Source organism: Puma concolor, chromosome B4, assembly GCF_028749965.1.
Source record: "Puma concolor isolate L17-30 chromosome B4, mPumCon1.1.hap2, whole genome shotgun sequence".
NCBI lineage: Eukaryota > Metazoa > Chordata > Mammalia > Carnivora > Felidae > Puma > Puma concolor.
Window position 1 is genome coordinate 66,312,457 of NC_141673.1, and position 248,546 is coordinate 66,561,002.

At 43.6% G+C, this 248,546-nt stretch overlaps 6 protein-coding genes, 1 long non-coding RNA gene and 1 other non-coding gene across 17 annotated transcripts; 4 read left to right on the forward strand and 4 right to left on the reverse strand.

The window, feature by feature from the left end:
* Window positions 1-8,136: 8,136 nt before the first annotated feature.
* MCRS1 (microspherule protein 1) lies at window positions 8,137-17,367 on the forward strand. Of its 7 annotated transcripts, none has more exons than XM_086713481.1 (16): window positions 8,173-8,255; window positions 8,939-9,153; window positions 9,420-9,871; window positions 10,060-10,198; window positions 10,566-10,704; window positions 11,315-11,473; window positions 11,625-11,734; window positions 12,574-12,682; window positions 12,943-13,081; window positions 15,266-15,341; window positions 15,711-15,739; window positions 15,856-15,948; window positions 16,129-16,211; window positions 16,369-16,456; window positions 16,692-16,819; window positions 16,935-17,367. In XM_086713481.1, exons 3-16 carry the CDS (start codon window positions 9,823-9,825, stop codon window positions 17,019-17,021), a joined length of 1,428 nt encoding a protein of 475 aa, XP_086569607.1. In that variant the 5' UTR covers window positions 8,173-8,255; window positions 8,939-9,153; window positions 9,420-9,822; the 3' UTR covers window positions 17,022-17,367. The 7 variants fall into 7 exon arrangements, with proteins under 7 accessions (XP_086569613.1, XP_086569606.1, XP_086569611.1 ...); XM_086713482.1 differs by having other exon boundaries at window positions 8,939-9,095; XM_086713484.1 differs by having other exon boundaries at window positions 8,175-8,255; window positions 9,420-9,539.
* Window positions 17,358-34,997, reverse strand: KCNH3 (potassium voltage-gated channel subfamily H member 3). 2 transcript variants are annotated; one of them, XM_025930304.2, is made up of 15 exons: window positions 34,354-34,997; window positions 32,623-32,856; window positions 32,005-32,139; window positions 31,099-31,232; window positions 30,415-30,658; window positions 29,868-30,025; window positions 29,577-29,784; window positions 25,386-25,667; window positions 24,891-25,090; window positions 24,192-24,441; window positions 20,726-20,943; window positions 19,632-19,963; window positions 19,148-19,254; window positions 18,439-18,515; window positions 17,358-18,317 (listed from the first exon to the last, which is right to left on the reverse strand). In XM_025930304.2, the coding sequence occupies exons 1-15, from the start codon at window positions 34,427-34,429 to the stop codon at window positions 17,721-17,723; spliced, it is 3,252 nt and encodes a 1,083-aa protein (XP_025786089.1). In that variant the 5' UTR covers window positions 34,430-34,997; the 3' UTR covers window positions 17,358-17,720. The 2 variants fall into 2 exon arrangements, with proteins under 2 accessions (XP_025786089.1, XP_086569605.1); XM_086713479.1 differs by lacking the exon at window positions 32,005-32,139.
* Window positions 34,998-44,077: 9,080 nt separating this feature from the next.
* Window positions 44,078-192,457, reverse strand: SPATS2 (spermatogenesis associated serine rich 2). Of its 3 annotated transcripts, none has more exons than XM_086713488.1 (13): window positions 192,313-192,457; window positions 119,764-120,029; window positions 87,703-87,782; window positions 83,042-83,150; window positions 81,853-81,902; window positions 72,504-72,765; window positions 70,629-70,808; window positions 68,123-68,258; window positions 54,558-54,616; window positions 50,914-51,023; window positions 47,867-47,969; window positions 46,377-46,591; window positions 44,078-45,313 (listed from the first exon to the last, which is right to left on the reverse strand). In XM_086713488.1, the coding sequence occupies exons 2-13, from the start codon at window positions 119,786-119,788 to the stop codon at window positions 45,002-45,004; spliced, it is 1,641 nt and encodes a 546-aa protein (XP_086569614.1). In that variant the 5' UTR covers window positions 119,789-120,029; window positions 192,313-192,457; the 3' UTR covers window positions 44,078-45,001. The 3 variants fall into 3 exon arrangements, with proteins under 3 accessions (XP_086569614.1, XP_086569615.1, XP_086569616.1); XM_086713489.1 differs by lacking the exon at window positions 192,313-192,457 and adding an exon at window positions 191,472-191,549; XM_086713490.1 differs by lacking the exons at window positions 119,764-120,029; window positions 192,313-192,457 and adding an exon at window positions 89,855-89,877.
* On the forward strand, window positions 110,716-110,822 carry LOC112868031 (U6 spliceosomal RNA). Its single transcript, XR_003224228.1, has one exon. It is a non-coding gene; the product is annotated as a U6 spliceosomal RNA (small nuclear RNA).
* LOC147579184 (uncharacterized) lies at window positions 192,320-194,615 on the forward strand. Its single transcript, XR_015253642.1, has 2 exons — window positions 192,320-193,647; window positions 194,404-194,615. It is a non-coding gene; the product is annotated as an uncharacterized LOC147579184 (long non-coding RNA).
* Window positions 194,616-205,346: 10,731 nt separating this feature from the next.
* DNAJC22 (DnaJ heat shock protein family (Hsp40) member C22) lies at window positions 205,347-209,793 on the reverse strand. Its single transcript, XM_025930809.2, has 3 exons — window positions 209,680-209,793; window positions 207,553-208,500; window positions 205,347-205,839 (listed from the first exon to the last, which is right to left on the reverse strand). Exons 2-3 carry the CDS (start codon window positions 208,390-208,392, stop codon window positions 205,654-205,656), a joined length of 1,026 nt encoding a protein of 341 aa, XP_025786594.2. The 5' UTR covers window positions 208,393-208,500; window positions 209,680-209,793; the 3' UTR covers window positions 205,347-205,653.
* A 10,444-nt stretch (window positions 209,794-220,237) lies between these two features.
* C1QL4 (complement C1q like 4) lies at window positions 220,238-224,468 on the forward strand. The gene is made up of 2 exons (XM_025930644.2): window positions 220,238-221,477; window positions 223,612-224,468. The coding sequence occupies exons 1-2, from the start codon at window positions 220,941-220,943 to the stop codon at window positions 223,789-223,791; spliced, it is 717 nt and encodes a 238-aa protein (XP_025786429.1). The 5' UTR covers window positions 220,238-220,940; the 3' UTR covers window positions 223,792-224,468.
* A 1,081-nt stretch (window positions 224,469-225,549) lies between these two features.
* On the reverse strand, window positions 225,550-231,993 carry TROAP (trophinin associated protein). Its single transcript, XM_025930535.2, has 15 exons — window positions 231,861-231,993; window positions 231,454-231,608; window positions 231,166-231,349; window positions 230,494-230,651; window positions 230,267-230,404; window positions 229,996-230,078; window positions 229,444-229,496; window positions 228,844-228,956; window positions 227,850-227,966; window positions 227,659-227,742; window positions 227,490-227,549; window positions 227,100-227,234; window positions 226,314-226,947; window positions 225,858-226,051; window positions 225,550-225,679 (listed from the first exon to the last, which is right to left on the reverse strand). The coding sequence occupies exons 2-15, from the start codon at window positions 231,595-231,597 to the stop codon at window positions 225,632-225,634; spliced, it is 2,145 nt and encodes a 714-aa protein (XP_025786320.1). The 5' UTR covers window positions 231,598-231,608; window positions 231,861-231,993; the 3' UTR covers window positions 225,550-225,631.
* Window positions 231,994-248,546: the final 16,553 nt, after the last annotated feature.

The following is a 248,546-nucleotide window of genomic DNA, read 5'->3' on the forward strand; positions in this document are numbered from 1 at the left end:
AACTTTATATTCAGATTATGTCGTCTGTTGGTATTTTTATTAGGTTGTGTGAAATTTATAGATTAATTTATGGAGAGCTGACATCTTTATGATAGTGAGTCTTTCTACCCAAAAATAGAATATGACTTCTCATTTTTTCAAGCCTCCTTTTGTGTTATTTGATAGCATTTTAGTATTGAGCGCCTGGACCTCGTACATTCGTTAAGATTACTCTTGGTTAGTTTACTTTGTTGTTGCTATTGTAAATGATATATTTTATTCCCCTGTATTTTCTAACTGGCTGTTGTTCACTGGGTTTTTTGTATATTAACTTGTGCCAAAATGTCTCATTTGTATTAGTTTTGCAGTTGATGTCCTTGATTTTCCCAGGCTATCATTTCATAAATAAATGATAATTTTACCTCTTTTCCAGTTGATCAACCTTATTCCTTTCTCTTCTGCAATTAAGTAGGCTAGTACTTCCAAAGCAATACTAAAAGAAAAATAGTCACGGGGCCATCCTTATGGAATACCTAACTTTAATGAGAATAATTTAGATTTCCTGATTAATTGTGACTCTGGCTTTTGGACGGCGATGTGTAAACTTTGTCACGTTTGTGAAGTTGGGTGTTTCATCATTTTTCTGTGGTTCTCCATCCTGAAGACTGCTGTTTTGGGAGGCTCCAGGCTGTGTGTAAGGCTCTTCCTCTGCAGACAGTTTCTCCTCCCTTGGAGAAAAAAACATGTACAGATATCAAGTATATGTTAACTTAAAATGCATTGTGAACCCAAAGATAACTTTGTAGTGGTCAACAGCTTTATTAAACTTGACTTCCTAAGATGGTATAGTTGAGCCAATGGCAGATAGATCCTGCGTCTTCTGGCTGAGCGCCCAGAGGTAACAGCCTTAGGTGAGAGGGAAACTTCTCTAGTGGACAAGGGTGGGGATGGGCTATGCTATCAGTTTGGGCCCTACACTCTGATAACCTGGCAGGTGACACTAAGACCCAGGCCCTAAGAACAGTACCAACAGCTAACATTTTTGAACACTTGCTACTTGTTTAAATAGTGAGTGATTTACTCCTCAGAACCATCCTACAAAGTGGGTACTATTATTTCTCAAAAGATGATGAAACTGAGGCAAAGAAATGTAACTTGCTCAAGGTCACAGGTCAGTAGGTGATACAGCTAAGGTTTAAAATCAGGCTGTTCGACTCCAGAGCCTATGTTCTTAACCACCATAGTCTAATTCCCAGGAGGAGCAGCCTGGAGCCCTGAGCAGCTGAACACAGATCTAGGAGAAATCATGAGTATGGTCTCCATTGTAAACCACACCCATCCCAGGGAAAGAGGGCCACACTGTGAAAGACTATTCTGGAGCCAGGATGGTTAACTGAAGCAGGATGATTGGTGCCATTGCTAGCTTTTCCTTTTATCCACACTCTTCTTTCTTTTTGTCCCCTTTTCTGGCTCCTCCTCTACCTAACCTTAAACATTGGAGGGCCCCAGGCACTGGCTTTGGACCTTCCTCACTCTCTGTCTATACTCTTCCCTAGACACTGGCATCTACATCTTCATGATAATGTTTCCTTTGTGTGTAGCTCCAGGGTAAGACTTCTTGCCTGACTGGACTAGTGTGTCCACCTCTCCTCTCAACACTTCCACCCAAATACCTCCCAGGCATCTCAAACTTAACATGTCTGAACAGAACCCTTCTTGTCTACCCCTACACGAACCTCCTCCTCCTCCCACAGAATTCTCCTTTTCAGTGAGTTTATTTAACACACTTGCTCAACGTGGGGCTCCTGGGTGGCTCAGTTGGTGGAGTGTTCTACTTCGGCTCAGGTCATGATCTCATGGTTAGAGTTCGAGCCCCATGTTGGGCTCTGTGCTGACAGCTCAGAGCCTGGAGCCTGCTTCAGATTCTGTGTCTCCTCCTCTCTCTGTCCCTCCCATGCTCATGCTCTGTCTTTCTCTGTCTCTCAATAATAAATAAACATTAAATTTAAAAAAAAAAAAAAACACACTTAACACATATTTGTTAAGCACCTACTGTAGCAGTGAACAAAATAGACAAAGCCCCTGCCCTAATAGAGTTTACATTCTACTGTTGGGAGGACATACAATAAATGGGAGAGGGCTGCCTGGGTGGGTCAGTCAGTTGACTGACTCTTGGTTTCAGCTCAGGTCATGATCTCACAGTTTGGTTCATGGGTTTGAGCCCTGCATTGGGCTCTGCCCTGACAATGCAGAGCCTGCTCGGGATTCTCTATTTCCCTTTTTCTCTTCTCTTCCCCCACTTACACTGTCTCTCTTTCTCAAAATGAATAAATAAACTTAAAAAAAGTTTTTAAAAAATAAAATAAAAGGGGGAAAAGCAAAGTATGTCATGCATTAAAAGATAAGGGCTAAGAAGAAAAACAAAGCAGGGAAAGGGCAGAAGGTGCAAGGGATGGAGATGGAGATGTTAGAAAGGGCAAGGGGGAGGAGCAGGAGATGAGGTCAGGGTAACAAGGGCTAGACCATTAGGTGTACTCAAAGAAGATGGAGGATTTTGAACAGAGGCTTGACATGTGTGGATTTCCATTTTAATGGGCATGCCCTAGCTTCTGTGAAGAAATCAGGGGAGGGGCAGGAAGATGAAAGTGGGGAGACCAGTGAGGCAGCTCTTGCAATAGTCCAGATGAGAGATGATGGACTTAGAGTGAGACAGGAAAACTAAAGGGAGCCCATGAAAAACTGCTTTTATCGCTCCTTTTCCTGCTTCTATTCTTGCTAGGACCTGCACCTCTCCCTTACACATGCATATAGAACAGATAATGTATGCCCTCTTAGAGGCCGCTTTTAGGCAACGGGCTTGAGCAATGGAATGTAAAAACACTCACAGCAACCCCTTGGCTGAATATCAGGTGACCCACCTCAAAATATCCACAGGCCTTAACTAACCAATGGGCTACTTACAACCAGGCGAGTTACCAAAAAAGGGAAAATTCCATATGTCCCCATTACTACTCACCTGCCCTATTTATTTATTTATTTATTTATTTATTATTTTAGTTTAGTTTTAAAATTTTATTTATTAATCTTATTTATTTTCAAGTTAGCTACCATACAGTCTTGGCTTCAGGAGTAGAATCCAGGGATTCATCACTTACATACAACACCCAGTGCTCATCCCAGCAAGTGCCCTCCTTAATGTCCACCCCCCATTTTCCCCACTCCCATCAACCCTCAGTTTGTTCTCTGTAGTTAAGAGTCTCTTACAGTTTGCCCCTCCTTCTGTTTTTATCTTATTTTTCCTTCCCTTCCCCTATGATCATCTGTGAAGTTTCTCAAATTCCACATGAGTGAAATCATGTGATATCTGCCTTTCTCTGACTGACTTATTTTGCTTAGCGTTATACCCTCCAGTTCCATCCACATTGTTGCAAATGGCAAGACTTCATCCTTTTTCAAAGCAGAGTAGTATTATACACACACACACATACATACATACATACGTACACCACATCCTCCTTAATCCATTCATCAGTTGATGAACATTTGGGCTCTTTCCATAATTTGGCTATTGTTGATAGCGCTGCTATAGACATTGGGATGCATGTGCCCCTTTGAATCAGCACTCCTGAATCCTTTGGATAAATTCCTAGTAGTGCAATTGCTGAGTCATAGGGTAATTCTATTTTCAATTTTTTTTGAGGAACCTCCACACTGTTTTCCAGACTGGCTGCATCAGTTTGCATTTCCACCAACAGTGCAAGAGGGTTCCCCTTTCTCCACATCCTCACCAACATCTGTTGTTTCCTGAGTTGTTAATTTTAGCCATTCTGACTGGTGTGAGGTGGTATCTCAACGTGGTTTTGATCTGTATTTCCCTGATGATGAGCAACGTTGAGCATCTTCTCATGTGTTTGCCATCTGGATGTCTTCTTTGGAAAAGTGTCTATTCACATCTTCTGCCCATTTCTTCACTGGATTATTTGTTTTTTGGGTGTTGACTTTGATAAGTTCTTTATAAATTTTTGATACTAACCCTTTATATATCATTTGCAAATATCTTCTCCCATACCGTTGGTTGCCTTTTAGTTTTGTTGATCGTTGCCTTCGCTGTGCAGAAGATTTTTATCTTGATGAGGTCCCAATAGTTCATTTTTGCTTTTATTTCCCTTGGGGTGCCTGGGTGGCTCAGTCAATTAAGGGTCTGACTTCGTCTCAGGTCAGATCTCGCGATCTGTGAGTTAGAGCCCCACTCCGGGCTCTGTGCTGACAACTCGGAACGTGGAGTCTGCTTCAGATCCTATGTCTCCCTTTCTCTCTGTTCCTCCCCCACTCGCACTCTGGTTCTCTCTCAAAAATAGACATTAAAAAAGTTTTATTTCCTTTGCCTTCAGAGACATGTCAAGTAAGAAGCTGCTGTGGCCGAGGTCAAAGAGGTTGCTGCCTGTTTTCTCCCGTAGGATTTTGATGGCTTCCAGTCTCACATTTAGGTCTTTCATCCATTTTGAATTTATTTTTGTGTATGGTATAAGAAAGCGGTCCAGGTTCATTCTTCTGCATGTTGCTGTCCAGTTCTTCCAGCACCATTTGCTAATGAGACTATCTTTTTTTCATTGGATACTCTTTCCTGCTTTGTCGATTAGTTGGCCATACTTTTGTGCGTCCATTTCTGGGTTCTCTATTCTATCCCATTGATCTATGTATGTGTCTGTTTTTGTGCCAATATCATACTGTTTTGATGATGACAGCTTTGTAATACAGCTTGAAGTCCAGGATTGTGATGCCTCCAGCTTTGGTTTTCTTTTTCAACATTACTTTGGCTACTTGGGGTATTTTGGGGTTGCATACAAATTTTAGGGTTGTTTCAGCTCTGTGAAGAATGCTGGTGTTGTTTTGATTGAGAGTACATTTAACATGTATATTGCTTTGGGTAATATCGACATTTTAACAATATTTGTTCTTCCAATCCATGAGCATGGAATGTTCCTCATTTCTTTGTGTCTTCTTCAATTTCTTTCATAAGCTTTATGTAGTTTTTAGCATACAGACCTTTTACCTCTTTGGTTAGGTTTATTGCTAGGTATTTTATGGCTTTGATGCAATTGTAAATGGAAATGATTCCCTGATATCTCTTTCTGTTGCTTCATTATTGGTATATAGAAATGCAACCAATTTCTGTACATTGATTTTATATCCTGCAACTTTGCTGAATTCCTGTATCAGCTCTAGCAATTTTTTGGTGGAGTCTTTTGGGTATGTAGAGTATCATGTCATCTGCAAAGAGTGAAAGTTTGACTTCTTCTTTGACAATTTGGATGCCTTTTATTTAGATATGTTGTCTGCTGAGGCTAGGGCTCCCAACACTATGTTAAACAACAGTGCTCACCTGCCTCCTTTAAATAGTCCCCACCCACTGCTTCCTTGCAGACAATCTCTGCTTTGCTGTCCTGCCTGCCACTCCTTTACAGTGTATTCAATAAACTGTTACCTCTTTTGTTCTGTGTGGAGTGAATCCTTCCATGTCCCCCTCCCCACCTGCCCACAGCTTCCAGGTCCATCTGATTGGGTTGTGATTGGGTTCTTCCACATTAGGAGACCCCCATCATCAGAGGTCCCCATCATCGGAGAAAAACCACTCCTAGTAAAGGTCAAGAATTTAGATTTCTTTGCAGTCTTCCAGCACAATAGTGAACATCTAAAGAGTGACTGGGCAGGGTCACCATGAATATTTTCCAAGACCACTGACTCATCAAGACCTCTGGCTCCAGGGCATAAGTAACTTGTGGAAGACACCTAAACACTTGCCTTTGTTCCTGCATGCAGGAACTCCAGGCCCCAAGCAAAGACAAGATTCGTTCTTTTTTCCTTTCTGAGTCTCTCAGACTCTATGCCAGTATCTACACTCTTTTTATGTCTTTAACAAACTGGTCTCACTTCCTCTCAGCTGTGTTTCCTTTTTTTAATGTTTATTTATTTATTTTTGAGAGAGAGAAAGAAAGCATGAGCACAGGAGGGGCAAAAAGAGAGGGAGAGAGAATCCCTAGCAGTGCCACGCTCAGCACAGAGCCTGATGAGGGACTCAATCTCACACACTGTGAAATCATGACCTGAGCCAAAATCAAGAGTACAATGCTTAACTGACTGAGCTACCGAGGTGCCCCTCAGCTGTGTTTGATTTCTACCCTGCACAAAGCCAAGGATTTTCTTGGCTGGTCTTGCAGGATCCCTTCTGGGTCCTCAGGCCCAGCCGGCCTGCATCAAGGTGACTTGGATAGGGCCAGATTCTGGATATATTCTAAAGGGTGCTCCAGCATCCACCCAATTTCTCAAGCCAAAAACCTAGGTCTTATCTTTGATTCTTCCCTTTCCCTCATATCCCATATGCAATCCATCAGCAAATCCTTGTAGTTCTAGCTCCAAAATATACATCAAAGTCACTGTTTCTGTCCGTTTTCACTGCCCCACAACCCAACTAAACCACCCGAATTTACCTCTCACCTGGATTGCTGCAAGGTAACCTCTTAATCTGATCTGTTTCCTCTTTTACAATCCTTCCCCACAAACAGCTGGAGGCATCATCTTAAAAATTAAATCAGGGGCGCCTGGGTGGCGCAGTCGGTTAAGCGTCCAACTTCAGCCAGGTCACGATCTCGCGGTCCGTGAGTTCGAGCCCCGCGTCGGGCCCTGGGCTGATGGCTCAGAGCCTGGAGCCTGCTTCCGATTCTGTGTCTCCCTCTCTCTCTGCCCCTCCCCCGTTCATGCTCTGTCTCTCTCTGTCCCCAAAATAAATAAACGTTGAAAAAAAAATTAAATCATATCACAGCAAGGATGCCTTCATTTGTAATCCTTTAAGAGCTTTCCAAAGCATTAAGAATAAAGGCCCAAATCCAGCAAGAACTGCAAAGGCTAATGTGATCTGCCCCTGATGACCTCTATCCACATCTCCATCCCTCTTTTTCTTGATCATCCTTCTCCTGGGCTCCTTCCTGTTCCTCAAACTCACCAAATTCATTTCTGCTTTGGAGCTATGCTGTCCCCTCTATCTAGGTCATCATACACCAGCTCTTTTCATGACTGGCTTCTATCAACTGTCAAATCTCAGTTCACCTGTCCTCTCCTTAGAAACCTCCCTAATAACTCTCACCTAGCATAGATACTATACTAGACCTCATAAAATCCACACACCTTGTATCAGAAAACTCACAGTCTTTCAGGGGAGAAAAATAGGTTAATACTTATTAAGTAAGATCACAGGACAGTAAATGAGTTGAGGGCTTTTGAAGCAGTGGGCTATCATACACTGTCAGGGCCAGAAGGGCTAGCCTCCCACCTGACATCCCCTGACAATGTCCAGGTGACGTGTGGTTGACATCTCCATTGAAAGGATTACCCAATGCTGGACAGCTTTGGAATTGGGACTTCCCTTAATCTGAGCTGTGATATGATTCTCTGCAGTTACTACTCTTTCGTGCCCCTCTCAGGAAACATAAAACAAACAGAAACCCTCTTTTAGTGGTCAGTTTGGATTCTCAGGGCCAAACTTGCCCGGTGCCTTGTTCTCCCATCCCAAGCTTCCCCCCAGGGCACTCTCCTCTGGACTTCTCTCTTACCTACCGAGGTCCACAACTGCTTCCAGCAGTCCTGATGGGATCGGGCTGCCACTGGGCATTGCTCTTTCCTCAGGACCCCTACCTCAGGCCCACGACCCTCCATCCGTTCCTTAGACATCAACCTCCCCGCCTTCTGTACGCCACACCTCTCCAGCTGGAGCGAACGCCACATCATCTCCCCGTGTTGTGCCTAGCACAGGGCCCGACACACAGCAGTTTCTTTAAAACCGCTGGGAGAATCAAACAATACATCGTTGCCCCTGGGAAACCATCAAAGGCTCCTATATCCCGTGGGAATTCGAAAGCCAAAGTGGGGTCCCCCGCCCACCCTACCTCCAGCCCGCCTCTCAGTCTATCCTACGCCAAGTCTCGCCTTTCCATTAATCACTCTCTTCAAGCGAGTAATCTTTCTGGGGACTATAATCCCTCATGTTTCCCCCTATGTTGTCCCAATTGTGAAAACCTTTTATTTCGACTATTAGCAAAAAGTCGGCCCATTCCCTGCCGTAACCACGCCCCCTTCATCACATTCCCGGGGCGAACCGGAAGAGATCGCGCCTCCCCTAGTTCGCAGACCCGGAAGTAGATGTGTCTCACGGAAGCCGGGTTTGGCCCTGCGGCTGCTGCCGTCGCCGCGGAGAAATTGTTGGAGCTGGCAGCCTAGGAATGGTGAGACCTCGCGGTTCGCTTCTGAGGGTTCTGAGCAGAGTTTGGGGCGAAATGGAGTTTTCCAGAGTGCCGCTGGGGAAGACCCCCCCCCCCCCACAATGTTTGGGGCCCCGCCCCGGTAGCGCCCCGAAAATCTGCGCATGCGTGGGCCGGACCGGGCCAGAATCTGGTCCTAGATGTTACGCATGCGCAAAGGTGGGCAAGGCGAAGGTGGGGTGAGACTTGACCTGGGAGTTAGTCTCCTGTCCCTCGCCACCAGTTCGTGGGGCTTAACCCAAGGCAGCGAGGACATCTGGGTGCACTCGGTGCTTTGCTTTTGAGTTTCAGGGCTGACTTCACCACTCTTATTCCGAGCTCCAGAAACAGACCGGCACTACTCCCCCACCGCGGGTGTGCACTCGGAGAACGAGGGCCAGGGAAGGAAGGGGGCCCAGACTTAGCCTCAGGCTACCCTTCACCTGACCCCCAAGTGTCAAGATTCCCAGCTGTATCCTACGGAGCCGAGCGACTAGAGCACCTGGGGGCAGGGCCAGAAAACTGTGCGGAGAGCCGCCCTGGTCTGAAGGGGCGGGGCCCGCAAGCGGCACGCCCAGAGAGTCCCCAGTACCTGAGTTCTCTGGGGTTAGGAGCAGGCGCCCCAGGGCGGTGGAAATTCGCTCAGTTACCAAACCGCGTTTTTTTAGGTTCCACGCAGTCCCACCCGCTAAATCTTCAGCCAAAGCTGAAAATGAAAATAAAAATTAGATGGACGGATCAGAGTTCGATCTCCATTTCCCTGCTTTGGCTTGGAAGGGCAAGGGTGGTGCTGCTGAACTGAGTGGGCAGCGAAGATAAGAAAAAGTGAGCCACTAATCCCTTGTTTCCTGCTGGTTTATAGTCGAGGCCCTTCCTAGCGACTGTGAGTAGAATCATAGAGGTCTGTGGACCCCCTAAAATGCTATGTGTTTGTACATTTTCCTGGAGTCCATAGCTTTTATATTCTAAAAGATGTCGGTGACCTTTAGAAAGCTGTTGGTTTATCAGGGTCATGGCAGAATAGAGCCTTGTGTTTCTTCTCCTTATGTCTTCCCTAGTTTATGGGATCCTGGGGGAGCTGTTCCAGTAGAAGGTGGGGCTGGCCCATTGGAAACCTGTGCCTCAGGGAGCCTTATTTCTCCTTTGCAGAATCTCCTCTCAGCCTCTAAGCTCACCTGGTCAGAATCCTTGGATGAGCCTGTGGGACCCTTCCTCCTAGCCCTGTGGTTTGGAACCAGTGGCTTTGGGACTGTAAGAGGATGGACAAAGGTAGTATGAGGCCAGGCCAGCTCCCCAAACGCTCAGGCGCCAAGCATCTGCTGATTCCACCCCGTGCCTGGCACGTATGTCTTTTCGTCCTGACTGGGCATTGCCACCTCCCCCTGGGCCAGCACCACCCACGTACCTCTCGGCAGAGGCCACAATTGACTGACTTGCTGTTGAGCTGCCGCTCTTTGGCACGGCTGCATTTTGATGGCAGAGGGAGCAGTTATGCCCAGAGCCCGGTGTGTCGGCATCACCAGTCTGACCTGAGCACCATGTGCTGCACGACATGACACGTGGCACCGGGAGAACTGCCCAGCGTGGAAGGTCTGGGCCAGGTCTGAGCCCAGATGGGATCTGGATGGCCAAGGAACTCCCACATTAAAACCTCAAATGTCAAGGAAGCAAGGGAAGGGCCAGGAGGGCTGGCAGGGGGAGGAGGAGCAGAGGAGGGGTCCCATGTTCAGAGGCTCAAGGCTCTACTAGGCACTTAGGAGACTTGAGTTCACTGCTTTTCTTTTTCTAGATTCTCAGGGGCTGCTAGATTCATCTCTGATGGCATCAGGCACTGCCAGCCGCTCAGAGGATGAGGAGTCGCTGGCAGGGCAGAAGCGGGCTTCCTCCCAGGCCTTGGGCACCATCCCTAAACGGAGAAGCTCCTCCAGGTAGTAAGGGTTTGAAGGGCCAGGAACTGGGCAAGGGCATTAGGTGCTACATGTCTTCACCACTGTTGCAGTGGCTACCCGAGCCCCTCTGGAGCCCAAGTACTGGCAGAGCCTTGTGCTTTTCCTACCAAATCCCTCTTGTGGGATATGGGCCAAGGGAGGGCGATCTGAGGTCTTTGACATGGAATCTTTGTGGTGCAATACCCTGTCATCTCAGAGGGATGGAGCATAGCAGTTCCATGCCCCATCCACTGAGCCGGAGCAGTTAGCGCCCAGCCGGGAACCTGCTCTGTTTCAGAGGCTGAGTGTGTGCAGGTGGGTCCTAGGGAAGGGGCAAGGGATGCTCACTGGGTAGGACTCTCCACAGGTTCATCAAGAGGAAGAAGTTTGATGATGAGCTAGTGGAGAGCAGCCTGGCTAAGTCCTCTACCCGGGCGAAGGGAGCCAGTGGGGTGGAACCAGGGCGCTGTTCGGGGAGTGAACCTTCCTCCAGTGAGAAGAAGAAGGTGAGGGATTGGGAGATGTGGGGGCCAGGGCCAGATTTTGTTTTTCCCCACCACCTTTGCCAGCTGACAGGGGCCCTGGCAAAGGAGACTTGTGAGAAAATCGGGTGGCCTCAGCCCCAACCTCAGATGCCTCCCTCCTGAGAGCCCATCGCTCCCTACTCCCCCTTTCTTGCTGCACCCCCCCCCACACACACACCCTGTCAATGCGTCCTGTATCACATTCTGTGTGGGAGGCATGGAGCGTGCATCTATTCTGGGAGCAGACAGCCTGTTCCCAGCATTGCTGGGTGTAAAAATAACCCCCAGGTGGCATTGCTCTGGCCCTAGACACCGTACCAATAAGAGTGGTTTCCTGGTATCCTCCCCACCCACCCTCCACTCTGGGGTTGAGGGTGCCACCAGCAAAGAGAAGACCCCATATGTTCAAGGATTATGTAGAAGTACTTTGGTAGAGGTGGGAGGGGGAGGGGTGGGGACTAGAAAGCCGAGCTCCTGCCTGTGTTGCTTATGGTTGGGTGGGACCGGGGCCACCACACAGTGTGTGAAGTTCAGGGTCCAAAGCCCCATCTGCCCTGATGCCGGCTTTGAGCTCTTCCTGTCCTCTGCTCAGGTGTCCAAGGCCCCTAGCACTCCCGTGCCGCCCAGCCCAGCCCCAACCCCTGGACTCACCAAGCGCGTGAAGAAGAGCAAACAGCCACTTCAGGTGACCAAGGATTTGGGCCGCTGGAAGCCAGCGGATGACCTCCTGCTCATCAATGCTGTGCTGCAGGTAGTGCTTCCCACTGCAGGCTTCACGTCCCCCCTCTCCCCCCAGCCTGCGGTTCCCAGCCCCTGCACTAGCCCAGCAACACCCTGGGGGTGGCAGGGGAAGGGTCCTTCCCAGCTCTAGGGCTGGGACCAACCCATCTGGGGCCTTGCAGACCAATGACCTGACATCTGTCCACCTGGGCGTGAAGTTCAGCTGCCGCTTCACCCTTCGGGAAGTCCAGGAGCGCTGGTACGCCCTGCTCTACGATCCGGTCATCTCCAAGTGAGTGGGACCAGCTCTGGCAGCATGGAGGGACGAGGAACACTAGAATTCGGCTCCTGGAACAGAGAGAGCTATACAAGGGCCCAAGGGAGGGGCCTGGGAGGCAGGACTCATGGGGCCTTGCATCCTCTGGGATGATATTGAAACCAGGCAGGCTTGGGAGGGAAGCTTCTTCCTGCTGCCAACCCGGCTAGTCCTGGCTTGATGCCAGAAGCAGGGGATCTGGAAGCTGCAGAAGCAGCCTGGAAAAAATATCCGAATGAGCGCCAGGAGCCCTGGTTCCACCCGGGTGGTCTTGGGCAGGTCACTTTCCATCCTTTCCCCACTGACCTCCACAAGAAGGAGTTGGAACAAAAGAACACCAAGGCCCCTAACAGTCCAAGTTTCAAGTAAGCCTGTGTGCATATGCCGTGCACACTTCCTCCTCAGCCACTTCGTTTAACATTGTCATTACTGGCGGGATGCTTACCACCCGTCTTCTGTTCCACAGTCTCTAACACCATTTAAGCTGTAGCCACGGCCCTGACAGGAAGGGGGCAGGGCTCAGCTTTGGAGAGAGGATGTGGTGGGCAGTGGGTGGTCTTGGGATCTCCCTCAGGACTGGTCTCTGGGGGCTGTGCCTTGAGTGTCTTCGAGGAGGTGAACACTGGAAACTCGATTTGTTGAGTTGCCTGTTACGCTTTCAACAAACGCATGAGGCCACAGGTGCAGTGCTAAGCCTTCGGCTGGTCCTGCTGAGGGCCTGGCCTCTAGTTCTGGATCTCAGAGGCCTATAGGAACCCCGGATTGCTTGACCCCCTCCCTTCAACCCTACCCTCTTTCTCCCTCTACCCCCTCAGGCTGGCTTGCCAGGCCATGAGACAATTGCACCCAGAAGCCATTGCCGCCATCCAGAGCAAGGCCTTGTTTAGCAAGGCTGAGGAGCAGCTGCTGAGCAAAGTGGGATCGGTAAGGCTGAGGAGCAGAGAAGGGCAGGGTGGGGACCTAACCACTGGGAAAACTACGGATGTGGGGAGGCCCCACTGCCCAGAAACGTGCCTGGCAGGTCTCGTATATTGGCAGGGGCCTTTGTGGATGGGGTCCTTAGGAAGAGCCAAGACCGGCTCCCTCTCACTTCTCCCAGCTCCTGGTGGGGCGGGGTGGGGATGACGAGGTCGAGACAGGAATGAGAAAACCCAAATGCCGAGAACACGCTTCTTGCCCTCCAGACCAGCCAGCCCACCTTGGAGACCTTCCAGGACCTGCTGCACAGACACCCTGATGCCTTCTACCTGGCCCGTACTGCCAAGGCTCTGCAGGCCCACTGGCAGCTCATGAAGCAGTATTACCTACTGGAGGACCAGACAGGTAACTGGCTCCAGGAGCTGGCGGAGTGGGTGTGTGCGTGTTAAGTGTGAAGCTGTCTGGGCACAGTTGCCCTCAGGTGCCCAGTAACGGATCCCTCAGTGGCCCCCAGTGTCTTGCATCTCTTGGCAGCAAAACTTCCTTCCAGGAGGAAGGAAAGTGGCTGGAATGACACTCAGCAGCATGGTAAGGGTAGCCCAAACCGTCTGCAGTCCTGAGCAAAAAGTCTAAATGGCAGTGTTGTCTCCCACTTCCTGTTTTTGTTGTCGTTTTTAACATATTTTGCTATTATGTAAACAATACGCTAACATAGTCTTCGTGAATAACGTTGAAAGTGAATAAAAGGTGAAAGTCCCCTGCACTGCTTTATCTTTCCCCATTTCCCCCCCAGAGGTGGTAGGGTCTCTGTCTTTCTGCCCCTTCCCTCTCTCCACTTTCCTTCTCGCTGCCTTGGAGCCATGCGGAAATTCCCATTGGGCCTTCACACCCAGGCCCCCTGCCTTCCTCCTTTCCCAGGGGCCAGAACACTCTCTGCCCACCTCTTCCTCACCAGCAAGTTCTCGCTCCTGATGACAAACTCGGGGAAAGTCAGCTGACTGAAGTGCGGGAGGCTCTTCAATTTGACTTGGGATTTGGGATCAGGCTTTCGTGGTGCAGCATAGTGTAGACACACACTGCCCTCCCTTCCTGGATGGTATTGCCCATCAGCGTCTCCATAGTTGTCCACACTGTTCTGGAAATGAGGCTTTGCCTGTGCGCTCCGCCTCCTCCCTGGGTCTTACTGCTCCTGGTTATCAAAAGATACTCCTGCAAGAGGATTTGAGGAGATCGTGTCAGGGATGCCCTGTCTTTCCTTCCTGAGGGTCTCTGCAGTTAGTGGGCAGCCCTCTTTATTCCTGCAGCTTCCACAGCTCTGCTTCTGCCTCAGACTCCGACGTCCCTGAATTCCCACAGAGAGTGGACACCAGATAAAGTTGATTTATGCTGCTGTAGCTGGCTTCTTTGAAAGTTATCTTGTGTAAACGTCTCTGTTAACTCAGAGGTTTAATGTTTCTCTCCAAGAGTCTTTTCTGTGGGTATTTGATTTCTCCTTCGCTGTCTAGTGCTGGGAGGTCCTAGGAACCGGGTAGATACACTGCTTGGTTCTCAAGTTGGTTGAGTATTAAATTGGTGGGATTTCAGGCAGCTGCAGTGGGGGAGCAGTCGGGGGGGGTGGGGATGACTGTCCCAGTCCCTTGTTTCCCACACAATCTGACCTAAGGGGGTTGAGGGTGTGGAGCACTTGTGGCTCCTGTGCAGCCCCCCTCACTTCCCCAGCCAGACAGTGACCACACCCCGGGTGTTGACAAACTCCCCAGCCGACGGTTTCACAGCCACTAACTACTGAGTGACACTGCAGTCCTGGGAACAGCTGGCCTTAAGGCAGAAGTTCTCAGAGTTTGTGGGCCCCCATCCCCTTTTGCAATGTGGTCAGAGAAAAAAAATGGAAAAACTTCCACGAAACTATTTATTCTCAACACATCTAATGGACTCTGATATTATTCTATCCCGTTTCTTTTTCTTTTGGGGGGGGGCGGAGGAAGAAATGAAACTAATTTCATGACTGTCAATACCTCATGACCCGCAGTTTGAAAAATACTGGCTTACGGTGGGGGCAGCTCACTTCTGGCACATCCTGAGGAGCACTTGACCGGCATGTGCCTCTCTCTGCCCCCTGCTGAGTGTGGCAGAGAATATTTGGGAGCGTATGATGTGTCGGAGGAGCATTTTGGATTTGGAGTCAGAAAAACAGAGCTTGGGTCCTGCCTCTGTCCTAACCCTGAGTCACATGGCTTAACCCTGCTTCCTGTGTCTGTCCCCTCGTGTGCACAGGGGAGCTGACAGCGATGCCTTCCCTCCTTAGTTCAAGGCTGTGTGAGAACCCTCGCACACTGAAAAGCACACACAAAAAGTCAGCCTTAATTCCCTTTTCTTTCTAGAACCACCTCTGCCCTTAGCTAATGTCAGGAATTCTTTGTGCCAAAAGAGGGTGTCTAATCTGGTCTGTGCTCTGTTGCCTATTGATTGCAGCGCAAAACTGTTGCCACAGGTTGTCTTCACAGTTTGTCCCCTTAGTTCAGTTGCTGCTCGGCAGCTTAGGGTGGAGTAGGAGCGGCGGCGCTGACCGTCCCCCCGTCCTTTGTTCAGTGCAGCCGCTGCCCAAGGGGGACCAAGTGCTGAACTTCTCCGACGCAGAAGACCTGATTGATGACAGTAAGCTCAAGTGAGTGGCTGGGGCCACAGACAGGGTACAGAGTGGAGTGTGCCCCCCCCACCCCCTTGGGGTGGGCCAGAGCTCCCTGGGCAGCACTGCCCAACCTGGCCTCCTGCTGCTGAGAATTGGGCCCAGCCCACACCCAGCCTTGTGCACCGCTTGCTGCTCTTGGCACCTGGTCTCTTTGCTGAGCCCCATCCCTTCAGCACCCCCCCCCCCCCCCCCCCCCGCCCCGGGAAGGAGGCTAGTCCAAGGTCAGAGGAGCAGCCTCCTGGGTTGTTCCGCTGAGAGACTGAGGAACACCCTAATGAGCCAAGTAGCACCTGATGGTAATAGCAGGTGATCCTGATTCCTCCTCCTTCCCCCTTCTTCCCACAGAGACATGCGGGATGAGGTCCTAGAACATGGTAAGTGTACCCTGATGGGGACCGTTAGGGGGTGGAAGCCCCTGCCAGCACAAAGCATCGGTACGAGGTGCTGATGACCTCAGAGCATCCCCGCTTACCACCCTGCCTCACCCCAGAGCTGACGGTGGCCGACCGGCGCCAGAAGCGAGAGATTCGACAGCTGGAACAGGAGCTGCATAAGTGGCAGGTGCTGGTAGACAGCATCACAGGTGAGGCGGCGGGGGACCCGGGGGGGGGGGGGGGGGCCTGCTCCAGCTCCCTCTGCCCCACCCAGAGCCCCTGTGCTTGCCTGGCTGGCTGTGCCCTCATTTCCCACGCCCCGGCTCCCTGCCTTCCACCCCGCGGCCCTCAGGCGGGCTCTGCGTGACACCAGCTGCTCCCCCTCGCAGGCATGAGCTCGCCTGACTTCGACAACCAGACTCTGGCGGTGCTGCGGGGCCGCATGGTGCGGTACCTGATGCGCTCCCGAGAGGTAAGGCGGGCCCGGCCCCTGCTTCCCCGGGTTTCCCTCTTCCGCCAGTCTTGTCCTCGCTGACCTCTTCTGTGTCTGGCCCCTGATCTCTCGTCTTTCCCTGACCTGTGTAGACCCATTCCTCAGGTCCCAGCCCTCACCTACCCCGTTTCCCCAGATCACCCTGGGCAGAGCAACCAAGGATAACCAGATTGATGTGGACCTGTCTCTGGAGGGTCCGGCCTGGAAGATCTCCCGGAAGCAAGGTACCGGCAGGCGGCAGTGTGGGGGTGTCCCTCCCAGCCTCTCGCTGCCCTCCGGCCCTGCAGCTTGGTCTCCATGGGAACCCGCTAGGGTTGAGCAGCTGGCATTTCAAGAGCTCTAACTTGGGAGTCATGGGTGCCTTCTAGCCTGTTCCCGGGAAGCAGTGTGTGTGGGGACTGCAGGCCCTCTTCTGGCCTCCCCTGTCTCCTCATCCCTTTCGCCTCTCCATCCCCACAGGTGTCATCAAGCTGAAAAATAATGGTGATTTCTTCATTGCCAATGAGGGTCGGCGGCCCATTTACATCGATGGACGGCCTGTGCTGTGTGGCTCCAAATGGCGCCTCAGCAACAACTCCGTGGTGGAGGTGAGCTGGGAGGGAGGTGAAGAGGTCATGATGAGACTCGGGGCGTGGGAGGCCGGTGTGTGGGCCTGGCCCCCAGTCCCACCTGTCCTCAGCCGCTTTTCTCTCTTGCCCACAGATCGCCAGCCTGAGATTCGTCTTCCTCATCAACCAAGACCTCATTGCCCTTATTCGGGCCGAGGCCGCCAAGATAACGCCACAGTGAGGACTGGTGGCGGGACCCGTGTGCTCTGGCCTCCGGTTCCCCTGCCATTCCAGCCCCTAGGAGCTAGGAACTCAGGCTCCTGGAAAAACCATGGTGGGCAGGAGGAGACCCAACTGGCCCATTGATCTGAGCCTCTGTGGGAGGGCAGGGCTGGTCCTTGGGAAGCTCCTCGAGGCTGGAACCCTCCGGCTTCCTTAGAGCCAGAGCCCCTCCCCTTCTCTCTCTGCAGACCACCCTCCTCTGCCCCTCAGATTCCCACCTTTTCCCTTTGTCTCCAGCTGATTGGCTTCAGACTTTTCCTTTATTATTTTTCTTTTGTAAATAAAAAGCACCGAGTTCCAAAGTAGTTCTTTTTATTATATATATTTTTTAATATAAAAAATGGGACTGGTGAGGCAGGGACACATGCAGGGGATGGCAGAATCCCTCGGCCTCAGGCCTGTCCTCCATCCTGCAGAGACAGGTCAGAGAGCAGGCTGAGGTGGGGCACCAAGATTCCCAGCCTGGGGCCTGCCCCTGAAGCTCCAGCCCACTCTGAGAGTCAGGGGCCGGGCCCTCTTTAAGTCTCAGGCTCCCTGCCCTGAGCCGGGGACCAGCACAGAGTCCTGGGGAGCGGCTGCCACTCTCTCTGCCGCCCCGAGTTCGGGCAGAGCAGCAGACGGCAGCGTGTCTGGCAACACTGGGTTCTGGGGCTGGCAGTCAGACCCCCGTGCCTTCTTCCTGGGTCCACTGGACTGTGCCAGAGCCGTGGCAGCCGATAAGCACCATCTCCAGGCTATGGGGTTCCCAGGGCAAGGCCAGGCCCCCTGACCCTGGCGGGGGCTCTCCAGTACTCGCAGCCTCGGCCTGGTTAGTGGGTTCCGGGGGCCCAGTCCTAGCCCCTTCCTCGGGGGCCGGTGAGCCAGGGGTACTGGGCTCGGGGCAGAGCTCTGCTGAGGCCGGGGGCTCTGAGTCAGAGGTGGGGGTCCAGAAAGCTGTGGCTCGAGGCCAAGGGGAGCTCTGAGAGGCCGGGGGGCCCCAGGGCCAGGGTGCTACGAGGGGAGGGGGCCCTGGACGAGGGTGGGGCCAGGTCCCACTCAAGACAGAGGCAGCTGGGGGCTGCAGGCAGTACGAGGATGTCCCAGTGTCCACACACAGAGGCTGCAGGAGCCCAGAGGTGCCCGCTAGGCACGGCCCCTCTCCCGATGCCCGAAGGCAAGGACCCTCCCCGTGGGGCGCCAGGACTTGCTGCACAGCCTGGCGAAGTGACTGCAGACCCTCCCGCATCTGCAGCACCTGCTCAGACAGCTCTGTCACCTTTAGGGAGCGAGGCAGGAAAGAGGGCGAGGTTAGAGAGGAGTCTGGACCTCACACAACGGCAGCGCCCGCCCCCCTCCCCTCGGCTCCCCTCCCCACCTCCACTTTGCCCCTCACCCACCGCCTGCCGCAGCTTGTCCAGTGTGTCTGTGTTCCTTGCCTCACTGGGCCCGAGGGGGACAGTGAGCAGGCCGTTTTCTGCAAAGAGTAGACTAGGGTTACCAGCCAGCACCAGGAAGAGGCCAGGCATGGGGTCCAGGCCTCTGCCCCAGTTAGCACAGACCACACTGGCCTGGCGGGGCCTGATGCCAGCCACGGCCACTTCCAGCCTTGCCCCAGTTGCCGAATTCTGCCCAAACCACAAGGAGCCCTTGGGCACGCTGCCCCACACTTTCCCCCTCAGGACGCTGCCCTCTGCGTCTGTCCTCCAGACACAAGACCGCTCCCAGGAGCTCATTACCTGGTCCTCTCTCGGGGCTGCGTGGCCTGGGGACCACTTTCAATTCTGCTTCCCCCTTAGCCCTCTATCCTCCCCAGGGTCTTAGCAACATTATCTTCTTTAACATGCACGACAACCGTACTGCAGACCAGAAGCTGGAGCGAGAACCGAGATCTTGCTGCTGGAGAGCTGACCGCAGGGATCCAAACCCCTTCCCGACCACCAAAGTGCTGGTCTTAACCACCAAAATGCCCAAACCATGCAGGCTGGGAAGGACAAGAGGCAAGAAGTCTTTACCCCACCGGTTTCTCAGGGGTGCACAGGGCAGAGAGGCAGCCCTGCCCACCTGCCGCTGCCCCCCACCCCCCAACCTCGGAGCAGGCCTCAGTACCTGGTCCAGGGGAGGGGCTGCTGCTGCATTCCGGGCCAGGCTGCCCCACACGGAAAGAGAACTTGGGCTGGTCGGAGCCACAGCCATCCTCAATGCCATCTACTACCCTATGGACACGGGTGCCAGGACAACAAATCAATCCACGGGCAACCACTGTGGTGCCCTAGTGTCCACACACAGGAGCCCCCTGGAGTTCGGGGCCCAGGAAAGGTAACACGTGGTCCCTTTCCCTAGGAGCTTGCAGTTTTGCCGGGGGGTCCAAGCTTGAGCAACAGGACACAGTGGGAATTCTGAGCAGTAAATGGCCATGGACCAAACGGTTAGGGAGGGGCCGCAGGAAGGTGGAGTCCAGGAAGGCTTCGTGGAGGAGGCTGGGACCGGTTAGGATGGAAGGATGGACACCCAGGGGAGGAATGTGCCTGGCTGGACCCCAGGGCTATCGCCACCATCTTTGCCAGATCACAGGGGCCCAGGGCCTGCTTACCTGGGGCTCAGATCCGGGGGTACATTCCACGGTACAGAGGGCAACTGCAAACCCTCTAGGCTTCGAGGGTGAACAGAGGGGCCGGCCTCAGCTTGTGAAGCCCCTGCCCTGCCCGGCCGTCCTCTGCTCCTTAGCCTGGGCCGGGGCGCGGTTCGCCGTGGGGATAGCAACTTAGCAGCGGAAGAGGAGGATGTGCAGCCGGGGGACAGCAGGGGGCTGGAAGGCTCGTCCGCTGGGGCCGGTGAGGCCGCGGGGCCCTGCTCCCCATCCGTCTCCTTCTCCTCCAGTGTGGACATAAGGGTGTTGTCACCACTCAAGGAGCTGGTGTCTGCCTGGGGACAGTGGGGCACAGGGAACCAGCCTGGATAGCCCCTACCGTGTCCCAGTCACCTGCCCCCCCGTGACCTCATCTCCCTAGAAGGAGCCATCTTTGTTAAACTGGATGCCCAAGATCTCCCACCCTCGGAGGCAGAGGCTGTTACTCGTGGCGGTGAAAGGAGGTGGGTGGGGGACTGCTCTTCTGCTGCCACCACAAAGCCACCAAGCCCTGGAGGAATTTGCTGCCCTTCAAAATTCTAGGCAAATGTGGATACATCACCCCTCTACCTGGTCCCTCAGGCTAACCGAACTGTCCGGGGGAACACAGTGCTAAAAACTGGTTTAGAACTAGTGGTAGAAGCCAGGAAAATTTGAAGCCCTTCAGAGCAGTTGTCTCTCATGGTGAGGAAGCAGGGAGAGCCGCAGGGCTCTCTTCGGAGGCAGCCTGGAGGACTAGTGCCCAGCCCTACCCAGGGGCCCCATCCCTCACGTGTGGCCTCAGCCTCCATCCCTTAAGACTCCGCTGTGGACCAGGCCAGGCCGTCCCGGGCGGGCCGGGGAGAGCCGGCAGGGCTGGCGGAGCACGGCTGGGCTGGGCTCTAAAGGACAGCGTGGGTATGAAGGGGCAGGAGACGGGAGAGTGTAGACCCCCCACAACGTGTGGGGGTGTTAACACCAGGCCAGGCGCTCACACGGCTCCTCCCCAAACCCCAGCCTCTGCCCACTTCACCAGCCACCCCCCCAGCCCCCTCCGCACACATTCCCGGTGCCCTCACCTCTGCGGGGCCTCCGCCGGCACCCAGGTTGTAGCTGAGCTCCCCTCGGAGGCCCCGGCTGAAGCGTGGGGCAAACTCGGGGTACAGTGCGAGGCTCTCGTGCAGCCCAGTCAGCTGGAGACACTGCAGGACGCAGTAGGTCAGCCCCTTTACATCAGCATTGGCCTTGACCACCTGTTCCCGCCGGGGCAGCTCACAGCCAATCAGATCACCCTTCCCTGGGAAGCGGAAGTAGAGGTCAGCAAGCCCTGCCCCTCAGCCCACGCACAGAGGGTCAAGCAGAGACAGCTGAGCTTCCCTTGTGAGGTGAGTGGGGCCTTCGGAGCCAAGACCCGGACGGGCAGAGGGGCCCAGGCTCCGGCCGACCCCCGGCTCCTCAGACAGACTTGGAGTGAAAAGCACTGAGGCCCAGGAGCTCAAGCACTTCCGGGATGGAAGCCACTGTCCTGAAACACACCTGAAGTTTAGCTCTGAGATTAACTGAGCGGTCAACAATTCTGGTGGTTCCGAGCTGTCTGTAGATGGGAACCCGGGCCCCATCTCTACCTATAACGTCTGCAGGAGACCCCACAATCCGGTATCTTTCAAGCCTCACACGTGATTCAGGTGGGGCTCATCCAGGAGCCAGCAGGTTAGTGCCCAGCGCGGCACAGTGAAGAGGTCAGGCAGCCACGCTTCTTCATCTCCCTGAACCCTGGTTCTTGCGGGACGGATTTTGTACTGACTGGGTCCTGGTGCTTTCTTGATCTTACCAGAAGGTGTCAATGTAGGATTTTCCCACCACCCAGCTGGGACTGCCACCTGGCTGACAGCAATTGTAAAATGGCATCAGTTAGAGTCCGTATCCCAATCTCAGAGATGTTAAATTACAGGGGGGAAATGTGCATCTTACAATCAATGAACTAGGGTGCCTCCAATCACGGACATGTGAGGAGTAAGCAAGTTAGTGTAGGTAAAGTGACTGACACAGAGACGATCAAAGTTCGTTTCCTTTCTCTCCCTCTGGACAAGAGTCCCCTGTAGATCGTTCCCAACAGAGACGGCCTGCCGTAGGCAGAGCACTCGCCGCCTTCACAAGGCAGCTCAGCCCACTGCCGGAGTTCGCAAGATTGGAAAGCGTTTCCTTACCCTCAAGGAAGAAGATGGATCGCTGCCACCCTCCACCGTGGGCTGGCTCGTGCTGCCAGCAGGACTGAGCTTAGCAGCTCCTGTAAATGTTCACGGACTTTTGCTCAAACTTAAGTGTAGAAAGCATTGCTGTTAAATTGTATTTTCTTGGTTTCGGGCCATCCTTCTGGTTCCTTCTGAGAGCTGTTTGGATCTCAATGTGCTCATCTGATGAATGAGCTCTCTCTCCTGTGTGTCATCTGGAAGTAAGAGAAGTGTGTATTTTTTGTCTTCATCCAAGAGGTGAGATAGAATCGAGAAATAGGACAAGACCAATGACAGAGCCTCCATGCCATCAGTCTCAGACCAGAGACTGCCCTCCAGGCCGGCATTGCAGCCGGAACCTCCAGCTCAGCGTTCCAGCCCCCTCAGGTCTTCCTGGTACTGTCACCCAGCCCACTTCTCTTCTCTTGCCTCCTTCCCCCACAACCGACTGTGTGTGCTTAGCTGTTAGCTCACACGCAGAGGTAGGGGCCAGAATTGACGCCACGAGCTGCACGGTGAGCCTCAGCGGCCAGCAGCAGGCAGGAGGCCCCTGGATGTCCAGCGAAGGAGGCAGGTGGGGGCAGGAGTGAAAGCAAAGCAGAAAACCAGGTTGTGGGGAACCGGGCATACATCAGGGCACCCGGAGCCATCAAGTCAACAGAGGAAACAATTCCTCTGGAACGTGTGTGCAGGCACAGGATGGATCAAAGGTGGCAAAAGCTCCAGTGCTGGGGACGCAGGCAGTGAGGTGAAGGTGGCGGACATTCTTGAGGCTCGTCTTAATAGTGAACAGGATTATTCTGCAACCTGGTGCGTGGCAGCAGTGAGGAGATGTTCTTACAGGACCAATGCCAGCTCCCAGCCACACTGCTTCCTCGGCTCCGAGATGAAAACCATCTGTTTAATAATCCGCTCGTCAGTCTTGACCAGTCTGCAATTGTCAAAATCTGTCTGTTTGCCCTTCTGAATCTCTCCAGTTCTCCAGCATTTCTCAAGGACTGCCAGCTATATGTGGGGGGCCATAATTCCGTTTCCTGGGAGTCCTGGCATAAAAGGCATCTAGGTCGGGAAGCCAAACTCCCAGAAGACTCAAGGTGAAAGGTGTGGCAGCCTCTCACCTCTCTTACCTCCAAGACCCCCTTGATGGTATTTCTTTTTCCTGTTGGTAGATCATCCTCCTCAGGGAAGCGGGGAGGGACGCACAGTAGCTTCTGGGCATCTAGTCTTCTTAATTCTCCAGGTTGGTGACAAACCTCAGCCCCTCCAGGCGTCAGCCACCCCCACGGTGAGTCTACAAGCACTTGGCCGAGGTTTCACCTCCCTTCCATCCCCTGTTGTGAGGCCCTCCATTACCCAAACAGGTCACAGAGTTCCTGCCTGCTGGGGTCGCTGCTGGGAGCCTCCCACAGCCACGGACACCCTCAGCTCTGTGTTTCCAGGAGTGCTTTGCGTGTGCCTTCCTAAAGCCCGGTGTGTACAGCGTGCCATCCTGAAATTGTGCCCTTCCTTGGGGACACGGCCCTCCCTTGATCAGAGCTCCTGAAAGCACAGTGTTTGAAGCCTTAGGGTTGGCAGACTAGGTTCTATCCCCACCAGCCAATTCATGAACCTCTCCAAGCCTCCTGCTCCTTCCGTGCAGAACAGGCACGACACCAGTGCCTCTGCCAGGGGTTTTGTGAGGTTTGTGTGAGCTGAAACACCTAAGGGCCAGCCCTGCAGTGAGACCCTTGGGATCAGCATTATTCTGACGTCCATCCCACAACTGCAATCTCTTCTTCCTTGTCCAGGGACTCGACCCATTTCCACCTCTTTCTTTTGCCAAGAAGGGAAGTATATAGGCAGAGTCCGAGCCCTGCTGTTGCCCGCTGGGGCCCTGGGCCTGCTCTGTGACCAGCCCTAGGAAAGCACAACCCCCCTCTCCCCTGACCTGGTGGAGGGGCCCCACAAGAACAGCTCTCATTCCCTTCTTGCAGCCCTGCCTAAGCACTCTCTCCAACACTGCCATCCCTAGCATTTGATTTTTCTCCTTGGCAGGAACTGCTGATCCCCCCCATCCCCTCATAGGCTGCAGGCTGGTGGTCCTCCACTCACTCAGGGAGCCTTGAACACCTCCTTGTGTTGCCACCCAGTGGTCACTGGGTCCGCTTTGAGCTTTGTCTGCTTGGCGCTTTGCGCCATGGCTTCTCCTGACTCCGTCCTGGCTGTTTCTCCGCGGGTGGCCTTGCCTGTGCCCCCTGTCCACGTTTCTGCTGATGGGGCCCTGGTTCCACCCACCTCCCCCGAAACCCCCGCTTCCTCTCCTGCCCTCACAAACCTAGGATGGCAAGTACGGTGCCGCCCTTGAGCACCTCCATGGAGCCGGAGCAGACAAAGTAGAGGGCCTGGAGAGCGTCCCCTTGGTGGATGAGGTACTCGCCAGGCGTGCAGAAGGCGGGACGCAGGGCCAGGGACAGTGCCCGCAGGCAGCCACGGCTCGCGGCCTCAAACAGAGGCAGCTGCAGAACCTCCTTGTGCAAGTGCATGGCGATGTCTGCTCGAAGCTCGTCTGGGAGGCTCTGCAGCAGCTGCAGGGGGGAAGCAGGTGGGGAGGTTAGTGGTGGCAGAATGCAAGGCAGCCTCCAGCCAGCCCTCTTTACATCCATCCCACAGGCCTTAGGAGCAAGGGGAAGTGTGGGAGGCACCTGAGGCTCCGTGCCTGTAGCCTGTACCGGCAGTGCGGGAGGCTGCCTCTGCCCCCCTCCCATCACTTTAGCCCACCGTGAGCTGCTTGGCTTTCCTCCTCCAGGCCCAGAGCCGGATGTCGGTGAGCAGAGCCTCCAGGCCTAACAAGGGTGGAGAAAGGCCTTCAAGGCTTTTTGACTGCCCTCTGCCCCATGCTACTGCCCACTCCCGGGGAGCAGAAGCCAGGATTTTGTGTTCCTTGCCCCCCAGCCCACTCCTGGGAATTTTAGGCCAAACGCATACTCCTGGAAGGAGCAAAGGCTGGAAGGGCCAGCCCTGGAGGCCTGCGCACCTCAGTGGTGTCGATACCGTTGTTCACAGCCCACGTCGCCTGGAAGTACTCGAGCATGCGCTGCTTGAGGGGCTTGGGGATGCGGTGGATGCGGATGTAGTCTCGGAGGTCACGGGTGCGGCTGTGGTACAGAAAGCGGCGGGCGTACATGCGCTGGATGATGGCCGTCACGTTCCCAAACACCACCGCGTGCATCAGGGCTGGGGAGGGTGGCGAGAGGGGGTCACCTCCAGGCCCGGCCTGACACCACGCTGGACACATCTGTCCTCCCTCCCACCATCCAAGTCTCCTAGGCAAGACACGGGCCGCTGTGTGGCAGGGAGTCCTGCAGCCACATGGGACTCCCCTGGCCCTGGCTCTGTGTTCCTTCAGTCCCCAAAAGCAGAAGAACCTCTGAGAAGGACCTTGGGGCCCTGGGGGGAGGCGGGGTGTTGGGGCCACCTGGAGCCACAAGTCTGAGAGTGGGCCCAGGACAGGGAGAGCAGCAGGCCTCACCGCCAATGAGCATGGTGCAGATGGAGAAGATCTTCTCGGTGTCCGTGTTGGCGGACACGTTGCCGAAGCCCACGCTGGTGAGGCTGCTGAGCGCGAAGTAGAGGGAGGTGATGTAGGCGCTGCGTAGCGAGGGGCCGCCCAGGAGCTCCAGCCCCGTCCTGTTGGCCTCCCCGCTGACGCTGCTACAGTTGTCGTTCTGGCCGGAGCTGTTCCCTGCCACAGGGCTGCGGCCCACCAGGTAGTAGGGGGTCTCGAGTCGGCGGGCCAGCTCCTGCAGCCAGCCTGGGGAGGGGACAGGGCACACCTAAGCAAGCGGGACGGCACTGCCACACCACAGGCGCACGTGTGCCCACTGCTTCCCCCGGGGCGGGGGCCATGTGGATGCAGACCACCCCCCCATGTCTTCCCACCACTTTCCTCCTCTGCCGGTCCAGCACACCCTGTCCACCCCCTCAACCCTGACCAAGACAAGCATGTGAGGACGAGGCTGTCGTCTCTCCAGCCGGCGTCTGCTGGTGCCGAGAAGGGAGCAAGGCGCATTGCACCCTCTCTCCCGTGGCTGCCACTGATCCCAGCCAACGGGCCCGGCTGGAGGGGCACAGGACCCGCACCGGCCAGTCTTGTTCCCAGGGACGGAGAGGTGAGGCCACCTCCTCTGCCCTGTCCACCCAGACTCCTCTTGCTCTTTCTCTGGGCTCACCTGCTCCCAAAGGCTGCTTCCCCCTCACCCCTTCCACAACCACACAAACCACCCAACCCCATGTTCGCATTCTCAAGCACAGCATGGATGCGTGCATATGCACCATCAAGGCCACAGACGTGCTCTGCAGTTGAGAGAATGAGGACACACACGTATGAGCACATTTACAGGTGCACAGCCACAGCCACTCACACAGGAAAAGCCTGAGCGCACTTGGGAGAGAGACAAGGGCACACAGGTGCTTGCACTCAGACACCCAGGTAGGCGAGGCGAACACGAGCACACAGGTAAGCACACTCAAAGGCCACAAACAGGCAGGCACCTGTGCACACACAGAGGCTCCTGAGCACACATGCAGACATGGGTCAGCCTGGGACACTGAGCAGAAGCTGAGAGTGCCCCAGTCCCCCCCATCAATCCCACACTCTCTGGCTTGGACTTGGCAGGAGGTGGAGCTGAGTACTGGGCTCTCTCAGGAGCTCCGGCTACCCACAGTCACTCTGAGTCCAGCTGGAAGCTTGTGGGAACTCTAGGGTGTTGGATGGGGGTTCCTGGGGTCCACAGAGGTCCCAGGGATCCTGGCAGAACCGGGGGTCACGGGGAGCAAGGGAGAGAGGGCTGATCTAGGGTGGAGACACAGAGGGCGGGTGCAGAGAGGGGGCTCAGGGTCTGTGGCTGCAATGGAACTCACCTCTCCACATGCGCTCTGCCCCTCCCACCTTGACACACCCAGCGTCTCTGCTCCACACTCTCCCGAACGCCTTATACACACTCTCCCTGCCATCTCTACGCCCCTCCTCACCCCCAGACCTGTTTATTCAGCGATCTCACAAACATGTGCCTCATGCACAACACCCGAGGGCCATGTGATGGGGCTCAAACGGACATGCTATGGGTTAGGGCTAGAGGACTCCCTAGAAGAGAGGACATTGGTGTTTGGTCTCCAAGGATGGCTAGAGTTTTGACTCAGAGAAACTGAGAGAAGGTTGTTCCCGATTTAGGGAAGGACCATATTGGGCCATCCCTAGGGATGGTGACACGTGCAAGCAGTTGCTCAGCTTAGCTGGAGTGTGCGGTTCCTACTGGGGGCATCACATTCCCTGCTAAGGAATTTGAGGAGATGTGTCAAGGCCTGAGCCAAGGTGAGGACTTGCTCTACTGTGACTTGACGTGTGCTGCAAGGATTCGCAGGAGTGTGCCAAGCTCGTCAGTCGCTCTTCAGCTGGGCCTGAGTTGAAGCCAGTTCCAGGTAAGGAGAGTGGGCAGCAAGGGGTGAGAAGCAGGAGGATGAGGGGAAGGTTCCAGAGGGGACTGTCCTCTCTGTCTTGGCCATGGGGCATTGGCAGCTCCTGGAGCTGGTGGTGCGGGGAAGCTGTTCCGGAGGCCAGTGGCTTTTGTTGAGAAATGCCCCGAATGATCTCCCTCAGCATTTAGTACAATCTTTTGAAAATGCAGCCCATCTCTATGGGCCTAACGGGAATAGGGGGAAGGAACTCTGTGTCGACACCACCCACAGCAAGGCAGAACCCAGGCAGGGAAGCCGGGGGCAGGGACCTCCCAGAGCCAGACCAGAGCCAGACCAGGAGGGGGCGCCACTTCCCCTCCAGAAATCCCTTCTGGGGCTGGACTCTGGGAGGTCTGGGTGTGGCTCTGACCCAGCTGGGGAGTCGCTTCCCTGGAGAAACAAGAAGGGGAAGATGATGTGAAGAAGGACTTGGAAACTCCCCTAATGTGAGCTAGTACCAGCCCAAAACAGAATGAAATTACTCCAGAATTTAGGGTGCAAGAATTAATATGAATATCTGCAAAACAGCCAGCCCCCCACTTGCCCATGTTCTCCACGGCGGGACTCAGAGCCCCTCCAAGAGCCAAAGATATTCTTCCCATCAGCTGAGCAGCCTCTGTGAGGTGGTCAGAACAAAGGAGCCACGGGGACCAGAGACTCCAGAGTGGCCCTATTTGGGCACAAACTGACCTGGGGATATGGTGTCTCAGCCCACTTTGGGATCAGGGCTTTGCATCACTATTATCTATCTCCCGGCCCACTGACCGTGTCGCCGTGTCCGCCTCCATCACAGCCTCCCTCTGGGAAGGGCAGGTGCCAAGGAGTTGACACTGCCTGCAGCAGCCCGATTCCGTGTGCTCGGCAACTAGAGCTTTGGGGAATATCCAAGTGGGCCTCTGGGCCACACACCAGTCTCCGCGGGCTTGGCAAGGGAGAGAGGATTTGCAAGAGCCTCCTTGGCCCTGGGAACTGATCGGAGCACGTTTCTAAGGCCCAGCTGGACTCCTGGTGACCCCACCAAGGAGCAGATGGTCATGCAAGGCCATCTGAGCAGCTGGCCTGCTGCCCATGGACTGGAACAAGCGTACAGGCCAGTTCCTGGGAAGCCACCAGAGGGCTGGAGGGCAAGGGAGGGAGAAGATGTGTTCGGTTTTGGAGCCTCAGGGTATGAAGAGTTAGAACTGGCGGGAACAGAATGGTTCAGAGTTAGAGGAAGGATGGAGGTTGAGCTGGTGTAGTGGCACCATGGAATGACAGGGGACAAGGTGAGGGGAGGAGACAGGGCCAGGGCGGAGGAGGCTGATGGAGGGCCTCATTGCTCAGGGCAGAGGGGTAGAGCAGTTCAAAGGGGTGTAGTTAGCAGAGTCAGGTGCCACAGGGACTTCAAGAGGATGCGGGTTTGGCCCTAGGAGGTCACTGCAACCTGCTGGGTACCATTTTGGGTGGAGAGGTGGGGGTGGGAGCCTTCCTGGCAGGAGTTAAGATGTGAGTGGGAGGCGAGCAGAGGGAGGAGTGGAAGTAGAGGTGAAGTGAAGGAGAGTGAGTACACCAGCGGAGCAGAGAGAAAGGCTGCATTTTAGGCCTGGGGGAGGGCAGAGAAGCAGCTGAGAGGGATAGGCCTGCATATAACAAGAGTGGGGAAAGGCCTTAGAGGGCAAGGTGTGGGGGGTGGGATTCCGAGAGGGTGGTGCAAAAGCACCAGGCACCAGAAGTACCCAGGGCAGTGGCTCCCTGCACGGCCTTCTCCTGAGAAGGGTTGATTCTCAGCTGGGCAGAGGCCTGAAGAATGTGACAAAGGCTAAGGCCACAAGGAGGGCATGATGGGTGAGTAGGACTCCCCCGGGCCCACCAGGCTTTCTCCACTATGCCTGGCTGCTGAAGAACAGGCCTACCTCAAGGTAGTGGCTCTGTCACAGTCACACCTGTGTGCACGTGCACACACACGCACACACGCGCGCGCGCACACACACACACACACATACCAGCCCCCACATTCTTCTCACAAACACACACCTACTTGCATGTATGCCCCAGATACACATGCAGACTTGCACACATCCCTGACCCCCCCATATCAGCTCACAAACACACCCGTGGACTCACATTTCCCTGACACACACACACTCGAGCAGACATATTCCTCTGTTACATATGTACACACACACACTCCCCTCCCCCGCCACCCCTCGCCGGAAGCCTCTGGTACCGATCTCCGGCAGCTCCGAGGCACTGCTCTCGATCTCCAGCTGGCCGATGTAGAACCAGACGCAGGCCACCCAGTGGGCGAGCAGGGCGAACACAGCCATGAGCAGGGTGAGTACCACAGCACTGTACTGCGAGTAGCGGTCCAGCCGCGGGAGCAGCCGCAGCAGCCGCAGCAGCCGCACCGTCTTCAGCAGGTGGGCCCCAAAGTACTGAGGTGGGGGGAGACGGAGGTCACCCCAGGGCCGGCCCCGCCAGCCCTGCCCCAAAGCCCACCCAATCAAGCCACACTGACCACGTTGACCTTGAAGGCATGTAGCAGGTCAAAGGGCAGCGCCGCGATGACATCCAGCAGGAACCAAGTGGTGACATAGTGGAGGCAAATGGACTTTGGGGCAAATACCACCTGGCCTGACTTGGACACAAACGTGGTGCGGAAATTCAGCACGATGTCTGCAAGAAGTCAGGGTGGGACTCAGCATGGGGTAGCGGAGGGGCCACACCTTACTGGGCATTGACACTTTACTGGGTATCTGACATGGCCTGGGGCACCCTACCATCGTAGTTCATACAGAACTCTAAAGGGTGGATACTGTTATGCCCATTTGATGGAGGGAGAAACTGAGACTTGGAGAGGCTATCATCAGCTCAGGGTCATATAACCCGTTAGCAGTAGAGGTATGTTTGGAACCTAGGTTTGATTTCAAAGCCCACAGGTCACAAACAGGGGGAGGGCATGGGGGACACTTGTCAGCAGGCACAGGAAGCCATGCAGACTATCCCCATCAAAGCCCGAGGGGTGCCCGGCATGGGGTGGGGTGGGAGGCACAGGACACACGTACCAAGAATGAAGAGGACCTCCACAGCCAGATCACAGACGCTGGGGGCACTGCGGGCGGCGCTGGGCTCCCGGGCTGTGCTCACACACACGCTGTAGGGCACGGTGACAGCCACGTAGAGGGTGGCAAGCAGGATGAAGCCGTCCCAAGTGGCCCTCAGTGCCCCACAGTGCAGCAGGATGAAGGGTGACTTTCGGATGGCTGCTACTTTGTACTCAGGCAAGTTTGGCTTCTCCCCAAACACCCCCTGAGGGGGGCAGGGCAGGTCCAGCCAGGGAGGACAGGAAATTTATAGAAGCTGAGTTGGATAGGGTCTGGGACAGGCGGCCACCTCCTTTCTCTCCCTGCATACTCAAAGCAACCTCTGACACGGGCATTAGAGCCCTCATGTTACAGATCAAAAGACTGAGGATCAGAGAGCCCACTGACTTAGCTGAGGGCACACAGCCATTTAGGGGAAGAGCCGACATTGATCCAAGTCCCATCTGACTCCAGGGCCAAGACTCTATCTTTGATGGATCAGGCATCTGACATTCCCTCTCTCAGTCACAACCCCAAAGTGCTGGTGGGGCCTGGGTGGTCCCCTGGACATCCTCTCTGTGCTGGGCTTAGTTCCCCTCCTCCATCTCCTCAGCCTGCCCCTATGGTGCCCTGCCCCCCAAACACACACCCTTATGCGCAATCCACCTTATTGAGCTTGTGCTTGCCCTTGGGCTGCTTCTGCAGGTGCCCAGACAGGTGGTAGAGCACAGCCCGGCTCCGCCGCCGGTTGGCATTGAAGCCTTTGGCTCCTGCCCGGCCATATCGGCGCCGGCCACCACCTGCAAAAGAGCGGCCCGTGAGGATGGTGGGGGGAGTGCCCACACCCCCTAGCTAGGGTCTTGTGTGGAGGACACCAGTTGCTGGCCCATGACCTGGGCCAGTCTGACTCATTGACTGGTTAGTCTGTTTAGAATTGGGGGCTCCAGCATCCTCACTTCCAGGGGCACTTATAGACACTCTTCCCCATGCCAACTTGCAGGAGAAGGAGGTCTGGATTAAGGCAAAGGCAGGAGAGGATTTCCATAGGGAAAGGCCTGAGACAGGAGTGGGGAGGTGGTTCCCAGGGCTGGGGGGTGGGTAGGGGGGATGGAGAGTACCCCTAGCATCCCCAGCTGCCCCCAGTGACAGCCTTGTGAGCTGGCCATAAGGCCTCCCCAGTCCTTGGAGGATACAAGAGGGGAAAGGTCCCAGGGACTAAAAGAGGGCTTTGGATGGGGCTCCTAGTCAGCTCTGTGTGAGGGAAAGGTACCAAGTGGGTCTGCACTGGGCCCCACTAATTGGTCCGAAAATGGTACTTCGCGGGCACTAGCGGAGTTTGTTTGCTTTCCGTTTCTTAGTAAAGTTGACTTCAAAACTCCAACTTTGTCTCAACTGGTCTCTTTGGAAACAAGCTTTCCATATCTGGGCATGTGGAGATGAGAGCAGCACAGGCCTCTCACCCAGCAAAGTGGGACTCAATGAGTGCAAGAGGGTGGGGGGACCCGTGAGCCCAAGCTGGGTGCCAAGGCCCCACCCACAGCAGCTAAAATCAACAGCCCCACGGGCACCCACCTGTCTCCTTCCAATTGTCAGGGCCCCCTCGGTTCTTGGTGTCACTGATATCCTTGTGAGAGACCAGGAAGAGGGCCACCTCCCCTTTCTCATTCTTTATGGGTATCACATCGAGGAGACACCAGAATGGGAGCCCTGGGCACAAAGACAGACTTAGCCTAGCTCCTGTTCTCCACCTTGCCCGAGGTGACAGAGGTTCCACTGCCACCCCCCCCCAAGACACAAGCAGGATGGGGGCTTTTCTGGGAGTGGAGCGGCGGCCTGGCTCCATATAGGACAGGGCTTGATGGAACAGAGAGGGTGAGGGAAGGCAAAGGAGAGCAGAAATGACCATCAGACGTGTGTGTTCATAGACCTGTCCTACTGAGACCGGGACATTTTTCCGCTGAGGTGGGAAACTCAAGATTGGAAATTGAGTGGAGACTGAGGCTGAGGTGGGGATGGAAGAGAGAAGCCAAGGGACAGTGGATGGGGCGGGGAAAGTAAGGGGATGTGGGAAGACAGGACGGGATGGGGAGATGGAGAAGATGGGGATGGAACACAGGGGCAGTGGATGGAGTGGGTGCCAGGCTGGGTGAGGCCTCAAAAGTGAGGTGGGCTGGCCAGGTGGCCCCTCACCGCTCTTCCGGTACAGGATCAGCTCAGCCTTGAACTCCTTGTGCTCATCCAGCGCCTTGCGGATCTGTTGGCGGACAAGCTCACTGGTGTCTGGCCCATAGAGGAAGGAGCAGGCGCAGCCCCGCTGCATGACCTCGGCCCGGGAGAAACCCGTGAGGTCGCAGAAGCCATCAGAGCAGTAGACCACGGGGAAGAGCCCCGCCACCTGGGCATTGCCCAGCACGAAGTTACTGTCTGCAAGAGAGCACCTCTCAGAGGAGGCATGGGGTGGAGGGGCACAGGGTCTACCACCCCTCTTTCCTAAATGCCTGCAACCAAAGGGTGGGTGTCACGAAACCCAAGAATTCTGTGTGTGTGTGTGTGTGTGTGTGTGTGTGTGTGTGTGTGTGTGTGTGGCTGGGGGTTAGGGCAGGCAGGTGCGGTCTATAAACAGGAATCAGTGTGTCACCTGTGTACCAGTGCCCTGCAAGGGTCCACTCCTAGCCATGTGTGTATGTGTATATTCAGGAATCAACACCGAGGTTGGTGAATGGGGCCCTGTGTGGGAACTGTGCCCTCTGGACCGAGTCCTGAGCAGCTTGGGGCATAGGGTAGGGCTGGGATGCCCAAAGAGGGCTGTACAACCAGCTCTAGGCAGCCACAGCCCCACTCATACCTCTGCCAGGTCCATTCATGGCTGTCTGGCTCCTCTCACTGGAACCCACCTGGATGGGAGGCAGTCCAGGCCACCATTCAGGCTGCACTTTTTTGAACCCCAGCTGCCTGACGGGGCTCAGGAATTAGTGAATGTGATCAAAAATGGGGGTGTAAGCATGGTAGCTGCACAGCACTGCCTGAAGCCAGCAATGTATTGGGGAGTGGGGGGCACTGAATCAGCAGGCTGCAGGATGGAGAAGCCAGTGTGTGTGTGTGTGTGTGTGTGTGTGTGTGTGTGTGTGTGTGTGTGTGTGTGTGTGTGTATTGGGGCAGGGGGCTGCTCAGTGATGGGCTCCCACCACCTATCAGGAACTGCAAGACCATGAAGTGTGCCAAGCAGAGAGCTGGAAAGCCCCACTGGGGGTGAGTGTGAGGGAGCAGGAGAAGGAGGGAGGGGGTTTTCACGACTTTCCCTGTGCTCAGAGCCCTGGAAACCCAGGATCCAGAAGCTCTGGTCGCCTACTCCAAACTTCCCCAATCTTGGTAGGAATACCCGAACCTATCTTTGGGGGTCTAGAGGGGTCCTGTGGGTTTAGGCTGGTGAGTTTAGGCAGTGAGGTGAGCTTGGACAAACAGTGTGCTCCTAAATCCCGCCTACTCTATCTCCTTTGCAAACCTTTTTCCTAAATCTGATTTTTGAAACCTCGGGCTGTCCCTGAGCACCGCTCCTCTCCCTCGCCCCCCACCCCGCCCCTCCACTTCTATCTATGTTAGTCGGGGGGGATAGCGCCAGACTCAGGAACAGGGTGGGTTAGATTCACTAGGTAGGGGTTCGATCTCTAGCAAACAAATAGCATCCGGGGCCCCAAACCCTGAGACTTCTGGCCGTCTTGTCCAGCCTCGTGTAAAGTTGACCCTGGACCTTTTGGGAAACGGCGTCTGGAAGGAGATGGTGGCCCCGGCTACAATCAGGGCGTTGGGGACAGAGGGTGAGAACAGGAAGGAGCCAGGCTGAGATGTCGGGGAGCGGGACCTGCGGGAACCCTGGCAGGGAACGGCTTCTCTGGGAGCCAGTGGAGTGAAGGTCAGACTCACGCGTGCCGTCGAAGCGCGTGGCGATGGTGTCCAGGAAGGTGTTCTGCGGAGCCAGGAGTCCCCGCATGGCCGGCATCTTAGGCGGCCGTGGCCGCCTGCCCCATCCCTCCGGGGCGCGGGGGCTCAGCGCCGGGGGAGGGCGCCCAGCTCGGCCGCCCCCCACCGGGCCCCGCGCCCCCTAGCGCAGCCGTCGGAGGCTGAAACCCACCCCGGGTTCGCAGGCCCGGCCAGCAGCCGGTGCGCGAGGGGGCGTCCCCGCCGTCGGGGCCCGGAGCATGGCGCGCGGCCTCTCGCGTCCTGGCCGCCCACGAATGCCGGGCTCCAGACTCCGCGCTCGCCGCGCTCTCCGCACCTTCCGCTCGCGGCGGCGGCAGCAGCGGCAGCGGCTCCCGTTTCGGCTGCGGGTCGGCTCCCGCTCGGGCTCCGCTCGGCGCCGGGTCCCCGCAGCTCCCTCGGTCTGTCGGGGAGAGGAGGCAGCCTCCCTCCCTTCCTCCGGCGCCCGCCGCCTGCACCGGGGTAACCATGGAGACGGGCACACCCAGGCAGGGCCGCCTCCTTAAAGGGACAGGCCTCCCGCCTAGGGATCCCCTCCCCTTGGGACCTCGGTGGGGGCAGGGGAGGCGGCGGCCCCCCTACCCCCGCCGAGCCTGCTGCCCGAGCCGCCCCAAGCCGCCCCGCCCGCCCCTCGGAGAAGACCGGCGAGCGCCTGGTCCCGCTCGGGCTGACTCAGCGCAGGGGCGAGGCGTCTTTCTCTGCAGCATGGGGGTTCGCACAGAGCCTCGCAGACTCTCCTCCCCCGGAACGACCAGAGGAAAACTCCGGCGGGGGGGTGCGCGGGGAGGGTGGGGGGGGGCTCTGTGTTTTAGAAGACGCTTTCCCCAAGGAAAAAATGTAAAGGGAAAGGGGGCTGGGCGGTGGTGGGAGGTGGGGAAGGCAGGCAGAGGGACCCCAACTGTACGGGAAAGTCTAAAAGGAGATGGGCTGGAGGGTGTCTAAACGCAGCTTCTGGGCATCCAAGCCTTTGTCAGCCTCAACTTGACCCTCGTCACTGGGAGGTGCAGCTGCAGACAGGAGCTATCAGGAAACCGGAGGGTGGGTAGCCCTGGAAGTAAGGTTGAGACGCTCTCGGTGAGTGCCGGTGGTAGTGGTGGGTGTGTGTACGGAAAGGGTGTGGGATACTTCTACTCTTTGTCACCTTTTGCCTCTCAGGCAGCTCCCAAGGGTCAGGTTGCAAATACAGCGGACGGGTAGGACGTCAGACACTGGGAGAACTTCTTAGCCTCGTGCGTGCGGATCCCTGGCGAGCGAGCGAGCGGGGAGTGAGAAGGACCCGGCCAACGCTGCCCCAACTCCTCGAGTCCCAGAGTAGCGGGCTCTGCGCTGCGGGGGGAGCGGTGGCTGCAGGGACCCCCTCCCGTGAGAGGGTGGGAGGAGGGGCCGGGCGGGGCCTAGCGGAGCGGGGCCGGGGCGGCAGTCTGTAGCTTGTCTCCGCGCTGCGTCGGTCCCCCCGGCTCGCTCTGCCAGCGCCGCTCCTCCTCCCTCCCACGATTTGCCAGCGAGCGCGGCTACCGCCCGCGCCCAGAGGAGCCGCCGGGGCCAAAGCAGCAATTTGTTCCCCAACGGGTGAAGCGGGAGGCCCAGCACCCCCGCCCCTCAAAGAAACACATCCACAGCCACCAGCCTCGGAAAGAAAGGAGTGTCGCCCGCTCCACCCACCCCTCGTCAGCGACACGGGCCAAAGCCCCAGGCACCTGTATTTAAATGAGCTGGTGCTTTAGGAGGAAAGGGAGGAAGCTTCCTCCTTCCCAGGTCCTCTGAATCCTGGAATCCCGCTCCCAGGAAGAAAGACCCCAAGGAACCAACCTGTTCCCCACGCCCACCTCCACAAGCAAAGTCAGCCCTCCTCCAGCCCATCACCACACCCTCCACGCCAAGTTCAAGCATTCTGCTAGGAGAGGGTGCTGTTTGGTAGGAGTCTGCTCGCTTGGAGACCAGACCAGGAGGTGGTTGAAAGCACACAACTTGGGTTTGACTATAGTCCTGCCACTTGCTGTGTGATTTTCATTCGGGACCCAATTTTCTCCTTTGTGAAATGGAGATAATAAATAATAACGACTTCAGAGGGTTGTTAGGAAGATTAAATGAGTAAAGGACTTAGAACAGTGTGTGACATTTGCATCATGTAAATGTTTATTATCTGATTTTGAATCTCATAGAACCCCTATGAAGTAAGGTAGATGCTACTTACACTCCACTCACAAATGAAACAGAGGAAGAGAGACAGAGAAAGAATGGGAGAGGGAGAGAGGTTTGCTCACAGTAACCGAGCTGGTAACTGGCAGAACTAAGGTTCCAACCATGACAATCTTCCAAACCCAGGTCCAGAGTCTGCCTCACTGCAGCACAGCCGTCCCCCCCCCCCCCCCCCGAGGACCCAGAAAGAGCTTAAGTTTAGCTGGGGACCGGTTATCTGGGTTGTAAATCAGATCCAGGTGGCCTTCCAGTCCCCCGGTGTAAGTGCCAGGTGTTTAGGCTTTCGGGCTTCCAGCTTTTCAGCCTGGGCTGGTCTTGGTTATTAAAGACAGTGGTTTGGACATTAAGACAAACCCAAACCAGACACCTTGGGTCAGTGTGAGCAGGCAGTAGATGGCATGTGGGGGTGCCCCCAAAGAATTAGTAGTTTACATTTATTGAGCATTGGGTGCCAAGCACCGTGCTGAGGCAGAGGGGCTACATTTCTAAGATGCACCGCCTCCTCCTGCAACTCCAGCCTATTTTGGCGCCCTAGTCCCCCCAATACTAGAAAATATACTAACCTTTATTGACTGTTATGATCACTCTTCTTATCCCAGAATGAAACAATAATGTTTTGGTCTTTAAATCCCTTTCCCCACTGCCCTTCAAAGAATTTGTGGGAATGTGAATATGGGGTGGGGGTTGCAGCCACTGCCCAAGTCCTTCCTCTGAACTGACCGGGTTTAAGATGCCCCTTCAGCCCAGAGGCAAATTTTCAGGCATAGAGCCTCCCGCTCTCTTCCCTCTTTCACTTCACCTTGTCCCTCAGGTCTTCCTCTCAGCTAACACTAACAAATTCCATGCCTCCTCCTTCCACACCTCCCTCGCTCCCCCTGCCCCAATACAGAACAGTGTGTGACATTTGCATCATGTAAATGTTTATTATCTGAGGGGCAGGGACTCACATTTAGGAGACCAGAGAATGGGGGTTGGGGAGGAGCTGAGAAGTGAACAGGGTACTGGGAGGTCAGGGAGCACCGTAAGCCCCTTTCCTCTCTCATTCCCCCAACTCTTGACCCATTATTGGGCCACGGTGGGAAGTCACAGGGAGGGGAAGGTTGAGGGGGAGCCCTGTTCAGAGACAGCTCAAAGCCATCGTCAAAAAGAAGAAACTCGGGAGCCTGCATTTTGGAGCTGCCGTGGGAGGCCTGTGGGAGTATTATCTACAAAAGGAACTAAGAGAGAGAGAAGAGTGAAGCAAGGGAAAAACCGCTCAAGACACAAAAGATGGAAAAAGCACCCTGCCCCCCAGAGCGCAAGCAGAGTCACTGTGTGCAGGGGGTGAGAGCAGGTGGCTGTCGAGGAACAGAGCCCAGGGGCCCCTCCCTTCTCCTCCCCTCTTCCCACTCTCTTCCTCCTTTCTGGAGGTCCCCAGGTCTGTTTCCAGCCTTGCTCTCTCAGCCAATGGGGCAGGTTCTGCTTCTAAGGCTGTGGTGAGCAATGGGAATCTTAGCCTTTCAAGTCAGACCGGTCTGGACTTGAATTCTGGCTCTTCCACTGATGACCTGGGGTGGAAATAGGAGTGGGGTAGGGGGTGGGTGTTAATCTCCAAGAGCATCAGTTCCTTCATTTGTGGAATGATCTTTCCTCAAAGGATTGTTGAGTGAGATGAACTAAGTGGTTGGGATTGTTATCAAAGTCCTCCTAAGTGCTTGCCCTGGGAATGCAGAAATGAGCGCAGGATGAAGCCTCACTGAAGGTTCGCCATCTCAGAACAAACAAACATTCTGGAAAACTTCGAGGCCTCCACTACTTGGCCACTCCTTGGCTGTGTCATTCTAGGTCATTCCTTTTCTGTCAGTGGAGGATCCTAGCTGTTGTTGAGTAAACCACAATACATTTTCCAACAAGGGAATCCTGGAAGATACATGGTTTTACTTACAGATCTGCAAACTGTTGTGGATCATATGGCTAGGAAGTGGAGGAACCAGATGCGAATCATGATTTGACTAGGTCGACAGGAGTTTGTCACTGTGCCATCTTGCTGGGGTGCTTTGTCCTGTCCTTTCGTAAACAGCCTTTTCAAAGGGGACGGTATGGTCATTTTGACGGGAGGTCACATAGTGACCTGTAGCGAGTGCCCACAGTGCCTGGCAACCCGGACCTCGAACCACAAACCGCGGGGAGCCCCATCAGCCCTGCGGGGAGGGGAACCCACTGCAGTCCTGCCTGTGGCAGGCAGGGGAGTGAGTATGAGAAATCTCAATCTCAATCTGCGTGTTCTAGCAACACCAGAAAACGGATTTGTTTGAAATCCAGTTACAGGGAAAGCCTAACTGGGTTAAGTTGAAGAGAGACATAAAAAGGAGACCTGACTTTTCCCTGAGGAATCAGAGTGGGTGGTATTTGTTCCTGCTGTTTTGACGGCAGTGAAGGGGCGGGTGGGCTGGAGAACAGTTGCGCTGGTGGTAGTGACGGTGGGTGAGTTTCCTCACCCAGAAAGATCTTCAGATAATGTTTCCCCCTTGGTTAAGGAGCAAAGTAGGTGACAAAGCTGCCTCAGCACCTGGGTGGAAATAACGCTCCCTGACTCTCCCCTGGGAAACCTCAGCTTCAGCCTCACTCCTGCACACTGCTGCAAGGGTGACTGTTTACCTGCGTGAACGCCATCAGCCTCTGGCCTACCCCGCCCAGGAGCTCAGAAACTGGGGATGAGGGTGTGCTTTTCTGACATGTATGGCAGACAGACAAGAGGGCACAGAGCTCACCATGCTGGAGGGATACGCGGTCAGGAGAAAACCTACAGAAGGAATAGGATAACTGAGCCATTGTTATTTTTTTGGTTAATAAGTCTGTCTGGCTGGAAATAGGGGAAGTCTTTTATACACTTTTTAACGGGGCAGGAGAGACAGAAGAGCAGAAGAATTATGGTAAGTTCAACTTGTCACAGGTTAGCTTAGACACCAGGGTACTGTTGTGCAGCACCTGGCTAGATACCTCCTCTCACCCATCCATGGAGTAGTTGCCACTGTGTCCACTTTACAGTTCAGGAAGCGGTTCAAAAATGTTATTTGCCCAAGGTCAGTCGGACACAGAGCTACCTAACTGAAGCCAGAATTAAAATCCAAGTATATGTGGGGCGCCTGGGTGGCGCAGTCGGTTAAGCGTCCGACTTCAGCCAGGTCACGATCTCGCGGTCCGTGAGTTCGAGCCCCGCGTCGGGCTCTGGGCTGATGGCTCGGAGCCTGGAGCCTGTTTCTGATTGTGTGTGTCTCTCTCTCTCTGCCCCTCCCCCGTTCATGCTCTGTCTCTCTCTGTCCCAAAAATAAATAAAAAACGTCGAAAAAAAAAAATCCAAGTTTATGTCTCAAAAGTCCAGGGTCTTTCCACCTTACCATACTGTGTAGCCACCATGCATGGCTTCCAAGAGTTTAAGGAAGAGCTGAGAGCTCTGTTTCCTTCACCTGCCAAGTGGCTGAAGAAAGAGCTGGAATCATTTGTCTATGCCTCAGAACTCAGCATAGTTCCCAGCACACAGTAGGTGCCTCAATGTTCGAAGGAAACAACGTGCTCGGGTGGCTCATGCAACCGAAGTCAAACTTGATTGATTTAAAAGTTCCCTTCTTCTGGCTACCAGGATTATGGTCTGGTACTCTGAATTGGCTAAAACAGTGATGAAACGGCTCCTTGGTTGGCGACCTCACAATATGTGCTGATTTGAACGACTTTTTCTTCCATGAAGTATGCTACCTCATGGATACAACCCCTACTAGGTGGGACAAGAAGGTGGGATGAATCCTGTAAAGTAGGCAAGACAAATCTTCATTTTGTTAGGTCAAATGGCAGAATTTCCAGTGGGTAACAAGTCATGACTTCACTGATAACCAAGAAGCATAGGTCAGTTCACAGACTGATTAACCATGCATGCTGGGTTTTCCAGGTCACCTCCAACCTAAAACAGTTTATCTTGCTCTTCCCAACACATACATCATCATATGACTGTACCCTGGGTTGGGATTCTGAAATATGAGGTCACCCTACCTATAAACCACTGAACAAAAGGCCTGACCACCCCTTGGTATAGTCCTACTGTAAGCCGAGGACCCAGGCCTTAGCATAGTGCTTCTTCCGTTTTACTCATACCAGACAGGATGGCTCTTTCATGCGACACTACCTAGTATTGTTTTACTCAATGCGTCAGTTGCCCCAACTAGTTTATCAGCCCACGAAGGGCTGTATTTTACTTATCTTTACCTCTCCTTAGCTTCCAGCTCAGCAACTGTACAAAGCACAGTTGGTGAGAGTATAAATCCAAGCATCTTTAAGAGAACTTACCAATAACCATATGGCCCAGCAATTCCATCCTAGGAATCTGCCCAATAGATATACTCTCACAAGTAAGAAATGATATATGTATAAGATGCTCATTTCAGCAATACTTAAAAACTGAAAACTATCATTAAAGACTGGTTAAACTAATTATGATGAGTTTATACAATGGGATACTGTGCAACCACAGAAAGAACAAGGTATCTTTATGAGTACTGACATGGAAAGAGATCTAAGTGGTGTATATTCTTATGAGGTATGTGTGCTAATATAGAAGATCTCCAGAAGGGTCCACAAGAAACTTAACAGTGGCTGCCTCTGGGGAAGGGACAAATAGTCCAGAGTGGGGTGGAGGCTTATTTTTTACCATATAACCTTTTGAACTGCTTATAGATTTTTTCCTTTTTATTTATTTATTTATTTATTTATTTATTTATTTATTTATTTATTTTTTTAAATTTTTTTTTTTCAATGTTTATTTATTTTTGGGACAGAGAGAGACAGAGCATGAACGGGGGAGTGGCAGAGAGAGAGGGAGACACAGAATCGGAAACAGGCTCCAGGCTCTGAGCCATCAGCCCAGAGCCCGACGCGGGGCTCGAACTCACGGACCACGAGATCGTGACCTGGCTGAAGTCGGACGCTTAACCGACTGCGCCACCCAGGCGTCCCAGATTTTTTCCTTTTTACCATTTACATATATTGATTTTCTTAAAACAAATACTAGCTATAAAAAGAGGACAAGTGAAAAAAGCAAGCTATAGAGGAGTATGCATAATATGATTCCCATTTATGTAAATGAAAGAAAAATACATATTTGCATGTTTGGATTTGGAAAATTTGTGGAAAGATATATAAGAAACTTATCAGTGATTTCTTCTCAGGAGTGAGACCAGGTAGGGGGGGATTTTTTAATTTCCATCATGTATCCTTTTTAAAGGTTAAAAAGAAAAAACCACACAACTTTTTCAAAAAATGAATTTTAAAAATTGCCATAAATAAGGGGCCTAGGAAGTATTTGGTGTTCCTAATGATGCCACGCTAATTTAAATTTTCTCTCTCAAGTGGTATACAACTGACAGTGCTAAACCACCTGAAGTTTCAGTCCTATGTTTAGGCTGCGAAAAGGGCAAGACACTGATCTTTAAGAGGAAGGGGAAAGGAAGGGAAATGACCATTAGGCAGGGCACCTCTGAACACAGTGGGCACAGAGCCTCCCTTCTCTTGGGAAGCCCAGAGCTACTACAGGGAGCAAGAGATGGGCTGTACAATTCAAACTTAAGATAAGCCTAACCTCAGGGTGCCTGGGTGGCTCAGTCAGTTAAGCGCCTGACTCTTGATTTCGGCTCAGGTCACAGTTTAGTGAGTTCACAGTTGAGTGATCTCACAGTTTAGTGAGTTTGAGCCCCACGTCGGGCTCCACACTGACAGTGCAGAGCCTGCTTGAGATTCTCCCTCACTCTCTCCCTGCCCCATCCCGCTCCATTCTGTCTCGCTCAAAGTAAATAAATAAGCTTAAAAATTGCCTTAAAAAAAAAAAAAAAGATAAGCCTAACCTCTCTTCACTGGAAGAAGGTCCAACTGACAAATTTAGGAGAATATCTGAAACATGAAATCCTAAATGAATTATGGCTTAGACATATTATTTTCAAAAAGAACTATTGAATGCATATAGTATCCTTGTTTTATAAAGACAAAACAAAAAGTTAAAAGCCTATATATGCATGTGTATATGTATATATATGTTCTGAAAAAGGTCTATAAGGATATATCCCAAATTATTGAGTAATTACCCCTGAGGAATAGAAAGGGAGGGTGGAAAACTTTAATTTTTTCTTTTATAATTGCTATTATTTGACTTAAAAAAAAACTTTAACATTTATTTATTTTTGAAAGAAAGAGAGTGTGAATGGGAGAGGGGCAGAGAGAGAGGGAGACACAGAATCCAAAGCAGGCTCCAGGCTCTAAGCTGTCAGCACATTTTAAACATTTAAACATTTTAAACACTACTTCTGTCATTAAAAACAAAATGTAAAAAAAAAGTGTAATTTTTAAACTTTTTATGATCATACCAAAACATCTTCAAATATTCTTCTATAATGAGGTCTTAATTTTAACATGAAAATGTTTCATTTTTTTTTTTTTTTAGTAATCTCTACACTTAGGATGGGGCTTGAACTCAATGACCTGGAGATCAAGAGTCATATGCTCTATGGACCGAGCCAGCAAGGTGCTCCTCAACTTCAAGGTGGTTTTGACAAACATGCAGCCACCCATCTTAGAAGGTTGGTTTGCCTGGATACAGGGATAGACCACATGACCCTTCAAGATCACTTCAATCTCTGGACTTTCTATAAAGTATAGGGAAGCAATTAATCAGAAAAGCAAGGCTTTTCCTGGATACCCAGCAGGTTGATGGTGTTGGACAAATTCCCCAAAATGAGGGGATCAGCCCTTTAAAATGGCTTCCTAGTATTCCTGGACTACTGTTTTCTTTACTGAAAGACTCTCTCTCTCTCTCTCTCTCTCTCTCTCTCTCTCTCTCTCTCTCTCTCTCTCTCTCTCTCTCTCTCTCTCTCTCTCTCTCTCCCTCTTTCAATCTGTTCAACCAACCTGAACCCTGGCAGCTCAGCTTCAGCCAAAGAGCCAAGGGAAGCCCTGAGGCAGCTAAGTTCTGCACCACTGCCACTTACAGTCTGGGCTTCAGACTCGGGAGAACAAATGCTGGAGAAAGAAAAAGCTCTGCTGTTGCTAAATCAACAGAGGGGGGTGGGTGAGGGGTCTGGCCCCACTGCCACCTGCTACATGCAGGAGCTCAATTATACCGTTACACTCACTACTCCTGTCAAGGGACAGGCAGTGGAGGAGAGGGGTTGCTTGGGAGAGCTGCTGGCAGCTGTGGTTTTTCTCAACCGGCAAGCTTCCTTTGGAAAGTCACCGTTCCCTACACTAGGAATCTTTCCCCACAAGGAACAGCTGCATTTGCTCATGCTGGCTTCCGCATTTTCCTCTGGTTCCGAAGCTAAGCAGTGGACAAATGACTTAGGTCTCTGACATCCTCATTTAAGCCCCGAACAAGCTGTCCGGGTGACTTCTACCCCATGAAGCCCAAAGGAAACCAGAGAATGAAATGAAGTCATTTGCTGCTGTGAAACAAATGTGGGAACATTATGCAGTTGTTTTTATTTTTCCAACTATAAAGACTGGCAACTTGTTGATGGGTAACACCTTAGATTAACACTAATTATATTGCTATAAATTTGGTTGAGGATAAGAATAGGATTCAGGAACAAGGGAGAATAACAACAAAAATCTTCAAGCATTCTTGAAACAAAGAAACACTTTTTTTTCCTTTAATTAAATGCTTCTTTCCCACAGACTTCCCTAGACTGGTTTGCAGTCTAAGGCCATAGGAAACGAGGCTTTGGGCATTCTGAAGAGACTGCAGATTAAGCTATGGCGCCAAGCAGGAGACTAAAACCCTGACCTGACTGTGTCAATCTTAGGCATGTTCTGGGAACAGAGGCAGATTCTCAAATGTTTCCCAGCGTTCCTTCCTTTTTACCAATTAAATTTCCGCTTCTCTGGCTAATTCAGTGTAGTACACAATCCCCTCTCTGCCTTTCCTGGTTATACTGTTGTGTAGAGGGAACCTGCCAGGAACATATCGCTTCTGCTTAGGCTGCAAAGGCAACTGGACTAGTTCTGATCCATCTCCTCCTGAGAGCCTCAACAGTAGGGAGTTGCTGAGGAAGGCCTCTTCGGGGAACTGAAAGGTCGGGTGCACTGGGAAGAACATCGCTTACCCTTGGGAAACCTGGCATCGGTTGCCTGTGATTCCTGGTGGAAGTGACCAATCAGACTCAATCCGTACCATTGGGAAAGGTCAAGGGAAAAAACAGCTTCCCCTCCAAAAATGGTAAAGAGGAAATGAGGAGAGAAGAATCCCAAAATATTCAGAATGGCATAAAAAGTGGTATGTGTAAACTTCTTTTTGTTATTACATCTAACTATAAGTTTCCTAAAGTCCAGTTACCAAGTTGAATTGTGTGGGATAGAGGAGAGAGGCCAGTTGGAGCTGCCTTCAAGAGTTCACAGCTTCAAGCTGAGAGGTCCTAGGTTTGCGCTGGGGGAGCCCCTTTTTGAATGAGGGCTTGGGGGGGATGGGCTCCATGCTGGCTCCAGTTCCATTGGTCCCTGCAGAGTGGGCCTGGCCCCGTTCACTAATGTTTCCTGATGCCTGGGATGGAGCATTCTGATACCTGGAACTAGATGAATACCATGAGCTATTTCTGTAACGACCCACACTGTCATGTCGCCCTTGGTTCATGGGGTCATTTGACTTTTGGCCTTGTGGCCTGTAGCTCTGTCCTCCTCGTCTGTTCCCCGGCAATACCTGAGGATAAAAGAATACAATGTTCAAAGAACTCTGGCATTATGGCACTCTGTCTGTTCCAGTTCAGCTTACAGGAGTATTCTTAAAGCCTAAATTGTGGTATCCCATAGTTGGGACTCAGCTCTCTCTTGAGACTCCCAGAATTCTGTCAGCCAATCTAACTTAGCCAGTACACCAGAATTAATGTATCTTCCACTATTTTACCCCAGCTTTCATCCCTAGGCTCTCCACTGAAGAGGACTTCACTTTTCTTTACCTGGACACAAAAAGAAAGCTAAGGAGGAAGAAAGAACACTCTTGGGCTGTTACAAGCCCTTGACTGGGCAAGTATCTTATCACATGCCTGAACTCTGAGGACTGTAAGCCATTTGTAAAGATAATGAACACCTGGAATAATAAAATAAACGTCTTTATAATCTGCTTGGCTATACATTATGAAGCATAGATTAAATCATGCTGCTGTGACATTTAGGACATCTCTCACATTACAACCCAGAAAGCTTATGGCATGTGGTTTTATTTTTGTCCTCCACTTCCAATGTAATACCAGTTCTGCAGGATTGCTAACAGCGCTGCCTTGGATTGCTCTTGTGCATCTTCTTCAAACCAAGAAAAGAACCTCTGGATTATGCTTCAACTCTCTGGTGTTTGCCCTCCACCCCACCAGGTTCACTTTCTCTCCCGGATATATTCGACGCAGTGCTCCTAGGGAGCTGCTGCTTCAGATGCACTCTGGTGAACCTGCCACTGTGTACTCATCTACCTCGAGATGGGTGCATGACTCCCACAGTGACTAATTACCAGGCGATACTACCTACAATAGCTAGGACTCCCGCCAACATCAGAAAGTCAGCAGTCCTGGCAACAGGAAGTCTAAGCTAGCTGGTGGTTTGGAACAGAAGTACCAAATGCTTTCTCTGGAACTAACTGGGGCTGGAGGGATTCAAAATAGGTGTGGAATGGCCATAAAGAGAGGAAGGTAATGTACTGAGCTGTCAGCAATTAAACTGTGACAGTCTGGTAACTTTTCTCTATAAGTGGCTTGGTGTGGAAGCTAGGTTACCTCTCGATGAGGCTGGTAGGGCCGGCCACTGGAGTTTGCTATGGGTGCAGGAGTCTCTCCTGGTGCCGAGTTTTTCTTGTTAGCACTTGTAAGGCTGGGAGCAGAGGCACAGGTGGAAGAGGAAGCGGCAGAGGCATCACACGGACCACTCAAGGACATAGACGGAACTGTGCTGCATCGGGATCTGGTTGAGTAGCTGTTCTTTGGATGGGACACTGGACGGAAATAGGAGAAATAGGTTGTCATAGGACAGAAGAGCACGATGGTAAGGTTTTCCCTATTTCTCCACTTCACGATAAGCAATTTGGGACAAAGAACTGTCTACTGGAGTAGTTGTAAAGATAAGCTTATAAAAAAGCAACAGGAAGCAAAATCTCCCTTTTGCCCTCTTCCTCCACTCCTTCCAAATCCCTATTGCTTTTTTCTTTTTTTCCTTTCAAGTTTGTATTTAAATTCCAGTTAGTGAATCCCCCACTGCTTTGTAAAGGAACTCTTAGAGACAGGAGAACAGTGTAAGATCGGAGTAGTCATTCCCCCACCAACTCATGACTTCTCGGCATTTCCTACTAAACTCCTGGCTGCGGCTCCAGCAGCTGACTAAGCCTAGGAACAATAGTATGGGCCATATGTTCAGTTTCCTATGAAGGAACATTCTGAAGTACAGACTTCACAAAGAAAGAAAAAGGTAAATAGAAAGCTAAATCCCTTTTTAAAAATTTGAATGATGCAAGGTATAAATAATCAGGATTAAATATGAACAGAACTAGTCTTTATAATAAACATGTATCTTCCCAAGGTTCTTTCTGCAAAAATAATCCTCAACTCAAAATATCTGAAAAATAGTAATATATTCACTTCAAATTTTGTCAGAATTCAATGGCTTAAAACTACCCCTTACTTTTTTTTTTTTTTTTGGTTTTAAGTCTGGTCTAATGTTGAGTTCACAATCACAGCTCTAGGTCCGACCTTTCACTTTTATACTGACAGAGAAAGGACAAAGGAGCTGAGCTCAGGGTCTGACTGGTGTGCCCCTATAAGCTCTCACCTTAAGGAAACCGCCCCCCGGCCTTAAAGCTATTATTTAAGCACCTATTATGCGCCAGGAAAGGTAGGTGTTATTATCTCCATTTGGGAGAGGAATAAAATAAAGTTCTGAGAGGTTAATGTAAAGGCAAGGATTCCAGCTCAGTCTGACTCAGAGCTCCCGCTCTTTACACTATGTATCACACACAACTCAACCCAGCAGAAAAGGATGAAAAAATAACATTGCAAATTTAGGGAGCCAGAAAATGCCCATCTTCTAAGCTCAAAGAATCTGCATCCTGTGACTTCTTAAGTATCTCAGAACTGCTTTTCACAAAAGCAAACAAAAACACAAGAGGCATTAAAGCAGAATCAGTGGAGAAGCCAAGCCAAAACTTTAGTCTCAGATCAGGAGACGGAGTCCCCTCCTCACCATCTCCAGCGCCCAGAATCTCTCGCCATCCTACCTTGTCCAAATGACTCAATGTCCTTCTTCAGCGTCTCTACATCACAGGTGAACCGAGCTACTCGTCCCAGGTCCTCATCGTATTTACGCTCACTAACAAAGTGCTGGAGAAAGGACAAAGAAAAGCCTCCAGGTGAGACAGGTGGTATACATGGAATCCATGGCTTCTTATAAACAGATGAAAAAAACTATTTTCCATTGTCTTTTTGTTGCTTCAAATTTTACTAAATGGCCATCATATTGCCTATGCCAGGTGACTGATGGAATTCAGCCATTTTCCTAAGGTTCAAAGGTAAGTCTGTTGGGGAGCTTTATGAAATGCTACCTGATGGCCAAAGCCCATCAGAGATGATGAAGAGAAATTGTAAAGAAAGAAGAAAAAGTTTCCAGTAGAGGGCCATCTTTCCACTGTTGGCTACTCTCCACATTGTTCCATTTTATACAGAAGCAGAGGCAGCAAAAATGCTCCTACGTTACAACAATGATTCCATGTAAATAGAGGGCTTGGTGTTCTTTAATAGGAACCTCCTTAGGCAACCCACTTCATCCCTTTATAAAGTAGGATTTGTTAGTCCTTGAAGTGGGGACAACTTCTTGAGATGGAAAATCATTCATGTGAAAATCCAACCTTGCAAATGAGAAGGGTTTATGCTGCAAGTAATTTAATCCTTTTAAGCAGACTGAGCTGAGACATAACCAACCCCTTGGGTCAAAAATAACTATCATGTCAGGAATAAAGTGCTTCTGGGGGTGTCTTTCAATAAACAATTTCCAAAGTAGCCTGGAATCTTTTTTTTTTTTTTTTTCACCCCCAGATGAAAAGGAGGCAAAAAGGAAAAGTTAAAGGCCTACATATCATTTACAAGAATCAAACTCCTCAGAACAGTCTTCTAGCAGGTGGTCTAATTCCACTTTGGATTTTCAAGGGGTATAATCAAAAACATCAGAATCCTTGGGATGGATCTAGAAGCAGTAGATGGTAAAGGAGAAATCAAAATTCCCTGTGAACCCTGAAGTCCTGAGAGTACACTGTGGCTCAGGAAAGCACATGAACCTCTGTAACATAGGGGCTTCAGACATGTAATATCAGTCTGAGAGTAATTCTGAAACAAATTCTAGGGTTTGTTGAGCCAGAGACATAACAAGAATGACGGAAATAACATGATCTGGAAATAAGACATTTAAATTGCACAGCACCCACTTCAGTACACTGAATATGTGGAGAGAAACAGATCCTTAGTCAGCCTGCAGAAATATTTCTAGCAGCTTTTCAACCACGTGGGAAGGAGAACAGATGAATCCTGTGAGAGCCAGGATTCTCATCTAATTCCAAAGGGGTTTCCGGCTTCTCCCAGATAGTTGAACAAGACTGACTGGCATCTTCATGTCAGTGAAGAAGACTTTCTATAATTTTTAGTATTATAGTTCTAGTTAATCAGAAATGGTAATTTCATACTGGCATCGTTTTGCTATTTCACCCCAATAGCGTCTAAGGGGAGAAGTGAAAGGCTGAGTGTGAAAGACTGGGTCAGGATGATAAGGATACCTGGAAGGTCTTAGATGATTTCCCATCTAGGTTTTTATTTTACAAAGGCTGTTATATAGCCTGTGCAGCAAGTGTTCCTGTTAAGTATGGCAAGAAGTCTCATGTGTTCAGAAATAGCAGAGGTTAGGGCTCAGGAGTAGGAACAGCCAACTCTTCTTCACACAGCTAACGGTTTATAAACAATTATTTAGAATTCCAGTGTCCACAACTACCCACAAATATCCCAACGTCTCTCAGGTCTCCATGCTTAGTCTCAGAAACATTGTTCTTTATACAAGAATTTTAAATGTATGAGGGGTGCCTAGGTGGCTCAGTTGGTTAAGCGTCTGACTTTGGCTCAGATCATGATCTCACGGTACGATTTGAGAGTTTGAGCTCTGCTGTTGGGCTCTGTGCTGACAGCTCGGAGCCTGGAGACTGCTTCAGATTCTGTGTCTCCCTCTCTCTCTCTGCTCTTGTGCTCTGTCTGTCTCTCTCTCTCTCCCCCCCTCCCACTCAAAAAAGAAATAAACATTAAAAAAAAATTTTTTTTTAACAATTTAAAATACATGAATGTCGAACCTAAGTAATCTTCACAAACAGATACAATACAATCAGTATCTCAAGTTGCTAATTTTTCTCTTCTAAAATCAGAATCAACCAACCAACCATTTCAATATTTACTGAATCCCTACTACATGCCAAGGCACTATGCTAGACACTGGAGGCACACTGGTTCCTGCCACTGTAAAGTTCACAATCTAGTTGGGAAGACAGATCAGTCAAATGCATATAAAATGATAACTATGCTATGAACATACAAGATAGGGGGCATGACATGAAAGTTAAAAGGACGAGCAGGTCAGTTATCTGTGTGCTGGGACTGGTTGGGTGGGGCGTTTTGTACAGATCGAAAAGCATACATACAGCCCTCCAGCAGGAGGGAAGAGACTATGTTTGTGGGAAGGAGAAGCAAAGATGGCCAGAGAACAAGGGGAGTATGGTGTGAAATAAGATGGTGGCAGAGCCGGACCCTGCAGAGCCCTTAGAGGCCGTGTTAAGGATTACAGTCTTTATCCTAGAAGCAGTGGGAGGTTTGAAGCAGTTTAATGTGGTGTGAGAACAGATATGGAGAGCTCGGAGGGCAGGGCAGTGGCAGAATAGACGGGTGGAATCAGTTAAGAGGCCATTACAGAAGCAAGTAAGAGACAACAGTAGCTGGATCACGATGGTGGTGGTGAAGATTGAAGAGAAAAGGTCAGATCTGAGATTTGGGAGGAGGTCAAACAGACAGGGTCTGCTGACAGATTTAATATGGGAAAGGAGAAATTCCTAAGGCTTCCAGGTTGGACACCTGGATAGATGACAGTACCATTTACAGAGAAAGGGAACATGGAAGACGGTTAGCTTTGAGAAGGGAAGATCATGAGTTCAATATATTAGATATGGCGATGAATTATGGAGATTTGCTGCTTCAGTCCCTGAGGGTAAGAAGAAAGGCAGAAAGGAGAAAGAAGTTTTACCTTGATATCAGCTCTGAGCTCAACCAATTGCTCCTCTGACATTCGAACAGCCACATCAGTCATCTTCTTTAGAAGTTCGGCTTTCTTTTGTCGGCTGAGCAAAATTTCCACTGTGGAGGAAAAGAGAGTAGGACTCTTATCTTCTGCTAAATAGGATAAAGGAGAATTGGAAATATGGGCCTTGCAGTACATATTTGAACAGCCAAAGGCTTAGCTGCCCACCCATCCAGAAAATGAAAATACCAAAGGTCCAGTTTCCAGCTTCTTGAGGGATTCTGAAGGCAGTTAAATGGTAAACACTTTTTATGAATCATAAAGACTCATAAATCATTTGTCATTTCTCTTTCTTCTCTTTCCAGTCAAAAAAAATTTTTTTTAATCAAGAAATATATAAATTAAAACAGAAATAGGTACCCAGGGTAAAAAAAAATTCACCTAGAATAAATGGGTATAAAATGAAAAGTAAAAGCATTCCCCTACTTCTGACAGCAAATATCTCTCTCCCTTCTTTCCCCTCCTTACAGATAGGAGTATGTCATATACGTGGTCCTTTCCTTTACCTAAGCTATTTTTACTTGACATACTTGAAGTTCATTGCCTATTAATACGCTGGCTCTCCTTCACTGTTTAACAGCCACATGGTTTTCTACTACTTAGGTATACTACAATTATTTACTAAGTCCCCTAACGGTGGATAGTTAGGCTGTTGACAGCCTTTTAAGAAGTATAATCTTTGGCATGCTCCCAGATGTATAACTCAGATATGGCCACAGAGGATAACAGACAATATGAAAAAAAAAAAAAAATCTCTCAGAGCAGAGAACCAGGGGTTACAGAGGATGTGAGCCAAAGAAATCCTCCAAGGAAGCAGAACTAGGTGCTGCCATATGAACGAAGGAGTTTTCTCTGCCACAAGGCCAGGGATTCTGCTACTCCTGCCCAGTACAATTTGATCATTGCTTTTCCAGGTGGGAATTTTTTACTCTAATTATACTCTTCTTTATATAATATTGGAGGAAGGGGCATTTAACTTTTCCTTTAGTTCATGGGACCCCAGACCACAACATGCCATATCCAGATCTATTGAAAGATCTGAAATGACCCCGAAGCCCTGGACTTTCAGCTAAATATACTAATTAGATGAGACTTTGGAGGTGTTGTCATTGAGGAGGAGGGGAGTGTGTTCTCATTTTTTAAAAAAGAGGATATCGGGTAGCTGAGGGGTGGACAGTAGCAAAAAGACTGTTAGCAACTGCATATCCATTCTCCTCTTTTTCCTATCGGAAGTCCAGTGTTTTGGGTACCAATGTGCTTAGGTAAAAATCTACATTTCCTGGCTTTGCTAGATAAGACAGTCATGTGATATGGTTTAGTCACTGAGATCTAAGCAGAACTCACAGGGCGAGGTTTACAGGAGTCCTAGCCAGCATGTAACATATTGCCTCTCCTCAACTGGAGCCTTAGCAGGGATCTTTTGACCATAGGTACACTCTAAGGATGGCTGAGTACAAAGACAGAGAAGCCCGGGTCCCTCATGTCATTTTGGAGATGCCCTGCCAGCCCTAATCACTTACCTCTGGATTTTTCATTTCATGAGAGAAAGAAAGAAACTCACGTTTATTTAGGCCACTCTGTTGCATGCAGTCAAACTCAATTCCTAACTGTTATACATAGAATCCTGTAACCCACTTAGAAATCAGCCAAATTTATGTTAGAAAATAACTAGAATTTTCCGAGAGCTACATCAGGTATTCCAGAGAGTTGAATGCCTTTAGCAAGTTTACTTATTAGCCTGATTGTCACGGATATGCCACCCATGGGCTGCCCTCCCCACATGAGCTTAATAAGAACACACTTTCCCAGTAAGTGAGGGATATGCCTACAAAAGTTTCTTGACACTAAGGCCCAATAGTTACAAATGATCTACTGGTCTGGCTCCCAAGATAAAACCTGTCTGCCATTTTGTGTCAAATCCATTTGCTCTCAGGAATCTGCATTCTAGGATTCTAAGACAAAACTACAGATCCCATCATGGAGGAAATGTGTCACGTCAAGACCTCCACACAAATCAGTGGACCCAATTACATAACTTTGGACAAGCCACATTTTCTCCAAAGGACTCATTTCTTCATTTATTAAAAAAAAAAAAGGAAAACCTAATTACCTCATAAGGGTAATATGAAGATCATAGAGAAATGAATGAAAAAACTCTGAACTGTGAAGTACTATGAACATATAAATTAATAAAACTATTAAACGTGTAAGAAAAAAAAGAAGCACCTTCTTGATAGTATTGGTAAATGAATAATTACATTTACTAACACTGAGATCCAGAATTTTAGCATGAGAGAAAGGAGATACAGATATACAACTGACAAAATTAAGTAAAACTGTAGCTCTTAATTTGATAAAATAAGATTTGCCATGAATTGATAATTGGTTGAAGCTGGACGGTAGCAGTTAATTATATCAGCCATTTTGAAATGTTTGGCATTTTCTATAAAAGATATATTTTTAAAAAGCACCTTCTTCTCAAAAGTAAGGACTATGTCTTCTTACTAGCTTTATTTGAAACTTTATGCTCAAAATAGAACACACAGTACACGAATGGACCGAAATGGTCATATTTAGAAATTTCAGGATATACCACTCAATTTAAATGAATCTCACCTCTGAAAAACAGTGGACAGCACCTGTTCAACATTTCAGGTCAAAATAGATCAAAAGAGAACTCAGCTCAGTGCCTCCTCTGGCCCATGAGCATAAACACAAATGGTTTAATTGTGAGTCATCACCTCGACCTATTGCCATTCGTACCAGTCTGAGAGCAGGTTAAAAGAAACAACCCTCCAAATTACAAATCTAGCATTCAAAGCATGAAGGTCAAACCTGCTGCTGAAAAGCCCATATCAATGCCATTGTAGAAGCTGTAACAGATACTCCCTTCTTTCCATACAGCTGTGTATCTTGTACCTAACCCTCAACAGGAATGACAAAAAACAGGTATCTTGTTCTTTGGTTACAAAACCTCACAAATTACCCAAGTTAGACTCTATTCCTCCAGAATCTATTTTAGTAAGCTTTCAAGGAATCCTGGTCATGGTATCCTAAACCCTCATTTCATTGACTTCTTCTATCTAAGACACTGAGTGAAGACTGTTCTACAAATTGAGAAAACCAAGAAAGTTCTCAGACAGGTAATGACAGTGATGCATACACTAAATTGTGGGCAAGCTGGTGAAGTTAACTCTGATTATGCCAAACATTTTTTTTTTCCAAGTAGAATAAAAAAAACCCAATGGAATTATTCAATCACTGGAAGTAAAACCCAAAATAAGACAAAACCCAGGCACCTGGCAAGGATACTTTATTTTCCTAAGATGATGTTGTGGTGGCAAATACCATGATGCAGTCCCTCAGACATTGAACATTCAAAATATTAACATTCAAAAATATGAAAAACCAGATTCTTGTAAAGTTGTTTCACCTGACAGGATTCATATGCCAGGGCAGTACAGCTTCTCAAGATTCTTCAAATGAATATATAAACTCCTACAGTGACATTTATATTGAGCTTTTGTTATGAGGGTCGAAAGGCAGATACCTACTAATTGGTAATAGCTTTAACTACAGATCAGTCTTACTTGCTTCAGCTTTCACTTTGTCCATTTCAGCAAGCAATGCCACTTCTCGATCCATTAAACTAGGAAAAGATGACAAAGGGAAAAAAGGTTTGATCAGAAACTCAAACAGAAATAGCACATTGTTAACAGAGGAGACAGACTTATGAGTTGGTTCACTGAAAGTATACTACAAAGTAAACCCTGTGTGGACCACATAAAAATTGTCTTACCCTCAGCAAAGGATATTTTAATGATTCCAATAAATAGACCTGATTCCCTTTTATTTCTTTTTTTTCTTTAATTCCCTTTTATTTCTGTGTATTACAGTAAACCAGTAGCTAGAAGTCCAAGAATGGAGAACCAGTAGGTGGCAGTAGCGAGCTACAGAACACTTCTAGCTAAATTGTGCTAAAGCAAAAGTTCTGGAAGTTGTGTACTTCCACATACAAAGTCACATATTTTTTATTTTATAATTTGGTCTATAAAATCAGACAGCTTTGCTTCTAATACATTTTACCAGGCAATATCCGTACTAGGGCATGGTAAATTTATCCACCATTAGGATTTTGTATATTCTCAACACTTTACCACAGTTGCACCAAGTCCACTGGCACTTTAGTCTATTTTGTCAAAGTTTTTATTTAAACTCCAGTTAGTTAACATACGGCGTAACAGTAGTTTTGGGAGTACAATACAGTGATTCAACAATTCTTTTTTTTTTCTTTTTTGATTCAACAATTCTTATTTTTTTAATGTTTATTTATTATTTGTTTATTTATTTATTTTTATTTTTCCGAGACAGCACAAGCAGGGGAGGGGCAGAGAGAGAGAGGGAGACACAGACTGCAAAGCAGGCTCCAGGCTCTGAGCTGTCAGCACAGAGCCCAACACAGGGCTCGAAGTACCCAACCTGGAGATCATCACCTGAGCCAAAGTTGGACACTTAACTGACTGAGCCACCCAGGCGCCCCTTGATTCAACAATTCTGTACATCACCCAGTGCTCATCACAAGAGGTGTCCCCCTTAATCCCCATCACCTGGTCAGCCCATCCCTCCCCTCTGGTAACCATCAGTTTGTTCTCTGTAGTTGAGTCCGTTTCTTGGTTTGTCACTCTCTCTCTCTTTTTTCCCTTTGCTCATTTGTTTTTGTTTGTGGCACTTTAGTCTTAAGGAGGCAGAGTAGTTAAAAGACATATATACATTGTGCTGGTTTCAGGTAAACATTTAATAATCCAGAAAAAATGAAATCAAAGGTTTCTGATAGGCTTTCTACAGAAAATGAACATCAAATGGGTACTGAGAATTTTCTCCACTGCAAATGTAAATGGCACGTAAAGCTTTCTATGTTCTTGTAAAAGAGCCCACTACCTTCAACATATAGCAAGACAGTAGTTTGCCCTAGTCTGCAACCTCTGGATACAAGTAATTTTCCTTACCGTATCAGTTTTACTCAGTGGTGAAATAAAAATCTAAAATTTTGATACTTGCCCAGACATGAAATGTTCCAACTCTCTTTGAATTTTCTATTCATTCTGATTTCCCCTTTTGCAAAGGAATAGATCTACAAGGTTAATAAAAGTTCTACTCTTGTTTCTGATTGTAAAACTAATCATATATACACACACACATAAACATATACGTATACATATATATGAATGCTGATTCAATTTAGCTCAATATTTAGTGATGTTAGCAGAAAGTAGTTAATACAGGGACTATAGTGTGAGGTATACAAAAAAAGATAAGGCAGGGTCATTTTCTCAAGGAGCAAATTCCTTTATATGAAGTGCCAGAGAACACAGGTTTGATAAGAATTATGTATGATGTGGGGCACCTGGGTGGCTCAGTTGGTTAAGTATCTGACTCTTGGTTTCAGTTCAGGTCATGATTTCACAGTTCACTGAGTTTGAGCCCCACCCTGGGCTCCATACTAACAGAGCAGAACCCGCTTGGTGTTCGTTCTCTCTCTCTCTCTCTCTCTCTCTCTCTCTCTCTCTCTCCCTCCCTCCCTCTCTCTCTGCCCCTCCCCTGCGTGCACGTGCACACTCATGCTCTCTAAAAAAAAAAAAAACAACAAAAAAAATCATTATGCATGATGTTAATAAACAGACTTGTAATGAAACAAATTTGGATGGCATATTAATCCAGAAGCACCAGACAAGAGAGAAGGTCCAACTATTGTAGGGTAGCAATACTCTGCTAAGAAAGCATTCTCCAAACCTTGGCAATACTTTGCTCCGAGTACTCTAGCAGCATTTGGAATACCTAAAAGCAAAACAAAAGCACAACTGAGACAGGAGCTGCCAGGCCTCAATTTTAACCCTACCTCCTTTCTGTTGCTGAATCACCTTAAGATGCAGACGCTGTGTCCACCAGATGACAAATTTGTCTCTGGCAAAGCTTGTAAAATATTTATTAAGACTTCCGCAAACAAGTAAGCTTTTTGCAGCTTACAATCTTTATTATGAAAAAGTAGAATGTCACATGACACGGTTAGCAAGAAAAAAAATTCTGCACCATCACAATCAGACTTTTCTGTGGCAGTAGGAGCTACGAAGTACACTGTGTTGGATTTTTTCCCCCTGTAGGGATGACTGGAATCTATTTTTATTTATTTATTTATTTATTTAACGTTTATTTATTTTTTGAGACAGAGAGAGACAGAGCATGAACGGGGGAGGGTCAGAGAGAGAGGGAGACACAGAATCTGAAGCAGGCTCCAGGCTCTGAGCTGTCAGCACAGAGCCCAATGCGGGGCTCGAACTCACGGACCGTGAGATCATGACCTGAACCGAAGCCGGCCGCTCAACCGACTGAGTCACCCAGGCGCCCCGACTGGAATCTATTTAAATAAAGTCTGTTTTTTGATTGACTCACTGGTGATCGTAAGAAATTCAGAGGCAGTGTATGGACAACCATCTGCCCATGCCATTAAAAAAAGTGCATATTTTCGTGCCCAAAAACCCCACTATAAAAAGCAGTAAGTGCTTCTATTTCTTGTTTGTTGTCTTGCCATCTATTGATAATACCTACAAAAGGTCTTATGTCGTCGGCCAAGTACTAAATAGAGCAATCTACTGGTTAACCGAGGCTGTTGGGATATTTTCTCAGAGAAAAGCCCGATGAACATTTGCAATTTTCCTGAAGATTTTCACAAGTCTTTAAAACACAAAAATGAATATGGGGCGCCTGGGTGGTTCAGTCGGTTAAGCGTCCGACTTCAGCTCTGGTCTTGATCTCACAGCTAGTGAGTTCGAGCCCGCGTCAGGCTCTGTGCTGACAGCTCAGAGCCTGGAGCCTGCTTCCAGTTCTGGGTCTTCCTGTCTCTCTGCACCTCTCTTTCAAAAATGAATAAATGTTAAAAAAGAAAAAAGTAAAAAGTTTAAAGAAAAGCACAAAAACGAATAAATGCTAAAATATAAATGCCTGATAGTTAGCTTTTGTCATTGTAATGTTAAGTGCCTGACACTAAGCTTTGATTGTCCAGACCTCCATTTCAAAGACATCTCAGATAAACAGACTGCCAGCTGCACAATAAAAAGTCAGGCTACCCCACACAGGAAGTTCCTCTTTTAGAAAGCCCTGAGTGACCCATATAACTTGACTGACCCTACTTTCCCTTCCCACGCTTTAATTCCTGCTCTTATGTTTTAAATTCACCAATAAAGAATGAACCCACAAAACCTTAGGTAACCCACCATCACCTGCAATAAAGGCATAACCCCAGTCTGGGCTCTATTTAAGCACCCTGTGCTGTATGGCACTGGACGTGCCATGTCCCCTCTAGGACATGTAAGTAATAAAAGCTTGTTTTTTTTCCAAGATCCCTGATGGCAATTGTTGAGGTGTCTTACAATCCTAAGAACCACCAGGGCTGATCCAGCCACAACGCTAGCTCAAATATGGCCTCATTACAAGTAATATGCAGCCCAGGTGAATGCCCCCCAGGCGTTTGTAGCTGAGAGCATCGCCATAGATAGGCCGAGACTGACCAAAGCAATATAATAATAACTTGCCTCCTAAAAGTACATCACATAATGTACTGCAACTATGTAGAATGACCATATCTTTAGGTCATCAATGCTAAAGCATTTTAGAGGTGGCATGTCATAATGCCTGCAGCTTTCAAATGGTTCCACCAAAACACATCACACACACACACTCTGTACCATCCTTCCGTGTCTTTTGTCTCTTTGAAAGTTTTCACAATAAAAAGTTGAAATAAGTGCATCACAAATAGAAAAGGTGGGAAGAGTTCAAAAGTGGACAGTAGGGTAAGCATAAAGATAAATAGCAGAGGCTTTTTCTTTTTACGATTAAAAACAAGAGTTTATCGTAATATTGCTTTCTAACAATGCGGAAACTTAAGCTCAAGTTTTTCATCTGCTCCTCAGCTAAACGATGGTCTTCATATAGATCTGTGGCCAAGAGATTCAAAAGTACCTGTGGTTTGAGGTAACAGTTTTTAGAGGCCATAACTGCAAGCAATGAGTCCTCTCAGAGAGTGATGAAAAGCTCATTCAGACAGTTAGACTTTCTGTTACCTTGCTCGTGCCAATACACAAGGACACTGAGCTTGCAGTTGTTGTCTCAAGGTTTTCCTGAATGGAAATACACCATAATCAGCATCTGATACACTGGATTCTGAAACTGCTAATGAAATTCAGCTAAATATTGCGGGGACTTAGATACTAGGTCTTATTAAGCCTGTGCCTTATAACAGTGTAGAGAATTTCCACATCATTTCTTCAGTCATGAAAGATGGTTTTATTTATTTATTTATTTTTTTTTTTTAACGTTTTTTATTTTTTTATTTTTGGGACAGAGCGAGACAGAGCATGAACGGGGGAGGGGCAGAGAGAGAGGGAGACACAGAACCGGAAGCAGGCTCCAGGCTCTGAGCCATCAGCCCAGAGCCCGACGCGGGGCTCGAACTCACGGACCGCGAGATCGTGACCTGGCTGAAGTCAGACGCTCAACCGACTGCGCCACCCAGGCGCCCCTGAAAGATGGTTTTAGATGACTTGTCACTGCCACTAAGGGAAAAGACTGGTAAATGTCTGAACGTTCTGTATTGCCTTCCTTCCTTACTAGGACTTTTTACTATCTTCACATTTGTTTAATTTATTCTAAAGCTTCTATGTAATTTATTTAGTTGCTCAGAATAGTTTTGCCTGTAGTACTATTCATATCTCTAAGATATCTTACATGTCCATCATTTGAAGCAAGCCCTTTAATTAATGCATTTAACATGAAGATTATTGATTCTAGCTATTGCCTTCAGTATTCCTTGGTACCAAAAAAATGTTAACTATCATTTGTTTATGGTTGCTGCATTAGAAGACAATGTTATGGGATGTGTAGGTGGCTCAAGTCGGTTAAGCATCCGATTCTTGACTTCATCAGCTCTGGTCATGATCTCACGGTTTTTGAGTTCAAGCCCCACATCGGGCTCTACGCTGGGAGCCTGCTTGGAATTCTCTCTCTCCCTTTCTCTCTGCCCCTTCCCTGCTCGTGAGCTCTCTCTCTCAAGATAAACAAATAAACATTAAAAAAAAAAATTTTTTTAAAGAAAATAATGTTATAATGGAAACACATCTCTGGCAATTCCACAGCCAACTATTTCAAGAGATAATACTCTAAACCACTCACTAATGTTAGAAAATATTTGTACCTGATTATATTTGCTGAAAACCTAAAACTTATTCATTCTAACACCTCTAGCCAATCAAAGGAGAAATCCAAGCAAAGCCAAAGCAAACACCTTTACTTCTCTGAAGACATTTCCCTCTTCTCATAAAAACAATCAAAAGAGGAGCGCCTGGGTGGCTCAGTCGGTTGGGCGGCCGACTTCAGCTCAGGTCATGATTTAGCGGTCCGTGAGTTCGAGCCCCGCATTGGGCTCTGTGCTGACAGCTCAGAGCCTGGAGCCTGCTTCAGATTCTGTGTCTCCCTCTCTCTCTGCCCCTCCCCTGCTCATATTCTGTCTTTCTCTGTCTCAAAAATAAATAAACGTTAAAAAAAAATTAAAAAAAAAAACAATCAAAAGAGGGAACAGTCAGTAGTTTTTATTAGCAGAAAATTAATGATGCTTCATATGCTTTGTAGAACTCCATACTCCCAGCACTTGGCCTTATTAGAGTATGGTACACGTGCATAGGCTCAAAACAAAAACAAAAAAGACCAGTAAGTCAGGTCATCACACAGAGTTGAACAACAGTGGTAAAGTTAACTGAAAGAACTAGCTTATTAAATCATGTTTGGATCTTATCAAATCAGGAGTCCTCACAAAGCATGTAGACATGCGATTTCATATTTTAAGAGTCTGAAGTAGCTTTTAAGAAATTAGGATGTGAATATAAGCTGTTCCTTTGGGACTGTTCTTTTCCAGTGGTCAAAAGCATCTCAGTTCTGAAGTAATATTATAGACCATATGACTCGATGATATTTTATAATATGTTTAGGAAAAAAAGAACCAGTAGCAATCTAGATTACCAAGGAGTTTATTGTTCAAGTTTCTAGTTGGTAAGGAAAAATTGTTAGTGTTAAGCCATCTAGAGAGTAGCTGGCTACATCCTCACTTAAAACTGTGTTTTTTTATCCTCTCTCTCAAATTATGACAGTAATGTCTAAAGGGCGACATATATAGACTAGAAAGGCAAAGACTAAAAAATAAAGGCAAACAGAGATACCTGATAAGACAATGAAAAAGAAAGCAGGGTATAGTAGAAAAGTGTCACTTAATACCAAGTATGTTTGGGCAAATTAGTTTTTACTGTGCCCATCTTTTCTTATCTATAAATTGGGTATAATAGTTATACAGATTAGAAACATGTGCATAAAAGCTTCTGACATGCAATAATGGCTCAATAAATAGCAGCAGAAATTATTATTCAAATATCTGTGTTCATCTTGACTTCTCAGTTCCAGCAGAATATCCATTTAGTAAAATATGTTCATATTAACTTTGGTAAATCATTATATATACCAGATCCATTGTCTAGAAATTCTTAAATGAACACATACACATATTAGCACAGTGTAAGCAGTTACAGAGAGGTGAATCAAAGAAAACTTTAAATGAAAAGAATATACCACAAAAGTACACTCACTATGATTACAACTATTAAGATTATATGTGCATACAGATGGGGGACACAAGAGGACACAGAAAGTTAAGTTGGTAGAGTTACATGACTTTTACTTCTACTTCAAAGAACTGCTGTTATGCTCTCATTTTACCTTGGTCTCTGACTTCCTCCCATATTACTTTCAACTACTGCCCCCTTAGCTATAGCTATACCAGGCGGAGCCCCTACATGTCCCTTCTATGCCTTTGCTTAGATCAGATCTCCTAATGGCAGTATTCTAGCCCCATCCTTTCTGCCAATGTAAATTCCTGTCCTTCAAACCTTAATAATGATTCATTTATTTTAAGAAATCTTTTCTAATTGACCCCACTCCCTAGTTACCTTTCCCTTAATCTTCATACTTTCTCCACAACTAGGATCTGACTTGAAGGATAGGTGAATCACAAATCATTCTAAGGTGTGATTTAAGGCTTCTGAATTACAAAGCAATATTTGGATGGAATATTCCTTCTTAAAGTTTTATTTTATTTTATTTTATTTTTATTTTTATTTTTTTTTAAATTTTTTTTTTCAACATTTATTTATTTTTCGGACAGAGAGAGACAGAGCATGAACGGGGGAGGGGCAGAGAGAGAGGGAGACACAGAATCGGAAACAGGCTCCAGGCTCTGAGCCATCAGCCCAGAGCCTGACGCGGGGCTCGAACTCACGGACCGCGAGATCGTGACCTGGCTGAAGTCGGACGCTCAACCGACTGCGCCACCCAGGCGCCCCTTAAAGTTTTATTTTAAAAGGATCCTTATAAAGGCTTTCATAGGCTCACTCAAAATTTTGGTCCTGCTCAATCTAACTCTGTTCCATAATGACAAAATTTCTTAGTCCCTAAATTTCCTCTGTTATATAGCCTTTAAGCTGAGAAGGAAATAATATATATGACAAGTACCAAGTCTCTAGCATTCTTCCTAAGCTTTAGTAAGAAGTGAGCCATCAGTGAGAGATGGGATGAAAATCATAGGTTACCGGGAATCAGAATACAGAGATTCAAATATTGAGTCTGCAATTTATGATGTTATGTTAGGCAAATCGCTTAAGACTCAAATCCCTTTTAAACGGTAAAGTTGAATTTAAAATTCCTACTTAGCAGGATAGAAATCCAGATAAATAAGTCAGATAATATGACTGAATGTTTGGTAAACTGTTTGATAATTATCATGTTACTAGATATTTTCACAGATGGTTAAAGAGTTAAAATTTTAGGAGCGCCTGGTTGGCTCAGTCGGTCAAGTGTCTGATTCTTGGTTTTGGCTCAAGTCATGATCTCAGTCATGAGGTCAAGCCCTGTATCAGGCTCCTTGTTGGGCATGGAGCCTGCTAAAGATTCTCTCTCTCCCTCTCCCCCGCTTGTATGCATACACACTCTCTCTCTCTCTCTCTCAAAAAAAAAAAAAAAAAGAGTGAAAAATTTAAATTAAAGGATATCAAAAACCAAGAAGGCCAACTACTAGTAGAAATAAGGTATCAATGTACTAAATATGCAACAACTGAAGAATAATTTAAAGGTATAGAGTGCTATGGAGATTTTTGATAACACATTATTATATTAGCCCATTCCTTTATTTCTAAAATAGACATTTTTGAAAGTGCTTTGGTTCTTAAAATGATATGTAAGTTTTCACCATATAAAGTTTATATGGACTTTAAGGATCTAAAAGCCTTCGGTTAGACTACCTGTAGCTTAACATCTTCTCTAAAAGAGAAGCTCAACTAAAAGGAAGTAACTTTTTTTGCTGTTTAATTTATTTTTTTAATTTACATCCAAGTTAGTTGGTATATAATGCAACGATTTCAGGAGCAGATTCCTTAATGCCCCTTACCCATCTAGCCCATCCCCTCCTCCCACAACCCCTCCAGCAACCCTCTGTTCTCCATATTTAAGAGTCTCTTATGTTTTGTCCCCCTTCCTGTTTTTATATTAGTTTTGCTTCCCTTCCCTTATGTTCATCTGTTTCCTATCTTAAACTCCTCATATGAGTGAAGTCATATGACATTTGTCTTTCTCTGACCAATTTCACTTAGCATAATACCCTCCAGTTCCATCCATGTAGTTGCAAATGGCAAGACTTCATTCTTTTTGATTGCTGAGTAATTAAAAAGAAGGTATATATGTATATACTACATCTTCTTTATCCATTCATCCACCAATGGACATTTGGGCTCTTTTAATACTTTGGCTAATGTTGATAGTGCTGCTATAAACACTGGGGTGCATGTGTCCCTCTGAAATAGTATACCTGTATCCTTTGGATAAATACCTAGTAGTGCAATTGCTGGGTCATAGGGTAGTTCTATTTTTAATTTTTCAAGGAACCTCCATACTGTTTTCCAGAGTGGCTGCACCAGTTTGCATTCCCACCGGCTGTGCAAAAGAGATCCTCTTTCTCTGCATCCTCACCAACATCTGTTGTTGCCTGAGTTGTTAATGTTAGCCATTCTGACAGGTGTGAGGTGGTATCTCATTGTGGTTTTGATTTGTATTTCCCTGATGATGAGTAATGTTGAGCATTTGTTCGTGTGTTGGTTGGCCATCTGGATGTCTTCTTTGGAGAAGTGTCTATTCATGTCTTTTGCCCATTTCTTCACTGGATTGTTTTTTGGGTGTTGAGTTTGATAAGTTCTTTATAGATTTTGGATACTAACCGTTTATCTGATATATCATTTGCAAATATCTACTCCCATTCCATCGGTTGCCTTTTTAATTTTGTTGATTGTTTCCTTCACTGTGCAGAAGCTTTTTATTTTGAAGAGGTCCCAATAGTTCATTTTTGCTTTTGTTTCCCTTGCCTCCAGAGACGTATTGAGTAAAAAGTTGCCTGTGCCAAGTTCAAAGAGGTTTTTGTCTGCTTTCTCCTTGAGGATTTTGATGGCTTCCTGTCTTACATTTAGGTCTTTCATCCATTTTGAGTTTATTTTTGTGTACGTGTAAGAAAGTGGTCCAGGTTCATTTTTCTGCATGTCGCTATCCAGTCTTCTCAGCACCACTTGAAGAGACTGTCTTCCACTGAATATTCTTTCCTGCTTTGTCAAAGATAAGCTGGCCATACGTTTGTGGGTCCATTTCTGGGTTCTCTATTCTGTTCCATTGATCTCAGTGTCTGCTTTTGTGCCAAGAAGTAACTTTTCTAAGGTGAATGAGGAATCAGCTATGAAAAATTTCAGTCATAAGCAAAGACTTACATTGACTTTATGTTTAGAATTTCAAATTTCTTATCCATTTTATCCTTAAAAAATTATTTTAAAACGTTTATTTTTGAGAGAGAGAGAGAGAGAGAGAGAGCGTGAACAGGGGAGACAGGGGAGGAGGAGAGAGAGAGAGAGAGAGAGAGAGAGGGAGACAAAATCCGAAGCAGGTTCCAGGCTCTGAGCTGTCAGCACAGAACCTGATGCAGGTCTCAAACCCACAAGCCATGAGATCATGACCTGAGCCAAAGTCAAATGCTTAACCAACTGAGCCACCCAGACACCCCTCCATTTTCTCCTTTAACAAAGAGTTGAGTGTGTTTAAGAGATGCCTCTCCATTTTCTCCTTTAACAAGGAGTTGAGCTGCTTTACAAAGGCAAGTTGAGTGTATTTCCTGTTGGCATTTTCACCAACATATTATATGACAACTGTCCAAAATGATTTATCTACTTTAGCTTCATGTTCCATTCCATATCCTGCTCTTTAATAACTTTAAACTTAAGTCAACTAATTGCTCCAACAATGTAAGTCAGACAAATTTTATGAATGGACAAGAAAAGTAAACTTGGATCTAGAGATGATTATTACTGGATCACCAACAGATTTTGAGTTTTACATACTGGAAAAGCCTCTGATTTTACCTTCCCACAGGTATGTGTCTGCTTTCATTTGGCCCCAAAATGCAAGCAGTTATCTGTATAATTCCCCTAGTGCCCCATCAATGTAATCTTACTGTTGCAAATTTGTTAAACCCTTTTCTTTTCTTTTATACTATAACCAACACAAAAAATGGCTTCCTGAGTGACATTAACTCTAAGCTCTGGTTCAGTGCCAAATGGAGTTAGCTTACCTGCCAATTATGTCTTGAAGTAGCAACTACAAGGGGCATTGAAATAAGGTAGTATAAAAACCCAATCAGCCAGAGAGAAGGGCACCAGCAGGAAAGGGCAGGTAAATCTCTTTCCTCAAGTTAAATTGACCCGGTTGTCACGTCTGCTAATCAATCCTAAATACACAGTTCCCAGGCAGGAAACCATTTCATTTGTCATTTATCGAAGGAGGCTCTCCTTGGCTGGGTTCCAAGTCAACAGGAACTCACAAATCTCTCTCCCGGAACTGCATTTCCTGGTTTAGGCTGGTTCTGAATACAATCAGATCCTGTGGCTAAGTAATCAGTAAGCTAAACAGTCATGGAAACCAGAGGCTTATCAAAGCAAAGTTGGGATGATCTACTCTTAGCTCTTTATTCTTTTCCAAATGAGTCAATAATATCTGATATGATAGTAATCCAGGGCGAAGGGCATGGTACTTTCTCCCAAAAGGTTCATAAAGAGTAGAAACCAGTTACTTAGAAATATTCGTGTAAGTTAGAGCTTAATTTAAGGTGAGTTTGGGAAGACTGCTTGGAGTTAGAGAAGTATAAAGATATAGAAGAACATATTAGGATAGAAAAGTGGCATCAACAAGTATATAGAAGAGGAAATGTGAATGTTAAGTCTTCTGGCTGAAGCAAACATGTATGTAAGAAAGACAGAAGATATGACATTAAATTTCTAGCTATAAAACCTGAAAGGGAAAACTCAGGATTCAGGACAAAGAGCCTGCTTAGGATTCTCTCTCTTCCTCACTCTCTCTGTCTCTCTCTGTCTGCCTCCTACCCCATGCATGTGCCTGCCCTCTCTTTCTCAAAGTAAATAAATAAACTTAAAACTATATACACAAACATATATGTACTTTTGGTTATGATGATTTAGTGGACCATTCTACACTTTGCAAATGATAAAAGTATGTGTCAGCAACTTTTTGGAGGCTTTATTCTACATCTTCATTAATTCATGCCCTCTTCAATTCCACAGGACGGAGGCTGCCTACACTCCCTTGTCTCTTGTTTCTTGTGGCATGAAGTAACCATACTAAGCTGATGAACAGAGACGTGGTTGAATACGACCACAAACAGGCAAGAAAATGGATGGTTGGGAGGAAGAGTGGGGTAGGTTTCCTCTATTCATGAATGCTTCCTCTCATATTTCAGATCTAGGCAAGTCTTACAGGGAAGGAAAGTAGACAGTCTTACACCTCCAAACATCAACCTAGCTGCTGGTCTTTCCATCACTTTACTGAATTTGGTCCTCGGGGCTTTTCCATTGCAAACAAGTCCCTTATAAAAATGCAAATACCTCCCCAGAAAGGAGTTATGGCTTCAGTATTAGTTACCACCTCAATATATAATGATTAAAACTAGCTTCAGTAATTTTAAAAAACATTAGAATATATTTCTCCCCGCAAAAGATTCTATAGTCAAATATGCTTGAGAAACAGCATAGTGTAGCTCCCTCTTGTAGATTCACAGTGCACATTAGCATTGAAAAAGCACTTAAGTCCAGTGGTAAAATTTTTAAAAAAGTATTTTCAAACGTCTTTAACTACCAAACCCTATTTCCCCTACAGAACACATATTAATATATTTTAAGATGTGAGTATTTTTTATTGTTTTATTTTTATTTTTAAATTTTTTAAATTTTAAGTTTTTATTTTTAAAGTTTTGAGAGAGAGAGACAGTGAGCATGCAAGTGGGGAAGGGACAGAGAGAGAGAGAGAGAGAGAGAGAGAGAGAGAGAGAGAGAATCCCAAGCAGACTGTGCACTGTCACTCCAGAGCCTGATGCAGGGCTCAATCCCACAAAACTGTGAGATCATAACCTGAGCTGAAATCAAGATTTGGCCACTTAACAGACTGAGCCATCCAGGTGCCCCTAGTTAAGAGTATTTTTTTTAGAACACAGTTTGAAAAACACAAAATTAAAACAAATCGATTAATAATAAGGCACCAAAGATACGTTTAGGGCAGAGTGCATTAGGAAGGATGACAGGAGGTGGGAAAGCAAAGACAGGTCTTTTCTACCTCATAATTTTGTTCAAAAACATCATGCCATTTGTTGCAGGTTCCTGGTTTAAAAGACAGACCCTAAAGTAAAGATGTATGGTCCATTCTATAATTATTTGTCCTTTTCTGAACAATATCAACCTCAAGCCCATTCCTAGAACACAAAGAGCTCTCTGTACCACCCATTTGCAAAATGGCCATGTGACCAAAAGGAGCTGAACGAAGCAGAAAGCTAAACATACCTCAGGATTTTTAAGTTTCTTCCCACTACATAGAGCAGTTAAGAGTCAGAAATTAAAGGACCTGGTGAATGGCAGACCATGTTTATAAATGATCATCTTTGTGCCATGTGATCAAATGCAACTTAACTTACCAGCTCTGCAATTCAGCAAAAGCTTGTTTCATTTTCTTAATGGAAGCATCCATCTCTTCTTTAACTACAACTCGATACCGTGCGAGAGACACTGTACAGCGCTGGAGGTCTTTCACAGATTTTTCAATATTGGAACCTTGGGAAGAAAACCCAAGGATTAATATAAAAAAAGGAGCACAAGTAACCTGAAAGTTAGATATGAACACCTAAGCATGTAAAGTAACAGATGTCATGTGGACTAAAAATGTTTCCTTAATGGCTACCCTCCTCACCAAAAAATTGATGTTTTCATAGATTTTTGTTTTTAACTAAGTATCCTGGCTAAGATGGAGTACTAGGAGTTGGATTTACCCTCCTGTCTTACACAACTAAACACACACACAGACAAAACATATGAAAACTGGTTTTCAGACAATAGACGATAGACAGTACTTTTTCCCTGAGAAAAGACACAAACGAAGTGAGGCCTACAATTGCCTCAACTTACTGCCATGAAAGAGTTTCCAGGCTGCAGTGCAAGGAGAAATCCTAATCCTGAATTGAGAGGACAGAGCTAAGAACTTGGGGAGGCCAAGGTGGTTAGAATTCTAAGGGCAGAATACTAGAGAGGAAAGAGCTACACAAAGATGAGAAAATTGTACAGAGATCTGCAGGGGATTCTGAATGCATCGGTGTGAGGAAACTACCTGAGACAGGAAAAAGAACCACTGGAAAGGAATACGCAGAACAAGCCTCAGACCTCACCCAGCCCACAAATAGTTCATGTTCACACCAGCCAGAATAGGGCACCAGGTAGAACACTTGGAAGGGTACTCCCTCAGTAATGAGGCAAAATTAGCTCTCAGGGCTACTCTAGTTCCACCTAACAAAGCTTAAAAACAAGCCTTAAACTGTTACTAAATAGTCCCAGAACAAATCATAACAGTACTTAAATAAAACACAAAAACTATCTAGCAATCGACAAAGCAAAATTCACAATGTCTGGCACCCAATAAAAAATTACTAGGCATACAAAGAGGCAGACAAACACGATCCATAATGAGAAATCAACTAACAGAAACAGATGCAGAAATGTCATAGATGTAGAGTCAAGTAAATAAAGACCTCAAAACAGCTGATACAATCAGATACCATAAGTTCAAGAAGGCAGAGAAAAGCATAAACATGTTAAGGAGAGACACGGTCGATACTTTAAAAAACCCAGCTGAACCTCTAGAGGTGAAAAAAGACAATGTCTGAGATGACAATTTCACTGGATAGGATTAACAGCAGATTAGAAACTGTTAAAAAAAAAAGATTAATGAATTTGACAACAGCAACTTCAGAAACTATCCAAAATGAAGTAAAGTATTTGAATAGGTACCAGTGTTTCAAAACTCTCTAAATGACAGGGTTTGGACTATAATTCACCATGCAGGCATTACAAAATTAATAAAATTCTCTGTGTAGTAGTTCAAAACATTGTATGTGGATAAGCCAACTTTATAGGTAAAGATGAAATATATTTACCACCCAACATATTCTAATCAGTTTCCAAAAGTTCTACCAACCTTTCTATATTCACCAATGTCAAAGTTATATATACAATTTATAGGTGAAATCATAGATCTAAGAAGTTTAATGTGCCAAGATATAGATTTCCAATTTTTTATTTAAATTCTTCCTCATTGTAACTTGATTTCTTTCCAAATCTAAAAAGCTTTCAAGTCTTGTGCTTTTCTTTTTGCTTGACTGAGTATTTTTGATGTGCTTTCTGCACCAAGCTGAGGGTCATGTTAGATTTAAAAGGAAAGCTTCACTAATTAAATTTAGCTTATGTGGAATAAATAATTCAATAAAGAGCTACAGGTTACAAGTGTCTTTTACATTTCTGTTTCGTACATTTAGTGGAGTGGACCACGATGCTTTAGATGTATGACACTCAGAGGGGCTATCATCTCTACCTGTTTAATTACTGGCTGATTATTTAAATGATGAGTATAGTGAAAAAAAAAAAAGCAAATAACTACCACCAGTCGATACTGCACACTTAAGAGGAAACGATCTTGTTTAAAGCTACAGTCTGACAGATATTAGTAAGCGCATGAAGTTGTGAAGAGAAATGAAAAGATTTCTTTAAAATGTCATGTCAGAGTTGGCAGAGCTTTTTACTATTAAATCAACCAGGAGATAAAAATGAAGGAAACAGTACAAAAATGTTGTAGTAAAGCAAATAAAAGAAACAAGTTACTGTTAGTAGAAAAGTCGTTCTGGCCAGTAGAGTTTGACTTTCATTCACTAAAAGGATCCCTGTCATTGTAACAAGACTGTACAGCATCTAAAATACTATCAGACTCCAACTGTGTACAGGGAGTTAGGGAAGGGTAGTTGCTGCCTCAAAAACAGAAAAAGTATTACCTGCTAACCTCTGAGATCTTATCTGAGGAACAAGGAGAAAATTTGCCCTCTCTAGCTAAAAGCACATTTTTTTTTTTTGTTTTCTCTCAAAGGTAGCCTTCTGATTTACCTAGCTTTTTGTTGGTGGAAGAGAGTGGAAAATCTTCCATCCCCAGATTTGAAAACTGAGGTGCTGTGGTAGGTCTTGAGAGAGATTTTGCAGCATTCCTATTTTGTTGAGAATTCTGAGTAGACTGCATAGTCAAAGACTTAGGCTCAAAATCAGAGATGCCGTTCTCCAGCATGGACCCTGTCAAAGAAAGGCCAGTATTTTAGAGTAAAAGTTAGGAGGAAATCAATCAAGCAGTCTTAAGTATAAACAAATAAAAAAGGTAAAAATGTTTCAGGTAAAACTACGCCTCTGAAAGGTTATGAACAAAAACAACTGACAAAATAGAACAAAGAGCAGAATCAGATGGACGAGACTATCAGGAGCATCTGGCTCAGCCCTAAACTTCATCCTGAATGAAAAGGATGAGTCTGTGTTAACCCATCTCAAGATAAGCTAGCTTGTTCCCTGTACCTTGGTAGCTCTGGGCACAAGGAAGCACTAATTTCTTATAGCTTCTGTAAGTTATATTGAGGAAAAAAGAGTTTTACACTGTTCCAGGGAAGGAAGAGTTTTATTATTAATCTATTTATTTATTAAGTTTTTTAAAAAAGTTATCTCTACACCCAACGTGGGGATCGAACTCACAATATTCAAATCAGGAGTTGCATGCTCCACCAATGGAGCCAGCCAGGTACCCCAAGAGTTTTAAAAGCTTTAGGGAAAGCACAAAGAGTTAGGATATCAAAGAAGAGCTAGCTCAGGGAAAAAAAAAAAAAAAAAAAAAAAAGGAAGCCACTGACTATCTTTGGTTTATTTGAGGTTATAGCGTAGGTGCTATATTTTTCTCTAAGTCTTTTTGTGTGTGCAAGCTAATCAATAAAAGAACATCTGAGAAGTACAGAACTTTTAAGTTGTCATTACATAATAACTCTAGCAGCAACAGAGCAAGTGGAAATGGATTAACAACCAAGTAATTAAAAAGCCAATTTTAAAAGACATATATTCCCAGTATCTTCCCAACATTCATCAAAATGGTTAATAAAACAAAAAATGTGCAAGATATTTGAATTGACAACATTAATCTTAATTCTTTACTAGAAAACAAATGTGGGACAATAAAAACCAACAGTCTACTTCTCATGAAAGCCATGGGATTACAGTTACTATTATATATTCCTCACTGTGTTGGACCCTAAAATAGTAACATCAACATCAATTCATCATCATCATTGTCCTTAATAATAAGCAATTTAAAAAGTCTTAAGGTCACCTTCTATAATCTCTAACTACTGAGGGATTATTATGTTAAAAGATTTCCACAAGACTGACTTAAACTAAAATTAAAATATAAGACAATGGAATAACAACTATATTTTCTAGGCCTTTGGTAACTACAGTTGACCCTTGAACAATGTGGGGGTTAAGGGCACTGACCCCCTCCCTTGCAGTTGAAAATCTGTATATAACTTTGACTCTTCCAAAACTTAAGCCTACTGTTGATCAGAAGCTTTACCAATAACATACAGTCAATAAACATGTTTTGTATTTTATATGTATTATATCCAATATTCTTACAATAAAGTAAGCTAGAGAAAAGAAAATGTTATTAAGAAAACCATTGGGGAAAAAAAATCATTAGGAAGAGAAAATATATTTGCAGTACTGTATTATATTTTTTCGGGGAAAAAAATCCACAAATAAGTGGACCTGCATAGTCCACACTGCGTTGTTCAAGAATCAACTGTACAAAATTTGACTCTTTCATATAAAAGGCAACAAAAAGTAAAAAATAAAAGACTAACTAAATTCAATTTATTGATTGCTTTTTCAACCAGGAAGTCCCTATATTTTTCAACAGAAAACAACTTTTCAAAGACCTGTTAATAAACTCACCTGTTCTATCCAGCACATCTGGTGTAGTAGACTCAGGATCTTCCAATTCTCTGGCATCTATTGAAAGTGTCTCCATACCTTCACTGAGTGAGTCCACAGACTCAGTATCATTGATGGCACCGTTGACATGGTAACCATTAATACCACCTTTCTCTGAAGAAGGCACAGTCTGTTCCTCTTGAATGGAAACCGATTTACTGGAATCTGGGATACTGTTACTTGCTTCTGCTGTAGGCTTTGGTTTGCTTTTCTTCTTTTTGTTCTAATGGTTATTCAAGATTTGAAAAAAAGAAAAGAAAAAGAAGACCCCACAACCCACAGAAGTAACTCTAGCTACCCAAAGGTAATCAATGTTATTAATTTCTCGTATGCCCTCCCCAAAATTGAACACAGTCTTGTATATTTTGAACTACTGGCTAAAATAAGTATGTAAAATACTTTGGATAAACTCAAACACATAAATATAAAAAATGTATGCATGGAAAAACCCACCAAATCAAAAGATAAATTACAAAATGTGAAATACGTCCAACTTATATACAAAAAGTTAAATTTATACAGAGCTCTAACAAAAAACAAACAAAACAACAGCCCAATAGAAAAAAATGGTGTAGGATACAAACACATGGAATGAAGTGCAACCTCAGTCTAATAAGAGACATAAATTAAAACTGCACTGCAGAGGATTCTGGGACAATGACAGAGGAGGAAGCACTAGTAATCTGTCTCACTAGACAATAATTACACTGGCAGAATCTGTGTAATGTAACTATTTTGGAACTCTGGAGTCTACTGAAGACTTAAAATTTGCAGGTGAAGACCTGGACAGTAAATCGTGGTTAATCTCAGTCAGTATCAGCTCCTCTCATAGAAGCAGTTACCTTAGGGTGCAGGCAGCTGTGCACCTGTTCTTGGAGCAGCTCGCACACATTGTGGGAGCCAGGGCAGACAAAAAGGACCCTGTCCTCCAAATTTTGGGGATCTGCACTCTGGTCCCTGCTGCTTTTTTTGATCACAGGAGTGTAGACAAAGACTCAGGCATCCATTGTTATTGCACCTTCTCCCATTGTTGTAAGCCCTGCCAGCTTTGGCTGAGTGACTTCCAGGGAAATAAAAAGAGCAGTGCCCCCAGAAAGCAAACAATAATAAAAAAATAGCAAATCCTGAGGAAGGGGCAGAATCTGATTTCCAAAGTTATCACATTATTAGATTCAAATGTCCAGTTTTTCAACATAAAATCACAACTACAAAAAACAAGTATGATTTACTTAAAGGGAAAAAATCAACAGTAACTGCCTTTGGTAACCAGAAGGGAGGTGGATAGGGGGATGGGTTAAGTAGGTGATGAAGATTAAAGAGTGCACTGGATGATATACGGAAGTGTTGAATCACTATATTGTACATCTGAAACTAATATTATGCTGTATGTTAACTGGAATTAAAAAAAAACAAAACAACTGTCTTAAAGATACTCAAAAAATTAAAAGAAGATCTGGACAAAGCCAAGAAAACAAAGTATGAACAAAATGTAAATGTCAATAAAGAGATAGAAAACCTAAAAGAAATTAGTTAAGAGGGGTGCCTAGGTGGCTCAGTTGGATAAGTGTCCGACTTCGGCTCAGGTTATAACCTCAGGGTTTGTGAGTTAGAGCTGAGAGCCTGCAGCCTGCTTTAGATTCTGTGTTACCCTCTCTCTCTGAATGCCCCTCCCCCCACCGCCCTGTTTGCACTCTCTCTCAAAAAATACATTAAAAAAATCCATAAGGGGCACCTGGGTGGCTCCATAGGTTGAGCATCCGACTTCAGCTCAGGTCATGATCTCGTGGTTCATGAGTTCAAGCTCCACATCGGGCTCTGTGCTGACAGCTTGGAGCCTGGAGCCTGCTTCAGATTCTGTGTCTCCCTCTCTTTCTGCCCTTCCCCTGCTCACACTGTCTCTGTTTCTCTCAAAAATAAATAAGTGTTCAAAACAAAAACAAACAAGTGATTTCACTTATAAAAAAAATTAAAAAATAAGAAATTAATTAGGAAATACTGGAGTTAAAAAATAGAATAACTGAAATTTTAAAATTCACTAGAAAGATTCAAAGGCAGATTTCAGCAGCAGAAGAAAAAAAATCTGTGAACTTGAAGATTGGAGAATGCAAATTGTAAAGTCTGAGGAAGAGGAAAGAAAAAAAAAATTGAAGAAAAGTGAACAGAATCTAAGGGACCTGTGGGACACCAAAAAGTAGACCAATATACACATCATGAAAGTCTGAAAAGAAGATAAAGGGACAGAAATAATATCTGATGATATCTGAAAAAGAAATACTGGCTGAAAACTTCCCAAATTTAATGAAAAACATGAATATAAACACCCAAGAAGCCTAATTAACTCTAAGTAAGATGAACTCAAGGAGACTCACACTGAGACACATTATAATCAAACTTTCAAAAGACAGAATCTCGAAAGCAGCAAGAGAGAAGTCACTCATCACATACAAGGAATCTTCAATAAAATCATCAGATTTCATCAGATTTCTCATCAGAAACATGAAGGTCAGAAGGCAGTACGTGGATATACTCAAAGCGCTGAAATAGAAAAGTATGGTCAACCAAGAATCCTATAACTGGCAAGACTATCCTTCAAAAGTGAAGGAGAGGGGTGCCTGGGTGCCTCAGTTGGTTAAGTGTCTCACTCTTGATTTTGGCTCTGGTCATGATCTCACAGTCTATGAGACTGAGCCCCGCATGTCAGACTTCGTGCTGGTCATGGAGCCTGCTTGAGATTCTCTGTCCCTCTCCCTTTAATCCTCCCTGCTCATGTACTTTCACTTCCTCTCAAAAAATTAAAAAAAAAATTTTTTTAAGTAAAGGAGAAATTAAGATATTCCTAGATAAATAAAAGCTGAGGAAGTTCATGACCACCAGATCTGCCCTGTAAGAAATGTTCAAAGGAGTCCTGCAACATAAAATGAAAGGACACTAGTCAGTAATTTTAAGCCATATGAAAAAATAAAAATCTCAGTAAAGGTAAGTACATGAGCAATTATAAAGGCCAGCATTATTATAATGGTTTGTAACTATATATTTGGTTTTCTGCATAATTTAAGAGACTAATAGGTTAAAAAAAAACTATTAATCTAAAATCTACTTTGGTTTGTAACTCCAGATCTTATTTGTACATAATTTAAGAGACTAATGCATTTAAAATTTTTTTAATGTTTTATTTTTGAGAGAGAGAGAGAGAGACAGAACTCGAGAGGGGAAGGGCCAGAGAGAGAGGGAGACACAGAATCCGAAGCAGGCTCTAGGCTCCGAGCTGTCAGTACAGAGCCCAAGGCGTGGCTCGAACCCAGGAACTGTGAGATCATGACCTGAGCCAAAGTCAGACGCTCAACCGACTGAGCCACCCAGGCGCCCCATGAGACTAATGCATTTAAAAGAATTATTAGTTTGGGGCACCTGGGAGACTCAGTTGGTTAAGCATCAGACTTCAACTCAGGTCATGATTTTGAGGTTCATGAGTTCAAACCCTGCATCCGGCTCACAGCAGTCAGTGCAGAGCCCACTTTGGATCCTCTGTCTCCCTCTCTTTCTGCCCCTCCCACACTATTACTCTCTCTGTCTCTCAAAAATAAACATTAAGAAAATAAAAATAATAAAAAAAATATAAGTAAATAAAAATAAAAGAATTATTAGTTTATGCTTTGGGGAACACAATGTATTAAGATATAATTCTGTGACATCAACAACCAAAAGAAGTGGGGATGGAGCTGTAAAGGAACAGAGTTTTTGTATGTTATTGAATATAAACTGGTATAATTTCAAATTAGTGTTAAAACTTTAGGATATTAAATGTAATCTCCATAGTAACCACAATGAAAATAGCTATAAAATATACACAAAAGGAAATGAGAAAAGAACTCAAACATTTCAGTATAAATAACAGATTAAACTCAAAAGAAGACAGTAATGCAAAAAATGAGGGATAGAAAAAAAGTTAAAAACAAATGGAAAACAAATAGCACAATGACAGAAGTCCTTCCTTATCAGTAATTACTTTAAAGGTAAACTGATAAAACTCTACAATCAAAAGACAGAGATTGACAAAATGGATAAATACACATGATCCAACTATATGCTGTTTACAAGAGACTCACTTTAGATTCAAAGACACAAATAGACTGAAAGTGGAAGGATGGAAAAACGTATTCCATGCAAATAGTAACCAAAAGAGAGCTGGGGCTATTAATATAGCCTTTAGACTTTAAATAAAGCCTATAGACTTTAAATTAAAAAAGGTTATAAGAGACAAAGAAACATATTATGTATTAATAAAAGGCTTAATACAACAAGAAGATATAACAATTATGAACATGTGTACACCTAATGACAGACTATCAAAATACGTGAAGCAAAACCCAGCAGAATTAAAGGGAAAAACGGTTGTACAATAATACTTGGAAACTTCAATATCCTACTCACAACAATGGACAGAACAACCAGACAGAAGATAAGTAAAGAAACAGAGGATTTAAACAACGTGACAGGGGTGCCTGGGTGGCTTCAGTCGGTTAAGCGTCCGACATCGGCTCAGGTCACGATCTCGCGGTCTGTGGGTTCGAGCCCCACGTCGGGCTCTGTGCTGACAGCTCAGAGCCTGGAGCCTGTTTCAGATTCTATGTCTCCCTCTTCCTCTGACCCTCCCCTGTTCATGCTCTCTCTCTCTGTCTCAAAAATAAATAAATGTTAAAAAAAAAAATTAAAAAAAAAACCAACAACATGACAGACCAACTAGATCTAACAGACATAAACAGAACACTCTACCCAACAAGAGCAGCACAGCACGTATGCTCTTCTTGAATGTACATGGTACATTTTTCAGGATAGACCATACATAAGGATACAAATGAAGTTTCAACAGATATTTTAAAAAGATATGTATCATACAAAGTGTCTTCTCCGACCAAAATGGGATAAAGTGAGACATCAACAAAAGGAAAATTGGAAAATTCATATTATGGAAATTAGCACATTTTTAAAATTTATGTCTCTTTAAAAAATGTTTATTTTTAGAGAAAGAGAGAGAGAAAGGAGAGAAGGAGAGACAGAATGTGAATGGAGGAGGGACAGAGAAAAGGGAAAGAGAATTCCAAGCAGACTCCACAGTGTCAGCACAGAGCCTGATGAGGGGCTTGAACTCACAAACCATGAGATCATGACCTGAGCTGAAACCAAGAGTCGGATGCTTCACTGACTGAGACACCCAGGCGCCCCTGGAAATTAGCACATTTTTAAAGAACAAATGGATCAAAGAAGAAATAACAAGGGGAATTAGAAAATACTTAGAGATGAATGAAAATGAAAACATCACATACCAAAACTCAAAGAGTACAGCAAAAGTGATGCTAAAGGGGAAACTGCTAACTGTAAATGCTGACATTAGAAAGTATTTATATATATTATATATATATATCTTACATATAATCTCAAATTAGCAACTTAACTTTGCAGTTAAGGAACTAGAAAAGAACAAACTAAAACCCAAAGCTAGTAGAAGGAAGGAAATAATAAAGATCAGAGCAGAGATAAATGAAATAAAGAACAGAAAAGCAATAGAGAAAAATCAATGAAACCAAAGGCTGAATCTCTGAAAAGATCAACACAACTGACAAACCTTTAGTTAGAAAGGCTAAGAAAAAAAAAAGAGAGAAGACCCAAATTACTAAAATCAAAAATGAAAGTGGCGATATTACTATAGATTCTACAAAAATAAAAAGGATTACAAGAGAACACTTTGAATAACTGCATGCCAACAAAGAAACACAAAACCTACCAAAACTAAATCATGAAGAAATGTAGGAAATATGAACAGACCTATAACTAGTAAAGAGACTGAATCAGTCATCGAAAATCTCCCAACAGGGGCACCTGGTGGCTTAGTCAGTTAAGCATCCAACTTCAGCTTAGGTCATGATCTCATGGTTCACAAGTTCGAGCCCTGCACTGGGCTCTGCACTGACAGAGTGAGGCCTGCTTGGGATTCTCTCTCTCTGCTCCTCCCCCACTCACGCTTTCTCTCTCTCAAAATAAATAAACTTAAAAAAAAATCTCCCAACAAAGAAAAGCCCTGGATGCAATGGCTTCACTGGTGAATTCCACCAAACACAGAAGAACTAATAACAATTTTCAAAAATTTCCAAAAATTGATGTACTATAGTATCATTTTTCATTTTGGACTAGCAAAGGTCAAAAAGAGTTGACAGGGTTGAGAATATGGAGAAACAAACATTCTTCTATACTACTTTGTGGGAATGCAAAGTGGTACTCTCTATGGTCATCTGGTATGGTAGTATTTATCAAAATTACAAATGCACATATCCTTTGATCCAGCAATTCCACTTCTAGGAATTTATCCTAGGCGATACTGACACATGTACAAAATTATATATAAGGTTATTCACTGAAATACTGTTAATAGTAACAAAACATTGGCAATGACCCAAATGTTGATCAATAAAGGACTGGTTAAATAAATTATGGTGCATCCAAGCAGCAGAATGACTTTACATCCTTAAAAAGAACAAGACAATTCTTTATATGTTGACATGGAATACAATCTAAAATATATTACACGAAAAAAGAGCAGGCAAAGAGAAGAATATATATTCATGTTTGCTTATATATGCATAAAGTATCCCAGATAATACATAAGAAATTGGCAATACTGTTTACCTCTGGGGTGGGAAGCCAAATGGCTGGGGAATAGGGAAGGGATAAAGATGTTTCAGTGTATTATCTTTTATAGCTTTGAATTTTGAGCCACATGAATATATTACCTATGAAAATAGAAAAATTAAACAAAAACTCCTTTGCCTTTTACCTTGACAAACAACAGCTCTAGTAGCAATCTTAATTCTATTTGTAAGACTAGGGGCCCCTGGGTGGCTGAGTCAGTTGAGCGTCCGACTTCAGCTCGGGTCATGGTCTCACAGTCTGTGAGTTCGAGCCCCATGTTGGGCTCTGTGCTGACAGCTCAGAGCCTGGAGCCTGCTTCGGATCCTGTGCCTCCCTCTCTCTCTGCCCCTCCCCTGCTCATGCTCTGTCTCTCTCTGTCTCAGAAGTGAATAAAAACATTAAAAACAAAAACAAAAAACTAGACTGACATTACTGAATCAATTTTTCCCCAATCCCTTTTATCCCCCCAAACGTTTTCGATGGCCCTAACAGGAGCACTGAAGGTATTCTAGATATAATTGTCTCCTCCCCACAGCTTTCATTTCTTTCTCTTAACTACTTTCCTCCATGTGAACTAAGTTTTCACATCACTGCTCCGCATATATGATAACTATCTTAGTAACTGCTCATGGTCACATCCTATTGAATTAATCCCAACAGTTAACCAGACTGGATTTGGGCATTTGGGATGGTCAAACTGAAGCCATTTTTCTTTCTTTAAATTTTAAGAAATTTATTTGTCTCCAACATATGCTTTTCCAGCTTCAAGTATATCTTATATCACTAATAACTTATTATCCTGGGGCAATAAATTAATACACTGCTGTTCTTCATAGCACACATAGCTATTTATATTGGGTGAAAAAAATGGGAAGAAGTTAAGCAAATACTCAAAATTACAGGTATAGAGAGCGCTTCAGGGGAATCAGTAGAAGTACTAGGTTCCACTTGGAAAACATTTCAAGAGTCATTAGGGCCAAACCTGGTTTGGTCAAGACCTAACAGAACTCCTAATGAAGTGATTTAGAGTCATCAAGAAAGGATTCCAGAACTGCAGCACTAACTGAATACAGGAAAAGAGCATCCCAAAGAGACTATTATTCCCAGAGATACCTGATTAAAATCTGTACTTTAAACATTTTCTAAAGGAGCTAGATTTATTTACTTATCTTTAAATACTTATTTATGTATTTTGAGAGAGAGAAAGAGAGAAGGAGGGAGAGGGAGAGAGAGAATCCCAAGCAGGTATCGTGCTGTCAGTGCAGAGCCCGATGCGGGGCTCAATCTCATAAACCGTGATATCTTGACCTGAGTCAAAACCGAAAGCCAGACGCTTAATGGAATGAGCCACCCAGGTGCCCCTAAAGGAGCTACATTTACAGTAAAGAGCTGTGGGGAGCATTTTGAGATGAGCCAGGCATCCTTTAGGGAAAGCATTCTAGTGTTTTTTTTAATTTTGTTTTCAATGTTTATTTATTTTGAGAGAGAGAGAGAAAGACAGACAGACAGACAGAGACAGAGACAGAGCATGAGTGAGGTAGGGACAGAGAGAGAGGGAGACACAGAATCCGAAACAGGCTCCAGGCTCCGAGGTGTCAGCACAGAGCCTGATGCGGGCTCGAATCCATGAGCCATGAGATCATGATATGAGCCAAAGTCAGACTTTAATCGACTGAGCCACCCAGGCACCCCAAAAGCATTCTAGTTTTAAGTGGATAAGGAGCAGGGAATGAGCATGTTAGATATTGTATCAGGTACTTATATTTGCTGAGTATTATTTTCCTATTTTAGAGATGAACAAACTAAGGCATACAAAAGTTAACAATACTCCAATGTTACAAAGCCAGTTAAGTAGTAGAACAGGATATAAATCCAGTTTTGATTAACTCCACAGCCCAAGTGACTTCTACCTCCCTAAACTGAAACATAAACCCCCTCTGCATAGCTAATAGTACAAAGCCCCTTTTAAGGCTTTAAGTCAAAGCTCATTAATATCAGAGACTATATATAACACAGTTGTCTGACCTAAAAATCTTAAGCTATTTTAACTGATGTACAATATGAATGATACTGAAAACCTCTGGACTAGATCACTTTCTTTAGAGGAGCTCTGCTATCCTCGACATGCTCTCATTTCATCCGTAATATTACCTCAGCAACTACACCCTGGCAAAGTCATTCTGTTTCCTGCCTTAAATCACACGGAAGAGACTGTGTGGTACTCTATGTACACAGCTGTGTTTTAATGTCACAGAAGACTTTTTTTAACCACATGAAGTGAAGTGGCATATGTAAATCTTTTCTATGTAAGTCTTTTCTTTCAATTATGTTTGCAGGGCCTAAAATTTACAAAAACATTTTTTTAATATTTATTTTTGAGAGAGAGAGAGAGAGAGAGAGAGAGAACGCACACGCATGGGCAGGGGAGGGTCAGAGAGAGAGGGAGACATAGAATCTGAGTTGTCAGCACAGAGCCTGACGTGGGGCTCAAATTCACGAGCCATGAGATCGTGACCTGAGCTGAAGTCGGAAGCTTAACTGACTGAGCCACCCAGGCACCCCAGGGCCTAAATTTTTTAATGATAAAAATGCCAATACCATGCTTGTAAATTTAATTCATTTTTACCTTTTTCTTGCCTGTTACTGTCCATTCTTTGAGTACTTCACTGGCGCTACCTGTAAAAGAAACCAACTACAGATTTTCTCTCCTACCACATCCATGGTCAACAAGGTAATTAGTGTCCCTGCATTTTGTAATTGCTGGAGAATTTCCAAAGTTCCTAATAGGAAAGGTTAAGGTTCAAGTCTAAGTGCTAATATGATGAGATAATCCTATCATATTTACCTTTTGGAATATCTGTCCATTTAGACCCCCCCCCCTTCTCCATGTAATTTCCTTTGTAAGTTCTTCTAAGAAGAGAGAAACGCAGCCTGACCATTTGGAAGATTCTTTTATTTATAAAGCTTAGACAGTATACAAAGATAACTGGTTTTAGCCCAAATATGCTATCCTCTCCCCTCTAAAAGATCAAATACCATTTGGCTATGTTGCTTAAGAGAGAGCTATACACTATTCTAGACCCAAATACTAACATTATAAAGAAAACAGATGATGATAAAGAAAAACCTTACAGTATTTGGGTCTGTTTATTCTACACTGACAAATTCAGGACAATAGAAACAGGGAGACCTAATCTGACGTTGATATTTAACGAAGCAACAGCTTCAAGCAAAGTTTTTCTCAAAACAAATTATGTGGAAAGAAGTTTATAAAACACTCCTCAACTCTATAAACTGAAGCCTTGGCTAACCCCACCAATCTTCCATATGTCAGACAAGGAAACTCAAACCCTTACATTTGAATCACTTGCAGGAACCACACTAAATGGCAGAGCAGCCTGGAAGAGAATGTGGAGTCCTTGAATTTGACATCTGTTGCTGGGCTGCTGGATCACTGCTTTGTCACTAAGAGGTTCTTAAATTCTTATTCAACCCAATTCCAATCAAGTACCTTATACCACTAGCCATACTATTTGTTCTTAAAACCAACAGAGAACATTTTGAGTAAAATGATGGCATTTTCTCAGCTTGTCTTTTATTCTAAGATATCACATAGCTTATGAATGATACTTCTAGGGCTGAAAGAGGTATCTTTAAGAGATATCTTTAAAAAAAATGGCATGGTACATTATGTTATCCTGGGGTTCGCTATATCATCTATAAAACATCAGATTGCTGAAAGAATGTTAATAGAAGTTTGAAGCAACGTCTATTTGAACAAATACAAACTTATTAAAAAACGGAGTTAGGATTACCTTCCATGAACGCTTGTACTGTTTTGTCCACACAATTATCAAAGTGCTGCAAAACCAGGATGATTTCATTGTTGCTCTTATTGGGAACTATTGCACGCACTGCATTTATCTGGAAAAGATGACAGGGTTATTTAATTCTAACATCAGTTCGTCAATTGGCAACTGATGCCTATTATAGAAAATAACAGAAAAAGTGATGTTTCATGTTTAACAGTATGTATCACTCTTTAGTGACAGTGAGAGTACATACAACCATCTCACTGAAAATGATTAACAGATGAACGATAAGAGCACACAGAAAATTAATTTCAAAACTTAGAAAAGCAGAACATTTCTAGAAATAGAAGGTATGTGCCAGATTTTATTTCAAGAAAGGGTGGTTTAATTAGGTATCAGGTATTAATTTAGCATCAACATTTCCTCATCTCAGCATACTGTGGAGAAAGGTAAATAGTTTAACGAGCCACCAACAGTAACAACTTAGATTTTTCAGTAGCATTTTTCAAAAACTTTTTTTTAATAATTCAGAATTTATTTTTTTAATGTCTTTATTTATTTTTGAGACAGAGAAGAAGCGCAAGCGGGGGAGGGGCAGAGAGAGAGACAGACAGACAGACAGACAGATACAGAATCCAAAATAGGCTCCAGGCTCTGCGCTGTCAGCACAGAGTCTGACACGGGGCTCGAACTCACAAACTGCGAGATCATGACCTGAGCCAAAGTCAACATTTAACCAACTAAGCCACCCAGGCACCCCTCAAAAACATTTTTACTTCATATCATTTAATTATATAATAACACTATAAGGATAATTTATTATAAACTGTTTCAGGCATACAAAACATAATGGACATTCACTACATGATAATCAGCTTAATAAAATAAAATAGATGGCAACTGAGGCCCCCATGAAGTCCCTCATGAATCCCATCTCCCTCCTCTTCACAGAGATTTTCTGCCTTGAATTTGGTTTTATTCTGATACATGTTTTCGCACTTTTATGATGTATGTATATATCATAGGTAATATATACTATTGTTTGCTTTACATAAATATTATCATACAATACATGTGTATATGCAATTCGCTTTTTTCATATAACGTTTTTTTAGATTTTTGTGTGTGTTGATAAATGCATCTTTTATTTATTTGAACTGTTACACAGCATTTCCATTGTATGAATATAGCCAATTTATTCATTCTGTTGATGGGCACTTACATTGTTTCCAATATTTGGCTGTTATGAAAAATGCTGGAATGAATATTCCTATGCTAATTTGCTGCTGATTCTTCAGTGCCTAAAACAATGTTTATCACATTGTAAGCAATTAAAAAAAAGAAAAAAAATCATATCTTCTTGGAACAATGAGAGAAGGTCTCTATTGTGTAAAACCACTAGAATTCCTGAATATCAGAGCATCTACAAATTCATGACATAATGCCAAAATGTTCTTTAAAACAGATATGCCGGGGTGTCTGGGTGACTCAGTCACTTAACCGTCCAACTCTTGGTTTCAGCTCAGGTCACGATCTCATGGTTTGTGAGTCTGAGCCCCACACTGGGCTCTGTGTGGACACTACGGAGCCTGCTTGGGATTCCCTCCCTCCCTCTCTCCCTCCTCTCTGTCTCTCTCTCTCCCTCCCTCTTCCTCTCTCTCTCTCAAAATAAACAAATAAACTAAAAAAGAAATAGATATGCCAATTTTGTCAGACTTATTCCTAAGGATTTTTTTTTAAATTCAAGTATAATTAACATACAGTGTTATATTAGTTTCAGGTATAGAACATAATGATTCGATGATTCTATACATTTCTTAATGCTTATCAAGATAAGCGTACTCTTAATCCCCTTTATCTATTTCATCCATTCTCCTCCCACCCACCTCCACTCTGGGAGATTGGAGATAAAAAATATACTATTTACAACTGCTATTCTGTTTTCCTTTTGGTATATCAATTTAATACCCAGCAATTAAATGAATTAAAAGAATTTGATGAATTATTATAATTTCTAACTTTCTTAGCTTGTGTATGTAGATAGAAAATAATAGTATGGTCTACAAATAACAACCATTTTTTTCTTTCTTTCCAATCCTTCTAATTTTCATTTCTTGTCTCACTGCAAAATGTGAAATTGGCTATTTCTCCAAGAAGACCTGGCTCTTTTTGGTAGGCAGCAGTAGTTAGAAACCAGTATCTAAGAGCTAGGTATGTTTATTGTTACTGGGGAGTCATTATTTCTAGATTTTTTTCAGTGGATAGAGTTAGGAGATTTCATTTTTTACAACTTGAATTCAAAATAATACTTTCAATTCAAACATAACATTAAAAGGCTTTTTCTTTTTTTTTTTTTTTTTTTAAATTTTTTTTTTTCAACGTTTTTTATTTATTTTTGGGACAGAGAGAGACAGAGCATGAACGGGGGAGGGGCAGAGAGAGAGGGAGACACAGAATCAGAAACAGGCTCCAGGCTCTGAGCCATCAGCCCAGAGCCCGATGCGGGGCTCGAACTCACGGACCGCGAGATCGTGACCTGGCTGAAGTCGGCCGCTTAACCGACTGCGCCACCCAGGCGCCCCTAAAAGGCTTTTTCTTATATAATTTTAAACATATCTCTCTTCTCTGTATGCTGTTTCAGGTCCTAAAAACATTAAATTATTTACTAATTTGCTTTATTCTATAATATTGAAAAATAATATTAATAAACTACAATATAATGTTAATAATGATAAAACACACAATTTAAGATTTATTTTCAATCCTTTTGTATATTTTTAAAAGTCTGTTTATTTTTGAGAGAGAGCACAAGCAGGGGAGGGGCAGAGAAAGGAGACAGAATTCCAAGCAGGCTCTGTGCACGTGTTGTCAGTGCACAGCCCAACCCCAAGCTCAAACTAGTGAACTGTGATATCGTGACCTAAGCCAAAATCGAGTCAGATGCTTAACTCACTGAGCCACGCAGACGTCCCTCTTTGTTTTTTGAAATATCCCTCTTAAACATGCATAGTAAGAATATTGTGTTCAGAAGTCAGTGGGAAGATTTGTTCTAGTTCACCCTTTCCCTAAAGATGAAATATTTTTAGGATCTCAATTTCATGTAAGATCTTAGCTCCAATTCCTAACCTAGGACAAGCCTTGGGGCCCTGAGTGGTAAAACCCATTTGTTACTGACACTGGCAAAATGTTTCAGTTACCTAGCTCAGGCTTAACACGCTGGTTTTTAATGCCCTCTATATTTTTGGCCCCCAGGGATTTCCTTAACTTTTTTGTGTTGGGCTATGCATTTTTTAAATTTGTATTTGTTTATGTATGTATGTATGTATTTATGTTTTAATTTATTTTTGAAAGACAGAGCATGAGCAGAGTAGGGGCAGAGAGAGAGGGAGACATAGAATCTGAAGCAGGCTCCAGGCTCTGAGCTGTCAGCACAGAACCCAATGTGGGGCTCAAAACCATGAACCGCAAGATCATGACCTGAGCTGAAGTTGGATGCTTAACCAACTAAGCCACCCAGGTGCCCCTATGCTATGCATTTTTAAATCATGTATGTTACTTTTCATTCTGTATTTCTAGGTATTTTATAAGAGGAATGTTTTCAGGTTCTTCAGTCAACCATATTGCTTGAAAAGGAAGTACTTTTATATATGAAGAGAAGTAAAGTATCTTGTCTAAGTAATAAGCAGAGTCTGTATTACAACCTAAGTCTTTTTAGTACACTTGTTTTCATATCATTCTACCCTTTTTTGTTTGTTTGTTTCAGGCTTACTGAACAATGATAAGGTTTAAAACCATAGAAATGGGAAGGTATATAATGTGTAATCCAAAGAGGGCTAATTTGTAATATACATTTTTGAGATGAGCAAAATACTTAGTACTGATCACTATAAAATGAACTGTAGGCAAAACTTAGATACAATGATAAGGTAAGATTCTGATAACCTAAAATATGAAAGTGTTTATATTATTCAACCAATACAGTATATCTATGACTCTATAATCAACAATATACTTTTCTTAATAAGACAGAGAAAGCAATAAAGCTTTTATCTTATGTTTTTCTCAATAAAACTCATTAAGGGTTATATTACTAAAAACACTTGGTTTTCTTCCATAGGAATATTACTTGGAAGAGCTATTTATCTTCTTGCACTGAATTCTCCTGGAGTTAAGAATTCTCTCCAGATCAGGGGCACCTGGGTGGCTCAGTTGGTTAAGTTTCTGACTTTGGCCCAGGTCATGATCTCAACAGTTCGTGAGCTTGAGACCTGTGTACTGACAGCATGAAGATCTGGAGCCTGCTTCGGATTCTGTGTCTTCCTCCCTCTCTGCCCTTCCCCTGCTCATTCTCTCTCTCACTCACACACACACACACACACACACACACACACACACACACAAATAAACATTAAAAAAAAATTTAAAAAAAAATCCTCTCCAAATGAAAGATTCTATTCAAGTTGTTCCTTGAAGAATGTTGCCAAATGAGATACACATTTAGCCATAAGTATTATTTGTTATAATATTAACTAATATTTGTGATATTAGTTATGCAAAGAAAATCATATTTCACTTTCTAAATGAGTTTGTGTAGCCACTGATTGTATTAGTACCTAAATTTTACTGTAATATTCAAGCTTACTATCCACGGTAAGTAGTCATACCTTCTCTTTCATGTTCTCAAAAGCTCCTCCTTGGGCCAGTACAGTATTGGACTGCAAATCAAAAATGAATCCTGATGTATCTGAAAGAATAAGAAGGAAAAAATATATTCAACATGATCCAAAACTAATATGTGATCCATCCCCAAACCATACCAGCTGATTTCCTCCCATAAACAATTAACAACAACTTAGTTTTGTTATTTTGCAAATTCTGTTTTATATATATATATATATAACTTCATTTGGGTTAAAATTATAAAATCTGATTTAACTGAAACTGCCAAGAGCTTGAGAAAAACACTAAATACATCAACTATATTAGACTGTCCAGTAATCCTTGATATCTTTAACTATCCTATCTTAATTTAAAAGGCCCTTTTAAAATGTGGCAAGTAAATAGTTCCCCACGGTAAAATTTGACACTAATGAATCTGAAACTGTGAGTGAGCCTGAGAGCTTCTGTACCACTATTAATAACAATACATGAAACTAATTTCCATCTTCTAGACTGCACTACACATATCATGTTCTTAGACTACAAATCCCTGAATGTACATTCATGTTTGTATCCCCAACACAGTGCTTGATGAAGCAACGTACCTGAGTTTACACTACCAGCACAATACGGGAAAATTCAGTGCAAATTGACTGATTACAGAAAAGAGTTTGGCTTCCCTGTGCTTATAAAGAAAAGGTGATCTGCAAATTTAGTCAGTTTCTTTACCAGTGACTACGTAATCAATGAATTACCTCAGCCTTAACACTTGACAACCTGGTTTTATAATGAGATGCAATGGCAGGATATGGTTAGAATGCTTCCCAAGTTCTGATGTGGATACTCATCTGGGGAAACTTAGGTTCAAATGCAGGTTCTAGGGCGCCTGGGTGGCTCAGCTGGTTAAGCATCCGACTCTTGATTTCGACTCAGGTCACAATCTCACGGTTTGCAAGCCCCACACTGGCTCTGTGATGACAGCACGGAGTCTGCTTGACATTCTCTTTCTCCCTGTTTCTCTGCCCCTCCCCCACTCGAGTGTGTGTGCTCTCTCTCAAAGTAAATAAATTTTTAAAAATGCAGGTTCTGATTCACTAGTTTGGCTTGTCACCTGAGATTTATACTCTAAGGTAGTATCAACATTGCTGATCCATGCACCATACTTGGGAGTAGCTTGGGAGTTAGAATTTCAACAAAGCAAGTAAAAGGAGAAATTTTGAGAAAAGAGGCTGCTATGGTCTAAATGTTTGTATGCATCTCTCCTGCTGCTACACACTGCACCCCCCGCCCCACCAACACATAGCACTAAATTCATACGTTGAATTCCTAAAGTGTTAGTGTTATATAATGGTGTTATGGTGTTAGCAGGTGGGGCCTTTGAGAGGTGAATAGGTCACGAGAGTGGACTCTCATGATGGGATTAGTGATCTTGTAGAAGAGACCCCTCAGAGCTTTCCAGCCCCTGCCACCATAGGAGGACACAATGAGAAGTAGTCTATGACCCAGAAGAGGGCCCTCACTCAACCATGCTGGCACTCTAATCTCACACTTCCAGCTTCCCAAACCGTAAGAAGTAAATTTCTGTTGTTTATAAGCTACCCAGTCTATCACAGCAGCCCAAACAGAATTAAGATGGAGTATAAAAACTACAGTAATATTTTAGTACACTTTCCAAATTCTTTTGCTATGATTATAGATGTGTTTTAATTAAAGCCTCTTTTCAGGGATAAAAGGTAAAGCATATAGTCAATGGTACTGTAATAGCATTGCATGGTGACAGATGGCAGCCACACTTGTGGTGAGCACAGCATCATATATAGACTTGTCAAATCGCTATGCTGTACACCTGAAACTAATGTAACAAACACTGTGTGTCAGATATACTTCAAATAAAAAAATGAATAAACTCTTTTACAGCTTAATCCTGGTTTTCAAATACTTCCTAATTCCTATGGAAGACTGGTAATTCATAAGGTAGAATGATAACAGCATTTTGGTACCAGAAGTAGAAAAGAGGATATGAATAGAGTCAATGTCATTCCAAGAAAAACTATGCTTGCCAATTACCAATAAAACCATGAATTAATTTAGATTTAACTTCTGTAATACTGGCAGTTTTGAAACTATTACTTAAGTTAAAAATTAGGTTGCACTTACCACAAACTCAGTGTTTAAGCCTGAGTTTTCTAGATGACTATATAATATGGTTAATTCTCAATTATCTTTATTAACTGAAAAGAAACACAGTATATAAAGATGAAAATCCTATACGGTCAAAATACTATCCCAGCAACTTACTCAACTGCTATAGGTTAGTCAAATGATTTAACTTGGAGGTTATAAATACTCTCCTCCAAAGACATATTAATAAGCAATGAGATGATACAAAGGACATCGATACTCTTATTAAAGAATCACACCATCGGGGCGCCTGGGTGGCGCAGTCGGTTAAGCGTCCGGCTTCAGCCAGGTCACGATCTCGCGGTCTGTGAGTTCGAGCCCCACGTCAGGCTCTGGGCTGATGGCTCGGAGCCTGGAGCCTGTTTCCGATTCTGTGTCTCCCTCTCTCTCTGCCCCTCCCCTGTTCATGCTCTGTCTCTCTCTGTCCCCAAAAAAATAAATAAAAACGTTGAAAAAAAAATTAAAAAAAAAAAAAGAATCACACCATCAACTTCTTTTAAGAAAATGAGGGTAGAGTGAATGAAAAACAGCATTTTGGGGCCTATATTTAAATGAACTATTAGTATTACTAACTTCTTATACATTATCTAACACTTTATTTTTTCCTTTTTTTTTTAACGATTATTTATTTATTCTGAGAAAGAGAATGTGCTCTCGGGTGTGAGGGAGGGGCAGAGAGAGAGAGGGAGAGAAAATCCCAAGAAGTCTCCATGCTCAGAATGAAGCCCAACGCAGGCTTGATCAAGATCAGGATCTGAGTTGATATCAAGAGTCAGACACTTAACCAAACCGACTGGGCCACCCAGGTGCAAAAGAGGGATTTTTTTCCTTTAACAACACATTAGATGAGACAAAGTACCAGGCAAATAAAGATTATTTCTGTAAACACCTTCAGCTATTGCCCCTCCCCACCAATTAGCATAAGTATTATTAGGGTTTGTCTGGCATACATACCAGTTAGGATAATGATTAAAAATACATAAAGCAGCCAGGATCCCAAGAGGAAACAAATGGCACACTCAAATTGGGGAATCTGAGGAGAGTTTAATAAAGGGACTGTTTTCAAAGGTGTCAGTAAGGAGTGGGGAAACCAAAAGATACAGTGCAGTACCCTTGGCTAATAACAATAATCTACACTGTTACTCTGAGGTTTTAAAGAGGTTTAAGGAGGGGCGCCTGGGTGGCTCAGTCGGTTGAGCGACCGACTTCGGCTCAGGTCATGATCTCGAGGTCTGTGAGTTCAAGCCCCGCATCAGGCTCTGTGCTGACAGCTCAGAGCCTGGAGCCTGCTTCTGATTCTGTGTCTCCCTCTCTCTATGCCCCTCTCCCACTCATGCTCTCTCTCTGTCTCAGAAATAAACATTAAAAAATAAATAAATAAAGAGGTGTAAGGAGAAAGCAATTACTGGAAGCCAGAGACACAAGGCTCTTTCATCTTTGTTTCATCTGGTATGGAGAGGGCCAGAGGACTATAGCCAAGATCTTTGGTCAAAAGACAAGGTAAGCCCATAGTAACCCCCTCAGGAAAAGATTGGGAAATAAATACCACTACCTCACTGATCTCCCTGCCTCTGATCGCCCGCGTGTGTTGCCTACTGATCTAACCCAACTAGAAGCCGGAGGGCAAGAGAGCTGTTGCGGTAGTGCACCATACAGGGCAGTCTCCCAAGTTATAAATGCCAAGTTCATATTTACATTCTAAATCATAAGTTCACCAAAACTAAAAAGCAATAATTTAACATCTTAACTTGCCTACTCATCAGCTAATATTGCCTCTTTTAACAACCAACAACTCAAGTACACTCAAAACCCTGCCTCCATGAACTGGAGCTTAAGTGCCCCTCAGCATTATAGATAAAGTCATTTTTAGTTCCCATCAACAATATTTAACAATTCTCTTATTTTTTCATGCAAAGAAAGCTTAAGATTTACTTAATTCCACCGGTAGGAAATCAGTCAGGATCTCATCCTTTGCTATCTATTCTTTGATAGCAAAGTGTGTATGTATACTCTGCAAGAAATAAATTTTTAAAGAAAATGCACAAGACTCGTAAGTCTCACATAAGACTCATAAAGGATACAAGGAATTCTTAAGACTAAGCTTTCTTACCATTTATTTCACTCTATCAGGGACCACCTTTGAAGTTTCTTGGAATTATTTCAAATAGCATATATTTAGGAACATTTTGGATAAAGTATGTTATTTACAGGGTCACTGACATATTTGTAAATAATGCAGGCTTTGCTATTATTGTTTTTGCTGGCTTCAAAAATCAGGCAAAAGTCATTTTAAGCACTGAGGATTACACAGAAATATCTGAGTCTGATTATACCATGCATCATACCAAACTTGAACAAGTTTTCTTAAATTGAGGTATAATTGACATATATATAAAACACTATATTAGTTTCAGGTGTACAATGTAATGGGTTGCTATTTATATATATTTTGAAATGATCACCACAATAAATCTAGTTAACATTTGTCACCATACATACCTACAAAATATTTGTGACAAGAACTCTTATGATTAACTCTCTTAGCAACCTACAAATATGCAAGACTATTAACTAGAGTTACCATGCTGTACATTATATCCCTAGGATTTTTTTATAATTGGATGTCTGTACTTTTTGACCCCCTTTACCCATTTCATTTCCCATCCCAAATCCCCTCCCCATAACCATCAATCTGTTCTCTTTATCTACAAGCTTGGTTTCTTTTTTTTTCTTTTTTCTTTTTTTTTTTTTAAGATATCACATATAAGTGAGATCATATGATATTTTCTTTCTCTGACTTATTCACTTGGCATAATACCCTCAATCCACATTGTCACAAATGGCAAGATTTACTTCTTTTTATGGCTAAATGATATTCCCCTGTCAGAATTTCCTTCCTTTTTTGAAGTGGATTTATTTTGAGAGAGAGACAGCACAAGTGGGGGAGAAGCAGAAAGAATCCCAAGCAGGCTTTGCACGGTCAGCGTGGAGTCCGATGTGGGGCTTGATGTGGGGTTCAATGCAAGGCTCAAACTCATGAACCTCGAGATCATGACATGAGCTGAAGTCGGATGTTTAACCAACTGAGCCACCGAGGCGCCCTCCTTTGTTTTTAATACTGAATAATATTCCTGTGTGTGTGTGTGTGTGTGTGTGTGTGTAGAGAGAAGCATAGAAGGGGCTCAAAGCCAGGTATGGAATAAGTCTAAGGATTCTTACAGAAACTACCGAATTTCTATCTTTGAATTCAACAAAAACTTATGATTTTAGATTATGTTTTTCCATGAATATAGATGATGGTAAATTACTCTATTATCCCTTCTGACAAGTGAAGAGAAACATCTGGGAGGGAATTATAATACCTCCCAGAATACTTTAATTTTACAATGATAAGAAAATCAGTCATGGTATCATTTCTCACCCAAACTCACACAATGAGAAACCTACAGCAGAATCAAGGACAGACTCCAAACTTAATGCTATACATTAGTGTTGTAACTCACCACACACTAGTTCTCAAGTTGCCATTATTTTAACAGTACCTTGGTATATCACCTTTCTTCTATGGATCTCAGATTCTTGTTATTACTCACTGATATTCCTTACACATGCATAAAACAAAGGGGATAACAAAATTATTCATATTTCACTACGATCAAAGAGAGGCCACAGAGGTAAGATCTTCCGATTAAATGCAGATAAGCCCACAGGAAGAAAGCCTGGATGCACAGATTACCTAACAAGGGTGATGATCACTTGTCATATTTTCTCGAACTAGATCAGCTTCCTCTTAAAAATTGAAAAGTAGGGGCGCCTAGGTGACTCGGTTGGGTTGAATGTCTGACTCTTGATTCTGGCTCAGGTCATGCATGATCCCAGGGTCATGGGATTAAGCCCTGCATCAGGCTCCACACTGAGCATGAAGCCTGTTTGGGATTCTCTCTCTCTCCCCTCCACTGTCCCCTCCCCTGCTTGCATGATCACACACATACTCTCTAAAAAAAAAAAAAAAAAAAAAAAAAATCAAAAATTAAAAAAATTTAAAGGTAGACTCAAGAGTTTAAGCGTGAATTCTTACAGAATTCTTACAGAAGTTAATCTCACGAACAGTTAAATAACCTAAAGTTCTCCTTTAGCCTGAACACAGCCTACATTCAATCACCTAAAAGAAAACAACCAGTGTCTTGAAATTTTTTTCTCATGCCAATTTTGAAAATAATCCACGTATAAATCACCAATAAAATGGCAGATAGAGTTCAGTTTCTTCTTGTGCACTAATTACAAATATGGGAACAGGAATTATATTATATAAATGTGACTGCAAATAAAAGAAAGTAATTGTCACAGACATGACTAGCTATGAAGCCTAGGGTATATTCACAACCTCAAAACTGAAGAGGCCACCAACTTCAATTTCCTAGGTCAATTTTCTCTTCTGCCAATTTACCACCTAAGCTTGGAAGAATTATGACTGTTTTGGTAAGAAAAAAGGCATATATAAAAGATAAAGATGGGGCGCCTGGGTGGCTCAGTCAGTTAAGCGTCTGACTTCGGCTCAGGTCATGTTCTCGCAGTCTGTGAGTTTGAGCCCCACATCAGGCTCTGTGTTGACAGCTCAGAGCCTGGAGCCTGCTTTAGACTCTGTCTCTCACTCTCTCTCTCTCTCTCGCTCTCTCTGGCCCTGCCCTGCTTGCACTCTCTCTCTCAAAAATAAATAAACATTAAAAAAAAAAAAAAAGATAAAGAGAATGTGTAAGTGATGAAAAATCAAGCTTGGAAGAGGAGCAAATCCTAAATGGGAAATTTAGAAAAACAACTATGTCAAAATGCCATTTTTAAAGATGTCTAGTCTGCTTTAAGTAATTCTACTATGGAGTACTGTTATAGCCTTCTGGAATGCTAACACTTTTTTATATTTAGTTCTTTAAAAGTTATTTAAGAAACTTCCATCTCGGTTGTCAGTGGCCAAATACAAAAATCTTTGCAACCTGAACACAGTAGGTTGCAAGGATATAGACTTACAGTCTCATCAACTGGCCTTTCCAGGCATCTCAGATGACTACTGCTATGGTTTACAGGTTCTGAAAAATCCACACTTCAACTACCAGTCAATCTGCTAAGTGGGTCTTCAATGGAAAAAAGCAGCCTTATATTTCCCTATTTCTCCTTCATTTATCATATAGTCTTAACGACTGTTTAAATTTTTTTACTTTGTTCCTTTGAGTGCTTCTTCAACTACATTCTGAAGGATATTGTGCTGCTTCTTACAAGACAAAGAAATTACACTGGGAAATTTACAAACTTCTAGAATTAGTTTTGATTTTTCCAGGTAAAGCCTGCTAGAAAATCAGAGTTTTTATTAACGACACAAATGAACAATTAAATCCTACCTTATTCTTACCACTAGATTTTCCTAGGTTTCCATCAAGTGCAACAGAACAAGCTTGCTTCATTCATTCATTCATTCATTCATTCATTCATTCATTCATTCAGAGAGAGGGAGCGGGGGCGCCTGGGTGGCTTAATCGGTTAAGCGTCCCACTTCAGCTCAGGTCATGAACTCACGGTTCGTGGGTTTGAGCCCCATGTCGGGCTCTGTGCAGACAGCTCAGAGTCTGAGCCTGCTTTGGATTCTGTGTCTCCCTCCCTCTCTGCCCCTCCCCTGCTTGTGCTCTGTCTCTCTCTCAAAAATAAATAAATGTAAAAAAAAAAAATTTTTAGAGAGAGGGAGCGCACACACCAAGCAGGCTCCCTGCTGTCAGCACAAAGCCCGACACAGGGCTCGAACTCACAATGAGATCATAACCAGAGCCAAAGTCAAGAATTGGATGCTTCACCAAATAAGCTACCCAGGTGCCCCTAGAATAAACTTCTATTTTTTAAGTTAACAAGGATTCTTGAGGTTCTCATTATTTAAAAGGTTTACTGGTTCTAATAATAATTCTGTCAATTTCTCTATGAATTGTGATTGAATAGGAAATTCTGTCCACCTTTCCAAAACCTTCTTAGTAATATACCCTAGAGAATAGCCAGGAGGCAATGATATTTATTTTAATGCCCCACCTCTTCTGTCTCAATGCCACCTTTCATTAGTTTGGAATTAGTTCTCCCACATATGAAATGAAATGCATAGCTTTAAAAAAAGTTCCTTCCTACTCATTACTGCCCTACAGAGTCTGAGGAATTCTACAGCTTTTCCAGGAAAAAACCCTCAATTTCATAAATTAAAAAAATAAAGCATTTGAGAACTGTGATTTTTTTTTTTTTTTTAAAGAACACAAACAGGGGCGCCTGAATGGCTCAGTTGGTTAAGTGTCTGACTCTTGATTTTGGCTCAGGTCATGATCCTAGGGTTGTGGCACCAAGCCCCACATTAGGCAGTGTGCTGAGCACGGAGCCTGCTTGGGATTCTCTCTCTCTCCTTCTGCCCCTCTCCTCCACTCGCTCTAAAAAAAAAAATATTAAAAAAAAATTAAAAATAAAAGACACAAATCTTCGATTACTAGGATCAACTATACATTCTTTGCTGATTCTAGATCATCTCTGAGCTAATGTCTTATTCACAAAATCTTGTATGTAGTTCCAAGGTTTATACGAATTCAGTTACTTAGAAAATTATGAAGCCACATGATGACTACTATGACATCTTACAGCCAACTTTCAAACTTTTCAATGGAATGGGACACTAAAATAGAATAAAAATTAAATACTTAGTTAAATCTTTACTTCTAAGTAGTGAGAAAAACTGTCATGAGTTTTATGTTTCTATTGGCTAATCTCTCCTTGCCTTTGGGGAAAGGGAAAAATAAATTGTGATGTGGCTAAAAGATGGATAGCCAGTAAAAACAGGGGAAAAAAGAGAAATCAAGGAATCTGGATAATCTAAAAACCAGAAAATCAGTTTGCAAATGAATCAAGTTGTATAAAATGCCTCTGTGTGAGTTGTTCACTTAAGTCTGAAGAAAAACATAGTTTTAGCTACTAAGGGTGTATTTTCAGTCTCTCTTACAAGTCAAACCCTCATTTGTAGATTTCAATAAAATTTCTCTAATAAGATTATTAACTCCTAGTTGTTATACAATATATGCCATAGTTCTGGGTTTAAGGTAGATTGGATGAACTGAATGCACTATTTTTTTTAATTTATTTGGGGGGGGGGGGCAGGGGAGGGTAGGGCAGAGAAAGGGAATCCCAAGCAGGCTTTGCACTGTCAGCACAGAGCTGGATGCGGGGCTCAAACTTACAAACTGCGAGATCATGACCTGAGCTGAAATCAAGAGTCAGATGCTTAATCGACTGAGACACCCAGTGCACTATTTTTTTTTTAATGTTTATTTATTTACTTATTTTAAGTGTGAGAGGAACAGAGAGAGAGAGAAAGAGAGAGAGACAGAGAGAGAGTCCTAAGTAGGCTCCACACTGCCAACGCAGAGCCCAATGCACAGCCTGTTCCTATCAACCTCAAGATCATGACCTGAGCTGAAATCAAGAGTTGGATGCTTAACTGACTGAGCCACCCAGGCGCCCCTGAACGCACTATTTTTTTTAAAAAATTAGTTCCTACTCCTCACTGTTCTTCAGATTCTCAAGAATTCTACCAGCTACCTCAGGAAAGAAACTCAATTCCAGTAAGTCAATGAAATCAAAACATTTAAGAACTATGATATTTAAAAGTCAAAGAAATCTTCAATTACTAAGCTCAGTACAGACTAGCTGGTAGAATTGCTGAATCTGAAGGAGTAAGAAGGAAATTTTTTTTTAAACTGTGTGTTTCATTTCATATATAGAACTAAAGTTTATTTTTTTTTATTTATTTTGAGAGAATGCACATAAGCACAAGCTGGGGAGGGGCAGAGAAAGAGGGAAAGAGAGAATCCTAAGCAGGCTCCATGCTGTGAGGCAGAGCCTGATGTGGGGCTTGATGTCACAAACCATGAGATCATGACATGAGCCCAAATCAAGGGCCAGATACTTAACCAACTGAGCCAATCAGGCACCCCTAATTTCAGTCTAAAAAAAATTTTTTTTAAATTCATGTTTATTCTTGAGAGCGACAGAGAGAGCACGCGCACAAGTGGCAGAGGGGCAGAGAGAGAGGGGCAACACAGACTCCAGGCTCTGAGCTGTCAGCACAGAGCCCGACCCGGGTTTGAACCCACAAACCATGAGATCGTGACCTAAGCCGAAGTCAGATGTTTAATCAACTCAGCCACCCAGGCGCCCCTCTAATTTCAGTTTAGATCTGAGAGATATTCTTTTGTCACTGTAAAAGACTTTGCTTTGGATGTTCCTTCTAGCACCGTAGAACAATGAATATCTTCCCTTTCCAGCGCAGCCCATCCCCTGTGCTTCAAGGTACAGAAATGAACAAGTAACCCTAATTTCATGCTCTGTCTCCAACAAAACAATATCCTTTCTCCTAAAACCACAGCACTGCAAATCTGTCACTCTTTACTCATTAACCTTTATGCAAATAAGAATTAAATGTTTCTTCTTTCCTAAACCGCAAAAATTATGAATCAATTATCTACTTTGATTATAAATATTTCTATATCCACATAATTGTTATAATTACCACAAGGTAGACACTAGCTTTTAAGTGTTATACTTGTGAAGGTTTAAGACACACATTACCTACATAACACGCTTGTTTAGGCCCATTCTGTCCTAATAAAACATCTTTAAAAAATACTTTATTGCGAAATATAACACATTTACAGTGCACACACACACACATGAAGTATCACAGCTTGATAATTTATCACAAACACTCAAATACTACTACCCAGGTTAGAGAAATAAAACTGCCAGTATCCCAGAAGTTTTCCTTATGTATCCTTCCATTATGGTCTCTCACCATTCACCAAAGGCATGATTCTCCAAACTTTTCTTCATAGTTGGTATCACTGAAGAAGACACACCTAAGTATTATTGTATAGTTTTATCTATAAAAGGAATAATTCTGTGTGTATTTTATTTTTTGGTGCCGCGGGTTGTTTCGCTCAACACTGTGTTTGTAAGATTCATGCATGTTTTTGCAAACAAATGTAGTTTGTTCATTTTCCTTGAATATTTATTTCATTGTATGATTATGCAATTGTTGATTTATCTATTCCGCTAAACAACTGATGGACAAAATGGTGAACAGTTCGGCTGTTTACTAGACAAATGATAGACAATTGGCTTGCTGCTAGTTTTTGGCCAATACAAATAATGCTGTTTTGAATATTCTTGTACAAACCTCCTGGGGACCTGGGAATGAATTGCTGTTGAATACTCAAAAACAGAACTAAGTCATAAGGTATGCACATCTTCAATTCTAGTATATATGTCAAACAGCTTCTCAAAGTAGCTGTACCAATTTAAACTTCCACTAGCAGTTTTTGAAAGTTTCTATTACTCCACAGACTCACATTCTTGGTATTGTTAATCTTTTTTTTAATTGTAGCCATTCCAGTACAAAGAGAAGTAGTATCTTGTTTCAATTTTCATTTCATTTCTTTTTACTTTATTTTTATTTCTTTTATGTTTATTTATTTTTGAGAGAGAGACAAAGTACGAGTGGGGGAGGAGCAGAGAAAGAGAGGGAGACACAGAATCTGAGGCAGGTTCCAGGCTCCATGCTGTCAGCACAGAGCCCGAAGCGGGGCTCGAACTCACAAACTGTGAGATCATGACCTGAGCCGAAGTCAGACATTTAACTGACTGAGACACCCAGGCGCCCCATCTTTTTTTGTTTTTAATATTTTTTAATGTTTATTTATTTTTGACAGGAGAAAGAGATGGGGGGGAAGGAGGGAAGGAGGGAGATAGGACAAGCAGGGGAGGGGAAGAGAGGGGACAGGGGATCCAAGACAGGCTCTGTGCTGACAGCACAGAGCCTGATGCAGTGCCTGAACCCACAAACCATGAGATCATGACCTGAGCTGAAGTCAGATGCTTAACCAACTGAGCCACCCAGGTGCCCCTCACTTATTTCTAAAAAGAATGAGTGCCCTCACATATGTTATTAACCATTTTGTTATTCTCTCTCCTGACAATGCCTACTAATGCCCTGTATTTGGAGGAAGAATGGTCTTTTTCTCTGTATCATGTTTAAATGATTTAAACATGATACAAATTTCTTCTCCCATTCTGTGTCTTGCCTGTTAGCTCTCCTAAATGCCCCTTTCAATGAATAGTTCTTAATTTTAATGTAATAATGCATTGACATTCTTTCCCTTTATGATTGTTTCATTGATTTATTTATTTATTTTTAAAAAAATTTTTAACATTTATTTTTGAGACAGAGAGAGAGAGACAGCATGAACGGGGAGGGTCAGAGAAAGAGGGAGACACAGAATCCGAAACAGGCTCCAGGCTCTGAGCTGTCAGCACAGAGCCCGACGCGGGGCTCAAACCCACAGACCGCAAGATCATGACCTGAGCCGAAGTCGGACGCTTAACCGACTGAGCCACCCAGGCACCACTCATTTATTTATTTTTATTTTTCTGATTTCAGGAGAATTTAGTGATTCATCCCTTATATATAACACCCAGTGCTCATCCCAACAAATGCCCTCCTTAGTACCCAGTTAGCCCATTTCTCCACCAACACCCTTCCAGCAACCCTCAGTTTATTCTCTGTATGTAAGAGTCTCTTATGGTTTGCCTCCTTCTCTCTTTTTATCTTATTCTTCCTTTCCTTCCCTTATGTTCATCTATTTTGTTTCTTTTTTCTTTTTTAATGTTTATTTTTGAGAGAGAGAGGGATACACACAGAATGCAAGCAGGGAAGGGGCAAAGTGAAAGGGAGACGTGGAATCTGAAGCAGGCTCTAGGCTGTCCAACAGAGCCTTATGTGGGGCTTGAACTCATAAACAATGAGATCATGACCTGAGCCAAAGTCGGACGCTTAACCGACTGAGCTACCCAGGTGCCCCTCATCTGTTTTGTTTCTTAAATTCCACATATGATTGAAATCATATGATATCTGTCTCTTACTGATTTATTTAACTTAGCATAATACATTCTAGCTCTATCCACATTGTTGCAAATGGCAAGATTTCCTTCTCTTTGATCACTGAGTAATATTCCATTGTATATTTATACCAAATCTTTATCCATTCATCAGTCGATGTACATCTGGGGCTCTTTCCATAATTTGGCTATTGTTGAAAGTGCTGCTATAAACAATGGGGTGCATGTGCCCCTTCAAATCTGTATTTTTGTATCCTTTGGATAAATACCTAGTGGTGCAATTGCTGGGTCACAGGGTAGCTCTATCTAATTTTTTTGAGGAACCTCCATACTGTTTCCTAGAGTGGCAGCACCAGTTTGCATTCCCACCCACAGGGCAAAAAGGCTCCCCTTTCTCTGCATCCTCGTCAACATCTGTCGTTTCCTGAGTTGTTCATTTTAGCAACTCTGACACGTGTGAGGTGGCATCTCATTCACTGTGGTTTTGATTTGTATCTCCCTGATGATGAGTGATGTTAAGCAGTTTTTCATGTATGTTAGCCATCTGGATGTCGTCTTTGGAAAAGTGGCTGTTCATGTTTTTTGCCCATTTCTTCATTGGATTGTTTTTTGGCTGCTGAGTTTGATAAGTTCTTTACAGATTTTGTATACTAACCCTTTATTTGATATGTCATTTGCAAATATCTTCTCTCATTCCATCAGTTGCCTTTTAGTTTGGTTCACTGTTTCCTTCACTGTGCAGAAGCTTTTTACCTTGGTGAGGTCTTAATACTTCATTTTTGCTTTTGTTTCTCTTGTCTCTGGAGACATGTCTAGTAAGAAGTTGCTGCAGCTGAGGTCATAGAGGTTGTTGTCTCTTTTCTCCTGTAGGATTTTGATAGTTTCCTGTCTTACCTTTAGGTCTTTCATCCATTTTGAGTTTATTTTTGTGTATGGAGTAAGAAAGTGGTCCAGGTTCATTCTTCTGCATGTTGCCGTCCAGTTTTCCCAACACCATTTGCTGATAAGACTGTTATTTTTTTCCAGTATTGGATATTCTTTTCTGCTCTGTCAAAGATTAGTTGGCCATACATTTGTGGGTCCATTTCTGGGTTTTCTATTCTGTTTCATTGATTTATGTGTCTGTTTTTATGCCAGTTATGATTAGTGCTTTTCAGGTCTATTTAAAAACTCTTTCCCTGAGATAATGTTTGAGACTTGCTTCAAAATAATCCACTGAGGGGGCATCTGGGTGGCTCACTTGGTTGGGGGTCCAACTTCAACCCAGCTCATGATCCCACGCTTTGTGGGTTTGGGCCCCACTTCAGGCTCTGTGCTGACAGCTCAGAGCCTGGAGCCTGCTTCGGATTCTGTGTCTCCCTCTCTATCTGCCCCTCCCCTGCTTGCACTCAGTCTGTCTCCCAAAAATAAATAAACATAAAAAAAAAATCCACTGAGGGTGGGTGGAAGTACAGACAAAAAAGATTGGCCATGTGTTAATTACTGTACCTGAGTCATGAGTATTTGGGAGTTCACTGTATTAGTCTACTTTTATAAGCTTAAAAATTTCAAAAACAAATTAAAAGAAAATAAATGTTATTAAAAAGTCCTGTAACTTTTAAGTGATTATAGCAAGGTTGCAGGATACAAGGTCAATATACAAAAGTCAACTGCTTTCTCATATAAAAGCAATAAACAAGTTTTTTGAATGTGAAATTAAAAACACAATACCATTTGTTACCACCCCCCAAAGTAAAATACTTACATGTAAAACTAACAAAGTATGCATAAGACATATATGAGGAAAACAATAAAATCCTGAGGAAAAAAAAGAAAGAACTAAATAAAAGGAGAGCTATTCTATCTTTGTAGATAGGAAGACTCAACATTGACAAGATGTCAGTTCCTTCCAACTTGGTCTATAGATTATATACAACCCCAATCAAAATGCCAGCATTTTATTTTGTGGATATTGATAAAATGATTCTAAAGTTTATATGGAGAGGCAAAAGACACAGAAGAGTCAACACAATATTGAAGGAGAATAATGCTGAAGATATGACACTACATAAATTCAAAACATATTATAAAGCTACAATAATCAGGGAGCCTGGGTGGCTCAGTCAGTTAAGTGTCTGACTTCAGCTCAGGTCATTATCTCATGGTTTGTGAGTTCGAACCCCAAATCGGGCTCCCTGCTGTCAGTACAGAGGCTGCTTGGGATCCTCTGTCCCCCTCTCTTTCTGCCCCTCCCCCACTCATGCTCTCTCTCAAAAATAAACATTAAAAAAACAAAGCTACAGTAATCAAAGCAGTATAGTATTGGTGAAAGAAAACAGACAAACAAACAAACAATGGAACAGAATATAGAGAGCCAGAAATAGACCAACATAGATTTTTGACAAGGGAGCAAAGGCAATACATTGGACCTTAAGGAAGTCTTTTCAACATGGTGCTAGAACAACCAGATATCCACATGCAAAAAAAAAAAAAAAAAAAAAAAAAAAAAATCTAGACACACTTTACATTCTTTACAAATATTAACACCAAATGGATCACAGACCTAAGTGTTAACTGTAATACTATAAAACTAGAAGATAATATAAGAGAAAGTCTAGATAACCTTGGGTTTTGCAGTGACTTTTTAGATGCAACACCAAAGGCACAATCCATGAAAGGAATAGTTGATAAGCTGGACTTCATTAAAATTAAAACTTTCTGATCTCCAGAAGACATTGTCAAGAGAATGAAAAGACAAGCCACAGACTGGGAGAAAATATTTGCAGAAGACATCTGATAAAGTGCTGTTACTCAAAATATACAAAGAACTCTTAAAACTCAACAATAAGAAACAATACAATTTAAACATGGTCCAAGGCCTTAAGAGACACCTCACCAAAGAAGATATACAGATGGCAAACAAGCCAGATGGCAAAGATGCTCCTCATCACAGGTCATGAAGGAAATATAGATGAAAACAAGATGCTACTACACATCTCTTAGAATGGTCCAAATCCAGAACACTGACAACACCAAATGCTGGCAAGGATGTGGAACAACAGGAACTCCCATTCATTGCTGGTAAAAATGCAAAATGGTACAGGCACTTTGGAAAACAGTTTGGCAGTTTCTTTAAAAACTTACCATGCAATCCAGCAATCAATCTTTTTGGTATTTACTCAAAGGAGCTGAAAACATGCCCACATAAAAACCTGTATATGGATGTTTATAGCAACTCTATTCAAAATTGCCCAAAATTCCAAGAGGTCCTTGGATAAACTATGATGGTGAATGGATAAACTATGATAGATTCAGACAAAAGAATATTATTCAGTGCTAAAAAGAAATTACCTAACAAGTCATGAAAAGACATGAAACAACCTTAAATGCATATTACTAAGTGAAATAAGTCAATGTGAAAAGGCTACATCCTGTATGATTACAGCAATATGACATTCTGGAAAAGGCAAAACTAGAGTGACAGTAAAAGGATCAGTAGTTGTCAGGGGTTAAGTGGAATGAAAGATTAAAAAGCAGAGCACACAGGATTTTTAGAGCAGTGAAACTACTCTATATGACCCTGTAATAGTGGATACAGGTCATTATTCATTTGTCCAAATCCAAAGAATATACTACACCAAGAGAGAATCCTAATGTAAACTACAGACTTTAGGTGACAATGATGTGTCTATGTAAGTTTACCAACTGTAACATATGTGTGTTATTTGAAATTAAAAAAAAAAAAAAAGACAATATGGTATTACCAGTAAGATGGAAATATGGACAAATGAAACAGAGAGCCCAGAAACAGAGCTATTCATATATGGAGATTTTATTTGAAAAGTAGTACTGTAGGCCTTGAGGAAAAGATGATCTTGTTTCAATTAGATCTGAGACATTTGGAAATCCATATGGAAAAAATACAACTCTGTTCCTTACTTACTTCATGCCTGTAAATCAATTCCAGGGTTTAGATTATAGATCTAAATGTGAAAGGTAAAACAATAAAGCTTATAAATGTAATTTAGAAGAGTATCTTCATGGGCTCAGAAAAGGAAGGACTCTTTCCTTTTTAAACTTTTTTCCTCAATAGTGTTTTTTAAATGTTTTAATAGATTATGTGTTTTAGAGAAGGTTTTAGGTTTACAGCAAAGTTAGCAGAAGGTACAGATTTCCCCTATACCTCCTACCCCCACACATACCCTCCCCCATTATCCATATCCGTGAGATCATGACCTGAGCCAAAGTCGGACACTTAACTGACTGAACCACCCAGGTGCCCCAATGCTTTATCATTTTTTAATAGTGTTCTTATACATCCTTTATTAAATTTATTTCCATGTTATACTTTTGATACAAGTGTAATCGCATCTGTTTTTAAATTTCACTTTCTAATGATTTATTGCTGGTATAAACAGGTGTGATCGATTTTTGTGGGATGATTTTATACCCAGCAACACTGTTCAAATCACTAATTCTAGTAGTTTAAGCTCTTGTGGGCTTTCTACATAGGGTATCTACAAAAAACATAGAGCAATCATCAACATAATGGTGAATACTAAGACCTTTTCCTTTGAGACCAGAAAACAAAACAAAAATGCTTGCTTTGTTACTTTTTTTCCTTCCAACCTCACAGAGAAATAATTGACAAATATGATTATATATAAAGTATACAACGTGATGAGCTGATATACATATGTACTGTTGGAATAGTGACCAAGATCAAAACAATTAACACATTCATCACCTCACATAGTTAACTCTTCTGCTTCATTACTTCTAGACAACTGGAGGTCTAATAACTACAACAAAGCAGGAAAAAGGGACAAATATCATAAATACTGGAATCCCATTATTCATGGATCATTTTATTTAGTTTCTTCTACATTTTGGAGGGGATTTAATTTTCTGTTCTTTTCCTGACTTCCTTAGAACTTAGCTCACTGATTTGTAGCCTATCTTCCTTTCTAATATATACATTTAAAGCTAAAAAAAATTAAAATTCCCTCTAAGCATGATTTTAGCTGCATGTTACAGGTTTTTGTATACAAATTTCTATTATTGCTCTGTTTAAAGCATTTTCTAATTTCATTTTGATTTCTGTTTTGATCCAACTGTTATTTAGGAGTATATTTCTTAATACTCAAATATTTGAAGATTTTCTAACTAACTTTTGGATGACTAGCTTAAATGCACTGTAGTAAAAAAACAAGCTGTATGATTTTCTCTAAAAATTGTGGCAATTTGCTTTATGGCCAGTAGAATTTTTGAAAATGTTCTAAATGCACTTATAAAATAATAAACGTATATATACTAAGCTGTTGGATACAATTTGTTCTAATTATGATAATTATGTCACATGTGCTAGTTATATCAAATATTTTATATCCTTATTAATCCCTCACCTGATTGTTTTATCATTTACTAAGAAATCTGTGTTAAAATATCCTACTATAATTGTGTATTTCTCCTTTTAATTCTGTCAATTTTTTTAAAACCTATTAGATTATTTTTTCTGTTAAATCAAATGCTTTATCATTATGAAGTGTCCCTCCTTTATCTCTAATCATGCTTTTTTGCTTTAAAGTCTACATTGGCTGAATATTAATACATAAACATTCAGAACAGTTTTCTTTTGTTAGTCTCTAATTCTTTTTTTTTTATTCTGGTAAAAAAAAAAGGCATAGCATAAAACTTACATGTTCTTTCTTAACTATTTCTTCTTAACCATTTCTTAGTGTATACAGTTCAGTAGTGTTAAGTATATTCACATTATTGTACAACTAATCTCTAGAACTTTTTCACCTTACAAAACTAAAACTCTGTATCTATTAAATAACAACTCCCCATGTCCCTTAATTCCCCATAAGCCCAACTCCTAATAACTACCATTCTACTGTTTCTGTGACTTTGACTATTGACGATACCTTCTATAAGTGGAATCATGTAATATTTACATTTTTATGACTAGCCTATTTCACTTAGCATAATGTCCTTTTATTTTAAAGTTTATTTTGAAAGAGAGAGAGAGAGTGAATGGGGGAGATACAGAGAGGGAGAAAGAGAATCCCAAGCAGGCTCTCAACACTGAGGCAGATTCAGGGCTCGATCTCCCAACCATGAGATCATGACCTCAGTCAAAATCAGGAATTGGCTGCTTAACTGACTAAGCCACCCAGACACTCCATGTTTTTAAGGTTCATCCATATTGCAGTATGTAGTGACTATTTTAATTTAATAGCTTCCCTGGAGATTATAACATCAATTTTTGACTTGCAAAATTCTAACACTAATTGGCAGTTTTACCCTCTTCTTTGAAAAAGCAAGGGAGCTTATGCACCTCCCAATTTATAGGCCATGGCTACTATGCATGCTAATTCTCTATGTATTTTTAAATCCTAATAAAACATTCTTAGTCTTTTATACATCAATCTTCAGACTTGACCATGTATTTGTGGTCTGCATTTTTATCCATGCCTTCTTGCATCTCCAACTTTCCAATTGGTCTTCTATCTCAGAGTACCTTTAAATTTTTTTCAGTGGGGTGAGGACTTTTGGTTTTGTTTGTTTTGTTGCTTTTTAAAACTGTTTATTTCCACTTTATTCTAGAAGGATATTTTCACTGTATATGAGGTGTGTAGAGTTGCAGACTGGCAGTTATTTTTATTCAGATCTTTAAAGATATCATCCCACTCTCCTGACTTCTTTCTGTTGAGAAGTTAGCTCTAGGTCTGACTGTGATCCTTTCAAAATTGCATAGTTTTTCTCTAGCTGCTTTTAAGATTCTCTGTCTTTGCTCCCTCAAAATTTTATTATGATGTTCCTAGGTGGATTTCTTTATTATATTTATTCTGCTAGTGATTTCTAGCACTTCTTGAATCTGTGACTTGATGGTTTTCATGAATTTTGGAACGTTATCAACAATATCTCCTCAAATACTCTACATTATTCTCTTTCTTCTGGGGTTCCCATTACACGTATGGCATACCTATCCCTGTAGCCTCTATGTTTTTTACTTCCTCTTCTGTATTTCCTAATCTTTTGAATTTCCATATCATTTAGTTTCTTCTAACTTATCCTGCAATTAATTCACTGACTCTTCTCAGATACTATCAATCTGTTTTTAAAACCATACATTGAGTTCTTAGTTTCAATTACTACATTTCCCAGCTCTAAAATATGCATTACAAAATAGTTTTCCAGTTGGCTGCTGAACTTCTCCAAGTTGTCTTTATTTCCTTGAACATTTTAAGAATTTTTTTTTAAGAACAGTTATTTTGTTTATTTTAGAAAGAGAGAGTGAGTACAAGTGGGGGAAAGGGAAGGAGGGAGGGAGAGGGAGAGAGAATATCTTAAGCAGGCTCCACACTAGTGTATAGCCCAACACAGGGCTCTATCTCACCACCCTGGGATCATCACTTGAGCCAAAATCAAGGTCAGATGCTCAACCAACTGGGCCACCCAGGCTCCCCAAGAATAGTTATTTTAAATCTGGTAACTACAATATTTGGATCTCTTGTGAATTTGTTCTATTGTCTAATGTTTCTTATTCCGTATTTATTGTTTCATCCTCTTATGTTCTAACTATTTTTTGTGTGTGTGTACTAAATAATCTATTTAAAAACCTGATAGTGAAAATAATCTGTGAGGATTTCCAGAGAGGATCTGTTTGCTTTGTACCAAGGCACCCAGTTACCTCAAACCAATTTCAGGTACTGAAATAATTTGAAACTAAGTTGCAATTCCTACAAAGGTGAGTCTATTTCCACTCATTTTTACTACTAGGACTCAGTCTCTTGGGGTCCTATGCCAGAGCAAAGGGTGGGGGGTCACAAGTCCCCGCTTACAATCCAGAAGGCCCTTAACATCAATCACTGTCCTCTTGGCTCCAGGAGTTTGTCACCATTGGCTTCTCAACTGCTCTATCCTCTTTGCATCACCCAGGTAATTGTCTGTTACTCTCCCTTCAAAATGTTTATCTTCCCTGTCTTTAGTCTAATGGATTCTTGCATGCACCAAACCAACTCTCTTGGACTAATTTTGAAAATGATACATTAGAAAAACTTGGGAAGATTTTTTTTTTTTGTAGGAAGCATATAAATGAGAAGTGTAAGAAAAAACTTAAATTGATTCTAAGAATAACCTATTTTTTTAATTGCCAAGGGTAGAAAGACAAACCACGTTTACTTACTTCTTTCCTACCTTATTATTAGATATTTTAGATATATTAGATATTTTACTCCTAAAAGGAAGGGAAAAAGAAATACATGGCCAATTATTTCCAGATACCTTTTGTAGAACAGTCAGCTAGAGCCTAAAATAAAATGTCCTCTTTATTGAATTTCTAAAAAGAGATGACATTAGAAAAGTATATTAAGAGTGAGTAAATGACTTTCAATAAAAAGAACTGTGTTGGGGCACCTGGGTGGCTCAGTCAGTTAGGCATTCACCTTTGGCTCAGGTCATGATCTCACAGTTCGTGAGCTCGAGCCCTGCGTCAGACTCAGTGCTGAAAGCCTGGAGCCTGCTTCAGATTCTGTCTCTCCCTCTCTCTCTCTGCTCCTCCCCTGCTTGTACTCTCTCTCTCTCTCTCTCTCAAAAATAAACATTAAAGAAAAAAAGTTTAAAAAATAATAATAAATTAAAAAAAAAAAAAAGAACTGTGGTTGAACCCAATGAACTAAAAGACCCAAAGACGTGCTTCGGTTCTGTATTAGTTTCCCATGGCTGCTATAACAAATTACCACAAACTTGGTGGCTCAAACAATGGAAATTTACTCTTTCATAGTTCTGAAGCCCACAAGTCCAAAATCAGTTTCACTGGACTGAAATCAAAGTAACGGCAAGGGCACACTCCTCTGAAGGCTTTAGAGAAGAATCTGTTCCTTGCCTTTTCCAACTGCTGGTGGGTATATAGGCATTCCTTGGCTTATGGCCATTATCACTCCAATCTCTACCCTCATAGTTATAATGCCTTCCCTTCTATCTGAAATCTCCTTCTGTCTCCCTCTTATAAGGAAACTTGTGATTGCATTTAGGCCTTGCTTGGATGATCCAGGATAAGCTCTCCATCTGAAGATCTTTAATCACATCTGCCAAGTCTTGGCCATCCATACAGGTAACACCCACAGCATTTAGGATATGGGTATCTTGGGAACAGGGGAAGAAGAATTATTCAGCCTACCATAGGTTCCTAGCTCTGTAGTTAATTAACATTATAAATTACTTCCAGATATGAAATATATACGTCATGGGAATGAAAGGTATAGCACAGAGAATATAGACAATAGTATTGTTAACAGTGCTGCAGGGTGACAGATGGTAGCTACACCTGTGGTGAGCACAGAGCTGTATAATTTCAAATCACCATGTTATACACCTAAAACTAACATAATAATGAGTGTCAACTATAATTCAATAAAAAATTTGTAATTAAAAATTTTAAGAAATAATTTATTTAAAAAAGAAAAAAATCTGAAATATTTTTAAAATTTTAACAAAATTTGTTTCTAGATAGTCTACAGTGTACCAAGGTACTGAGCCAGGTGTCGGAAAGACAAACAAGAATGAAACCCAGTTATTATCCCAACAGGCTCAGAGTCTAACAGAAGACAGGCATACAGTGAATTAGGTATAGCAGATGAAGTGGGAGGCAGAAAGAATAAAGAAGTCAGTTCCAATAGTTATTATGACTTCAGGGGTACCTGGGTGGCTCAGTTGGTTGAGCGTCGGACTTCGGCTCAGGTCCTGATCTCATGGTTCGTGAGTTCAACCCCCTCATCGGATTAGCTGCTGTCAGTGCAGAGCCCACTTAGAATCCTGTCTCTCTCTCTCTCTCAGAAATATGGTTTTAATTAAAAAAAAATAAAAATAAAAATTCTATGACTTTATAGTTTGTAGTACTCACATTGACAGCACATATACTAAGACTGGAATGTTACAGAGAAGATTAGTGTGGCCTCCACACAAGTAAGACATGCAAATCCATGAAGTGGTCCATAAAAAAAAAAAAAAATGTTAAAAATATATAATAAAAATTTAAAGATAAAAAATAAAAGCAGTTTTTACCTCTTCTCTTTTTTTCTCTTTTTTGAGTTTATTTATTTTGAGAGAGAACACGCACACAGGAGGGCAGAGAGAGAGGGAGAGAATCCCAAGCAGGCTCCACACTGTGACAGCACAGAGCCCCATGTGGGGCTTGAGCCCAAAAACTGTGAGATCATGACCTGAGCTAAAACCAAGAGTCAGTCGCTTAAATGACTGAGCCACGCAGGTGCCCCTGTAGATCTTCTCTTGAAAAGGAAGTCCTCACATCCATTAGGGAAGCTATTTAAAAAGCAAAGAGAACACAACATGTGTTGGAGAAGATGTAGGTAAACCAGAACCCTTGTGCACCGCTGATGGGAATGTAAAATGGTACATCTGCTACAGAAAACAAAATGGCAGTTCCTCCCCAAATCACAGAATTACTGTAAATCCAGCAATTCCCTTCTGGCTATATACCCAAAAGAAGTGAGATCAGGGATTTCAAAAGATATCTGTACACCCAAGTTCACAGCAGCATTATTTACAATAGTCAGAAAGTGGAAACAACCCAAGTGCCCATCTACAGATAAGCAAACAAAATATAATACATACATACAATGGAATATTATTCAGCTTTAAAAAGGAAGGAAATTCTGGCACCTTACAACATGGATTAACTCTGACATTATCCTTAGTGAAATAAGCCAGTCATAAAAGGACAAATACTATGTGATTCCATTTGTATGAGTTATCAAGAGTAGTCAAATTCACAGAGACAGAAAGCAGAAAGTAGGACGGTGGTTTCCAGGGACTAGGATAAGGAGAGTAGGGAGTTATTGTTTAATGGATACAGGGTTTCAGTTTTGTGAAATGAAAAACAGTTGGGGAGGAAGAGGAAAGAGAGAGACATTTAGGCAGTTCTGTATAAAACAAAAAGTAGTAAAGCGAGGCACCTAGGTGGCTCAGTTGGTTAAGTGTTTGACTTCGGCCCAGGTCATGATCTCATGATTTGTGGGTTCAAGCCCTGCATCAGGCTCTGTCCTGACCACTTAGAGCCTGGAGCCTGCTTCGGAGTCTGTGCCTCTGTCTCTCTCTCTCTCTGCCCCTCCCCTGTTCACGGGTGTGTACGTGCTCTCTCTCTCAAAAATAACAAACCTTAAAAAAACTTTTTGTAAGTAGTGAAGCAATTAAGCAATATTATAGTACTGGGATAGAGAAATTAATTGTTCATGCATGATCAACTATGAAATTCAAGTCAGCTATTTTACTGTTTCAGAGGTTTAACTATCAAATGTGAAGGTGTTTTGTAGCTGAATAGTTTTACAAGTGGGAAAAGAGGAAGAGAGAGAAGCAAAGTTAAGTGTGAAATGAAGTCAACAAAAAAAGTACAAAATTGTGAATCTGCTCTTATCACTGTAACTTGATAAATACAGTCACACATGGACAGGCAAACATGATTTTTAGGTCTAGAAAAATATTAGCAAATGTGATTGTTTAAAAGAGTCTAATGTACCATCCCCAGAGATAGTGATTCAAAAAAAATTTTTTTTAATTTCCAGAATGATTCTGAGATACACTCAAGTTATTATAATCATTCTGTCTTATCCTTCTTTAGTCTCTGAAAGCTATTTAGAGAGAAAATTAGGATCATAAGTAATCTGTGGGATTCAGAACTAAACCTACTCCCAACCTTGGATTACCCCAGAATTGGCTTTCTTTTATCTAGTGCTGGATTCAGACATCAGTGAGATGTAAAGGTAAAAACTATGCTTATTTATCTCACTATAACTTCATATTATGAACCTAACAGGTTCTCAAATATTTGCTATGGGTTCTACCCAAAAGTTCTTTTATTTAGCTCATGATTTTCAACATTTGGTTGCCCAACAAACAGTTCAAGTAATCCAAGGGTAAGGCCCACAAGAGATTTTTGGCAGAAGCATTTTTTACCTAATTAACTAGTAGGCCACATGAACTAGTAGGCCACTTAGGGTCTAAAGACCTGCCCACTGTTGCCACTATTTAATTCAGAGTTATTCAAACCATCAGGGATAAAGAACTAGTTGTTGTTTTTATTTTGTTAATCTCTAATCTTTGAGGACCAATGCTTTTATAAAACAATAAAACTGCGCTTGAGAGTGGTGTGAAGAGATTGGCAAGTCCTCTCCTGAAAACACAAGTATTAAACTGAACAGGACTGTCAACAACAACCATTTCAGGGCCCTAGAATTCAACCAAAGGCACACGACAAATTGAGAAATTGCTAGAGCCTTAAGTAAGAACAATGAAGTCTGTATGCTTCTTGCCTAGGACTGATCCCATTCACCTATCTCCAGCTTTGTGGAGAACAACGGCTTTACCAGGGCAGGGCTGGCCATAAAAATCTGCAGTTGCCAAAGAAGGCTAACTAGAGAGGAAGGCAAAACTCCACAGCTCTGTCAAGCTCAAGTAGAGAACTCAGCTGGAAATGAATAAAAATAACTCATTGCTTTGTTAGCCTGAAGCTGGAGTCTTGGTTGAGTGAGTGGTAAATAAGTAGGATAGTTAACAGGGAAATCCTGGAAAAAAACACAGAAAAGCTAGATTAGCTCTTTACACATTCCTAGCTAAATGAGAAACTACGCACATGCACAGGGAAACCCAGGAGGCCAGTGGAAAGTAAAAGTGAAAACAAACTTAAGAACTGCCTGAACTTTGAACATCCTCCTCAACCCATATGGTTCAGTCAGCAGAGGATCAGAGCTTATGCATTTGAGATGTTTAGCAAAACCTCATTCCAAATCACTGGCTGACCAATAAACACTGCAGATGCAGGGACAACCCCTATATAAATATATAAAATATTTATATATTTTATATATTAAAATATATAAATATATTTTATAAATATATAAAATATATATATATATTTTAATATACAGAATATATTTATATATAATTTATATATATTTATTTAAATATAAAAAAATAAAATTAGAATTTAAAAAAATGTGCAGATACATTTGTGACTGTACACATGGGACAGGCAGAGAGGTAGATGCCTCAATTTATGTCCAAGCTAATTATTTTTAAAATACCCTCAATGGGGCGCCTGGGTGGCGCAGTCGGTTAAGCGTCCGACTTCAGCCAGGTCACGATCTCGCGGTCCGTGAGTTCGAGCCCCGCGTCGGGCTCTGGGCTGATGGCTCGGAGCCTGGAGCCTGTTTCCGATTCTGTGTCTCCCTCTCTCTCTGCCCCTCCCCCGTTCATGCTCTGTCTCTCTCTGTCCCAAAAATAAATAAACGTTGAAAAAAAAAATTTTTAAATACCCTCAAGAATATAAAGAATCCAGAGTTAATACATTACCTTAACTATCCACTTAAAAAAAAAAAAAAAGCTAAGGGGTGTGTGAGTGGCTCAGTTGGTTGAGCATCCAGCTTCAGGTCAGGTCATGATCTCACAGTTTGTGAGTTCAAGCCTTGCATTGGACTCTGCGCTGACACCTCAGAGCCCGGAGCCTGCTTTGCATTCTGTGTCTCCCTCTCTCTCTGTCCCTCCCCCACTCACGATGGCTAGCTCTCTCTCTCTCTCTCTCAAAAAAAAAAAAAAAGTAAATAAACATTAAAAAAAAAAAGGCTAAAAGAGGGGCACCTGGGTGGACTCCATTGGTTAAGCGACCAACTTTGGCTCAGGTCATGATCTCACAGTTCGTGAGTTCAAGCCCCACATCAGGCTCTGCTGTCAGCACGGAGCCCACTTCGGACCCTCTGTCCCCCTCTCTCTCTGCCCCTCTCCCACATTCTCTCTCTCTCTCTCTCTCTCTCAGAAATAAACATTAAAAAAAATTTTACTCTTTAAAAGAGATTATTAGGAAAACAGAAAGACAAGACCACAGGCTGGGAGAATATATTCAAAAATCATGTACCTGATAAAGAACTTGTATCCATAATATATAACTCTTACAACACAATAATAGTAAGACCAACAACTCAACGAATAAGTGAGTAATGAATTTGGACAGACATTTCACCAGAAAGATAACACAATAGCTAATAATCACATGAAATGATAGTCAACATCATTAATCACTAAGGAAACCCAAATCAAAACCGTAACGAGATACCATTCCACACCCAGTAAAATAGCTATAATAAAAAAGACTGACCATACCAAGTGTTGGCAAGGATATGGCACATCTGAAATCCATATATATTTTTGGTGGGACTGTAAATGGTATGAGCCATTTCGGAAAACAGTTTGGGCACTTTTCTTTGAAAATTACACATTTTTACTCTTAGGTACGTCTCCATGAGAAATGTAAACATATGCCTATATAAAGACTTGTGAGCAAAATGTTCAAATTTATAATTATTTATAATAGCTAAAACCAGAAATAATCCAAATGAATAATCAACGGCTGAATGGATAAACAAAATGTGATATAATCTGTGATATTGTAATATAATCGGAAATAAATATTTTTATCTTCATCCCCAGCTCGTGGCTAGAGCTCCTAAAACCTTTGTAATTTCCTAGGCAATAAAGGTGCTAGGACCACCTTTTGTTCTAATATTTGGTCTTTGACTTCAACGCCTGACACAGAACTCCTAATTCCCTTGGAATTTCCTGGGTGATAGAAGCGTCTTTTATTCTGTTTTTATTATATTTTTTTTAAAGAGAATTGTTCTGGGTTTTTTACGTTTTTGTTCTTAATTTTTTATTTTTAAAAGGGGAGAGCACACATGCGAGCAGGGCAGAGGAGCAGAGGGAGAATGAAAGACAGAGAGAATCCCAAGCAGGCTCCACACCTGGCTCAGAGCCCAATGCAGGGCCCAATCCCACGACCCTGGGATCATAACCTGAGCCAAAACCAAGAGTCGGACGCTCAACTGACTGAGCCATCCAGGTGCCCCAGGGACATCTTTTACTTTAATGAAGCAACTTTGGTAGGTTCCTGAATAGCTTCAGTATGGGACTGGTCACCAGAAAGATCAAACCATGATTAGAAGCTTGGAACTTTCAGCCTCACACACTTTACTCCAGGAGCGAAGCAGAGCTAGAGCTAGAGTTAATAATCATGCACAGGTGATAAAGCCTCCATTAAAATCCCTAAAGTATGGTGATTTCAGGAGCTTCTGGGTTGGGGAACACATCCATGTGCCGGGAGAGGGGCACACCCCAACTTCACAGGGACAGAAAAACTCCTGTGTTTGGGAACTTTCCAGACCCCACCTACGTAGCTCTTCACCTGGCTTTTCATCTGGCTGTTCATCTGTATCTTTTATCATATCCTCTGCCATCTAATAAACCAGTGAATATAAGTGTTTCCTGGATTCTGTGAGCTACTGAACCTGAGGAGTCATGAAAACTGCTCATTTGCAGCCAGGTTGGACCAAAGTGTCAGTAACGTGGGGACCTTCTTGCCATTGGCATCTGAAGTAAGGGAATCTTGTGGGACTGAGGCCTTAACCTGTGGGATCAAACACTAACTCCTGGTAGGTGGTACCAGAACTTAATCGAATTGTAGGACATCTGCTAGTATCAGAGAATTGGTCAGTGTGGGAAAAACACCCATCATCTGGTTACAAAAGTGTTATGAGTAACAGACTGTAAAAGAAAGAAGTTTTTCCTTTTCATAACTTTAATATTACTTAGTAGTAAAAAGGAACAAACTACTGATATAGGCAACAACTGATGAAACTCAAAAACACTACACTAGGTAAAAGAAGGCAGACACAAAACTATATTGTATTAATTTGTTTATATGAAATCTATAGAAAAAGTAAAACTCAAGAGACAAAGTAGATCAGTGTTTGCCTGGAACTGGGGTTGGGAGCAAGAACTGATTGTAAGCAGGTAATAAAGAACTTTCTGGGGTTAGAAAAATATTTTACAACAGGATTGTAGTGATAGCTGCAAAGCTGCATAAATTTACTGAAAAATAATCAAATTGCACATTTATAAAAGGTGATTTTTATGGTATTTAAATTATACCTCAATAAAACTGTTTGATAAGGGCTTGGATGTTGCAGACTGTCAAATCATCGTAAGTTTCTAGACACTCTCCATTTCTAAATATTTCTCCAATGCACAGAGAGATATCAGTCCGTACTCTGAGAAGCACTGATCTAACTGATTTCTGCCAGGATGGCTAAAAGGAACAATCAATAGTTGTAAGTGAAATTGACCTTAATTTAATTTAAGCCATTCCAAGTTTAACTCCACTAAATATTTCATTAAATAAGAAATTTACATGTATCACTGACAAAAGGAAAATGTTTTCATTCCACAATAGACCATGTTTCCATAACTCATTATAAAATGACACTTTGTGGAGCGCCTGGGTGGCTCAGTCGGTTAAGTGTCTGATTCTTGATTTCAGCTCAGGTCATGATCTCACGGTTCATGAGTTTGAGCCCTGTGTCAAGCTCTGCACTGACAGTGCAGAGCTTGCTTGGGATTCTCTCTCTTACGCCCCCTCTGTCCCTCCCCCCACCAAGAATAAACTTTAAAAAATAATAAATAAAATGACTCTTTGTAAATGAGTATCACTAGAAAACAAAAACTACCATATTAGCTCTCTTTTTGATGTTTTAAAAGGTAAGTTATAGAGTCAGTATAATTATTTGGACTAACAAAGCCCACAACAATCAAATTTTAAATATATAAATGAATACATGAAATAAAATTATATAAATATTTTGTACTTTTTTTATTCAAATAGATTATACATACAGATTTACTTCAGAGAAAGTCCTAACAACAAATAAGCTTTCTTTTGTTTCCAACTAAGTTTTAATTCAGGCTATGTTCAATCAAAATTTGTTAGCACTTAATACCTATGATATGGTCAAAAATCTAAATTCATTTTATAGTAATTAGATAGCAATTACAAAAAAGTAATGAATCTTTCTTCCAGTTCTGGAAAAACACAGACATGAATTAAACAAAGACTCTAGTTTTAACAAGGTCAAAGCAATCTGCTGAAGTTAACTTTTTAAGGAAAAATTAAATGCTAAACTTTTTAGAAGAAATTGTTTTATTTTAAAGTCTAGAGTCCTATTTTTACTATTGTATTTCTCATTTGTCGGAGGAAAACAGATACTCCATGTTTCCAGCATAACTAGGAAGAAAGCAAACTGAATCATGATGATTAAGAAGAAACAAACTTTGATTATAAAAACTTTTCAGTGGATAATCTCACTGCGTAAAACAGCTCAGTTTCTTTAGTAATCTAACCATTCCTTAGAACTCAGATTTCCTTTATATAGATTTACTATACAATGAAACTACAGCTTTCACAAACACAAGCAGCTCTGGTACATTATTTTCTTAGAATTAGGTTTTTGAACTACCAGGTCAAAATTAAGTTTAAAAGCATTTCCTTCATAGGGGTGCCTGGGTGGCTCAGTCAGTCGGTTAAGCATCTGACTTCGGCTTAAGTCACAATCTCACAGTTCGTAGGTTCAAGCCCCATGTCAGGCTCTGTGCTGACAACTCAGAGCTGGAACCTACTTCGGATTCTGTGTCTCCCTCTCTCTCTGCCCTTCCCCTGCTCTGTCTCTCAAAAATAAATAAACCCATTAAAATAAATAAAATTAAAAAATAAAAGCATTTCCTTCATATTCAACACATGACACTTGAATCTATAGCTTTTTTTTTAATTAAAGAACATTAAATTTAAAATTGGGGCGCCTGGATGGCTCAGTTGGTTAAGCATCCGACTTCAGCTCAGGTCATGATCTCACAGTTCGTGGGTTCGAGCCCCACATCGGGCTCTGTTCTGACAGCTCGGAGCCTGGAGCCTGTTTCAGATTCTTTTTTTTTTTTTTTTTTTTTTAAATTTTTTTTTTTTTTTTTTCAACGTTTATTTATTTTTGGGACAGAGAGAGACAGAGCATGAACGGGCGAGGGGCAGAGAGAGAGGGAGACACAGAATCGGAAACAGGCTCCAGGCTCTGAGCCATCAGCCCAGAGCCCGACACGGGGCTCGAACTCACGGACCGCAAGATCGTGACCTGGCTGAAGTCGGACGCTTAACCGACTGCGCCACCCAGGCGCCCCTGAGATTCTGTGTCTCCCTCTCTCTCTCTGCCCCTCTCCTGTTCATGCTCTGTCTCTGTCTCAAAAATAAAAAATAAACAGTAAAAAAAAATTTTTTTTAATAAATAAATAAATTTAAAATTAAATTGAATGAGGCGGAAAAAAGCCAGGATAGCTACGGTCATTCTTTTAACAAATATATTCCAGTTATGTATAATAAATAGTTCTAGTGCTATTGTTAAATTTGTTCCTTTGCATTTTTCCAGCTCTTCTAAAAAAGTTGAAAAAGTGATTTTATGGAGTCTCTATTGTCTTTCCCCTTCTCATAACTATTCTTGGTATTTCTTGATTCTCTGGATCTTATATTTTACTTTAGACAAGAAGCTAGAGTAGTAATCCTGGAAGGAAAGCTAAAGAAGGAATCTAAAACTGGAAGCACTTACTCTTGCTTCATTTCCTGTCTCCAATGAAAGAATCAACTCATCAGATACAGAATATCCTGCAGTAAGTTATCTCCCACCATGCCCCCTAACATGTGTTCATACTCCAGAGAGTGCATTTCCTAGACGCAGTTGGCTTTCTGGCAAATATATCCCAATTTAATATAAAAGTAGAAAAGCAATTGTTATATGAGTTAATTCCCAAACTAGTAACACACAAAACTATACTCTAATATCTACAAATACTTAAAGAGACAACAGATTAAGTTGTGAATGTTGTATACTCTTCTAAAATTAACGGCAGTCAAGACAAGGAGATAAGTTATACCTATCAGTAGTATCACATTGAGTGAGGGAAAATATGACCATTCAAAACACATTAAGAGAACCTTTTAAAAATATATATACCATTATTTCATAACTATGCTTTTAACAATTTATGCCCACATGTAATCTTACCCTTCTGGTTTTGTTTCCTAGACATTGTGATTTCTTTGATCTCAAAAAATACAGATGAAAAATATCCTTTTGCCTTGTCTGGGTTCTGACTGTAGTTCTCTCTGATTTAAAAGTAGGCAATGGAAGTCTGTAGTTGGAGATGATAAATACTAAATCCTGGTTATCTGAAATTCTGCTCACTAGCTGTTGATCTCCTTTCCTTCTCTTCTATCAACTTGTCAGGAAATATCATCGCAGACATTCATGTCTTTTTTTCCAGGGAGATTCTGGAGGGAAAACACACAAACACATTCACTGTTACAGTAACAGCCATCTGTACAAAATTTCTAACCGATACCACAGAATTTAGTTTGTATTTTTTCTAAAGAAAACTGGCTATTAAAAGTACTCTAGGAACGTTTAGGTGGCTCAGTTGGTAAAGCATCTGACTCTTGGTTTCAGCTCAGTTCATGATCTCACAGTTCATGAGTTCAAGCCCCGCATCAGGCTCTGTGCTGAAATCGTGGAGCCTGCTTGGGATTCTGTCTCCCTCTCACTTTGCCCTTAACCCTGCTCACTTTCTACTCGTTCTCTCAAAAATAAACATTAAAAAAAAAAAAAAATAGTACTCTAGAAAGAATGTAGCCATAAAAAGCAATATTTTAGTCTGTGAGAAACTTTAATCTTGGAGAAAGAGACAAACCAAAAAACAGACTCTTAACTATAGAAAACAAACTGATGGTTACCAGAGGGGAGGTGGGCATGGATAGGTGAAATAGGGAGTGAGGATTAAGGAGCACGCTTGTCATGAGCACTGGATGATGTATGGAATTGTTGAATCACTATATTGTACACCTGAAACTAATACAACACTGTAAGTTAACTATACTGGAATTAAAGAAAAAGAAACTTTAATCTTAGAATCAGAACATCTCCTTAGTTCAGGAAAAAAAGTTGTCTTACTCTTATCTTTTGTATCTATCTCAAAAGTCTTATCCTCATCTCTGCTTCACAAACTAAAATATTATCTCTTGTCACTCCCTAAGACCTTTCTTATCACCTGCTCTTCCTGCCCAAATCAAGGATCTTTTTCTGCCTCTAGGATTTCCTCTATCTAACTTCTCTTCAGGCATCCCAGCTCAAATACAGCTGCAAGAAAACTGGGGAAGGGGGTGGGTGAATGGGGAAAGAACAAAGCAATTTTAATAAAAACTGAAACATCAAAATTTGGATTATTCCATAGTACAAGAAACTTCTATAAGTTGTAAAGGTACAAAATGCTATTTTCTTCTGTATTACTTAACTTTAAAAAATACATGCCTAAGATTTCGGGGTAAAGAAAGCATGATGAGGATCAAAGAACTCTTACACCTAGACACATGATAGGAGAAACATTTTACATAATGCAACCCAAGAAGGAAATGAGAGCAACCCTCTGTGAAATACTCTCCAATGTGGAAGGAGGAGAAGGAAGGAATAAGTAGACAGCTGTGGTAAAGTTTAAAAAAATCCACCAAAAGTAAGAGCCTCTGTGGACACAGAGAACAGATTAGTGGTCACCTGCGGCAGAGGGGGTGGGAAAATGTGTGAAGGGGGTCAAAAGGTAGAAATTTCTAGTTAAAAGATGAATAAGTCACGGGGAAGTAACATACAGCAAGATGACTAGTTCATACCATATTCCATATTTGAAAGTAGCTAGAAGAGTGGATCTTGAAAGTTCTTATCACAAGAAGAAAATTTTCATACAGTGACAGATATTAACTGGACTAATTGTGGTGATCAATTTGCAATATATATAAGTACTGCGTTATTAGACTGTACACCTACAACTAGTATGTCATGTCACTTACATCCCAAGAGTAAGATTCTCTACAAACCACTATAGGACTTGAGGAAAGACTGGGTGAACCTCAGGAGCTTACTATCTTTCAGAGAATTGAGTCAAATTGGGAGAATCAGTCAAAGCCTGTGAAAGTACGTGGAATTTACCACTGGATAGAGTGGGCCTGAGAGAAAACATTTTATGAGATTTTAGAAGAAAGAACAGAATTTAGATCTACTGCAAAGGATTAAACTCTTCAATGGCAAGCTCTTCTTTACCCTCATGTCCTCAGCCTAAAGAAAAGAGGATGAAAGCAAAAGTCAACAACTAACTGTAGCTGATGAGCAGGGTTTGGTGGGGATAGGTCCCAAATAAGGTGGGAAACATATCAAAGATATTTTCATCCGTACTCTGTAATTACAAACGAAAATTGTGAACACAGCTGTCCACATAAAACATAAAGAAGATAAAAAAAAAAAACAAAAACATAGTAACTATAAAATCTATAACAAAAGAGATAACGAGAGAGGAAATTACCATGCAGCAGAGGAAGAAACAAATCAGGGAAACAATATAACCCCACAAAACCAAAAGCGGATTCTCCCTTGAATACTAAGTTGAATACTTCAAGAAATGGGATTCAATAAAATAAGAGCTAGAAAATAAATGCTAAAAATAGAATGAGGGGTGCCTGGATGGCTCAGTCGGTTAAGTGTCCGACTTTGGCTCAGGTCATGATTTCACCGTTCATGGGTTCGAGCCCCACGTCAGGCTCTGTGCTGACGGGTCAGTCTGGAGCCTGCTTTGGATTCTGTGTCTCGCTGTCTCTCTGCCCCTCCCCTGCTCATGCTCTGTCTCTCAAAAATAAATAAACATTGAAAAAAAATTAAAAAAAAAAAGAATGAAAGAAAGTAGATTGCAAAACTAAAGAAAAACTAAAAATCAAAACAATACCATTATAGATCCAATAAGAAGTCAGAAATAGCAAGAAACAGAATAGTACAGATGAAAATCAGGGCGCCTGGCTGGTTTAGTCACAAGAACATGTGACTCCTGATCTCAGGGTCATGAGTTTGAGCCCCATGTTGGCTACAGGGATTCCTTAAATAAAACTTTCAAAAGTACAGATGAAAATAGAAAAAATGGAATGGAGCAAAGCCTGAAGAAGAAAAAAGAGATTGCAACTAGAAAACATGTTAGAGGGGCTCCTGGGTGGCTCAGTTGGTTAAGCATCCAACTTCAGCTCAGGCAGGTCATGATCTCATGGTTCACGAGTTTGAGCCCTGTGTCGGGCTCTCTGCTGACAGTTCAGAGCCTGGAGCCTGCTTCAGATTTTGTGTCTTCCTCTCTCTCTGACCCTCCTCCACTCATGCTCTGTCTCTGTCTCTGTCTCTCTCTCTCTCAAAAATAAATATTTAAAAATTAAAAAAAAAAAAAAAAGAATATTAGAGCACTAAAATGACCCAATCTAAGGATAATTAGGATCAATACAGGGACTCAGAAAATAAAGAACTCAATAAAGGAAACAAAAAAGCATTTACAGATAATATGCAAGAAAATTCCATTGAAATAAGGGATCTGAATCTGTTCACTCTCCACCTCCAATCTACCAGAAGAAATCCCATCTTTTCTACCTTTAAAATACATCACAATTGGAGCACCTGTGTGCTCAGTCAGTTAAACATCCGACTTTTGATTTCGGCTCAAGTCATGACCTCATGGTTTGTGAGTTCAAGCCCCACGTTGGGCTCTGTGCTGATAGCATGGAGCCTGCTTGGGATTCTCTCTCTCTTCCTTTCTCTCTGCCTCTCCCCTGATCAGGCTCTCTCTCTCTCTCAAATAGTTAAATTTAAAAATAAAATACACCAGAATTGAACCATTTCTCACTACCTCTCCTGCTATAGCCTCATCTAAGCCACAATCATTTCTCCCCTACATTGCTATCATCAGGACTGTAAACAGTCTCTTAACTGGCATCCCGAGTCTTCTATCATGCCACTCTCCAGCTTCCATTTCACTTTAGCTGTTTTTAAAATTTAAGACAAACTGTGTCTCAAATCTGCTGCTCAAAGCCCTCCAGCTGCTCCCCATTTCATTCAAAGTAAAAATCCTTACAGTGAGTAGCCTAAAAGGTCTTATCTGCTCTAGTACCCTGTCCCAATCCTCTCTTTATCTCTCTGACATAATTTCCTACTATTCTCTCCCTCCAGTACTCCATCTAGCCATACTGGCCTCTTTGTTGCCCCTTTTATATCCTAGATATGTTCTCACCTTCAGGCCCTTGAGGTTCTCCCTGTGTCAGGAATGTTCATCCCTAGATACCTATCTACATGAAATAGTTCCTCACCTCCTTCAGGTCTTTTCTCAAATGCTACCTTCTCTGTGGTTATTCATGAAAACCTACTGAACTTGGGGTAAGAAAAGCGAGAGTCCATGGCATTACTGCCTAAGACTGTTCCCATTACCCCCACATCAGTGGGAAAGTAGTTCTACCAAGGTGGGGAAAGCCATAAAAACTAGCAGCTTCACTCACAGAGAGGGCTGACTCGATTTGAGTCAAAGCACAGAACTCCACGCCCATCAGCATTGTCAGTAACAATGTGTATTCTTGGTGGCAAAGGGCCGAAGGATGCTGTCTTGGTTGGTACAAGCAATGGGCCAGCAGACTAGACAGAATTTAAAAGGGAAATCTGGAAACAAGACTATAAAGGATAAGTGCTCACATAGCCACACTAGAGAGCCTGTACACACAGGAAGAAGAAACAGGAGAGGGCTCAGTGGAAAGTAAAAGTCTGAGCAGATTTTAAAAGGAGCTCCCCAACACACACAAAGATCTACTGGCACAGAGTGGTAGCCCTACTAGCTCACATGTGTTTAGCACAATCTTTGACAAATGGTTAACTGACCACTAAGCCATATGGATATAGGTGTGATTCCAGGAAAACACTCTTAAAAAAAATAAAAACAAAACAAAACAAAAACAACCCGAGCAGATATTACCAGCCACACACTGGGAAGAAACATTCCACAGATTTAGTCCTGACGATAAAACAAAAAAAAAAAACTCTCAAAGGAAAAAACAAACCAGAATCCAAAGTTGCTACAATATATTATGTAAAATGTCTAGTTTCAACAAAAATTTATGAGACATGTAAAGATGCAGGAAAGTATGACCCAAACTGAAGAGGGAAATAAAACCTCTCATGGAACTGAAAATGTCCCTAAGTAGGACCAAATGCAAACTAAACAAAATCTTCCAACTACTTTAAAGAACTAAAGAAAAATATGAAGACAATGTCCCAAACAAACAGGAAATATCAATAAAAAGATTGAATCATAAAAAAGAGACAAATAGAAACTCTAGAGATGAACACTGGAGTATAAGGGGGGAAAAATCAGAAAACTTGATATCTAATCTGAAAAGAAAAGAATAAAGAAAATCAAAGCCCAGAGACCTATGGAACAACATCGAGTATAATATACACAACTTAGGAGTTCCAGAATTGGAGAGAAAGGACAGAAATAAGGACCAAAAACAATGCAAACTGATATATTTTTAAAAATTAATCTACAGACTCAAGAAGCTCAATGAACTACAACTACAATAAACACAGAGTTCCATACCTAGATATATAGTAAAACTGATGAAAGCCCAAAACAGAAAATCTTGAAAGAAGCAAGAAAAAACAAACTCATCATTTACCAGGAAACAACAATATAACTAGCTGCTGATTTCTCATCAGAAACAAGGAAAGTCAGAAGACAGTGAGTGAAATGACATATTCAAAATGCTGAAAGAAAAAACTGTCAAGCAATAATTCTATATCTAGCAAAACCATCTTTTAAAAGTAAAGGTGGGCAATCAAGAAGAATGAAATCTTGCCATTTACAACAACGCGCATGGAACTAGAGTGTATTTATTATGCTAAAGCAAAATAAGTCAGAGAAAGACAAATCATATGATTTCACTCATATAGGGAATTTAAGAAACAAAACAGATAAATATAGGGGAAGGGAAGCAAACATTAGATAAAAACAGAGAGGAGACAAACCATAAGAGACTCCTAAATGCAAAGAACAAACTGAGGGTTGCTGGCGAGGTGCTGGGTGGGGGGATGGGCTAAATGGGTGATGGGCATTAAGAATGACACTTGTTGAGATGAGCACTGGGTGTTACATGTAAGTGATGAATCACTAAATTCTATTCCTGAAATCATTATTACACTATATGTTAACTTGGATGATAATAAATAAATAAATAAATAAATAAATAAATAAATAAATAAAATAAAGTGAAGGTGGGAAGGGGTGCCTTGGGTGGCTCAGTCAGTTAAGTGTTAAGTGTCTGACTCCAGGTCAGGTCATGATCTCACAGTTTGTGGGTTCGAGCCCTGAGTAGGGCTCTGAGCTGATAGCTCAGAGGCTGGACCTGCCTCTCTCCGCCCCTCCCCAACTTGTGTGCATGCTTACACCCTCTCCCTCTCTCTCAAAAGTAAATAAACATTTTTTAAAAATAAAAAAATAAAAGTGAAGCAAATGAGCACAAGAACAGGCAAAAACTATCTGGTGATAGCAATCAGAATAATGGTTACTTCTGGAGGGAGGGTGTCCCTTTGAGAACAAACATGAGGGAACTTTCTGAGAGGGCAAATGTTCTAGATCTTGATCCAGGTTGTCTTCACATGGGTGCATACATATGTAAAAATTCATTGAGCTTTATTTACTCTTAAGATTTGTGTATTTTACCATACATGAAACTCAAGAATCTAAAGTTTCTCTTCTATAAAAACTAGAAGAAAAAAGCCAAAGAAAAAACCGACTGAGCCACCCAGGCGCCCTGGAATACCATATTATATTAATTAAAGTTTGAAATGTGGAGAAACTAGTAAAGAAAATTTTTAAATATTAAATCTGGATGTTTATATTAATTTGCTACTTCTTATCAGATAGTAAAGCAAATTCAAAATGGTCAGTCTTGGGGAGCTTGGGTGGCTCAGTTGGTTAAGCGACTGATTTTGGCTCAGGTCATGAACCTCGCTGGTCGTGAGTTCAAGCCCTGTGTCAGGCTCTGTGCTAACAGCTCAGAGCCTGGAGCCTGCTTCAGATTCTGTGTCTCCCTCTCTCTCTGTTCCTCCCCCACTCACACTCTCTCTCTCTCTCTCTCTCAAAAATAAACATTAAAAAAAAATTCAAAACGGTCAGTCTTGGATTAGTTATCTTTGTGAGCTATAGCTTAAAGCTAAGAAAAGCAATGAACCAGATTTCATATTCAGTTAGCTTTGATCTTAAAGAAGTACATTGTCACAGACCACACCCCTAGTACCAGCTACACAAGCATATACTACTGGTATGTAGGCATTCTGTACAGTTCAGTGACTTCTCGAGGTGGAGACAAAGGACGAGAATGGACATGTACAGTTTTAGAACCTATTACTTTGACTTATTGTTAACTGTTATATTTATTTTTCATTTCAAAGCACAACAAAACAGGGCATAAGGTTTTCATATTTATCAGACTGGGAACATGGGTTAAAAAAAGAGATGAGAAAAAGAAAAAGAAAAAGAAAGTACCATAGAGGTTACCAAAAACTAAGGGGAAGAAGAAAAAGAAGAGTTATTGTTTAATGGGTACAAAGTTTTTATAAGGGATGATGAAATGGTTTGCGGATAGTGGTGATAGTTACACAACACTGTAAATGAATTTAATGCCACTGACTTGCACACTTATAAGTGGTTAAAATATTTCTAATTTTAGAAATAGACTTTAAACAGCCAAAACATCTTGAAAAAGAAAAACAATAACTTCCTGACTTCAAAACATATTACAAAGCTATGGTATTCAAAACAGTAGTAATGGGGGGGGGGGCGCGCTCCTGTGTGGCTTAGTCAGTTAAGCATCCGTCTTTTGACGGATGGTTCGTGAGTTCCAGCTCAAGTCAGGCTCTGCACTGGCAGCGTGGAACTTGCTTAGGGTTCTCTCTCTCCCTCCCTCTCTCAAAATAAATAAATAAAACATTCTTAAAAAGTAGCATTGGCAAAAAGACACTTAGACCAAAGGAACTGAATAGAAAGCCCAGAAATAAACTCTCTTATATATGGTCAAATGATTTGTAACAAGGTACTAAAATCATTCACTGGGGAAAGGACACCCTCTTCAACAAATAGTGATGGGAAAACTGGATATCTGCATACAAAAGAGTGAAATTGAGCCCTTACTATACACCATATTAACAAAAATTAACTCAGATGCATTAAAGAGTTAAACATAAGACCTCAACTCCTGGAAGAAAAAAAACACAGAGGAGGGGCACCTGGGTGGCTCAGTCGGTTGAGGATCCAACTTCAGCTCAGGTCATGTTCTCACAGCTCATGAGTTTGAGCCCCGCGTTGGTCTCTGTGCTGACAGCTCAGAGCCTGGAGCCTGCTTCAGATTCTCTTTCTCTTTCTCTTTCTTTCTTTCTTTCTCTGTCTCTCTGTCTCTCTCTCTCTCTCTGCTCCTCCCCTGCTCGCACTCTGTCTCTCAAAAATAAAAAAGCATTAGAAAAAATTTTTTAAAAAACAGAGGAAAAACTTCATGATATTGGATTTGGCAATGATTTTCTGTATATGACATCCAAAGCACACACACACACACAAAAGCAAAAACAGACAAATGGAACTACATCAAACTTAAAAACTGTATGTCAAAGTAAATAATCAACAGAGTTAAAAGGCAACCTAAGGAATGGGAGAAAACATTTGCAAATCATATATTTGATAAGCAGTTAATTTCCAGAATTTTTTTTAAGATTTATTTTTAGAGAAAAAGCACATGCACACACCATGGGAGCGAGGGGCAGAGGGAGAGAAAGAATCTACAGCAGGCTCCATGCTCAGCACAGAGCCCAACGTGGGGCTTGATCCCATGACCGTGTGATCATGACCTGAGCTGAAATCAAGAATCAAATGTTCAACTAAGGTGCCCACAGGATATATTTTAAAAACTCCTACAACAAGAACAAAAAACAAGTAACCCAATTTAAAAATGGGCAAAGGACTTGAACAGACATTTCTCCAAAGAATAAACAAATGGCCAACAAGGATATGAAAAGATACTTAACATCAATCATCATTAGAGAAATACAAATCAAAACCACAATATCATCTCACACCAGTAGAATGGCTGCTACCAAAACAAATAAAACAAACGAGAAAATCAGTGTTGGCAAAGATGTGGAGAAACTGGAACACTTACTTGTTCACTATTGGTGTGAATGTAAAATGGTGCAGTCACTATAGAAACAGAATGGAGGTTCCTCAAAAAGTTAAAAACAGAGACGCCTGGGTGGCTCAATTGATTAAGTGTCCAACCTTGGGTCAGATCATGATCTCACAGTTCGTGGGTTCGACCCCCACATCAGGCTCTGTGCTGATGGCTCAGAGCCTGGAGACTGCTTCAGATACTGTGTATCCCTCTCTCTCTGCCCCTCCCCAGCTCATGCTCTATCTCTCTCTCTCTCTCTCTCAAAAATGAGTAAACATTTTTTAAAAAGTTTTTTAATTAAAAAAAAAAAAAAACAACTATCATTATCATCCAGCAATCCCACCTCTGGGTATACATCCAAAAGGACTGAAAGCAGGGTATCAAAGAGATATTTGCACACCCATGTTCATTACAGCACTATTCAGAACAGCCAAGAGGTGGAAGCAATCCAGATGTCCATCAATGAATGAATAAACAAAATGTGGCATATGCACACAATGCATTATTACTCAGCCTTTAAAGAGAAGGAAATCCTGTCATATGCCACAACATGGATGACTGAGGACATTATGCTAAATGTCAGTCACAAAAAAAGACAAATATTGTATGATTCCACTTATACAAGGTATCTAAAGTAGTCAAATTCATAGAAACAGAAAACAGAATGGTGGTTGCCAAGGGAAAGAAAGAAAGGCAAATGAGATATTGTTGTTTAGTAGGTATAGTTTCAGTTTTGCAAGATGAAAAATTTCTGGAGATATGTTGCACAACTATGAAAGTACACTTAACAGTACTATTCTGTATATTTAAAAATGGTGAAGTGGCGCCTGGGTGGCTCAGTCGGTTTAGTGTCTGACTGGCTCAGGTCATGATCTCATGGTTTGTGGGTTCGAGTCCTGCATCAGGCTCTGTGCTGAGAGTTCAGAGCCTGGAGATTGCTTCAGATTCTGTGTCTGTCTGTCTGTCTGTCTCTTTCTCTCTCTGCCCCTCCCCTGCTTGTGCTCTGTCTCTCTCTCTCTCTCAAAAATAAATAAATGTTAAAATTTTTTTAAATTTTTTTTTTCAACTTTTTTTTTTTTTTTTTTTTTTGGGACAGAGAGAGACAGAGCATGAACGGGGGAGGGGCAGAGAGAGAGGGAGACACAGAATCGGAAACAGGCTCCAGGCTCTGAGTGGTCAGCACAGAGCCTGACACAGGGCTCGAACTCACGGACCGCGAGATCATGACCTGAGCCGAAGTCGGACGCTCAACCAACTGCGCCACCCAGGCGCCCCAAAATTTTTTTAAATTTTTTAAAAATTTAGAAATAAAAAAATAAAGTTGTAAAAATGGTTAAGATGGGGGCACCTGGGTGGCTCAGTTGGTTAAGCGTCCGACCGTGGCTTAAGCCATGATCTTGCAGTTCGTGAGTTCAAGCCCCACATTGGGCTTTGTGCTGACGGCTCAGAGCCTGGAGCCTGCTTCAGATTCTGTGTCTCCCTCTCTCTCTGCCTCTCCCCCACTCATACTCTGTCTCTCTCTCTCTCAAAAATAAACAAACATTAAAAATAATAGTAACTAAAAATGGTTAAGATAGTTAAATTTTAGGGGTGCCTGGGTGGCTCAGTCGGTTGGGCCTCCAACTCTTGATCTTGGCTCAGGTCATGATCTCATGGTTGGTGGGATCAAGCCCAATGCTGGGTTCAGCACTGACAGCACAGAGCCTGCTTGGGATTCTCTCCCTTTCTGCCCCTCCCCACTTTGTGTGTGTGTGTGTGTGTGTGTGTGTGTGTGTGTGTGTGTGTGTGTGTGCTCTCTCTCAAATAAATAAACTTAAAGAAAAGATGGTAAATTCTATATTATTTCTTTATAATTAAAAATAAAATTTTTCAAAAATTTCAGAAATATAGTGATTTGGAAAAAGACAGATGAGAAATGTTAAATATGTGGCTTAGCATAATTGATCACCACTAGTGGAAAACCAAACCAAAGTACATGCTCTACTAACGAGATGGAGTATATCATTAATACAGCAGCGTAGCAGTGGGTAAGTGAAGTCTCTAAAGCCAGACTGCCTGGGTTTCTAACCTAGCTCCACCACTTCCTAGCTGAATGACTTCAAGCAAGCTACTTACTTTCTTTATGTCTCACTTTCTTCATCTGTAAGATGCAAATAATGCTAGCATCCTCCTCACAGGGCTGTTATATGGTGTAAATGAGTTCAGACAGATGTAGCACTAAAACAATGCCTAATACTTAACTGAAAACCACTCAATAAACATTGGCGGATATTCACTGCAACAAAAGATGTGTCCCCTAAAACTAAAAGATTCCACGAATCATGGCTTATACAAGTTACTTAACAAGCAAGTGGGAACTTTACTAATATCATGGGTTACTAGCACCAGGTCATAATTACAGGTATAGTCAGAGCCTCATAATGGTAACTCCATTAAATTTGGATGATGTGCAATTAGGAAACTGGAATGATCTGAAGCATTCTAAAGATAGAGTGGGTATAATTTTCAAGTCTTGGGGTACATAACTTCTCACACTGGCAAGCATCACAAGGACTAACAAAGGAATAACTGGACTATACATGAAGGTATTTATATAGTTAGTTTAAATTTAAAATACAAATTGTTACAAAATCTATCCACAAACAAAACCAGGGGGAAAGGGAAGGACAGGTAAGGAGGGAAGAAAATATAAAAAAACTAAATCCTCATCTTCCATAATAGGATTGCCCCCAAAAGACTGAAAAGTTAGCATAACCATATTATTCAGAAATATGGAAGTTAATACCAGAAGAAATGCTAATGACTATCCATGGAAAGCCAGAATTGGAAATGGGCTGCAGGGAGAGGTAGGGACTGTTTTTTTTTTTTTAATTATTATTATAAACTTTGTGATATTATTTGACTTTTTAATATCACGTGTGTATGTATTTAGATTAAAAAATATTTTAACCTGGTTTTTTCTCTCCCATAACCTATATTACACAAATTAAAACTACTGAAACACCAATTTTTACCCTCAGACCAGCAAATACCCAAAACGATTATATATACTGGTAGTAAAGCCATAAAAAACAGGCCCCTTCATGTCTAAGAAGGTAAATTTACACAATACCTACAGAAAACAAGACAGTAATTACCAAAATTAAAAATGTATACACAATTTGACCCAGCAAGACAATTTCTAGGAATTTACCCTACAAGCATATTTGCAAATGTGTGAACTGATGTGATAATCAAGGTTATCCAATGCAATATTATTTATGATAGCAAGATATTGGAGACAATCTAATTGTCCAAAAATAGGACACTAGTTTCATGAATTATGGTTCATCCACACAATGAGACACTATGCAAATGTTTATGAATAAAACATACTGACATAGTAAAATATATTGTTAAATGAATGTGATGGAGAAGATTATATTTATACTGTACATAAATACTATATATCTGGAAGTTATCGATAAACAAGAAACTTTCAATGGTGACAAATCCATTGAGTAATGGAAACTGAAAAAGACAGCAGAGGATGCTGGGTGGGTAGTTCAATCAGTTGAGCTTCCAACACATCATTTCAGCTCAGGTCACAATCCCAGGGTTGTGGGATTAAGCCCCAAATCAGGTTCCACACTGGGAATGGAGCCTGCTTGGGATTCTCTCCCTCTCTCTCCCTCTGCCCCTCTCCCCTGCTCTTGTGTTTCAGTCTCTCTCTCTAAAAAGAAAAGAAAAAGAAAGCAAACTAGGATAAGAAAGACTTTTCAATCTACCTTTTAATATTTTGACAATGTAACTACATAAACATCTGCTTGAAAATTTTCAATACTTTTTTTATTTTTTATTTATTTATTTATTTTATTTATTTTTTTTTAACGTTTATTTATTTTTGAGACAGAGCATGAACGGGGGAGGGTCAGAGAGAGGGAGACACAGAATCCGAAACAGGCTCCAGGCTCCGAGCTGTCAGCACAGAGCCCGACGCGGGGCTCGAACTCACAGACCGTGAGATCGTGACCTGAGCCGAAGTCGGCCGCTCAACGGACTGAGCCACGCAGGCGCCCCAATACTTTTTTTAAAAGACTCCTTTCCAGTAAATTAAATCAAAGCCAAAAACCCTCAATTGAATCTAAATAATATTTATTACAACTCAGTAACCCAATCAATAGGTTCAAGAAATGTATCAATAAGGACCTACAGACACTAACTGTCTAGACCTGCAGAGTAATAACCAAAAACAAGAAAATGGGAAGTTCCAAACAAAAACTTTTTTCCTGATTTTTAAAGGACTGCAAGAAAGTAACCAAGAGTTTTTATTCCACAATATCATCAGTTTGCCAATAAATATCATTCTCATTAGGTTTATAAACGAATATGAAAAAGGAGAGAGATGCATATTAATGCGCTGATATATTCTAAAAAACAATTAGGAACAAAGATGATATACTTAATGATGTCAAAAAAGTGAAGGTGATGGCAGAAAAACAGACACTCAGATCAACAGAACAGAATAGAGTACCCAGAAATGAACCCACAAACGTATGGCCAACTTTGACAAAGCAGGAAAGACTATCCAATGGAATAAGACAGTCTCTTCAGCACATGGTACTGGGAAAACTGGGCAGCAACATGCAGAAAAATGAACCTGGACCACTTTCTTACACTGTACACAAAAATAAACTCAAAATGGATGAAAGACCTAAACGTAAGACAGGAAGCCATCAAAATCCTTGACGAGAAAGCAGGCAAAAACCTCTTTGACCTTGGCCACAACAACTTCTTACTCAAAATGTCTCTGGAGGCAAGAGAAACAAAAGCAAAAATGAACTACTGGGTCCTCATCAAAATAAAAACCTGCACAGTGAAGGAAACAATCAACAAAACTAAAAGGCAACCAATGGAATGGGAGAAGGTATCTGCAAATGATATATCAGATAAAAGGTTAATATCCAAAATCTATAAAGAACTTATCAAACTCAACACCCAAAAAACAAATAATCCAGTGAAGAAATGGGCAAAAGACATGAATAGACACTTCTCCAAAGAAGACATCCAGATGGCCAACTGACATATTAAAAATGCTCAACATTGGGGCGCCTGGGTGGCGCAGTCGGTTAAGCGTCCGACTTCAGCCAGGTCACGATCTCGCGGTCCGTGAGTTCGAGCCCCGCGTCAGGCTCTGGGCTGATGGCTCGGAGCCTGGAGCCTGTTTCCGATTCTGTGTCTCCCTCTCTCTCTGCCCCTCCCCCGTTCATGCTCTGTCTCTCTCTGTCCCAAAAATAAATAAACGTTGGAAAAAAAAAATAAAAAAAAAATGCTCAACATCACTCATCATCAGGGAAATACAAATCAACACCACAATGAGATACCACCTCACACCTGTCAGAATGGCTAACATTAACTACTCAGGCAACAACAGATGTTGGCAAGGATGCAAAGAAAGAGGATCTCTTTTGCACTGCTGGTGGGAATGCAAACTGGTGCAGCCACTCTGGAAAACAGTATGGAGGTTCCTCGAAAACTTAAAAATAGAACTACCCTACAACCCAGCAATTGCACTACTAGGTATTTATCCGAGGGATACAGGGATGCTGTTTTGAAGGGGCACATGCACCCCAATGTTTATAGCAGAACTATCAACAATAGCCAAAGTACTGAAAGAGCCCAAATGTCCACTGACAGATGAATGGATAAAGAAGATGTGGTTTGTGTGTGTAGGTGTGTGTGTGTGTGTGTGTGTGTGTGTGTGTGTATACACACACACACACACACACACACACACACCTACACACAAAGGAGTATTACTCGGCAATCAAAAAGAATGAAATCTTGCCATTTGCAATTATGTGGATGGAACTAAAGGGTATTGTGCTAAGTGAAATCAGAGAAAGACAAGTATCGTATGATTTCACTCATATGTGGACTTTAAGATACAAAACAGATGGGGGCGCCTGGGTGGCTCAGTCGGTTGAGCGTCTGACTTCGGCTCAGGTCATGATCTCGTGGTCCGTGAGTTCGAGCCCTGCATCCGGCTCTGTGCTGACAGCTCAGAGCCTGGAGCCTGCTTCAGATTCTGTCTCTCTCTCTCTCTGCCCTTCCCCCACTCATGCTCTGTCTCTCTCTCTCTCTCTCTCTGTCAAAAATAAATAAACATTAAAAAAAATTAAAAGATACAAAACAGGGGCGCCTGGGTGGCGCAGTCGGTTAAGCGTCCGACTTCAGCCAGGTCATGATCTCGCGGTCCGTGAGTTCGAGCCCCGCGTCGGGCTCTGGGCTGATGGCTCAGAGCCTGGAGCCTGTTTCCGATTCTGTGTCTCCCTCTCTCTCTGCCCCTCCCCCGTTCATGCTCTGTCTCGCTCTGTCCCAAAAAAAAAATAAATAAACGTTGAAAAAGATACAAAACAGATGAACATAAGGGAAGGGAAGCAAAAATAATATAAAAACAGGGACAGGCACAAAACATGAGACTCTTATAATATTTTTTTTTCCAACGTTTATTTATTTTTTTTTGGGACAGAGAGACACAGAGCATGAACGGGGGAGGGGTAGAGACAGAGGGAGACACAGAATCGGAAACAGGCTCCAGGCTCTGAGCCATCAGCCCAGAGCCTGACGCGGGGCTCGAACTCACGGACCGCGAGATCGTGACCTGGCTGAAGTCGGACGCTTAACCGACTGCGCCACACAGGCGCCCCATAAGAGACTCTTAAATATGGAGAACAAACAGAGGGTTGCTGGAGGGGTCATGGGAGGGGGGATGGGCTAAATGGGTAAAGGGCATTAAGGAATCTACTCCTGAAATCATTGTTGCACTATATGCTAACTACCTTGGATGTAAATTTAAAAACTAAATAAAATGGTAAAATAAATTATTTTTAAAAAGTGAAGGTGAGTATGTCTTTTTTTTTTTAATTTTTTTTAATGTTTATTCACTTTTGAGAGAGAGAGAGAGAGAGAGACAGACAGAGCATGAGCAGGGGAGGGGCACAGAGAGGGAGACACAGAATCCGAAGCAGGCTCCAGGCTCTGAGCTGTCAGCACAGAGCCCTACACAGGGCTCGAACCCACAAACCGCGAGATCATGACCTGAGCTGAAGTCAGACACTTAACCGACTGAACTGTCCAGGTGCCCCCAAATCTGTTTTCTTAATAAATGTCTTTACTCATTGGCACTTTCTAATCAATACACCACTCTAATTAAAAACTTTCCCATTATTATAAGGCCTAACCACCATAAGTTTTCTTTTGGAAAATGAAATTTTCATTTACAAAAACCAGTAAATTATGAAAAGCAATTTTTTTGTTTATTTTTGAGAGAGAGAGAGAGTGGGGGGGGGGGGAGGGGCAGAGAGAGAGGGAGACACAATCAGAAGCAGACTCTAGGCTCTGAGCTGTCAGCACAGAGCCCAAGGAGGGTCTTGAACCCAAACTGTAAGATCATGACCTGAGCCAAAGTCAGACGCTTAATAAACTGAGTCACCAAGGTGCCCCAAGAAAAACAGTAAATTTTTTTAAAAATTTTTGAACGTTTATTTATTTTTGAGAGAGAGAGACAGACGGAGTGAGAGAGGAGGAGGGGCAGAGAGGGAGACACAGAATCCAAAGCAGGCTCCAGGCTCTCAGCTGTCAGTACAGAGCCTGAAGTGGGCTTGACTCAGAAACCGTGAGGTCATGACCTGAGCTGAAGTCAGACGCTTAACTGACTGAGCCACCCAGGCGTCTCAAAATCAGTAAATTCTTTAAAAAAAATAAATAAATAGGGGTGTCTGGGTGACTCAGTCGGTTAAGTATCTGACTTCAGCTCAGGTCATGATCTCACGGTTTTTGAGTTAGAGCCCTGCGTCAGGCTCTGTGCTGACAGCTCTGTCTGCTTCAGATTGTGTCTCCCTCTCCCTCTCCCTCCCTCTCTCTCTCTCTCTCTCTCTCTCTCTCTCTCTCTGCCCTTCCCCCGCTCATGCTCTCTCTCTGTCTCAAAAATAAATAAACACCAAAATAAGAAATAAATAAATAAACAAACAAACAAATAAATATCTCGATTTGGAACAACACAGAATTGGATATTGGAACAAAACAGGATTTCTGGAAATTTATTTTAAGTTTATTTAAGTGATCCCTACACCCAATGTGGGGCTTGAACTCACAACTCCGAGATCAAGAGTCACATGCTCTTCCAACTGAGCCAGCCAGGCACCCCAAATTTCTGGAAATTTAAAATGCATTCTAGGGGCGCCTGGGTGGCTCAGTCGGTTAGGCATCCAACTTCGGCTCAGGTCATGATCTCACAGTTTGTGAGTTTGAGCCCCACATAGGGCTCTGTGCTGATAGCTCAGAGCCTGGAGCCCGATTCAGATTCTGTGTCTCCCTCTCTCTCTGCCCCTCCCCTGCTCGTGTTCTGTCTGTGTGTGTCTCTCTCTGTCAAAAATAAACATTAAAAATAAATTTAAAATAAAATAAAATGCATTCTAAGTGGAAAATCAGAAACCATGTGATACCACAACTTTTCTTTACTACTATTAAAAGACACAGGACCCTCCAAATTGCTTAACATTAGTCATCAGTGGCAGCTGTAAGTGTGGGAGTAGAGGGAACTCAAAAGGAGCAGAGTAGGAATACATATGTGTTTATCTCTTCCCATTTCACTGCTGGCTAGGTGGTTAGAGTTGTCTGTACCCTTTTCCTCATGCAGGTGGCTGTAACCCAAACCCAATCAAGCCAAATTATCCTCAGCTGTGTAAATTCTTCAATAATAGTTTTAAACAATACTGATCACTTCATCCTCACCCCCCTACACACGGAAATTCCATTCCTTCCGTCTCCCCAAAGCACAGATGTGCAAGCGGCTCAAGGGAATGGAGGCAACTATTAGGCAAAAACAAAACAAGGCAATTAAGAGCAACTTTATTCACTGATTTTAATCCTTAAAAGGAGATTCCATGCATATAGAAACAGGGATTTCTAATACCCCAACTTAAAAACTATATTAACTGATCAATTAATAAGTATTTAACGTGAATTATTATGTGCCCATACTTGAGATAAAAATTATAAAAGATGGACTACTGGGGCACCTGGGTGGATCAGTCAGTTAAGCATCCGACTTCAGCTCAGGTTATGATCTCACAGTTTGTGGGTTCAAGGCCCACATCAGGCTCTGTGCTGCCAGCTCAGAGCCTGAAGCCTGCTTCAGATTCTGTGTCTCCCTCTCTCTCTGCCCCTCCCCTGCTCATGCTCTGTCTCTCTTTCTCTCTCTCTCTCAAACATAAAAAAATTAAAAAAAAAAAACCATAAACAACAAAAAAAGACAGACTGCGGTGCCTGGGTGGCTCAGTCGGTTGAGCATCCGACTTCAGCTCAGGTCATGATCTCAGTTTGTGGGTTCGAGCCCGCATCGGGCTCTGTGCTGACAGCTTGCTCAGAGCCTGCAGCCTGCTTCAGATTTTGTGTCTCCTTCTCTCTCTCTGCCCCTCCCCCACTCATGCTCTGTCTCTCTCAAAAATAAATGTTAAAAAAAAAAAGATGGACTATTATTCATCCTTAAAAAGGAAGGAAATTTGACACATGCTACAACATGCATAAGCCTACAGTAAGTGAAATAAGTCAGCACAAAGAAACAAATATTGTGTGATTCTACTTATATAATATAAAATACTTAGATCAGTCAAATTCACAGAAAGAAGAATGATAGTTGTGGGGTGAGTATAATGGGGAATTAGTGCTTAATGGGTACAGTTTCAGTCGGAGATGATAAAGTTCTGGAGATGGATGGTGATGAGGGTTGCACAACAATGTGAATGTCCTTAATGTCACTGAAATATACATTTTAAAATGGTTAATATGGCCAATTTTATGTTATATGTATTTTACCATAAGTTTTTAAAATTTTAGTGCAATAAGAAAAAATATTATCAGAGAAAAAATTGGTTTCTTGACCCAGCCAATAATCTCTAGAAATACTGGTAAAGGAAAAAAAACTAAAGTACAAATACCATTAGGAATTAAAAAAAAGAATCAGTATAGATCTCACAAACATTAAAAATGTAAGGCAAAAATACATACAATCTCATGTGAATACATTTGAAAATTCAGGTAACAAATTTTTTTTAAGGTTTTTGAGTAATCTCTACACCCAACATGGGGCTTGAAATCATGACCCCAAGGACCAAGAGCTGCATGTTCTACCGACTGAGCCAGACTGGCGTCCCAGGTAACAAATTTCTTGAAAACCAGACAGATACATGCAAAAAACAGAAAATCTAAATAGTCCTATAACTCAAAGTATTGAGATCCTAATTTAAAATACTCTCATACGGAAAAAAATCTCATCTCTCATCCACTGCTGGTAGCAGTGTAAACTGGTATAACTTCTTTGAAATGCAGGCATTATTTTGTAAAGTAAAACATTTATCAACCCTATGATCCAGAAATTACATTCCAAAGTACCAAGAGAAATTCTTGCTCATGATACACCAGTAAACATGTGGAATTCACAACAGTAAGAAATAGAAACAGCCCACATGTCATCAATGGAAGAGTGAATAAATTTTGATGTATTCGCTAAATGAAGCAAGTCAATTAAAACTATGCAACAATATGGACATTAAAATTTTTTTAAAGAAAATCAATTCCCAGATTATATACAGCATGATCTTTTTTTAAAAAATTCAAATATAATCAACACGAGACAATATATTATTAAGACACACATATATCTGATAAAATGACTGCAAAGATAGCACAAAGAGTAAAAAAACAAAAAAATTAGAACAGTATTTACCTTGAAAAGCAAGAGGACATTAGAAAGAAGAACATGTACAATATTATGAACATTCAATGTTAAACTTCTTAGGTTAAATGGTGGGTTTTTTTTTTTTTAAGTTATTTATTTACTTAGAGAGAGGGAATGGGGGAGAGGCAGAGAAAGGGAGGGAGAGAGAGAAAGGATCCCAAGTAGGCCCACACTATCAGCACGGAGTCCGAAGCGGGGCTCCAACCCATGAACCATGAGATCATGACCTGAGCCAAAGTCAAGAGTTAGAGCTCAACTGACCAAGCCACCCAGGTGCCCCTACAATATTTTCAATAACCAAATACACACATAAACAAAATGATACAAATAAATACTAATAAAGTTTCTTAATTTAAAAGGCCACTGGGGAAATGAAGCCACTGATTCTCACATATTGTTAAAGTATAAAAATCCATTTTGTAAAATCTACCAAGGCTAAACATGAGCATACCCTATGACCAGATGTCCCACTCATAAATGTATGCTCAACAAAAAAATGCATGTATAAATGCACCAAAGACATGTACAAAAATGTTTAAAGCAGCATTATTTGTAACAGACCCAAACCAGAAACAAACCTAAACATACATCAATGACACACATCAATGAGAGAATGGATAAACTGTAATGTAGTCACAAAGTAGAACACTATATACCACAATGAAAAAGAACAAGCTACTGATATAACATGGATCAATTTCAAAAGCCATGCTAAGCAAAAAAAAGATACAAAAGAGTACATGCTCTAGGATTCCATTTATATAAAATTCATAAATGAGCAAAACTTCTAATATAGTGACAGAGGTCAGAAGAGTGATAGGAAAGGGGCGCCTGGGTGGCGCAGTCGGTTAAGCGTCCGACTTCAGCCAGGTCACAATCTCGCGGTCCGTGAGTTCGAGCCCCGCGTCAGGCTCTGGGCTGATGGCTCGGAGCCTGGAGCCTGTTTCCGATTCTGTGTCTGCCCCTCCCCTGTTCATGCTCTGTCTCTCTCTGTCCCAAAAATAAATAAAAAATGTTGAAAAAAAAAAATTTAAAAAAAAAAAAAAAAAAGAAGAGTGATAGGAAAGAAATAGTAGTGGGAAAGAAACTGGTACTGTTTTATCATCATGATCTGAGTAATGGTTATATGGGTGTCTTCACTGTGTAAAAATTTAAGTTATACCCTTAAAGACTTTGCAGTTTGCTTTATATTACACATATAAGTTTAACAAAAAGAAAAGAAAAAAACGCATCCTTTTACCTCTTAACGTGACAAGGCAACTGATACTCTCCATCTCCTTTACAATGTACTAATACCCCTGGTTGAACACTGGTACATCTCTGCTCCCACTATACCACACCAAATCTGATCTATTTGTTTCCAAACCTACTTAATGTCAGTTTTGCCATAACTACAATTACATAATTATAATGAAATATTAAATACATTAACAAACTATGAATATTGAAAAAGTTGCTGTGAAGACTAAATTGAAGGTTCTGGAAGACTGATATAAATCGTTTGAAAAACTATCAAATTGGGGCGCCTGGGTGGCTCAGTCGGTTAAGCGGCCGACTTCAGCTCAGGTCATGATCTCGCGGTCCATGAGTTCAAGCCCCGCGTCGGGCCCTGTGCTGACAGCTCAGAGCCTGGAGCCTGTTTCAGATCTGTGTCTCCCTCTCGCTGACCCTCCCCTGTTCATGCTCTGTCTCTGTCTCAAAAATAAATAAAACGTTAAAAAAAAAAAGAAAAACTATCAAATTAAGTGTGGATGAGACATATAAATAAGCTTGGAGAAAAATTAAAAATCTAGGAGGAGCCTATACTCATTGCTTCAAATCTCTAAGAATTCTCACTGCACATAGAAAAACTGTAACTGGAAGCTGCAAGCAATGCATCACAAGGTGTCATTAATGTCAAAAGGATGAAGAACTCTTATCAGCAGACTGATACTTAACACATCAAAAAATTGGTGTACATTTGTTTGTTTTAAGCTAAAATAAAATGCTTAGGATATGTATGTATCATTTTTATTTCCTGCCTTAACCAACTTTTTCAAATAACAGTACACTATAGAAGATCAGATAGTGATGGATAAGAGGACTTCTATAATAAAAAAAAAGTGCACAGATAACTTTGGGCAAACTACTACTACTACCTATTATTACATAAAGCAAAAATATTAACTATCAACAAGTCTACTTATTAAAATGGCAAAAAGAGGGGCGCCTGGGTGGTGCAGTCGGTTGAGCGTCCGACTTCAGCCAGGTCACGATCTCGCGGTCCGCGAGTTCGAGCCCCACATCGGGCTCTGGGCTGATGGCTCGGAGCCTGGAGCCTGTTTCCGATTCTGTGTCTCCCTCTCTCTCTGCCCCTCCCCCCATTCATGCTCTGTCTCTCTCTGTCCCAAAAATAAATAAACGTTGAAAAAAAAAAATAAAATGGCAAAAAGAAAAATCTAATTGACCAAAGCTGGGACTACTGTTTTTAAAATATGCCTCGCTGCTATATTAGCTATTATCATTAATCAAAAGGCCAGCATGGTTAATATAATGGAAGTCTTAGAAGAAAAGAAGAAGGCTGCTGAAAAGACCACCAGGGGCCCAAGAATCAAGGTCTGAGTATTACTGAACTGGAAAACAATGTTCTGAGTTCTCTTGATAGGAGAAATAGGTAAGATGCTTTTGTTAAAACTTGCCTTGAAAGTTGTTAAAATAAAACACAAAAATCAGACTTGAAAATTCCCTGAGCAGACAAAACCAGTCAGTCATATAAGCAGATCTTAATTTTTTTTTGTAAGACAAGCAAGGTTAACTTAACCTGGATCACTTCTTGGTTGTGCCCCTGAAAATCTTAAGCAAAACTTAAAACTGTTTCCCAAAATTGATATGATGTAGCCACTAACCAACTCCCTTGGAGAAAATTCTAATATTGCAACCAATCACTGTAAATAATAAACATTTACTGCCTTCACACTATATAAGCTGCTTTGTAACAAACAATATGCCTCTGAGCCTCATTCCATGTTTTGATCTGAGTGCTCCCAGTTTACAAGTTGTTTTTTTGGTATGTGCACAATAAACTTTTACTAATTACTACTCCAGTGATTTGTTGCTTTTACTTGTTTTTTATGAACTTTTGACAGTTAATGGGGTCAGCAGTGGGATCTTTAGCCAATGACTCCCTGTGACCGGTGAGCAAACCACATGCCAGTACCCACAGAGCACTGTGCACTCACTGCTTTTTTGCAGACTACAGAGCTCTTGGGTAAGTCTTTCTAGGATCTGAGCTCTACTCTTTGCATTCTGAGCTCTCCAAGTTTACTGTGCACACTTGCTTTCTGTCTCTGTTGAAGCTTCTTAGTAAGATACCCTTTAAGGGAAAAAAAACGCATGATTCCTTGGGTTTTAGACAATGATAAACCTAGCAGGCTCCCGTAGGTTATTTGTTTCAGATATTCTAAAGGGTTCCAACTTGTCTAAATCTTCTTTTTCTTCTCCCTCCCTCTTACATGTATACCCACTATAGAACAGAATCTTGTGTCCTTCTGGAAAAATGGTTGGGCTTTATTTACAAAGGATAATTTCGAATTGCAATGGCCACTTTGGGGAGCTATTTTTAAAAAAGATGATCCCTCTTAAGGGTGCCCTTTAAAAGAGAGGATCCCAGGGACACCTGGGTGTCTCAGCTGGTTAAATGTCTGACTCTTGATTTTACCTCCGGTCATGATCTCACAGTTTGTGGGATCTGCTTGGGATTCTCTCTCTTTATCTTTCTCTACCCCTCTCCTGCTCTCTCTCTCCCTCTCAAAAATAAGTAAGCTTTAAAAATAAATAAAAGAGAATCTCAAATCTCTCAAAAACAAGGAAATGCATTCCTTGGTTTGCAGAGGCCTCCAGAAGACAGAATGACTCTAAAATAGTCTAAAAGATTCATTACAACAAGTCAATGAAAACTTATGACAAAAGCCCTGAGTCTAAAGATTTGAATGACCTTCCAATTAACCCCTCTGTGCCTATCTTGATTCTCACAATCTATTTGATCTTTCGCCCTTTCCCTCAAACCTCCTAGGCTCCTAATGGTCTTGAGAGTAAAATCTTACCATGAACCAGTGGTCCAATCCAAAGCAGAATTTAAACCCTGGTTTGAAGCTGAGCTGCAAGCCATTATAAACCATTTTCCAGACCCAAAGAAGAATCAAACTAAATTTATAGGAAATTTTAAGATAATTCTTGGAGCTTATGACCTGGGCTCATGGATTTGTACCAATTCATTCACATGGTGCTAAGTTAAGGAGACACCCAAAGGTGGCTCCATGCAATAGGTTGGAAAGATCCTTCTAAAAACTTAGACGATCCCACCATGTATGCCTCAAAAGATGGAATAAAAAAGAGAGAGAAAATTAGGTCAACTGCTTCTTAAAGCTATACCCCGGGTTTTTCCTGTGAGAAATGATTGAGCCTTAATACAATCTTGTCACTAGAAAAGGAATAAATTAGTTGCAAACACTGGAATTCTGTTAGAAGAAATATTTAGACAGCATCCTGGTCTTAGAGACCCTGACGCTAACTTCACCTGTCTGCTCATTTTATTAATGGGCTTCACCCTTGAGCTTAATGATTTATTAAGGAAACATAAATTAGAAGGGAAGATCCCTCTCCTTTCTGAGCCCCAACATTCTGCTGAGCATTTTGAAAGAGTTTTAGAACACAAAAAGTGTTATCAAGCAAATAAACTCATGGCCCATGATTATAACAACTATAGAACTAACTTTAGAATTAACTTTGCCCCTGTTGACAAGCATATCTGTCAATACTGTAAACAGAAAGGACAATTATCTAAGAAGAGAGAACTCTCAACCTCCATTCAGATCTCCAGATAATAATCAACACTGATGAGGCTTTAAGGTACTGCCCAGTAAGCTACTCCCAGTAATTCCTATAAATCATTAGAGTAAAATGAAACCTGAAATAAATGGAGAAAAATGTACTGTGCCAGTAGACTCCTTCCACTTTAAACCTCCACCATGATACATCAAGAACTTCCTCGAAGTAATTAGGAGACCAAATATATTTTGTCTCTGGAGAAATAACCTTGGAATTTCCAGACTCAACAGACTCCAAAACATTATGTGTTCTATAAGCCCAAAATAATTGTCCTGAAGAGGCCAAACTCCATGATGAAGCAAATACTGTAGACCTCTCTGAAGCTTTTAATATCCTATGGACCTCTTCGTCCACAGATCTGGGAAAAATTCCAAAATTGCCCCCAATATTCCTTAAAACCCTAAGCCATACAAGGGCTCACCCCCATAACAGAAGATTTAATAAATCAAGGACTACTTATTCCCTGGTACCAGTCCTTCCAACACTCCTATCCTACCCCCAAAAAAAGCCCCACAGCCAAGGATGGAGATCTGTACAAGATCTTAGAGCTATAAATAAAACTGTCATTCCAAGGCTTCCTGTAGTACCCAACCAAACGCTCTATTGTCAGACATTCCAACCAATTTTGAATCGTTTATGGTTGTAGATCTGCCTTCTTTAGCATCCCAGTAGATAAGGAAAGTCAGTATTTGTTTGGAAAAATCAACAATATACTTAAGATAGTTATGCCTCCAGGAACCACTGAGGACCCTTCACATTTCCCACAAGTTCTACATCAGGATTTAAGTACATTATCATTTCCAAAAATTCTATCCTGATTCAATATGTAGATGATTTACTTCTTTGCTCTTCATCCACACAAAACTGAAATTGACTCAAAATATCTACTGCAACAGCTAGCTTAAAAGGCCATAAGGCCTCCTGAGATAAACTTCAGTTTTCATAAGAAAAAGTACATCACCTTGGTCCTGACTTATCAGCAAAGGAATCTTTCTGTTTACAGAAAGAGTAAGTACCATCCAAAATTTCTTCAGATCTATAACAAAGAGACAACTTAGAGGCCTCCTTGGACTTGCAGGATACTGTCAATCCTGGGTCCTTTAGTTTTTCCTTATTGGCCTCTCCACTCTATGAACTGACTAAAAGGAACTCTCAGGAACCACTTCCTTAGGAAACAAAATATGAGGAAGCCTTTACTAAAATCAAACAAGCCTTACAAAATCCTTCTGCACTGGGTTCCCTGACTATATACCAAACATTTTATGCTGTTCATGAACGTTGACACTGGGAGTCCTTACACAAGAACATGGAAGAAAAAAATAGACCTGCAAATTATAGTTTACAATTGGACCCAGCAGCCAGGGCACATTCAAATTGGTCACAGGCAGTTGCTGCAGCTGCTAAAATTGTAGAATCCTCTTCAGAACTTGTTCAAAGAAGTATTTTAAATCCGCAAGTTCCTCCTAATATACAAATTTTAACTGAGCGAACCCAGCATTTCTTAGCTAGTAGACTAACATGAGATTCTATTCCTGTCTCCTTCAAATCTGTGCATTCTTCCTTGCAACTCCTTAAATCTTGCTACCCTTCTACCCTTACCCAAAAAAGAAGAAAACTCATAATTGCACCAAATTGGTCTCTCAAAATCTGACTCCTAGATTAAATTTACAAGAAACTCCATTAACCAGTTCAGATTTAGTACTCTTAACATTGATGGCTCTTATGCCAAAAATTCTGAAGGGAAATATGAAGCTGGATATACTGCAACTGCTCAATATGAATTATTAGGAAGAGAAGTCCTTGGGGTGCCTGGGTGGCTCAGTGGATTAAGTGTCCAACTCTTGATCTCAGGGTCATGAATTTAAGCCCTGCACTGGACTCCACACTGGGTGTGAAGCATACTTAAAAAAAAAAGAAAGAGGAGTCTTTCCTCAATTTAACTCAGCCCAACCTGCAGAATTATTTGTCCTCAAATGAGCATGTAAACTAGCAAAAAGAAAAACTGCAAATATTTACAATGATAGGAGATATGCTTTTGGAGGAGTCCAAGATTTTATTTAGCATGCTCTGAAAACAGGATTTTTAACATCAAATGACACACCTATAAAAACACGAACCTCAGGTTGCTGATTTCCTCTTGGCACTGTTATTACCCTCACAAATCGCATTATCAAAACTGAGGCTCGTACCCACTAATCAGACCCTGAATATCAGAGAAATGTTATGGCTAACTTTCATGCTAAAGCTGTTAATTCAAGAAATTCCTAATGTACCAAAACTCTAGAATTTAAATAAATGTTCTAAAAAGATCCAAATCACATTATTCATGACAATTTGTGTAACAGACAAAAAATTGTGTCAGATAATAGAAAACAAAAGTGGCACCACAAAGGATGCAAGTTCCATGAAAAAAGAAAACCCTGGGAAGGCCCAAACGGCTGTCCAGTGCTTCCTGAATCTCTCAAACAGCCACTCTTATGAGCACTGCACATGACTACCCACCGTGGAATTGACAAAATGACCCAAATTATGAAAACTATTGGTGAGGTGACTGTTCTAAATCGGCACAACAGGTTTATAATCTGTGTTTAAACTGTCAGTCATATAACCCTATTAAAACTATTAAAGTAGCTTTGGGGAATTGCTCTCCCACCATCCAGACCATCAGAACATCTACAATTGGACTTCATTCAATTGCCTCCTTCTATGGGTTATCAATATGTACCTGTCATGACATGTCTATTTTCTAGATGGGTCAAAGCTTTCCATTGTTGGAAAGCTCATGCCACTACAGGAGGAAAGAAATCATTAGAAAATGTTTTCCATTATGGGGAATTCCAGGTAAAACTTCACGGCTTATGAGTTCAAGCCCTTATGTGGGGCTCTGTGCTGACAGCACAGAGCCTGCAGCCTGCTTCGGATTCTGTGTCTCCCTCCCTCTGTGCCCCTCCCCCACTCGCATCTCTCACAACCAAATAAACATTTTAAAACACACACACACACACACACACAAAAGAAAGAAAGAAAAACCTTACTTTCAAGAGGTCAAGGAAGCTCTTAAACACCCTCCACATGAGAGGACTTTGTACTCCATACTTTGGAACTTGGACAATGGGTGTTTTGGAAGAGATATCAATGAAAAATAGCAACTGAACCTCAATGGAAACTTCTCCTACAGCAGTTAAATTACAGGGTATTGAACATGGGTCCATGACTCTCAACTAAATAGAGTTCCCCCAGACACTGGAACTTGTAAACCTACAGCTGCCTAAAAATGAAAGATTTCCAAGAAAAAGTCTTCCCCTGCAGCAAACAACAGTATGGTATAGATAGTTTCTGCCCCAAATCACAGAACATTCAGCAGAATTCCTCATTCACTTCTAGGACTTGATTTATAACAATTGTTGTGTATTACTATCTTGAAAATTAATTGTAAATATTTAAACTTAGGTTTCTCTTTGCATTGGAAATTTCCTCCACCCACAGTAAACACCCACTAAGGTCCACCATCCAACAAATACTTTCTTTCACTACTCAAAATGGTCATTGATTATGTTACCATTTAAATGCTCAGGAAGACTCCAATTAATATTAGAACCAGCTTCTATAAATGCTTGAATGATTAATTCAGGAAATGGCTTTATGAAAAGGTCTGATATCCTTCCCTTGGCCATTCAACTAATATTTATGGCCATTAATCTGACACTGGGAAGAAGCCTTAAAGGCCAAGGAATGGCCCATAACCACTGTAAACTTCATTGCTGGTAACCCGTGCCTATGCATAGAGAACCTTATTGATACTGGACTTGATTTGGGGCATGTTCCAGACTCACTCTGTAATCAAACCCTCTGGTTTGACTCAGATGAAGGAGATTAGACTCCTAAATATAATGACCCAGATTTAAAATTAGAGAATGATGATACCTTTAATTATATTACCAAAGAAATTAATGAAGCTGTACCCTGGTTCAGTGAAAAATTGGTAGGCAAATGGAATGCCTCCATAACCCTACTATATAAAGTAAATAACAGTTTCACTTACTGGATAGACAAATATTCAAGGCACCACTGGATAGGAAATCAATTGTTTATCAACAATAACATGACATATGGACTGCTAAACCAACCAAATTCATAGGAATGTTTTTTGTTCCTATCTAAATTTAAGCTACAGCCATTCAAGATGGTAGTGTGCTGATGCCTACATGGCAAAGAATAACCATGATGTCCACGTTACCCCTGACTGGTGGGTCATGGGATCCACCCTAACTCTCTCTTAATAATACTGAGTAATTCATCCTCTGTGGTAATAACACAGTATACAGAGGCTTCCCACCCAAATGGTCTGGATGGTATGGTTTACCATATTTTATACCCCAAATGACTAAAAAGGACTCTTTGAATTATATAAACTTAGGATTGTTTGTACATAAAGTAACTCCTCATAAGTTAGCTTCCCATGAACTTCCACATTTTATTATTCAAAAAAAGCTCTGGTTGGGGTGCCTGGGTGGCTCAGTTGGTTAGGCTTCCGACTTTGGCTCGGGTCATGATCTCAGAGTTTGTGAGATGGAGCCCTGCGTCGGTCTCTATGCTCACAGCACAGAGCCTGCTTCAGATCCTCTGTCCTTCTCTCTGCCTCTCCCCCACTTGTACTCTCTCTCTAACATAATTATTAAAAAACCCAAATAAACAAAAAAGCTCTGGTTTTCATATTTGTTAGAGTGGCTTTTTTCAAATGAGTTAATAAATTAGAAAAATCATGTATTTCTCCAACTATTTAAAAAATAAAAAAACTATTAAATAAATGGTTTATCTCCAGTGGTACTGCAAAATGGAATAGGCCTTGATGCCTTGACTGCTCAACAAGGAGTTGCCTGTGCTACAACTGGGTAAAAAAAAAAAAATGTTGTTTCTATGTTGACCAATCAGGAATTATTATCCAAAATCTAAAGGATCTTAAATACCTGATAAAAATTTTTCATCAAATAAGTGACACCTCTTCCACAGATCTGTTCTTTTGTTAAACCTTGGCTCCAGGGGGCACTGGGTGGCCCAGTCAGTTGAGCGTTCGACTCCTGATTTTGGCTCAGATCATGATTCCAGGGTCATAGGATAGAGCCCCATGTCAGGTTCTGTGCTGAGCATGGAGCCTGCTTAAGATTCTCTCTCTCTCAGTCTTCCCCTCTCCCTGACTCATGCACATGAGCCCTCTCCTCTCTCTCTCTGGGGGGGAAAAAAAAAAAAACCTTGGATCCTGGAAATTTTTCAATCCTTGACTATTTTCCTCCTTACAGTCATCATATTAACCTCCCTAGTGTGTTGCAAATGCCTCCAGTTCAAATGCCTGTCAGCAGCCACTTGTACACCAAATTAGTATCCAAAAGGATCAAGCAACTGGATGAAAACAAGAACAATATAAATGATGAAGACGGTGACTACATGGCCCTCCAGCCTGACAACTCATTTAATGGAAACAGTGAATATGTGACTCTCTGGCCTGACTACATCATCGCTGGTAACTGACAGTAACACTACTGGCTGGTCATGCTCTCAACCTGCTGAGAGAGTAACCAAAGAGGGTGGAACTGTCAAAATCAAACACAAATGGAGACCAGACTTGATTTCCTGAGCAGACAAAACCAGCCAGTCACACAAGCGAAGCTTAAGTTAGCTTATTTTGCAAAGACAAGCAAAGTTAACTTGACCCCTTCTTGGTAGTGCCTCTGCAAATCAAAAGCAAAAGTTAAATAGTTCCCCAAAATCAGTATGAAGTAACCACTAACCAATTCCCTTTCATTTGAAAAAATTCTAATACTGTAACCAATCACAATAAAGAATACTCATTGCCTTCATACTATGTGAGCTGCTTTGTAATAATACATCTCTGAGCTTCAATTCCATGTTTCGGTATGAGTTTGTAAACTGTCTTTTTTGGAGTGTGCACAGTAAATTTTTACTAATTATTACCGATTTTACAGTTTTTTATGAACTTTTGACAGGCCTAAACTTTCTCTACAACACAGTATTTAAAATTTCTTTCCAGGGGCGCCTGGGTGGCTCAGTCGGTTGAGCGACCAGCTTTGGCTCAGGTCATGATCTCATGGTCTGTGAGTTTGAGCCTGGCATCAGGCTCTGTGCTGACAGCTCAGAGCCTGGAGCCTGCTTCGGATTCTGTGTCTCCCTCTCTCTCTGCCCCTCCCCCGCTCATGCTCTGCCTCTGTCAAAAATAAACAAACATTAAAAAAAATTAAAATTTATTTCCAAATCTGATACAAACCATGGGTTTTTCTCAGAAAAACAACAAAATGCACATCATACACAGGCATCCAGTTAGAATGAATTTAGGTACAATAGTTTCTTACCAGATTTCCTTAAAAACCTATTGATTTAAACTATTAGAGAGCTCTCAGTGATAGTACTCTAAAGCTTCTCATTGCATTCATTATTCAACAAATATTCATTGAAGGCCTCCTACATTTAAGCCTTGTGGGAGCTTGAGTGGGAGGGTGCTGTTTCAGATGCAGGAGAAAATTATGGAATATCAGAATGCAGGGGTTTAATGTGAGAGCAGGTGGTAAAAAAGTGGAGGCCAAATCCTGTATCTATTCAAATGTGAAGTTTGAAAATAAAGGAATGAAAGAAATAAGGTATTAGCCAGAGTTCTAGCAAGGCCAGGCAAAAGAGGTTTTCCCCCCCAAAATAGGGAATACTTTCTGAAAGACGAGATGATCACACATACTAGGGAGAAGGGTAATACTTGTACAAGTAAAAAATATCGGAAGTAAAATCAACCTTACGTTCAGATGCAATTAATCTATTTAATGCCTAATACGTGCTAGGAAATACACTAAGCAATTTCATATACGTTATCTTCTTTAATCCTCACGACAACCTTGTAAGATAAACTTCTGAAACAAACAAAAAAACACAAAAAGAAATACAGAGATGGAAGGAAGATGAGAGAGGTCATACCAAATGACTCTAATAATTTCAGTAATGGAAACAGGAGAAGAGAAAGAAGGAGGGCTTGATGGGAATAGACCAGAGCACTAACATTTACTGCCTACCATGTGTCAGGCACTGTTACATCTTTACATATAAATTCCATATAATCCTGTTTAGTATTTAGTATTCATTTAATTGAAGAATTTGAGATTGTGAGAGTGTCCCAAGATCTAACAGCTGGCAAGTAGTAGGGTGGTGATTCAAACCCAGGTCTACAAGACTACAAATGCTGTTTCTTTCCACTATACCACAATGCTGCTTCAAAATCAGGAATGTGCAAGGGAATAAAAGGATCATGAGGCTGCAAAGGTCCAGTTATAATTAGCATGAATAATGCCAATTCCATGCCCTCCCCTCCATGGGTTCAACTACCCAAGTAAAAAGTATTTAGAATGGGAAGTTGCTAAAGTTGTAATAAATATGTGCTTTTTTCCCAACGATTTTTTTCCTTTATTTTAAGTAATCTCTACACCCAGGTTTGAGCAGGGCTCAAACTTACAACCCCAAGATTAAGAGCTGCATGCTCTACTGACTGAACCAGCCAGGTTCCCTAATATGTACTTTTAAGAACTAAAATAGGGCAGGCGAGTTCTAGTTTCCTTCAAATTCTTATTGTTCTTTATTTATTACCTACAAAATATTAGGCACTGGGTAGTCTTATAGGACTTGCTACCTAACCACTTGAAGCTACAATTTATGAATGATATTTGCCAGTATCATTATAGTCAAAATATTGTAGCACATATTTGACATTTGCGAAGACAGTAAATCTTAAAAGTTCTCCTCAAAGGAAAAACATTTTTTATTGTGTATGGTAATAGTGGGGAACTAGACTTATTGTAGTGACATTTTGTGGTGTATATAAATATCAATATCAAATCATTATGTTGTACACTTGAAACTAATATAATGTTATATGTCAATTATCTCTCAATTTTTAAAAAGTCCAAAATTCAACACTAACCTAAGGAAGTGTTCTCATGTTGATCAAAATATCAGAAAATGCCAGCCTAAGAATAACTTTCCTTTCATTTTGAAAACTGATTTTAGTTACAAGGAATAAGAGTAAGGCCTAACACTAACAGACATAAAACTGTTGTCAAAAACCAGAATATAGGCCCACTTATTCTTGTCTTTTTATGACAAACTGCAAAAGACTAAAATGGATCAAAAAGATCACCAGGGATCTTCAATGGAAAACTAGGCATTGTGTAATGTACGCCTTTCCTAAATATCTGAGCCTATAGCATTTGCATCTTCCATGATCTTTGAGTTATTTTATAAATGTAAGTTGTAGATAACTGATAGCAATGCAAAGGATTCTTGTCCATATACATGCAAAAAAATTCTGTCCAGTGGAAGGAGGAATGATTTCCCTCATGTCCCTGTAAAAAAAGCCAGTTTTACATCAATTTGTAAATTCACTTCAGCATTTTTTTTAATGTTTTTACATTTTTTATTTTGAGTGAGAGAGAGAGAGAGCGCACACAGGTGGGGGAGGAACAGAGAGAGAGAGAATCCCAAGCAGCCCCAATGCGGGGCTCAAACTCAACGAACTGTGAGATCATGACTAGAGCCAAAATCAAGAATCAGACACTTAACAGATTGAGCCACCAGGTGCCCCCATTTCAGCATTCTTGATCATATATATACATACATATGTATGTATAGTACCTGAATTCTCCTTTAAACCACTTTTAACATCTTACAGGTTCTCCAATTAATTTAATTAAATGAAAACTTTTACATGTGTGCATTTTATACTCATGTGAAAATCATGATTTGCTTAATTTTTAATCCTTTAATAAGGAATTTCATAAAATATGCAGTAGATACAATGATAAATGAAAATTTTACTGCAAAAGCTTAAGGAAGGGAAACGTCCTTTTCTACTCCTGTATATATATATTTAAGGCCAGATAAAACATACCTTGTCTCTTTTCAGTTCTGAAATTTTAAGACTCTAGGAACCAGTCATTGTTAAAGTTGGCCATTCTTGAAAGAGCCCATAACTGACAAAAAAATTATTTGAATGATATTCTCAACTGCCTTTTTCCCCTAATGCACAGTGTCAATGTAGCACTGTCTCAAGAAAAGAAACTTCATTATTTCAGAAATGCTTAGAATCTTTTGTCTGAACTACTTTTGTTAATTATAGTCACCAATAAAATAGATGGTGCATTTTCATACTGAACTAAAAATCTACATTTGACAAATGCTTTTTCTAATCCAAAAGATTTTCTGCCAGTCAACATCTGTATAATCATAAGAATATTAACTACATCTGTGTTGTTTTCAAAATAATAATTGTCTTCTACTGGTGTGTGTAGCATTAAAAGACAGAATGATTAAATAAAAACTAATTTTACTTGAATACACACACACACACACACACACACACACACACACACACACACATATACAGCTTAAAAAGACAAAACCAGAAATCAATATCCAAACTAAACATTAAATCTGCAACATGTTTTAAACTCATTAAACTTGTACATTAGGAAAAGGTCTATCAATGCTCAGATCTGGCTTTCTAAGACCCAAATTAAAAATATCTTTACTACTACTAGCCTCAGTGGAATTACTGATTTCACAAAGCAGCTTTTTTCCTCACTCAGGATCAAACTAATTGCTGACACTCTGAGGAAAGAAAGAATAAAATCAACTTGTACCAAAATCTTTATACTCAGCATTCATTCAGATCCTTCCAAACTTCTCTCTTGGCTTATAACATGCCAGAAAAATACTGCTCTAGCAAGTAATTATTTTATCCAAAAACGAACAGGGCAATTTAGGTTGGAAATAATTTGCTGTCCATGTCATTCATAAATCCACACTACTGTATTATAATTCCTAAAATTAATGCATAATGCATACAGCATATCATGCATTAAATATTTTAAAAGTTTTCATCTAGTTGAAATTAGTTAGGTAATACTATCAGATTTAAAAGCATGAAAAGTTAACTTTTTCTTCTCCTCACCTCTGTTTCCAAACCAACAGGAACCTTTCAGGTAGTAATGTGTGTCAACTGGGAAAAAAAGAGAACGCAAACAAGTGAAAGAGTTATAGAAGGCTAATCCCAAAAGGAGATGTTGCCTTTTCCAAGTTGCAACCTAACTTAAAGGGCTATAAGAAGTCTTCACCATTTTCAGGAGTTCAAGATAGGTACGTATTGGGGCGCCTGGGTGGCTCAGGCGGTTGAGTGTCCAACCCTTGGTTTCAGCTCAGGTCATGATCTCACTGTTCATGGGATTGACCCTATGTGTCCAGGCTCTCTTGGGATTCTGTCTGTCTGTCTCTCTCTCTCTCTCTCTCTCTCTCAAAATAAATAGATAAACTTAAAAAAAAGATAGATATGTATTGTCCTCCTTCTTAGGAATGTAACTCATTCCAAAACTTTTTGTTCTGACTCTTCTGAAGGTTCTTCTACTGCCACCAATTAGCATGTGTTTATAGGAGTCTATTAAAGCTTTGTAAAAGTATCTTTCAAATACCAAGTAAAAAAAATAACTGAGTCATTTAAAATAAAAGCTTTTCCCCCCTACCCCAATTCAACAATGCATATAAATCTGGAAACCAAGAAATATAAAACAGGTAAATGATTAAGTACAGGCATTTCTTCTCCAGAAGTGGGAAGGCAGCTAATTCTATATAACTTCCTATTCACTAAGCTATCTTCTTCTTTCAGATCATCAGAGAATTTGGGTGAATCTCTCATAATGTACAAATCCAGAAAGAAAGGTAAAGAAAGATGTAAAAGGGGAAGAAAAAGAAAACAGAATGGAAAAAAAACAAAAATGTAATGTTCACACTGCCTGTTCAATCATAAATACAGCAAAACATATTCACTGCTATGCTCCTTTCATCTAATGAAAAAAGGGAAAAAAAAAAGACAATAACACATATCATAAAATACCTCAACTTTTCTATTTTACCTCCATAGCAAGATCACTATGCAAGGCGAGCAAAATCTTTTCAGATGGGGTCAGGCAGTACAGCAGTTCTAGAGACCATTCCTTAATACTATTCAAAGTCTTTTATAACAGGGGCGCCTGGGTGGCTCAGTTGGTTAAACATCCAGCTTCAGCTCAGGTCATGATCTCACAGTCTGGGGGTTTGAGCCTTGTGTCAGGCTCTGTGCTGACAGCTCAGAGCCTGGAGCCTGTTTCAGATTCTGTGTCTCCCTCTCCCTGCCCCTTCCATGCCCCCTCAAAAATAAACAAACATTTAAAAAAATAATAAGTCTTTTATAACCTGATTTACCATCTGCTCTGGAGTCCTCAAGTTTAAAATTATTTCTATCACCTACCCACTTTTCAAGCGCTAAAAGTAAAGGCGGGGGAGGGCGCCTGGGAGGCTTAGTCAGTTAAGCAACTGACTTCAGCTCAGGTCATGATCTCATGGTTTGTGGGTTTGAGCCCCGCATCGGGCTCTGTGCTGACAGCTCAGAGCCTGGAGCCTGCTTCAGATCCTGTGCCTCCCTCTCTCTCTGCCCATCCCCTGCTCACGCTCTGTCTCTGTTCTCTCTCAAAAATAAATAAACATTAAAAAAAGAAAGAAAGAAAGAAAGAAAGAAAGAAAGAAAGAAAGAAAGAAAGAAAGAAAGAAAGAAAGAAAGAGAAAGAAAGAAAGGGCATCCAAATCAGCTTGGAGGAAGTCAAACTTTCACTCTTTGCAGACGACATGATATACTAATATGGAAAACCCACCATAGTGGAAAAGATTCCACCAAAAAACAGCTAGAACTGATCCATGGATTCAGCAAAGTTCCAAGATGTAAAATCAATGCACAGACAGGGCACCTGGGTGGCTCAGTCGGTTAAGCATCCAACTCTTGGTTTCAGCTCAGGTCATGATCTCACAGTTTCATGGGTTTGAGCCCTATATTGGGCTCTGGGCCGGCAGTGCGGAGCCTGCTTGGGATTCTCTGTCTCCCACTCTCTGTCCCTCCCTCACTTGCACTACCTCTGTCTCTCTCAAAATAAACAAACTTAAAAAAAATTGTTTTAATCAATGTATGTAAATTTATTTCATTTCTATACACCAATAATGAAGCAGCAGAAAGAGAAATCAAGGAATTGATCCCAATTACAAGTGCACCAAAAACCATAAAATACCTAGGAATAAACATAACCAAAGAGGTGAAAAATCTATACACTGAAAACTAAAAAGCTTATGAAAGAAATTGAAGAATTTCTTCATACATACATACATACATATATATACATACAATGGAGTATTACTCACGATCAAAAAGAATGAAATCTTGCCATTTGCAACTACATGGATGGAACTGGAGTGTACTATGCTAAGTGAAATTAGTCAAAGAAAGATAAATATCATATGACTTCCCTCATAAGTGGAATTTAAGATACAAAACAGATGAACATAAGGGAAGGGAAGCAAAAATAATATAAAAACAGGGAGGGGGACAAAACATAAGAGACTTAAATATAGAGAACAAATTGAGGGTTGCTGGAAGGGTTGTGGGTGGAGGGATGGATTAAATGAGCAAGGGCCATTAAGAAGAGCACTTGCTGGGATGAGCACTGGGTGTTAAAAGTAGGGGATGAATCACTGGATTCTACTCCTGAAATCATTATTGCACTATATGCTAACTAACTTGGATGCAAATTAAAAAAAAATAGAAAATAGAAAATAGAACCAATGAATTGATAAGTATGGATAAGGAGATTTCCAGGCAGAATATTAATTGTCAACTAGTTTTTTTCAGCTAAGTATCATAAAGTACAGGTAGAGAAAAGTGAGAAAAAGAAGGAATTATATAATTTTCAATAAGAATATAGAGGAAATATAAAGGAGTCAGGTCTTCCTAGGTCCAAAAATAAAACTGTTTCTTCTTTTTGAGTGTTTATTTATTTTTGAGAGAGAAAGAGAGCCCACCTAGTGTGAGTAGGGGAGGGGCAGAGAGAGAGGGAGACAGAGGATCTGAAGTGGGCTTTGTGCTAACAGCAGAGAACCCAATGGTGGGCTTGAACTCATGAACTGTGAAATCATGACCTGGGCCAAAGGTGGACACTTAACCAACTGAGCCACCCAGGCACCCACAAAATAAAACGGTTTCTTACTTCCATATAGCAAACATTTCTCCAGTTAAGAAATGCCCTCTGGGGGCGCCTGGGTGGCGCAGTCGGTTAAGCGTCCGACTTCAGCCAGGTCACGATCTCACAGTTCGTGAGTTCGAGCCCCGCATCAGGCTCTGGGCTGATGGCTCGGAGCCTGGAGCCTGTTTCCGATTCTGTGTCTCCCTCTCTCTCTGCCCCTCCCCCGTTCATGCTCTGTCTCTCTCTGTCCCAAAAATAAATAAAAAACGTTGAAAAAAAAAATTTAAAAAAAAAAAAGAAATGCCCTCTGAACAAAGATCAAATCCAAGGCAGTGTCAGGGAAACACAGACTAAAGATTAAACTTTTGTTTGGACCAAGGGTTGGCAAACTTTTTTTCTGTAAAGGGAAAGATAAATATTTTAGGCTTTGAGGGCCATATACAGTCTCTGTTGAACATTCTTCTTTTTTTTTCACAACCTTTAAAAAGGTAAAAACAAATCTTAGCTCACTGGCAATAGTTTACCAACCCTAGTGTGGATTCCCAAGAGATTTAAGGTGTTGCCTTACAATTCCTTTCAAACAAAAGGCCTTCTAAGAATCTTAAAGGTTTTGTCCTACAAAAACCTTAAATGGAGCTGATTCAGGACATGCTACCCCAAAATAAGGTACCTCTGCATATTGAATATTTTAAGATGAAGAAGCTGGAGCAAATGGCAGAAACAGGAAGGTCACCCTGACCTTTCCTCTGCTCTTCTCCCCTTGAATAGATCATAAAATGCTCATGAGAGGTAGTCCCTATACCTGGAAGAAGAGAGCACTCCTATCTCTGAAGACAAAGGGACATAGAAAAGAATCCTAACGAATAAGCCTTGCTAAATTTCCTCCAGTTAACTACACTTACCTCATACTCTTTGTCCTATCACATTTCTCCACAACTGCCCAATCTTCATCAAACCTAGCATAAAAATACTCAGGTTTAAATCTTTCTTTAGGTTAAAAATAGAGCTACCCTACAATCCAGCAATTACATACTAAGTACTTATCTAAAGAATACAAATGTACTAATTCAAAGGGATACATGCATCCCAACGTTTATTTATAGCAGCATTATCTACAATAGCCAAACTATGGAACTAGCCTGTGTCCATCAACTGATGAACAAATAAAGAAGACAGAAAATATAGTTTGTGTATATACATACATATGTATATACACACATATATACATACATACATGTATATATACATACACACACACAAGGGAATATCACTCAGCCATAAAAAAGAATGAAATTTTGCCATTTGCAACAAAGTGAATGAGCTAGAGAGTATTATGCTAAATAAAATAGGTCAGAAGTCAGGAGAGGAGAGAAATACCATATGATTTCACTCATATGTAGAATTTAAGAAACGAAACAAATAAGCACAGGGTGGGGGGGGGGGGGGGGGAGAGGGAGGCAAAGCAAGAAACAGACTCTTAACTATAGAGAACAAACTGATAGTTACCAGAGGTGAGATGGGTGGGAGGGATGGATTAAAAAGGTGATAGGGATTAAGAAGGGTATTTGTTGCAAAGAGGACCAGGTGCTGTATAGAAGTGTTCAATCACTAAATGGTACACCTGAAACTAATATTACACTGTGTGTAAACTAACTAGAATTTAAATTTAAACTTAAAAAATAAACATTTCTTCAGGTCTTCATTTTGTTATAAAGGCTTCCGGGTCACATAAAACTTATATTAAGTAAATGTGTATGCTTTTCTCCTTTTAATCTGTCTTTGTCAGTTTTTTTTTTTAACGTTTATTTACTTTTGAGACAGAGAGAGACAGAGCATGAACGGGGGAGGGTCAGAGAGAGGGAGACACAGAATCTGAAACAGGCTCCAGGCTCTGAGCTGTCAGCACAGAGCCCGACGTGGAGCTCGAACTCAGGAGCCGTGAGATCATGACCTGAGCCGAAGTCGGACGCTTAACCAATCTGAGCCACCCAGGTGCCCCTGTCTTTGTCAGTTTAATTTTCAGACCCAGCCAGGGATCTTAAAAGGGTCAAGGAAACCTTTTTCCTCTTCTACAGAGCCTAAGGTAGAGAAAGATTAATGTCAGTGTGTAAGTATGGCTTTTGTCTAACAGAGTGAACCCCTCAAAAAGATTCCTAGAGAATTTAAAATTCAGAAACGATGTCATTTGGACTAAAAAAGACAGACAGTACAGGGGCGCCTGGGTGGCTCAGTCAGTTAAGCGTCCGACTTCAGCTCAGGTCATGATCTCAGGGTCCGTGAGTTTGAACCCCACGTCAGGCTCTGTGCTGACAGCTTGGAGCCTGGAGCCTGTTTCAAATTCTGTGTCTCCCTCTCCCTCTGTCCCTCCCCTGCTCGCTCGCTCTCTCTCTCTCAAAAATAAACAAACATTAAAAATAAAATAAAAAAGACAGTACAAAATGAAAAGAGGTTTTTGGGACACACACCCACTTCATGCTCAAATCACTATGGTTTAGGAAATGACTGAACTGCAAACAAAGGATACATTTTATAAAAAAGGAAGGAGAATTCAGAGGGCAAAACCAAGAGTATAGAGGATGATTCCTAGACAATAAAGCTGAGCCCTAATCACAGAAATGATAATATTGGCCTGGCTGGATTTCAGAATTGCTGTGGATCAGTAACTATTGTGTTCCTTACATTTTTCTTTATTTTTGAAAAGGAACGTCCACAGTGGTTATCTTATGCCGTCCACTGTTTCTTATTGGGTGGGCTAGATATGGGGAGAGATAACATACCTCTTTAGTTTGCAGGCCTTCAAAATGAAAGCAATGGTACTCAGGGAACCATACCCAAGGAGCTGTATCCAAACAGCCTTATCTGAACCTGGATCTGATTTAGATGACAGGATCCTAGACCTCAAGCCAGAGCCTGATGCTGTCCTAGATAAGACCCCCTTGAGAAGCAGTAAGTGTTTTGCACTTGGGAGGAATGTGAGTAAGTTGTGGCCAGAAGGACTGAGGTGCTTTGAAATATGTCTGCATTTTCTTGACACTCTTCCCAGAAAGAGGTGGGGTCTAATTCCCTTCCCTCTGAATATGGGTTGGCCTTAGTGACTCGCTTCTAACAAATAAAATGCAGTAGAAAGGACACTGATTCTGAATTTAGGTCATAAAAAACAATACGGCTCCCTTCTGGCTCTCTTATTTAGAACAAGTGCTTTTGGAGGCCTATGCTTCTATGTAAGAAGTCTGGCTACTATGAAGCCCCTAGGCTGAGACTACACAGAAATATAGAGACAGAGATGTCTAAGGAGCTATTTCAGCTCCTAGCTATTTGGACTTTCCCACCCAAGTGCCAGACATGTGAGTCTAGAAGGAAGCCTCTGAGATAACACAAGACCCATCACACTACAAATACATGAAAGAACTTGTGCAAGAATCACTTAGATCAGCCTAGTCAACACCCAGAACCTTGACACTTTTATGCCATGTTTGTAGTCATTTTGTTCCTTAGCAACAGATAACTGCAACAGCATGCCTGGAGACCCTAGCCTGCATGTTGGAAGGTCAAACTTAGCCTGCCTTTCTATATATACCAACCAAATGACCTCAGACAACATCTTTAGCTCATCCAACTCCTCCTCCTTCTTCCCCCTCCCCCAGACCCACTGAAATATTTGATTTGACCCTGGTAAAAAAATATTTTATGACTTAATACACACAATTACAATGTGATAATTATTATGTTTCAAACTGTATGCCAATCTAACTTTAAGTGTTACTTGAAACCACCTATATTTACACACATAGTCCATGCTTCTTACTAGCATATTATTTTAGTTATTTTACAAATACTTTTGAAATGATCAAGTAATGGTAGTCATACGACCTCCTCCGTAACTTAACACTAATTTATAGTGTCTTAAGATGTGGTTATACCTGCAACAGAACTAGAATAATTATCACTAATATATAATAACCACTATTTCTAAGGTCTCTTTATTTTTAAATGCTATGATGTAAGTTCAGAGAAAATAAATCATCTGCATTTGAATATGTACAATTCAATGTGTTTTTTTTTTTTTTTTAATTTTTTTTTTCAACTTTTTTATTTTATTTTTGGGACAGAGAGAGACAGAGCATGAACGGGGGAGGGGCAGAGAGAGAGGAAGACACAGAATCGGAAACAGGCTCCAGGCTCTGAGCCACCAGCCCAGAGCCCGACGCGGGGCTCGAACTCACGGACCGCGAGATCGTGACCTGGCTGAAGTCGGACACTTAACCAACTGCGCCACCCAGGCGCCCCCAATTCAATGTGTTTTAGATCACTGGCAGGGAATTTAATGTTCTAGCTCTTAGAAGAAAAAATGGAATTTGATGTTCACAGATTATAAACATGGTTAAGCTCATATTCCACTGAGAAACTAAAACAACTGAGCCAAGAACTAACTGGCTCCAGCAGAACGGAAGAAGTTACTCTGGAACAGGAAGAGCAAGGAGGCCTGAGGTGAAGATAACTTACTCTTAAAATTCTCCATTGTATAAGCATTCCCAAAGAGACATTTTAAGGAAAAAAGCCTTAATTGTCTATAGCTACCAAATAACTAAAACATCCTAAATTATTTAGCAGTTTAATTAACCTTTTCTCACTCTTTCCTAGACTGTCAAATGTTTGATTTTTTTAGTAAGCAAGCACTGAGAAGAAAAAGTCAAATATAATCACAATCAGTTTGAGAAGAAATTTGAAAAAAATAAGCATCCTGCATATTTTTTGTGATTCTTTGACCACTGAGTATTGAATACACACAAAGTTTGACTAACTAAAAGGAAAGAGAAGGTCAGTATGCAAAAGTCTATTTAACCCACACGACATGGCTGATTTTAATTATCAGCCTGGATTCTGGGTCCTGATAGAGTCATTTGAAAGAAAAAGTTTCTTTCTTACTCATAGGCAAAAGCTTGGGCCCTATACAAATTGTGAAATAAATAAAGGTCACTTCCCAAAGAGAATCCATAACTACTTAATTCTTCCTACCTCATGCAAAAGTCCCCGTTCTTCAGTAAAACTGTCTTTCACTGTCAGAAGGTACTGAAAAACACTAAATTCATTGAACACTTAAGAATGAATATTTGAGAGCCCCTAACCCTCCCATGAGATAAAAGATTATGAACAGTACAGTGCAACATAGTGGAAAAAATTCTGGATTCCCTCCCAAAAAATGCCTTTTAAGCTCTACATCAAAAAAAGGTGGCCTTCTACTTACCATTGTATCTCCCAGTACCTACTACAGGGATAATAAACACATTAGTGAGCACTAAACACTTTACATAAATGAATAAATATTTTGCTTTTATCTCCCTTATAAGAAACTTGCATTTCAGTTCCACTCTACCAGTAACAAGCTACACACCCCTGGAAAAGTATTTGCTCTCTCAAGCTTTAGATTCCAATATACTGCACAACATAAAATGAGGTGAGGTGAAGACTGAGGAGGATTAGACAGTAAGCCTCAGGAGGACAACAACTCCGTCTTATTCACCTCTGTAACCCAGTATCTAATAAAGTGGCTATGGTACATTCAAATATATATAGAATGAAGTTTCTTCTGGCTCTGATTCCAGAATTCTTTATTCATTTGCTTAGATTTGTTTTCTAAGCATATAGTATATAGTCCAACAGATTTAAGATTCCTTCTCTATACTCATTACCAGTGAAGGCCTTTTAAAACTAGAATACTTCTAAAATCTTCTCCACCTTGCCACACGGTGCTTTGCCTGACTGAAATTATTTATCCCCTGGATGCAGCTTTTAAAAAAGTAAGATCTGGAGGCACCTGGGTGGCTCAGTTGGTTAAGCATCCAACTTCAGCTCAGGTCATGATCTCGTGGTTTGTGAGTTCAAGCCCCACATCAGACTCTGTGCTGACAGCCCAGAGCCTGGAGCCTGCTTCAGATTCTGTGTCTCCCTCTCTCTCTCTGCCCCTCCCCCACTCTCTCTCTCTCTCTCTCTCTCTCTCAAAAATAAACAAACATTAAAAAATATAATATATAGGGGCACCTGGGTGGCTCAGTCAGTTGAGCGTCCAACTTCAGCTCAGGTCATGATCTTGCAGTCTGTGAGTTCGAGCCCCACATCAGGCTCTGTGCTGACAGCTCAGAGCCTGGAGCCTGCTTCCCATTCTGTGTCTCCCTCTTTCTCTGCCCCTCCCCCACTCATGCTCTGTCTCTGTCTCTGTCTCTGTCTCTCTGTCAAAAATAAATATTTTAAAAATATATATATAATAAAGAAATAAGTAAATAAAGTAAGATTTGAATAAAGACAGGATGCCAGAAGCAATGCAATTTTCCAGATTCTTCTGAGCTGGCTTTTGCAGTTTAATCTAATTGTGCTACTTAAAAACATTATTAGAAGTACCTGGAATAATAAGGTTAATCCATCTGAAATCCAAAAATGTATTCCACAAACACAAATGTATTATTATTCTATATGCCCATCCTTCAGCATAAGCGATTGAGAGCTATATACATTTAGTCAGGTTCATGTTTTTCATAGAATGCAACCAACTATCAGCAACTCATTATTTGGAGTTCTTTCTGTAGCACTATATAAAAGTTAATATTTAAATTTTTTAATTTTAATTTTATTGATTTTTGAGAGAGAGAGAGAGAAAGTGAGCACGCATGCATGAGCTGGGGAGGGGCAGAGACAGAGAAGGGAAGAGAGGATCCAAAGCAGGCTCTGCACTGACAGCAGCAAGCCCCATGTGGGGCTTGAACTCATAAACCAGGAGATCATGACCTGAACTGGAGATGGACGCTCAACCAACTGAGCCACCCAGGCACCCCTAAAAGCTAATATTTAAAAGGATCTTACACCTTTGGAACACTATCATCTCCAATTTAGGTGTATCCTTCAAAAAGTTGGCTCAACTCTGCTATCAGGTAGTAATGACTGCAATAAATTCAAGAACTTCAGCTTGAATAAATAATTATGGTTGGCATATTCCCAAATTATCCTCATTATTAAAGTCTAAAAAATAACTTTTGAAATATTAACCCATATCCTCACTAGCAATTTACAGTTTGTACCCAGACAATTAGCATTTACTTTATGTTCATTAAATTAACTATTATGTGCCAGATATTGTTCTAGCCCAACAGCCAGCAAATTTTTTCTATAAAGGGCCAGGCAGCAAATATTTTAGGCTTTACAGGCCATATGGTCTCTATCACAATACTCAACTCCGCTACTGGAGCGTGAAAGCAGCCACAGAAGACACACTAATATATGAGCATGACTGTGTTCTAATTCAAGTCCACTTACAAAAACAGGGAGCAGGCTGTTTTTGGCTTACCAACCTCTATACCACACCTATGGGGAGACAGTAGTGAAACAAATTTTAAAAATTAATGTTAAGAGACACCTGGGCGGCTCAGTCAGTTGAGTGACCACCTCTGATTTTGGCTTAGGTCATGATTTCACAGTTGTAAGATCGAGCCCACATCAGGCTCCTCACTGAGTGTGAAGCCTGCTTGGGATTCTCTCTCTGCCTCTCTCTGCCCCTCCCGGGCTTGTATGTGCACACGAACACACACTCTCTCTCTCAAAATAAACACTTTTTAAAATTAAAATTAATTATTTACACATGCAAATGCATGCAGCCTATCACATACTGATAAATGCTACGGAGAAAAATAAAGCAGGGTAAAGGAGATAAAGAGAGCCAGGGCCTCACTGATATGGTGACATACGAGCCTTACACCTAAAGAAAGAGGAAAAGCCACGCTACCAACATAGGAAAAGCATTTCAAGGAGAGGTAATAGCAAGTATAAGGGCTTTAAAGAAGGAACAACTTGGCATCTTAGAAAAACAGTCACTGAGGCTGAAAGGACATGAGCAGAGGTCATAGGTAATTAGGCCAGAGAGGTAAACTGAGAACAGACTCTACAGTTTTTCAGGCCACTGTCAGAACTTTGTCTTTTACTCTGAGATGGAAAGTCACTGGAAGGTTTTGAGCAAAGGAGTGACAATCTAACTTGACTTACTTTTTAGAGGACCATTCTGGAGGTCTGCTGAGAACAGACTATACATAGACAAGGGCAGAAGCACAGAATCAGTCAAAAAGCTAAATGTTAATAATCCGAGAAAGAGAGAATGGCAGTTTGACTCTTGGTGGTAGCAGGAGAGATGGTGATCAGATTCAGTATGTATTCTGAAGGTAAAACACCATCAGATATGAGATGTTACAGACAGGCATCAAGGATGATTCCCACGTTTGAGGCTCGAGTAACTGGAAGGATAGTCTCTATATCTTGATATGAGGATGACTGTGGGATGAAGCCTGGGGGAAACATTAGGTTTGAGATGCATGTTAGACATCCATGTAGAGATGTTAAGCAGGCAATCGGGTATATAAGTTTGAAGTTAACATACTTCTGTGTTATGATTGTTCCCAGTATGTTTGATCTCTCCAAGTGGTTACAAAGTCCTTAAGAACAAAAACACCACACTTTCACTTGACTCACAAGTATTATCCTCAAGACTATCTACTCCTAGTTTACACACAGTTCTAGTAAGATTAAATTTCTAGGTTCTGAATTCATAAAAGATAGAAGCAGCAAATTTAAAGTAGGGGGGAAGCAGCTGTAACAGAGATGACAAAGAAATAGAAATTACAAAACTAGAAATATCTAGCATTCTGAAATTATTTGCTATAGGAACAAACAGCTGTACATAAATGTCAGTATGTCAGTAAGTCAGTAGTCCCTGAAGGCCTTTTGTTACAGCACAAAATATTTCTAATTATCTTTTGTTACATTTAGTGAAATTAATTTTTCAATCACATCATACATTTTTAAAATATTACTATTATAAATGGAAGAAATGGTGGGGCACCTAGCTGGCTCAGTAGAGCATGTGACTCTCAATCTCAGGGTTGTGGGTTCGAGCCCCACATTGGGTGTAGAGACTACTAAAAAATAAAATAAAATCTTGGGTCACCTGGGTGGCTCAATTGGTTAGGTGTCCAACTTCAGCTCAGGTCATGATCTCACAGTTCGTGGGTTTGAGCCCCGCGTCGGGCTCTGTGCTGACAGCTCAGAGCCTGGAGCCTGCTTCAGATTCTGTGTCTCCCTCTCTCTCTGCCCCTCCCCAACTAGCACTCTGTCTCTCAAAAAATAAAATAAAAACGTTAAAAAAAAAAAAGTAAGTAAATAAGTAATAAATAAATAAATAAATAAATAAATAAATAAATAAATAAAATCTTAAAAGAAAAAAAAAAGGGGGCACCTGACTGGCTCAGTTGGAAAAGCATGCCACTCTTGATCTTGGTAGGGTCAGGAGTTCAAGCCCCACACAGGGTGTGGAGATTACTTAAATAAATAAATAAACTTTTTAAAAAATTCAAAAATGAAGAAATGGTATGTAAAAGTGTTAATTATTTGAAAATTTCATGTATGCGTTATTCTCACAGGATTTGTTACAAGGGATCAAATGAAATTACATACATAAAAGTCATTTAATAAACATTTACTTTGGATTCACCCTGTGCTGGAAATGATGGATGTAAGAAAAAGCAAGCTGTCATTCAAGTTCAAGTCTCTTCCTGAGGGATGGAAATATAAACAATTATAACACAATGTGATCAGTGGAATGAACACAGACTCTGAATTAAGGTACCTGGGTTTGAATTTTGCCACCATTATTGGTTCACAGTTTGAAATGCTTATCATTCTTAACTTGACAGTCATTCAAAAACGGGTAGCAGGCCACAGTTGACCTATGAGCAGTAGTCTGCCAACCTCACACATACAAGAATATTGGCGGTGAATATGGTGATCAGAACAGATGATTCTGTTCCCTGGGTAAGATAAGGTTTGGAAGTTGGAGAGACACAGATAAACCAGCTATGTAACTCTCCTCTCTATTCTCTTTGCCTAGCTAACTGCAGCTCATCTTTCAGGTCTCTGTTCCCACATCACTAACTCCAGAACCTGCACTCTTCCCCCTTCCTATCCCTGAGACTAATCTGATGCTTTACCCTTTTTCTTTTTTTTTTAATGTTTATTCATTTTTGAGAGAGAGACAGAAACAGAGAGAGAAGGGGAAAGAGGATCCAAAGCAGGTTCTGTGCTGATAGCAGAGAGCCCGATGCGGGGCTCAAACTCATGAACCGTGAGATCATGACCTGAGCAGAAGTTGGACACTTAACCAACTGAGCCACCCAGGTGCCCCCTGATGCTTTTACTACAGGATTCCAAAGAATCCTACTACAAAACATTCACATTAAATTGGAATTTCTTGTTTAATAGTCTTTCCTGCTAGATTGTAAATCCACGTAAGTGGGAACCTTTCTACATACTCAACGTGATATCCTGAGCATCTAGACCAGGGCCTGGCACATAGTAAGTGTTAGTTAATATCCACTGAAATGAACAAATCAAACAATAGCTGAGTCTCCCCATCCAGCCACAGCTTTTTCAGGAACCTGTGAAAACACAGATCCTTAGGCAGGTTCACTCCTTCCAGGCAGTACTTTACTCTCCCCAACCAGGACATAGGTCAAACTCTTTCTCTCTTAAAACTCCTGTTTCCTTGGCCAGATTTAAGGAATCTCAAGTTAACTCTCCCTGAAACCTCTTCCCTCTTTTCTCTTTCCAACCCTAATGGTGAGCCTCCCCAATTCCTTCTTGTAATCTTGCTGACGTTCCTCCAGCAAGCTAGAAACAGCATCATTTACCAGTTTCCAGAATAGCTAGGGTATTTAATAGGGCACTGAAAACATTTTGATGTTTCACTCTAAGTTCTCAGTAAGAAAGGGGAGAAAATAGAGGCAGGGAAGGTAAACAACAGAGAATAGAACAGGAAATTCTAACTTTTGACTAACTGCATTAACAGCTTCTTACTGTAAAACACCTTGGTCCCAGGAGTGGAGAGCAAGTAATAGAGCTGCAGCTCTTTCTGCCACTTCCCCAGCCTCTCTACCAGCACAGGCAGAAATGAAGAGACCCTTTACTCTAGAGCTTCTTCCCATACTCCTATCCCTCATGTGCTTATCCTACAATTTACCTGAGACATCAAGACTAATCTCATTACTAATCTCTTTATGCCACTTACCACAAGAATTCGAGGACTCTGATGTCATGCCAAATCCCCTAACCTCTCATCCCCATATGGCTAGGTACATCCCCTTTTGTGAACTGCTCCCCCTCTCTCCCATCCTTCCTCAATTCCTGCTCTAGCTGAAATCAAATTGCTGAGGCCATTGCTCTTTCTACAGTCTTATCCGTGGTTCCTCCTCTCCCACACTCCTTATACTACTGGGGCCTGAGCAGAAGAGTTAGGTATTCACCTTGTCCCTCACTTCTGCATCCAGATTATTCCTCTTTCTTCCTTCCTAAAAAAAGCCTCCTGTCAGACCATGCCACCACCTCCCACCCCACCGCTGCATTCATCTGGATATGCCTGAGCCACTTCTTAAGCCTCCGAGATTTTAGTTCCTATCTCACTGGACTGTCATAATTGCAAATGATTTAAATGCTCACCTAGATGACTGCTGTGTTATTTGGCCCTTTCATCTCCTTGATCTCCTCACATGCAACAACCCCACCCTTTACCCTACCATGGCCACTCACTCCCTCAGTCAATACCCTGTCCTAGAACTTGCCAACACAGTAACTACAGTCCCTCCATAATCTCTACTTCATCTGCACCCACTCTCCAATCACTATTTCCTATCTTTTCAGGTTGCTCCCTCTAGCACCCCAACTCCAACAATACTTTGACCTCACCAGGACTTATAAGTCATTGATCCCACTCCCCTCTCATGTCTTCATCTCCCACCTTAGCTTAGAGTTCAAAGTCCATTATAGCTTAGATTGAGGTCCATTTCCTTGCATGCACCTCAAGAGTCCTGACCCCTCCCTCACTTCATATTTCCCTGGCAAGAACACCCACCCCTATTAAATACAACTCCTTATCAAACAGCTAAACACTTTAGGACACTCAAAAGACAACTAGAAATTTGGAAACTGCCAGGAAACTAGATATTAAAGAATTAATTTTTTTTACATGGTAATAATATTTTTTGCAAGTGTCCATATCTCTTAGACATAAAATATGAAATATTTATGCATAAAATATGATGTCTGGGATTGCTTCAAAATAATATGGAAGGGTGGAAGTAGGTAAGTGTACAGATAAAACAAGATTGGCTACTAGTTAATATCTGTTGAAACTGTGTACATGAGATGTACATCTGAGTACATGAGAGCTCTACTTTGTGTAAAGTTTTCCCTAATAACATATTAAAAACAAAAATACAACTGTCTCACTAATCTGTGTCTATACTAATGCTGCTAAACATGGCTTTGAAATGAAAAGAACAAAAACACACACCCACATAACCATACCAAACAATCTCACTTAAACATTCACAATCACTAACTTCAAATGGTCCGTTGGCTCAACGTGACAATCCTATGACTTTTGCCTTATCCATTCGTTCTCCCACTCCCCTACAGGCCCATTTCATGTTATTTTCTCTCTCAAGTCACCAACACCTCCTCTCCATCTTCACTCCTGGCTGCTGCCCTTCCTTCAATTTCCCAGTAAAATAGGAAGCACTCACTAGCGCTACCCGCATCGGTTCCCATTTGCCTTGTCTTCCCTGTCATTTACTGTGGCAGAGCTGACTGCTCCTGTCTAAGGCCAATGCCTCCACTTGGATACCAGATTCCAAGCCCATTCCCCATTGCCCAGCCATTCCCCATTCCCACCTCTGCATCAGCACTGTTTCCTTCTCTGGATCCTCTCCATCAGCATTATATAAATACACTCTTATTTCTATTTTATTTTTATTTTTTTATTGAACCATAATTGACACATGACATTATATTCTTTCAGGTGTGCAATTATTTCTCTCATTTTAAAAGACAACTCTTTAACTCCAATTTCCCCTCCAGCTATGTATCCATTTCTCTGCTCTCCATGACAGCAAAACTCCTAGAAGAAGCTGTCTATGCTCACTATCTCCAAATTCCTTTCCTCTTTTTCAAAATCACCCCAATGGGCTTATGGTCCCTGATTATTTCACCAAACCCTCTCCTGCCAAGATTAGCAACAACATGCAAATTTCTAAACGCAATGGTCAATGTTTAGTCTTCATCTTATTTACATATCTGCAATATTGGGCACATCACACAGTCTTATTTTGTCTAAACGTTACCCTCTCCAAAACATCTGCTCAATGAGAATAGAGACGTTTGTTTTGTTCACAGTTACCTCTCTAACACCACAAAAGAACAGTGTCTAGCACATGGTACCATATTTCACTGATTCAAAAATGCCTTTGCCCCCATATTTTAACATCTCTGAAATCCAGACACAACTAATGATATCTTTCAATTGTTATGTTTCTTCCAAGTACCTATGACACTACCAAATCAAAACACTCTTTAGTTAAAATCTCTGCTTGTTTGTTTTTTTTTTTTTTTAATGTTTACTTATTTTGAAGGAGAGAAAGAGAGAGAGAAGGAGAGAGAATCCCAAGCAGGCTCTTCACTGTCAGTGCAGAGCCCGATGCAGGCTCTGATCCATGAAATCATGATCCCTGAAATCATGACCTGAGCAGAAATCAAGAGTCAGATGCTTAACCGACTGAGCCACACAGGTGCCCTACTGCTTGAGTTTTTGTACCACTTGAGTATCTAGTGGAGTTCAGACTGAGAACCAGTTCAAACCCCCAAGAAAGGTTTTACCCCTCCTATACAATGCCAGGGTTGAGACATGCCTTCTGTCACTTGCTGTGTGGTGGGTTTATTTCTCATTTACATTCTCATGTAGTTTCCCAGCTTTATGTGGAGTCTCTTACAAACTACCCATCTTGGGCCTATTTCCTTTTTTCAGTAGTACATAAAATAGTGGTGCATCATACAACTGATAGTACCAAAACAGCAATACAAGCATATTATTTACAGAATATGTAATACTCTGTACATAAATACAAAAAAAGTGTTAACTAAAAAAGCTAAAAGTGCCTCTGAGGAAAAGGATATAAAGGAGGAAAGGAACTTAAAAAAAAAAAATTTAGGGGGCACCTGAGTGGCTCAGTCAGTTAAGCATCCGACTCTTGATTTTGGCTTTGGTCATGATCTCACAGTTCATAAGTTCAAGCCTTGCGTCAGTCTCTGCACTGAAAGTGCAGAGCCTGCTTGGGATTCTCTCTCCCCCTCTCTGCCTCTCCCCTGCTCATGCTCACATTCTCTCTCTCTCAAAAAAAAAAAATTAAGATTAAAAACTTTAAAATACAAAATACAAACTGAACTAGTGATAGGAAATTAGTGATTGTCTGGAGGAAAGGAAAGTGGAGGAGAGAGCATGACAAAGGAAACAAGAAAACTTGTGGAGTGATAGGTATGTTCATTATCTTGACTCTGGTGATAGTTTCACAGCACGTGTCAAAACTACTGTAAATGCATTAGTTTATCCTATGTCGATTACACTTCAAACATAACACCTATTGTTATAAAGTTCATTTATAAAAAACAAGGCAGAGAGAGCCAAAGATTAGAACAGTTGGCACTGTATACAATCACAAAGGATTAGTATCCAAATGTATTAAAAATACCTATCAGTTTAAAACAAAAACAAAAGCAAAAACAAACAACTCAATTGAAAAATAAGCCATAGCAATTAACAAATAATACAGGAGAGGAAACTTAGGAGACAATAAACAAACTGAAATATGCTCAAACTCATAACAATGGAGGAAATGCAAATTAAAACATAAAACAGTATGACACTCATAAGTTCAGCAAAAGTTACAAAGACTCAATAAAATCCAGGATTGGCATAGAGCAAAATGAATTCTTATATACTACTGAGGGCTGTATAAACTGAAACAACTTCTTTGGAAAACATTTTGATGATACCTAGAAAGCTGAACCTGCAAAAACCTTAAGACCAGAAACTCTACTCTCACTCATTAGCATAAGAAAACATATAGAAAGTATACACTACATTATTTGTAATGGTTAAAAATTGATAAAAAGGGTAAAAATTATTGGCAACCTAAATGTTATTAACAGGTAAAAAAAATTTTTTAATGTACAGCCATATAACCAAACACAGAAAACTTAAATTAAGGCTACAATAAGGAACAAGAATCAAAAACCATCCTGAGCAAGAAAAACAAATTGCCCTAAGATAAGCACAATATGATGCTGCATTTATAAAGTTTAAAAATTAAAATACTGTTTTCTATTTATAAAATACTGTTTTATAATTTAATACTGTTTTCTAAGAAGCCACAGATAAGACACATTGTCATCTGACAAACCACTAAGAAAAAGCTCTGCCAGTTAAACTATAATCGGTTGTAAAAACACATCACAAATGCAAAGATTAAATGGGGTGCTGGAGAAATATGCATCTTAGAACCAATGAAATAGTCTTCTGTACAGTTTGTGTACATATACATAGTGAAAAAAATTTTTTTAACATTTATTTATTTTTGAGACAGAGAGAGACAGAGCATGAACGGGGGAGGGTCAGAGAGAGAGGGAGACACAGAATCTGAAACAGGCTCCAGGGGCGCCTGGGTGGCGCAGTCGGTTAAGCGTCCGACTTCAGCCAGGTCACGATCTCGCGGTCCGTGAGTTCGAGCCCCGCGTCAGGCTCTGGGCTGATGGCTCGGAGCCTGGAGCCTGTTTCCGATTCTGTGTCTCCCTCTCTCTCTGCCCCTCCCCCGTTCATGCTCTGTCTCTCTCTGTCCCAAAAATAAATAAACGTTGAAAAAAAAAATACTCTATAAAACAGGCTCCAGGCTCTGAGCAGTCAGCACAGAGGCCGACGCGGGGCTCGAACTCACATACTGCAAGATCGTGACCTGAGCCGAAGTCGGACGCTTAACCGACTGAGCCACCCAGGCGCCCCCATAGTGAAAATTTTAAAAGCATGCAAGGGATTAATTGTCACTGAATATGTTACAGTGGCTACTGCTGGGGAAGGAAGGAGGGCAACGTAATTTCCATGTTTTCTTAAAAACAAAAACTCAGATGTCTAAATTGTGGTCTTTAAATACCACTTCTCAATAAAAGAAATCAGGGCTCCTTAGAGAAATGGCTGATTGTAGGTTTATAGAAGGAAATAAACAGATGAACCTGGGATATTTTCTTGTGTCTAAAAGCAAGAAACCTATAAACAACTATTGGAGACTTACTAAAAGAACACAGAGCCGACTTAAATGGGTCCCGGTACACCAAAATAGGACAATGTGAACACCAGTAAGAATAATGTCTATAGTGCCTGCAACACATTAAATACATAAAAATCCACTGACTCATAATCATACTCTAAAACAAAAAAGTCATTGGTCACTTTTGGACATTAGTAGGGCACTAATTCATATTTCATTACTCTAAATACTGATGAAGAAAAAGAACCAAAGCATTTATTTCACCTCTTCTGTATAAACCACATTTCAGAGTAATCAAAGAGTTAACAAAGGAAAATTCTTCATTATAGAAGGATTCCAGCTCACAAATACAGAATAATAATAGCATCAGAAAATCACTATTTTGCAAGCCTTAATCAAAGAATGGATCTAGGCAAAAATCATCAGTGGCTGCAAAAACCATTAGATAAAAGGCTCATGGAAAACTTTTAGAAAAAGATGGATCATGTTGACAGAACCCAAAGCCACTGATCAAAAGGGAGAGGGAAGGATAGATGTTAGCAAGAATGGAAAAAATATTAATTGCTGAAGCTAGATGAGGATACATGGGAGTTCATTATATTCTTTCCACACATGTGTAATGTTGAAAATTTCCATAATAAAAAAGTCAGTTTGAAAAAAAGATATTAAGCAAACTGCAATAATTAAGATGAGACAAAGCACTGAGGTGAGCACACAGATGTTTCTATATTATTCTCTATTTTTAATCTGTGCATTTGAAATACTTCACAGGAAGCAAGATTTAAAGTAAAACTAAAATACCAAACAATAAAAACAGAGTGGGGTGGAGAGAAGGAATGTGATTTAAAGCATTCTAAGGTTCTTGTATTGCACAGGAAGGCAGAGATCACTGTGTATACATGTTAAAAATTGAAGGATTAATTGCTAAAGAGAAATACAATGTTCAACTTGAAAATAAATAAAAGAAAAACAGGATCTCTATATATGTAACAAGGCAAATAAGATGAAAAGTTTAAAAAAAGTATAAACTAAAATGGCATACCTAAGTCTAAAAGTATCAGTAATCATACTAAATAAGATGAAACTTATCAAAAGATAGACTATCAAATTGTTTTCTTTTTAAATCCAACTATGTATAGGTTACCAACATATGCTTAAAGTAAAGTGAGCCAGAAAATCAGAAAATTAAAAGGAAAATTAAAATATATGCTACACAAATATTAATCTAAAGAAATCTCAATATTATTAATATTAATATCAGACACAATAAGATTTAAAGAAGCAAAACTCATTAACCACAGTCTTCAGGAGAGAGCCCACAGGATTCATCACAAGAAAACCCCTTATTTCTGGAGTAAGAAATCTCTCCCTGCCATGCACAGATATTTTAAAAGTGGGTCCAGGGCGCCTGGGTGGCTCAGTCGGTTGGGCATCTGACTCTTAATTTCAGCTCAGGTCATGATCTTGGTTCATGAGTTTGAGCCCTGCATTGGGCTCTGTGCTGACAGTGTGGAGCCTGTTGGGATTCTCTCTCTCATTCTCTCTGGCCCCCCCTCAAACGCTCTCAAAAATAAACAAACTTTAAAAAATAATAACAAAAATAATAATAAAAAGTGGGTCCAAGTATTTGGAACAAAAATGTCCTTCCTGAGATCCTGCCATTTCCCACAACATGGATGAACTTAGAGGACATTATGCTAAGTGAAATAAGCCAGAAACAAACAAAACCCTGCATGATCTTACTTATACATGGAATCTAAAGAAGTCAAATACATAGAAGCAGGGGCACCTGGGTGGCTCAGTCAGTTAAGCATCCAATTTTGGCTCAGGTCATGATCTCAGAGGCTGTGGGTTTGAGCCCCACATTGGGCTCCACACTGACAGTGTGGAGCCTGCTTGGAATATTCTCTCTCTCTCTCTCTCTCTCTCTCTCTCTCTCTCTCTCTCTCTCTCTTTCTCTGTCCCTCTAACTTGTACTTTCTCTCAAAATAAATAAATTAACTTAAAAAAAATACATAGAACCAGAAAATAGAAGGTGGTTACCAGAAGCAGAAAAGTGGGGGAAATGGGACAGATGTTAGTCAAAGGGTACAAAGTTGCAGTAATACAGAATGAATAAGCTCAGAGATTTAATGTACAGCATGATGATTAGAGTCAATAACACCATACTGAATACCAGAAATTTGCTAAGAGAGATTCCAGGTACTCACATATCTCACACACACACACACACACACACACACACACACACACACACACAAGGTAATTATGTGAGAAAATATGTTAGTGACTATGGTAATCATTTCACTGTCTATATGTATATCAAAACATCATGATGGGGGCGCCTGGATGGCTCAGTCAGTTAAGTGCCCAACTCTGGATTACAGCTCAGGTCACAATCTCACAGTTCGTGGGTTCAAGGCCTGCATCAGGCTCTGAGCTGACAGTGCAGAGCCTACTTGGGATTCTCTGTCTCCCTCTCTTTCCGCCTCTCTTTCTCTCTCAAAAATAAACATTAAAAAAAAAAAAGAAATGTAGAAATTTAAAAAATCATGATGAACACCTTAAATGTACAACAATTTTTATTTTTAAAATGAATTAAAAATTTTAAATCAGCATGATCTTCCCTAGGATCCAGAACTCCTTCCCCTTCCTTCCCTCCCAACACTCACACCCTCACCTCCAGAATCTGCCTGCTGTTTATCAGTCCTAACCTGTTCAGGTACTTTATCTCTGTTTATGCTGTCCATCAAAAGAAGCCCCAGACTTTCAGACCTCTCACCTCCCATATTCTAATCCCCACACAGTTGTACACATCCCCTGCTCTGTCCCCATGTGCCACACACCTCTCTACAAATTCTGAAACTCTTCCACTGTGCCCTATATTTTCAACTTCTACTCAACATTTCCCTCAACTTCTTATTCTAATTAAAAACTAGTTCTCCTCTGAGGCCATACTCCCTTTGCACCCCTTAAGTGGTGAAAGTTCTCCTTCCCACACCTTTCATACCACTGGACCTAGGAGTAAGGAAATTGCCCTCCTTGCTCCTCACTGATGCTTCCAAATCAGTCTCCTCTCTTCCCTACCTCCACTTTGAATATCATGTGAAAACTCTATTACTCATTACCTAGCTGTCATGGTTAATTTTATGTGTCAACTCAACTGGATCATGAGGTACCCAGATATCTGGGGTAAAGACCATACCTGGATGTGTCAGTGAGGGTGTTTTGGATGAGAATAGCATACGAAGTGGCAGACTGAGTTAAGCAGATGGCCCTCCCCAATGTGGATGGGTATGAATAAAAATGGTAGAGGAAGAGAGAATTCATTCTCTGTCTCTGCCTGACTACTGAGTTGGACTCCTGAGCTGAACTATCTATCAGTCTTCTGCCCTTGGACTGGAACTTACACCAAGGTGTTCCTGGTTCTCAGGCCTTTAATCTTGTACTGGAATTTACACCACCAACTTTCCTGGGTCTCCAGCTTACAGACCTCAGATCATGGGACTTCTCAGCTCCCATAAAATATGTGAGCCAATCCTTATAATAAATCTGATTCTAGATATATACAGATACAAATGTAGATATATAGATATAGATGAGAAAAAGAAAGATCCTACAGGTTCTTTTTCTCTGGAGAACCCTAACACTGTGACTCTCCACAACACAGATCCTATCTTAAGTCTCAGTAATTTCACACAGATGATCTAATACTCCATCTCTCTGAATTCCTATTTCACATCTCTGAATCCCTTGATTCCAAGGATTTTGTCCTTCACCCATGCAGCCCAGGCATGATAACACCCCCATGATCTCAATTTTTATATCCTACTGTCTGACCACGACCTACTATTTTTATAGCTCTCTCACATACCCAAATTCCAACATCTTTTGATCTCAACGAGACCTTCAATTCATTGATTATATCATCTTTTCACCATCTTTTAGCCACTTCATGGCCTCCTTTCCTCCTCACCTGGTTCAAATTCTGTAATTTAAACCAGTATATTATCATAACCACCCCCTTGCACCTATGCTCTATTCCCTTGACCCTCTTATGTTTTATTCCACTATCTTGATAAAAACCCATCCCTGGTTAAATTCACTCCAAACATAAACCCCTGCAGCTCAATGTGGCTGCAAGAACAAAAACATACTGACTAATCTCATTTTAAATTCACGACCACAAACCTCAAGGGGCCCTTAATGCCACCTGAAAATCTTACACTATTTCCCTGCTGTGGCCGGCCATTCTCCCACTCGCCTGAACATTTCACACCTTCCCCCCTCCACAAACCTCCATCATTTCCTCCATATCCTCTCAGCTGAGTACTTGATTCCCAATTCATTGAGAATATTAAAACAATCAGAAGAAAACTTCCACAAACATCTACCACCAAATCAATCCACCTACTTGATGGACAGGTCTGAGATATATTTTGAAGATGAAATCAGTAAGATTTGGATACAGATCTGATGTGAGGTACGAGGAAGAGAAAATCAAAGATGACTTCTAAGTCTTTGCTCAAATATTACTTTCTCAACAAGGCCCTCCCTAACCACCCTTCAGTGTCTGTCTGTCTGTCTGTCTGTCTCTCTCTCTCTCACACACACACACACACAAACACACACAGTCACATGTTCATAAAGTGTCCCTATCTCCTTCCTTGTTTTTTATTTGGGTGGGTTTTTTTTAATACCAATCATCAACAACTGAAATACTAAACATTCTACTTCTTTGCTTAACATCTGCCTTCCCCTACTAATATATAAGCTACACGCAGGCAAGGATTTTTAAGCTTAATTCACTCTTGTGTATCAGAGAGTAGACACTCAATAAAATTTTGTTAAAGAAATGAAATGTCTCTGGCATGAGCAAATGGATAAATGATGATGTCATCTACACAGAAAAAGAATACCTTTAGGGTGGGAAGAATCACAGCCTCTGTACAAAGGAGCCCGTAATCAATCTAGTGAGAGAAAGAATGAGACATACATTTCAACACATTAAGATTCTATAATTTGGGGGCGCCTGGGTGGCGCAGTCGGTTAAGCGTCCGACTTCAGCCAGGTCATGATCTCACGGTCCGTGAGTTCGAGCCCCGCGTCAGGCTCTGGGCTGATGGCCCAGAGCCTGGAGCCTGTTTCCGATTCTGTGTCTCCCTCTCTCTCTCTCTGCCCCTCCCCCGTTCATGCTCTGTGTCTCTCTGTCCCAAAAATAAATAAACGTTGAAAAAAAAATTAAAAAAAAAAAAAAGATTCTATAATTTGTTAAATCTGTGATAAAAGCAAAACTGAAGAATATTCTATGATTCCATTTTTATCAAAAGTGTATGCTTTTATATGTACATACATACTTGCACATACACACAGCAGATACATATATGTTTCTGCTCTACAGAAAAAATTCTGGAAGGAAAAATACCAAACTGTTAGCCTGTGAGGTAAAAAAGGTAATATGTATGGGGAATGAGACTGAAAAGGCAGCGAAGAGACTTTTGCTGTTCACTTTACATGTTTTACAACAGGCATATTACTTTTGTAATTTAAAGAAAAAGAGAAGGAAAACATTTTCTTCCCAAAAGGAAAAAATATATATATTTTACAGAGGATTAATACCCAGTGTAAAAAACTTCCATAAAACAAAAGAAAAACAATTTAAAAATGGACAAAGTATATAAAAAGGCAATTGACAAAGAAATATAGTCAATGGGGACACCCGGGTGGCTCAGTCAGTTCAGTGTCAGACTCTTGGTTTTGGCTCTGGTCATGATCTCACAGTTTGTGGGTTCAAGCCCCACGTTGGGCTCTGCACTGACAGTGCAGAGCCTGCTTCGGATTCTCTCTCTCTCCCTCTCTCTTTCTGTTCCTCCCCCCGCTGTCTCTCTCTCAAAATAAATAAACATTCTAAAAATTGTTTAAAAAAAAGAAATATAGTCAATGAAGATATACAACATATTCAGCCTTATGTTTAATCAGGGGAAAAAATGCTTTAATTCATCAGGTAACAGCCAATGGTGTATGTGCATAAGCTCATTATCTACTTTTGGTGGGAATATAAACTGGAAACTCTTATTTTAAAGTAATTTAGTGAGCAGGGACACCTGGGTGGCTCAGTTAGTTAAGCGTCTGACTTCAGCTCAGGTCATGATCTCACAGTTTGTGAGTTGGAGCCCCACATCAGGCTCTGTGCTGACAGCTCAGAGTCTGGAGCCCATAGTCTCCCTTTCTCTCTGCCACTCCCCCACTTGCATTGTCTCTCTCTCTCTCTCTCTCTCTCAAAAATAAACAGACATGAAAAAAACTGAAAGTAATTTAGTGAGCGAAAAAGTAAAAAATGCTATAATCCAAAGAATAAATTCCATGAGTCCATAATGATGCAAACAAATTAAATAAATAAATGGGGAATAAAGTACAAGTCTCCTTACAGAAAATTTCTAATTAATAAATGTAGGAATAATGAGAGAAATAGAAAATAACCATTAGAATGCCACAATAATAACTGGTATAGGAATGCTAAAAATTAATAGGTGGAACTTTTATTTTTTTTTTAATGTTTTATTTATTTTTGAGACAGAGAGAGACATAGCATGAATGGGGGAGAGTCAGAGAGAGAAGAAGACACAGAATCTGAAGCAGGCTCCAGGCTCCACTCTGTTGAGTGTCTGACTCTTGATTGCGGTTCAGGTCATGATTTCGTGGTTCATGAGATCGAGCCACAGAGCCTGCTTGGGATTCTCTCTCTCTGCCCCTCCCCCTTCTTAAAAATAAGTAAATAAACTTAGGGGTGCCTGAGTGGCTCAGTCAGTTAAGCATATAGCTCTTGATTTCTGCTCAGGTCATGATCTTACAGTTCATGCCCCTTGTCAGGCTCTGTGTTGCTGGTGCAGAGCCTGCTTGGGATTCTCTCTCTCTCCCTCTCTCTCTCAAAATAAATAAGTAAACTTAAAAAAAAAAAAAATCAGACAAACCTATATTTAGGGATGTTCTAAAAAATATCTGACCAGTATTCTTCAAAGAGTCAAGACAGTGAAAAAGACAAGAAAAAAACAGAAACTGTCACAGATTGCAAGACTCTAAAGACACACGCTGGCTAACTGTAACATGGGATCTTGGGTTGGATCCTGGAACTTTTTAGGACATTAGTGGAAAAACTGGGGAGATCCAAATAGTTATATAATTTAATACTATTGTACCAATGTTAATTTCTTAGAGTTGATAAATGTACTGTGGTTATGAAAGATGTTAACATTAGGGAAAGCTGGGGGAAGAGTATATGGGAACTCTCTGTACTATCTTTACTCTTCTGCAAACCTAAAATTATTTCAAACTAAAAAGGTTTTTTTTTTTAAAGCAGTTGGCATAATTCACCAGAACTTTTAGAAGAATATACCCTTTTATACCCTTTTACCCAGCATTTCACTTCTAGCAATCCAGAGAAACACTCACATAGGTCCAAAAAGAATTTTATAAAAAAGTGTTCACTGAAGCATTGTTAGAAAATTGCAAGGGATACACATACATATACACACACATAACACGTATATATATCCATCAATTGAGAAATGATTACATAAAATGGCATATGCATATTATGGAATAAACACCATGAAGAATAAAATGGATCTGCACATAACAATGTGAAAAAAAATCTCCAAGATATATTAAGAAGAGTAAGTTACAGGGGTGCCTGGGTGGCTCAGTCAGTTAAGCGTCTGACTCTTAATTTCAGCTTAGGGCATGATCTTGCGGTTCCTGAGTTTGAGACCCATGTGGGGCTCCAAGCTGACAGTGCAGAGCCTGCTTGGGAATCTCTCTCTCTCTCTCTCTCTCTCTCTCTCTCTCTCTCTCTGTGTGTGTGTGTGTGTGTGTGTGTGTGTGTGTGTCTGCCCCTTCCCTACACTTGTTTTACTTCTGTACTGTTTAATTTTGTTTAAAATTTAACAAAGCTTTAAAATTTTCATGTGCATTTTTTAAAGTACACTATGACAAGTGCTATTATGAAAGTATGTAACAGATTTCAAAGCTCAAAAGGAGGGGTGTTTAGTCTGCCTGAGAGACTGCAGGAAGGAGAGTCACCAATGGATTTAGAAGGCATTCCAGGCAGAGTTTATGGAAAGGGCAAAGGCACAGAAACATCACAAAAGGCAGGAGGGTTCAGAGCTGAAGCATATAGAACATAAAGCTTGGGAGTACAGGGGGAGAGTGACTTAGGAGGGATCTGAATAATCACCGGTCCCTGAAAGCCTACACTTCCCTTTGTTACCTTTCCCAAGAAAATAACCAAATTTAGACTTGCAAACAGCTTTCAGTATATTCTGCTTAAAACTACTGCCCCTCTCCAAATCATGACATAGTGAAATGAAATACTCCAAACCTGTCAGAGTATATTCATCAGTTCAAGATGGTACAATCCTGCCAGGAGGGTAATTCTAAACTAATTACTTTGATCTCCTATTCTCACCTATCTTCTTTTGACCAGCCCATAAAGCCATGTTACAATAAACACAAAAATAATGATAATACATCAACCACATACAGGTATCCCTTGCTTTCCAAAAGTTCACCTTACACCACTTCACTTTTACAAAAGATCTACATTAGTACCGGTTTCCACTAACTGAAGGAAATCCAAAGAGGATTTTCACTTTCACAAAAAAGGCAAGGGGCACCTGGCTGGCTCAGTCAAAAGAGCATGCAACTCTTGATCTCGGGGGTCATGAGCTCGAGCCCCACATTGGGTGGTGCAGAGATTACTTAAATAAATAAACTTCTAAAAAAGGCAAAAAGCGAAAATAGCTTTCAGTATTTATTTTGCAGCAAGCTCTTATAGAAGCTGCGCACACCCCACACACTGAGTGGTGCCCCCAAGCTCCCTCCCTGGGAACTACGCTCAGCATCTCAACATCAAAGTTGCCACAGCTTTGAACTGTGTCTGTGAGCATCTGTGCTTTATCTCAATTTATTTTGTGCATCCAATAGCAAGACGTGTCCTAAGGTAGCAGAAAAGCCTAAGAGGTTATTTTTTGGGTCTGGGAATGCTCAAAAAATTGTCCATATAAATTAATTGTAAACATTTCTTCACTTTATGCCATTTAGACTTACAAAAAGTTTCATAGCTCTACTTTCAGATACCTGGGGAAACCCATACCAGTAAATATAAAAAGAAGGTTTCCCTGACCCAGTTTTCAAAAAGTTTTGATTGCAGCATTTACAACAAATGTCTCATAATAGGGAAGAATGAAGAAAGATGATCTAAATCCCAGATAGAACTAAATGGCACTACTACTTTATAGTTCTTAGGAATAAATTAAACATTGATGATATTCTGATTCTTGCCAAAGACAAACTGATTTTTACATAAGTGTTTCTAATCTTAATTTGGGGACATCAATTAAAAGAAAAGTCTCGACACTGACATAGTCAAAACTTTATTGACAACAAAGGTTTTGTTGCTTCTGCAGTCCTATTGCAAAAGCTAGGCAAAGTCCCCTTCCATTTAAGGCCCCAAGTAGCAAAAATACTTGTAACTATATTATTAGCTAAAAATATTTACTGAGGTGAATACTATGTGCACTCACTGAACTGTTTCATGCCCATTAAAATTCAATGATCAGAACTCAATAAAAAGACAATCCAATGAAAAACGGGGCAAAGGACTTAACAGACAGTTCTCCAAAAGATACACAAATGATCAACAAGCAAATGAAAGGATGTTCAACATCAGTAGTCATTAAGGAAATTCAAATAAAATTCATAATAAGGTATCCTTTCACAGCTAAGATGGCTACGATAAAAAAAAGAAAAGAAAAGAAAAGAAAGAAAAAAAGAAAGAAAGGAAGATTGCAACTGTTGACAAAGATGCAGAGAACTGGATCCCTCAAACATTGCTGCTAGGAATGTAAAATGGTGCAGCCACTGGGCTGTACCTCAAAAAGTTGGGCCTGTATGGCAGTTCCTCAAAAAGTTAATCATAAAAATTCTCTGTGACCCAGCAATTCCATTCTCCACTACAAACCCAAAACAACTGAAGACAGATATGCAAACACTGGTGTGTGGATGTTCATAACAGCATTATTCACAACAGCCAAAAAGTGAGAATGACACAACTGTCCATCAACAGATAAAAGGATAAACAAAACAGGGGCGCCTGGGTGGCTCAGTCGGTTAAGCGTCCGACTTCAGCTCAGGTCACGATCTCGCGGTCCATGAGTTCGAGCCCCGCATCAGGCTCTGGGCTGATGGCTCAGAGCCTGGAGCCTGCTTCCGATTCTGTGTCTCCCTCCCTCTCTGCCCCTCCCCCGTTCATGCTCTGTCTCTCTCTGTCTCAAAAATAAATAAAACGTTAAAAAAAATTTTTTTTTAAAAAAGGATAAACAAAACATGATACATCCATACAATGGAACTGTATTCAGCTATAAAAAGGAGCGAAGTACTGATACATGCTACAACATGGATAAAACTCAAAAACATCATGCTAAGTAAAAGAAGTCAAACACAAAAGGTCATATATTACAGTATTCCACTTATTTGAAATACCCAGAATAGGTAAATTCATAGAGACAGAAAGCCAATTGGTGGTTACCAATAGATATATCAAGGGGAGAATGAAGAGTGACTGCTTAATGGGTATGAGATCTCCTTTGGGGGTGATGTAAAAGTTCTGGAACTAGATAGAGTGATGGTTGTACAAAACTGTGAATCTACTAAATACCATTGAGCTGTACACTTTACAGCGTTAATTTTATGTTATATGAATTTCACCTAAAAAAAATTTAATAGTCATGACAACTCTGTGGTAGGAATTACTACTTCACCAATTTTGCAAATTCAGAAACACAGGCTCAGAGAAATTAAAAGATGACCAAGTCCACAGAAGCAGTAGGTACAGGAACAGAGATTCAAAGTGGATTTGCGCACCAGACTTGTGATTTCTTTTTTTTGATGTTGACAGAATGAAGCCCCTCTCCCCCAAAATATAATTTTATGCCCAGCTATCTATAATCCAATATATTAGCAACTTCTATGTGATACAAGAGGTTTGTACTCTAACAGCTTCCCGATTTTAATAAAAAAATTAGAAGAAAAATAATACAGCACAGAAATATTATAAATATATTATCAGTATTAGCCTGATTATAATACTGATTATGATTATCAGTATTAGCCTGATTAGATTATAACTAACACCACTCAGTAGATCCACATTTCAGGCATCAAAAACTAAAGTTGCCAAGAAGTTTAATAATATACTTGAGGCTGGGGCACCTGGGTGGCTCAGTGGGCTGAGTGTCTGACTCTGGCTTAGGTCATGATCTCACGGTTCATGAGTTCAAGCCCCACATCAGGCTCTCTGCTGTCAGCCTGTCAGCACAGAGCCTGCTTCAGATCCTCTGTCCCTCTCTCTCTGCCCCTCCCCTACTTACACTCTACTCTCTCTCTCAAAAAATAAATAAAAATATTTTTTAAAATAATATGCTTGGGGCTATTTCATAACAGAAATAATTAGCCAGTAGAGTGTGAAAGGATCATGTGTTCTCAGCTTTACTGCCAAATCAAAAATGTAATCACATAAAAACTGAACATAATTCTAATCTTACTTAAATGTTAAGATTTCAGGCAACAAGTAATCAGCATGAAGATACCAAATACACTCCATTTTAGGAGCTTTTTCTACCACTTCAGGTTAGATGCCTAAACAGATTTAGTAACCACTAATGTTGCGCTGTTTCCTATGCTCCCATATTACAGTAACATCACACAATAATATCTCATAGTCTAACTTACAGGATCATAACATAATGGGCAGGCAGACAATGACAAACGTCAAATATCAACTTTTTAAAAACCAACATAAAATACAACATTTGTGTAGTGACAGAGATGAAAAAGATTACCCAACTAAGCCTTGTTTACAGCACTGTCAACCAGGAATTAGATAACCATCTCAAGAAACCTAGTGTGTACTGACCAGTAAGATTCAACAAAACATCAAGCTTGCATCTAAGCTATGGCTAATTTAGTCTGTGGTGGTTCTGTATCGTCTGCCATTCAAGTACAATACTTTAGTTTCCTGCAATTTCATCTTACTTATAGATGTATTTGACTGTTTTCATCAAATGTGAGGGAGCTTCTCATGATGAGATGCTTATACTGAAGGCGTGTGCAGGATATGCAGGTAGGCAATGAAGGCAATTTACTCTAACGACCAAGAGGATGACCAAACAAAATAAGCAGAAGAGTCACTACCACGACACATTAATGCACATTTCAAATCAACGTAACAGAAGATAACCAGGAAGGGCCAGCAATGGGCTGACCACACTGACATGTAATCAGAGACAAAATGGGTAATTTAAAGACAAGTATTGCTCTACTACTGATGGCAGCCTTGAAACAACAGCAAATAAATTTACTCCTGGACATATCACATGTACCCAAGAGAGGATCCTCAAGACTGCAACTTGTACACATTGGTCTTTCTAGTCTTTTACAGGTCAACGGGAAGTAATATCATTGGGCAGCATCTTCACTTACCTACCATGACTCCTCTAAATCATATAACGGGGGTGCCTGGGTGGCTCGGTCAGTTGGGCATCTGACTCCTGACTTTGGTTCAGGTCATAGTCTCACGGTTTGTGGCTCGAGCCCTGCACTGGGCTCCACACTGATAGTGCAGAGCCTGATTGAGATTCTCTATTTACTCCCCAAATAAATTATAAAATGTCCTCATCACAAATTTCCTTCTCCTCAGGCCCAATATCCTTTAGCCAATTTTAAAGAACACACACACATTCCACACTAGTAATCATGTTATTTTGCTAATTAAGTCATATAAAAAAAAAATCCTCCTTCTTATCAGCAATCCAAGGTTGTTACGTAGGGTTTGAACTAGTAAGAATCACAATGTAACCCCTAGCCACAAATTAGTCATAGGACAATGACTGTAGAAGTTGCCTTTAAGCTAATGGCTATATCCTCAAATCCTGCAGAATCTGTGTACCACCACGGTAGATTTGAACATGGCGAACAAAATGCTGGCTTCTAACCAAATCTTAATATCCAGTAACCTAAAGATAAGGTGTTTACAACTTTTTTTTTCCCAACGTTTATTTATTTTTTTTTGGGGGGGGGGGGACAGAGAGAGACAGAGCATGAACAGGGGAGGGGCAGAGAGAGAGGGAGACACAGAATCAGAAACAGGCTCCAGGCTCTGAGCCATCAGCCCAGAGCCTGACGCGGGGCTCGAACTCACGGACCGCGAGATCGTGACCTGGCTGAAGTTGGACACTTAACCGACTGCGCCACCCAGGCGCCCCAACAACTTTAAATTTTTAGAAATACAGGTGACCCTTGAACAACACAGGTTTGAACTACATGTGTCCACTTATACATGGATTTTTTTTGATACAGTACAGTACTGAAAGAATATTTTTTCTTCCTTATGGTCTTAATATTTTCTTTTCTCTAGCTACTTTACCATAAGAATACAATATATAATACATAGTTAAGTGTCTGGGAAGTCCAAAGTTACATACAAATTTTCCACTGCACAGGGGTCAGTGCCCCTAACTCCTCCTACATTGTTCAAGGGTCAACTGTATTTCAGAACCAACAGACCGCTTTTTATTTTTTTAATTTTTTTATGTTTATTCATTTTTTTGAGGGGGGGGAGGGGCAGAGAGAGAGGGAGGCACAGAATCTGAAGCACGCTCCATGCTCTGAACTGTCAGCACAGAGCCCGTCGCAGGGCTCGAACTCAAGATCATGACCTGGCAGAAGTCAGACACTTAACCAACTGAGCCACCCGGGTGCCCCACAACAGACCACTTCTAAGTAAGTGTGGGCTCTTTTGTGAAGCTCCCAGAAAATGGCATAGGAGCCTAAAGTCCCTTTGTAAACAATAATCTCAAGAAGCAAGACGCAGGGATAATTAACCCCCTTGTGACATTTAGAAAAAATGAAATGGGAGGCTAGACCCATCCCTAAGAGAGAGTTCACTATCAGTCTGCAGCTATTTCAACTATATTTGGTACTATGTGAGAACTCAAAGAGAGAGAGAGAGAGAGAGATGGAGAAAAAAAATGACTTGAGCCAATTTTACTTCCTACATTACAGCTACCTTCTTGAAATATTTAAAGCATATAGCAGGCACTCAAACTTTTTTCAATGAATGAAGGGATGAACAAGTTAAACAGTAACCAGCAGCATGTAAAACATCCTTAGATGAAAAAAGCACCCTGGATTTCAAAGGCAGCGAAGAGAACTGAAAATGCTCTATACTACTGACCCATTTTTCAAACACACGTATAGATAATGGGTTTTTTAAACATTTTTTAAGTTTATTTATTTATTTTGAGAGCGAGAATATGGGGGAAGGGCAGAGAGAGAGGAAGAGTGAGAATCCCAGGCAGGCTCCATGCTAACAGCACGGGGCTCAATCTCACTGAGAGATGACTTGAGCCGAAATCAAGAGTAGGATGCTTAACTGACTGAGCCACCCACACGCCCCACAGATAATGTTTTTAAGCGATTATCTACATTTACAGGTATGACTGGAAAGATCTATATATATATAACAAATGGTTCCTTCCACATTGGATATATTTCACACTTTACAACAGATATTCCCATTTTCCTCAACAGCTGAACTGTCTGAAAGATTTTCAAAAGTACTTTTATTGCTAAGTTGAAATGTATTTGAATGTGCTTGCCAGATGTCATGATACATAAACATAAATAGGCAGAAGCTAAGAGAGAGCCGTGACAACTAGGTAAATCATTTCCTTTTGAATCATTTCCAGTACAAGTGTCCTACAAACAGTATAGAAAAAGTCAATAGAGAAAACATCATCCTTCAAACATAAGGCCAAGTGCTACCTTCGGGTGAACACAAATAAAATCACCACTTAAAAGTAATAACACTTCCTGGGGGCGCCTGGGTGGTGCAGTCGGTTAAGCGTCCGACTTCAGCCAGGTCACGATCTCGCGGTCCGTGAGTTCGAGCCCCGCGTCGGGCTCTGGGCTGATGGCTCAGAGCCTGAAGCCTGTTTCTGATTCTGTGTCTCCCTCTCTCTCTGCCCCTCCCCCGTTCATGCTCTGTCTCTCTCTGTCCCAAAAATAAATAAATGTTGAAAAAAAAAATTTTAAAGTAATAACACTTCCTCAAAAAATGAAACAGAGAATTACCATACGACCCAGAAATCCCACTTCTAGCATATACCCAAAAGAACTGAAAGCAAGGACTGGAACAGATACTTGCACACTAATGTTCCTAGCGGCACTTTTTGTAATAGCCAAAAGGTGGAAATGACCTAAGTGTCTAAACGGATAAACAAAATGTGGTACACACATACAATGGAATATTATTCAGTCCTAAAAAGGCATGAAATTCTGACACAAGCTCAAACGTTGATGAAACTTGAAGACATCGTGCTGAGTGAAATAAGCCAGACATAGATGGACAAACACTATTATTCTACTACTTCCACTTGTATGAGACCCCTAGAGTAGTCCTATTCATAGAGACAGAAAGGGGAATGGCTGAGGGAAGAGAGGAATGGGAGTTGTTTGATAGGTACAAAGTTTCAGTTTGGGAAGATGAAAATGTTCTGAAGATGGATGGTTGTGACGGCTGCATAACAATGTAAGTGTACTTTATGCCACTGACCCATACACTTTAAATGGTTTAAGTGTAAATCTTACATAATCCATATTTTACCACAACTTTTTAAAGTAACTAAGAATGATGGTCACAGTTTTGTGTCAAAAACATCAAGAAAAGTGGTAAGAGTCTGTAACAAGCATGCTTCCCTGTCATCCTCCACAGCCTAGATAACTTACCTGAAAGTCAAGACCTCGGAATAGGAGGGATGGACACACCATTTTCATGTTGCTACAGATTTACACTAAGCAGCTGAGGAAGCTGAATTATATTCTACAGGAGATCGTTTACTAAATAATGAGTGGGCTCTCCTTCCCAACAATTAAATCAGAAAAAAATCAACCTCTTCCTTCTAGTCTCCAGTGGAAGTAACAAGACTGAAATAATCAGTTGCACTCTTAACAAGAAGCACAGCAGATCCTAAAGAGTGACTTTAATTCCCAAGTTTAATTTTGGAACCACTACAATAGGAAACAGCAAGCAGCAATGATGATGATGATGATGATGATAATAATAACTTCCTTTACTGCTTTTATTAAGTGACTTTGTACACTAACCCTTCTGAGCCTCATCTCAAAAACAGGGATAATGTTTACATCTGCCTTATAAGGGTTGTTTGAAGATCTTATGAAGTAATATACATAAAACACTGAGTTCAGTGCCAAGAATACATATATGTTCAACCCTCCCCTCCTGCCATTCACTAGTATCTGTAGCCCTTTGCCACTCCTGGATCAGTCCCCAGGGGCTATGCTGATGTTTTTGGCCAGCAACCTATGGCCCCTCCCTCAGGACCCAGCTGTTTCTCTCAGTTCTACTTGTTTCACTCCTGGTTTCTAAGAGGATCCTGTCTATATTTAGAGATAATGCCAGTACCAACTGTGGACTCAACAGGTGCTTGGGAGGGCACTTGAGCTCTCCACAATTTTCAATTGTTTTCCAAAGTTAATTGGTTCTGCCTCCACAACTGGTTGTGTTGACTTCTACAAGGAAGAGCGCCACCTAGGCACAGTACTTCAGCAGTACACTAGACTAAACAAAATAATAAGCCTGTTCACAGGTCAAACCCTTAGCAAGATTAGCTTTAACAGGACCCCAGAAGACTTGTTAATTCACAAGAGCAATAAGCACTTATAAAGTCTACAGATATAGCCCACTAACCCAATCTTCATCTAAATCACCATTATCATATCAAACCCAAGATTCAACCAATTCATGCTGCTTGTACTACAACCAAGATTAGGAGGAGGAAGACAGGCAAGTAGAACCAGACAGCAAAGATCTAAAGAAGGCATCCAACAGAGCCCAGTGTGAATGCAGCTTTATTTACTACCTCTGTGACCATAGCAAGTTATTTAACCTCTTAATTACAACACAGGAAGTAACTGTGAGGATTCAATTAAATGAGATAATGCATGCAAAACAAACTTAGCACCTTGCCTCATCCACTGTAAGAGGTCAACAAAAAGCCACATTATCACTAATGAAGACACTCCTTGCTTTATTCAGTTTTTGTAAGATATAAGAAAAGTGACAACTGAGGTCATTATTTTGGACCTTTATAAACTAGTCTAATGCTACTATCCAAGACCTAGCTGAGAAATATAAATGGATAAATTCCCAGAAATCTTAGGTGAGTCAGCAAAACTTAATACCCAACAAATAAAAAGATTAACATCAACTATTTATGAACACATAATGATAATACAATTTCAAAATCGGCAATCTTGTATCTAGAACCATTCAATACTTGGTCTGGAAATCCAAGTATTAAGGAAATGCCAAGATTATGACCCAGAAATACTTTCCCACAGTATTTTCAAATCACCTTAATTCAAACTGGAAGGTAAAAGGCAGCCTGATAATTTGAAATCAGCATCAAGAATTTCTTGAGGCAGAACCCAAACTCTCCCAAGAGCATAAATCCAGTAGCAGATGGTATATGAACATTTCTCAGTGAGAAACTGCAATTCTAACAAAGTATAGATAACTTCGATTTTATGAATGCTATTCATCACCTTTGGGTCTAAATGAAAACAAACTCTTGGTTCTCTTTCCCCCAAACACCCTGAACTCTGCATTATCACTGACCTAATTCAAAGCAAGATGCTTATTTTTGGTGATATGTTCTCCTCTGCTTCATTAACCACAGGTAAATTACACACAGTAACCTGATGAACATAAGAGAAATAAATATTACAGGGATGGTTCATCGATGAAATGGACCATAAATAACCAAATTATTAAAAGAATAGCTTATACTCAGCAGAGGGACATGCCTGAGAAAGACCCACCTTCCAAAAGAACTCAATCATCCTGGATGAATTAGGAGAAAGATGCCACTCTAGTCCACCTACCCTGTACTCTCAAACAAGATCTACCCTTCCACTTTAAATCAAGCCCAAACCACATCTATTTTATTTATCTGCCACCCTTTGCCTTATTTTCCATTCCGCCCCCCCCCCCATTCCTTTCTATCTTTTTTCAAATCCCACTTTGCCCCCAAATCCTGAGGACCTCGGACACCCACGCAGATGACCTTACGCATACCCACCGCATTCCCAATTCATTGTACTTCTCAACCCAAACGACCCATTCTTTCATTCTTTTCGATCCCTCGTTGTTTCTTAAAATCCAATACCCCACACACGCTCACACCAGAGTCCCCCCTTACTCCATTGTTTCCCTGGCCTGTGCTCTGGAAACCCCCCAACTCGGACCCGTGTGCTTCGGCCTGCCCCACTGACCCCAGAAGGCTTTCACCGTCTGGGCACTCCGGGTCCCAAAGGGCTCACGTCCCCCTCCTGTCCATACCCCAACCCCCAACAACCACCCCCTCCGCCGTGCCCTCCCTCGAGCCCGCTCTCTGCACTTCTGTGCCCCCCTTTAAACCCCACCAACCCCTCCACCCAGCACCCTCAGCCTCACCTACCCGGGGACCCCGCAGACGCCGCGTCCCCTCCCCAGTTCCGGGCTCTGCGTCCCGGGCGCTCCGAGGTCTGAGAAGAGGAAAGGAGCTCCTCCGCCTCCTTCTCCTCCTCTTCTAGAGCGGCCGCCGTCGCCGCCTCGCTCCTCCCCCAGCTCTCCCCGAGCCGGACGCCGCCCCGCCCCCACCGCCCCTTTCCCGGCTTCGGCCGGGCGGCGGGCTGGGGTTCGCAGCCGCGGCTGGGGGCCGGAGTGCCAGCGGATCCACACCGACCTCGCCGGGGCTCGCGCTGTTCGCCCCGCCCCGGAGCCCGCTCGGGCGCGTGCGCGCCAGCCAGCCAGCGCACAGGCGCGTGCTCGCGCCGGCGCGAACCCGACGCGCCGAGCTCGAGGCCGTTGCAGCCGCCCGGCGCGCGAAGGCCGGGCGGGAGGCGGCCCGCGCGCCAGGGATCTGCGAGTGGAGAGGCGCCGGGCGGGAGGCGGGCTCCAGTCCGTCGGGTTACCGCTCCTCTCGAGACCCAGCCCCTCGCGCCTCGCACCGCCCGCCGGGTCGCGCGCCTCAGTTGAGGGTGCTCGGGCGTCGCCGGGAACTGGGAATAACGAGGAAGGGTAGGGATTGGAGGAGTGGGTCGGCAACAAACTAGATGAAAGTGGGGACGGGTAGTACTAGAGCACGTGCCCACGTGCAGAACAGCCCAGGCCCACAAAGAGCCGGGCGGCGTGGGGAGGGGGGTAACAGCGCGCTCTGGGAGTGAAGGACCGGAGCTGGAACTGCCGGAAAGAGCCGAAACTCCCCCGGAGATTGCCGAAGGCGGGCGCATCGAGAGGAACCGTGCGAGGGGCTTTATAATATCTAGGCTCCCGCGGGGACGCGCGCTCTCAGGCCGCGTTGCCTTTCGCTGCTCCCGACTCCGCCCCATGGCCTTCCAGCGCCTTCTCCTTTGCCTGCTTCCCGACTCAAGTTTGACTCCAAAAAGCCGTTTCAGAGTCCCTGACCTCAGGCAACTCCCGGACGTCCGGACTTCGTGGCCGCTCAGCTTCCTGGGAGTCCGTAGAGGCCGGTGCGGGATCGAGGGCAGGATAACCTCTGGACTTGAAGGTTCTCTACCACGTATGCCAGACGCTGCCCAAGCCCATTTCTGAGTCGGATCTCTGGTTTGCTCAGCCGTCTACATTCCTCCGTGCGGCTGTGGTCAGGCCGCCAGTGAATCTTTCTGTTAAATATCCTTCTGACTTCATGATCAGATTCCCAACCTCCCCAGGGCCAGAATCGTCTGTAGTATGTGTGCAACCTTCTACCCAGTGTCCTGAAAGTGTGAAGTACTCACCCCACCGTCAACTGGTCAGTGGTCGATTAGGAGCGGCCAGAGGCTGGGGATTTAGACAGCATTGAAAAGATTAATCAGGATCTGTCCCCATGTTGTTAGCTTTTGAGGCCAAAGCTTAAGGAACTCTGGACAGGCATCAGCGACAAACCTGGAACTGTATATGAGTATGTATAGCTAGACACCACAGGCACAGGTTTGTTTTCCAGATGTTCGTTACTGCAGTCGCAGTACCTGCAATGAAGTAGTGTATGTAATAGATCTCAGCCAGATCTCAGATACCCAGAAGTTATCTCGTCCTTTGTGTTTAACTTTGCACGAGGTTGGAGGGTCAAAAATACCCCGCAGCCCACTGACCCCTGGCTAATAAAGCCTGGTCTAATCCAATCGTATCACTTACAGATCTAAATAAGCAAAAGACTAGGTCACCCAGCTAGCAAGGGCATTATACATAGGTTGCTTACTATTGCATCTTTTCTCAAAATATTCAAATACAAGCAAACTTTCCAAATATCTGCTTTCTTTTCATTCACTAAATTGAAATAAGTACCCAATGAGTGGTAAGCATTGTTCTAGGTTTTGGGTCACTTACAAAGAAGAATGAAAGCAAGATTATCCCCAAGGAGAGTATCCTATTGTAAAGGAGGATAAAAGCTATTAAATAATTAACTGTAATAGCATGTGAAAAGTGTCGAAACAAAAAGTGCAAAGTGTTGTAGGAACACAGGAATGAGTGACTAATTCTTCCACAATGTCCCTTCCTTCCCATACAGAGTAGAAATGGAATGCTATGACCTTGCTTAACGGGAAACTTCATGCTGCTGAAGAATGGTACCTGACCAAGAGAATCCAAGATCCCTTCCATAATGACAGATTTCACCTACCAAAAGTTGCCTAGAAAACTCTTCATTATAGGGCCCCTTGTTGCTGCAGAACCAATATTGTTTCTTTGGGAGGAAAATAAAGTCTACTTTTGGAAATCTCACAGTGTTAGGAAAGACATCTGATGCCTCTCCTAAGATAGCCAGTGGTCTAATGGGAGACAGTTTTTATATGCGGATATTCCATATGTAGATATATAGAAGGGAGGTGAGTTAAGGAGCATACATAGGCCCAATCTATGAGAGCTGTCAAAGCATCACTGGAAACCTAACAATGTGAAGAATATCATATTTAACAGATCTCTAAGAGAGAGTTCTGAGTGTAGTTTAAAGTGTGGTTGAAAGTGTGGGTCACATAGAGCATACAACTTGCTAAGTGGAGTTTGCAAGAGGGGTACTGTAACTCATGGCCCACTTTCACCCTTTCTCCATGCCACATTCTATCTCTCCAAAAAGACATTGAATAAATGTTTCAAAAATATCTTTGGGACCTGAATTATAAAGATTAATTTTATCTTGGTTCTTTACATATATGTTTTCTATTGTGTATGCATAATAAAACAAAATGATCATCGACTGCTTTGAAATAATTGCAAAACTCCATGCTGTCAGTGCAGAGCCTGCTTGGGACTCTCTCCCTCTGTCTAAAAACAAACTTTTTAAAAAAGGAAAGAATTGCAAATTGTTTAAAGTCCATCTGTAAATTATACTGGAGGTACTGGAGGACAAGAAATGCTGTAATAAATTTGACATATAATACTTGTGACATACTCTGAAGAAAACACAAAAACAACCAAATTTCTGAAATGATTAAAGTGACTGCTAAGGATTGCAAAAGATCATTTTGAAACAACATCCATATGTCTCAGTTCAGCCTTAAGGGAATTAATTTATCCCAGGTTACCTAATGATCAAGTGGCAAAATTAGAACTAAGGATAAGTCATGACATAATCTTCATCTTGACAGATATATTTTGCAGATGTTAAAAAGACCTAATTTGACATGTTTTCAAATAGATCCTGGAAATCAAAATTTTTCTTATGTTTGTTTGAGTTGATATTTTGTATCTGAAGTGATTGATTGTCAGATTCCATATTTTTATTAGGAAAAAAAAGGCTGAATTTAGTCTGAGAAACAAAAATTTTCCTCATTATCTTGGAGACTTGATAATTAATGACTGTAATTAACATGATTTTCTTAGAAGTCTCTGCTAACTAAAGTTGAAATTACAAACCAGGGGTGCCTGGGTGGCGCAGTCGGTTAAGCGTCCGACTTCAGCCAGGTCACGATCTCACGGTCTGTGAGTTCGAGCCCCACATCAGGCTCTGGGCTGATGGCTCAGAGCCTGGAGCCTGCTTCCAATTCTGTGTCTCCCTCTCTCTCTGCCCCTCCCCCGTTCATGCTCTGTCTCTCTCTGTCCCAAAAATAAATTAGAAAAAAAAAAAAAACGTTGAAAAAAAAAATTTTTTTTAATAAAAAAATAAATAAATAAATAAATAAATAAACTACAAACCACTATAGGCAAGAAGACCACCAGAGAATGTCTCATAAGGTGTACTTTTCTCTTTGATTGCCCCACCTCTAGTACCTAATAAGAGTATTCATGTGGGCAGACCAAACTTTGTGTCTTAGAAACTTAGCATCATGGAGTGCTAACTAGACCTGAAAAAACTGTTCCAGTTGCAAATAAGTTTGGGAAACACTGGGTAAGATAAAGTTAAGCTAGTTTCTTTACATCCCAGAGCATTTAATTTGGTAATGTGCTTTGTTAATCAAATGAATGTACTATATGGTAAGCAACTTTCCCCCAAGGAAGCTTTTTTCCCTAAGAGACTTGTGCATGGGATTCATGTTTCTTTGAACACTCATTTTCTAAAGTTCTATTAAATGGGTTTGATTAGGTCAGCATTTCCCATTTTACAGATAACAAAACTGAGGTACAAAGACAGGAGTAACATAGCCAATTGTATATCAGATGTCTATAGGCTCAGTTGGTTGAGCTTCTGACTTCGGCTCAGGTCATGATCTCACACTCTGTGAGTTTGAGCCCCGCATCGGGCTCTGTGCTGACAGCTCAGAGCCTGGAGCTGCTTCGGACTCTGTGTCTCCCTCTCTCTCTGCCCCTCCCCCGTTCATGCTTTGTCTCAAAAATGAATAAACATTAAAAAAAAAAAAAAAAGAGTGGCATCCATTAGGAACTAAGCCAGCCAGGTGCCGTGAATTTGCCCTTTAGTGACTTTGTTTCTATACGTAAGACCAACCAATAACTAATACTGCTTTACTATAAGTTTATTAATGGAATTTCAGCATGCTCTTTCATTTATACAGCGTGTCACCATTTTTTTAAGTTTATTTATTTATTTTGAGAGAGAGGGAGAGGAAGAGGGAGAGGGAATCCCAAGAAGGCTCCACACTGTCAGTGCAGAACCCAATGTAGGGCTCAAATTCACGGACTGTGAGATCATGACCTGAGCTGAAGTCAGATGCTTAACTGACTGAGCCACCCAGGTATCCCAGTCTGTCACCATTTTTTAAAATTAATAATGACTAACCTCTGCAAAATGTTTTATTGTTTATAAAGCGCTCTCAACACATGGTCTCATTTGATTGTCTCAACATCCCTGTGATGCAGGCATCATTATTCCCATGTGACAAATGAGAAAACTGAGGCTTTAAATTGTTAAGTAACATGTCTGTTGTTTGCATTGTTAAATATCCTGTTATTTGCATGGGGAGAAGACAGTCGCTGCCCTCAAGGGGCTTTGGTATAGTTAAAGAGACAAGACTTACAAACATGAGACAGAGAATGATTATGTAGCAGTATGCACGAAAATGCTTGATAGAATAGTCCAAACTTCACAAGAATACTGAAGGAATTCAAGGGGGAAAGATTACTGGAGATGGAATTAATCAGTGAAGGTATCATTTAGGGATAAACCTTAAGCTGGATCATAAAAGAAGAGTAGAGATTTGGATTAGCAGAGAGGAAAAAGAATTATAGGAAAGAAGAGTGACATCAGCAAAGGCATGAACATGAGAACAGGAAACACACTGATGGAAAAGAATTAGAGTTGGAAGGGAGATGGGTCTAAAATGATCAGCCTTTTGGCTGTGCAAGAAAAGTCAACTGCTGAGAGGCCATGGGTTTCCAGTCACTGAATATAAATAATATGACACCATGTGCCCATATGGAACAGCTATTTGCTTTCCAATCCAAAAGCAGTAAATTTACACTCTCTGCCATGGACCCCAGGAGTGAAAAGGAGAAAGTATCAACAGAAGCCAAGTCCAAACTGGTGGTTATGGGTATATTTCCCCCATATCCTTCCTGTTCCTTTCTTTATACTAATTCATCTGAAAGGTGAATGACCTATTGATGCTAGGAAAAATGCCCCTTCAGGTGGTGCTCACAAAGCCAGACTCTCATGCTAAGTCAGTCACTGCCCAGCAGACGATCAATGTTCCCCACAACATTTCCCAGTCCAGAAATGGGACTAAGGTATGGCACAGAATGGATTTAAAACGATTCCAACTTTCCCATACCGGGAACTGTTGAGACTTGTCAGTGAGGTTTAAACCAAGAAAATTGAAGGTCATACTTAAAGTTATAATAGTTTGCAAATAAGCAGATGGGCTAATGGAAAGGGTGGATGACAGGTGGGGAGAAGGAAAATAATTGGGAAGAAAAGAAAAATGAGAATAAAGAAAGAAACAAATTGGGGCACCTGCGTGGCTCAGTCGGTTGAACGACCGACTTCAGCTCAGGTCATGATCTCACAGTTTGTGAGTTCAAGCCCCGCATCAGGCTCACTGCTATCAGAGCAGAACCTGCTTTGGATCCTGTCTCCCTCACTCTCTGCCCCTCCCCCACTCGCAGGTGCACCCATTCTCTCTCTCAAAAGTAAATAAAACATTAAAAAATTTGAGCAATAGGGGCGCCTGGGTGGCGCAGTCGGTTAAGCGGCCGACTTCAGCCAGGTCACGATCTCGCGGTCGGTGAGTTCGAGCCCCGCGTCGGGCTCTGGGCTGATGGCTCAGAGCCTGGAGCCTGTTTCTGATTCTGTGTCTCCCTCTCTCTCTGCCCCTCCCCCATTCATGCTCTGTCTCTCTCTGTCCCAAAAAAATAAATAAACGTTAAAAAAAATTTAAAAAAAAAATTTGAGCAACAAATTATTGAAATGAAATCTCATGCAGCAGAATGCTACATAAATTTTTCTCTTTTGTTGCTCAAAACCCACCTTAACAAAACAAATGAATAAAACCAGGTAGTTGAACATATTTCAATCTTTTACGGTGACCAAGAGAAAGATGGCAAGGAACATGAAGAGAAACCAGAAAATCAGCTTCTCAGGGTGTGAACATCAAAAGCCAAAGCAGTGGCATGAAACGTGTGTTCAAGCAAAGCTCTCACATGAGACAGACTGCCTCAGAGTCCCCCAGGAGATCAAATGACATCTAGGATGTCATTTCATTTAGAGATTGCCCTGAATAACACCCAGATCCAACTTCACAGTTGCTCTCTCTTTCCCAACAAAAGAGGAGGACTGAACTCTAGTAATAAACCTACTAAGGAGGTATCACTACCAGATCCAAAAAAAAAAAAAAATGTGAAGGGACATATTTGACCCTTGCGACAGCCTTAAGGCGCCATCTGCAGTTCTTAGCTAAGACTGCAATAAACCCAAAGCTCCTGCTGGCTTGTTAGGACCACCTACTGGTAAAGAAAAGAGAAAACAAAGAAATACTAAATTCAAGTCAGGGAGTCCTCAAAAACCTCCTGGGTCCTAGAGTAGATGCAAGCATAGCTTTAAGACGCAGTACCCAGGAAAAGATCTAAGGGCCTTCGTTGGCTATAAGCTCAATGAGCAACCAAAAAAGCTAATAAATTCTTAGACTGCTTGATTTCAAGGATGATATATTGTCCAGACCTTGAGAACTTAATAGCCCCACAGTACCCCGTTCTGTCTGAACACATCTGAGAATTGCATTTAGTTCTGGGCACAATTTAAGAGCAATATTGACAAGAGCCATAAAAATGTTCATACCCTTTGACCCAGTAATCCCACCCATGGGAATTTATTCTGAAATAATTCAAGAGAATAGATGAATTAGAAACATGAAAATATCGATGCAGCATTCTTTATAACAAAAAAATATATACATTAATAGCCTAAATGTCTCCCCAAAAGGGGAATATTATGCAGCATTAAAATATAATGATATGCTATTTGAAAAGTTAAAATAAAAAACATAGAATGATAATGCATGCTACAACATGGATGAATCTTGAAAACATTATGCTAAGTGAAAAAAGCTAGACACAAAAGGAGACATTGTATGATTCCATTTATATAACATGTCCAGGATAGGAAAATCTATAGAGACAGAAAGTAGATTAGTGGTTGCCAAGGGCTGGGGGAGGGGAGAGCGGAGAGTGATTGCTAATGGGTATGGGGTTTGTTTTAGGGAAGGCAAAAACGTCTGAAATTAGCTAGTGGTGATAGTTGCACAACCTTATGAATATACTAAAAATCGTTAAACTGTATACAAGGATGAATTTTATGGCATGTGAATTACATATCAATTAAATACATGTATGTCTTCATAGAAATATATACACATATATATACATCTTCATAATAATATATAAAATGCTTACGATTCAGTGAGGGGGGAAAAAGCAGTACAAAATTGTGTCCTTGATATGAGACAATCGTGTAAAATTTAATTATGTACGTTTACAGACGAGGACTAAAAGGGAAAATGAATAGGTGGAAACAGCAAGGTGAATGTAGGTGATTTTTTTTTTATTTGGGGGGTGGGTGGGTAGCCATTATATTGTTCTTCGAGCAATTTAATATTTTCTTTTCTTCCCAAGACAGTGTCCACCAGAGGGCAGAGAGAAGATGACAAACAGAATCATTTAGCACAAGACTCAGCTGAAAAGTTAAGAACCCAGCATTCAGTGTGGAAAGCAATCTCCAAGGGCATGTAAGTCCAACTTCCTCGTATTACAAGGGACAGACTGCAGCCCAGAGTGGTAAAACGGCAGGCTGGTCCCCCAAGCGGTGGAGGTAGAAGCCTATGTCCGCACTTCTCCATCCGTCTCTTCCTACCAAACTACAGTGCTTCCTTAAACAAGGCAATGTTTAATCTAAAAAAGAGAAGATTTCGAAGGATATGAGATGAGGGCAGCTGCTTATCAAGGAGGGGTTTTTGTTGTTGTTGTTGTTGGGTTTTGTTCTTTGTAACAAGAGATGGAATATCTAGAAATTACAGGGAAGCAAATTTTAGTCCGATAGAAGAACTTAACGATTAAGGGTGTCCAAAAGGTGAAACAGGTAGCAGATTTCCAACTGAAGCCAAAGCCAAAATGGAAATCTTTGAGGAAAACTATTCTTCAGGTCCTGCACTGAGTGAGCACTTGGCATAGAGGCCTTCTCACTTCCCTTCCAACTCTTTAAAAGGCCCTATACATTTTTTATTTGTGGGAGTGGGAGAATATGAAATCATTGGATTTCATGAAATCTTCTTGGTTGGAGAATAAGGAAGACCTCACACTTGCTAATATCTTGGTTTATATCAATATAGAATTATTTTATGGTGAATTTCTACTTACAGCTGATTTTCGCTATATCAGGTGCTTTGGGAATCACATCCCCAGAAAAGTCTCTTCGTGATAATAATGTCCCAGGGTTGTTAGCAAAGCAGAATTCCCTTCCAGAAGTTCTCAATTCCCATAATTTTGTGCCATTTTTTTCCTTTCAAAAAATGGCTGGGCTATACCACTGACTATGAGATATACGAACAGATGTCCCTGGAATGAGTGGGGAAGGAGTGTAGGTAGTCTAATCCTGGTAAGGACTCAATTTCAGAACCCATTCACAGACCAGGGCAAGAAGGAAGATGAAATCCAAATATGAGTCTTAATGAGTCTTTCCTACTAAGAGGTAACATTCTATAACATCTTTCTCACTTCTTACCACGTGCCTCAGCCCATACCTACAAAAATTTCTCCTGTGCAAAGTTTTAAACTAATCCACACTAAAGTAACCAATGTGGCTAAGAGGTGGACGGCAGATCACCATGCCATAGCATCTCAGAAAGTAGAAATACCTCTCTGTCCTGCAAAGAAGGACTGAGACTCCAGATGTCAGGGAATAGCCTCCCTAATTGAAATGAATCTGCCAAAGGGTGACAAGAGAGTTCTGCAAAGACAATCTGCAAGTGAAAAGGGCCATCTTACAAGCAGTGAGCTCCTTCCCATGAGATTCATCTTACCCTCAGAGTTGTCTCATTCTGAGGACTTCTGCTATCCCTACTGGCCCAGATGAGCTCTGACCCATTTTAAAACTACAGCATAAGGGGGCGCCTGGGTGGCGCAGTCGGTTAAGCGTCCAACTTCAGCCAGGTCACGATCTCGCGGTCCGTGAGTTCGAGCCCCGCGTCAGGCTCTGGGCTGATGGCTCGGAGCCTGGAGCCTGTTTCTGATTCTGTGTCTCCCTCTCTCTCTGCCCCTCCCCCGTTCATGCTCTGTCTCTCTCTGTCCCAAAAATAAATAAAAAAATAAAAAAAAACAAAAAACGTTGAAAAAAAAAAAAAAAAACTACAGCCTAAGAACAGCCAAACACAAACCACTTCCCTGGTTCCCCATGAACAGCTAAAAAAAGGCTGGAATTTTTCCTTTTAAGTTGATTTATTTATTTTGAGAAAGGGAGAGACAGAGAGACTGAGAGTGTGACCAAGGAAGGGCAGGGAGAGAGGGAGGGAGAGAGAATCCCAAGCAGACTCCTTGCTGTCCGTGCAGAGCCTGACATGGGGCTTGATCCTATGAACCATGCGATCATGACCTGAGCCAAAAATCAAGAGTCAGACACTTAACTGACTGAGCCAACCAGGTACCCCTGGAATTTTTCTTAATTATAAAACAAGAGAGAGAGAGAGTCTAGGAAAGAGGAGGTGAGGAAGAGGGACCATTTATACTCTACCACCACAACACAATCCATCATTTCTATTTACTACTTTCTAATCCTTATTTGTAAGCATTCATACGGTGATTTGCAAGAAACCAAAAGGAATTTTTTTAATAGAAAGTACACTAATACACTCTAGGAAAATTCAGCCTTACACATAGAACCTTCATTCCATACCAATTAACTCCCCTAGACACCCAAGCCTTGTTTCCTTACATGGCTGAAAGGGGGAAAGGGTTATATTAAAGTTATATTTGCTCACTCTACATATGCTAGTTTCCTTATCCCAGCAACCCTTTAAGAGTACATACTATTATCTCAATTTTAGGGGAAACTAAGGCTCTCAGAGACTAAAGAAACCTAGGATCACACAGCTAGAAAATCATGGAACCACGTTAAAATCCTAATCCTAATCCTTCTGATTCTAAAACTCATGCTTAAAGTTGAAAGACAAGCCATAGACTGGGGGAAAATATCTACGACACATACGACAAAGAGTTAAGGTTCCTTACAAGCGAGGATACCAACAGAATAGATTTCACAAAGACAGGTAGGCGATCATTTATTTTTTTGGAGATAATATTTTTTTAAAAGCAGAAAATACTTATGTTCAGGCTTTCACTAAAGAGGAAATGCAAGTACCCAACAAAATTTGAAAAGATGCTGACCTTTACTATGAGTCAGGGAAAGGCAAATTAAAGTCGTCAGATACTATTCCTCACCCATATGTTGGCAAAAATTTAAAAGAGTGATAACAGTCCATTCCAATTCCAAGGAAAGGGCCACTTCCTGACACTGCTGGAGGAAGTATAAATTATCAGAATATTTTCCAGAAGTAACCTGATACAGCATCAATGAAAATTTTAAATGTACATTCTGTTTGACCTTATATTATCACTTATTGGAATCCAGCTCAAAAAAACAAAAAGCACCAGTACACACATTTAAAGATATTTATTGTAGCATTGCTCATATTGAAACAATAGAAACTGCTCCTGAATAGTTCTTTTTTTTTTTTTTTTAATTTATTTTTGAGAGACAGAGAAAGTGTGAGTGGGGGCAGGGCAGGGAAAGGGAGACAGGATCTGAAGCGGGCTCTGTGCTGACAGCAGAGAGCCTGATGTGGGGCTTGAACTCACGAACTGTGGGATCGTGACCTAAGCCAATGTTGGAATTTTAACCGACTAAGCCACCCAGGTGCCCCAATAGTTCCTATTTTAATAAATTAAAGTGTAGCCATATTTTTGTAACAAAAGTTCATAACAAAATTTGAGAATAGTAAAATATTTTCCAAATTAAGTAAAGCCCCTAATCACTCTTTTGTTCCTTTTCCCTAATAGACTATTTTTAATATATTTACATTCTGCAGAAGTAGTACTAGATATCATGTTAATAAGTGACTAATCAATGGTCTATGAAAATACCTCATTAAAATTCCATGTGATGATTTCACAGATTCTAAGTATTTTTCAAAAGAAACATATCAATTTTTGGCAACTTTACAAAGGTGTAAAAGTTAATTTGGCCTTGAAATCATGGTATATAAATTCACTGGTAGGAGCATCTGGGTGGCTCAGTTGGTTGAGCATCTGCCTTTTGATTTCAGCTCAGGTCATGATCTGGAGGGTTCATGAGATCGAGCCCTGCGCTGGACCCCGTGCTGATAGCATGGAGCCTGCTTGGAATTCTCTCTCTCTCTCTCTCTCTTTCTCTGCCCCTCCCCCTGCTCATGCTCTCTCTCTCTCTCTCTCAAAATAAATAAACTTTAAAAAATTCATTAGCAAAAACTGTTCAAGTTTTGTTATATATGAATACAAAGAAAAACACATCTACAAATCTCATTCCTCTCAGTTGATCAGATGAGACCAGATTTTATTTTAATCTGCAAAGAGTATTAGCCAAAATAATAATAATTCTACTTTAAAATATGTGTGTGTGTGTGTGTGTGTGTGTGTGTGTGTGTGTGTGTGTGTGTGTATAATCACTCAGAGTTAATTTCCCGAAAAAAAAGTTCGAGGAATCACACAAACACAAAAGAAGAGCAAGAAAACTGGAGTAAAAGTATATAAGTTTAACATCATGTTCCGGTTCTCCAGTCTTCCTGTGCATCCTAGACGTTTCTTCCACACTTGGCTGGTTACACGGAAATTAAATAAGACCCTGTTGAGATACTCAAGCACTGGTTCCCTCGGTTTCCCCGAAGCCCTCATAAAGGCACATGAAATATAAAATCATAAATTATCCCATGAGTCCCCATCAAACAATGTCATCTGCCCCTTCTCCAATGTTCCAGTGTACTCCACTTATAATTCTTATGACACTTAGTTCAAAACGCTGAAGGAGGTGAACTTGGATATCTGTGTATGTTATATCCCCCACCAGACTGTAAGCTCCTAGGCAGCAGAGTATGTAGTTCAGGGTCGGGGGAGACCTGAGAATTCAGCCAGTCCAACCACCCAAGCAAAATCTCAGAGCTCTTTACAATACTTCACCAAGCAGAAAAGTTTGCGATAGCGGTACTACCCCCACTCCACGGCAGCTTGTTCCTTCTTAGGAAAAGTGGATCTCCTAGAAAGCTCTCCTATAAATAGAATTAAGATATTTTTCTGCAATTTTTCTCATTTAACCCCTCTCTTACCCATTGGTAATCTACAGAATAGATCAAATCCCTATTGCCACAGGACAGCTTGTGAAATATGAGAACCTTCATATTTTTCCTTTAATCTCCTAACTCAGTACTTTGCATATGAAAGAAAGAAAGAAAGAAAGAAAGAAAGAAAGAAAGAAAGAAAGAAAGAAAGAAAGAAAAAGAGAGAAAGAGAAAAGAAATTGTTAAACAATCTTCTTCCATCGCTCATCAATGTACCAGGGTGGGCAAGGTTGTATATTCTCTAAAAGATATTTTATTGGTTTTATAACATGCCTTTAATTTCACTATCTAGTTTTAGGAAGAACTTATCAGGAATACAATAACCGACAATTGAGAAATTCAAAATAGAAACGTTATTCCACTACAATAGCTTTCTCACTCCTTTAAGGTTTTCTCATCTCCACTGCAAACAGACCAGTTCTTCAATGCTGTTGGGATGACCTGTGTGGGCAAAGCTGGGTTGGGACAAGCTGCTCAGCTCTGCCAGGAAGAGTCCACCCTCAAGGGGCAATTTCTTCTCACCTCCAGGATCCCTTGGGCTTTCTGGGCTGACTCAGGGCTTCATATGCAGCCTGGATCTCCAGGAAGTGCCTCTGAGCCTCCTCTGTCTGGTGTCGGTTGTGATCAGGGTGCCAGATCTTCACTAGCTCCCGGTATCTTCGATGTATTTCTTCATTTGTTGCCCCCTCTGAGACACTCAAAACCTTAGGGAAACAGAAGGTGAAAATTAGAATTCCATACGTTTCAGAGAACCTGGGTCTCTCCCCACTTCCTTGCTAAATCAGGCTGTGCTATCTCTGGAGTCGGCTTTTACTTGCCTGAGAGAAAGGCCCAGAACCTCAGATTAGAATTCCAGCCTTTTTTCTTTTTTTTTTTTTTTTTTGAGCTTATTTATTTATTTTGAGAGAGACAGAGACAGTGCAAGTGGAGGAGGGGCAGAGAGCGAGGGAGAGAGAGAACCCCAAGGTGACTCCATGTCATCAGCACAGAGCCCAATGCAGGGCTTGAACCCATGAAACAGCGAGACCATGACCTGAGCCGAAACCAAGAGTCAGACGCTTAACCGACTGAGCCACCCAGGTGCCCCTAGAATTCCAGCCTTTTGAAACATGGGCTAGCTCTGGATCTGATGGCAAGAACCAAGCTTTGCTTTGAACCACAGCTGCCCGTTTTCTAACCTGGGACTTCGCCATCCTCACAAGATCTCTTCCTTGAAAGAGAAATAAGCATATATGTCCACCAAAGACATGTACAAGAATGTTCACAGCAGCTTTATTTAGAATGGCCCCAAATTGGAACTAACCTAAATGTTCATTAACAATAGGAATGGATAGATACCGTGTAGTATATTTATACAATGGGATACTACACAACAATGGAAACAATTTATAAATGTTACAGTACTTATTCATAGTACATGCAACAGTATGAATAAATCTCACGAACATAATGTTGAATGAAAGAAATCAGACATGGGGTGCCTGGCTGTCTCAGGCATGTGACTCTTGATCTCAGGGTTGTGAGTTCAAGTCCACGCTAGGTGTGGAGCCTACTTTAAAAAAATAAAATAAAAATAAGTTAATTTAAAAAGGAAAAAAGTCAGGGGCGCCTGGGTGGCTCAGTCGGTTGAGCATCCGACTTCAGTTCAGGTCATGATCTCGCAGTCCGTGAGTTCGAGCCCTGCGTCAGGCTCTGTGCTGACAGCTCAGAGCCTGGAGCCTGTTTTGGATTCTGTGTCTCCCTCTCTCTCTGACCCTCCCCCATTCATGCTCTGTCTCTCTCTGTCTCAAAAATAAATCAATGTTAAAAAAAAATAATAATAAAAATAAAAAGGAAAAAAGTCAGACATAAAAGTATATACCGAATGATTCCATTTGTATGAAGTTCAAGAATGGACAAAACTAATCTACGGTAATAGAAGTCAGAAAAGAGATTCTTCCAAGGAAAGGAGTCTAGAGAGAGAAGGGACACAAGGGAAACTTCTTGGTGCTGGATGTATTCTATACCTTGGTTTGAGTGGTGGTTACAGAGATGTATACATAAAATGCATCATCAGCATACGGCCCAAAACAGGGCTTGATCTCACCACTGTGAGATCACGACCTGAGTCACTATCAAGAGTCAGATGCTTAATTGACTGAGCCACCCAGGCACCATATATGTTATATGTTACTTTATATATGTTACACCTCAATAAAAAGTAAACAATATATACCTATCTTTTCCCACTCACTGTTAGTGACCATGTACCTTCACCCATTGCACACAGAAACCCAAAGAAAGCTGGACACCCTTCTAGGGCCCAACCCAGCAGACATGAAAACATATACTCCCATACACGGGGCATCAGTTCCAGTAAGGCTTAGCCTAACTCTCAGAGCTGTCCCAGACAGGAATGAGAGGGAACAAAGACTTACCTGGTAAGCCAGCTGACGCTTCTCATCCTGAAAACTGTTAACAAACTCATAGAGCTTCTCCCACTCACGGAAGGAGTTGTTGCTGAAACCAGGATCCCCCACCAGCAGCCTCCAGATCCGGTAAGGCAGAAGGAAGACAGACTCTGTGATGCGGCCAAGGAGGGGGAAGAAGCTGAACCAACTCAAAAAGGAGCCAAGGGTCTCTGCCACATAGCTAAGGGTGGCTGCTGTGTTGCAGAAGGTGCTATAGGCTAGTGGGCCTGTGAAAGCAAGGTAAGCCAAGCCCAGACGGTAGAGCCGGACACTGAGTGTCTCTGACCCAACTGAAGTCTTATAGCGGCGATGCTTCTGGGCTGTGATGCTGGCAGCCAAGCTGATGGGAAGGATGGCTATGGGGCGGCCGTAGAAGATAGGGGAAATAAGAAATGCTGCCCCTAGTGTATTCTTAAAGTCTGAGGTCTGGTTGCCAACAGCAGCCACAAGCAAGACCCCTAAGCCAACTGCCAGTGGGAGGCCCACAATATAGAAGTTGGCCATGAAAGAAAGGCTAATGAGAGCCACCAGGCCAAAATAGATGCCCACTATCACCTGGGCGACAAAGCGAATGAAACTGAGAGGGGGTGTCCTCCCTACTGAGCTCTGCCTCTGCCTCTGGGGTCTGTTGGCCTGAGCTACAAAGCTCGGGAGCTTCCAGAATTCCCAGAGCCAGCCCAGCCCGCCACCCCCCAGGGTAAGCATCCAGAGCAGTGCATGAGTGTCCCTCCCCAGGTACAAGTGGTGGAGCCCAGCAGGGCCTCCTACAGCCCAAAGGGCATAGGTCACCAAGAGCCCTTTGGCCATCCTTTAGGTAAAGGGTGTCAGATCAAGTCCAGTGGCACCTGACATACTGCCCAGAGTGCAGAAATCTGGGGTCATCTGTGAGAAACATGGCTGTCATGGTCCGAGACCCTAGGAGATGAAAAAAGCAGTCATAAGACTATATCCAGGCCCCTAAGAGTAACCATTTCTCCTTCCAATAATAAGCGCAGATCTTCCTGAGTGTCCCTGAAATGCGGGTTCTCCCATACCCTTTGGTCTGGCTCCTCATTTCTGTTTGTTTGTTTTTTAAGTTTATTTTCGAGAGAGAAAGAGAGAGACGGAGAGCACACAAGCAGGGGAGGGACAGAGAGGGAGGGAGACACAGAATCCAAAGCAGGCTCCAGGCTCTGAGCTGTCAGCACAAAGCCGGATGAGGGGCTCCAACCCACAAATCACCAGACCATGACCTGAGCCGAAATCGGTGGCTTAACCCACTGAACCACCCAGGCGCCCTTCATTTCTGTTTTTTATAAGCACAGCCAACTCCAAATTTAAGGGAGAAAAATGTTTTAAATGCTTTCAGTTGGTTTAGAACTCAGCACATGGACAGAAAAGCAGAAGCTTAAATTTCGGACCACTGGTTCCTGGAATGATTCATGGGAGAATGGAGTGAACAGGAGTGAACAGAATGCCCTTCTAAAGTTCCCACACATTTTGAGGGGCGCCTGGGTGGCCCAGTTGGTTAGGCGTCCGACCAGCTCAGGTCACAATCTCGCGGTCCGTGAGTTCGAGCCCCATGTTGGGCTCTGGGCTGATGGCTCAGAGCCTGGAGCCTGCTTCCGATTCTGTGTCTCCCTCTCTCTCTGCCCTCCCCCATTCATGCTCTGTCTCTCTCTGTCTCAAAAAGAAATAAACGTTAAAAAAAAATTTAAAAATAAAAAATAAAGTTCCCACACATTTTGAAAGTCCCCTGGCATCCCTAGACCTCCTCAGACTCGCACTATGGCCGCCCTCAGACACATGGCCAAGGTTCCTCTCCAGCCTTCCCATCTCTCCAGGCCACGAAATCTTCCCACAAGTCAAATTTGAAAGAGGTCCTGAAGTCCCTCCACTTAAACCGTTCTGTTAAACTAACGTTTTGACCTAAACCCTGGCACTCCATAGTTCAACCACCTCCTTCCAGGGCAGACTTGGAGTCTCTCCAAAGAGGCCGGTTGAACCCCCAGAATACCAAGCCAGATGCCAACGTGTGCCTGCCAGCATCTCCCCCCTAGTAGGCCTCAAGACCACCAGCCAGTTACTCGCTAGTCCCAGGGTGGACTGCCGTACCTGGGTACCCCGGCTCCCAGACCCCGTCAGACCAGTCATTTCCTTTGGCTACAGAGTCAAAATGGCCCCTGTCACTCCGCTCTCACTTCCATCCAAATGGACTTTGTCTTTCTGTGTTTGCTGTGTCACGGAAGTGGGGCCGTCCGGGTCAGTCCCCTCCCTAAGCACCCCCACCCCCCCCCCCCACACACACACACCCGGTCCCCTTGGGATCACCTTTCAGCCTCGGCTCCTCTCGCCCGCCCTGTCGGGTAAACCCGGTGTGAGGCTCTCAGGGCGAATCCAGCCTACCCAGGCTGGCGCAGCGCCCCACTCCAGACCGAGCGCGCTTGCACCGCTGCACCACCGTCGCCAGGTGGCGCTGCCGCTCACGGAAGGGCGGGGCCGGGCGGGTCTCCAGACTCACCTTGTCCAGTTGCCGGGGCAAAGCAGCCCCGAGTGGTTCGCTATAAACGCAAAAATAGGCCTTTGATCGCCCCTTTCCATCCCTACAAATGAGGGGGTGACTTGTCCCTCTCAGGGTGCACGCTCTTCCTACTCCGTTGTTTTTCAAGACGGCCTTGGATGGCTCCACTTCCAATTCCTCTAAGGCCGACTCACCCACGGACTGACTGCAGAGAGGACCCCCAGCCCGAGTTTGCCTCATTTGCCCCGCCCCCAGGCCTGCTAGTCTGGGGAATTACGTCTAGACCTGAGCCTGAACCTGAGGGGCCTCCAGATCTAGTGGGAGCCCGAGCCTGCTGTATCCTGAAGGCTATGGGCGAGAGGCAGAAACACTAGCAAAAAGGGATATGCGTCCCACCCAGAGAGCAGAGCGAGAGCGAAGCCGCAGCACCAGAGTCGTCTGCCTTCCTCCCACCTCGACGCTGGGAAAGAGCTGGGATGCAAGATGCCTTCGCTTCAATGCCCTGGGCTCCAATCCTGGCTCTGCTACGTGACCTTGGCCAAGTCACGTAGTTTCTTGGGCCTGTTTCCTCCTCTGTAGAGGAAAGGCTTGGCTCTCCAAAGTCCCCAGTCTTGACCTGGGGGTGGGGTGGGCCTGGTGGCCCTCACACTGCCAGCCCCTCAGCCTTTATCCCGGCCCGGGGAGGGAACATGGCTCTCCTAAGGCGCCTTAAGACTCACCGAGGGGCCAGGGCTGGGAGGGGCCCCAAAGCGACGCGGGAGCTGCCAGCTGGGGGGCGGGGGCGGACAGGGCGCTGAATAATGAATGAGACTTAATTGGGCCCGCACTGAGAGGCGGCGCGCTAAGCTCGGCAAACAGCTCGGGCGGCGGCGGCCGCCGCTGGACAAACAAACTCGCTCCCGGCGCTGGAAGCGGGGTGGGGGAAGCAGCGGCGGAACGCAGAGGGAAGGGGCTGGCCGCCTGGCCGCCTGGCCGCCTGGCCGCGCGCAGCCTGCTCTGAGGCCGGAGGAACCCAGGGCTGCTGGGCTGAGCTGACCTCCCAGAGAGTGGCGGTCGGGGAGGGTGCTCAGGGTTCCAGCTCAGGAAGCGAGGGCTGGGCGGGGAGAGAGCGGATTGTGCGGTGGGAACCAGGGGCCCAAGGGCGACAGGAGTGCGCGGAAAAGATGGAGAAACGAGTGGGGGGCGGAGAAGAGAGGGAGAAGTGAGCGGAGAAAGAGCACATCGAGGGAGGGGCGGTCGGGGGTGGGGGCGGGAGAGGAGCCGTTACCGAGAGGAAAGGGAAGAGCGATGGAGGAACAAGCGAAGGGAGGCGCGAGGGGCCGGGAGAAGAATTGGAGAAGAGTCAAGGAGAGGATGGGAGGTGACCGGAATGAGAACGAGAGGGCGGCGGGGCGGGCAGGAGGCGCCCCTGCCTCCGCCTCGCCCCGCCGCGCTCCCGCCCTAGCGCTCTCTCCAGCCGCCCGCACTCACTTTGTCACAATTACGGGGCCGTCACTCGGCCCGGATTGTTTTCCCCAAATTGTTGTTCTATAAACTGGCAGGGGGTGGGGAGTGGGGGGATCTGACAAGCCAAGTGGGAGGGGAGGGTCTCAACTACGGTGGGGGACGTGGCGGAGTATTTACCCACGAAAGGACCGGGGACCCACGCGGGAAGTCTGGTTGGCGTCCCAGCCTCGTTGCTGATCCCGCTTTTAACCTTCCTGGCCCTTCTCAGCCTAGGCTGCCTCAGTTTCTCCAAAAGAGAACTGTGAGGATTGGAGGGTAGGGGCCGCGGAGGCCGTTGCAGGTGGGGCCCAAACTTCCCTGCTTATCCATTCTGTTTTGTTCTTTATACCCTGGTCATAGCGGGAGGGGGTCTATCTCAGCTCAGCCGTCCCCAGAGCTCCTCTCACCCCCGCTGGGTGGCCAGACTCCCACTCCCCATAAGTCTAGGCCACCCCTTGCCCCACGCGCGCCCTCCAGCCCCAGGCTCCGCGCCGCCGGGTGCCCCACACCACCTTGTCCCTCAATAGCGCAAACATCTGTTGCGCGCCCACTGTGAGCCAGAGCCGCCCCAGCCTTCCTCCCCCCACTCCTCTCCCCCGCCACCCGCCCCTGCCGGCCCGCCCGGCATGTCGGCTTCGTGACAGCCGCCGCCGAAGCCCAGGCCCCGCGGGAGCGGCCTGAGAGGAGCCGCCGCATGGCTGGCTCCGACACCGGCCTCCCCGGCGGCTCCAGGGGCAACGGAGGGTGGCGGCCGCTGAAGCGAGACGGAGCCGGCCCGCAGAGTTGGCAGAGCTGGGCCGGGAGGGGGGAGAGCCCCTGGGCGGGCTTGTCTCCTGGTCTCTGAGGCCAGTGGGTCTCATTCCATTGCCCTAGGGTCGGCCCGGGCCGGGACCCGGCCTGGCTCCGCTTGCCGGGGACGCGGTTGGCGCCCGTGCCCCCTCCCCCAGTCCGGGTGATTTACACGCGGACTCCGCGCAGCGGCCGCTTCCCAATCAGGAATATCGACCCCGGGCGGGGCCCCCGGGCCGCATCGATCCCTCTAAGGCTCGGGATTTAAAAATGTCAAATTTGCCTTTTCCAGGCGGGCGGAGGGGGCGGGGGAGGGGCTGGAGGAGGGCGGCGGGGCGGCGGGGCGGGGGGGGCGGGGGGACCGCGGGGCATCGACCGGGTGCTTGTGCCCTGAATGAGAAGCGACCTGGTCGTGGCCAGGCCCTGACACTGTGTGGCCATCCTTGGGTTTCAGTCGCCTCTAGATGGGGGCAGGAAGGAAGCCCTGCTCTCTTTCCCATTCCCATGGACCTCAACTTGCACTGGCGTATTCCCAAAGAGAGAACCCCTAGAGGAACAAAGACATAACCCAAAATGTAGGAAGACAAATTTGGAGGAGATCCCTAAACATGGACGCAAGGAGAGGTACAGAGACAAAGATATAAAGGCTCCAAGAGACACCCTGGCTATGAGGAAGAGCAAGGCGAAGGGAAGGTGGCTGAGAGCCAGCGAACAAAGCAGGCAACCAGAGATCCAGAGTCACCCCCAACTCTGCCCTATAGACCTAGGAGATTCAGGGCTGGGAAGAAGTTCGGCTTGACCTTTTAGTGTGTTTGAGAGTGGGGGAGGACAAAGCCAGGTGAAGAAAGAGAATTATTGGGGTAAGGAATCAGACTATAATTAGCATTACTCTCCCAAGGTATCAACTAGTAACTGGACCTAAGGCCCAAAAGGTAAGGGTCCCAAGGGCCACTAGCCCAGGCCCCAAAGAGATGGGCTCTCTTGGAGGTCTGATGATCTGACCTGTGCCTGAGACCCACCTTCTCCTCTCTGACCGCCTGGGGACCCAGATGGGCTGGAGAGCACATCCTGTGTGTGATGAAGATTGTGTATATGTAGGAGTGTGGACTATAGAAAACTCTAGTAGTGACCACTTCCTTCCCCAGGACTGAGCAAATGGGTCTCCAAGTTTTGCAAAAAGCATCCACTACTTTCAGAAAGCTTGGGGAACAGGTGAGATTTTGGGTGGAAATGGTGGAAAGGAGCAGTTGTCCAGACCAGCATCCTCACAGTTAACATCTATCCCCCCCACCCCCAGCAGCATACCTCAGCTGTCACTGTGCACACTGCCATTTCCTATAGAACTGGAGAGAGAGAAAGCTGACAGCAAGTAGTGGGGGGGGGGGGGGAGCACAGACATGAAGGAAGAGGCTGCAGCCGATCCTCAGACAACACACACCACCACTGACAAAATCAGGTCGACACATTCCTAACGCTGACCCACGCTGTCACTGACTTACACGTGTGATCCACGCTCATCCATCCCTGTCACACACGCCATCTCTGTGTGCACAGACATGCACAATTCCTCCCAGGTCAAGCTGAAGCGCCCAGTCTTAAGCCTGTCCACACACTCTATTGATATTAGACCTTAAATCGCCTAACCCAAAGAGAGGGCTTAGGTCCCGGCCCCCCGGCCGCCAAATTCTACAACCAGAGCCAGCTCCAACAGCTGTGAGCCAGAGCTCAAGAAGTCAAGTACCAAGATAGAGGCAAAGAACCGGAAGCTGACCCAGCGGTGGGGCTATTAAACGCCTCCCTTACTCTCCCTCCTGCCACTGGCCTCTTTCCCCGCACGTCCACTAGCTGCTCGCCGGCCCGCCGTCCGCCTGTCAGTCGAGTAATGAATGCGCGCTCCGGGCCCCGGGCCCCCCCGGAGTCGTTCATCACTGCCAGCCACCGCCCACCTCTCTGCCGCCCGCCGTGAGGGCTAAGCGGCCCAGGCGACAAGAGCCCCTCTCCCCCCACCTCGACCACTAATTGTCAGATTGAGATGTTGATTTGTCAGCTGGGAGCTAGAGCCAAAGAATCCGCAGTAAAACCCGGACTCCTTGAACTTCCTCTTGGCTCCGTGCGGGTTCTCCCAGCCTTGGAGCTTTTCTGGATTTCATGTGGATGGGTTGGATTTTGCGTGAGAGATCGGGGAATAGAAGCACAGTATCACTCTATTCCAATAGGAGGCGCACCAGGTTACAGACCCTCAGTTTCCCTAGGAAAGCTCCTCTTGGGCGCAGTTCCACCTGTATAGACCAGAGGCCGTTAGGACTTCGTCCCCCAGTCTCCCAGCAGGGGGCGCCTGGGCCACCACCCTCTTCTGCAGCTAGATCCCCGCTTCCGCACTGGAAGCTCCCAAGGCAGCGGTCCTCCAGTCCGCCTTCAGGTCACGCCGGGGGCCATATCCTGCGCGCTCTCGCTCTCTCTCTCTCTCTCTCTCTCTCTCTCTCTCTCTCTCTCTCTCTCTCCTGCAGGTGCCTCCGGCCTCCCGCAGTCCTCCGTTTTCCCGCAGGAGGCGTCCCTGTTGCTGGTCCGCTCTCTCCTAGCCCTAGGCGCCTAGGCTGCAGTCCCACCCCCGCCCTCTCCCCAGCCCGGGCCCCGGAGCTCCCCGGGCGGCCGGCTGAGTGACGGGCGGCCGGTGATTATGCGGAGGGGGGAGCGGGGTGCGCCGCGGGCGGCAGCGCTGACCCTTCACATTTCCGATCCGCCGGGACCCTCATCCATCCGAAGCTGCTCTTTGTCTGGCCGCCTAATTGCCGGCGGACAGGATGGATGGCGGGACCGACAGCCGCGGAATCCCTAATAAAGGCCGCGGCCGCCGGGGAGGGAGCGCGGAAAGGAGGGGGAGCAAGAAGGAAAGGATGGAAGGAGGTGGGAGGAAGCACCGGGCCGCGGCTGCCGGCTCAGAGGCGCTGCGCGCGGCGCACACGGGAGCCGGGCCCGCCTAGGGCGCGGGACCAGGCGTCCCGGGTCGACCCGGTTCTGGGCGCGCTGGATATGGGGCTCGTTACGTCTCCTGCTTGTTGGAGAAGAGGAAAAAGCTAGGTGCCACCAACAGAAAGAGCATCCTAGGGCCGACCCGCTTAGCCTTGCCCTCGAGGCTTCGAGCTTGGCGCTGCCTCCTGGGCTCCCGGCTCTCGCCAGCTGGAGCCCCTCCTTCGGCCCCCCGCAAACCCCTCCTCTGCTCACCTGTCGGTTTCCCAGCGCGGATCCAATATCCCGGCGGAGAAATGAGGGGTCTGACAGCTGTCTGTGCGGCCGCTCGCCACATTTCATTAACTGGAAGCTGGAGCCGGCGGAGGGTGGGGGCCAGGGAGAGCAACAGGAGGTGGAGAGGGAGGCTAGGGCGAGGAGACGCACCAGGCCAGGGGTCAAGGGCTGAGGAAGTAAGTCAGCAGCGCGATCTGGCCTGACAAACACCTTGCAAACAATCACTACCCCTCCCTGTGGGAGTCAGCGCGGCCCTTTGAACCCAAGGCTGTACAGAGCTGCGGTGCCGGAGGGGAATGGAAGCCCTAGGCCGGATGGCACACTGACCCTCTCACCTTGTGGCCGAGGCCTGTGGAACAATGGGGCAAAGGGTGCGCAGCATCTTGGGCCATGACTGTTTCCCCACCCATGGTGGGAGGAGAGCGGTCCTCAGCCCTCCTGGCCAGCTTTCCTCTCATTCACCTCTTGATAACATTTTCCTCCGATTTGTTTGGTTTCTTTCTCCATCCCTTTTCTCTGCCCACTCCTCTTCCTTCTGAACAACTCCTCTCCGCTGCTAACTTCTGCCAACCGTTAGCTAACAATTGAGCACCTGTTGGGTGTCAGGCTCCACAGCGCTGGGGTGAGGGATCAGGGACACTGAGCCAACTGCCGGCCCCACACACATAGGTCTCCCCTGAGACTCGTTCAAATCTCGCCCCCCACTCCTGTCCTGCTTCTTTCACCCTTCCACTGCCTCCGGTGCCATTTCTCTTCTCCGGGGCACAGAGATCAAAACTCGAGTCCTAGGCCTGCCACTTACAGGGTGATACAGGACAAGCCATGGTCTCCTTTCTGGGACCAGTTTCCTCATCTGTAAAATGGAGACAAATATATCCACCACTCAGGGGTGCTTCGAGGACGTAGTAAGAACTTGCATATAAAAGCCCTACAATACAGTATTATTTCCCTTTCCATGTTATCCCCTGTCCCCTCAGGTGTGCGAAGTTCTTTTCTCTTCATACCAGGGGTCTGGTACCAGGCAACCCAGGCTGCTTCCAGCTTTGCATAATCTTAGATGTGGGAACAGGAAGCCAGAATGTTTGTGAGGGGATGGGGGCCACGCTATGAATTACCCTGAAAAGTGAGGAAGGAGAGAGTGCAAGGAAACAAAAGTGCTTTCTTAGATCTTAATGTGACGTCAGCCAGCTGGTTCCTCTCCTCTTACAAACGAGGAAACTGAGGCCTGTGGAGGTTACACTGCAAGTGACAGGGACAGGTCACACTGCTAGGATCTTTCCTCCCATGAGCCCCCTATTGTTCATCTCCTCACTCTTCTTCTTCCCTTGAGCGGGCCTGGGTCAGTGACAAGGAGTGTGGGAGAAGGAACAAAAAGAGAGAACCTTCAAGGAGCCAGGACCTTTCCACTAGACTTCATAAAATTTTAACACGAAAACTTCCTCAGAGTAGAAGGCACATATCACATGCAAATCATATGCTAATCACATGCTAATCCAAAGTCTGGTCCTCGGAACTCTGACACACACCTGGCTGTAAGCTCTGGGGGAAATTCTTGGGAGACCCCTGGGTCCCAGGGCAAGAGAGACAAGAGATGTGTTCCATTTAGGCTCAGGTTATGGAGTTAGGATTCATTTTAGGATTGAAGAGGAGTCAAGTGTATAATTTGGAATTAGGATCAGGGTTAGTGCAGAGTCAAGGATGGAGGTTAAGGTAAGATTCAGATTGGGCTGTGCTTTTATTTTATTTATTTTGAAGTAAGCTCTATGCCCAATGTGGGGCTTGAACTCATGGCCCCAAGATCAAGAGTCACATGCTCCACCGACTGAGCCAGGCAGGCGCTCCTGGGCTGTGCTTTTACATAGGGGAGTCTAGGGGACTCTTTAAAGGCCTCCTCTCTCCTCCCATTCCCCCATCAGACTCATCCTCACCTCCACAGCCCTTGCTATGTCCTGTAGCAGACCCTTCTCTGCCTACTTCCCACTCCCAACCACACCACCTTCTTGGGGCCTCCCAGTTTGGCTGCCTGAGGAGCTCTGGATAAATTGTCCCAGATCCCAGCCTGGGCCTTGGCATTTCCTCTTGAGCCCAGACACTTGGCTCCTGGCCCCCGGAGCACCGGCCGGCCTTGACCCTACCCAGGTCCCTCCTCGGCCGAATGTGACAGCTGCAGGGGAAGCAATAAGGACCTGGTGAGCTGGCAGCTTCATTCCAGAGCGTGGGGAAAGAGCAACAGAACATGAATAAATTCATGGAGCTGGCCCCTCGGCTCCCTGTGAGCCAAGCCTGCTCCCCCCACCACACAGACCCGCTGCCGCCTGCAGCCCTGCTGGTCACCGCAGCTCACAGCCTGGGCTGGGGACGGGAGGAGAAGGGACGCTCCAGAGAGAAGAGGGCTGGGACCTGAAAGGGGCTGAGGTGAGGGGCTCAAAAAGAGGGCCTTGGTGAGTAGGAGAGTGGGGTGGGGAGTGGGGCTGAGCAGTGAGGGCTTCTGGTCAGTGGAGGGAGGGCAGGAGAGGAGGGAGGAGGAAGGAGAGGGTGGCAGGACCTGGGGACGAAGGGGCCTGAAGATCGGGCAGGGTAGGCCAGCGTGAGCCCTGGCCTGCTCTCTCCTCTCTGATCCATCCATCATCCAGCCTGGGGGAGCAGTTCCGGAATTAGACATGCACGGGGCCGACATGGCCCTCAGCCCCCCGAGGAAGACAAATGGCGACAAAGACCTTGAATAAAATTTGTATTTATGGTTGGAGGAGGAGGCCCCTCCCCCACTGACTGCCAATCCTTTCTCTCCCAACCCTTTCAAGCATGTAGGGGCCTCTCTCGACACTGGCCCAGCCTCAGCAACCTCTTTCTTCCTGCACCATTATGGGATGGGAGGTGCAGGGAAGGGGTACGGAAAATGAGATGAGGGAATCATCTTTTGCCCAATAATCATGCCCTGGTGTGCCCTGTGCCTTCCATTTGCACAACTTATTCCTATATATCACAGTCCTGGCCTATCCTAGTGAATAAGAGGTCCTTTGCAGCTGCACACCTCCAGGGTCTCCAAACATCCTCACTTTTGCCCCTTTTCCAAACTTCTGCCCCTGGAGTCCCTTGTGAGCAAGAAATTTCCCCCAGAGGTGCCAAACCCTAAAGAAGGATGAAGCCACTGGCTTTTTTCATGGACCATGACCCCTCACAGAGAGGGATCTATCAAAGCTTGGGTCCCCTCTTGGTCACTCGGAATGACAGAAACAGTCACCTCTCACAGGAGGGCGCCCAGCATTTAATCTGCATTTTAGTTGTGTTAATTTGCATCACCAACTTCAAATCCCTTCCTCAAACATTTGCTACCTGGGGACCAGTTTCTTTGGGTTTCCATCGAAACACAGACTTTTAGGAAGGGAAAAGAGGCAGAGATGCTGGGGCTGGACAAGGTCTGGGACCAGGGCAGGGGTGGTGCTAGGCTGGGCTGGGCAGGGCAGGACAAGTGAGCCGATAGCTGCTTTCTGACTCTTTCTCCCCAGCAGGTTCTCTACTCTTCAGTCCTAAGGAGAGATGGCATTCGTGGGGTCCCACATGTAGAGACTAAGAGGAAGCCAAATACAGAAACCTCCCTTCAACCAGCCCTCATACACACACACACACAAAGACAACACACAATCCACAATCCCACTCACCCAGGAACACACCAGACCAGGGTCCCATGGCCCGACCGCACTTGCCAGCATACTGTCACAATGCACAGACCCAGAGCATACCACTCTGTTGGAAAAACCGCCCCGCCCCCGCATCTTCCCCACAGTTGATATGTCACATTGGAGTCCGAACACGGACCTGGGTGTCTCTCCGCAGCGCGCCATTTACATTTCTCTCTCGATCTGTCAACCTGTCTCAGCCCTTGTCTCTCTCTCTCTATCTCTGTCTCTCCCCTCTCCCCCTCCTGGGCCTGTCAGTTAGTCTCTTTTCGAAGCTTTGTCTCTGTCTCTGCGTCTCTAGCTTGCTTTCTGTCTCTTTGATGTCTCTGTCGCTCCTTCTCTGCTTTCCTGTCGGTTTCCTGCTCGCTCCCCCAGACTGATCTGTTTTCTCTCTCTCTCCCTCACCCTCTGCTCTGCTCTGCCCTCCCCCCACCCCCCACCCACCAACACTGGGGGTCGAGGGTGGAGGTGGCTGGAAATTTGCCTTTTCCAGTTCAGGCCAACATGTACTCATTGAACCCTTTACCAAATGTTATTGGGTCACGGGCACTGAGGGGCGTGGGGTGGCGAATTTCTTTTATTCACCCTTCTTGTTATGTTTGTGGGCTTTTCTTTTCTTTTGGTGGAGGGCGCTTTTTAGCTCTGGAATCCACCTCTGTCTTTTTTTCTGCGTGTATCTAGACCCCTTTTTTATCCCATATCTATTTCTGGCTTCCTCTGGAATCCAGGAATACCGAACTCTGGGTGCGGTGAAAGTAAGGATAGGGTGGGGGCAGCGAACCCCTGCAGAATCCGCTCAGAACCAGGCAGGCACCGAGAAGCTGGGGGGACGCGGGTGGGGGCCTTTGCCTGCCCCGCCCCCGCGCTTCCCACTCTGGGCGCCAGGGGTCGCTCCGCCCCCGGCCGCTTATAGAGGCTCCAGCCGCGCAGCGGCTCACACCACCCGCACTGCCGCCCCGGGAGGGAGGGGAGGAAGGTTAGGGACGCAGAGAGGGAGAGCTCTAGCTGGGGAGAAACGCGGGGCCAGGCTCTAGCAGGGTCTGGGGCCGTGGCTGGGGTAGAGAGGCGCGTCAGTGCTCTCCAAGAACCAGAGCGCAAACCTCCACGGAGGTCGCGTCCGGTGGGCGCCACCCGCAGCGCAGAGCCCGGGACGTCCAGAGAGCGGAGAGTAGTCCCCTGCTCCGGCCGGGAGCGATCCGTCTGGGTAGCCGGGGACCTAGGCGCCGCCATCCTTGAGAAGGCAGCTGTCCGGAAAGCAGGCATCCTAGATCTGTAAGAAACCAGCCGTCCGAGAAGCCGCTGATTTCAGGCGCCCGGGGACGTTAGGCTGCACAGGAGGGTAATAGAGGACCGCGGGTTTTGAACCGTCGGGAGGCCCCTGGCCCAACTTACGGGGCGGGTGGGGGGGGGGAACCTCCGCCTTGACGGAAGGTTTGGGGAACGGCACCGCTGAGGCGGGAGCCCGCAGGGGCGGGGGGGCCGGGCGCAGCCGTCGGGGGGGTCCCGACCCAAGCGCGAGCCCGGCCACCGCCTCCGGGGCCCGCGGAGAGCCCCGGGCCTCCGCCGCCATTGCGCCAAAGAGTGAGGAGGATCTGCTGGCCCTGGCCGCGTCGCGGCTGAGCCGCCGCAAGCGGGTGGCGGGCGCGGCCGTCGGGGTGGCCATGGTGCTGCTGCTGCTGGTGGCCATTCCGCTGCTGGTGCACAGCTCCCGTGGGCCGGCGCACTATGAGATGCTGGGTCGCTGCCGCATGGTGTGCGACCCACACGGGCCTCGAGGCCCTGGACCCGACGGCGCGCCCTCCTCCGTGCCCCCCTTCCCTCCCGGCGCCAAGGGAGAGGTGGGCAGGCGCGGGAAGGCAGGTCTGCGAGGGCCACCGGGACCCCCAGGTCCCAGAGGGCCTCCAGGAGAGCCGGGCAGGCCAGGTCCACCAGGTCCTCCCGGCCCAGGCCCTGGCGGGGTGGCGCCCCCTGCCGGCTACGTGCCTCGCATTGCCTTCTACGCGGGTCTGCGGCGGCCACACGAAGGTTATGAGGTGCTGCGCTTCGACGACGTGGTGACCAACGTGGGAAACGCTTACGAGGCGGCCAGCGGCAAGTTCACCTGCCCCATGCCAGGTGTCTACTTCTTCGCTTACCATGTGCTCATGCGCGGCGGTGACGGCACCAGCATGTGGGCCGACCTGATGAAGAATGGACAGGTGAGATGCCCCCACCCCAGGCCCAGAGGCGACAGGGTAGCTTTCTAGATCTCCCTGCACTCATTACATTGGAGGGCTGCATTCGAACCCCTCTCCCAACAACGTCATTGAGTCTAGAAACGCAGGGCTGCCAAGAACTTATGAATCCTTTCATCTAGCCAAAGAGGAATTAGCTGCCAAAGAAAGGAAATGACCTGCCCAGGGTCTCAACAAGCATTAGGAATGGTGTCAGAATCAGAACTCGGGACACAAAGCTTAATGTCTCTACAGCTGCTATTTCACACTCCAACTATATAGGCAACCAACTTGTTTGGTGTCTTTCCCTGCCAGTTATCCTGTCTTTGGTCACCCTCTCTCCTGAGACAGGTCTTCTGGCTTTTGGGTTTCTCAGCCTCACCATGGTCGAGTTACCTGGAGTCTGGCTCCTTCAAATTAGAATGGAATCCGGATCTCTGGCCATGGGCTGTCAGCAGCTGTTCTCATGTGGGGGCATTTAGCTTGGATTTTTGAGTAGAACATAAAAAAGAACGCATTCGCCCAGGGCCTGGGACCAATTCTACAGCTGGCCTTACCCTAATACTAATACTGAGTCAGTAGGCAGAGGTGGAAATGATGTGGCAGCTCAGGGGCCAGCCAGGAGGCATGACAGAAGGGATTTGGAGGGGGAAAGAGGCAAAGGGCAGATCAAGCTGAAGCTTTGGCCCCAGGCCTGGCTCTGTAGGCCCCACATCTTCCCTGGCAACCTCTGGCCTCCAGGTTCTGCTACTCCCTGCCCCTGTGGTCAGAGTTGGAGTCACTGCCACCTTGGCTTGGGAGAATAGCTCCAAGGACTCAGCTGGAGGGCCGGGACACACATAGAGGGAACAAGAAGCCGCAGGGGCGGGGGTTGGGGAGGTGCCTGGGCCCCACAAATCGCAGGAGGTAAGACTGGGGCTGAGCAGTGACCTCCGAATGCCCCGCACCATGGGGTGGTGTTGACCGTGGTGCATCAGGCCTGCTGGTCTTGGTGTCCGAACCCAGGTCCTGCTACGGCTGCCGGCTGCCGCACCCTCCAGCTCCAGGACTAGTAGGCACTGCATTGGGGTCTCCTCCCAGCAGGGTCACCCCAGGAACCAAGAAAAGAGAGTGTGTATGTGTGTCTGTATGGGAGTGAGGGCTGTATGTGTGTAAGGGAGTGAGAGCGTGTGTGTGTGATGTGAGGTTCTGTGGGTGCAGGGTGCCAAGGTGTGAAAATAGAGCAGCGTCTATGTGCATGTGGCACTGAGTAGGTGTGTGTGGTCTATGCAGGGTGTCGGTGAGCAGTTGGAGGGGGCAAGTGTCTATCTAGAGTGTGCCGGTTTCTGAGGGAGCGGGGGCCCGCGGCTCCCACTCTGTATTCTGCGGCGCGGGCGCTGCGGCCCTGGGGACGGTAAATAGTGATTAGAATAATGATGAATAATTAATGAGTTAATAACCAGCCCCCGCGGGAGGGGAAGAGGGGGGGCTGGGGAAGGGGCTGGGCGCCGGAGGCGACCAGCAGCGAGGCCAGAGGCAAGGAGGGGTTACCTGTTGGGGCAGAAGGCGACCCCCATGTCATGGCGCAGGTGGGGGCTAGAAGGGGAAAGGGCACCCAGAGGCGAGAATGCATCATTGCACCTTCCCATGGCCCGCACCCTTGCTTGCATACATACAGACACACCTGTGCCCTATCACTGAGGGGAGGGAATCCAAGTTTAGGAGGTCAGAGCAGGTTCAGAATGTTAGAAGTTATCCTACAGCCTAATTTTATTGTTTAAATAATAGCAAACCCTATATAGTGCTATCTAGGTGCTAAGTACTATTCTAACACATTTCACACGTAGTAACTCACTTAATCCTAATAACCTTATGAGGTAGGCTCTATTATTACCTCCCATCTTATAATTCACGTTGACGACCAGAGCAGGCGTGAAACTTGGCCGAGTCGCACAGCTGGTAAATGGCAGTGCCTGGGAAGCTCAGCGATCTCCTGCCTTCTCCTTGTCCTCCCCAGCCCCTGCAGCCTGCTACCCTCGAGCCGCCTTCACAGGCCCAGCTGCGCCTACTCCGCCCGACGCTTCTCTCCACCCTCAGCTCCGCACGGGCGTGAGTGGGTTGTTCTGTTCTCCCCCGCTAGGTCCGGGCCAGCGCCATTGCTCAGGACGCGGACCAGAACTACGACTACGCCAGCAACAGCGTCATCCTGCACCTGGATGTGGGCGATGAAGTCTTCATCAAGCTGGACGGCGGGAAGGTGCATGGCGGTAACACCAACAAGTACAGCACCTTCTCTGGCTTCATCATCTACCCGGATTGAGCAGGGCCCCATCCCCCGCGCCCCCGCTCGCCCTTCGCCTCCGCTCCCCTCCTCACCCACCTTCAGCCGGTCCCACCCAAGGCGCCATCCTAACCTTCGAGAGCCTGGCGGTGGGGCAGACCCTCCCGCTCCCGGAGGCGGCCGTGCTGGGTGGACTCTTGGCGCTCCGGGGACGCTCCGAGGTCTAAGTGGCCGGGGAGAGGAGGAAGCCGGGCTAAGGAGGAGCAGAGCGGCTCGGGAAGGGACCGCCGGCTTCGGAGTGCGCGCCTGTCAAAGCTGAACCGAGAGGGGCGGAGGTCGGGCCCTCTCTTCTGCTGGGAGCTGGGGAACAGCTTCACCACCCGGAGCTGCAAGCAGAAAGGAAGCCCCGGCATTTGGTGGTGGTGGTGTGTGTGCCGGGATGGAGAGCAGAAACAGGAGCCCATCTAGGTGGGAGGACAGGAAACGTTTGGAGGGGTCAGGCTCGTCCTCTGTCACAACTTTCTCTCCTTCCCTCATCCCCATTTTCAGGCTCCAGGCACCGGCCTTGGCAGCCTTCCTGTGAACTGGAGGAAGGAGTGGATTCTTTCCTAGCATTTAAAACTCATTCTGTACAGTCCCCATTTCACCCCCATTCCACCTAGGCCCTGGGGCTACAGCTGCTGTTGCCTCTTCCAATAAAGCAAAGTTGGAGAATGTGCGTGCCTCTTAACTTGGTGCACAGTGTGGGGAAAAATGGCTGACCCTTTCCCTCACTCCTTTCAAGGACTCTCGCCCTACCACTCTCTGCCAGAGGTAAAGGTTTACTTATTCCTGGCAAGGTCTGTCTCTGGTGGAAAAGAGGAGGGCTTCTTCTGCTCGGATATGGGAAAGGAGGAGTATCAGCTTCAGGAGAGCTTGGAGACCTTGTACTGTAGGGAGACACCAGCCAGAATGACACTAACAAGGGAGGATTCCAGAGATATGGATCTGGTCCTTCTGCTTTCTGCCTGATGCAGGTGGACTTATAAGGAGAGGAGTGCTAGGGGTTGGGGAGTTGCTGATGGCTCCTAGGAGTGGCATTGATCTCAAGAAGCAAAAAGAACAGGTCCCCAAAGGCCCACATTTGCCCCCCGCTCTGGTCCCTACCACCACACACACACACACACACACACACACACACACACACACACTCATAGAGCTTGCTGAGGGGTGGGGATGGGCAGGAGCGGTCTGCCTTTAGGATAGCTCTTAGGTGAGGGAGCCTGGGGGAGCCCAGGGCCTGCCTCTAAGCTGGAGGACACTGCCACCGTGTGGGCAATTGGAGAGCAACAGTCGTAGCTGGCCTAGGTCAGCCAGGAGGGAAACAGACATTTGGACACTTTAGAAACTTTATTGAGGCGCCTGGGTGGCTCAGTTGGTTGAGCGTCTGACCCGTGGTTTTGGCTCAGGTCATGATCTCTCAGGTTTGTGGAAGGCCCCCGAGTCAGGCTCTGAGCTGAAATCCCTGGATCTGCTTGGGAGTTTCTCTCTCTCTCTCTGCCCCTTCCCTGCTCTCTCTCAAAATAAGTAAATGAACATTTAAAATAAAAAAAGGGGCACCTGGGTGGCTCAGTCGGTTGAGCGTCCGACTTCGGCTCAGGTCATGATCTCACGGCTCGTGAGTTCGAGCCCCGCGTCGGGCTCTGTGCTGACAGCTCAGAGCCTGGAGTCTGCTTCAGATTCTGTGTCCCTCTCTCGCTGTGCCCTTCCCTCACTCATGCTGTCTCTCTTTCTCTCAAGAATAAAACATTAAAAAAATAAAATAAAAAAAGAAACTTTATTGAAGGATAATAAATAAGGGCTAAAAGGAAGGCTCATGGCAGGACAGGATGTGGACGCATCATGATAGAGAGTCCTGTGGGGCAGCAGAACCAACTGGAATAAAACACTGGAGAGAGAGACCTTGTCACAGCCCAGCCATCCTTGAACTGTAGCCAACCCTTCCCCACTGACCACTGTAAAGAAGCAGAGGCTTCCCCGCCCCCCTGCCTTCCCTCTCCCCACACCACCCTACTTTCTACAGGCTTGCTGTGCAGGCACAGCTTGGCTGTGAATGGGAGGCTCACCAGGGCGTCCTGCCATTCAAGTAATGTGGCCACAGGGTTGGTGCAGACCCGGGTGGGGCCTGAGGGTGGGGCTCGGCTGGTGTAGAAGGCACATTCATCATCCAGTCGGGCCTCGTGGAAGCAGTGGATGGCAGTCAAACATGCTTTGAGGCGCTGCCTCAGAGCCAGGGTTCGAGGGGCCAGGTTGCTGGGGCCTGAGGGCCGAGGGCCACAGAGACTTGAGGGCAGGCTCTAAACTCCCGTCATATCCAGCGCTTCCCCACTCCCCCACCAAGGGCCAAGAGCAGCACACAGCTCGAGGTGCAACTCTTCCCTTCTTCCCGAAAGAGCGCCAGGCTGGGGCAGGGTAGGTGGGGAAATACAAGCAATGGGACCAGCTGGTGCAAGGTGGGGGCCCGCTCCCAGTAAGAGATGAGGACCTCCTTTGTTCACAAGCCCTTCCAGCCAACTCCTTACCTGCCTGGCCTGTTGGGGGCCTCAGTGACCGGAGTGAGTGAATAGGGGGGCTGGCACAGAGTGGGCGTTGGGAGGAGAAGATCAGGTTGGTGGTGGCTGGTGCCCACGGACTGCAGCAGGGCCGTGGGCTGGACTCTGGACTTCTAGGTTCCAGGAAGCAGGCCTCTGATGCCCCAGGCTCTATCCTAGGGGAGGGCTCTAGGAGTCCAGTCTGCCCGTGGGAGTCTGCCTGAAGGGGTCCAGGCTCTACTGGAGGGCGGGGCTCTGATACCTCAGGCTGTTCCTGGACAGGGGATTCTGGTATCCCAGGCTCCCTGCTATGGCTGGACTCTGGGGGCCCTGGCTCTGCTGCAGGGCAGGGCTGAGCTATCTCCAGCTTTGTTCCTGGGCAGGGCTGTGGTTCCCCACACTCCTCTGGGAGGCAGGGCTTTGGTAGCCCAGGGTTCTGTAACAGTCCGGGAGGGTGTAAGTCCCCTGAATTCTTCTCTGGGGCATTGAGAGTTCTAGACATCTCAGCTAGCAGGGGCTGAAGTTCAACCATATCCAGAGAGGAGCCTCCATTCAGGGGGACACACTTGCCCCCTGTGAGCCCTTCTACCTCCTGTCGCAACAGCTGCTGCAGGATACTGATGCGCTGTGAGTGGGAGAAGAGTACCCAGGGTGATGTCAGTGTGTGGGTTCAAGTCTCCACCCACACTGTCCTGTTCCCATACTTCCCTCTCCTGCATCCCCTTCCCTGCTGCGTCACGGCCAATCAGGCATCAAAGCTATTGCCCACAGACCCACCTGCATCTTCAGCTCCTGGAGCTTGGGGGTTGTGCCAGGGTGGGGTCCATGAGGAGCTGCCACAGCGGGTTTCCCAGGACCCTCATGCAAACTCATGCAGCTCTCCTGGTCAAATAACCGGATTGCAATCTGCTCCTGCCACAGAGGAGGAGAGGGGCTGTGTGAGGAAGCCAGGCTGGGGCAGGAAGACCAGGTTCCACAAAGGGGTCCACAAAGAAGGAATCAGGTTCGTTGAGAGGCCCTAAACAGAGATTAGGAGGGGCAGCAGAGGAGCAGGGAGAGTTGGAGAGTTGGTAGCTTTTCCAGAGAGCCCACGTGCCTGAAACTGCTGGGCTCAGGCCAATAGGACACAGAGCGGGATCTCAGCATGGAAAGCCTTCAGATACTTACCCAGGGCAGGGCAGGGTCTTCAGGGCAAGACTGAGGGGAGAGGCCACTCAAACACTGGGCCTGAGACAGAAGTGAGACATCATAGCTCTCTCTGTACCCATCCATTCCCTTCCTCCCCTGCCCTGGCCTATGCCAGCTACCCGCCCCCACTCTCTCCGCTCTCCCTTACCTGCTGAACTCTGGGGGCCGACAGGATGGGTGTGAACTGGGTTTTGGGGCGAACGGCAAGACGCCGCAAAACTGAATACGAGGTCTGGGGAGAGAGGAGGATGGCTAAGCAGGAACAAAACCTAGACTGAGCAGGGATCCCAGCCAGGTTGTTCTGCCCTCGCCCAGCCCCCAGGAGTTGTGGATACAAACTGGAGCTGAGGTGCGAGGCGAGGGTACACGCTGAGCCTGTCCAAAGGGTGATGGATGGGCGATGGAAGGTGGCACCACACGGCCAGGGGAGGGTATCAGGTGGGAGGCACGGCCGTCCTGTGGGGAGGAATGAGGTGGAAGAGGGATCACTCCCCCTTTGCATTCCTATGTCTTCTCATTACAGCAGCCAGTACTATTCTATTAAGACCTAATCAAATCCTGGCTCTCCCTTGTTCATCACCCCTCTCCATGGCTTTCCACTCAATCCAAGCAAAAGCCAAGGCCTCACACTGGTTTATAAATCCTTACCCGATGGGAAATTGCCATCACCCTAACCTCACTTCCTGTCATCCTCCTTACTCTGCTTCTGCCTGGCTGGAGTCCTCTTAAACACACGAGGCTCTTCAGGGCCTTTGCATCTGTGGTTCTTCTGGCCTGGAACATCCTTCTCCCAGATATGTGCATGGTTCACTCCCCCAGCTCCTTTCGGTCTTCACTAAAATTTCATCTTCTCAATGTGACTGCCCAGACCAATCTATTTGAAATTGCCATACCCTCCTCCCCTACATCCACAACCCCTTCAGTGCCCGCTTTTTTTTTTTTTTTTTAACCTTATCACCACTGCCTGACATGTTACATATTTTACATATGGGTCTATTTTTTGTCTCCCCCTTCTAGAATATAAACTTATTGACTACTGTGTATCCAGAACCTAGAGTACTGTGGTGTGAATGAATGTCAGGTCTGTCTCATTCTCAGCTCTGATCTGATGGTGTTACAAATCTATACTGGACTGTGACCTCTCGGCCCCAGGCTCCTGACACCTGGTAAACAGAGGCTAGTCCCCCTCTGGAGAGGCCTTGGGCCCACGGGGCAAACACAGACTCAGCTAGCATCCCGAGGCCCACCCACAATCCTCAGGGCTGGCTGCTGCCAAAGAATTCCCCCAAACACCTCCCCCGCCTCTCCCCATCCCAGAAGGGACCCATCTCACCCTGGTGTGGGTTATCTCTCTTAATGGTACCCGCTGGGCCAGACCTAGGGGGCCCCCTCCTCCTTCATCAGAGTGAGTAACAACTTCATGTTCTCCTTCAGGGAGAGAGGGAGCTATGAGGAGACAGGAAATTTGCTGTAGTGTCTAGAATAGACACCGATGTCTGGCATAGGGTTTTGCAACCTCCAAAGAGGGTGTGCGGGTTTGGACAGCCCCCACTGTACCATCAGAGGTGGGGACACATCCAGCACCCCCTTGGAGCCCAGCACTATCTCAGCAATCACTTATTAATCTGAACACCCTGAGTGGGCTAGGGGTGTGATGATGGCTCTTAGGGCTGAGGACAGAACAGTGAGTGGAAGGTAAATCTCCTAGGACGTGGCAGAGAGAGGGCTGAAGTGGGGACCACCTCCTTTTACCCAAGAGCAACTGGGCAACCTCTAGCATATCAAGGTTCCTTCCTTTCTGGTTCCTTCTGATGTGGCCTTCCCCTCTCTCCACCACCCCCCCACCCTGACCTGCTGAACTTTCTCCCATCTTGCTCCCGATTGCACACAGCCCGTCTGCCCCTGTTTTCTCCCCATGGCCACACAAACTCACCAGGCTGAACTGAAGTCTCCAGGAGTAATTCTGAGGTCTGGCTCCCTGAAGTCCTGATGACAATAAGGATAGCAGCTAGCAGTCACTGAGTACCAAGTATGAGCTGGGCACTTTGCTAAGTGCTTTACAAACATCATCTCATTTAATTCTTCGCACAACCACCTCTAATGATACAAACATTATCCATATTTGACCGATTAAAAAAAACTGAAGCTTGGTGGTTAGGGCAAGCTTACACAATTAGTAAATGCTGAATCAACCCCAAATTCCATTTATTGCCATCATCTATGCTGTAGCCACTAAGCAAAGGGGATATAGCATTTCTCATTTCTGTTCCTTCTTCCCCCACCACCCAAAAAAGACTCGTGTCATACTAAAGCCTGGCTATGGAGGCTGAACCCTATTCCAAGGGTTCACCCTAAGCAGCCACAAGTTTCCCTCTTCCCTTCTGGGTTGGTGGGAAGTCCTAAAGCTACTGGAAGACGCTAGCTCTGAGGGACCCCTGTATCAGACATTGGATCATTCTTTTCTAAATGATCCTTTCTTCCTCACCGGCTGCTGCCACCTGTCCCTCTTCTTAGCTCCTGGAAACTGGGGTGCGCAGAGGGGTGAAAGGAACGTCCTGAAGGTGGAATCTGACCCATGGGAGAAAGAGAAAAAAACAGAGTCAGAGGTGGACCTCAAAACTTCAAGCCTCCACCAGCCCCACCAGCCTCCACACCCTCTCTGGTTCATCATGAGGTATCTTCTCTCCTAAAGCTCAGCTTTGTCCCAGGAAAGAGCTCCCAGAAGCACTGAGTATCAGCCCCTCAAGGGCACTCACCAGAGCCTCTAGCCTCTGGGGACACAAGGTCCGGCCGCGGGGTCCTGGTCCCTCCAGCCTCGAGAAGCAGGAAGCCCTGGCAGGGTCCAGTCGGTGGGTGGGAGTTCTAGGGGCTAAATATGCAGAGGCCCGGGCACCCTGACACCACAAAAGAGGCTGTCAGCACAGGCTCAGGAGTCTGTCCTCAGTCCACACCAGCCTGATTTTCTCATATCCTGTCTTATTACCTGGCCTCTACGGATGGTGCCTCCCTGGCTCCCTCGAACCAGTACTCTCTGAGCCAGACTGGGCTGGCGCCCCAGGCGACAGCTCTTCACCCCCTCACCTGACAGGATGGTGGCCAGGGCTGCAGGGTCAGCCACAAACTCTACGGTCCCTGGAGCCTCTGCAAGAGAAGGAAAAGTGAAAAGGAACCAGAAGGAGGAAGGCTAAGGGGCCATGGACCTGAGTATAGTTACCTAGAGGTACAAGAGGGAGCTGAAGAGACTCATATTATTGAACTCAGTTCAGCAAAATTCATAGAACTTTACTTTATGTAAGATACTATTCTAGGCACTGGAGCTCAGAGACGAATGAGAAAGCCCAGCCTCCATCCTCCAGAAGTTACCATCAAACTACAGAGAGGTAACAGACTCAAGCCAAAGTATGGACATGTTGTAAAAGAAGTACTACAAAGTACGAGAACACAGAGCAATTGGTTGTGACTGAGGAAGCTGGAAAAGGCTTTAGAAGAGATGACCTTTTGCTGAAAGAAGGAGAGGGCTTCTAAGAGTAGAGAGTTTTCCAGGAGCAGGTTCCAAGACTCTTACAGTAAGCAGATCAGGGTAGTGGAAAGTTCACAAAGGCCGTTCCCCCACCTCCACACAAGGAGACGGTGTTTTCAATCCTACAACAGGTACCTGTCTGGGGAGGGGGCCTAGGCCCCACATTTTGTCCCCCAGGGCTAGGCCTCAGTTCCTCCAAGGGGTTCCGGAGCTGAGTGCTCTCCAGTGATCTTTCTGATTTCTCCGTTTGATGTGTGACTTTTGGCGTGGGGCCGGCTGAGTCGACGGGGCGTTGAATACTGAGCTTCTGCACCAGTCTCTAAGGGAGAGGGGGACAAAAAGCTGGGGTTCAGCTTCGGGGTGCATTGCTGGTATGTGCTGCCTCCTCGTAGCTACTGTCTTCACCCACCAGGCCCTTCTTACCTTTGGATCTTGGTTCTCCTGGTCCAGGACGCGGGGTTTGACTGTAGGGAGAGGCTGGCGTCTCTGAGAGCGTACGGGAATCTTGCTAGGGGTAGGAGATACACCCCTGAGGAGAGGTTCCTTTGTGGCTTGGAGGGTGGTCATGACGGCTACAACTGAGATGGGGAGGAAAGGATATGGGATCAAAGGTCAGTCAGCCAGTTCGGCGCATCAGTTCTGACATTCCTGAAGCTCCCACCTCCTCCCAAACCCATGAGCCCTGAAGACCGATGCTTCCAAGGCCACTGTTCTGGGTGCCACCTCCAGACATCCCGAGCCTACTCTTTCACCCCAGGACCTGGAGCTGCCTCTCCTCCCTATGAGCCCCGCAGTCCCCATTCCGTCCAAGATCTCCATGCCGCACCTACCTCGGAACCACTCTGGCTCACTCACACTGCCTCCGCCTTTTCCTGACTCTGGCTTCTACGGCGCTCCTTCCCCAGTTTGTAAAATACGCCGAGCGCCTGATTGGCTCTTCTGCGCTCCCGCGGAGGCGCGTGACACCTGGCTGAGCAGTCCAATCCACAGGCTTCGGAGGCGGGGCCAGAAGAAGGACTAGCTGTCGAGCCGCTTTCTGGCCTGGAAAAAAGCTGACCCGACTCAGTCAGCCAATCCGAGAGCGGAGCGCAGGATGGGAGGCGGGATAAGAGAAAGGAGGAGGGCGTTCTGAGGCCGGAGAAGGCGTGGCACTCCAAGTGGGAGCCGCAACGGGCACTGCGAACTCTCGCGATATCTCGGGACTGCTGTGACAAGTACGGTTCTCGGGGCTTTGCGGGAGGGGCGGTCCGTCCGGAAAGAGGCTAACGGTGTAGGAGGCTGGCCCGACCCCCCAGAGGCCACTCTGACCGAAAGCAGCGTTAACCTTTGGGGACGCAGTTCCAGACACGTATAGGAAACATCTGCGCGTTGTATCTGGGATGGGAAAGTGCTTCCAAACCGACAGAGAAGGCTGGATGGAATAGAACGGAGCCTAACAACAATAAAAATAAAAATAAACCATCTTTTCCTCGCAGGAGCCTCACGACCCGGCGAGATGTGGTCTCCATTTCACAGATAAGAAATAAGACTCAAACAGTGTCACTGGAACCCATTCAACACAACAGGCCTGGAGGACTGGGGAGAGGGGTGTCACTGGCCTGTTAATGTCAGGCAGGGGTGTGAAACAGAGAACCAAGAATACCCTGGTGAGAATGGAGTGGTGACCTCTAATGGAAGACGGGGAAATGGGCGATGGTTTCAAGTGTGCAGGACTCTTCTCCCTGACTACAGTGGTTTCTGTTACTCAAGCCAGGAACCAGGAGTTATTTTTGGACTCCTTTCCTTACTCTTACAATCTCTTGCTCACTCTTACTATTTTTCATATCTTTGCAATTCATTTTTCTTTTTCATCGCCACCACCCTAATCCACCCTAATCTCACCTAAAGGATTGCAAGAGTCTCATACCCTCCATTCTCTCTTGCTCTCCACTTTCATGCATTCACCATACAGCAGCTAGAGTCATCTTTCAAAATTGCAATTCTGGTCACGTTATCACTGTGCCTTGACCGTTCCTCATTCACAGTCCCCATCTTGTACCACTCTCCCCCTTGTTCTCTGCTTTCCAACTTCCCAACTTCATTGCCTCTTTCAGTTCTTCAAACTGGTCATGTTTCTTCTAGTCTCCCTGTCTGCAATGCCTTTTTTGCTTCCACTTGGCCTGTTTGTGCCTCCAAATTGATATTCACTGTTACTTCCATATAGAGACCTTCCTTGAACCCCTCTATTCACAATCCACCCTCATTCTAAAAAGATTCCCTGGTTATGTGCTCTCAGAGAACAGCGTTTGTTTCCTCAGAGCATGCATCTTAGTTGGTAATTGATTTTTCATCAGTATGAACATACTCTATTGTGTTTATTAAACTTGGTCCCCTGCTAGACCACCATGAGGGTGGTGACCTTTTATTTTTGGCTTACCATCGTATTTTCAATGCCTTGCATTGTGCCTGGCTTGTAAAGTGCTCAATATTTGTTGAATGAGTCAACGGATGGATGAATAATTGATCAAATGAATGCATGGAGTGACAGGGAAGACCTCTAAGAAGTAATATTTGAATTTCCTCTTGAAAAAGAGAGAAGGCAGGACACCTGGCTGGCTCAGTGGGTAGACAATGCAACTCTTGATCTTGGGGTTGTGAGTTCGAACCCCATGTTGAGTGTGGAGATTACTTACAAATAAAATTTTAAAAAACTAAAAAATAAAAGAAGTCTATCCTAGGCACTCGGAACAGTACCTGCAAAGGAAAAAATAAAACATGAAAGAATATGGTGTGTTCAGAGAATGGCGAGCTCTTAGGGGTAGATGGAATGTAGGAACAGAAAATAAAACTAGAAAGGTAGTCTGAGTTGAGGGAAAGAGAAGGTCACCTTATTCCACTGGCAGGCACTGTGAATGTGCCAGATTCTAACCACAAGATCTGCAGGGATGGCTGCTAACAACCATCGTGCACCTACCATGCGTAAAGCCCTTTTTCGGGTGTTTGGGAAACAGGGAGGAATAAAGCTGAAGTTTGGAAGATGGCGAGGCACCGGGATGGAGGCTGGCTGCATAGTGGCTTTACGTGATTTTAAGGTAGTCAGCACAGCGCAGGTGTCGCCCTCGGCTTCACAAACCTGGAAATGGGACAGATTGTCAGGCCACCCAGAGTAGATCTAGAGACTGACTCACACTAATCAAATTCATAAGAGAAACTGAGTGATTTATCAAGAGGGTATACCTTCCAATGACCAAAATATTATGCCTGCTCGTCAGGGCATCGCCTTCACAGACTCAAAGTACAAGGGAGATTGATTTTTATATCAGAGAAGTCTTTAAAAGAGCCAATGTCCAGAATATCTGCCAAGCCTGTCAGAGCATCCAACCTGTTTTCTACACAGCGGCCAGAATGACCTGCTTCTGTTTGCCTTTGCTGGACATTGTGCACGGGAAGGTACAAGCCACCTCTCTGGTTTTGTTCTATCCCTCCCCACCCCTTATTCCCTATCTGCTTTCTTAGTCCTCTGCCCCATAAACACTAATTGATCTTGGGGTTGTGATTTCGAACCCCATGTTGAGTGTGGAGATTACTTAAAAATAAAATTTAAAAAAACTAAATGTTGTTTTAACTCTAATGTGCTTGGTAGAATTTTTTTTTTCAATTTTAGTAAATGTGCTGCCAAAGAGAGCCCTTAACAGAAGTTCTTAACTGTGAATGTGTGCTTATAAAACATGTACAGTTGGGGGCGCCTGGGTGGCTCAGTCGGTTGAGTGTCCGACTTTGGCTCAGGTCATGGTCTCGCAGTTTGTGAGTTCGAGCCCCGCTTCGGGCTCTGTGCTAACAAACAGCTCAGAGCCTAGAGCCTGCTTCAGATTCTGTGTCTCTCTCTCTCTCCCCCTCCCCTGCTCATGCTCTGCCTCTGTCTCTCAAGGATGAATAAATGTTAAAAAAAAGAAACATGTACAGTTGTATATTAGTTTCCTGTTGCTGCTGTAACAAATTGCTGCAAATTTAGTGGCTTAAAACAATACCCATTTGTTCTCTTACGGGTCTGGAGGTCAGAAGTCTAAAATCAAGGTGTTGGCACAGCTCCAATCCTTCTGGAGACTTCAGGAGAGAGTCTATTTCTTGCCTTTTCCAGCCTCTAGGGGCTGCCAGCATTCCTTAGCTTGTGGCCTCCTCTTCCAGGACTCTATCCTCTGCTTCTGTCATCACATCTACTACTCAGTGTGATCTGCTTCTCTCTTATGAGGACCCTTGTGATAACATTGGGCGACCCATATAATCCAGGATAACATCCCTGTCTCAATGTCCTTAACCACATCTGCAAAATCCTTTTTGCCATATAAGGTAACACTCACAGATTCGGGGGATTGAGACGTGGAGATCTTTGGGAGTGCGTCATTATTCAACCTACTACAGTTCGTTTAGTGTCTGTTTTTAATTTGTATAAGTGGCATTACCATATGGTTTTGTTTTTACTTTTTTTTTTCCAGCCAGCTCTGTTTCTAGGATCCATCCTTATTGCTGTATTTAATACAGTCCTTTGCTTATAATAGTTGCATGGAATTCCATGGTAGGCGTCCCTCATACTTTGCTTATCTATTCCCCACATCTATGAACAATGCTAAAGAATTATCCTCTTAAGTGGTCCCCCATGAACCTGTTCAAGGATTTCTCTGGGACAAATATCCCAGAGTGGAATTTCTGGGTCAGAAGGCTTATGCAAGCTTAACTCCGCTAAATACCACCAGATTATTTTCCCAAAGGTTTGTAACTGTTTACACTCTTAATATTACTTGAAGTTTTACCATCTCTCTCCTTTCCAACCCTTGATGTTATACAGCTTTCTAATATTTGCAATTCTAATGGGTATTAGGTGGACTTTTGGTTATTTTCTTTCTTCTTTCTTTCTTTCTTTCTTTTCTTTCTTTCTTTCTCTTTCTTTCTTTCTTTCTTTCTTTCTTTCTTTCTTTCTTTCTTTCTTTCTTTCTTTCTTTCTTTCTTTCTTTCTTTCGAATGTTTATGTATTTTTGAGAGAGAGAGAGAGAGAAAGCACATGCGAGCAGGGGAGAGGCAGAGAGAGGACCCAAAGTGGACTCTGTGTTGACAACAGAGAGCCCAATATGGGGCTCAAACCCACACACCGTGAGAACATGACCTGAGATGAAGTCAGACACTTAACTGACTGAGCCACCCAGACGCTCCTGGTTATTCACAATTGCATTTTTCTAATTACCAGTGAGTTTGAGTGTTGCTTCATATTCTTATTAGCCAACAGTGCTTCTCTCTCTCCCTGAAATGCCTGTACGTGTCTCTTGTGCATTTTTTTTGTCATCTTTCCTGTCTTGAGTCTTGCTGATTTCTAAGATTTTACTGTATATTCTGCATAGTAATCCCATGTCCACTTTACACGTTGCAAATATTTCATTTAGGCCTCCAGAGAAATAAAATTGATTTTCTTTCTTCGTTTCTTTTGTAAGTCATCTGTACGCCCAATGGGGGGCTCACACTGATGACCCCAAAATCAAGAGTCACATGCTCTACGGACTGAGCCAGCCAGGTGCCCCTATAATTGCTTTTCTTTTTAATTTAATTTTATTTTTTAATGTTCATTTATTTTTGAGAGACTTAGAGCACAAGTGGGGGAGGAGCAGAGAGAGAGAGGGAGACACAGAATCTGAAGCAGGCCACAGGCTCTGAGCTGTCAGCACAGAGCCCCAGGCAGGGCTCAAACCCGTGAACCCCAACATCATGACCTGAGCCCAAGCCGGACACTTAACCAACCGAGCCACCCAGGTGCCCCTATACTTGATTTTCTATCTGGCAGTTTTAATTAGCTCTTTTCTTGGTTTTCCTGGTTTTTCTACTGACTCTCTTGGGTTTTCTATAGAGATAATTATGTCTTCTGCAAATAAACAACAGTTACGGGATGGGGGTGGGGTGTCATGATCTCATGGTCTGTGAGTTCGAGCCCTGCATAGGGCTCTGTGCTGACAACTCAGAGCCTGAAGCCTGCTTCAGATTCTGTGTCTCCCTCTCTCTGATCGCGCTCTCTCTCTCAAAAATAAACAAACATTAAAAAATAAAAAAAATAAAATAAAATAAACAGTTACAGGAGCGTTTGGGTGGCTCAGCTGGTTAAGTGTCTGACTTCGGCTCAGGTCATGATCTCACCGTTCATGAGTTCAAGCCCAGTGTGGGGCTCTGTGCTGACAGTTTGTAACCTGGAGCCTGCTTCCGATTCTGTGTCTCTGTCTCTCCCTGCCCCTCCCCAGCTCACACACACTGTCTCAAAAATAAACGAACATTAAAAAAAAAAAAAATTACATCCGTTCTCTTTCAGTCTTTACACCTTGCTGGGTTTTTTGTTATTCTTGTTTTGTTTGACTTCTTTTCTTACATTATTGTTACATCATTACAGAACTCCCAATATTATATTAACACAGTAGCAATGCCAGGGGAAACCTTGACCTGGGAAACCATCTAAAGTTTCTCCAAAGAGTAACCTTTTTTTCACCTTTTTTTTTTTTTCTGGTGAAACAATCCCAAACTCAGAGAAAATTTGCATGGGTAGCACCCAAAACTTTTTTTTCAACCATTTGAGAGTAAGTTGCCAATATGTTGCCCCACATCTCCCCCCAATGCTTTGATGTACATTTCCTGCTAATAAGGACATTCTTCTCCATAACCACAACACAACCATCAAAATCAGGAAAAGAATGCTGATACTTTCCTGCCATCTAACCTTCAGACCCCATTCGAGTTCCACCGCTTTTCTAAATGATATCTTTTATAGCAAAAGGATCCAGCCCAGAATCATGTGTTGTATTTAGTTGTCATGTTTCTTTAGTCTCCTTCAGTCTGGAACAATCCTTCATTCTTGAATTTCATGACCTTGACACTTTTGAGCATTACAGGTCTGTTCTTTGCAGAATGTCCCTCAATTCGGGTTTGATGTTTCCTCGTGATTAGACCCAGGGTATGCAGCCCCGGCAGGACTGTTGGGGAAATGATGCTGTTTTCTTTCTGCCTTTTTCTATCAGGTGGTACCCATCTCCATTTGCCCTGTTACTCTGATTATTTCATTAAATTAATGCCAGGTTTCTCTGCTGTAAATATCACTCTTTCCCCTTGTAATTTTTATGTTGTGGGGGGGGGGAAGTATGTTGAGATTATGTAAATATTCCATTCCTCATCAGACTTTCACTTTACTGAATTACATCAATATGGACTCATACTTTTCTATTATATTCAGTGGATTATTACCCAATTACCAATATGGTTCATTCTTATACTCAGGTTGACTCTGGTTTGGTCAGCTTAGGTCCTTTCAAGTTGTCTTCTGTATCCTTTCACCTTGACTGCATTCTTTTAGCATTTGTCTTTTTTTTTTTTTTTAAGCGTTTCTTTTCTTCCTAGCATAGCAACAAGTTTCAGGGTCAAACTCTGTTTTCCCGACATCAGCTCTGGAATCAGCCATTTCTCCAAGGATCTCTGGTCCCTTTTATTGGAGTATGTTATTTAGAAGCCAAGAGCTGACCCAAGTGAGTTGAAAGCTTATGTCCACATGACAACTTGCACATGGGTGCTTATAGTAGCTTTATTCATAACTGCCCAAACTTGGAAACAAGCAAGATATCTTTTGATAGCTGAGTGGATAAACTGGCATGGCCATACAATATTATTTAGTGATAAAAAGAAATGAGCTATTAAGCCACAAAAAGGAATCTGAAATACATATTGCTAAGTGAAAGAAGCCCATCTCAAAAGGCTATATACTATATGATTCCAACTCTATGACATTCTGATAAAGGCAAGAGCTTGCAGGAAGGAAAGTTGCCAGGAGCTGGGGGAGTGGGAGGGACAAACAGGCGGAGCACAGAGAAGTTTTAGGGAACTGAAGCTGTCTGTATGATAAGTATAGTGAATACATGACATTGTGCATTTCAAAACACCCATAGAACCGTCCAACGGTGATCCCTAATGTAAACTATGGACATTAGTTAAAGAATAATGTGTCAACATTAGTTCATCAGTTGTAATAAATGTATCACACCAGTACACGACGTTAACAATAAGGGAAATACTAGGGCCCCTGGGTGGCTCAGTTTGTTAAGCATCTGACTTTGGCTCAGATCATGATCTCTTGGTTCATGAGTTTGAGCCCTGCATCAGGCTGTCTGCTCTCAGCATACAGCCTGCTTTGGATCTTCTGTCTCCCTCTCTCTCTCCCCCTTCCCACCTTGTTCTTTCTCTCTGTCTCTCAAAATAAATAAATAAACTTAGAAAAAAAGTAGAGGAAATACTCTCCCTCTTAGTGTGGCAGAGGGAAAGTATTTGGAAACCTCTGTATTTTCTCTTCAATTTTTTCTATAAATCTAAAAATGCTCTAAAAAAAAAAGTAAAGCCTATTATTTTTTTTATTTTTTTTTAACGTTTATTTATTTTTTGAGACAGAGAGAGACAGAGCATGAACGGGGGAGGGGCAGAGAGAGAGGGAGACATAGAACTGGAAGCAGGCTCCAGGCTCTGAGCCATCAGCCCAGAGCCCGACGCGGGGCTCAAACTCACGGACTATGAGATCATGACCTGAGCTGAAGTCGGACGCTAAACCGACTGAGACACCCAGGCGCCCCAAGTAAAGCCTATTAAAACAACGAAAACAGAAACCAAGAGCTAGCACTAGCTGCGTTCATGGCTATTAGGGTATTGGTGCCCCCAGTTGTTCTCAGTGAACAGAGCTAGGGAAAATAGTCTACACACACAAATATAATCTATACCCACACACACACACGAACCCACCACATTTACATCTATATTTCTACATCTAAACATATTGAAAACCATGAATTCAAGACTAGCCTTTAAAAATCACATCATTTACCTGCTTTAAAATACTTTGAAGTTTTTCTGCTGTCCTTAGAAAACATCTTAGGAACTTCCCAAGTTAATGTGGACTCTCCTCTCTTTGCCAGACTCCAATTAATGAATCGAGATGGAGGGGCACCTGGGTGGCTCGGCCAGTTGAGCATCCGACTTCAGCTCAGGTCATGACCTCATAGTTCCTTCATGAGTTTCAGCCCTACATTGGGCTCACTGATATCAGCACAGAGCCTGCTTCAGATCCTCTGTCCCCCTCTCTATTTGCCCTTCCCCCACTCATTCTCTCTCTCTCTCTCTCTCTCTCTCTCTCTCTCTGTCCCTCTCTCTCTCAAAAAATAAACAAACAAAAATGAATTGAGATGGAAAATTTAGCAACAAAAAAGACAGAGATCAGCCAAAAGTTCATTTGTTTTAAAATTCATATACCCAGGGGTGCCTGGGTGGCTCAGTTGGTTAAGCATCCCACTTGGGCTCAGATCATGATCTCACGGTTTGTGGGTTTGAGCTCTGCATCGGACTCTGTGCTGGCAGTTCAGAGCCTGGATCCTGCTTCAGATTCCGTGTCTCCCTCTCTCTCTGCCCTGCTCACACTCTGTCTCTCTCTGTCTCTCAAAAATAAATGAATGTAAAATAAAATAAAATTAAATTAAATTAAATTAAATTAAATTAAATCAAATCAAATTAAATTAAATTAAATTAAATTCATACACCTGTTAATAATCAGACATAACCTGGGGCGCCTGGGTGACTCAGTTGGTTAAGCCTCCAACTTTGGCTCAGGTCATGATCCCACGGCTCATGGGTTTGAGCCCCGTTTTGGGCTCTGTGCTGACAGCTCAGAGCCTAGAGCCTATTTCGGATTCTCTCTCCCTCCCTCTCTCTCTGCCCCTCCCCACTTCTGCTCAGGCACTCACTCTCTCTCTCTCTCAAAAATAAACAAACATTAAACATTTTTAAAAAAATAATCAGATACGGGGTGCCTTCGTGGCTCAGTCAGTTAAGTGTCTGATTTTGGCTCAGGTCATGCTTTCATGGTTTGTGAGTTCGAGCCCCATGTCAGGCTCTGTGCTGACAGCTCAGAGTCTGGAGCCTGCTTTGGATTCTGTGTCTCCCTCTCTCTCTGCTCCTTTGCTGTTCACGCTCTGTCTCTCTCAAAAACAAACAAACATTAAAAAAGTAAAAAAAATAATCAGACAGAACATAATCTAGTGTACTTTCTTTAACCTTCTGCTGGTGAGGTTTATTCTCTCATTTCAAATATTTGAGACTCGTTTGTCTTAAAAGAGGTGGCAAAGACGGGTTCATTTATAATCAGGTTCTGTGGATGTGGCCTGATAACTGTTTCCTTAGAAGAAAGGTGTCAGTATTCCTTCGTAGACTCTTTCCCAGTGTACAAATCATAAACTTCACTCTACAATCCAGCTCTACTTGGAGGGAAATAAGGAAATATGGAACAATTTTAGAAATCCAGCACCCCTAAATCAAGCACCCCTAAAATCAACCATTTTAAAGTAAGCAATTCAGTGGCATTTAGTATATTCACAGTGTTGTGTAATTACCATCTTTGCGTGGTTCCAAAACATTTTCATCACCTCGAAAGGAAACCTCATACCCATTAAGCAGTTACTCTTCATTCTTCCCTCCCCACAATCCCTGGCAACCACCAATTTGCTTTTTGTCTCCCTATTCCAGATATCTCATACAAATGGAATCACATATGTGTAGCCTACCGTGTCCAGCTTCTTCCATCATGTTCCCAAGCTTCATCCATATTGTAGCCTATATAAGCACTCCATTCCTGTTTATAGCCGTATACTAGTCCCCTGTGTGGATGGACCACATTTTGTTTATCCATTTATCCATTGATGGACATTTGAGTTTTCTCTTACCTTCTGGCTATTATGAATGGTGCTGCTATGAACCTGCATTTCCAGTTACTTGTTTGAGTACTTGTCTTTTGGGTATATATCTGGGACTGTACTGAAAACAATAAAATGGGACCTCTAGGGAAAAAAAAGAATTATCTCGAGTTCTGGCCCACTAAGAATTCTTTTAGTTCGTTCGTTTGTTTGTTTTAGAATGTGGCTAAGTATTCGTTAATTTCTTGGCATATGTTTTCTGCCATTTCTAAGGAGTTGCGCGTTCAAAGGTCAGTTCTATGTGTTGACCCGGCTAAACTACAGTCCCCAAACGCTAAGGTAGGTGTTGCTGTGAAGGTGTTTTGTAGATGTGATTAAAATCCACCATCAGTGAACTTTAAGGGAGATTATCCTGGATCAGGTGGGGAGCCTGATTGGATCAGCTGAAAGGCCTTCAGAGCACAGCTGGGGCTTCCTTGATGAACAAGAGGTCCCACCTGTGGGCAGCAGCGCTGTCTCGGCCTGACAGCTGCAGCCAGCCCTTCCTAATGGCAGCCAGCTCTGCCCCAGGGGGTTTGAAGACTGCTGTGGGAAGCCCCCCCAGTCGTGGGATCCAGACCCTTGCAATGAATCACTTAATATCTATCTCCTGCTGGTTCTATTTCTCTGGTTGAACCCTGACTGATGCGGGTTTTGGTACCTGGAAATGGCTATTATAACAAACACCTAAAAATGTGGGAGTGGCTTTGGAGTTAATTAATGGATAAGAGTCTGGAATAACTTTGGAGGATGATAGGAAAAGCCTCGCTTGCCTTGAATAATAGACTGTTAGTAGTAGAAACAGGAATGTTACAACTTGCTAGCCAGGGCCTGGAGGGAGGCGAGGAAGCATGGTAGAGAATACCTAAATCACCACAAACAGACTGTTGGTAGAAATATGGACAATTAAGGTCCTGCTGGCATTGAGGGCTCAAAAGGAATGGATAATATGTTATTGGAAGATGGAGGAAAGGGGATTTTTTTTAATACAGTAGCAGAAAGCTTAGCAGAATTGTGTCTTACAGTTCTATGAAAAGCAGCGTTTGTGAGGATAAACGGGGGTATTTATCTGTGTTGCCAGTGTTGAAGGTATGGCTTGATTTTTTTTTTTTTTTTTCTGAGAGGAACAAAAGAGGCAAAAAGGCACCAGAACTTGGTATTTTAGAAATTCTCAGCCTACCCAGATTGCAAACAATGCTAAAATTAGGCCATTCGCTGTCAGGAAAGTGTGCTCTGAGGAGAAATCCGAGGATGTACCTGGACAATCTTTTGCTAGTGCCTAGGAAGGATCAAAGGTCAGAGTATTCAATCGCACAAAGGCCCCTTTGGAGAGATTAGCCATGTGACTTGTGGATTTCCTCAGCCACCTGGGCAGAAACCAAGCAGAGAAATGGGAGTGTCTAGAAAGATCTGTGGAGGTGTCTAACGGAGTGAATCTCAGAGCCATACACAGGAGACCCACATGGCTCTCGAGAATGTCTTGCAAACAAAGACACTGCCACCTTGTAGTGACAGAGGCAGAGAGAGGGTACGATGGAAGAAACCTCTCTGACCCCCCCTACCCCCACCCCACTCCGAACTGTACGGCCAGGAAACGATCAGCTGAAAACACACAAGAAGGAAAGGGGGCCTTCAAGGTCAGGCAGTGAGGCTGGAAAGTAGGGCTAGGAGCCACAGAGGATTACTCTCAGGCCTTGAAACCTTATGTTGTTTTCCCAGGTGGATTTTCAATTTGCTTCACAACTTCCTTTTTTCTTTCCATTTCTACCTTTCTGAATGGGAATGTCTGTAGCTGTTATCCTCTGCCCATCCCGCTGTTGTGTTTTAGCAACAGGTAACTTGTTTTCTAGTGTCACAAGTCTATGGATGGAGAGGAGATTCTCCCCAAGATCAGTTTCACCCAGAGCCTCACCCATACCTAATTTAGATGATTTCAGTGATGAATTTGAGATTTTCGGGCTGATAACATCTAGATGAGAATTTGCTCTTCAGCTGACGCTGCAGTGGGTTGAGATTTGGGGGAACCCTGAAACGGGGTGAATATATTTTGCGTATGAGACCAACATGAATCTTTGGAGGCCAGAGGGCAGACTGTGGTAAGCATAATAATGCCTTCCCTTGTTTGCATCCCAATCCCCAGAACCTGTGAGTACTTCCTTATGTGGCAAACGGGATGTTAATGATGTGAGTAAATTAAGGATTTTGAGACGGAGAGATTATGCTAGATTATCTGGGTGCACCCAATGTAATAACAAGGATCCTTATAAGAGGGAAGCAGGAGGCTTGGAGAGGGAGAGAACATGATAAACAGAGCAGAAATCAGAGATGAGATTGCTGGCTTTGAAGATGGAAGAAGGCCACAGGCCGCTGAGCGTGGGCAGTCTTTAGAAGCTGAAAAGGCTTTTCTAAAGCTGCCAGCAGGAACACAGATCTGTCATCCCATTTTATTTTTTTTAATTTTTAAAAATGTTTTATTTATTTTGAGAGAGAAAGAAAGTGTGTGTGTGTGTGTGTGTGTGTGTGTGTGTGTATGCGTGCGTGTGTACGTGCAGCGGGAGAGAGAGGGAGGGAGAAAGAATCCCGAGCAGGCTCTGCCCTGTCAGTGCAGAGCCTGACCTGGGCTTGAAACCATGAACCATGAGATCATGACCTGAGCCAAAATCAAGAGGTGGATGCTCAACCGACCGAGCCACCTAGGTGCCCCCTTTTGAATTTTTTAAAATGTTTATTTATTTATTTATTTATTTTGAGGGGGGGGGGAGAGGCAGAGAGAGGGAGAGACAGAGAATCCCACATAGGCTCTGCACTGTCAGTACAGAGCCTAACTGGGGGCTCAGTCCCATGAACCCCGAGATCATGACCTGAGCCGAAGTCAGATACTTAATCAAATGAGCCGCCTACGCACCTCAAAATGCAGATTCTTAATCACTATGCTCTCAGTTAAAATAAAAATTGTACTTTTCACATTCTTTCATTAGTTTAAAAAATATTTGCTGCGGGATTACTAAACACGCGTAAGCGTCAAAACAACTTTTATGCATTTATCAACATCTGTTAATCAGTGGGAAGGGAAGTGCACAGGGGACGAGAGCAGCCTGTCAGCCCCAAGAGCTCAGCGTTTGGGACATTTGTTGGTACGTCTCAGAGAGGGAATGGGAAATGTCAATTAGTCTGTTAGGGCTGGTGAAGTGGGCATCTTCTGTGAAAGGAAGAGAAAGCAGAACCAAAGAAAGTCCCAGAAGTCAGCATGCAATCGCTATTAGGCCATGGAAGCCATAAGACAACCGAGACCAGAAGTAAGAAGGAAGTAGGAGTTAGCAAAAGCCAGGGTGGAGGATGAGGTCATTTGCTCATTGTGACAGGAGCAATGGAAGCAGTAGGGACCCTGCGTCGGGGAGCAGTGGGCTCCTGCTGCCGAGGGGCCTGTCACTTCTGTTCGGTGAGGCCTGCGGGGCTACGGAGTCTATTCTTCCTGGGAGGCCGGGTCACCCAGGTGTTTCTGGGTTCCTGTGAAGCCACTGTCACTCGGCCCCAGGCAGCGGCAATTCTCATTCCCCTCGTTTCCATGTGTAAGCCCACAATTCACCCCCCCCCCCCCCCCCCGCCCCTTGCCTGAGATATTTGATTAGTCTCTGTTCCTTGCGACCCAGATTACCAAACTCCTCCTACCCACTGCAAGTGGCCCCTGAGGAATTATCCCTGCTGCAGTCGTGGGCACCTCCCTGGGCCCCGGGACACGCGCCCGCCACATCCGGTTCCCTCTAGGAACTACTAAATAAATGCGGCCACATCCTTGCTTCTGAGATGACCTTCTAATAGATGTCATGGATCTATCTCCCTGCTTCCAACAAGCTGAGTACAATAAAATCAATGTGGTATAAGCTTTCTTAATTACCGCGAAATCCCAGCCCTGTCTTCCGGAGGTTAACATCTGATCTCCTTGGTTAGAATTGGATTTGGAGTTTCCCTAAAACTCTTCAATCACAGCCAAGTCTGAGTTTGTGTCACTTCAATAGGTGGTTGGGCCTACTCATGACAACCCGTTTCTTTCCAGTTCTCCCCAGCATTTAAACGCGTTCACGTCTTTACCACAATTCAAGATTTTTAAAAAATACGTTTTCGGGCGCCTGGGTGGCGCAGTCGGTTAAGCGTCCGACTTCAGTCAGGTCACGATCTCGCGGTCCGTGAGTTCGAGCCCCGCGTCAGGCTCTGGGCTGACGGCTCAGAGCCTGGAGCCTGTGTCCGATTCTGTGTCTCCCTCTCTCTCTGTCCCTCCCCCGTTCATGCTCTGTCTCTCTCTGTCCCAAAAAAAAATAAATAAACGTTGAAAAAAAAATACGTTTTATGTGACAAGCCAATACACATGTATATAAATACATTGAAAAATTTCACCCCACCCTAACACCTATTCATTTCCTTTTAAAATGTGGGTCTTGAGCTGGGCAGCTCAGTCGGGTAAGCATCCAAATTCAGCTCAGGTCATGATCTCATGGTTCATGAGTTCGAGTCCCACGTCAGGCTCTCTGCTGTCAGCACAGAGCCCACTTTGGATCCTCTGTTCCCATCTCTCTCTGCCCCTCCCCTGCTCACGCCTGCTTTCTCTCTCTCTTTTTCTCTCAAAAATAAATAAACATTTTTTTTTTTAATGTTGGTCTTGACCCAGCAATTTTTATCACAATGTTTCACGATGCATGGTTTGAAAATTACGGGTCTCGTTTCTCCTTTCTTCAAAATTTCACTTCTCAGATGCAGGTCTTTCTTTGCTCTGGTTCTTTCTGGTCTTTCTTCCAATATCTGGAGAGAGTGGTCGGCTCTCCACTTTCTCATCTTGAATTCACTCATCAGTCGGCCATGTTTTGTCTCTGGCACCCCCCCCCCCCCCCGCCCTGAAGCAGCCCTCCCTGAGGTCTCTAACAGCTTCCTTGTTGATAGAGCCCAGATTTTCGAACTGTTGTCTAACCCTGGGTTCCCAGAATCCTCTGGTGCTGCCAGCTGCTTCCTCCTAAAAGCCTTCTCTTGCCTTGGCTTCCCGAGGCCGCATTCTCCTAGTTGTCCTCCTCCATCTCTGCCGGTTCGTTGTCAAGATTCTCTTCCACTGCTACTCTAGAAGTCTCCTCGAGGCCCTTCTCTGTTGTCACTTTATATACTGTTCTTAGGTAGATTCATGCTTTCTCATGTGGGATACCAGGGAGGTCTCATGCCCTTCTCTTCGACTCAATCTCTCTTCTTTGTATCCAGTACAAAACATAGGCCACAGATGTGAAAGTAGCCAAACTTAAAATCGTGCTCACTTGAAAGCCTGAACATTGAAATCCAAAGCTTTGGTCTGCTTTTCTGCAGTGATACGTCTCCTCCGAGGTAGTAAGTTGCAAATGAGCCTCAGCGGCTACTCCGCATCAGATGATTAGCCCAAGCCCATCAGTAGCTTTCCCTGGCAACTGTTACTGCTCCAGGATTGGGCACGCCAGTGACCTCAGCCACACAATCTAAAGGAAAGGACTGTATCTCATACTGGGCAGGAGGCTTTTCTCTTTCCTCCACTGGATGTGAAGAGAGAAGCATCACCAGGTAGCTACTGGCAGCCATCTTGGGACCATGAGGAGACAGGACAAAGCTTCAAGGAGGAAGGCTGAGTAGAACCTTGGACAGAACTTGGGTCCTTGATAGTATCTTTGAACTGCTGAATCAACCAACCTCAGAGCCTGCCTACCTCTGGCTCCTTGTTACGCTAGCTATTTCTTTCTTTTTTCTTAAAAAAATGAGATATTATGTTACTTGTAGCAGAATGCATCCTGATAGAGTCAGTATTTCAAAACATCCCATCACACCTGAACTCCAGACCTGTGGATCCAACTGTCTGCCAACTCTTCCTCTTGGCTGTTCCATAGCCTCTCACACTCAGTCAGCCTAAAACTGACTGTCATCTGGGCCCCCACCTCCGCCTCTTCTAGGCCCCCACCTCCGCCTCTTCTAATCTTCCCTGTTTCTGTGAAAGACCCACCATCTGCCTGATTTAAGCCAAAACCTTCGGTCCTCTTTGCTATTTATTTCCCGTTCACCTACAGTGTCAATCTCTCCTTGGGTATTCCAGAATCCACCCCCTGAATATTCCTCAAACCCACCCCCTTCTCTGCTCACTGTCACCTCTGGTGCGTTTCACTGCAACAGGCTCTGACCTGGTTCTCCACCTCCTTCTAGTGGTTTCTGCACACTACAGCAAGAGGGATCTTCTAAAAATGCAGATCTGAATACTTCACCTCCTGCTGAAACCCACTTTCTGTCCCTTTTCCTCGGGACATATTCTGAATGCCTCAATATGGCACGTAAGGTCCTCTGAGACCCAGCTCTCATTTCATCTTTCCAACCTCAGCACTATTCCTCCTTCCAACCCTTCATTCCAGAATTATAGAACTAGTATAGTTCTGTACTCTCTTACCTCCTGGCTGACTTACCTACCTGGAAAGTCCTTCTCCTCTCCCTGCTTTAGCTGAACAACTCCTGCTTGCTCTTCAGTGCTCGGCATGATGGTGTCACTTTTGGGAAACCGTGGCTGGGAACCCCAAGGCTGGGTGAGATGCTCTTCTTCATGTTCCCACAATGTCATCTTCTTTCCCAGTCATAGTACTCTTCACAAGGTTGGAACTATCTGCTTGTTGGTTTCTCTCCCCCACCCCCAGACGACCAGCTCCTTGAGAGCAAGGACTCTGGCTTATTCCTTGGCATGTAGCACTATAATTGAGTGAAAAGGATTATTTT

Excerpts from the sequence above, each read along its gene's own strand:
- DNAJC22 (XM_025930809.2), bottom strand. The coding sequence starts at position 208,392 with ATGGCCAAAGGGCTCTTGGTGACCTATGCCCTTTGGGCTGTAGGAGGC. Across the intron at positions 205,840-207,552 it reads AGCGTCAGCTGGCTTACCAG|GTTTTGAGTGTCTCAGAGGG; the intron begins GTAAGTCTTTGT and ends TGTTTCCCTAAG.
- C1QL4 (XM_025930644.2), top strand. The coding sequence starts at position 220,941 with ATGGTGCTGCTGCTGCTGGTGGCCATTCCGCTGCTGGTGCACAGCTCC. Across the intron at positions 221,478-223,611 it reads ACCTGATGAAGAATGGACAG|GTCCGGGCCAGCGCCATTGC; the intron begins GTGAGATGCCCC and ends CTCCCCCGCTAG.
- KCNH3 (XM_025930304.2), bottom strand. The coding sequence starts at position 34,429 with ATGCCGGCCATGCGGGGACTCCTGGCTCCGCAGAACACCTTCCTGGAC. Across the intron at positions 25,091-25,385 it reads CTGCACCATGCTCATTGGCG|CCCTGATGCACGCGGTGGTG; the intron begins GTGAGGCCTGCT and ends CACCCTCCCCAG. Across the intron at positions 20,944-24,191 it reads CACCGTACTTGCCATCCTAG|GGAAGGGTGATCTGATTGGC; the intron begins GTTTGTGAGGGC and ends TCCGCTTCCCAG.
- SPATS2 (XM_086713488.1), bottom strand. The coding sequence starts at position 119,788 with ATGTCTAGGAAACAAAACCAGAAGG. Across the intron at positions 72,766-81,852 it reads CAGTAACAGGCAAGAAAAAG|AACAAAAAGAAGAAAAGCAA; the intron begins GTAAAAATGAAT and ends AATAACCATTAG. Across the intron at positions 51,024-54,557 it reads CAAAGTGAAAGCTGAAGCAA|TGGAAATTTTGCTCAGCCGA; the intron begins GTAAGACTGATC and ends TTTCCTCCACAG.
- MCRS1 (XM_086713480.1), top strand. The coding sequence starts at position 9,823 with ATGACACGTGGCACCGGGAGAACTGCCCAGCGTGGAAGGTCTGGGCCA. Across the intron at positions 10,199-10,565 it reads AAACGGAGAAGCTCCTCCAG|GTTCATCAAGAGGAAGAAGT; the intron begins GTAGTAAGGGTT and ends GACTCTCCACAG. Across the intron at positions 11,735-12,573 it reads TACGATCCGGTCATCTCCAA|GCTGGCTTGCCAGGCCATGA; the intron begins GTGAGTGGGACC and ends CTACCCCCTCAG.
- TROAP (XM_025930535.2), bottom strand. The coding sequence starts at position 231,597 with ATGACCACCCTCCAAGCCACAAAGGAACCTCTCCTCAGGGGTGTATCT. Across the intron at positions 230,652-231,165 it reads TAGGCCCCCTCCCCAGACAG|AGGCTCCAGGGACCGTAGAG; the intron begins GTACCTGTTGTA and ends CTTCTCTTGCAG. Across the intron at positions 227,967-228,843 it reads GAGAGATAACCCACACCAGG|GACGGCCGTGCCTCCCACCT; the intron begins GTGAGATGGGTC and ends TCCTCCCCACAG.